Source organism: Ochlerotatus camptorhynchus, unplaced genomic scaffold (genome assembly GCF_037179485.1).
Source record: "Ochlerotatus camptorhynchus isolate MF236.1 unplaced genomic scaffold, CSIRO-AGI_Acam_v1.1 ptg000286l, whole genome shotgun sequence".
Lineage (NCBI taxonomy): Eukaryota > Metazoa > Arthropoda > Insecta > Diptera > Culicidae > Ochlerotatus > Ochlerotatus camptorhynchus.
This window is the reverse complement of record NW_027040775.1, coordinates 182501-408722: the sequence shown is the minus strand read 5'-3', so window position 1 is coordinate 408722 and position 226222 is coordinate 182501. Positions and strand designations below refer to the sequence as shown.

At 37.9% G+C, this 226222-nt stretch overlaps 6 protein-coding genes across 11 annotated transcripts; all 6 read left to right on the top strand.

The window, feature by feature from the left end:
- Positions 1-5528: 5528 nt before the first annotated feature.
- On the top strand, positions 5529-15742 carry LOC135706690 (uncharacterized; the record flags this gene model as incomplete). The annotated part of the gene is made up of 7 exons (XM_065228336.1): positions 5529-5694; positions 5770-8400; positions 8462-8649; positions 8712-9100; positions 9157-9512; positions 9584-9734; positions 12959-15742. Coding segments are annotated over 7 exons (5030 nt in total), but the record flags the coding sequence as incomplete, so codon positions are not given.
- Positions 15743-16942: 1200 nt separating this feature from the next.
- On the top strand, positions 16943-17725 carry LOC135706689 (uncharacterized). Its single transcript, XM_065228335.1, has 2 exons — positions 16943-17154; positions 17410-17725. Exons 1-2 carry the CDS (start codon positions 16943-16945, stop codon positions 17723-17725), a joined length of 528 nt encoding a protein of 175 aa, XP_065084407.1.
- Positions 17726-22134: 4409 nt separating this feature from the next.
- LOC135706688 (uncharacterized) lies at positions 22135-23514 on the top strand. Its single transcript, XM_065228334.1, has 2 exons — positions 22135-22641; positions 22696-23514. Exons 1-2 carry the CDS (start codon positions 22135-22137, stop codon positions 23512-23514), a joined length of 1326 nt encoding a protein of 441 aa, XP_065084406.1.
- Positions 23515-33067: 9553 nt separating this feature from the next.
- Positions 33068-82820, top strand: LOC135706693 (group 3 secretory phospholipase A2). Of its 3 annotated transcripts, none has more exons than XM_065228345.1 (6): positions 33068-33286; positions 57179-57324; positions 64505-64674; positions 70471-70665; positions 71337-71424; positions 82559-82820. In XM_065228345.1, the coding sequence occupies exons 2-6, from the start codon at positions 57179-57181 to the stop codon at positions 82662-82664; spliced, it is 705 nt and encodes a 234-aa protein (XP_065084417.1). In that variant the 5' UTR covers positions 33068-33286; the 3' UTR covers positions 82665-82820. The 3 variants fall into 3 exon arrangements, with proteins under 3 accessions (XP_065084417.1, XP_065084415.1, XP_065084416.1); XM_065228343.1 differs by lacking the exon at positions 82559-82820 and adding an exon at positions 77027-77331; XM_065228344.1 differs by lacking the exons at positions 33068-33286; positions 82559-82820 and adding exons at positions 49942-49955; positions 77027-77331.
- Positions 82821-95856: 13036 nt separating this feature from the next.
- LOC135706694 (uncharacterized) lies at positions 95857-104110 on the top strand. The gene is made up of 3 exons (XM_065228346.1): positions 95857-96335; positions 103540-103686; positions 103756-104110. The coding sequence occupies exons 1-3, from the start codon at positions 95857-95859 to the stop codon at positions 103898-103900; spliced, it is 771 nt and encodes a 256-aa protein (XP_065084418.1). The 3' UTR covers positions 103901-104110.
- Positions 104111-111536: 7426 nt separating this feature from the next.
- Graf (GTPase regulator associated with FAK) lies at positions 111537-222146 on the top strand. Of its 4 annotated transcripts, XM_065228337.1 has the most exons (16): positions 111537-112204; positions 112467-112988; positions 176945-177102; positions 177305-177478; positions 199253-199370; positions 199435-199532; positions 204637-204760; positions 204822-204919; positions 204988-205164; positions 205218-205331; positions 205426-205651; positions 205720-205825; positions 205896-206093; positions 206376-207308; positions 207378-207457; positions 217200-222146. In XM_065228337.1, exons 2-16 carry the CDS (start codon positions 112826-112828, stop codon positions 217289-217291), a joined length of 2859 nt encoding a protein of 952 aa, XP_065084409.1. In that variant the 5' UTR covers positions 111537-112204; positions 112467-112825; the 3' UTR covers positions 217292-222146. The 4 variants fall into 4 exon arrangements, with proteins under 4 accessions (XP_065084409.1, XP_065084410.1, XP_065084413.1 ...); XM_065228338.1 differs by lacking the exons at positions 111537-112204; positions 112467-112988 and adding an exon at positions 146989-147691; XM_065228341.1 differs by lacking the exons at positions 111537-112204; positions 112467-112988 and adding an exon at positions 173079-173132.
- Positions 222147-226222: the final 4076 nt, after the last annotated feature.

Here is a 226222-nt window from a genome sequence, read left to right as displayed (position 1 = left end):
TTTACTAAATCCTTGCAAAATTAAATGCCGAGATTCTTGGCTGTTCCGAAATTAACTATGCCGAGTATCTCCATAAAACTAAATTTGGAGTGTACACTCTTAATTTCTATTGCCGAGACTGACACCACCGACTATCTCAGCATTTTATTTTGCTGGGTCGCAGTGAAAATCTTGTCGAGATTCAGCTAACAAAGGAGAATTTTTTCGATTTTTGCCAAGCTAGATTGAGTGTGCAGTCTTTCTGACATTTCATTTTTATCATTGATGATAGGTTCAAAGGGGCTGTCCATAAACGGCAGGCAGCTTAGGGTGTTGCGATGATCTGCATACATGAATACTTTTTTTTTAAATTTGATAGGATGACTGTATACGTTGAGGAAGGAAAGGGGTGTCAAAAATGTTTCAAAATCTGTCTATTTGGTGTATGGTCAGCCAGAAATATAAAAAAGCTGAATTTATTTGTATAAGAAGACCTTGACCCATCTTACAACCACTGTGATTTTAAGCCGGGTTTCAACATAGCTTTCCTTGAGCACTGCCACAGTTAAATAATTGAGAGCTCTGCAAGCATAGTCCAGAAAAGTCGAGAAAAATTCCTAGATTGGACCGGAAATCGAACCCAGCCACCACCATCATGATCTTGCATCATAGCTGCGGCTTTACAAAGGGGGAGGTCTGGGCATTCAATATGACTGCCAATTATTTACATTGTTTATAGATTTTCAGGTGATTGAATGATGATGGATTTTTATTCGGAACATATCCAGGTGTGGCCAATATGGTCCTGTGTACTCACGACGATTCATATTTTTGTTATTCGTGATTTTATTCGCCCATGAGTTTTGACTTGCAAAATTTAACAACGCAAAAATCACCGAAGAGTTTTCAGGTTTAAAAATGCATTGCCCGATATTTTTGTGTTATTCACTGTTATTAATACCTTATACACGGTTATTACTGTTGTTTTTGCATCAGTGGATGGAAAACTAACACAACATGCATGACGCATGAGCATGCTATTAATTGAAGTTTGAGGGGATTCGAATTCTCACATGACCATAATTTAAAGAGCCCCTTTCTCATTCGAAGTGGAGTATGGAAGCAAAATGGTCCCGAACAGATTTAAGGTCGATATCGACGCAATGTCGTGTTGTTGTCGGGTAAATTTTGGGTTTATGTCGGGTCAATGTCGGATCAACATCGGGTTGGGGTTTGGTAGAAGTCAGGTTGGTGTCGGGTTGGCTTAGATTTTTCGCTGGAATGTCGACCAGAGCTCCGTTTATGTGTAGGTTACACTAAATTGAATGACATCAAGCGTTTCTCAAATGAGAATGACCCATGCCTTCGTCAAATGGCTAAGTAACTGATATCACCCATTCGAGGGAGGTCCCCTTTGATATCGGACAGCTGCTTTTCTCATTTTCATCAAAAATGTACAATTGATTTTGAGGATTTACAGCACTGCCCATAAGTATTGAGATATATATCGCTGAACCTGCTGAACACGACTGTCCAATCTTCTGTATACAAGAAAATTAACTCTGGACGGATGTTTGGTTTCCCACTTTCCCACAAATCAGAATCTGTAACATTGTATGTATAAACGATCGAAATGATATTTTTTTCTCCAATCAATTACAAGAGAATCAATATCAATTCTTTTATAATAGGTACTCAGATGCCCTATAAGATCACCATCAAGGAAGTGCTTTGTCCGTTGGACCCTTAATGCACTCCTTTCAGCTCCAAAATTTGATAAATTGGTGCAACGGAAGCAGATAAAGTAGAGTATCTAGTGCTCGGTGCGCTGCCCATTGCACCAGTTATAGAGAGAGTGATCCTCAGCTTCTTCTGAGCTGATTTTTCTTTAGTTTTCGGCCGTCAAACCAAAGGTGCATGGTTATTATGGGTCTACTATCGTCAAATAAATCCAGTAGATGGTCCCCATTTTCTACCAAACTTTTTTTTTACTTATCCAAAGAGCATTTGTTGCCTTATTAACTACCTGCTCTTGATGTGAGTTTCAAATGAGTTTGCTGTCAAGAGTTACTCCCAGATACTTGACTGTGCTTGAAAGATCTAAAGGCGTTCCTTTCAATTTTATGTTATTTATAGAAAATGTTAAAGCTTAAGCGCAGGTGAAGAAATCGGCCACAGAATCCTGAAAATTTCTTCTAATCTAAAGCAGACACCACACGGCTAAAAAATACACAAAAGTATTGACATTCATATTGATGCAAATATTGACGACAAAAATGTTGATTCACTTATCGTCAAAAAAAAAAGTTGATTTCGCGATTCAATACTTCCCCTCATTTTCCCTCTTTGGCTACAGCAGCAGTTTTCATTTGTTTCGGAATAGTCCATCGGAAAGAAAAGGGCTTACAAATTTAATGAGGAGTAACCCTGTATTGAGACAAACCAAATTTATTGTTGAAAATATTGATGCAACTATTGACAACACCTCTGCCATGTGGGGTGGGCACTTAAAGATAATTCTCGACCAAACCAACAGAAACTTTCCCCTACACGATGATGCTGTGGGTTTGCATTGGCGGCCTACGCTTTGCGAGGAAAGGGCTAACGAGTTTTGTTGGTCGAGAATTGATCTTGAGATAAAGAATGTCATTTCCAAGCTACCAACATGAAACATATAGTTCTGTAATTAATTTCATGGGTAATGCAACGTCGCAAATGTTGAGTTTGTCGAGTCGAGCTTAGAGCATCTCCATGTCCATTGTTTAGTGACCGCTCGTCTAGTCTAGGACGTTAGTTTCAAATAGATCCAACAAGGCACATGTCATACAAAAAGCAATTGTTCGTACCCATGCCATATCAAAGTAGGTATTCGAAACGCTTAGCCAAAGCGAAATGGCTCACGCATTTCAATTTAGCTAATTTGATAGAGTATTTTTTTTTTGAACGATCAGCAAAAACTGCACCGGAAAGCAATCGTTCGATAGGCCTTGATTCCAAATGTTCACAGAAACGATGCGATAGGCTCGTGAATATTTACCAAGTTGGTACAATACAGGAAGTGGCAACTCACCGGCTGGCCCACTTCAATTGTGCAATCAACAATGTGGTTCCTATTCCTAACGTCACCGTTCCGCTCGTCGCAATAATCCAAATTGAAGAGCAGATGAAACTGATTTGGAACCGAAAATTGTATTATCATCAATATAGATGCACGATAAACGGGATGCTTACTGGTTCGACATGATGCAGTCAGTGTTGCATAGTAAATGCATTCTGCATGCCAGAATCGCGAATCGAAGCAATTGTACGTTATTTCTGTTTGCATTGATATGACCAAACCGCACAGATGATGATGATGATGATGATGATAATTCAATAAACATCGAAATTAGCGTTCATTATTTACTTCAATTTGATTGCGGCTGCATCGACAGAATCGAATCCTTTTTCAGAATAGTTTTGCCTAAATCCAAACTTCCGGCGGCGGTTTGTGAAAAATGTTGACCCCTTCCCCTAGATAGTAGAGCATTAGAAAAATAGTTATCGTTATTTTTAAACAGATATGCAAATTATAGCAAATAGTCAATAATTTTAATTTTAACAGTCAGCGTAGATCTTGGACACACCCCTATCGTATTTGCATTTTCTAAACCAGCACATGTTCCGGTTACTTCCACTGTTGTAGAGAAATATTAATTTATTATTTAAATATAATTACAATAATTTCAATGGGTTATCAAACAATAAATAATTGATGAAAATTGCCTCCCGTATACAAGCCGGCACCCTGTAGGGATGGTGGCGCGGCAACCGAATGGGAATGCGTGACACTCAAGCCACCAGCAATTACGGCAGATATCGTTTCCACATAATTACTGGTACTTGTATGAATGCAATAAAACAAGGATAAAATGATAAGCTCGACAGGATGTTCATTTGCATAAAAGTAGTTGTTTTATAATTAAATTGAAGAACCCGTCTAGTATAACCTATTCTTGCTATTACTCATTGGTAGTAAAATAAACGTTCGCTAAACGAAGGTGAAAATCCGATTGTTTGCAACGAAATCGTCGAGGAAAAATTGAGGTATACCAAAAAATAGATCCAACTGTACTTATTTTTGGAGTTTTATCTGCCGAGATATGCACAACCGAACTTCCACCGAATACATTTTACTGATACCTCAACAAAAGTGGCTTGTAGTTGCTGACAAACGTTAGTTTGGATCTCTGTAAAACTCGTTGTCGAGCTTTGCAGGTTGTGCAAATCTCGACAACCAATTACTAAGATAGGGAGTATGGGTGTAGATTTTTTAAATTTATCTATTGACAATTTTGATCAATTTAAGATGTGAATGCTTTATGTGCCATTTATATATTTTCCATTATTCGATTTACATAAATCAAGCTTCTTAAGTTAATGTATTATTTTTTATATCATGGTCGTAAGTTTTATTCAATTTTTGAGCCTAAATTAGTGAAATGAAAGTCGCAACGGATTTCATAGAGTGATAACATGTAATCTGCAAGCTACTCTCAAAATTGCGAAGACTCTGGATGTTTATTCCGTAAAAATGGAAGCAACGTACAGGATTGCTGAGGATAAAACACTCTCTATTAAGTTCAAAACGGAAAAATCAATGCTGTATGATTTACTGCATAACCCTGAGCAATTAGTTTTCCGTTATGCTGATGGAAAGACAATTAAGGTACGCATATCATCTACGGGGGCATCAGTTAGCCTAGTCAGTAATGGCATGGAAGGCGAAGGCGAAGTTCAAATCAAATCAGTTGTTGATTATTGCATCGCCCTTTTGCCACATCGCCTTGTCGTAGCTCCTCACTTGGTTGTGTTCTAATTCGTACCGCTCACTAACGAAAGTGTGCAAACCAATTAGCAGCCAAAAAGATAAATATGTACTTACATACATTTCGATAGAGTACATTCTAAGTCCCCTATGTAGGTAGGTACGTTCGATGGGTCGATTCATTCGTTGTCCAGGAGATGACCACACATTTAATAGTGACATATACACATTTAATACCACCGTCCTGCCGCCGGGTGCAGCTTCATTCGAAGTCACCACTGTTGAACTTTGAATATTTTATTTGCTCCGGAACAAGGGCCACGGCCTTTAACACTAGGTAGGTAACTTTCAGACTGTCGGTGTCAAAGGCAGAATGTGAGTGTTTAAAAACAACACAGTAGGAGCATGAGTAGGAGGGAGGAATGCAGATGACTAGTTTTTGATTACCACAAAGAAGTACCTTCCTAAATGGGAAACTAATTTCTCTTGTTATCACCACAGTTGCTTCTCATTAAGTGAATGAATTTCAAGATTAGGATTTAAAAATAACATCAAAGGCCGATGTCATTAATTCGTTGCTAATATTTAATGCACCTAAAAGTAATTTATAAAGCCGAATGAACATATCCCAAAACCGATCCGAGTGTGAGCAATTATTATAGTTAATTTACCAATTTACCTACCCTACCTACGTATCAACATGAATTAATAATCGCTCTTTTTATCTCTACTTTCTTTGCAGACAAGGGTAGCGCATTGCACTCTTGTTTCGTGTGCAAGGCCGAGATGTGCCCTCGTACTCGCCCGCTGGAACGTGGTCGGGGTGCGCAGTACGGCATACCGGAAGAAGCGATACCGCCGGGAGCACGTGTTTGCAATACGTGCCAATGCAAGTCAGTGAAATCTAGGTACGACTCGCAGTATTATTCTCCTTCCGCTCTAGCACAGGGTTTAATATTGAACGATCAATCCGTCCATTCTAGATATACGCATTGTCCCCTGCCGACCTGTCCCAATCCGAAAGATAGAGTGAAACGTTTCCGAAATCTTCCACCGCGTCTCTTTGAACTCTCACCGGAGATCCGCGATCCAATCGTTCAAGAGCTACAAATTCCACCTAACGTGACAAAATGTTGTTCCGCTTGTTTGACTCGTATTCGTCGCAAGATGGGGCCACATTTAAATCTTACCGACGAGGAAGTTGCACGAATGAAAAAGCTGTTGCAAGATGTTGGTCCCAAATGGAACCAACTGGCAGAAACCATGAACAAAACTCCCGTTGCGTTGAAAAGCTTTTACATTCATTACAAGAAAAAATACAGCTTTGATCTAGCTGTGACTGAGTACTACAAACTGCATCCTGGCGAAGATCGTCGCCCGGTAATGACCGATGGCGATGAATCAGATATGAGTGCTTCCTCTTCAGATGAACGGGACGCAAGCAGCGACACGACTGCTTCCGCTGAGAGTCCTAACAACTCCGTTCCACTGAATGTCACGAAAGAGGAAATCATCGCAGTTCCTGAAACATTGGCCCCACCACCTCTTACCAAAAGTTTCGAAGACGATCGGTTGTTGCCACCTGGTCAGCCGCCTAGGAAACAGAAGCTCACCGAAGAGTATGACAGTTCGGCTACTGAGACGGCAGACGAGGAAAACGAAACCTCACCTGCAAACCGACAGAGTCCTAAAGTACTTTATCCTCCGCTAGGTGGAGTAAATCCCGTTATGTCTGTGCACCACTCTTCTATGCAGAACGGACCTCGCGGCAATGATGTTGGCTCACCTCTGAATGTTCGGGATGTGATGCTGAATGTGATAGAAAGATCTGTAATGTCCAACAATTCAGCGAAACCACCACCGATGAAATCTATCGGTGAGTTATCTTTTACACCTCGAGATTACAGGGATTTGTCGAAGGTGCCACCCAATCGACCCTCTTCGGGAGAAATGGCAACTCTTTCAGTGGTGAATTCCCTTCCTCACGGTCAACCGAAGATCATATCTCATCATCCCCATCCGATGAGTTCTCAAATACAGGCAACCATTACGCCTGTTCCACAGCAGCAGCAGCAGCAACAACAGCAACAACAGCAACAGCAACAACAACAGCAACAGCAACAACAACAGCACCAACAACAACAACAACAACAACAGCACCAACAACAACAACAACAACAGCAGCACCAACAACAACAACAACAACAACAACAACAACAACAACAACAACAACAACAACAGCAGCACCAACAGCACCAACAGCACCAACAGCACCAACAACAACAACAACATCAACAGCAACAACAGCAACAACAACAACAACAACAACAACAACAACAACAACAACAACAACAACAACAGCAGCAGCAGCAACCTCCGCAATTGCTAGCACAGACTCAGCAGATTCCACCTTCGCTGCAGCAACAGCAGCAACAAGCGTCACAATCACAGGCTCAATCTGTCCAGCTATTGCAGCAGCCTTCGCAGCAGCCAGTCAGCTCTAGTGCCCACGAAAAAGATGTCCCGGTGGTCTTTGTAAGAGATGAACCGGTAACACTCGATCTCAGCATTAAAAAGCCTCAGCGGGACAATTTCCCTCCACCTGCGCACAACAGTAAAATGCCCAGTGTACCTTCTCAGTCAGTTCCACTTCCTCCGCACTCTTCGAGTGGCGGAAGCACAATAACGTTGTATCGTACGGACAACTTTCCACCGCCGAGCCATCAGCAGCAACTACAGAACATTCCAGTGCATGGGCCGCCCTATGGGATGAGCTACCACGGCGAGACGATGGGACGCCCATCTAAGTCACCCTCTGGTTATATTACGACCGTACCTGGAGGACCACCGATGTCTTGGAATCAAGGCCCAGGAGGTCCGCCAAATGCTGGTTCTTCTATGGTTGGACGAGGACAGATGTCACAGCAAACTATCTCGTTAACTCCACCTCCGACGAAGAAACAAAATGCTCCCAAATTAAGTCCTAAGATGCCGCATCAAGTGCAATCGGTCATGCAGCAGCCACCGTCGCAATCCATCGGACCAAAGGGATCGATCACTCATGGTACACCAGTAAATGCCGCTGGCCAACAAATTATACTTCAAGGTCAAACCACGCTCAGTCCTCGCTATGACAATATGCTTCGACAGACGCCACCCTCATCGAACGACAAACATGGATCCATCACCCAAGGAACACCGGTTCACGTAACCACTCACACGTTACCGGATAAACGTGCAGCCTACGAGTACAAATCATACAACAATCGTCAGAGCCCAGCACAAGTGTCTCAACCGCCACCTCAAGGAAGTCCTCAGGCACCCCAATTTCAGTGTGGTAGGAATGCTCCTACATTTACCCTAGAACCGCAGCAGCTGAGCTCACGACAAATCATCATGAATGACTACATTACATCGCAGCAAATGCATGGTCAGTCGCAAGGACGCAACTCGGTGGGATCTGGTGGACGACCGGAAAAAGAATCTCCATCGCCACGAAGCGTTCCCAACATGGCCAATTCATCAGCTGCTTTACTGTATGCTGTTGCCGAACGGGAACGAAATACCAGGCCAGAATATCTGAGCCGAGCGTCACCTGCCGATCACGTTAACAGGTAAGATTGGAAAATAGACTCCATTTGTGGAACATTCGATTCGATCACCATTAATGTTAAGGGTTTCTCCTGTTTTCAGTACTCCTAGTCCGCACAGGACCCCCCCTCCACCGCAAAGGCAAGGGGTAATCCAGAGACACAACACTGTAGGAGGTAGTGGAAACGCCAGTGGTGGTGCTGGATCTAAACCGCCAAGTCCAGCTCCCAATCGATTGCATCTTGTCCCGCCGCCACATCATTATATGCAAGGTATGTTACGCTTTATCCCCTTAACAAACACGCTCAATAATTTAAATCTCACCATTCAATAGGACATGATGCATTCACTTCATTGGTTGATCTAGCCGTGCAGCAGCAGCCAATGACGGTACCGCACAAGGACGATAAGCGACCATCGATCGTTGAGCAGCAGCAGGCTCCGCAGCCACCGCCACCGACGCATCATGACATCCGCTATCACCCGGCAACAATGATTCAGATCCATCACCAACAGCAGCAGCAGCAACAGCAGCAGCAACAGCAACAACAACATCAAGCTGCAGCTGCAGCGGCAGCAGTTGCGGCAGCTCAACAGCAACAACATCAACATCAAGCAGCTGCTGCCGCCGCTGCTCAACAACAGCACGCAGTTGCAGTTGCAGCGCAACAACATCACGCTGCAGCGGTGCAGCAGCAACAGCAACTTCAGAGGCATCAACAGGTAATATTCACGTCACAAAGTTCCGTCAAATAGTGCTGATTTTTCAAATCTTGTAGCTTGACATGCAACGCCGTCAGCAACCCCAGATGCATCCTTCGATGCAGCATCCATCGGTTGTAGCCTATCGGGAACAACATATGGAAATTGTCAACTATCGGGAACGGCTCGAACGCGAACGTATGCAAGCCGAACAACGGGAACGCTCGATCATGGCCGAAAGGGAACGAGAGAGACAAATGGAACGTGAACGAGAAAGGGAACGGGAGAGGGAACGTGAGCGCGAGCGAGAGCGGGAACAGCGCGAACAACGTGATAGACAACAGCGCGAGCGAGACCGGGAGCGTTTAGCTCACCAAGAAGAGGAGGAACGTAGAAGGAAGCACTACGATCTTATTAATGAAAGAATGGAAAGGTGAGTTTAAGTGTAGAACTGAAAAGAGTAAGTAGCTTTGTAACATTTCTTAGTTTGCAATTTCGTTACAGGCCAATGGAGCCAGGAATGGGAATGCGACCATCTTCGGACGGCTCGTTGACCGCGGCCAATCTGATAGATGCGATAATTACCCATCAGATTAATCAGACGGCGTCGGAACCACCGCTGCCGCCCAACCGTGATCTGCACCGTCCTTCTTATGTGAGTATTTTTATATAAGCTGAGATAAATATAGGCTCAACATGATCACTGCAACCAACATTTACATATTTATGCTACATTAGCCCCGAATTTACATTCCCGAATGCCGATTACGAAAAGCCTTCTTTTGACTGCTGCTCGTTAGTTCAGTTCGAGGTCATTAAAATCTGGGTATTGGCGCTCAGGGTCCGGCAGAGCTGTTAATTTTCATATAATTCGATTGAAGATGAACCAGTACTACCATTAAATCAATTCTGTGCAACGAATGCCCATCATTTGAAGAGTCACTTTCTCAAATGAACCTCATCGTCACTGTCAATTAAGTCAATCACTATCACTATCTATACGGTAGTGGAGTATGGAAGAAACCCAGAAAAATGTCCCGAACAGATTTTTTTTTTTTTTATATCTTTATTAAGGAGACTTTCAGCCGTTGGCTGGCTCGTCTCCGATCCCGAACAGAATTTAAATTTGTTTTTGAAAAATTAAAAATAAAATTTCAAATTTTCTTGCAAATAGTTCAATTTATGATGGTCAATCGTGTGGGGCAAAAAGAAAGAAAACTACACCGACAACGGGATGAATCATGTATAGAACCTCTGTTTCTACCGTTGCCAATGCAAAACATAGTTTTATTAAGCCATTTTGCCACACGTGTCCCATAACGTGGGTAGATCTACTTTTCGGTACGGGATGTAAGATCTACCTATCCTAGTCCTGACTACTTCAGGAACAGGCAAAAGGATTTTTCAGTAATCAAAGGAACACATCTTAGCCATTGTTACTTTTTATGTCTTGTTAATAGTGATAAGTCCTCGGGTTGCATAAACCGAGTATGATCTTGGAACAAGGAAAAAATATAGATAGCAAAACATTTAAGTTTATTGACAAACCCCGCGTATTAGGTGCTGAGCGGAATTAGGGCAAGTCACGGTACCATATTTGTATTGAAACTGGACTATCGTCTTGATGTCTTCAACGCACTTTTTCCTTATGAACCAAGGAATAAGTGCGCCAACATGATTTAACGTAAAAACGCACATTTATAAGCGTTTCCGCACTTAAAATGTGTGGAATGCGCAATATTTAATAAACATTAAATTTTCAACTTATGGTGCTTGTTTTCGGAGATTGTGACCAGGTATGTATTACTTACAGCAAACTCCGCTACGTCATTTATGGATGGTTCCTAAAAGTACTTGTCATTCGGATACTTGAATACAAGTATCTGCTGTTTCTGAGCTTTGATTTTTGTTGCTTTTTATTCTTCTTTGGGGCCTCAGTGATCGCTCCGTGCATATTCAAGAGAGTGCCCACACTTATTCTATTTCCTCAGGCCATAACACGCACGTACTAATTGCTAGCTTCTTCGTCCTATTATTTTCCTTGCTGTTGCGTGCCTTCCGCTTGGGCAGACATTCATTTGGTGGGCTTCGATCTATAATAAGAAACATTCGGAAATGACAGTTACTTGGAATTTCCTTCTACATTTCCATATAAACACCTCATACACCTGTGTGCATGTTCCTCAGGTCCGCAGGAAATTTTTCAATGATTACACGTTTATTTGTCCGTATTTTCCCAGCACCAAAGCTAGATCGCGATCATATCACCCGCAGGTATTGAACGATGCCTTCGTAAGCGACATGTGCATCTCCACTGCCATCAACTCTTCAAGTATCAAACCAAAATCACATTTTCACTATTTTTGTAATATCTTCAGTAACTTTCAACGGATTTCTGATTTTTGTATCTTGTTGGTTCCCCTTTCTTATGGTTCGATTAATCATATCACAAGGTGGTTGGTACGATTGTTAGTTCAATTGTAAGATTTTCCATTTGTGTCGAGTTGGTAAAAAACAAATACGGCTGAATAAGAAATACGTATCCCCGGAAGTTGTACCTAAGATGGGAGCCCCATATGAGATCTTAGATCAATCATCGACTATCTCCGCAATTCACAAATTGTTACAGAAACCAACAGAGAAAACCAACGATCTGATTTAGCCGCCACGACTTTTAGCTCACACAGGCAATCCCTTCTTAATTCGTGCACTTATTCGTTCTTGATCCCGCCGACTGACGCCATCTGGCTGTCTGTCACGATATTGGAAACATGCGAGTTCCTCCGCTGCTTAACCAGCTACTGTCAAGTTGGAAGAATTGTTAGTGTTCCCGAATAAAAAAATACCATACAAAAAGAATGTTACAATTCAATAAAATTAAACATTAACAATAGAAAAGGAGGGTTGTTAGTTACCATAACAATTAGAAAATCAATTTTTTCTCGAAAAAATTTGATCTCATTACCATAAATTGTATTGCTTTTTTATTGTGCAACGTTTTGATTTCATGGAATCTGTTGTAAACCTATATTGTGGTGACTATTTGATTATTTGACCAATACAATAGAATTACAATAAGATTTATGGTCAACAATAGAATCTATTGTATTTTATTGATATTTTATTGTTCACGTTGATTGAGGAAACCCGCCGCAGAGGAGTGCCCGGTTTGGTCATCGAGCTTACTGTTGTGCATATCAAAGATACTTCTCTTTCTTCTTCGGTTGGCAGCCTGCAGTCGTGACTCTGCTCTGCGATTTCAAGAGTCAAGGTATAAGCTGTTGTGCTCGGGCTATCCTACTCCGGAAGATGGATGGCTGGATCGGTGGCAGTTTTGCCAGATCAAAAAAAATAGCACCACCGAAATCTAGATAACCGATCTGTGTGCTGAAAATAGCTGTGAATGTCTTAACATGGATGCAAAGAGCATTGTTCAGCTTTAAATAGGTTCATGTTCTAATACCCTTTGAGGGCAGCCTTGAAGGCGAAAATTGTTGGTTGTTGTTAACAGACGTTCAGCAAATATGACCAGACATTTAAAGTACCTCTGAACGGCATGAAAAAGCTGTTGTAATTTCCGTAATTGATCTCAAATTCAGGGGTTCTACTCTTATTTTCTTTAATCAACGATGGAAGTGTTGTAACTTATAACAATTTTTAAAATTCTTTAAAAAAATAACTCGTGCTTTATATCTCTTTTTTTTTTAACGGAATCAAGATTTATTTATTTGTTTGATTAAGAGTCACAAATTATTGAGACACTGCCTCTTGATTCCAAGTTCGTCCAACGAGTTGCAATGCCGTTCTAACGCATTGAAACGCTATTAGATTTTTTTTAGTCTTACGGATGTAAACTAATTCTAATCTTTATTATTTCAGTACCCATCCCGCGACCATCGCCCATCACCAATCAGTGAAAACAACGGGAAATCTCATTCACCCAACGTGATAAACATCGACGTCGACTCGGAACCTGTACGGACGAAAAACATCACGATTGGTGAATTGGCAGAGACCATCATTGCCAAAGACTACTCGCCGAACCCGAATCCGTTCCTGCAAATGCGTCCCTCGATGATACCTATGTCACTGGACCCGTCTATGGTGCCGTCGGAAGCGTGGAAATATCGTAGGATGCCACCGAGTAAGGAAGATCAATCACCCCACGGACAACCTCCGCCGTCTCCTTCGCAACAATCTGTGCAATTACAAGTGCAACAATCGCAGCAAGGACCACCTGGGCATCAATATGTGCAATCAGGAAACAAAGGTCCAGGACGATCTACACCTGACGATCGCCACATTATTCGGATGGCACAATCTCCAGGACCTCGAAATAAGTTTCACGATTCCGTTTCGCCTGACACGCAGTTTTTTCATCCGGGTGCGCCCCTAAGTCGAGGGCCACGTGACTTTGCCTTGGATTGCTACGTCAAGAATCGAATTGTGGAAGCAATGCGAACAGAAGATGACAAACGTGCCGATGATGGAAGAGATCAGCAATCGCCACGCAACCAGTCGCCTGCACAGCATGGAGGACATGGACCTCCTCCTCCTGCTCATCACAACAAAGATCACGATCGTAGCTCCACACCAGGAGATATGATGATTGATGAGGAAACTGGGCGCCCTGCCTCTGGAGGCAACAGTCATCGACCACCGTCATCTCAGCAAATGTCATCGCATTCGCAACCACAGGGAGGAATGCACAACTCCCTACATTCGTCACCCTACCTAGGAAATCAACCCGTTCCTCCGCCAGCGACCACTTTTGCTCCACCCACGTACTATCCATACAGTGCGTTGACTGTAACGGGTGGCCCAGTAGGCAATCTTGGTCCTCCAGGACCGCCCAATAAGACGACCCTGGTTGTACCAACGCTGGGTGGTGCTGGCGGTAGTAGCGGTATTCCACCACCCAATAGCGGTGGTGGTATGAACGATGACCGACAATCTTCATCCAATGCATCAATTGAACCGAAACCACTACTCTCGGCTCAATATGAAGCGCTCAGTGATGAAGATTAGATCAATCGTATTCATTTGTATCGTTGTAGAACGAAAATGATAGGACATCAACATCAACAAAACAAGTTGAATACACATTCAGTATGAATTCTATCTCATGCAAACTTGTAATTTATTATAAATATTAATTATAATACAGAAATTATGATAATAAAACTAAAGTATGAATGAATAATTATCTATGAAAAGGTAAGCATGTATTAAAAAGTAATACATAAAATGCTAGAACACTTTAACACTGATAAAGGCAAAAACAGCTAGAGATATACAACGAGAATTATTAATAAACAACACAATCCAGAATGAAGAGAAGGATAGAAAAATTATCGATTACTCCATTAAACGCTAAATCTATCCTATAAAAAAAAACCATCTGCAGAATAATCTTATCCAGTCGAAATACAACTGACAGAGATACAGAGTTTAATGCGCTTAACCCTTCTAAGAAACGTCCCCGGCTAGCGAGAAGCACATACGATTAATGAGAATCTACTCACACACATACACACGCAATCACTTCACCCTCGCAGGGATCATCGATCGTCGGTCGTAGGTAACCGGTTGGATGCGGACAGTTCCCGGACCAAGGGGGTGCAAGGGAAAGAGAACTGAAGTGAATAGATTTGGTCTCATCGTTCACGATTGTTGACTGTGTGTAAAATAAATGAACCAAATGAAGTTCTTCGCAAAGTACTACTCGAGAATGTTTTAATGTGTTTATTGAACAAAAAGAAAAACAAAATGTTAAAGTCAGAAGCTAAATATGTCAAGATGGAAGCTTATCCACGAAAACAAAATGGAAGGGATTTACTGTACGAGCTTGTTTGAAAAGCTAGAGACAAACAAACAAACAAATAAATAAATAAACAAATAAAAATAGTTCGTCTATGCCAACCAATCCGGGAGAATGCAAACCAACAAGTCAAACAATGCTAGGGCTGTTATGAGTTCTCATTGTTAGTTTTTCGTTTCGTTTTTCTTTTCTAAGTTCATAGCTTTCGTTCCAAACACATTCTTTCCTTTCTATCACGGAAAAATGTTTGAATTCCGGATATTAGCGAAGGTGAAAAGAGAGACAAAAAACAAAACTGTAAAGAAAATACTGTGTAGCATGTAACTTTTAGTATGGTTTAAGATCAGTGCAGAGCAGGCAAATAGAAGCAAGTGAAGCTAATGTTCCAATTAAGTCCAACTGCTGAGATTACCGCGCTGTACAATATAAATACAGAACTAAAAAAAACGCATACTGCATCAAGACAAAAAAAAAGAAGTTTAAAAACGAGAGAAAACGAGGAAAAAAGTGGTATGTTATGTTCTCTATAAAGTATAAAAATGCATGTAATTATATTATCGTCAAGTTCATTATAGTTCTGAATTTTTAAGTTACAACTTAAAAAAGAGAAAAACTAACAATTCATTGATTGCTGAAAATATAAATTTAGTTAGGTAGACAGAAAGAAATTAGATCGTCTTAAGGCAGAGAGAATCAATGATTAATATTATGTAACATTTGTGTTAAGCCTCTTTTTAGTTTGTAATTATTTCCTTCTTTTTCTAAAAAAAAAGTATATATTAACACGATATGCAAAATCTAAGCATTAAGTGAATAAAATATAAAATAATTAAAATTAACAATTTGTTTTTAATATCAAAATGGAATTATAAATGATCTTCTTCTTCTTTTCCTTCATTTAACGTCCGTCTCTGTACCGTTGTTCAACACACCTGGGCCGGGACCAACGGCTTACTTCCCTTCCAAAGGAAGACGTGACCAGAGATTTTTATGCCTCAGAAAAATCCCACCGTCCTCGCTGGGATTGAACCCAGAACCATTGGGGTGAGAAATCAGTCACGCTTACCACTACATCACCGGCGCCGGCTAATTAGAAATGATGACAATAGTCCAAATTTGTTTTTGATTCAGTTCCAACCTGGATTGGGTATCAAGATTGGGTCTGCTTGTTGACTGTCAAACGTCAGTGTGAACGTTTGTTTTTGTAATCTGGCTCGGGTTGAGGTTCGCACTGGTAATAAGCTCGGGTTCGCACGGGTTGGAACTGGTTACGGATTTATTCTAATGCACATACGGATACGGTCTGGAAGTCTCTACCACATTTGGCATAGCAGCTTCTATGTCTCGGGCAAAAATTTTTTTTTTGCTGTCTGGAGTAAGGAGGTCATCGACTAGTGTTGGAAAGTTTATTTAAAAAAAAAGTTCTTTCGCTATTCTTCAGATAATCATTTTGCTGAAAAACTAGCTGTGAAAAAATCGCGAATGAAATGTGAATAATACTTTCCGAAGGAGGTGAGCGAAACAGGGCAGCAAGTGATTCCGACAAACACGACAAGACAATAAACGGTTTTGTACCCAAGTTATTAACGAAAATGAAAATCGATGAAGAGAATCGACCAATGTTACTTTGGACCTAATGCATTGTTCAGCTAGATTTAAGTTGCATATATGTAGGAGTAACCCGTGAGTTTTATTGATGGAAGTATACATTTAGGATGCAGTTAAAACACATTTATAAAGTTGTCACTTTTTGCAACTCTCGGTTTACGTTACGCATAACAGTAATTCAAACTTCAACGGCTGCTTAGGAGTTACCAATAAAAAAGTTCACGAATCATAGTTCGCGATCTATTTCATCACATACTTATCGGGAACGAAAAGTTATGTATGGAAGTAAAAACAAAAAATATCTTTTAGCATACGCTCTCCCTCGCTAGTGATTCAAACCAGAAGTAATAAAGAGTTTCCCAAGAGGGATTTCCTAACTTTGACAGTTCATTGCGGCCATATTGTTGAAGCTACACGTGTCTTGTCAAATTACCATGGAGAGTTATAGCGTCCAACAGCACGTGCAAATGATAAAATTGTTTTATCAAAGTAAGTGTTCTTTGCGATCAACGTTCCGAGCGCTTCGCCCATTTTACGGTCGCAATAATCGTCCTACCGAGAGGACTATTCGCAATGTGGTGAACAAATTCGAGGAAACTGGTTCGGTGAACGCTCAACCACCATCAGTACGTGAACAGAACGCAAGGTCTGCCGAGAATATCACCACTCTGGATCAACAATAGAAAAGGGCCCATCAGCATTTGTAAACAAACCGTACCAAAGCCCATTCCTCATAAATCGAAGGCCGCTCACACAAACCAACACCATCATCGTGTAGGTAGAAGTTTCCCCTATCTGATGATGGAGTTGGTTTGCGTAGGTGGCCTTCACATTGTGAGTAAAGGGCTTTGGAACGGTTTGTTAACAAATGCTGATGGGCCATTTTCTATTGTTGATCCAGCACTGTACGCAAAAGTGAGCAGGAGAACCCGCGGCAGTCGACTCCGCGCCGCGCACAAGAACTGGGCCTCTCGCAGGCTTCAACTTGGCGAATTCTGCGTCGAGAATTGGGTCTGCACCCATACAAGATCCAATTGACCCAGGAGCTCAAGCTTAACGGTCATAGACAGCGCCGTTTGTTCGCTGATTGGCTTTTGGAGCAGTTGGAAACAGACGCTGATTTTGCCCGAAAAATCTTCTTAAGCGACGAGGCCCATTTCTGGATGAACGGGTATGCGAACAAGCAGAATTGTCGAATTTGGGACAAGACCAATTAACACGAGGTCCATTAGGTGGCAAATGAATCTCCAGAAAGTCACTGTTTGGTGTGCATTTTGGCCGGAGGCGTCATCGGTCCGTAGTTCTTCGAAAACGACGCTGGCGAGGCCATCACCATCAACGGAGAGCGCTACAGGTCGGTGATTATCGACTTCTTCTGGCCTAAAGTGGACGATATGGATGTGAACGATATGGATGTGTACGATATGTCGTTCCAACAGGACGGTGCAACGTGCCACACAGCGCACGAAACCATCAATATTCTGCATGAGCGATTTTCGGAGATGGTTATTTCGCACGGAGGCGATGCCAACTGGCCACCAACATCGTGTGATTTAACCCCTCTAAACTTGTCTTATGGGGTTATGTTAAGTTGCAGGTCTATGCCAATTAGCCGCAAACCACCGATGTCCTCAAAGCTAACATTACTCAAGTCGTCAACGATATTCCTCGCGATATTCAGCCCGATTTGTGCGCCAAAGTCATGGAAAATTGGACCTCACGGATGCACGCCACCAAGCGAAGCCGAGGCGGCCTGTTGGAGACAGCCAGTTGCATGCCGGTCTTGAAGCGAGCTTACATTGCCGTCAGCAACAAACTTTTAGAAATTTTAGCGACCATTTGGAGGCTAGCCGGGTCCAGTATCAGTCTGTCGGGAGCGATACGATTCGCCGTTGCAAGATGTCCACTCTTAGACCAGGGTCAAAACGTTTGAGTGTCGTTAAGAGGGTCTCAGAAGAGGAGGCGACCACCGAATCTCACTGCCCCGACTGCAATCGACCTGATAATGCGAACCAATACATAGTGCAATGCGACGTATGCCAGAGTGGACGACAGCATCAAAGATCGAAGCTTTAGTTGTATCCATTGTGAGGAAGATGGTGCACAAGCAATCTCGCCATGTCCATCACGAACAGGAAGTTCATCATCGATTCGCTTGGCGAATATTCAGCTGCAAATTCAGCAAATCGAAGAGGAGCAAAGGGCCCAGGAAAAGTTGATGAAGGAAGTACAGGAGTACGCCAAAGCATTGCGTGAGAAGGCGGTACAGCAGGAAATTGAGAGCAGAAGCAAAGCCATTCAAGAGAAGATTGAGCGGGAGTTAGATTTCATCAGAAGGAAGTATAATCTTCTGCAGAACGAGCTGAATGAAGGTGAGAATGGTAGCGTGAAAACTTATCGAAGCCAACGAAGTGCATCTAGCTCAGTCCATAAGTGGTTGAAAGCCCAGCGTGAGGGCGCTCTTGACAAGTTCCGGGAACAAAAATTCCCCAACTTCCTCAAGGTCTCGAACCGGAGCCATCCCAAAAGGGACTACTGCAACGAAGCCAGTGGATGACAACGTTCAACCAATCATCAATCAAGCAAACACTCAAGTCTCGCAAGCACAATCTAGTTTGGATTATCCCCTCAATGTGATATCTCCGCCCACTTCCTAACAGCTGGAAAATGCACTTCTCAACCAGGGAATTACATCGGAAGTAGGAACACGTACCAATGTGCTCGAACAGCAGGTTCGAGATCTGCAGCATCAACTAGACAGTCTTCGCCTACAGTCAGCGCTGCAGACACCGACAGAAGTTTATCAATGTCCGACTAGTCATCAACAGTTCCGGCGGCCCCCAGCGATTGGAAACAGTGCTGCTCTACCGAACAGGTTGGGAAGTATTCCGGCGTGCAAAGGTATGTTCAAACGACCCATAGTTTCATTCCCTTCGTCTCAAATGCCTCCCGTGGATTTCGGAAATATACGCGCCCATCCCGCTCCCAATGCAATACCCGTTGCGTCTGGTCCAGTCTCTTGTCCGCCTGTGTCATGCATCCCAAGTTATTCGCATTCGATTGTAACTCCTTGTGTCTCGCAAGCGTCTGGCTTGATTCCGAATGTCCCGAATTGTGGACCCACCGCTCAACAACTCGCTGCTCGCCACGTAGTCCCAAAGGAGCTCCCAATCTTGGATGGCAACCCAGCTGACTGGCCTTTATTCTACAGCAGCTACACCAACTCTAATGAAATGTGCGGATACTCTGATGCCGAGAATTTGATGCGGTTGCAGCGTTGCTTAAATGGTAATGCGCTACATGCTGTTAGCTGTCAGCTTCTTCACCCTTCATCCGTACCTCAGATCATTTCAACATTGCAGATGCTGTATGGTTGGCATGAGCTGGTGGTGAACAGTCTGGTTAACAAGGTTCTTTCTACACCTTCCCAAACGCGGATCGTTTAGAAAGTGTAATTACCTTTGGTTTGGCGGTTCAAAATTTATGCGGCCACTTACGTGCAATGGGCATGGAGAACCATTTGTCCAACCCTACTCTGCTGCAAGAGTTGGTTGGAAAGCTCCCAGCAGGAATTAAGCTGGATTGGGCACTTTATCAACGACAAATTCCTTACGCGGACCTGCGCGCTTTCAGTGACTACATGTCTACAATTGCGTCAGCTGCTAGCAACGTAACGTTCAGCACCGAGGTCATCCAGAAACAGGAGAAGCCGAAGAGCAAAGAAAAGGGCTAAGTCAACGCATATGCGGAAGACATCCGGAAGAACGCAGATCAGGAGAATCGGAAGTCGGGTGAGATTAGCAAGGAGAAACAGCCGTATCAACCCAAACCGTGCTCCGTGTGTCAAAAGCTTGGTCATAATATTAGAGACTGCAATGTCTTCAAGAGTCGGAACATCGAAGGACGGTTGAAGCTGGTCCAGCAGTTACATCTCTGCAGACGATGCTTGATTTCCCATGGAAAGTGGCCGCCCTAATAAACAAATACCATAAACGAACAATAACATAAATAGTCGAACTTTTCCATAAATGGTTTGGATGATACCCCAAACACGTCGTTAAGCAAAATAACCATAACAATTTTATTAGGGCGTGCAAGGTGTCAGGGTGCGGTATACAAGGGTGCGAGCTTCGACACCATACTTTGCTACACCCAGGGTAACCTGAGGGCACACCAATGACATCTGCCCAACCATCTGGAACATCTGCACCTGCAACCGGAAATGTGAATGTCCATCGACAAAAGCCACGGTCTACTCTTTTCCGTGACTTTATACGGCAAGAATTCATCAGTCGAAGTATTAGCCTTTCTAGATGACGGGTCGTCGCTCACTTTGATAAAGAAGGAAGTTGCGGACCAGCTCGGTATGGAAGGGGAACTGGAGCCACTTTGTCTACAATGGACGGGAAACGTAACGAGAATGGAGTCGGAGTCAAGGGTCATCCAACTCGGCATATTTGGGACGGATAGTAGCAAGCGTCATACCAACAATCAATACGAAACTAACGATTTTAAATTGGCTCACCACTTTAGTAGCCTATTGGTCCCAAGCAAACGATTAACGTACACCTATTCTAGTCGAAATTCTAGTACTACGCAATGTTTGTTTTGATTCGCTATGAAAGTTTGACAGATAAAATGAGGGGTTATTGGTTTTTCCTATGTTTCGAGGGGTGATTCGACAAGCTTGGGACCGAAGATAGTACCAGAGGTGATCCAAAAAGTTGAGCACGTTTCTTCGGGACCTACTTGTCTTAGAGTTACCTCTATGGTCATACTCTCGAGTGCGTACGTACGGTTGATCGTTTGGAGCTTCCTCCGCAGTCTTTGCAATTCAATCAACTGGTTCAACAGTTTCCTTACCATCGGGGTCTTCCGGTGAAAAGTTATAACGGTGCCACCCCTCGCATTCTAATTGGTTTGGAGAACACGGAGCTACTAGTAACATTGAAAAAACGAGCAGGTAGACCTTCTGAACCAGTTGCAACGAAAACTAAACTTGGTTGGACAGTATACGGAACGGTGGAAGGCCTGAACGAAACATTTGAACACCGTTTTCTGCACATCTGTTCTGGTTCCAATGATCGGGAACTACACGACGTTGTCAAGGAGTTTTTCCCGATCGAAAACGCTGCGCCAGCGGTAGAAGCAGAAGATGTCCGACGGGCACGGGAGATCATGCAACGGACCACGGTTCGCACAGCTTCCGGAAGGTTTGAGACGGGCTTGCTGTGGCGCTATGATTATATCGAATTTCCGAACAGTAGACCGATGGCAGAGCGGCGTCTTAAGTGCCTAGTGCGAAGACTGGAGATAACACCTGAACTCTACGAAAACGTCAGGCAGCAGATTGCTTCCTACGAGTCCAAAGGATACGCTCATCGAGCATCGGCGGAAGAGTTGGCCAATTTTGACCCTCGAAGAACTTGGTATCTTCCCCTCGGAGTGGTTATTAATCCAAACAAGCCGGGACAAATTCGAGTGGTTTGGGATGCTGTGGCGAAGGTGGATGGAGTCTCGTATAACTCCATGCTTCTGAAGGGACCGGACCTGCTCGCGTCTCTGCTTGCGGTTCTACAGCGTTTTCGTCAACGGCAAACAAGCAGTAACGGGTGATATCAGAGAAATGTTTCACCAGCTCCTGATTCGTTGCGAAGATCGTCAAAGTCAGCTTTTCCTGTGGTATGACAGTCCGTCTGGCGAAATCCACGTCTATGTCATGGACGTAGCGACGTTTGGGTCGACATGCTCACCGTGCTCTTCCCAATACGTCAAGAATCTGAATGCAGAAGAATGGAAGTGCGAGTTCCCGGAAGCTGTAGATGCGATCGTACATAACCACTACGTGGACGATTATATCGACAGCAGGGATTTTGTAGAGGAAGCGACGAGTATTACAACAGCAGTAAAAGAGGTCCATGCGAAAGCCGGATTTGAAATCCGTAATTGGCTATCGAACTCGGATGAGGTTGTGCGACGGGTCGGGGACGGCAGCGTTGCAGATCTTGACAGGGTTGTTCCAACGAAGCGCGAAGTCTTGAGGGTTGTAATGAGTCTTTTTGATCCTCATGGCATAGTGGCCGCTTTCGTAGTACACGGAAAGTGTATCATCCAGGACATCTGGAGGTCCAATGTGAGCTGGGACGAGCAAATTCCGGAAGAGATCTTCAACCGATGGCGTCGCTAGGTGGAAGTACTGAAAGAGCTGGATCAAGTCACTATCCCTCGCTGCTACTTCCCAAACTATTCACCGAACAGCTTGGACACACTTGAATTGCATGTGTTTGTTGATGCAAGTGAGGAAGCGTACGCCTGTGTTGCTTACTTTCGCATCATCGATCGTGGTCAGGTCCGCTGTGCACTTGTATCTGCAAAATCGAAGGTCGCTCCACTAAAACCACTGTCAATCCCGCGGTTGGAACTGCAGGCAGCGGTCATAGGAAGCAGATTGGTGAAGTCAATTGAGGAAAACCACACGCTGCCGATTCGTCGTAGAGTAATCTGGAGCGATTCAAGCACGGTGTTATCGTGGATACAGTTGGACCAGCGCAAATACCGTCAGTATGTGGCGGTCAGAATCAGTGAAATCCTAGATGTGACCAATATAGAGGAATGGCGTTGGGTGCCAACGCGCCTTAACGTAGCGGATGAAGCAACGAAGTGGATGAAAGAACCCAGCTTCCATGCGGATTGTAGGTGGTTTGTCGGACCTGAGTTTTTGTACCAGGAGGAGTCGGCGTGGCCAAAAAGGATTCTGCCAACAAAGGACACTGCTGAGGAGATACGCCCGATACATGCCCATCATCGGAAAATTCCTGAACCTCTGATAAACTACAGCAGGTATTCCAAGTGGGAAAGATTATTGAGAGCCACAGCATTCCTTCTGCGGTGTGTAAATAACTGCAGAAGCAAAATCAACGGAGATCCTGTCGAACTCAACCCCATTTTGTCTCAACGGAAGCTGCAGAATGCCGAGGAGTTTCTTTGGCGTGCCGTGCAGATGTAGGCATATCCTGATGAAGTCATCGTGCTCGGAAGACAGCAGCAACAATCGAGTGCAGCACGGTTGGAAAAAAACAAGCCCGCTTCACAAATTATCACCCTTCGTCGATGAGACTGGAGTAATTAGACAGGAAGGGCGAATCGGTGCTGCCAATTACGCTGCCTATGATGCTAGGTTCCCAATAGTGCTTCCACGGAACCATTACGTGACTGGACTCGTTTTGGATTGGTATCACCGTAAATACGCACACTGCAACGTGGAGACTATTGTTAATGAGGTTCGGCTTAACGGCGCCGGTGGTCTAGTGGTAAGCGTGATTACCTCTCACCCCAGCAGGCCTGGGTTCAATCCCAGTCGGCGCCGCCGGGATGTTCCTGAGGCATAACATCTCTGATCACGCCTTCCTTCGGATGGGAAGTAAAGCCGTTGGTCCCCGGTTCATGAGTTGATGGGTCGATAGGTAGGGTCCAGGTGTGGGAGCTGCCTTCCTGGCACGTCGGTAGCATTGGTGCTCGGAAAACAAGATCGACGGAAAAAAACAAACCAAAGGATATCGTTCAAATGGCCGTGTTGCTGACGGCAATGTGAACTTCGGTGAATTTTTGGATCTTCCGTTAGTAAACTTTAGTAAGTTTTATTTCAATATATAAACTTACAAATCAAAGGCATTGTTTACAAAAGCTGATACGTCCCTTTGAAAAAGTAATCGAGTATTAGGTTTTTGCGGTGTGCATTGCTTTTGTGCACAGAGTGACATGAAGCAGAAACGTGATATTTAGTTATTGTGTGGTTGAATTCGCTCGAGGAGGAATTATTTAAAAATGACTAGAGAAAATTAAGCATCGAGAATGCGCTCCCGGATATATTGATTTGGTGAGTACGTTCCAGTTGAAGATTGTTCTCTCTAAATATCCCTTTTTTGAATACATTTCATTAATCAAACATTATTATATGCTGGGTTTGGGGGGGGCAGCCTAAGGGTTTCAAAGGATTTGTAGACTTGACAAGGGTTCGTGGATTTGCCAGTCCCTTGTCACGTGTTGATAGACGTGCATCTTGTGGTTTGTCTTACAAACGTCTTCAATGAAGTTGATTCACCCTGCTGCAACAAACCATCAGTCTGGTACAATAGCAGGTTTATTTGGAAAATTTTCCATCTGTCAAATTTAGGAGAAAATTCACCAAATGGAACACAGCCCAAGCCAATATAAATATTACGTGTGTTCGTGTCTTTGCTCACGACACGATATGACACGATCGGATGAGTAGATGGCGGTAGTGTTTAACGTATTTTAAATATGGCGTCTTGGGCAAGAATTTGAATGTAGCTTCTATGAGCTAAACTAACTTTCATAGACCATTACAACACAATAACAATAACTTTCAGGACCCATACACAATTAAAACACTATATATCGCCTATGTGAGGTCAATACTGGAATATTGCAGCATTGTATGGTCTCCTGTTTTCAATCACGCACGAAGAAAGATTAGAATCCGTACAAAAACAATTTCTATTATACGCTCTTCGTAAATTAGGTTGGACATCATTTCCTCTTCCATCATTTGAAGCACGCTGCATGCTTATAAACATACAAACATTAAAAGAGCGTCGTGAATATGTAATGGTTTCATTTGTAAACGATATCGTTTCGCAGCGCATTGACTCCACAGAACTTTTATCAAAATTAAATTTCCATGCACCTACTCGGCAACTCCGAAATCGAAATTTATTTGCCATAAAACATCATCGCACAAATTATGCAAAATATGGGCCATTAAACCGCATGATGGCCTCTTACAATCAATACTGCGAAACCATTGACTTTACAATGTCTCGGCATAAACTAAAACAATAAGGCATTATAACTCATAAAAAATAGGAAAGCTGACACTGCTTAATTTTTATTAAAGAAAAAATTATACTTTTAACCTTTTGTCCAAAGTTGACGAAATAAATAAATAAATTTAAGAAAACAAAACTGTATTCTAATATGTACTAGTCTACGTTGGTTGACGAAATAAATAAATAAATTTGGTTTATGAGTGAATTATTTTTTTAAGTTTAAAGTTGAGAAAATAATTGGAACTTGTAACAAATGAAACTTAAAAAGGTAGGGTAATTTTTTTTTTTTATATATATATCTTTATTAAGGAGACTTTCAGCCGTTGGCTGGCTCGTCTCCGAATAAGGTAGGGTAAATGACGGCTTCGGCAATACATTATTCTATGTTTTGGCATGTGAAAACATTGTGTTTCAGAGCATCTTTTGGCCAAATTTGAGTGCTCTAGGACTTTGTTGACCCCTTTTTTTTTTTTTTTAATAATCCATTTATTTGTCAAGGCTCAAATGCGTTAGCTTTGCGGAGCCGAATATTTTTTACATTATTGTGTGTGAATATAATTTTCTTACAACTAATGTTAGTAGAACGGGGGCCGATTACTCGCGGTTTACTCGAGATTAGGGATTACATTTATTGATCATTTGGAGGGAGGACAAGGGAAAGCATTTTGAACTAATTTAAAACTTAAACGTAAAGGATGACTAAAACACAAAACACTAAACACATACATCAACAGCTTTAAGAAAGTCGTAAATAAGCTTCATAATGTCGATATCACGGCAAGCCAAGACGTCTCTAATTGGCTTAAAGGGTTGTTTTCCTCGGACCCTAAGGGAATCACACAGAACGGATCTCGCCTCACAATGCAAGGAGCAGGACCAAACAACATGCTCGATGTCGTGATAACCGTTTCCACAGGTACATATGTTGCTGTCGGCGAGCGTAATACGGAAGAGGTGGGCGTTTAACGAATAGTGATTGGACATGAGCCTGGACATTACACGAATAAAATCACGACTCATATCCAACCCTTTGAACCAGGGTTTGATCGACACCTGTGGGACAATAGAATGTAGCCATCTTCCCAGATCACCATCATTCCACTTTTGTTGCCAGTTGGCGAGGACTTGCTGACGAGAAATCGTGAAAAATTCGTGGTAGGCGATTTGTCGCTCGTAAATATCGCCTTCCATAGCGCCCACCTTGGCCAGCGAGTCCGCTTTCTCATTGCCCGGGATAGAGCAATGAGAAGGGACCCATACCAAGGTGATGACATGTGAGCTGTTTGATAAAGCACTCAATGACGATCGTATTTCCTGGAGGAAATACGCCGAGTGCTTCATCGGCCTCATTGAACGCATAGCCTCCAGGGAGCTTAGGCTATCCGTAAAAATGAAATATTGGTCAGGTGGAAGTGAGGCAATACGCTCTAACGTGTACGATATAGCTGCTAGTTCAGCAACGTATACCGAACACGGCTTTTGAAGCTTGTATGAGGCGCTATGAAGATCGTGGAATACTCCAAAACCAGTGGACGCATTTATCACCGACCCATCTGTGAAAAATCTCTTCTCGGTGGGGACGTGGCGGTATTTGTTCGCAAAAATAGTTGGGACAATCAGGGCACGGTGAGGCTCTGGAATTCCTTGAATCTCCTGCCTCATTGTGAGATCGAATCTCACGGAAGAACCACTGAAATGATGGGAGACAGCGCGATTGGGGTTGAACGAGGAGGGGCCGATGTCCAGAGTCATGTACTCGTAGTACAAGCTCATGAATCGTGTTTGAGGATTCCGCTCTAGCAGCTTCTCAAAGTTTTCGATCACCAGCGGGTTCATGACTTCACAGCGGATGAGGAACCGGAACGATAAATCCGCAAAACGATTTGTTAAGGGGAGGACGCCCGCAAGAACTTCAAGACTCATGGTATGCGTCGATTGCATACAACCTAGCGCGATTCGAATGCAACGATATTGAATCCTTTGGAGCTTCAATATGTGCGTCCCCGCCGCCGATTGAAAGCAAAAGCTACCGTACTCCAAAATCGAGAGAATGGTGGTCTTGTAGAGTCTTATCAGATCTTCCGGATGGGCTCCCCATGAAGTGCCGGTAATGGAACGAAGGAAATTGATTCGCTGTTGGCATCTCTGCCTCAGATACGCTATGTGTTTTCCCCAAGTGCACTTGGAATCGAACCAGACACCTAAATACTTAAACGACATGCTGTGAGTGATTGTTCTACCCATAAGTTGAAGCTGAAACTGTGCTGGATAAAGCTTCCTAGAAAAAACAACCATCTCTGTTTTCTCCGGAGAGAATTCGATACCCAGATTCATTGCCCAAGTAGACAAATTATCCAAGGTATCTTGCAATGGTCCTTGCAGGTCCGGTGCTGTTGGTCCAACCATGGAAACCACGCCGTCATCTGCAAGCTGCCTTAGCGTGCAATTTTCGGCCAGACATTCATCAATGTCTTTGACATAGAAGTTGTATAGGAGGGGACTTAAACATGAGCCTTGTGGAAGACCCATGTAGCTGATTCGTGCAATTTCCGTGTTGCCATGAGAGAAGCTCATTCGTTTCTCGGACAACAAATTAAACAGGAAATTGTTGATAATCGGAGAAAGCCCACTCGCATGGAGTTTTTCCGAAAGGATGTCGATGCAAATAGAATCAAACGCCCCTTTAATGTCCAAGAAAACTGAACCCATCTGCTGCTTTTCAGCATAGGCTAATTGGATTTCAGTTGAAAGCAACGCAAGGCAGTCGTTCGTCCCTTTGCCCCTACGGAATCCAAATTGCGTATCTGAGAGTAAGCCATTCACCTCGACCCACTTGTCCAGACGAAGAAGAATCATTTTTTCTAACAGCTTCCGAATACACGACAGCATCGCGATGGGACGGTACGAATTATGATCCGAAGCGGGTTTACCGGGCTTCTGGATGGCGATAACTCTCACTTGTCTCCAATCATCCGGAACAACGTTGAGCTCAAGGAATCGATTGAACAAGTTCAACAATCGCCTCTTTGTGACTTCTGGGAGGTTCTTGAGCAGGTTGAACTTGATTCGATCAATTCCCGGAGCTGAGTTATTGCATGAAAGAAGAGCAATTGAGAATTCTACCATCGAAAACGGGGAGTCCATGTCATCGTTTTCCAGCGGCGGATCGCGAGTGTTGCATCGGACCGGAACCGAATCAGGACAAACCTTACGCGCGAAGTCGAAAATCCACTTGTTAGAGTACTCCTTGCTCTCGTTGACCGACGATGCCGCGTTACGCATTCTCCTGCCGACATTCCAGAGCGTTTGCATGGAAGTCTCTCGCGATAGCCCTTCGACGAACCGACGCCAGTAACCGCGTTTTTTGGCCCTGACCAAGCTCTTAAACTTTTCCTCTAGCTCCGTATACCGCTCAAAGTATTCGCGGGAACCGTATTTACGAAACTGTTTAAACGCGGTAGACTTCTCTTTATTCACGTCGGTGCATTCCTGGTCCCACCACACAGTGGGAGGACGTTTGCGAATGGTAGTGCCAGGAACAGGCTTCGTTTGTGCTTGAAGCGCGCAATCCACTATGAGCCGCGATAGGAAGGAGTACTCATGCAACGGAGAGAGAACGTCGACCGATTCTGAACCGTCACGGACCGCGTTCGCGTATTCTTCCCAATTGATGTTTCTCGTGAGATCGTACGCGATGTTGATTGGACACTGTGAAGATGAACCGTTGGAAATCGAAATTTTGATGGGCAAATGATCACTACCATAGGGGTCTTGGATTACCTCCCACATGCAATCCAATGATAGTGAGTTCGAACAGAGTGACAAGTCTAGTCTGCTCTCTCTTGCTGGAGGTTTGGCTATTCGAGTTACTTCACCGGTGTTTAGAATGGTCATATTGAAATCGTCGCATAGGTCATAGATGATGGTTGAGCGGTTGTCATCGTACAGCTCTCCCCAGCCTGTACCGTGGGAATTAAAATCCCCTAAGATCAACCGTGGCTCAGGTAGCACTGAGCAGATGTCAGATAGCGCTCGCCGAGAAACAGCCGTTCTCGGAGGGATGTATAACGAGGTAATACTGAAGGTTTTACCTCTAATATTCACCTGACATGCGACAATTTCAATACCTGACACTGGAGGAAGGTCGATTCTGTAGAATGAGTGTTGTTTGTTGACCCCTAGGAGCACCCCACCGTACGAATCTGCACGATCGAGACGGATAATGTTGTAGTCGTGAAGAGAAAGGTTAACATCTGGAGAGAGCCATGTTTCGCAGAGAGCAAACGCATCACAGTGTATGTTATGCAGTAAAAATTTGAATATGTCTAGTTTTGGTAAAATGCTTCTACAATTCCATTGAAGGAGAGATACCGTATCATTTTTTGGAAAATTATCCATCGAAGGATACGAATGAAGCAAGGAGGGGCCACTTGGAAGCAAATTGCTTTAGAAAAGGTTTCACGATTGGAAGCATCATGTTAATGATGCTCCGAAGAGGGTCAGTGATGTTGAACAGATCGAGAATGCTGTCCACAATTCCAGAAAGCGTGAACATGGCGTTCTGCTGTTCTGGTTGCAAAACTGGGACATCTGGGGTTTTAGATGTTCCCGGAAGCCCCGGAAATTCTTTGTCATAATCGACAGGCTTAAAACCCGGTGGATTGGGTTTCGGTTTATTTCCGTGACCTCTTGATTTATCCAAGTGGGCTTGGGAGTCAGTTTTTTTAGTTTTCTGCGAGTCATTCTTGGATCGCTTCCTTGAAGGACCTTTGAAAACAAAAGGACTTCCGTCATTGCCCTCTGAGTCAGTGTCGTCCTCGTCAACTGGGAGAAGATTGAACGGATTATTGTTTTCTTTTTCCGGAGTGATTTTGGGAGGAGGATTGAAAGTCTTCAAGATCTCCGCAAAGGAACGCTGAGAGCGCGCCTTCAGAGACCGTTCAAGTTTTTTTCCTTGCTGTTTATACTTCGGGCAATCTGCGAGAGGATGCGGAGGTGCCAAACAATAAACACATTTAGGAGGAGCACCACAAGCACCCTCCGCATGCTTCTCGCCGCACTGATCGCATCGTGGCTTGTTGCCGCAGAAGGCGGCGGTGTGGCCTAATTGTTTGCACTTGGTGCAGTTCATCACCCTTGGTATAAACAACCGCACAGGAAGTCGAACCCTCCCAATTCGGACGTAATCTGGCAGAGTCGATCCGGAGAAAGTCACTCGAAACGAGTCAGTCAGCGAATAGATTTTTTTTGTCCCGTCGAGGGATGCTGACTGCATTTGGGTGCAGTCAAGAATCTTGACTTCTGGAAGAACGGGGTTCTTGAAGACACCAACCCCCCTCTTCAAGAAGTCATCGCAGGTCAAACTCGCTTCGGTGACCACTCCTTCGATTTCCACGTCACGACTGGGAATGTAAACACGGTACTCTAACGTAAAAAGCTCGCAGGCAACAATCTCATTCGCCTGCTTGCGGTTACCAACAGTGACGCGCAGTTTGTCTGGCCTCACCTTCAAAATGTCGGTCACTGACGAGAAACGTTTGAATAGATCTTTTTCGATCTGGTTAACGTTAAGCGGTTTTTGTTTGGGTCGGAAAAAAACAACCCATGGGCCTGTCGAGGCGTCTGGGTATGACTTATGGCGGGGGGCAGTTTTTGTTTTCTTGGCGGGGTTAGGCGGAGTAGGGGGTGACGGTTTTGGCGGTGTGGGGGGAGAGGGATTAGGTGGGGTAGGGGGAAACGGGTTTGGTGGTGCGGGGGGTGACGGTGCTGGTGGTGTTGGTGGCGATGGATTAGGCGGGGTAGGAGGAGATGGGGTAGGCGGTACGGGCTCCGGTGCTCGTTTTCGCCTGGGCCGCTTCGGGATGGTTCCGGTGTACTTCTTCACCGTGGCTGACGTTTCCACGTCGGACAGTTCGTCTTCAGTGGGAAGGGCAGGAAGGGTATTCCCCCCGCCATCACTATTACCATCCATTGCGGGGCAACTGCCACCGCAATAGATACAAAACAACTACACACAGGGAACACACAGGGACAAGAGAAAAAGAAGAAGAAGAAGAAGAAAATATTTGCGTGGGATGGGAGAAAGGGGAAACTAAAACAAAGGGGCAATAAATAAAACTTATTCGCTACTTAACTACACCGGCACAAAGCGTGTGTGTGGAAACGCTGTTATCACGTGGTGCGTTGGTGTTGGTCCACGCTGCTATCCGGTGGTGATGGTTGGTGTTGGTGGGTCGGCAAGCTGGTGATACGACACGCTTCACTATCACTTGCACACCCTCGCGACGGCGTGAAAAAATGATGGACTTGACGACGCCGTTAACTCCGGTGATGGATTACCGGGATGAATTAAAGCTGGATGGTAACTCCAAGGGGCTCGGCCGATGGAATTCCACTTCCTCTGTTGGACACTGGTCACTTGGGGCACCCAATGGGGGGTGAAAAAAACCGCTCGGGCGGAAAAAACACCGAAAAAAACTAGATGCCGCGCAACTGAAACCGGGACGTTGTTAACCGACTGAATGCTCAACTAGGAATCATGTTGTTGACCCCTTGACGATAATAGGTTAAGGTATTGCCGAAGCCGACATATCCCTTATATTGTTTATTGCAAATTCTTATAACAAAGAGAGATTTTTTTCGGTAGGCGTATCTTAATAGTTATTGAATGTTTATTTTTATGTTATTTTTGGAACGTTGCATCTTACAAGATCCTTGTTAATAGCTACGTATTTACAGTTTCTAAAAACATATGATTGTTACACCTACTGCTGATATCAGCCATGCCGGTATTTCTTTTTTTGTCATATTTTGCTGTTGCGGGAAACATATGTTGAACACCTGGGAAAAACTGGGAACTAAATTGTGAATTGAATGTCTCCAATACAGTGGCCACCCTGTTATTAGCTTTAATATGCTGAATAAAATATAACTAATGTACTGATTTTGTGATTTCTTATAGATCGGGCTACATTTGATTGCACACACAAAACATACTGCTGAAAACTTTCAAACGCGCGCGCACTCTCGTACGAAATATATCACAACAGATAAACAGGTGGAAAAACGTTTCGCCAGTGATCTGCAGAGGAAGTAAGCAGTGCTAGTGTGGTCAGTTCTACGGTTTTTTAGATTTACTGCGGATCTACGGATCGACCAGACAATTCTACAGATTTTCCAGATTTTTGGATGATGATGATGATTAATTAACGCAGTTTAAACAAATCTACGTATCTACGTACCGTACTCCACGAAAAGTTAATGACACTCGTTTAGCTTGGTCGCATCAGCTGGTTTGTGTTTACAGAACCAGCGAGCAACAAACTGTAGTCGAGCCACTGTGTCATCACGAAATTGAATTGATCAAAACATCAACCGACTTTTTTTTCTGATACTGCGAGAGATGAATTGATCAGTTCCTCTCGCGCGCGACTCGCGCAGGACCCATCTGCGGATTGGCGATCTCTATTTGTTGTTCTCCTCTGCTTTATTTTTTTTCACAATCATCGCCGTCAGTCGCGGATACTGTTTTGTACCGGACCATTCGCAGCTGTATCAGTTGACATTTGACTTCAGAACGGTTCGGTCGAGTTTATATTTTGGAATTTGGATCTAGTTTTTCGTTATATCGGTACGCGAGGGCACGTTTCGTGTCCCATTCGTTTGGTGCTCTTCCGCTTATTGTCGTGGGGCAGTTTATTGTGTGATAATCGAGTGCATGTTGAATAAAACTATACTGGAATAAATCATTGCGAAAAAGAGCTTGCAGAGAGATTATTTCTGTGATGTGAAATCATGCTGTTATGCTAACGCTTCTGGAGCAAATCGATTAAACGTGGAGTTTAAAACCTGGAAATTAAAAGCTTGTGTCAATCGGTCCTCAGTCCGAGTGGTTTTTTATACTGTGTATTTTTAAATACTTAACCTAAGGTAAATGAACAAAAGTTATTTTTACTATTTATAATGGTTGATAAAAGTGTGCATCTATAGAAAAAGGCGTTTTAAAAACAATAGGGCAACTTAAATTTGAATGTTCAGCATGGTTAAAAACGTTATTATTTGTTTGTTTTGCCAAACTGTTCCAAGTAGATTAATGTACGTTCAGACACTACAGAGTTATAACATGTTATAGCGCTATCTTGATGGTGGTTTCTGTGTTGGAATTAGTTGACAACCGTTATAACATGTTATAACTCTCCAGTCTGAACAAGGCATAACACAGTTCAGACTACAATTCTTTCGGATTCATACTACTAGTTTGGGTTTGGGTTTATATCATACTAGTAATTGATGATATTGTTAGAAATTATTTTGATCTTGGTGCCCATAGTGAATCTTGATCATATTTAAAAACAAAATCTCACATAAGATTGCGCGTTTTTTAATCGATTTTCAATCCGAGTCCCGCAGGGCCGAGCGTCATACCAAACGGCTTAGCTCGACGATTTCGTAAAATGTATGTGTGTGTGTGAATGTTACGAAAAATTTTCTAAGACGTGTTTCTCGGCAAACACTGGACGCAACAATCACCAAATCAAAGGTTTCATGGTTCCAATATATTTAGAACAGGTCAACTGGTTCCAGAGATATGTCCGGAACATCATCTGGTTTGTATGGGCCATGAGACTAACTCCTTCCTTTAACGAATAAAACCCATCATCTCAAATGAAATGAGATTTAAAAATCCAGTTCAATGGCAGTAATTTGAAGTGCCCAGGACCACACTGGCCACATCTTGCTATGTTTTAGGAATCCCCGGAAAGTGGCCAGTTTCTGACTTGGGTCAAAATCCTTCATTCAATACCTTTAATCACAGCAGTATTCATCTATTAAATCTTATCATACGAGCACTTTTGGTAGAATTTTTATTAGTAAACAGGGTCGGATTTCACCATAGGTGGATTAATTCAGGAACATGTCTTGTTGCAGTAAACGTCAGCTCATATAACTCTACTGAAGACATCCATCCGCTCTTCGCACAATCAAGCTGCGAAGCGGACGATCCCTTATCATCAGATTTCGATCAAAACTTTTTCTGTATAATTTTACAGTGTTCAATTCTAAACAGTTGTTTATATTTTTAAAATTTACCATTTTGAACAAGATAGTCCCCTATTTTTTTTATATCTTCGGATGTGTTGTAATGTTTTTAAATCTAATATAATCTAATCTCACACTAACGCAGCCAATACTTTGAAAGCATCCTGGAAAATGACGGCTTCACGAATCCGTCATTTTTCTTGTCAACGGCCAGGCCAACTGCGCAGCATGTGCCGCAGAGAGGATTTCAAGCAGTCAAGTGATGTCAGAAATGAATATCTGAAACCACTCCACAACCTGAGATCAAGGGAATAGAAGAAAGCGTAGACCTCCCGTACCAAACGCTTCCAGTTACAATTGAATAATAGTATTTATATGTTTTCGTTGGGAGCATAATTGCTATAAAATTTAATTTATGCTCCTGGTGTCTTTGGATGAACTTTTGGCGTTTGAACCAAAAGCCAGGCTATTTCTGGGTTAACATTTGAAACAAGCAACTGAATTTCAATCGAGTTTGTCCATTATCTGTGTTTAAATAAAAATCTATCAAATAGCGAACGCTGTAATTCACTAAGTTTAACTAGCCAATACAGTGTTCACTCGGCTGTCGACAGAAGCAGACCACTCTCAATGTGTGTCACGCGATCGTCTGTTTACTCGGCAGCAACCATTGTGTGGTCCTCCTCATTGTTCTTCATCAGCAGTTCTTTCAGTCGATGCGTCGTTGACTTTGCAAAGCAACCGTTTCGTGATTATTGTGTGAGTGCTGACCACGTTTTGCGTCCATTGCTACAATGGAAGCGCTCTGACCCTCGTTGGCGAATCGGCCATACAAGTAAACCACTGGAAGCGGCTCCCGTTCTGGTAGAGGAGGCTTATTGGATAGCGGAAGATAAAATGTTTATTGTGTTGTACCTTTTGACTATAGTTTTAAGATGTATTGTATAGTGAACAAGAATCCTCGGCTCTGTAAAGTTAATTCGGTTGAGCCTTATCAAATAAATTAATAATAATAAAAAAACTAGCCAGACGTAACTCTTCATTGTGTATCTTCGTTCATGCATTTAACGGTTGATTTGAATATTATCAGTTCCGCGAACTACTCGCCGCAGCGCTGGCATCGGATCACTTTGACGTTTCTATATATTCTATAGAAATTTCATGCAATATTGTTTACGAGTTAGCGAGCAAGCTTGTTTTCCGCGAGAAGCCAGATAGATGTCGCTACTGAGGTTATATGTTTTGAGATACTATGTTTTCAAGAACAAGTTTTTCAAAGAGTTACGTCTGTTTGTCTGTGCCAATACGTTACATTCGTGTAATCTCCATTACACAAGTAACGACAGCAGTTGAAATGAAAGTTGAAGACAAAAGTAAAGTTCCAGTTGGGACGTTATAAATATGAGTAAAAAGAAGAAATTATCAAAATTTCGCTTTAATGAATTAATGTTTCAAAGGCATCTTTTTTTGCATGGTGACAGAATTCTGAACAACTCAACTGTGCATCATCCAATAGGTCTTGTGCAGGTGCTGTACTGTAAATTTCAGCTTTTATCAATTGAATTGTATCGAGTAATTTTATATTAAAAAACCTGATTCAGCTAGTAGTTGGAAATTACAAAATATTCTTTTAATTTTATCGAACCCTTTATGAAGAGCTTTTTTGAATGTGTTGGTTTATTTCCTTTCAATTCCGTTGTAATCGCTTATCTTTTTTTTACTACTTGTAAACTTCATCAGTGCCAAGTACTCAACAGTTGAGTACTTGGCACTGGTGAAGTCGACGAAATACACGTATCTGTCAAAAGATAAGCAATTATACCGGAACACACACACAAAAGCTCTTCATACAAAATATTCTTATCTGTGTGCCTTGTCACGACTACGGACATGAAAAATGTCATCAAGATGGACTTTTTTTCAATAGTTTATTTGTTAGGCCCAAATGTCCAAATGGACTGCACGGAGCCGAGAACCATCAAATAATTAAATAATTACATTAAAATATTAAGAGGGACATACCTAGTTCTTCTTACTCTTCCTTCCGTGCCCTCAACTCCCTTGCTTCTGCGAATTGTTTTTGCTTCAGCAGCGCCAACCGCTTGGCCTTCTCATCGTCCTTTATCCGCTCCTGCTTGGTATAGTCCACTATTCCGAGTTTGGAGTAGTAATACGCATCGTTCTTGCATTTGAAAACAGGCGGCTGCTGTTCCTCAGCAGCGCTTCCTTCTTCTTCACTGAGCTCTTGACGTCCGGGGACGTCACATCCATCACCATCACCTCTACTTCCAGGACCTCAACCGCTTCCTCGTTTGGCGATACACCGATGCGTACGTTCTGGTCTCTTTCTCGTTCCGTTGTGGGTTTTCTTCTTCCGTTCATTGTTGTACTGGCTGCTGATCCTTTCGCTTGGGGCAGGAATTCAATTGATGCCCCTCCATCTTACAAAGGAAACACAGATGTTTGTTCTCTTGGCAGCATATGTTCCCCTTTCGATTTAGGAAATGCAGCGAGTTGGAAATCTTACATCCATATATGCACACCTGTGTGCATATCGAGGCCCAAGGCCGCTACACACTTTACATCACCGAATTTCCCGCTATGCGGGACTTCTGGTGGTAGTTCGTAAACTCTCACGTACTTTAGAGTGTCCCAGAATGTCTAAGCACGATTTTGGAACACCCCTGTTTGTTTTAGATGACGTTTAAACAGCTGATTATCATTGTGAATCATTGTTTACATTTCGACCAACAATTTCGTGTATCGTAAGCGTCGGTCCTTTTCATTCCCGTGACAGTGCGCAAACAGATCGTGCACAAATGGTGCACTAACCCAACATTTCTCTGCGTCAATTAGCGAAATTGGAAGGTGTAAGCATCGGAGCCGGTTGAAACGCGATACGGAAGTATGGCGAGGAAGCAACTTTCAAGCAAAAATCTGGACGTAAACTCAACCCCTGTTGACCAAAATCTTGACCGGAAAGTCATGCAAGATTTCACTCACAAGAAAAGTGCTTCGGTTCGAGACGTGGCTAAAATAGTGGGATCCTCGAAGAGTAAAGTCCAGTGGTTCTAGGCAAGAATGGGGCTAAAGATGTATAAGAAGCAGAAGAAGTCAACGCGAAGTGAAAAACAAGTCAAACCGAGGGCTCGGAAGTTATACGACCGATAGCTGTTTGGAAAATCGGTGTGCGTAATTATGGACGATAAACCATACGTAAAATATGATTACAAAACTCTTTCGGACGATCAATACTACACCGTTCGTGATGACCGAAGTGTTGACGACGCGAATAAGTCGATTTTAACCGAAAAATTCGCATAGAGGTAACTCTAAAAACAGAAGGTCTCGAAGAAACGTGCTCTACTTTTTAACAGCTGAGTTCTGGTACTCTCTTTTGTTCCAAGCTAATCGATGCACCCCTCGAAACATAGGAAAATCCACGAACCCCTCGTTTAACTGTCAAGTTTTCATAGCGAATCAAAACAAACATAGTGCAGTACTATAATTTCGACTAGAATGGAGTACGTTCATGGATGTACTTGAGACCGATAGGCCAGTCTAGAGTGAGTCAATTAATTATATGATTTGAGTAGAAGCTATACTGAAGATCCGAGAGATGTCGCCCCTTCATTGGTAGGAAAATAATTTTTGGAGCATGGAGAATATCAGAAAATCCACGATTTGTGACAAAGCATGCTTTCACAGAAGGAAACAAATTAACGAGTATTTACCTTATAACCATAGTAATGTACTCGTGCAAATTTTGTGCATCTAAAACTGCTCATAAAGACGATAATGAATAAAAACTGAAAATTTTCATGCATTTCCAAATGGTTTCCTACCATTCCCATACATTCGAAAGTGACTGGCCCTCTGGATGTGGATGATGTCAAAAACAACAAAACATTATTAATTTAACATCGTTAGTTGCCACCGGTTGGTTATACAATCCTCAGGCTTTTTTCTAAATTTGACGCAAATCGGTTGAGTCTATTTCTTCCGAGTTGAAGTTTAAAATGTATAAAGAAACACAATTTTCAAAGTTTTGTCACTTGGCATTGAAAACGTCCCATCAACCCAATGCAATAATTGTCCAAGACCGGAAGACGATGCGAGTTGATACTGAAAAGTTATTAGCATTTTATTGATGCGATTTCGGTCGGTGGTGGTCGATGAGTCCGTGTATTTGGGCTCACTGGTGACCGCCGAAAATGATACCAGCAGAGAAATTCAAAGACGCATTATTGCAGGGAATCGTGCCTACTTTGGACTCCGGAGGACGCTCCGGTCGAATAAAATTCGCCGCCGCACGAAGTTGACTGTCTACAAGACGCTGATTAGACCGGTGGTCCTTTACGGCCACGAGACCTGGACCAACGCGCCCTTGGTGTTTTCGAACGGAAGGTGTTGCGTACCATCTACGGTGGAGTGTAGATGGATGACGGAACGTGGAGGAGGCGAATGAACCACGAATTGCACCAGCTGCTGGGAGAACCATCCATCGTCCACATTGCAAAAATTGGGCGACTACGGTGTGCTGGGCACGTCGTAAGAATGCCGCACGACGACCCAGTGAAAATGGTTCTAGAAAGCGACCCAACAGGAACAATAAGAAGAGGCGTGCAGCGGGCAAGGTGGATCGACCAAGTAGAAGGTGACCTGCGGACCCTTCGCAGACTACGAGGCTGGCGAACTGTGGCCATGGATCGAGTAGAGTGGAGACGACTTCTTCGGACAGCAGAGGACAACAAGGCCTTAGCCTAATTGGTAAGGTTAGGTAATGATGCGATTTCTGACTGATTTTTCTTTTTATTCTTCCTTTTTATTTTTTTTATTTATTTTTTATTTTTTTCGCCATACCTTCGGCACTCTTTCGGCACAATATCGTAGGTATTGGATTGTTGTAAATAAAATGGGAGCGCTGCTGAACAACTGTTACACGAAACGAAAATCAATTATTTTATTCATGTGTTTCACTTATACATTTTTGCCAAACATCAGCCTTATACATTCCATAAGACAAACCATATAGGTCCTATAAGAATGCATAAAAGGTATGTGTGACCGCTTATACATTTCATTTGACACATGATCTTCATCACTTTTTGCAAGGCGTCTGCTTATTAGTTGACTTATACATTTTATGAATAATCAGCAATAGAAATTTGCCAAAAGAGACAAGGAGATTTCTATCCGTGTAACAACACGCAGCAAAAAATTAATTTTGATATCTCATCAAAGTGGATGCACTTAAATCGTGTCAAAAATATGATGTAATATTACTTGCCAAAAAAGACAAAATTATCATTCATACAGTGCATGAACCGACATTACGCTGCTTTTACTGCATTTGTTTATTTTTGAAGCAATAAAAATTAAATTAGATTTTCGACATGATTCAAGTGCATCCTTTTGGATGTAATATTAAAATTTATTTTTAGCAGTGCATTACATGCTGTTTGACTGTATATTCAGGAACTTCCTCTAATTGAATATACCAGAGGAGCTCAGACCAGCAGTTCACTTATAGATCTTAATACGAAACCTAAGTAGTACCTGTAACATCTTTTTATTAGAGAAAGAGAAATATTTTACACAATGATTACATAAAAGTATCCATGAAATATATGCAGTTACATATCAAGTCAACATGAAGCTAGTAACAGGACACATTAATGTCACATAATGGACATTGGTAACTTCATATTCAGATTATCACAATGTTAAGATAAAATGCGACTTATCTGATCTGAATGATGGCACAGTGTAACCTTTTTGTGTCGATCTAATGTTATCAATTGGTTAAACTGGAACTGAGTAGCCACACAATAGTGACCGAAAAGTTTCGAATATCTTGACCTGTCAAATACGTGCGGAAAAGTTGTTACACTGAAACTTTACTTTTATGACGAATATGTAACTTGGCAACTGTTGCAATCGCAATCTAATTGTTTGTTCCTTTGTTAATTCAAATGGTAAAATATTTAATTAATGGTGATGCTATTGTGAAAAGAGTTTTTATTCTAATTTCAAGTAATTTTTCATATCATGAAACTTTTTGTTAGAAGTGTAACTCTCAAACCGAACGTACACAGAATATTTTTTTCTTCGAATCATATATGACCATAAATATGATAATAATTCAATTAAAATATATGATGGCATATATGGCATTTATTTTCTGAATATAAAACACCCAACCTCACCGTAAACATGAAATTGCATTTTTTTTTTCTGATGCGTATTTTCGTTACAAATATCTCTTTTGAGATATTACGGCACATAATTTGGTCACAAAATACTGGCAGCAACTTGTACGCGATAACATGTGCCACTTGGGAATGTAGGTTCTAGAGTGGGCTCAAGAGAAAGAGGCAGTCAATCATACCACATTAGTAACGCTTAATTCAAATAATGCTGCAACTCACACAAAACAAACTAAAGAAGTCTCCTCATCATGTTCTATAGTCGGTCTCCAACAATGCTCCCCACCGGTTCCAACTCTTTCCAGACGCTGATAGACCGATGCTTTTAACGTCACGAAAGGCTAAGTTTCTGGTCTGCCTTTGAGGGCATTATAAAACACTTAAACACAGAACTTTTATTGCCCTATGGAGCACAAAACACCAACATTTCACACACCCGATCCTCAATCCAATTTATCCTTGCGATTTCAAACCAAAACATTTAAAGTGTCAGAAATACCGGGTTGCCGGGATGGGTATTTTACAAACAATTGCAGCTTGCTATATGACCGCTAAAATCGGCACACCTGCGGTACACTGACAACAAAAGATGACCCAAGATTGGAAATCAGACTTTTTAAAAAAGAGGAATATGAAAGCTGTACCTCCTGACAATCGTTTTTTTAATTGTTCGAATCTCTTTTGGAGTTGGTAAAACAGAAGTCGATGAAGTAGAATATCCCAACAAACAATTCAGAGTCACAAATAAGCATATATATTGAATAAATGCTGCATTATAGTGTACAATGCTGAATAAAACGAGTTGTCGAATGATGTGCTGAAAAAAGCTCATTGAGATCGATAGATGTACATTTATTCCACTGTTTGCTTTGATCTGATTTTTTTTTATTAAAAACTGTATAAACGTTGACTGTCTTCCCAATTCAACACCAGAAGTTTGATCTAATAACACACTGAATAAGTGTAATTTGCACATACATCGACGCTTTAATTCGACTGTTTTCAATTGATTTAATAACATACTTTACTGGCTCCATTATTAGATTTCATTGCATTGCTTTACAATATTGCTGAATAAAGGTGGATACAGTCAGTTTCCGCTTTCCAAGTAGAAGGTCGTGAATTCAATCCCTAGTTCAACCCTTTTTTAATTTGTGTTTTATGCGTCGTTTGGTGGCCCCCTAATGTTACTTAAGTCAAAGTGTATTTACCAGAATATTCGAGAGAATTAACAATCACGTCTCCTTACGTGCAGCCCATTCATCATTTTAGGACCACCGAAATCATCTTAGCAACAAACAGTTCGATTTATTCACTTTAATAATGAGAAAGCGAAAACGAACGTACACTTTTCACGGGTTTCTCGGCGCTGTTACTTAAGACAAACGGCATCTCCATATAAATTGCGTGACTTAAGTAACTCGAAAAATATTTTGATCGGAAGGTGATTACGTCAAAATGCAATTTGACTGATAAATAAATTTAAAAATGGGATGTGATCCTATATTTGGACAGTGTATAGTGTAATAGCAGGAGCTTCGATTGACATTGATAGCTCGACTTTGTTTACCTTTGTTACTTTCAGCGTAATGACAATTTGCTCTTGACTTATACGTTGTTTAGGGATTAGAGATTGCTGGTAATGTATTTGAAATGACCCAGAAAGCATTGGTATAATATTGGTGAAACAAATAAGTGAGGAAGTCACGTTGCTTAAACCGGCAAGGCAATGGAATTTTGAAAAAATGAAATAAAATTAAATCAAGATTTGGAAATAAATATAGAGATAAACCAGCTATCGATTGAAAATCTGTATGATGAAAAACGTGCCGGCAGATTAATACGATATTTCGCTTAATAGACACTTTGATCAACTTGTTATTACACCAACAGGCAGTATTTTGGGGTTCTATGCTATTCTAATCTAAAAATATACTATATCTACTCACAAACAGTTTTTAAAATTATGAGTTTAGCTTTTCGATGTAATATTTGTTGAACGGTTTGTAAGAGTTTTCATAGGCAAACATAAAATATTTCCTAACATTTGATACATCTTCGCGATCTGTGTGAAAACAGAATAAAAAATAGCGCAAAATGCTAATCTGTCAAGGGGGCAGCACAAGGGTGCTATAGTGACTTGACAAAAAATATTCAATATCATATTGAAACCATTTGATGATGTGCATGTTGTCAAAAGGCTCTCTGAACTTCTTGGTCTCATAAAGATTTCGAAGAAATTGTTCAAGACTTCATTGGGCCTGTAGAACTTCAAGATCTCCAGAATAAATGATGTGATGCTGATGTTGTCAAAGGGTTCTCTTGAATTTCACGTACTCGTTAAACAATTCAGGGCATTGTTCAAGATTTCATAGAGTCTGTAGAACTTCAAGATCTGAACTCGAGAATGAAATCATTAAATATCTTATCGGTACCATTAGATGATGCACATGTTGTCAAAAGGCTCCCTCGAATTTCATGGACTCAAACAAATTTTCAGGATCTTGTTCAAGACTTTTCTGAGTCTTTAGAACTTCAAAATCTGAACTCCAGAATGGTTTAGAAATCATTGATTATCTAATTGATATCATTCCATAATGACTCATACAGATTTTCTGGACATTGACATAGCTCCAGAATAGTTTGAAAATTATTAAAAATCTTATTGATACCAATTTATGGAACTTCAAGATCTTAGCTCCAGTTAAATTTGGAAAGCATTGAACATTTTATTGTTACCATTCTATGATGCAAACTTTAACTTGAAGCTTTACAAAGCTCGGAAGATGTGTTTAAATGTCGGGAACGTGCGTACCAAACCACATTGAGCCTATAGAAATTCAAGATCTTAACTCCAGGATATTTTTGAGAACCTATAAATTATGATTATTGATTATTGTAGGCACATACTAATACAAAACATGTCAACTAATTCGGAATACGCAAAAATATGTTTGGCCACCTCCTTGTATGGAGATTAGACTGGCCCACAAAAATAAAAGTTTTAATTTTCCACGGGCCAACTTTCCGATTTGTGCCTTTAGGTGAGAAAACCATTCACTGAAAGTTTAAGCTCATTTGGTTGTAGGATAAACTTGCGCTTTTAGTTTGAATTTTGTATGGGGATATTGGTTAAAATACATGAAAAAATGACACTCCTACACTTTATCGATCATAAAAAAGTTTCCTTACTCTCGATTTGATTCAGATTTTGAAAACTTATAGTTCAAACAATGAGTAACAACATTCCTGAAGACTGCATTATGAATCCGGTTAGTTTCATTGAGATATTCGCTTTTGAATGTATATGATCATTTTGTAAATGTAAATTTCAACCAAATCCCCTATATAAACATTACACTAAAAGCACCAGTCCGAGTTACGTCAAAAATAGCTGAAATATTCAAAGAGTGGTTATCTCACCTACTGAAATGAGTCTGGTTGTTGGCCTGTGGAAAATATGACCTTTTTTTTTAGAGTGGTAATCTAGTTGATACTTTGCATAAGCTGCCTGTATTTTGTTGCAATATAAGAACAAAATGCACATATAAATTCAAGAATGAATATCTCCATAATATTAACTTGAATCATGATGCTGTCTTCAGCAAAGTTATTTCATATAGCTACATGTGCTGAAATTCTGAACTTAAAAGAGTTTGTTGAACCAGTTTTATGCATGAAAGAGTGAAGGGATGTTATTTTTCCATACATTTCAACCAATATCCCCATATAAACTTTAAGCCAAAAGCGCCAGCTCGTGTTACATCCGAATGTGCTGAAATTTTCAGAGAGTGGTTTTCTCACCTAATGGCACAAATCTGGGGGTTGGCCCGTTGAAAAAAAAATAATAAAATTGTCTCCCATATAAATGTGGGCCAGTCTAATGGGGATTCCCCATAGCGCATTGTACCCATCTCGCTGTATTGACTTTCTGGATACTGAGCTCGCCCTAGAGTTGGTTTATTATTTGCCATGTGTCGTTTTCATATACCCCGCTAAGGATGGTCCTAAGCACGCGTCATATGAAAACTTGGTCCTCCTTGAGCATTGTCTGTGTCCAGAATTCTCTTGAAATTCACTTCAGAACTGCGTTAGTATTTGAGTATTTTTTAAATTTTCACAATAATTCTGTAAGCTTGCAAGTTATTCCTTTAATTTTTTTGGTTCTAATAAAATAAATACTGAAAATCAATATATTCTGACTGATGTCCAAAAGTAAAAATTGTATGATAAATTCTTACTTCCAGAAGGCAGTCTTAACATTTAGAACCACAATACTTTTTTTTTGTAATTTGTTTTTTTAACAATTTGTTAAAAAAAAACACGTGTAAAACCTTCATTACGGAAAGTGCAATCGAAAAAAAAGTATTTCTGGGGTGGTAGTGGTTTTTCTTCAAGAAAATGTTTATGAGACGATGAAAACCCTTCACAACTAAAACAAATCATAGTGTTAATAATACATATTTAGCATACCCTAGCAGCACAGTTGTCACTAAACAGTTGTGGTTACTTATTTCAGTCAAAATCAATTTGCGACAACCTATTTTGTGCTGCTTGAAGGGTACATTTTTCGTTGTTCGCCTGCAGAGTTTCCAAAATATCACTTTTAACGGATGACTTTACAAAAACCACAAAAACTGAAACTGTTTAATTTATGCGGTTTCGACTGTCAATCAGGCTGACAAGTTTATTTACAAAAGTTCTGTGAAAACACAGTATTTAGTAAAAAATATCTACGTTACCGAATTATCCGTAATTATTTATCAGATTTTTGTAAACCTGTTTGATTTCAGCGATATTTAGGTGCGTAGTTGAAAACATGTCGATTTTACAGAAAAGTCTGTAAAGTTTTCGTTTACAGATTATCTTCGGAATTATTTTTCACAGAATTCTGCGATCTATTCTAAGTGTGCATCATAATATAATAGAAACGTGAAGCTATGACTGGAACACTTGGAACACACACTTAGAAAAATTCAAGTAAACCTCCTGCCCCCTCTGACTATGGCTGTGTGCGTGATATGCAGTATATAAATGTATAAATTAGTCCAGTGCCATTAAAAATGACGATACTGAAGATGGTTATATCTCTGAAAAATTATGTATGTTTGTGTGTATTGTGTTTAGTTTAACATACACTTGAATGTTAGCAAACATAGTTCATCTATTAACAATTTTGATTTATAGGATATCGTGCTGCATCGTTTCACCTGTACCGATTACTCCTTCCAATAAAATATAGCTGATTAGGCGTCATATATTTATTTATTGAATCAACCTGTTAGATGGTTCACAAAAAAAGACAATGAACCCACGAACAAAACCAATAATACATGCAAATAACCAGTTTCTTGGGTCTTCCGGTTGCTTACAATGTTATGGTCACTTTGGTTTACTGATCTATCTATGGTCACAGTGCATAAATTGATCTTCACCTTTACGGAGCGCCCTCAAAAAAAAAAAGAAGGCAGGCCTTGATTCGATCAGCATCTTCAATAATACACTTTCGATTTCAATTACCCACAGTGGTGCGCACATTCAGTGGATGAGAAAACCAGAAAAAAAAACATAGATTTGACGAATAGGAACCTCAAAACAAAACCGTCGTTGTCGCGTCGCACATGTTTACAAAAACCAGACCGGTTAAGGTGAAGGAGCGAATTATTTGAATGAACCATTGCTCATATGTTGGCTACTACCCAAGCTTGCATGTTACTCTTCTTACAAAGAAGGGTATACAACTCAAACCTTGACTGGGACATTCGGGATTAAAAAAAATCGAAATATCGATTTCGAAGGCTAAAGCTCTATTGATCTATTTTATTGTCACTCAAATTAATTACTCGTCTAGATGACACGGACGCTCTCAGAACTACGATGATGTGGGAATATCTTTTGTTTATGGTTGACATCACTGCTGGCTGGTGATTTGCTAATGATGATGATGATGATGTTTAGCTTAGAAAACCGACTTTCGATCCAAAGCCCAGAGAGCCGAGTGTCATATGCCCCCTAGAAAATGTCTGTATGTGAGCGTGTGTGTGTGTTATAAAATTTGAGCATCCGCCAAATGAAAGGTACCATGGTCCCATATAATATTTCTGGAATCAGGTAACTGGTTCTGGAGATATGGTTGGAACATGTTTCGGTGAATACGGGTCGTAAGCCCATAATCAGCCTGAATTGTGTTAAACCCATCATGTGACACCTCAAACCACATCAAAATTAAAAAAGAAGACCGATTGTGGTTATATAAAGTGTCCAAGACCACATTTGACATATCCGGACATGTTCTAGGGGAAGTGGACAGTTTTGACTTGGACCAAAATCCATCATGCGACACCACAAATCACATGAGAATTCAAAAACAAGTGCAATTGTGGTTATATCAAGTGCCCAGTATCACAGTAGACACATCTGAACAAAATCAAATACCTTGTTAATGTTAATGTTCCTTCCTCGAAAGGCTGAACCTACCTAACTAATAACCCAAGATTCAAGCAAAGATGAAAACAATTCTTTAATAAGAAAAAATAAACCGCCATAATGAAAGTTATGAATTGGGATATTAGTGGAATTCTCACAAGAGCAAAAATGTGCCTCATTTAATTCCCCTTACTAATTTGTGTCTACACCAGATACGTATTTAGACTACACAATGTGCAGTGCATTTCCACGATTGTTTATTAAAAAAGAAACAATTCAGGCATGCTCACCCGTTATGTTTTAGACGCATCTAAAGATAAACAAAACTCTTGGATGTAATACACTTTGATGTGATATCAAAATTATTTTTTTGCTGTGCATTAATGTACCTTTTTTTTTAGCAAGATTAAAAGTTCGGAGTTAGCTGTTGTTACCTGTATAAAATTATGTCTGTCGTAATGGAGACAACACACACAAGCAGGTGGAGCAAATTCTCTAACTATATTTCAATATTATAAAGTCTGCGATAAACAATTGTTATGATTATATTTAGGTACAATGTCCAAATTGTAATTATAATGCTGTATGTTGGGAAGTCCTTCGCCTGTTCAATTTATCTTTCATTAGCTTTTGGGCCCTCCCTTAGCTTAGTCGGTAAAGGCGCATTTACAAAGCAAGTCCATGCTGGAGGTGGCTGGGTTCAATTCCTTGTCCGGTCTAGGAATTTTTCGGGTTGGAAAATTCCTCGACTTCCCTGGGCATAGAAGTATGATTGGACTTGCCACACAATTATACCAATGCAAAAATGGTACAGGCATCGAAAGCTCTCAATTAATAACTGTGGAAGTGCATCTAGAACACTAAGTTGAGAGCAGGCTATAAGCTAATATGCGATATGCAATGAGCTTGAAATGCGAAGAAGAAGAAGAAGAAGCTTTTAAAGTTAAACAAGCAAGTTATTTTTCGAAAATGAATAAGAGGTTTAAGTGTTGTTAACCTCTACCCAAATCGAAGAAGTGTAGTTCAGAGATTAAAAGCTTGGAGTGATAAAAAACTTAAATATTATGTTCACCCTATTACAAAGCATGGCATGGCCTGAGTGCAGATTTAGTAGATACCTGGGTACTGCGGAGTCGATCGATTTTCTTTTGCAAGCCAATAGAAAACAGCTTGAATTTTTTTAAAAGTTTAAAACTGTTTTGCTCTTTTTTAGTTGATTTCCGCCAAAATTTATTACACAGCATGTTGTTCTCATGACCATAAATATAGATAAACCACTATCATTGACAAAGATCATTGGAGTTTGTTAGAGGGTCAGGTTTGTATGATTAGGATTCACCTTGATAAGTGATGTGATTATAGTTTTGATACAGTGTGTTGTAAAGTTTCGTTTTAAGATATTAAAAACTGATTGATAAGCGTTTTAGTAGAACAATGTTATACCTTATTAAGTTGTTTTTTTCCTTTTAATATTAGTAGTGTTGTATCACTTTGATTTTCACTAATTCACTATTCAGGTATATTAAAATATTCTCGAATTTTCCTGGATGAAAGCTGAAATCATTAAAATATAAATCTAATCATTACAATATGAATCTAATGGATCAATCAGAAATAAATCTGAAGATGTTCCTAGATCGAAGGACTGCAAATAAACTTAAATAATTTAAATAAATCCATTCGGAAGGAAGGCTGAGAAATGTGAATCTAAAGATGTTCTTTCATCTAAGTGCTGAAAATAAACTTATATAATTTAAAGCAATAGATCCAGCCTTCACAAGTGTATCAATATAAAATAAAAACATTGATGTTCCTTCATCGAATAGTTGAAACCAAACTTAAATAATTTAAATCAATATAACCAGCCTGCAAGAATTTAAAGATTTTGCTTCATCGATGAGCTGAAAATAATCTTGAATAATTTTAATTAACTGATTCAATGATAGTTCTGTAACAACCGTGTAAAAAATGTTGTGCTGTTAACTCTAAAGCTGCACGATAATTCGTATTTCCATATCATTTTCACTATCACCCAGCCGGCTCTCCGATCACTCTAGAACAAAACGAATGCGATTAAAATAAAACTAATTAAACCAAGGCAACATAAACGATCGGTTCTCCTTACACAGCACCGAAAAATCTTTACCTCACTCCGTTTGTTGTAATATTTTACTTTCATATTTCTTCATTCTCTATGATAATCATCTAAAAACCGAAATGAAAACTATCACCCTGCGTATATTTTCTTTCATTCAAAAAAAATATTTTCTTTCATTCAATTCGACTAGACAACCGAGCACCTTGCATTACAACAATATGTTGGCAACGACGATTAGTCATGCCCGGAAAATCAACGTTTTTTTCTAACATGGGTTTACTGATGTTTTTCTTTCAGTGTTCTTTTTTCTTTAATAACATGTACAACTTCTGCTCAGACATCATTTTGATCAGGTGAGTCGTTGTCAAGTTATGATTTTTTGAAAAAATAAAATCCATTTTTAGATACACCGTTTAAAAAAAGTTATTCTTAGCGGAGCTGGTGGTTTAGTGGTAACCGTGAATGCCTCATTCCAAAAGGCCTCGGTTAAATCTCAGTAGGCGCCGTCGGGATTTTCTAAGGCATAAAATCTCTGATAACTGATCTGAAGGAAGTAAAGCCATTGGTTCCTGTCCGATGGGTCGGTAGGTAGGGTCTATGTGTAGGAGCTGCCTCCCTGGAGTCGGTAACATTGGTACTCAGTGCATAAACCAAGATCGTTATACTTAAGAAACATAATGATATTTTGAAGAAAAATGCAACCTTGGATAGTATCCAACATATGAATAAAGTTTCATTCAAATCGGAGGCAATAATGGCCAACCGGTTTGCTATTAATAATGCTCGATAGCGTTTCGATAACTTAACTAGATCAGGTTCGATTTCGGTGAGTAAATAGTGAGTTGTATCTAATATAGTAGAAGCGTACCGGTTATGTCCCTAGTGGTACACTAAATTTGCTTTAAATTCATAATTTCTTCCGCAGGTTGTTAGTCTCAACGCTGTTCTGCATGTTTATGTTGAAAAATTTGGGAAAATTTATTTTGAACCTGATTTAGGCCATATGGCCGAGCACTAGCGCCATAAATGGCACACTTCCCCTATACGCACCATTGTTCAAGCTTTATTATGGGATCTTGCTTATAGTTTGTAACTGCATAGTGTTAAAATAAGCTTCGCACATCTCCCTAATAGGGTTAAGATCTAATTTATGTCATACTAAGCGCAACCCGCACTTTACCTCTCTTTTCGAACGGGTTTTAAAATTGACCTATCAAAGATGGCTTCTAATCGAGCTTCTAATCTTGTTTTTGATCGAACCGTCCGAACCATACAAATTGATTTTAATGTTTGCATGGTTCGAACGGGACGAAATTAATAATATGATTACATTTCCGTCACACGAATTACGTCCAAAAACATTGAATGCAGTTCGGCATACTGATGCGCTTCTTTTGTTTTCGAGAGGAATGGATGTAAATATTCGTATTATGCGTTCGTATAGACTTTGTTTTGTAGCTTGAACTGAATCGTTCCAAACATATGATTGATTAGTTCACATCGAAATCATTGTCAATATATTGATATATTTGATGGATCTGATCGATGTGACGGAAATGGGCGCTTATACAGAAGTAGTGCGCTACCCTATCGTTTGATCATGATTTAAATAATGTAGGCAACTCTATAATATACCATCCTTTTAGCACCTCTAGTCTAACATCATGAACGGGGAAATAGAAATTCACATTATGCTAATCAGCCATGGACCAGCCATCGATGACACTGACCTTGAGGATTGTCGATGTCACTGCTAAGCATCACAGAAATGCTGGTTAGAAATCTCGATACAGTACGCGTCGGCGAGGTTTTGTATGCTCAATGATTGGCGGTTTTCTGTGTTTGCCTTAAAATCCTTCTCAAAAGTGCTATGCACACATCATCTTGATGCCGTCCGTTGGTTAAGCATTTGTTTTGAATCGAGGGACCGATATTATTATACCTATAGTATACTCGATTTGACTCGACTGAAGGTTCAAACAACTAAGAACTGGTTTGTTTGGGTTGCACTGTTTGGACATTTCGTAACTCGCTACTGACTACTACTATACGGACGACTCAAAATTGAGTCGAGTTGACTCAATTTCGCCACAAATGGATTTAGCAGTATACTATAGACTGAATGAAACCTCTACCGATTTCCTTCATATTCGAGAATCCTGGGAAAGTCGGAACCCAAGTGTTTGTGTATATCCACTTTTGATAAAATTGAGTCAACTTGACTTAATTTTGATCGTCCTTGTATTATTCGGAAGAGAATGACCTTTGTCTGCATCCGTGTGACAACAAGAAGTAATCTTGAATTCTTGATGATTTCAAATACCCATAAATAAAGTTAAACATATCCATGGGAACATAAATGGTAACATTTTTAAAAAGTTTTTTTTTTGTGCATCAACAAATGAAATGGAATTTTTGAAATCACAGTTTTCTTCAGTTCTTCTTTGGCAGAATAAGTTCAAGACCAACAATTGAAATGGCCTTAACTCCATTTTGTAAACAAACCAAAGGCCATTTTCTCGCGAACCGAAATCCGCAAAGGCAAACCAACATAATGACAAGGTAGAAGAAAATTCTCCTCTACCCGATTGTGATTTAGGTTTGCGAATAAAGGTTTCGGTTCGCGTGAAAATGGCCTTACAAGGTTTGTTTACAAAATGGAGTTAAGGCCATTTCAATTGTTGGTCTTGAGTTACCCGCTAACATTTTTTTAATAACGTTAAAATTTGTTCAGACATGTTCCGAATGTCTCCGGGAAAACCCAATTGGTTGGCTTCAGTCATCGGTCAAATCGTCTGATTTTATAAATTTTCTCTTTCTATTTAATTAATAATTAAATCATTACACATAAACTATTAACGTATTCGGTAATTTTTTACCAAACTTTCAACAGCTGCACATTCGGTAAACGAAATGAGTTCCGATATTTAGTTTAGTTAATAATTTTTTTTTTCATGTACTGTTAAAATTACCGAACCATACGGTAATTTTTTGCTAAACTGTTCCGTGAATCGAAAGTTTGGATTTTTTTTTTCATTTTGTTACTTGTTGATAAATTGAAAAAAAAAAGATCTTTGCAATAATATTACTCTGTTTCAATAATAGTTTACACTCAGGCCTTTTTTACAACGCGGGATATGTACCGTGTAAAAAACCGTGTAAAAACCGAGATTTTGATTTTCACAAGCTTAAATGTTTTTATAAAAATGGGTTGACAATTATCCATGGCCCATACAAATTTAAAAACATTTGTATGGACAATTGTCTACGCAGGGGGAGGGGGGGTCAATAATCCCAAAAAAAACTGTCTACGTAGTTTATGAACAGGCCCTTTCGACTCAAGACTGGATCAACAATATTAAAGGGCTCATCAGCATTTGTAAACAAACCGTTCTAAAGCCGTATCCTCACAAAGCGAAGACCGCCAGCTTAAACCAACACCATCATCGGATAGGAGAAAGTTTACCTTACACGATAATGGTGTTGGTTTGCGTGGGTGGCCTTTGCTTTGTGAGAAAAGGGCTTTAAAACGGTTTGTTTACAAATTCTGATTGGCACTTTTAAATTGATAATCCATAAGACTAATGTTTTAAAAAGCGTGGCTATACGTTCTTATTATGGTGTGTTCCAATTATGGCCTATGAAATTCCCATATGTCATAATTGGAATTCCATAGGCCATAATTGGAACACACCACACAGAAAAAATTCTGAATTTTAACTATCACGTAGAATCTCCCCTCGTTTAATTTTAGCTTCAGTTGGCATAAACAAGGAAATCGTTTACAAGCTTGCATACAATATTGATAATTAAAAATCGTGCAAATTTACGCCAAATCTAGCGTTAATTTTATGTGCGCTATATCTCGCAGAAATTTACATAAATTCTTCAAACGGTGCATTATTGGAACGTAGGGCCATAATTGGTATCACTACCCTATGTGTTTTCAATTATTTACTAAAAAAAATCATAACTCGAAAACCGTTGATTTTAACGAAATTGCATCTGAGAAGAACAACATATCAGTGCCAACATTTCACTAGGGTGAAACTGCTTTTGTAAACAATGACTTCAACCATGCCGGCTGGCAGAGAAAACATTAATCTACACATATTTTTTCCTTATTAGAGATTTGAATAGATTTTTCTGCTTTACTTTACTAAAACCTTTGGTTAGTTAGTTAGGTTCGGATTCTACACATTGTAGTTTCATTTTTATACCTGTGACCTTGAAATTTTTACCTAGGGGATGAGATTTTGATAAGTCTTTAGTGGGAATGACACTGATGAAGACTGCACATTGTAGTCGAAATACATATCTGTCATGGATACCAAAATTTTTTAAGTGGAATTGCTGTTTTACCGGATGGTGTCGTTAATTTGCATGTATGACCTTAAATTCGCGAGAAATCGACGGCTAAAGCCATTGTTTACAAATGCATTTTCGCCCCTTTGAAATGTTTACTATGATATAGGTCTGTAAAATTGCAATAATTGCATTGATTGCAATAATCACTAATAATTGTAAACATTTTTTTTCCTTTGGTTTGTTTTTTCCGTCGATCTTGTTTTCCGTGCTGAACACCAATGCTACCGACGTGCCAGGAAGGCAGCTCCCACACCTGGACCCTACCTATCGACCCATCAACTCATGAACCGGGGACCAACGGCTTTACTTCCCATCCGAAGGAAGGCGTGATCAGAGATGTTATGCCTCAGAACATCCCGGCGGCGCCGATTGGGATTGAACCCAGGCCTGCTGGGGTGAGAGGTAATCACGCTTACCACTACACCACCGGCGCCGTTAATTGTAAACATTCCCAACAAAAAAAAAAAACTAAACAACAACATAAACGGGTTTGAGGGAAATCAGCAAAAGCATATTCGGCCGTTTGACGTGATATTGGTCAGTTTTCTACTTGATAACCATTTTAAAGCTTATTTCGAAATTTATAAAATATTGGCTCATTCAAGGCGCAAATTTGTGAGTGGTGTTGAGAGGCAAATTAACTTAAAAATTGAAAGTGATCGACCCCGCACAACTCAGACTGTGACCAACTTCTTAAATGCAGCCGTTCGAGATATTTTGAAAATAATTCCGGCAAAAGTTGCAGGTCCATAAATTTAACTATAACTTACCTTTTGACACCAAGAAAATTAGATGCACTATTTTCAAGCAATGGGTAAATCCAAGAGTGTAACAATAATAATCATAACATGATTTGGTGTTTTGATTGTCTGCTCAGCTCACCAGCATATTTTCCGTTACGATCGATCCTTATTTTCCATACAAAAAAATTAACTCGAAAAATAACTTCGAACAAAAACGGGAAATATTAATGGGAATTAAGAATGTTCTCAATAACTTCCGATAGTTACTTTTAAATACATTAGTAGATGGTGAAGATACCAAACCTTGTATCGATCTTTAAAGAAAAAGAAAAAGATAAGCCAACCTCAAAAGAGAGGTTTTATTTACTATTTTTTGTCCGGTGGTTTTACCTTTGCTCAAGCACAGCGCTATATATTGTGTCTTTCCCTCAAGTGTTGGAAGAGTTGCCAGTTTTCTTGATAATTTGTCATCGAGTTATGAAGTCGTATCGTGAGAATATCACTTCAGCAATAAGCTCGTTATGTTTTGTATAACTATCAATAAATTAATATGTACATGACGTTTGGTAAAACAAGGAATCGTACTTTTTGTAAAGATTGACTATTATTCCAATGTTAAGGTCAATCATGTTAAAAAAATAAATCACGCGAAAATTTGTTTTTTTGACCGTGATAAAATTTAAACTTCACTGTAACTCATTGACCGAGATAATTCGGATAGACATCATTTCTATCTTAAGTTTAAATGATTAGACCAAAATAGGAGCATCGGCTCAAAATGCTGCGACTTCATGTTTTTTATTCCCGAAAATTGCATGCTGTTACTCCCACGCAAACGTCACGCGTGTATGCCAATTCAGACTCAATTCGGCATCACATTCGCAGATGACGTTCAAATTGTTCGCACAAGTGAATAATTTGATTTGAAATATAGAACTCGAAAGTGACACAAATGAGATTTGTTATTGCAACATTTCCATTCTTTCGAAAGTCAGCCATTGAATAGACGGGATCCAAGCGATGGAATTCCGACGTCCACCGTTGCTTCGTTGGATGGCGCGAAAACATTTCGCCACAGAGCGCAGCGGACTGATTTTACGCGCACCACAACCGACACAACGACCAGCCGGCGGTATGACTGGGCGCATTTTGCACAAGAGGGCGGATTGAGGTGTCAGCCGGTCTAGCGATTCCATCTATTCTAATGAAAGCGATGGGTTTCCTCTCGGGCAGACGCAAATTTCGATGCGGACATGGTGAAGTAATATTTTTTATTTCCTCTCTTCGACGAGAACCACGCAAATTATGCAGTACCTATGCCACACTTTGCTCATCCGTTGTATGGTGCTGAAAAAAAAAGAGTATGCAACTTGTCCTTGAGTAACTTTTGCGAGCAATCAGTTGAGATAGTCCAGAGCAATTTAATAAATAATCATTGACACTGCCGACAATCGGAGTCGAAGCTTGTTTTTGTTTAGACTATTGGTTAGCCAAGATAGGTGGTACTATCATAAATAGTATATTGGCTTTTAGAGCGATTAGAGATTGAATTGCATTAGCTACATTTCTTCTAGTTTTTTTTTTGATTTTATTGTGAGCCTTTTGCCGGCTCTCGACTTAGAGATGCACTTCCACAGTTATAAATTGAGAGCTTTTTATGCCAACCAATGCATGAATTTGTATATTGTTAGGCAAGCTCAATGATACTCTATGCCCAGGGAAGTCGATAAAATTTAAATGATTTCCTCGATCGGACCGGGAATTGAACCCATCGCCTCCGGCTTGGAAATACCGATCCTTTACCGACTAGGCTATCTGAGGTGCCGATAGCAATAGCTAACGTGATTTAAAATAGCTTTTTTGATGAGAAATCGAATGCCTAAGTGGTTGCTCACGGCACGAAACATTTTTGGGTAGTTTGGGTCGAACATAATGATTTTTACCCTATTTTTTAGTGTAGGTTATATAAATAAAGTGAGAAAAAGCTTTTTTTTTTGCTAAAATGCATACGTTAAAGCTTTTACTTGAGCATTTAAATCCATATGAATAAAATTAAAAGAACTGAGTAAGTATTCACAAAATCCTTTGTCATCTGTTATAAAAATTGGGCTATTCACTATGCGCATCGTAAACATATCCACTATCGTAAAAATACCAGACATGACATTGGAGTGTAATGAAAGTTTACGAATTTTACACGATGTATACTAGGGTGGGTCATGTTTGTATGGTTCTCCACTGCTCTTCCGATGTGTACTGACGTACCCAACAATGATGTAAAATTTGAACGAATTTGGTTGTGATCTGGATTTGCGTGAGAATTTTAATTATTTTACGGGAAAGTGATGGGAAACGGAACGATCTTATTCATATGTTTACCAAAAATACAAATAATGTTCAGATTTCTTCAAATTTCGGACTTATATTGAGAATACTATACAAAACAACTTTGTCAAAATGTTGCTCAAGGTTTCCAAAGATTTTGAATGGGGGGATTTTGCATTTAGATAAATTACCATATGATACATGATATGTAGCTAGAAGCACAAATGACCAATTGTCTTTTTTTTTTTTTTATTTTTTTTTTTTTTTTTTATATTATAGTCACTTTAACGCTCTTGGGTCATTCGTGACTTGTCCGGGGGTGAGATTTGAACTCGTGACTTTGGCGTGAGAGGTATGGATGCTAACCACTACGCCGGGGTCGCCCCCCTGACCAATTGTCAGTGTTTGAATAAAATCAACCCAATCGTTTATGACTTTAAAAATGATACAAACTGCTCCATTATGGTGCTTTATTTTGAACAAAGCATTTGAGCCACTCTCCATTTTGATTAATAACCCTAAAATTTGAGCCTGTGCAACTGGGATGTTGTCCGATCTACTATATTTGACTAATTCTAACCTGTGAATTGAAATTTATTTTTTACTCTTTCAGATGAATGTCGAAGCGTTGGTATCGTTTTTACTTTCCTTGCTTATAGCGAGAGCGATTTGCAGTTCAGTTCTAGTGGCTGATTTGACGATGTCCAGAATGGTTGAACTCAGTAGCCGTCCTCCATACTGCAAGATTCACTTAGATCGGTAAGTATCGCATAATCATGCTCGCTCTGCTTTACACATGCTTTCATTCATTTAGTCGTTCAGTCGAGATCAGTAACTATAACATAAACTGCCCCCAGGGAAGCGAATGCGAATTACTGACTGTCATCGACGGTTCAAGCTCATCAAGCAAACTGTGACTGGAGCGACTAGTTCATTGAACGTTAAGAGGACTGTGGTTCACGAGCATCGAACTATTTTTCCCTTTCTTTCATTGCTTCCTACATCTCACACCACTGAAGGTCGCATAACTGCGCGATATAACTACATGCAAAACAGCTGACTAAAAGTTGACCCCTTTTTCGCATTGCCTAAGTTGTATAACTGGTATGATTAAACTTAAACATCCTGTCAAAATAAAATTTTCTTGATATCGAAACTGAGCATTCATGTGAGCCAATGCAAAAAATTAATTTTAATATCACATCAAAGTGGATGCACTTCAATCGTGTTGAAAATATGGTGTAATATTACTTGCCGAAAAGGACAAAATTATCATTAATACAGTGCATGAACTGACATTACGCTGCTTTTACTGCATTTGTTTATTTTTGTGGCCATACAAATTACATGAGATTTTCGACATGATTGAAGTGCATCCTCTTGGATGTAATATTAAAATTTATTTTTTGCTGTGCACAAATTCTATCGGTCCACCTGACTCTCCCTCTACACGCTCATGGTTTACTAGAGCTAGTTTTAAATTCTCAAAAAAACCATGGCTTGCATTTGCGATACAGGCCCTTATGAAATAAAAGCAGAGAAATGCGTCATGCTCAGCAAGCATTGACGTCATCGGAACTCTTTACTCCTATGGACAAATCCCATATGTGCATGTAATCTAGCAGACTTTGTCTTACCGTCTCTTCACACAAAGATTGAGAGTATCTTATTTTCACTGGATTGAAAGGGTAAGGAAATGTCCATCATGTTGTATGCACACACCTAGAGTAGACAACTGGGGTATAGATTTGGATCCAGTTTTGGATCCATTCGCTAATTGGTCGATTTTCAAGTTTAAGATTGTTTTTATAATTGAAATGTGTGCAAAATTACTGTGTGAACTGGGACTGCTTAAGCAAATGAAGAACCTGCGTGGCAGAATAAAAAGCAGCCAGATGTCCTGTCTTGTCTTAGGGGCACAGACTGACGTTTTCTAACAGGATTTTATCATAAAGATTTACAGAGTGGCCTTCAAGGCGAATTGTCAATATTGTCAAGGTAATGCTGCCATTCTGTTTTCGACTAGCTCAACAGGTGGACTTTTAAACTAGTATTTTCAAGTCAACATAGCTTCGTTTCTTCGCCATGGTTGATGGGGGTGACAGGTCATTAGACCGAAGTACATTAGGCCAAATGGGTCAATAGAAGGCTTAATGGAATTTTTTCTTCTTTTTATAAGTTTTTTGTACTTTGAGTTTTCTTCATCATTTATTCCTAGAAGTTTTTCATCGAGTTTTTTTCCTTCTTTTAACTCTTCACAGTTCGAAAAAGTAGTGTAAATTTCTGTTCAATGTGATGCACATAAATGGAGCGTCACATATCATACAATTTTACATTATAAATTGTGTAAAGTTCTGAGATATCCCATGAAACGTTAAAATATTATATGCAACCGTGCATCTGTGCAAGCAACATCTCATGAAAGTTACTGGTTTGCGTGAAATGGAATACAACTTTACATGCATATATGTTTACATCACAATTAAAATTCAAAACGTTTTGCTGTGTTTTCTTCCTAGAATGTTTTTCGTTGTTTTATGTTTTAAGATGCAAAAATGTGAATTTGAAAAAAGTGCTAGAATTTTGTGTTCCGAAATTATTATTTCCGAAAGTTATCGAATCCGTTAAAAAAAAGTGTTTGCTTAAAAACAGTAGTATTTTAAATGTTTTTCAACAGTTGCTCAGTTGATTTCTTAAAAACACATATGGACAAAAATCAAAAATAGTGAGTACACGGAGAAGCTTAAATGAGTACTGACTATTTAATAAGATTGAAAAACATGCGACGGACCAAAAAGTTGTGCTACAATGGAAAGAAGATAAGGAGAGGGTTAACCAGTACACAGCAAAAAATTCATATCAAAGTGGATGCTCTTCAATCGTGTCGAAAATATGGTGTAATATTACTTGCCAAAAAGGACAAAATTATCATTAATACAGTGCATGAACTGACATGACTGATTGAAGTGCATCCTCTTAGATGTAATATTAAAATTTGGTTTAGTTCTTTCGAGTGGCTATAGGGTGGATGTGGCAATGGAGCAGGAGCACTAATTGAGTAGGAACACAAGTGGAGTGGAAGCTCCAGTGAAGCTGCCCTGGTAAGGCAGGAGTGCAGGTTGCACTGGAACACCCGTAGAATGAGAACAATAGTGGGGCAGAAGCACTGTTTGGCCTGGAGCACCAATGAGATGGGACTGCCACTGAGGCGGGAGTGACCTCTATTCCACCTGGCTCCCATGTCACCTTTTCTCTCTTTTGGAGTGCTAATCTGGGTACTACAGACTCACTCAATATTTATTTATTTGTTTATTAATGATTCAACTGACAATTAATGTCTAAATGAATAAAACAACGACTAATTAGTTACGGTCAACGGTACGAAAGAGGCCAAGCGATGACGAAACAGGTCAGCTGATGAATTGAAGTCGAACACACCGAAAAGGCTGTTGAACTGCCGGCTGATTGATCGAATTGGCTCATGTAGTGCATAATTTCTGCTCCGTGGTTCCAAAAATAGAAAATCACATGGACGAAGAGGTCTCTCGGTGGCGTACAGATTTAGCTGTGCCAGCAATGTTGAACAGTCGATGCCACCTATAAGCAGCTTTTCAGCGAACATAGCTTGAGCGACCGTCCGCCTCACCTCCAGCGGTTTGATGCTCAGGAGACGGAACGCTCCTCGTACGGTGGCAGGTTCGTTGGGTCACGCCAACTGATAAAACGAAGAGTGGATCATGGAATTCGTTGGACATTTAAAAAAAAACTCAATTGACGATTAGCTCGGGCAACAATATCATTATAGTGGATTCTGAATATGAGTTACCAATCCTGGATAACACCGAGATTCTTCATGTGCAGTACATGAGCAAGACAACGTTCAAAAAAGACAAAGTCAAAGATTATTGGTTCGTTTTTTCGATGCTTAAGCGGATTTTTTGCTATTTCGTACAAAAATATGCAGGTTTTTCGTAAATCATAACTTTTGATAACATTTCAACACCTCTTCAGCGATTAAAAATGAAGTATAACTGCTAATTTCTGAATATTGTATTGCATAAAAATCTACATGATCAACTTCACCCCAGAATTGATAATTTGCATTTTTAATCTAATTTTAATTCTAAAAGATAAACCAAGCATGCAATTTATAAACTAATTTCGTACATCAGAAAAGCATTTCCTACTGCAGGTTTCAGAGGTATTTGTTTGTGTGCCAAACATATGGTTAGAAAAACATGCAGGTTCATCGGTAAAAATATATCAACTCACTCGGGGGGGGGGGGGGGGTTTTGTTTAACTGTACTTGCGTCTACCATTTTTCCTTTAAATTTATTTTTCTAACCTGCTTTTATTTTAACACACATTTATACTGAATAAACTAAATATGTTTACGACTCTTCATAGTTGCGAATTTGATAATAGAAGTGTTGATATCAATTGTCATCAATATTTCGTACTCAATATTCATGATAAGTAACCAATTAAGTCTGGTATAGTATGTAGTATCCCTCAATTTGTTTTGCACTCATTTTAATCTAAATATTTTGAGCAGTTGGTGGTCCAACCAATCAATTTCCCAAATAGAAATTTTGGTTGTATGCTGAGATTGCTTTAAAACCTTGATTAAACTTGGGTTCAGTCCATATTTCAACAATTAGTTTGTACAACTCATCTTTTTTTCTGGTTTCCAGTTCTGGTTTACTAAAATCAATCGAGTTAATACGGCACTGGTCATGGGGGCTCGAACAATCCTGGTTCATTTGGTGGGATTCAAGTGGAGTAGAGCAAATCAATTTGCTACTAGTGAAAATTGTCAAGCAGGTTCCATTGTAAAATAAAATCGATTGACTCCGCAGGTGCTAATGACCTATTCGGCCTAACGTACTTCGACCTAATGATCCAGCACCGTTGAAAGGAAATGGATTCATTACGGAATGCAAACCATTCGAAAATTTGATGGTAAGACACGATTGCGTCGAATAGGTGTAATAAAACCACCATGGCGCATTATTCGTTTGGATTTTGTGGAATGTTGGAATATTGTTCACTGGGTTTTAGTACATCAACTTACGATTACAGCACGAAATATTTCTTTGAAGGATATTAATATATATTTTTTACTGAGTGAATAAATTTATTCTAGCTATAATAATTATAATGTGAGGACGTTAATCGTAAAAGACATGGGTTCAACAGCGCTTAGAAGACAGAAATATAAACCACGTTAGAATTATTTTTATTTACGGGAAATGGCTCTAATGTTAGCCTATGGATCTAAGATTGGGCCCATCGCTAAAAGTCTGCTATTTATCAATTGTATCTAGATGAACGCCTCATTGGGACGGTACGAATGGATATTTTTGGTCGCTATTGAAAATTTAGTCGATTGCTGAATTTATGAATGGGCCCAAATTAGGGGCATTTAGACCGACATTACATCCATTTCCCCTATTTATTTTTCATTTTATTCTATTTTATTTATTTGTCGTCAATCAGTGTAGACCGTTTTACAGTTTTACTTAAACGCTGATTGTTACAATTTTACTTGAAGTACTTGTGTAACATTTATATTTTATTATTGATGCTTAGCTAACCTCGTGAAGAAAGAATTTTTAAGCGTACTTTTATTCATTGTTATGTAAATAGATTCACAGTATGTATTATAGCAAGACATCATTCTATTCAATGGGCTATTTGTGGCATAGTTTGTTCTTTGATTGTTGATGCTAAACAAATTTCTATTCCGCTGTGAGCGAGTGGAAGCATAGAAATTAATATTTTCCAAAATCTCTGGGCTGTAAACTCTTTGCGAAATCACATCGTTTATAAAAGCAATCATTGCGAACTCTTGTCGCTTTTTGAGCTCATCCAAATTAATTAGCATACAACGCGATTCATAAGATGGCAGTAGAAAACTCGTCCAACCCAAGAGCAAACAACAAGACCTGCTTTTGAACTGATTGAATGCGGTTTACATGTGTATCATGATATGGAGCCCAAACTATGCTACTATAGCTATGCTAGAAGAGGCCTCACATACACACTAAGATTTTTTTACAGGAGTCAGTATTTTTTTACTGGGTTTTTGAATTGCTGAAAAAGTCGGTAAAAATTCAAATGACCGTTATCCGTAAGGAATCAATGAAAACGACCAACTTTATTTTCTATCATTAAATCATTAAAAAATCATTCAAAATTTCAAAATATGTTCTATGAAGAAATTTCAAAATATTTTCTGTATCGTTGACAAATAAAATAAACAGTAATGGACCAAGATGTAAAACTTGTGGCACACCAGATGTTACATTAGCTATGGTGGGCAGATTTCTTTCAAATCATACCTTTTGCGTCCGTATATTGTCATTAAAGATGGATTCGAATAATCTTGGTGATTTTTCATACTTTTTGACACTTGATAAAAATTGGAATTAAAAATGATTCCTTCCAAATCGGAGGAAGTATACTCGACTTCATGGATATTAAACAGCCAGCATAAAGGTTTTGCTAATTCCTTCGAAAGTTACTTTAAAAAAATAGGTGGTAATCCATCCACGTATAATTTCCTTGAGAGTTAAATTATCAACTGCGATGTTCTTCATTGGCTCGGGGAGATACGAAAAATATTGATAATCTTGCTCATTCTCATCGTTAATTGTATAACTTGTATAACTGAAAAAAGTCAGCAAATAAGTTACTAATCTAACTAGGAGTATTGCCCAACCTACTGTCTGATTGCATTTTTAATGGAAAGCTCTTGGATTTTTGCCTTTCTTCAACATAGTTTAAAAAGGATTTTAGGTTTGACTTAATGTTAATTTCAATCTTTCTATTGTGCTTTTCATATGCACTTTCAATTTCTAAATTAAGTTGGTCACAAATGGTAAGATAATAGGTAAAATTTTCATCATTTTTGTTTTTCTTGTACGCTTTATGAGCTTTCTGCTTCCTATTTCTAAGATTTATTATCTGTCTATTGTACCATATTGGTGTTTTTGCATTGGCATTTTTCTTTTGCTTCATGGGCACTGTCTGTTCTAGAATAGAATAAATAATCTGATGGAATACATCAACTGCATGTTCTCCATCATGACTACGGATTACAAGTTGCCAATCTATACTGTTCAATTTATTTTTCATAGCTCCATAGTCTGCCTTACTGAAATCAAAAAAGGAGTCTGACGAATTATTATCCACCATTGCGGTTTTTTCAAGTATCATTATGGAGTATTCATTTTAATATAATTGATTACCCCCTTGATCCTCATTCTCATTTTACAGCTGGTATAATCATTTTGACAGAGATCGATGTCCTATCCTATCCTATCGATGAAATCCCTGAAATAGGGTGGATTTTTTATGATCGAGTTCCACATGTGTTATGTGCTACAATTTGAGGTAAGCAGATATCGATAATATTGATATTATCGGGTCATATCGTCATATCGATGTTTTGAGACATTGAGGATAGCAATAAACAATTTTTGCGTGGATCATTTTAACAATTAGTAAACTACAGGACTTGTTTACCATTGAACCAAAGTTTAATAAAATTATCGGATATCGGACCAATATCGATAAAATGAAATCCGATACACCAATATTGAAACCAAACTATAACGCGATAACGATAAACCTATGCTTTGCAAAGCCCTGACTATAATATAAACTGCCCCCCAGGGAACCGAATGTGATATTACTCACCATCATCGAAGGTTCAAGCTCAACCAGCAAACTTTAGCTGGAGCGACCAGTTCATTGAACGCTAAGAGGACTGTGGCCCACGATCATCGAACTATTTTTTTTCCATTTCTTTCATTGCTTCTTCTGCATCTCACACAGCTCAAGGTCGCATAACTGCGAAATATTGAACGACAGTGATAAAAAACGTTTTGTTTCTTCCTGCATGCTTGTTCCTGTGTATATTCTTCGCGAAAAGAGGCGACATACAACGGATGCTGTTGGCCTTTGATGCAAAGAAGGTGCGACAGGTGCCACGAGAATCGGTGATGGCCCTAGAGGAGGTATGCAACGAGGCTAGTGGAATTTCAGGTGAACTACAAGGTGGCCTTGGATTTATCTATCCGGGAACGAAGTGGTGTGGACCAGGTAGGGTATATAGATTCATAAATTGCATTTTTATACGACCACTTTTGGATTATGTGTTTGTCAATGTCAGACAAGTGTACAAACGCTTGGTTATTGTTCTCCATGCGTCAAATTATGAAGAAATCCTCAATCTGACTACGTAATTAGCATTCAGGATAGTGTCCAATAGAATGATGCACATTTTAAATCTTTGTTCCACAGTGCTCCAAATTGGGTCCTGATTATGCTCCCAAAATTTGAACTCATTTAGTTTAAAACTGACTGAGTACAAACCATTTGAAGTTTATATGTGCATCTGAAAATATTTTTTTTGTTCGTTTCTTTCTAACAATTCACCATAATTGTCTGCAAAATAATTGAAATTTGCTTAGCAACAACTTTGCTCCATTGCCATTTTTAAATTAAGTGTTAGAAACAAAAGCTATAAACTGTTCAAGACGCTGTTGTCTTATGATCATGCTCAATCAACAGCTCAACAGACTTCATTGGCCTTTCTAGAAATTTTAGCTTGAAGCAGAGTACGATAATGCTACTACGTAACACTGTTGCCAATAAAGCTGCTTAATAACTATTTCATTTGTCGTTTGACTAAAAAACACTCTTGAGTAAAGTTGTATCTTAGAAAATTTCCTACAAAAAAAGATGTCGAATATTTTTCAGAGGAACATAGAAAAAGGGTAGAAGGCAATGAACAAAAAGTTTGTTTTCCCATACAAACTTCAAATGGTTTGAACTCAGTCAGTTTCTAACCAAACGTATTCAAACGTTGGGAGGCTAATCAGACGTAGACGTGTTTTTTTTATCAAAGGCAAGTGTCACTCGAGCCATTCAAAATGTTCGTTATTTTATAAATTGCTGTTATGGTTCGAGTGACACTTGCCTTTGATAAAAAAACACGTCTACTGAGGATTCATATTTATGAAAAAATCATATATCAATGAAACAGTCATCGGTCGTCATTGAAAAGCAATGCAACTATGTTCTGTCAATCTAATTGACTTTTATTGGTTCTGTTGTCTTGTGAATTTTAGCTAAACGGCCTCTTTTCTGATTTTTATCTCTCAATCTATGAAATATACACGAAAACTATGTTGGAACGAAACTTCTAGAACAATATGAGGAACCTTATGCCGTACACTACACATTTTTATATCATATGGGTGGAAAATTCGTAGAACAAATACTTTAAAATTCTTCACATTTTAAGATATCTTCGAGCATGAAACTAAGTGAAAATTCAATAAAATCACTTCGAATAGTCAACTTTTGACCACAAAGTTGGTAGATAACACATTAAGCTTTGCTATGAAAGTTGTTACAGCAGCTTTCGTTGTTTCAGTCTCGAGATACAAATATTATAAGCCGTAAATTACCTTGAAAACATAAAATTAACTAGAAGCACCTCTAAATCAACGCCGATTTTGCTGAAAATTTGCACAAAAGTTCAAATTAACATGACGAACAGTAATCACGGTTGACCCGTTACATTCCGAACATTTCGTTTAAAATGAACAGGTCTAATACACACGTACACACACACACACACACACACACACACACACACACACACACAGACATGTTCCGATCTCGTCGAGCTGAGTCGAATGGTATATGACACTCGGCCCTCCGGGCCTCGGATCGATAGTCGGTTTTTCAAGTGATATCTATACCCTTCTTTGTAAGAAGGGTAAAAACATTCATTGCTGTAAATATTATTTCGAATATACTTTAAAAAACTATCAATATTACCCCGTTTTACGGTACTGCAAAGTCATTATTTTAATGAAACATTGCTCACATGTTCGCTGCTACGCTGCATTTTTCATCTAAATATAATTTTTATTCTCAAGAGTAAAGTTACTTTTTAAAAAGAGTGTAATACAGAAATGAATTATAATGCTATAATGCTAATCCTGATGTCCAGCAACAAAATGTGTTTTCCATGATTGCATATTAAATGACAAACAAATCATTCTCAGATATAGTGGCTGTTAGACTTGTCTGTTTCTATCTGTTTTTATATTTATTTATTTTATTTGTCGTCAATCAGTGTAGACCGTTTTACAATAGTTGCCTTAGGTGTTATTTTTTACAATTTTGTCTATGTTATATAAATTATAATAGGTATGCCTTGAAAACAAATTTAATAAAAAAAAAAACTACTACTAGCTGACGTTACACGAGGAATTAACATGTTGTTTTAATTCGGTTTTTTTCATTGTTTTTTTCATTGGCGAAGTGAAGTTTATATGAGAAAATTTATCAAAAAATATGCGTCAATCCAAATAAATTATTAATTAAGGGCCTTACTTCAGCTATATATAAATAGAGGGGGCGAGGGCGTTTTGAGAAAATCAACGTTTTATGTTTTTTACTATGAGTTGACTGAGTTTTTCGTTCATTTTGATCAAATCAATAATTTTCATGTTATGATTAAAAAAAAAAATTATATAATAATTTTTTTAATTCGCCTATTTCAAAAGTTACTCTGGAAAAACAGGATTCTTGACCCCCCCCCCTCCCCCTGCGTATACAATTGTATATACATTTTTTTTAATTTGTATGGGCCGCGGATAAATACCAACCCCCCCCCCCCCAAATGTCTACGTAGTTTATGAACAGCCCCAAACCATGTTCAAAGACTCAGTCTGCGTTTTTGCGATCTGCGTTTTTGCGATTTTAAGTGAATGGAACTCAAATTATAGTTGAATTCAGCGGCCGTGTATTCGTTATTTCAAAACATCTGAAATGTGAGTAGAATCCACCCAGATCGGTCAAAACACAAAAATGAGTAAACTAAGTTGGGGCTGCGTTAAGTTGACAAATGGACAACATCAACCTGAATCCTATCGAGGCTGTTCATTTGTCAAGTAGTCACTCCCAACTTAGCTGAGTACTGATTTTTGGGTAGGTTCAGTTTTGACCAATCTGGGTGGATTTTACTCACATTTGGGTATTTTTGAAAATAGCGTGTATATTGATTGTCTGGCGGATATAATTTCAGGAACCAATTAGAACTGTCAAAAATTGGAACCAATTTTGCAGTAGAAGTATTGTGATCGTGTAATATTTTTTTCGAAAATGATTAGAATAAGTATTACTATTTTGATTATGTAAATTACGGATCACATGGAAAATACGTAACGCTTGTGTGGAACCATCGTAATAAACGTTACAGAAAAGAGTTTTTTGGGGCCAAAATGGTAAACGCTGCCTTGATGACCTATTTATTTTAATTTTCGCTGAGACATGTTTCTCTTCACCAGGCTTTGATTATATCGACTTTGATATTAACGGAGTTCAGTCGTGCAACTACAATTTATGTATGATGCTAAAAATATGTAATTTAAAAAGACTACAAAACATGTTTACAGTTATGTTTTTAATGCTGTCAATTGTCACTGCACAGCAAAAAAATAATTTTGATATCACGTCAAAGTGGATGCACTACAATCATGTCGAAAATATGGTGTAATATTACTTGCTAAAAAAGACAAAATTATCAATAATACAATGCATGAACTGACATTACGCTGCTTTTACTGCATTTGTTTATTTATGTGGTCATAAAAATTACATGAAATTTTCGACATGATTGTAGTGCATCCACTTTGATGTGATATCAAAATTATTTTTTTGCTGTGTGGTTCGCTAATTGAGTGACGCACGCTATGTGTAAAGGCGAATTTTATTTTAAAAAAAAATGATTATACGTACTTATATACACCTTTACGTTGCACGATAATAGCTTGGGACCTTTAGTTGCATAATCTGTGTGTTTTAAAATATTTTTCGATTAATAATTATTGACGATCTAAACTATTTCATGCTTTGATAAATGAAACGATATAAGAACGCGCGTTGCTGTTGTTGTATTTGCATGCAGCCGCTGCGCTATTGTGTTTTACTATGCTGATGTGTTTACTACTATGGGTGGTGAGTAGGGTGCTTCATTTAAAAAAAATGATGAAATTATGATAGCCCACCCTCCAGTTTGATTCATAACCCCAAAATATAAGCCTGTGCAAAAAATGGTAAAGATTGATAAAGGCTCTAAAGCTTTATCGATCTTTACCATTTTTGCGCCAATAATTTGAATTTTGTATGGAGATTCTGGTGAATTAGTATGATAAATTGTACATTTTCCTTTATAGTGGAAATGGATGTAATGTTGGCCTAAATGCCCCTAATTTGAGCCCATACATAAATTCAGCAATCGACTAAATTTTCAATAGCGACCAAAAATATCGATTAGAACCGTCCCAAAAAATAAAATTGGTATATAGAAGTTTTTTAGCAAGGGTTCCAATATTATATTCATAGGCCAACATTAGAGCCATTTGCCATTACTCAAAATTTGGTTGTAGTTGTCCAAATGTTGAAAAAAAAAATGTTGTTGTCTTGCACATATTCATCTGTCAATTTACCATATTTTGTCATTTTTTTTAATTTCTATATTTCTTGATATGCTGTAAAACTTATCGAACAATAAGCTTTTTGGTCATTTCCGTAGCAATAACTTATTCATTTTTTCAACATTTGAACAATTAGAAGCAAAGTTAGAGCGATATAAGTGATTTTTTAAATTCATCCAACACAAATTTCAAATCATTCGTGCGACCTCTAAACCTTCATCAATCTTTACCAATTTTCGCACAGGTTCATTTTTAGGGTTATAAATTGAACTGGAGGATGACCTATTAGAAATTCTTCTCTTTTGTCAAAATGAAGCACCCTAGTGCTGAGTCATTGGACTGTGCTTTATGTTGTGAATAAAATACGGAAAACTGTCACGAGATGATTTTCTAACCGTAAAGCCGTAAAGCCGTAAACCGTAAACAACCTATGTTCAAAAATTTGGCTGACATAAGAATCAAAAAATTATTAAAACAAATTCCGACGATCACATTACAGAACCTGTTTATGTGCTGAAACATTACAAAGTCTGCATGCTTTTTATGCAAATCTGTAAAATAATCTTACATTTCCTGGTTGGGTGTATATATCTGTTCCGCCAATATTCGACGACAGGGAGGTGACTTCATCTGTACCCTACATATCGACCAGCTGTGACCACAATTTTTTTTATCTCAGAATATCTCAACGGCTTCGGCTGGGATTGAACCCTGGTTTACTGGGGTGAGAAAGCAGTCATACATAATTTAGACGACTTTTCAGAATTGCCATTTTGTTCAACGTAATGAAATTCAATTAATTGTTGAGATTCAACTAGAATTCAGTAGCACGTATTTGTATTTGTATTTGTAACTCAGTAGCACGTATTACTAGTGTAACTTTCAAATCCTTCTAGGAATTATCTTGCCAAATTGGAAAATAATAAGGCTTAATGAAAACGCTACATACATTTATCATCAATTGTGCCGACAGCCTCCGCAATGAGCTGAAATTTGGCTGTGTCTGAGAAACTCCTATGTAGGTTTGTAGCAGACGTGTAACATATGTATGTATGCATGATTACGCCTGCCTGATTTTACGAATGAGCCGCGTAACTAATTTAGGTTGTCGCGTGATTGTCCATGTTTGACATGTTCCCCACAGTTGTAATTAGTCTTCAGGTTCAAGATCACAAGTTCATTAGCTTGCACTCGTTTAGGGCTCCAAACGCTAAAAAGATTTTTATTATCGTTTATCACGTATAAACGGTCAATCCGATGTGCTTATAAAACTAGCAGTGTCATTAGACTGAGCCATTTGACCGAGTAATGCAATGGTTACTTCCCATCGCGTCATATTAGATCATCGTTCTTTAGCACTTTTATTTTCTTTGATTTGTAGGAAGTATCGCGACCAACTATTCGGATGTGGGCAGATATGCCGACGAGGATCGGTGCTGTCGTGAGCATGACATGTGTCCGAACATTCTGCTGCCGGGAGAGTGCCGTCGAGGTCTGTGCAACCGTGGTGCATTCACAAGATCGCACTGTGACTGTGATGCAAGGTTTAGAAGATGTTTACAAAATCTCAACACCGGTTAGTATCCGCAGACTAAATACTTCACGTTCCAATACCAATTGACGCTCAATGACGCTACCTACTTGAAGACGCATTTGCAGTGCAGTGTAGATTCTTTTGTGCCTTTGTTTCTATTCACGACCGAAGATTTGTTCAATTTGTTTGGTTAGAGAGAACTGTTTTTGTTTATTATAATGCTCAAGACTCAGTTTAAAACTTGAGAAAAGATAAATATGTAGACCCCTCAATGCAGGTAGGTACCTACAAACCTTAGTATCATTGTCGATATTTTCGAATAAACCAGTCATCGTGCATTAGTGCATTTTCATGAAGGTCGCATCTTCAGTCAGTAGGAAAGGTTACAGAAATATTGCTTTGCAACCAAGTGTCATTATTAGCCCACTCGAATGATGCTGGTCGTGGTTCCACTGTGAACACCATTAATCAACAAGGGTGATCTTCATGGTCACGATGTGATCTTGGTGCTTGGTACCCGTTCCAAGTTGATAGCGCACATTTGAACAGTTAAATTTAATTTTAGCTTGCGTTGGTTTCGGTCACGTGATACTGAACGATAGTAAGCAGCTTCGAATGATAATGAGCGTGAAATGTTTATCTAGATTTTATACCATATAGGTATGCCAATGAAATAGTTTAACATTTAACATTCCCTTCTTTACTTCCCACAGAAACCTCAAACACTTTGGGAGCTGTCTTCTTCAACGTGATACAGGTGACCTGCTTCAGCGAGAGGCGCCCATGCTCAGTTTGGCAGAGGTCAGTATGTGCATTCTGCTTGGTTGGCTTATCTCTCTCGTGGAACCATATAAACGTGAGGTCAGTGACTGTGAGTTCACGTTTGTGGTGGAAATGATCTCTACTTACCCGACTATCTAGATGACAGGTATTGAGCAGCCATACGCGTGTAACGCATAGCGAATGGGTTTTAAGTGTTCAGAATCCGAATGTTGTAAAGTCTGAGGAAATCTAATTGAAGATTAACGGTTTCAATCAACAAAAGAGATGAATGCTGTCCTTGTGTACAATGACGTGGGAAGAACGTAAAGACTCACTTTTTGAGTTGAAGTTGAACTTGAGTCGTAACGTTAAGAAGAGATTCTCATCGTTTCGATTTTTGTAGCCGTACACGTCATGCCAAGGGATACTTTTTATTTTCATTTCAGCTTTAGTCAAAGTATATTGTAAATTTTTAACACTGATAGCAGCTACCCATTACATAATGCTGTTAAAGTGGCAAAAATTACTTAAGCTTACAATTTATTGATTGGGTTGTTAGTGGAATACTCACAAAAAATGTTCCAATTCGATTTTCCAATCATTTTCAAATCTCATTCATTGCTCCCTGGAAGAATAAACTCGCGTGCAAATGTGGCAAAAAAATCTCATGCATGAAATTCTCATGCACTTTCACGCACTCATACTCACAAGAACAAAAATATGCCAGTTAAAAACTCATCAAAACCGCTCAAACGTCAATTGATAGCATGATTAAGCATTAGACTTCGGCAAAATGTGAAATGTTCACTCCACAGTGCTCAAACGGTTCCAAATTGGGTCTTGATTAGCCTCCCACAAATTTGATTTGGTAAGAAACTGATTTTGCACGTATTCTTTTGGTATCAAAATATAATTTTTTGCCATTTACAAAGTATTTTGCATGCAATTTTTTGGTATTATTCTTTGGTATTTTACCTCTTATGTCATGCTTATCAACACCAAATTTTGAATCCTGATGAGTGATGATGTCGTCTTAGTGGAATACTTGTATAAAGAGAGTAAGTTAGTAATTTCCATTTAATTTTATCTACCTTATTTGCTTATCCTTGACAGATACCCGTATTTCGTGCAGACCTCTTCAGTGTCTTGTACTAATACTCGACTCTCGAATACTCTCTATACCAAATTTTGGTATCAGGTCAGAATTAGGTATTCACACTCAGAAATTTTTACCGTACTCGGTAATTTTTTACCGAACTTTCAACAGCTGAACGTTCGGTAATCAGTTCGGTAAACGAAATGCCTACAGAACGTTCGGTAAACCAATTTTTTGATGAGCTGTCAAAATTACCGAACGATTCGGTACTTTTTTGCGAAGCGATTCGGTAATTTTTTACCGAACTGTTCTGTTAAACTGGTTTTCCCACTATTTTTTAATTTTACTATTGTTTTCAGTTAATTTGAATTAAAAAGTCTTGAAATAATATTTATCAGTTTTTATTTAATTTTAAAACCGTCACTGCACTTGTGATACGTGCAATAAAAAATGTATTTGACGCCGAAATGTGTTAGAGCCCGATGTTATGCGATGCAGTCCAGATAAATAACCATGATTTGATGCTATCGCTGAAAATGCCTGGAAAATAATTGGATTTGCTAAATAAACAGTTACTCACGAAATATGTCGGTGATCCATTGATTGTGGTCAAGAATTTTTATCCTTACCTGCTGCACTTGATTCCGGATGCACTATTTACCATTCACTAGTAAATAAAGCCTCTCCAGATTTGACAGTTTGATAGTACAAAATTTCGGTAAAATTGCTTGTGATTTACGGTTTGTTCGGTAATTTTTTACCGAATTCGGCGTTTTGGCTTATTTTACAGATCGTTCGGTATTTTTTTACAGAGTTCATCAAATTTATAATCAAACTACCGAAACTTCGTTAAAATTTTACCGAATATTGGTGAAATTATTTTTGTTTACCGAAAAATCTGTAATATACTAAATTTACCGATTATTTCCGGTAAAAAATTACCGAACAAGCAAAACGTAGCTGAGTGTGTTCATCAGTTATTTTCTCCTGCTCGGGTTTACACACTTCCATCCCGAATCGCTTCAACACTGCTTCAACGTATCCCTGCTGACTGAGCTTCACAGTGCCGGCCATCATGTCACGTTTTATGCGTATACCGAGGAACATCTGCTCTTCTCAAAAATCTTGTATCTTAAACTTTTGCTGCATCATCCGTTTGACAGCTTTGATTTCCCCGAAATCCTTGGCGATTATTAGTACGTCATCAACGTACAGCACCGGTCCGGCTATTCTGGATATACCGGTCCCGATTTTCCGTTGCGTACTTCAGACACGTATCTGCCTCACAACGGCGAACTCCAATCCTGACGGCGAATACGTTGAAGTGATCATTTTTCTTCTGCCCCCTTTTTTACTAAAATTAAATAAAACACATACCAATATAAAACCTTATGATGGGTGACATTGGGCCAAAACATAAATTTGGTTTAAAACCCTCGTCTATCCACATAAAAGTGTATTCAAACTTTTGTTTGCCTGCGGACATTTTTAAAAACGTATTTTTGCTACTATTTATGAAACTTAATTTTCAGCACTATTTCAATAAACATATTCTATTCATTATTTTCTGCATGTAGATAGGGGTCGTCCATTAATTATGTCACACATTTAGGGGGGAGGGGGGGTTTGGAAAACTGTGACGAGCCATACAAAAAATGTGACAAAGGGGGGAGGGACCATCCCATATTGGCATCAATCAAAAATTAAATCTTGGTCCAATGTCACCTCATCTTACGGTATGCGAAATGATTGAAAGACAAAAGCTTGATGAATGGAGAGTCAGACATATTATTTTTATTTCAAGTGCCAGTGGTTGAACCACATAGACAAATAGACGTAACACTTTATTCAGGATCATCGTTCATGCATTCACCGATTAATTTGAATACAGACGAAATTCGCTGGTTGGGCACCACCACCACCCAATTTATAGGGGGTGTGCGCATCTTTTGTTGTGGTTGAGAAGATTTCACAAAAAGCGGATTCAATCACAGCGGATTGCTTTAAGCTGAGTAGAAAAGCAAAATTTGTTTTTGTTTTCTTCTAGAATTTCAAATGAAACTCAAACGTTTCGAAAAATTACCAAATGTTTGCAATCATTACATTTCATTCGTAGTCCTAAAATAATATGCTCACCCCCTGCAAGAGCTTATGTTTGATTGTTAAATCTGATTTGAGCGAGAAAGCTTGTTTTCTGAGTGAAGCTTGATAGATGCCGTTACTGATGTCCTATTAATTGAGGAACAATGTTTTCAAGTAAACTTATTCAAAGAGTTAAGTCTGTTTGTCTGTGGTTCAACTGTGTTAAAAATCATATATTTAACTATTTGAGTATTGAGCATTTCCACGTCAACTGACGAGTCGATCTGATTTCCATTAAACTTTGTATAAATATTCGCTTTTATGCAGTTTCGAGTCAAATTACGAATCGATCAGACGCGACTTTCTCCAAGTTGCATGAAACATTGCATAATTGTTAGTAACGAGAAGTAATTCACATTTTTGATAAAATTCGACCATTTTAATCTTTCCAAAAAAAAAATTAAAATGCCGTATTAGAATTTTTTAACAAATCATAAAATGAAAGTGTCCCTATGTCACTTCGTCACATGTATGTGTCTCTATAGTGTTTGTAATAAACACATCATTATTAAACGTTGCGTGCCGCTCATATGTTTGATTTAGTCATTTTTTTGGCATGTTAAATAAAAAAAAAAGGATTCCGTTTGAAAACTCGAAAGACACTATTCCCGAGCAAAGCCCAGCATCAAAATGACAGAAAATTGAAATCATAATTTGATTGCAGTTAACGCAATGGACAAATTTGATACCAAATTTTGTTTTCATTTTGCTGTACATTTGCTCTTCAAAACTATGTTGTTGCGGTTTGTTTTCATTGCCTTAGCATAAAATCAAATTGAATACTTGTTTTGTTATCAACAGGAAAAATTGATATCAAATTTAGTTTTGGTAGATTTGTTTGCTCTCAATTTTGATATTTTAACCGTTAAAACGGCCAAAAGCAACCTGAGTAATCATTATCAGCGAAATCACAACATCAAGTTTAGATTTCAATTTGATCTCAGACTTTTCTCGGGTTGTTAGATTTATTTAAGTGCAGACAAGCTTTTTTAACCGACTTTCATCGAAAAAAAAATTGCAAAAATGGGTTTTATGAGAAGATTCAATTTCATCAATGTGCAAATATTTTTTTCTAAAGGTTAGTCAATTGTCCACAGTTCACTTTTTGAAGAAATTAGAGTAGGTCTTTTCATTTCTATGTGACTTTTTTAGGAAAAAGAAAAGAAACAGCTAATCCCCTTTACAATGGTAGTCCAGACTTTTATCCAAGAAAATAGGTTTGCAAGTTGCTTAAGTACAAGAAGTCTGAACGAAATGATGAACCAATGATAATAAACCGCAAGCTTACTAGAAAAATATTGTGTATTTCAAATAATCCACCTAAAAGTTATCACGAGAAGTATGAAATGTTTACAATTTTATGGAAACGGTATTATGATGTCACGGTCGAAGGTTATAATTTAAGCATTCCAGTATTGTGATTGGTCTATATTATAGGTTTTCTATGGTATGTTTCAGCAGACAGTATTGACGTCGAGTGGGGCAAGTGTACGAATGGCTTAGAATGGTGGTCAAATCGTTTCAATTTTGAAAAATGTTGATAGAACCTGTTTTTATTCTTTAATTATGATTTAATAATATTACCGAACATATTAATTGCATCAGATTTGTACGATTTTATGCTAAATTTTCACTCCAACTCTCAACACATGAACAAATAAAACAGATGAGTGTATGAAAATAATATGTGCGTAAAGATGACGAACTAAGGTTCAATTTTGATTTGTTATTAATTTAGAAAGCATTCATTCAATTAAAATAGACTTTTGTGAAACATTTAATAAAAAGCGCACTATTGCGTGCGGCAAAAGTATGTCACGATTTTACAAATAGCTATTCATAAAGGATTGTGGCCAACTAGTCAAGGAATTGGGGTTAATTTCGTCATTCCCACAACTTTGTCGCAGACTTCATGTTGATTAGACAATACATGCTACAATTTATTGCCTGATAGAAGTCTAGCACAAATTACGAACAATTATACAAAGTATCGTGGAAATCTGAGAGGGGAAGTCTGAAATTCGTTTGATTGCTATTTAGCCTGGATTTTATTTATTTTAATTCTAGTGTACGATTTTACAATTAAGTAAATACTAATACATTAATAACTTATTGCACTATTTACTATTTTATCTTTAACAACGATGGCATTACGATAATAGGATTAGAATTGGTTAGCATTAGCACCGCCTCAACGTTTCGACCAGAATACTAGCATGTTGTTTGTGTTTAGCCAATACCTTAAACCTTGAACTTCTATCTCGATTAGAAACTTAATGAGTGTCCAATGTTCGGTAGGAAATCACCAAAACGTTGACAGCATCTTCACGGTCACGTGTCGCTAGCACATGTGATCAACAAATCAAACAAACCCCCACTAACCGTTGCTTTGCGATCTTTCAGCGCTGAAAACTACGCGATGGAGTCATGTTCGCTGCGGTTTGCTCCATCCGATTATTATGTGCCACCTTATCTGCAACGAACATATCACTTTCATAAAAACTCAATCAAACGTTCGTTTGATACAAAACCCTACGAAAATGTTAACAGACTGCAGCTGAAGCGAGAATCGTTGAACTTGATTTCCAGAAATTTGGTAAAAGATGCAGTTATTCGACCATTGAATGGGTTCATTAAATACTATCTCACTGCCAAGTCCGTTGTCTACGGTTAAGGTTAACAGTGAGGTCAGCTGATAGATATGCAGATTGCTAACACGACTAACACTGCCGATTTAAGTGATTCCAAGATAGTCTAATACGAAAAGATTACTCATAGCGCTTTAGTTCCGGTGCGACTGTTTGATTGATGGTCAATTTCCAATATTTTGATAATTTACGGGAAAAATATAAGGAGGGAAAATGTGCCAATTGTTGCATTAGTGCTCCCGTAGTTGTGCATATGGACAAACTCAAGTTAAAAATAAGTTTTTCATATGTTTAAACGTAGGCATAAATAACGGCATTGAGACTAACTTCCCGTGGATTTGAATTTTGAGTTTAATTAGGCTTTAGGCCGTATGACCAAATAGAGGATCACTAGTACCATAACTGGTACACTTCCCCTATCTAAAACCAGGATCCTTCCTACAAGCTCCGAACTATTTATAAATCCCATGCAAGATGGACCCATGTAGAAACATAGAAGTAAGATTTAGCATTTCCAACCAGCAATTGATATTTGAACCATCAATATTAAATCTATGCACCAGTAATAGAGTCCTTTCTGTTTGATAAAGTTTCGAGCAAATAATATTATAAAATATATAATATTTTCAACAATATATTAGTTTGATACCATACTGTATTAATACGTAAAAAATAGCTGTGAATCTTTCAGCGGTTTACAATCAGAATAAGGGCAGGCAAGAACTGTAGAATGTATATTATCGTGCACGTAATTATCCTGTGGATAAAAATTGAAAATGTTCCTGTATCGATTCATATAGTTTTCACATAAACAAACACACACACACACACACACACACACACACACACACACACACACACACACACACACACACACAGACACACACACACACACACACACACACACACACACACACACACACACACACACACACACACACACACACACACACACACACACACACACACACACACACACACACACACACACACACACACACACACACACACACACACACACACACACACACACACACACACACACACACACACACACACACACACACACTCACACTGCTCAGTTCAGTACATTTAATTTGTATTGAAAAACTAAGAACAAATCAATGTGGCAATTGTTGTGATTATTCATTTCTGATCATTAAAAAAATTCTAAAAGAAACAGATTTCACCAGGTTCTATATAATCTATGTTGTTTTCAAATACGTTAGTAAACAATGGCTTCAATTTTCGATTTCAGGCAAACTAACAATAGTCAATAATATTTTATTTCAACTGTGTAAATAAGTTAGCTTATGCGATTGTAGTCATTGTTTAAATTTGAAGTTTCGTTTATTTGAAATGCTTGTGCTGAATTTTACATTCGAAAGTGTTTGTTTTCTATTCTATCCAGTGTTATGTGAGTGATATTAAACATATTTAAACACAACGTAGGACATGTAGAACCTGCTGAAATCTGTTCCTAGACAGTATTATATTTATCAGAAATGTCTTATCACAAAAATTTACTGCTTACTTGTTGTCAAGTAATAAAGTGTAAAAACAGTCAATAGTATCATTGGATTTCACGTTAGTTTAGTGGACCGTGACAGTGTTTGCAGCTCAAATTTCAACAGAATTATCAGTTCTCGTTATACAGCCCCCAGGACCAACTTGTAACTTACTTTTATGGGTTAGTCAGTTCTGCGTGTTAATCAAATCTAGATAAACATGTCAAAAGGTCCTATCTGCATTGATTGATTCTCTTTATCGACTTTCTATTTCGTTAATAACTCAGCTGCAAAACCTATCTCTGTTGTATTTGACGTTTTGGACGCTAGATAAGAACCTCCTTTATCAAACGATGTGGTAAAATTAGCGTGAAATCTGTTCGCATAGCAGTGGTTATCAAAAGAGAAAGTCGATGAAGAGAATCGATCAAAGCAGATAGGTCTATTTGAAATGTTCATCGAGAAATGGAAATGGTCCATAGTGGGTGATCCATAATACTGATGTGACTTTACCATATTTTTGGTTTTAACGTTTCAACTGGTCGCCTAGTGGCAACATTCCAGAGGCGATGAGCTTAATTCTCGGTCCTGCCACGGAATTTTTCGGGTATATTTCTAGATTTCCCTGGGCATTATTGTATTTTCCGTATAATATACAAATGCAAATATTGTACAGACTTATTAGTTTTGAGAGATTTTCAATGCTTTGTGAACTGGAATTTTTTGTGAGAGATACTCCAAAAACTTCAAGTTTCATCCGGTTTTGGAACAGACAAGCCATTTTAGACAACAAGAGGCTAGTTTCTTTCTTGATGGCTTTCTATAAGCAAGTGGAGTATCAAAATCAAATGTTAAAAAACATCACATGTTTAATTGTTCTGACAGATATACAGACGTAACGGTTTTAACAACTTTTCATTGAAAGCATCATCACGGATCTCAGTAACGAAAATGGAGAGCTATTAGTTTAAAATGAAAGGTCACTCACATTAGATCCGTTTGCGTTACGTTGACATAAATTTGACAGTTAAACAATAGATTTAGCTGTCACTTTGTAGCAACGTGTCCTGCGAATCCAAACACATAAAGCAACCAACGATACAGACAAAACGGTTGCTACGACTACCATGACAAACTCGCTCTGTAACATAGCTCGATCGGAGTGGTAGAAGGATAATGATATATTGCTTGCCTACTTTGTTTCAATATACATGGATGAGGACATAGCTTGATCTGAATCGAGAAAAGACATAACAAAAAAGAATAGCCATTAACACACGTGTATCATCTTTGGCTTTACTTCGTGAAGCAGCTTGCCAACAATTTGCTCGTTTCCTTCTACCGCTCCGGGTGAGTTCTGTCGCACGGGCGGCTTGTCATGAAAAAAGGAAGAATATTGTTCGTTTGTCATTTTGTCATTTGAAGATATTTTCGATTCCTTGAACGTGTTAGACCACAGCTTTCAAAGTGAGAACTGCTATAATGATGATGGTTGCGAATTTCTACAATGGAAGCAGGCAATTGTTAGGGAAAATCGCTACATAAAGATAATCTTTTTCCGGGAAAGCTGTTGCTTTAATCGCGTAGGAAAAAAAATGGTAACTAAGACTAGTATTCTTCTACTGTGGTACTATGATGTTTTACGATAAATTATCCATAACAGTTTTGTACTACATTTTTAGGAAAATAGTGAAAATTGTGATTTACACTGAGATAAAAGTGGAAATCGAGTGAATTTTCAAAGGAAAGCTTTATTGTTTAATTGTTTGAAAACATTATTGTTTAAGGTACTGTTATTCAATAAAAGATCATAATAATCATTTTTAGGGAAACATTTGGATACTCACAAATTTCGATGGAAAATACAACTGAAGTTTATTTACGCAACAACTCTACTTTTTAATGATTCTAGATAGTTTTCACAGCAGCAAATCATTTTTATTTTGAGCAGCTTAAGAAATTTACTTTTGTGTGCATTTTCTGTGCGTTGTAGCATTGACGGTGTCGTGAAATAAAAGGAACATTTCTTATGAAAATCCATCTGAAAAAGTCAAAAATGCACCTTTTTTATATTACTTGATTTACAAGGTTTTCCAGGGCCTGAGTTTACCTAAAGATGCACATCAGTCTGATCGGAATAACGTCTTTTTCCTCCACATCTCGAAGGTTGTATTGGAAGGATGTTTTGGTAACATCTGTTGCGGCATCTGCAAAGAGCTTTACTGCAATCTTCCAAGAAATCGACCCCCATTAACTCAGTCGATAAAGGCGATAGAGCAAGACTATGCTGGAGGTGACTGGGTACAGCTTCCAGTCCGCTCTAGGAATTTACATACTAAGTTGAGAGCCAACCCTAACAAACAACAGGCAAAAATAAGCTTCTTCAGCTAAAAAATGGCTTATTCAGCTGTTGATTAACTCAAATTGTTTGTTGGGACGTACAGTCCCAGTCCCGTAATAAAGTCAAAGAAGAATAAATGATAAATCGCAAACAATGTTGGACACAATATGCGTCAAAGTAATCTGATGTAATCACGCCGTGAAACTACAGACAAACAGCTGTAACTACAGACAAACAGCTGTAACACTTAAATTTGATGAGTTTGTACATTCCATTCTAATTGTATACAACCTTATTTGCTAAACAGCAAGCAAGTTTATGCTGCGCTGATAGCTCTCGCTAGGTTTTGTTACTGAGTTCCGAGATTATGTTTCCAAGGAAAAATAGTTCAAAAAGTTATGTCTGTGCTAATATCTGTATTATTTATATCATATATTTTAGCAGTAAATGCATGTGCGTTGATCTAACACGCAGTGTTAAGGCCCAAGCGGAATGACGGCGGAAGCGGAACGGCAACGGCAGCGGAAAAACCCGATCTGAGTAAGCCTACTTGTCTGATTGAAAACTAGTTAGATCCAAATCGACTTCGGTTAGTCATCTTGATGTCATTAGTGACAACTGTCAAACTTTCTGTTTCCGTTCCGCTTCCGCCCACATTGCGTTTGGGCCTTTATGTATGTTATCCTGTGCTATTACTAACTAGTTAAACTATCGATAACTCGACACTTTGTTAACAACAAAAGAAGAGAATTTACAATTTATCCTGGAAATATGATAAACATTTTATTCCCGAAACGTTCTTCAACAGGACCGGGCATTGAACTTATTGTCCACAGTATGAGCAAAAAAAAAAAAAGATAGCCAAACAGTTTCACTACTCAAGCCCGAGGTGTGCAGAGTAAATAGGTGTGTATTTTTAAAACTTTACTAGTCAAATGTTGAATGTTTGGCAATGTAATAATGGGTGTTTTTAATTCCTGGGCTATCGTTGTGAGTAATTTTATATGAATATAATTTTCTTTCTAAATTTTTCCATTAATATTTTGAGATAAAAGACCCTATGTATTTGAAGTTTCGGCTTAAACAGCCGTGAAACCGTGTCGAAATTTGCCATTTTTTCTGAATAATGTTCAACGGTCTACTTCGTTTTGCGATCTGATTATAAAAACATAAACCATTGTAAATCTTTCATATTGAAAGCAGCTGATGATTTTCTTACGATAAGGTATCAAGATAAGGAGCACATATGGTAAGACATTTCGATTTGATTATAATTATCTTGATAATGGTGATGGTTTCGTGTTCGAAGCAACTCTTTCTATCCAGTAATGCTTGTGAGAATTTATGTTTTCTGGTCGTTTGGTATTTTCTCAAGTAACAATTATATGTCTATAATACGATGTGAAGTCCTTTTTTGTAATCAATCAACTATTTTCAGAGTCGGATTCAACGAGTCAGTTGCAGATGAGCTGTGCTCTCGCTGGAAGTATCGTCCAAGTGATAAATATATTTCGATCATGCAGCAAAAGTCTCACAACGGATGAAAAGATGTCACTTGGACTGAGTGGCTCGTATGCTGAATAGATGAAATATTACGTGCTGTATTAATACATGTTCGATGAAAGCTAGCGACATTTCCATTTGTGTAACAATCTCAATACAGAAGTAAGCAGCATGTAATGATTAAAGTGGTTCTATAAGTGTAGAATGGCAGTATCAAAATGTATTTGTTTAAAAAAATTAAACCATTACACTTACTGTTTATAATAAAATTATGGTTCATAGTTTTCCAGTGAATTGCTATCACAGCCACAACTGTCACAAAATACACTATAATATGGATTTGAAGAAATATGTACATGACACTGTAAGTTTCCGCGATTGCAATAAAATTGCCACTTTTTCTAATCGTATTGGTGTGGTGCACTTATTTAATTATTTAATTAATTTATCTTTATTAGGGAGGCTTTCAGCCTGAGGCTGGTTCGCCTCCACGCACTTATTTCTTATGAAGCAAGAAAAAAGTGTGTCGACGAAAGCAAAACGATTTGACGAGAAAATGCACATTTATCATTGTTGAGGTAGAGTAGAGAACTGCTTCGGCCTAACCGCCCATTTTGGGCCTATCGAGCAGAAAACATCAAATACATCTTTGATTTCGGCGCTAACAAGTCAATTAAATGCGTTTGGTACGATACTTTAGTTCAAAAGATACCGAACGAAAACAGCAAAAAAAAATTTAATATCACATTAAAGCACTTCAATCGTGTGGAAAATATGGTGTAATAAGGGAAATGGATGTAATGTCGGCCTAAATTCCCCTAATTTGGGCCCATATATAAATTCAGCAATCGACAAAATATTCAATAGTGACCAAAAGTATACATTAGTATCGTTTCAATGACGCGTTCATCTAGATAAAATTGATAAATATCAGATTTTTAGCGATGGACCTAATCTTAGATCCATAGGCCAACATTAGCGCCATTTCCCCTATAACTTGCCAAAAAAGGACAACATTATCATTAATACAGTGCATGAACTGACATTACGCTGCTTTTACTGCATTTGTTTATTTTTGTGGCTATAAAAATTACATGAGATTTTCGACATAATTGAAGTGCATCCTCTTGGATGTAATATTAAAATTTATGAAGTTTATAAGAACGTTAGTTTCTAAAAGCTGTGAAGTCAATAAGAACGCGTGATATGAATGTTTGCAGCCATTATTCTCAAAAACAAAATAAGCGCCTCTACCGAACTAATTTTTATCTTCATATGATAGGCCGAAGTGAATTCAATGGCATATCAAAATGTTAGGCCGAATTTGGAATTTGTAGGCCATGTTTGGGGTCAAGAAGCAGTGTTAGACTTTTAACGATATCTGAACAATTTGTTACTCTTTACCAAATGTACATACATACGGAAAGGTAAATAAATTTAAAAGTCATTTGTAGTAAAAAAAATCCTTTTTGTTAAAAAATGCTCTCGGAAAATATAGGCAAAGGGAGGGTTGTAGTTAGTAAGCGCAACATTAGATCTAAGCCCTACCTAGTTCAGTTTTAGTTGCAATCAGCAATAAACAACTAGTATTATCCTATCTCCGTGTTTCTCAATTTATGAGTCACCACCTTCTTCATATGGGTCACAGAAGTTCAGACAACTTCGTCATATGTTTTCAAAACTTATCTGCATCATGCAATATGTTACTGAATTTTAAATTATTATGGGATTATCCAAATTGCGCTACACTAACAACCTATTGGTTTTTATTTTTGAACTAGTGAGAACGGGTTAAATTTTAAATTAATCATTTTGTCAAGCTTCTGCATTCATTTTCCATTAGATGTCACTGCTGTTGTTTTTTTTTCGTCGAACTTGTTTTCCGTGCTGAGCACCAATGCTACCGACGCCAGGAAGGCAGTTCCCAAACCTATCGACACATCAACTCATGAACCGGGGACCAACAGTTTTACTTCCCTTCCGAAGGAAGGCGTGATCAGAGATGTTATGCCTCAGAACATCCCGGCGGCGCTGACTGGGATTGAATCCAGGCCTGCCCAAAGGGGGAGTTTGGTAAAGAGTGATGAAAAAACCGATTTGTACCTCGTAAAAATCGTAGACCATCATTATTTAGTAACAATTTTGAAATGAAGAACCTGAAATGAACCCTAATTTGAGGCGTTAGGTTCCAGTTATAGGACGTTCAGCCAATAAAAAGAAGAAGAATAATATTAAGAATTATATAGTCCATTTTCATCGCATCCATTAAAAGCATAGTAATCTAGACACTTTAACCCAAGTAGAATAAATCTGTCACACAAACTTGCAGCAACTTTTTTTTTTTTTTTTTTTTTTTTTTACTTTATTATAGAGATTTTTAGCCATAGGCTAGTTCATCTCTTACTTGCAGCAACTTTATTTTGACTAAAGTGGGTCCTATAGCAGTTACCTACTGCCTTCTTTATGAATTTATGTATGTTTGCATGATCTTGGCTACTGTTGTGTTACGATAGAACAATCCATTCATTGTCCCTTATACTCCAGCATTTGCTTCCAAACCGAAGCATGTGGCGAATATCCCTAATAAAAAATAACCATAAACGAACGATAACCCAAATCATTGAACTATTCCACAAATGGTTTGGATGATACCCAGAACACGTCGTTAAGCAAATTAACCATACAATTTTTATTAGGGATGTGCTGTAATTTATTGTAAGAAATGGCCGCACGTCTAAGATCAGATAAGTCATTTATAGACTAAGTTCACTTAGATTGGGCGTAAAGTAGACAATCCAAAATATGAGTAAATCTTTTAACCAAATATGTGGAAATTTAAGTCAAATTTGCATAAAACTGTCTCACATATGGATCATATTCAACCATATTTGGATTAAAAAAATAAATCATATTTTGGTATGTCCGCTTCACGCCCAATCTGGGTAATATCTTAGCGCAATCTGGGTAAACTGATCTTAGCATGTAAAAACATTTTCTAGAACATTTGAAATTGCCATCTCTATGATTTGTCCCTAGATAAGACATTTTTTTTTTTCAATTGGGTACACCCCTAAAACCATGAAATTAAAAGAAAATAACACAAATGGTTACGTGTGGTGGTAATTTCATCATTTCATAAGATTAAAAACACTCAAAAGTGTATATCTTTATTTTATTGTTCTTTTGCTCATTTGGTTTGGCAACTATGGAAACGTAATGTTGAGGTAGTGAAATCACCGACAAACCGACATGACTATTAATTCTGACTTATGCCCGAAAATCGTAAACGGTCGATTTAAATGTGCAGTGATCCGAACTGTCAAAACCATAGGATTTTTGTATCTAGATAAAAATAATTTGTCCAGAATAGATCAGACACGAACCAATTCATAACTTTTGCATGCGGGCTGATGGTTTAGCTCAATATTTCCCGCGAACCCGAAGCCAGATGTCATTAGTGTGCTTTGGTCAGAAAATTTACTGTTTTTGCTATGGTCGTTCATGTCGGTTTGTCGGCGGTGAAATGCTCCTAAAACCACCGACAAACCGACATGAAACTAAAACTTAACTCTTGATCGAGAATCCATAACGGCGGATTCAAATGTGCAGCGATTCCATCTGTCAAAACCATAGATATTTACTATCTAGATAAAAATAATGTATGTGTGTTCGTGGCTAGGATACACATTTTTCACGAACACGACGGCAGATGTCAGTTTTGTGCTTTGATCAGAAATTTGATGATACTTTGTATGATCATTCATGTCGGTTTGTCGGTGCTTAAACCTTGAAAAAAAAATAATATACTATATACTATATATACTATATATACTTGTTGACCTACACTGAGGCAAAATAACGTAATAATTTCACAAAAACCACATATTAATTTTAACCACAAGAAACCGGTATGAATTTCATTGATTTATCTCATAAAAAAATGTTGACAAAAACAATAAAATGAAGCAGTCTGGAACCGAGCCATGGACGTCAAGATTACGGTGCCTGTTAATCATTCGTCTTTCTTCAATGCTAGAGAAAATGATATGGTTAAAGGCATATATTCAGCGAAAATCAAAATTTCTATATATTTTTCATTTTTCAGCACGAATGACTTAAATAACTGTTATATAGTAAGGCAAAAACAAATTTATAATTTTCGTCACAGCCTTTTACGCATCTATCCAAGCTTCTAATAGGGTAAATTATGGCTTCGGCACCCATTGACTGTTTTCGGCAACCGAAATTGAAACGTTTATTTCACTGTATTTTCCCATCAAAACTCTTCGCTGAATGTATTAAGCCGATTCCTTACCTTTTCAGCTTCAATCTGATTACATTTTTACGACTGTGAATTCCTGTTATACCATATTTTTCTTTAAATGAAATATACAAACTACAAAATACGGCTGATTTCGAGTTGCCGATAATAGAACAGCTGGTTAACACGCAGTTCAAATGGAAAGGGTGCCGAAGAAAAAGAGACTGCCGACAATAGTCACTCTCACCTGAGAAGTTTGGAGCGTTGTAAAAACATGTTCAACCCGTTTAGATCAATTCTGTCGATTGGAATTGGTAGAAAAGCAAGCAGCAGATAAATGTCAACAAACACACCTGTCATGTATGTGTGTGACGCTGAGAAATCGCTAATAGAAGTTCGGACGCTGCTTAGATTGACGAGAATACGTAAATTCCCCTATCATGAAACAACTTAAAAAAAATTTCAATGTGTACAAAAATCCTGTTTTGTCACACTGTCAAAAATTTAATTATTAATAATGGAGGCAATGATTTTCTAATTTCAAAAATTTAACCTTATTTTAGGATTTATTCAATAACCGCAGATTTTTGCAAATTTGAATAATGAATTGTTCATTTTGGTGTTAAAGTTCTAAACCATTTATTTGCTTATTAATATATTATTGAATGGAGCAGCAAAATTAATCTCGTACTACGTCAACAATGCGTCCGTCGTTTTTTTCGTATGAGGAGCTGAGCGACTGGAAAGCGTCTAGAATGAGCTTCCAAAGAAACTATCCTCTCGCTACCTCCATTGTCTGATACTGAAAAATGTCAGAATTATCATAACTCCGTCATTTCTGAACAGGTTATTTTTATCTATCCATCTAAAAAAACGTGTCAAGTTTTTTGAGCTTTCAAGGGGTTTGAAAAAAAAAATTATTTTGAAAATATTTTGAAATGGGGTAGTTTTTTGAAGTTAGTGTATGTACACGGAAAGGAATGCTGCAGTGGAATCTACCATATTGGGGGTTTAAATTAAACGTAACGCACCTACGTTTTTTTGCAGACTATATTGTGTTATCACAACGAGTACAAGTGTAGTCAAAAACACTATACACTAAAAATACATATTTCATGGTGTTTTCAACCGTGCATGCTCAATATTTTACTATGGGTTGTTGCCCTGGGTTTTGCATGGGCTTTAGTAGATTTTACTATAACTAATACTGATTTTTACTATACTCCGTGATGTTTTACTATGGCATGGTATTTAGTGTTTTTTATGCATAAAAAAATTCACATTTTTTTCAAAATAAAATGGAGCTTAATTTATTAATTTAATTTAAATTATAATTTAAATACAAATAAAAATGATCAACAATCATTCCTGGTATATCCAGATTTTTTTTATCGACGACGCTTCCAACCTTGCTTATAGTATTGGTCTTGGTATCGATGCTATTTGGTTTCAAGATCTGGATTTCAAAACAACTTTGTCAGAATTTACTCTTAAATGGCTCCTGGATCGGTAATGTGCTCATCGTCCCCGTTTTTCATGTGTTTTTCTTCAGGTCCATCTGATCCATCAGCATAAAAATCGCATAAAGTCAACACCTCACGGATTGCTTCCTTCCCGTTTTAGTTTTCCTTACGTGTTTTTCAACTTCTGTTCTACTGTCAAGCATTTTCGTACGCCGAGGAACGGCACCAGGAACCAGTTGTGAAAATCTTCCAGCCTTTTGTTTGATTTCCCCGCATTACAGTTTACCGATCCAATTCCATTTGGAATCGGTCACATCGGTATCGATCAATTCCAGCAGACTGAGACGGGAGCAGTCCACTTTCGGCTGCTGGAAGAGGCGATCATTATTCGTCGGCATTCGAATTGGTGCTGCTTCTTGTGAGATTTGTTTTTATAACGATCTGTAAACCAGAAGCTATTGTCCGAATCCGTCATGATGGGTGGAAGGTTTGCGTTACTTTTGTTGCACTTTCAGCTGCAAAATTCGAAAAGAAAAACAGATAGATAAATTCAGATTGATAATTTCATCCAACAGACTTACCTTGCAAGTCCATAATCTGCCGCAATCAAGTTTAATTTAATTTTGTTGTCTTTCCAGAACTGCACACAAATTGACGTTAGCGTGTTTACAAATGGCTGCTATTAGAATTTTCGAATGAACAGAGAAATACCACAAACATGGTATTTTCAACGGCAATATATTGTCAGCTAAATACTGTCGGTGCGGTGCGTTTGATTTTATTGCAAATGTGGTTGAAACCGAATGAAGAAAATGGTTTGTGTCTACAACAGTATGGCGCATAGTAGATTCTTACATGATAACGTTAACCATGAGTCGAAAATCTCAACTACAGTTAATGGTCACAAATACTATTTTATTTCTAACTAATGAATGGTAATTTCTTCTGAAATGTGGTAAAAGCAATAAAAATTTTCGTAATTTCAACCATTTTGTGACATGGTAGAACTAAACACGCTTATCTTGTACGAACTACTACACAATTATTCTCAGTGTACTATTCAATTTTATGCTGGTCGTTAATACGGTGTCGGTGTACATAAACTTAACGAGAGATGAGGCGTATCGCGAGCGCAGTCTTCGATTCACCACAATAGTCATGATCGCCGGAACGCATACATTTTGTTAAGTGGTGAAATGAAAATATTCACCAAACAACCCGCTCCTAAATGTTCGCTGAGAGTTACTTTCGCTATGCTATATGCTACCGAAAAATGCTTCGTTAAATTATGATCCATTCGTGTTGTGTTAAAAAGAAGAAAATTGGGATGAAATAACCGTGATATTTTTTTGCGTTCGTATATACAATAATACGAAGGCAATCTGATCTGTTATGAATAATCTATAATGAGCTTAATTGACAAACTAATGAAATTACGGGAAACTGGACATACTGGATCCCCTGTTTTCTCAAAATCCAGAAAGGGATTTTTCGGGTAAATTTCCACAAAGTCTCGTCTAGACGGAAGGTGATATGGTGACATTTGCGTCAGATTGCCTTCTTTCCTTTATTTAACGTCGGTCTCTGTTCCGCAATCTAGTGCCAATCACCGACGGACATCGGTTGCCATCCATTGACGGCAATCGAATGTGCAGGAAGGCAGCTTCCACACCTGCGTAGGATATCGCACCCATTCAACACACATGGGCCGGGACCAACGGCTTTACTTCCTTTCCGAAGGAAGAGATAGATGCGTCAGATTGTGGAATGTGTGTTTTTTGAAAGCCTAGCCTTCGTTTAGCCTCCATGGAATTTCTTAATATCTTTTTGAATATTCAACCAAAACGTATCAATTTTTCACAGCTCAATGCTTTGAATAAGTTGAATAATTTATAATTGGTGTTGTTTCTTTGGATCTTGTTCAGTTTGATTTGAAGTTGAAAACTCAGTTAGGGAAGACTCGATCCCCCAAGGATTAGACACACTTAATCCTGAGATAAGAGTGTGAAAAAGTCTGATCCTCCATTACTATTCAAATGCATATCATCATATAAAGGGGATCAATTCTCACCAAATTTTTAAAATTGCGATTCAATTGCGTACGTTTGAGAGTTTGATTATCACTTTGGAGGCTTTAAAATATTAATAAAGTCAATAAGATATTTCCTAGTGAGCCTGTACAGGGAGGGAAAATCCCTTCAGTTTATGATATTCGAAACATTATACCGTATTTATTAAATAATTCGAATTCATTGACGCTTAGTTTAATTTCTAACGCTACTTTCAAGCTAATGACAACAATATTTTGTTTGAATGGTGATATTGTCCTATGTGTCAAAAAAAAAAAAATAGAAATTGATGCACTAAAATATTCTGTTATGTTATGAAAAACTCACCAATATGGAGTCTCATGATGAAATGCTATCAAAATTTATTTTGATATATATAAACGAAAATTTTATACATGATAACAAAACTGCAATGCATAACTTAAAACGCAAGGCAATCGATTTCACTAAGGTGATACATTTTTCAATAGTTTACGGTAGATATAAACAACATGTGGGTTGATATAAAGTAGCGTCGTTCAAAATATCGATTTTCCTCCACCAACCTCAATCGATTTCAAACCAGTTTCTAATAATTCTTCCAAAATTAGAGCTCATTTAGATGCAGACTTATATTGTACTGGCTCAGTTTAAATGGGATTATTATGGGAAAACTGAACATTTTCTTTTCATCTTTCTAGCCCTTTGCTGTAATGATCAACGGAAAAGCGGGGAAAGAGTACGCAGGCGGCGAAAGTACGTACTGGCTCGAAAGGCAGGCAAACGAAATGATGAACCAATGATTATGAGTATGATTGAAATCTCTACTGAATACAAGCTTACTAGACAAATATTGTGTATTTTAAATAATCCACCTGAAGGTTATCACCAGAAGTATGTCATTTTTTCGATTTTTGCATTATGGTATAAAAATACAATTTTTTGGAAGCGGTATTATGATATCATGGATGAAGATTATAACCTAAATATTCCAGTATTATGATCGATCTATATGATAGGTATTTTATGGTACGTATCAGCAGACGATATAAGAAAGACGTAATTTACGAGAGACCCTTTCCATAATTGACTTCGAGTGGGGCAAGAGTAAGAATGACTTAGAGTGGTGGACAAATCGTTTAGATTTTGAAAAATGATTTTAGAACCTGTTTTTAATCTTTAATTAGTTTGCGTTAGTGTAATAATATTACCGAATATATTAATTACATCAGATTTGTATGATTTTATGTATATTTCCACCACTAAAAATCACTAACTTTCAACACTTGAACAAAGAAAACATATAACACATATGCGCATAAATATGATAACCTATAAGGTCCAATTTAAATATATTATTGATTTAGAAAGCATTAATTCGATTAAAATAGACGTTTGTGAAACATTTAATAGAATTCTCCGGTGCCGGTGGTGTAGTGGTAAGCGTGACTGCTTCCTCACCCCAATGGATTTTTCTGAGGCATACAAATCTCTGGTCACGTCTTCCTTCGGAAGGGAAGTAAAGCCTTTGTTCCCGGCCCATGTTTTTTGAGAATGGGTGGTTGGTTTTGAGCCAAACGAACTGGCAGTGTTGCTAGAAACCACGCAGGCATAGGTTGCCAAGGCAGTTGGTTTTGAAACCGCTCCTCTCTTATACTAGCTCTTATAGTACGTTCATAGTACGTTCAGACTACAGAGTTATAACATGTTATAGCGCTATCTTGATGGTGGTTTCTGTGTTGCAATTATTTGACAACCGTTATAACATGTTATAACTCGCCAGTCTGGACAGCGTTTCAGACTACAGAGTTATAACATGTTATAGCGCTATCTTGATGGTGGTTTCTGTGTTGCAATTATTTGACCAGCGTTTTAAACGCTGTCCAGACTGGAGAGTTATAACATGTTATAACGGTTGTCAAATAATTGCAACACAGAAACCACCATCAAGATAGCGCTATAACATGTTATAACTCTGTAGTCTGAACGTACTATTATGCCTTGTTCAGACTATAGAGTTATAACATGTTATAACGGTTGTCAAATAATTGCAACACAGAAACCACCATCAAGATAGCGCTATAACATGTTATAACTCTGTAGTCTGAACGTACTATTATACTAGACCCTCTCTAGTTATGCCGGGTTGATTTTTGTTCGTTCCTATCTCTTTCAAGATCAAAGTGTGCTGTGCTCAAAAATGGACGTAATTTTTTTCGCCTGTCATTTTTTTCTCCTGTATTTTTTTTATATTTTTTTTTCGGTTTCTAATGTTTTGGGTAGATTTGGATAGAGTTCAGTGCAGAAAAGTTTTCAAGCATCGCAAATTACAGAAAACTTAGAAACTGATTGGATGCACAGTCAAATGAAGTTCCGTGAAACTATCCCCAAGGAACTCAAATAGAACACGGATCTTCAAGCACCTGATTGCAGTTTGTTCTTGTACTAGGATTTATCAGCAGTGTTAATTTCGATTGCTTGTGTTAGTGGGAGGCGTTGTCACCAGAGATTCGTGATGCTGCTGTTGGAAATGTATTGTGTCAGCCGGGTTAAAATTTGGTGATATCCATCCATTAAATTTGTGTTTAGAATCATTCCAGTACATAACAATGTATTTGACAAATAGCTGCAGAATCTGGTGAGAGCTATCCATTGCATTGCATTACCTCGACCGAACCGAGAATCGAACCCGCTATCTCTGACATTGAGAACAGTAACATAACTATTGTATTACACGAGTGATTTAGTCTCTGCAAGTTTCCCTGGCACGTGCTCTTTTTTGTACTTGTAAAAATGAAACTACTCTAATTCGATGATCCGTTTTACGGTACCGTAAAACGGGGTATCTTTGATAATGCGGGTAACTTTGAAAGTATAAATTACAGATTAAATTTACTCGCTGCGCTTTAGAAAAAATGGTTTCATATTGCAGCTTAGGGTGTTTTTGTTGAAATATAGTTTTTATATAGTATGTGTTACATATTATACAAACATATTAAAAAACAATTTTCGTATTTTTCGCCTGTTTGAAAAAGCACTCAAACCATCACTTATGAAATGAATTTCCGATATAACCATCACAAATTCAATGTTGTAATCTTATTGCTAATGATGTTTTCTGATTATATACTCATTCAAAGTTTCATATTTAAAGACCTAAAATGTTTGAGTTTCACGCATTTTTTCTACATTCATCGAGCATTATCAAAGTAACCCCAAATAAAAATACTGATGTTCGGTAACAAAACTAAAAAAATAGTGCAAATGCTTTAATTCCCGTTAAACAAATTACTAACGAATTAACTCTTGGATCCTCAGTACTTGTTTTAAAAATATAACATTTGAAAAATATTCATTGCTGCAAAAAATATTTAGAATATACTTTAAAAAATTATCAATGTTACCCCGTTTTACGGTACTAAAGATATTTGCACAAAGTATCGAAATTCTTGACTAATGTTGATACAATTATGGGTACAATTATTAGTTGAATTCCCAAAAAACGAATTAGATTTTAACAATAAATATACTTCAATATGTTTTGCATCTTGTTTTAAGACCTCGACAAATCTTCCCTGGGCTTTGGCAAAACCTTGAGGTAGTTTAATTAGGCTACCAGGTCCCAGGGCTGAACTGGATCTTTGCCACATTGGAAAGATGCACACTAGTGTTGCCAGATCAGTGTTGATGCTTACCAAAAGTGCATTTGAACCCGCTTATAAAAGCATATTAACAGATTTATCATCACCGTACATTGTTTATTGCTCTGAACTAATAATAAATGATTAAGCACAGCATTTGATATTTTAGTAGGAATGCTGGATTTAGTCACAGTAAAAATCATCTGTTTTTTTTTTGTTTTTTTTTGTTTAATCCTTTATTGAATTGAATTTATTTCTATGGGTATGCACGTTTGGAAAGTATCATCACAAAGATTCTGCACTCGGTCTACAGCTTGTGGGTGGGAAGCGTCGTTTTTGTTTTTTTTTTATCTATTTATAGAGTCAATTCTTAGAAATACGATGTGAAAGACAAATCAACAATTAAGCACAAGACCTTCAAGAAAACTAACAACACGAAGTCTGGAAATGGCAATGTTTCATTCAAAACGTCAAGTATTTCAGGAATATCGGGTGAGACCAATCTAATTGTTTTTTTTTTGTTTTTTGGGTTTTTTTTTCCGTCGATCTTGTTTTCCGTGCTGAGCACCAATGCTACCGACGCTAGGGAGGCAGCTGCCACACCTGGACCCTACCTATCGACCCATCAACTCATGACCGGGGACCAACGGCTTTACTTCCCTTCCGAAGGAAGGCGTGATCAGAGATGTTATGCCTCAGAACATCCCAGCGGCGCTGACTGGTATTGAACCCAGGCCTGCTGGGGTGAGAGGCAATCACGCTTACCACGACACCACCGGCGCCGCTCAATCTAATTTTAATCTTATTTTTGTGTAGTAGGATATTCAATTGAACCGCTCCGGGTTATTATGATGCGGTATGATCTTTTAAGCATTTTTCCTAAATTTTGGGATACAAGGGTTTAAAAATTATGAAATCATAAAACAAGTTTTACAGGTATTGCAAAACATGGTCCTCTGTACGTTTACTTTCCAACTTTTACTAATACTACTGTTACTCCGACTATCCCCTACTTGAAACACTATTCCTCTCTATCCTCCCTATATCTTAAGCAGGATTCAATTGATCCCTGTGATTATTATTCTGTGGTGCCAAATCTTTACCTCTACCCTTGTGCTGTATGGACAGTGATGTTTTACTGGAGACCTGGCCCTATGACCCCCTTCTGTGCTTGAAAATGAAAATGAAAATGTTTTGAGACCTCAACAAATCTTGACATGTTTCTAAAGTTGGTTACATTTTGTCGATTTAAATTAATTTATAAAAATACAAATATCAGAAGGCACCCGACCTCGAGTTTAAAAACAAGGTAGACCATCAGCTGGCTACTCACATCACTAAATATCTCCCAAATATATTCCGAAAATAAAGCCTGAAGAAATCCATGGAATCAAGAAATCCATGACCCCAGCGCACTTCTGTGCTTTCAATTCTTTTTCGCGATGAGACCAAATAGTTATCTCTAGAGGAAATAAGTTCTTACCCTAAACAAATTCGTGCTCATATCAGGGAAGAACACACGCACCTCATCTATATTCGCTGTGCTTTCTGTCGCCATATAGTGATTAATTCATAAATGTTGATAAAACTACGAGGTCTTCCCGCAGCAAAGACCGGTCGGAGTACCTATGTGCTTACTCTTTTGGCGGTCTGGGTGATGAATTTTTGTCTCCGGCAGTCTCCGCAGTACTGTGATGTTCGAGTGCCTGGAGACAGCTGATTTGTGCAATGTTATAAAAGCTGCTACTAGGTAATAATTCATATCAGTGTATTATCACGTGTGATGTAGGTAGTAAATGTATCATATCGATTTAAAAAAAATGTTAGCTTTTAAATTGGTCGGCTTAATAATAGTGATTGAGTTAATCTGTGTCATCCAGCATTCGGAGGGGCAATATGAATCTAGTGAAGAATTCGAAGAACAATTAAATTATTTCGGTAGTATAGAAATACTACACAGTCTTTTACGGGATTATGAGTCTGTTCAAAGCAGTTGGATGAATCCGGAATACGAAGAATATGATCGACAAGTTATAGACTCTTTGGAGGACTATGTCGCTCAGGTGCAAGATAATGATTCATATCGTGATCCAGTTAGGCCATCAAGTTCTATGAAAGTGCTAACGCATTTTTGTGGTCCTGGAAACTGGTCGGTCAATGGAGAAGTGACACAAAACCCATATTTTAACCAAATAGATCAATGCTGCAAAAAACATGATGAATGTCCGGATTACATAGTACAACGAAAGGACTACGAGAGGTATCCAGCGTTGCCTTATAAGCCACAATTTTTTACAAGGTGAATAATTTCCTGTCAATTCTACAAGCTAAGTATTCCCTTCAGAATATTCAACCCTCAGATTTAAATAGGGTGTACAGAGAACAGTAGGCCACGAATCAAATCTAGCAGGAATAAATTAATAACGATTGCATACATCTACATAGATAGAGCTGGAATTAGAACGTAACAGCTTTTGTAAACAATGATTTCTCTCGATGATTTCTCGGAACTCAAGGCACGCCCACGCAAACCAACATAACCATCGGGAAGGGGAAATCTTCCCCAACCTGATGGTGATGTTGATTTGAGTGGGCGACCTATGACTTTCTAGAAACCGTCGAGCGAAGTCATTGTTTATAAAAACTGTTACGCCCTAATTCCAGCTCTATCTAGACATATAAGTGGACGTTTTCAGAAAAGTTTCTTAGCTTAGGACTATAATTTGGAGAAAAAAGAACACATTTTTGCCGTTATAAATGGTGCAGTCATCTCAACGTTTTTTTTTTTAATTTTGCCTCCAATAGATTTGATGTCTGCGGCATAGTTGTAGATCGCACATTTTTATGAAAACTTGCAGAAAACTTCAGAGTTCTATGTATTCAAGTAACAAGTTTTTAACTGAGATCCAGCAAAATAAAATGCCGAGCTGCTCGGTGGTGCAAATCTCGGCAAAAAAGTCCAAGTGTGTGCAGAGTTTTATTTTTTAACATGCTCTAGAGCCGCTTTTATGCTGGCTATGTACAGATGGAGGCGTGTCAAGCCCTTGGTAAAACATACGAACTGCTCTCAAAAATATATTCGTTCCACAATCTGACGCAAATGTCGACATAACAATTCTTGCCATCTAGACGAAGCTTATAGCTGATAGCTTACCTGAAAAAAAATCTGCTCAGAATTTCGAGAAACAAAGGGGGTGTCAAGTGTCCTCACGGATGCTACAAGAGGTGCAATATAAGACCCACCAGAGCGAGGATGAACGAACCCTGCTTCATTCAAGCTCAAGGACCAGTTGCTGGAAGGTAGGATAAGATCAACAACAACAACAATTATCTCGTTAATCGCATCTTGAATACGACCCAAAAGAGTAGGGTAATAGCAACCTAAGGGGCCTCTCTTAGCTAAGTCGGTAAAGGCGCAGCTACAAAGCAAGACCATGCTGGAGGTGGCTGGGTTCGATTGCCGGTGTAGGAATTTTTCGGGTTGGAAAATGTCTCGACTTCCCTGGGCATAGAAGTATGATTGGACTTGCCACACAATTATATCAATGCAAAAATGGTACAGGCATCGAAAGCTCTCAATTAATAACTGTGGAAGTTCATCTATAGAACAGTAAGTTGAGAGCACGCTATAAACTAATATGCGATATGCAATAAGCTGCCCGAAACCTGAGCAACTAGGTGGATAGATTAGCTGAGAGTTCAAGGTAGAGCGAACTGCTAGTAGAACTCCACCGCCAGCATTTTTGGTACTCCTAGTTCGAGAACAATCAGTGTAATGTAAAAACAATTTAACGAATTGGCAACGTCTGAATATGTCCCGGGTACCCCCGGGGAAAAAGGCGAACGAGCCAGCTCTGAAACTCACCATGTGATACATAAAGTCACATGAGTATTCAAGAACTAAATCATTAGCGGTGTCAATGGATCTATTATGCACATATATGTTTAAGGCATCATCAATATTAAATAAATCGATGGTAAAATATTTAAGAAAACGCCTCTACACGCCTTCGTAAAAACAAAATTTAATTTCTTATTTCAACAAACAATCTAGAAGTGAATCAGGAACAGAATCGTAATCAATGTTGTACAGCCTTAGGAATTGTACATCGACATTTACACCTTACATCACAACAAGCTATAGGCCGACGATCGTTCAAACCTGGTAAAATAAGCTATTCAAATGAAATGACGTCCCTGAAATCAGTTAACAATATTTCCTAAACCGTATCAAGCTTACGTCATATTTTTCTAAACATAGGTATTACTTTTTGCGTACCGCTCGGCCCGAGTTCTATCGGTAACGATTTTCTACAATAGTGGTCTGCGATAAATCCTAATATCTTCTCCAAGCAGGACTCAACTAAAAGCATAGGGTCGAGCATACGTTATATTTTACCGAAAATATCGATTTTATATTTCACACCTAACCGACCAAGTTCTTGTATTTTCAAATCGATTTTGTACTTTATCTAATACAATAAAACATCAAAATAAACCAGAATACACCTAAAGCATAGCACAGTCGCATTGTAGAAATCGTAAGCGTCTTTTCTAAACATAACGAAAATAGCCGCGATCGACTTATATCTATTTTTTCAAAGAGCATCAAGTTTCAATATGAACAAATGCAAATTCCGTTACAAGTAGAAATCAATAATAATAATAATAATAAAAAAATACATATTTTTTTCTTTCAATTGCGTCTAAAAAGTCAAATGGTTCTGATTCAAAAGCAACGAATTAAAATTACACCAGCCTTGCCGTCATTTGATCTAGAAATGACTTAAAAATCAAATTATTCTAACACTTTCCACGTTTTCCTGAATTCAGAATTATGTCTCAAAATAAATAATAGCTAAACTCATCACAACCGAACAATAGATCACGCGCGATCGAGGTTATCCCGCCGGGTATCAAACGAAAGTCAAGAACAATCATACAGGCTTTATTTGTTGCAAAGATCCTCTTAGGTAAAACGGACTCACCAGATGTCGCAGCTGAATTTATATGAACCAGAGCGACTTCTTCGACCACGGGGTTTCCTGATGCTTAAAAATCTGAATTCTGTGTACGGCTTACACGACCCAGTACGGTTCACATCCACTGGCTTCAATGAGGTGTACAGCTTGTTTAACTTCAATGCTGCTGCTTTCAAACGGAGACTTCAAGCTGGGATCTGACAACGCTACGCGATATAATTAAAATGACAATGGGCCTTATATTTTTTGATGAGTAAGTGAGTAGCTGTCCATCTGTTATTAATTTGAAGGGTTTTGCTACCTGTTTTCATTTTTTGGTTCCCGGTGTCCATCTACTGCTTGGGCGAGGAGATCAATGGACGAAGCTATGCATCACGTCAATTGTATTTGTGATTTTATTCTGTTTTTTTTTTCACTGACTATTCTGTTCATGTTACGCTTTAAGTTAATGATGTATTTATGTTTCATTTGTTTTGTAAATGGTTTTAAAATATATGGGGCTTTTACGTCAATGAAAACGGGCTTTTTCCAATCAAGTTCTATTTAGATTTCCAGATCGATGGAGCAAATAAGCAAATAGGGAAATGGCTTAAATGTTGGCCTATGGATCTAAAATTGGGCCCATCGCTAAAAATCTGCTGTTTATCAGTTTTATATAGATAGACGCGTCATTGGGATTAATGAATATTTAGGTCGCTATTGAAAATTTAGTCGATTGCTGAATTTATGTATGGACCCAAATTAGGGGAATTTATGCCGACATTACATAAATTTTCCCTCAATAAATAAATAAAGAAGACTAAGAAGAAATGTAAACAGTAGGCAACGGCGTAGCTATAGCGCAAGAACATGCTGAAACCGGCTGCGTTCGATTTCCGGTCTGGTCTAAGATTTTTTTGGGTTGTAAAGTTTATCGACTTCCCTGTGAAAGAATGGGTCAGGCTTAGAAAGCTCTCAATAAACAACTGTGGATGTGTTCAAAGAACACTCAGATGGGGTAAAGTCCAGTAAGAACTTAACAAAGCACAAGAAGAAGAGGAAGAAGACCATCGCAACAGAGGCAGACACTAGGGGCTGAGTCAACAAAAAAAAAAAAAACAAGTCGACAGAAATTCGATCTGGACCCTCTTAAAGCGAAAGCTAACAATGAACTAGGATCGAAATCTTTCATGTTGATCCTATTTATCGCTGCAAAGTGGTCCAGATTGGCAATTGCTGAGCAGATTTGATCAGGATGAATTTTATAAAAAAAAATCGGTAATATCACGTGATTTTTAAGAAATATCAATTTTCGAAAATCAGCAAAAATGTGTATTTTAACATATCCTAAATGTTTTTGAAGACGACATTGATGAGAAATTTGAAACAACAGATTAAGAGCTGAACAGGTAATTTTTTTTAGGTACATCCCAAATAAATTCTGAAAAATTGCTCTAAAGTTAGATCGTTAAGAGATAAAACAAAATGGTTCTTCCTCAAAGCTGTCTGAAATTAACTCAGCTATAACTTTGTTGTACAACAAATGTTATTAAGCGACGCCAGTGGTGTAATGGTAAGCGTGATTTCCTCAACCCCAGTCGGCGCCGCCGGGATGTTCTGAGGCATAACATCTCTGATCACGCCTTCCTTCGGGAAGTAAAGCCGTTGGTTCCCGGTTCATGAGTTGATGGGTTGATAGGTAGGGTACAGGTGCGAGCTGCCCCCTGGCGTCGGTAGCATTGGTGCTCAGCACGGAAAACAAGATCTACGGAAAACAAATCAAGGAAAAATAAAACATATTTTATTATTTTCAATAATAAAAAGTTAGTCTTTGAAAATCAGATAATTTGTGAACGATGTTCATACAATTGTTATTCGTTAATCTATAGTTTTCAATCTATATTTTGCTATACAATTGTAATTAAATTGAATACATTTTAGTAAAACTTGTCCTCCATTAATAGGAACACTGTTCCAGTAGTAGTGGTAGTTGCTAACTTCGGTTCCAATAATAGTGGAACGCATTGGTTTCTTGTGGGTTCCACTAGTACCGGAGTTAGGATCCTTAGGGGGTATTTTTCTCAACATCTTGATATGAAGAAACTGAAGCTTCCAACGTTAGAAATTAAAGATTTTCTGTGAAATTACCAATGATAAAAAAACTACATTTAGGCGCATTTAAAAATCCATAATATCTGTTGAAAATAAGGATTCAGGGAGACAAAATTTTAAAAGAATATCCCATTTAAAGGCACTCGAAAGCCATTTGAAGGGTTTATCAATTTCATCCATTATCTATATTCATTCCAATTAATGAAATAATGTCCAAAACCGAAACAAAACAATCAATATAATAAGTAATCATGCAGAACGATGGCATAGCCTACTAATTTTAATACGATAAAATTGTAAATTTTGTTTCATGTAAGAATAAATTTTCATATTTACATTTTATGTGATCAATTTGCCCCCGAATTATGGTATTCCCTGGGTTTTGGCAAAACCTTGAGGTAGTTTAATTAGGCTACCAGGTCCCAGGGCTGATCTGAATCTTTACCACATTGGAAAGATGCACACTAGTGTTGCCAGATCAGTGTTGATGCTTACCAAAAGTGCATTTGAATCCGCTTATAAAAGTATATTAACAGATTAATCATCACCGTACATTGTTTATTGCTCTGTACTAATAATAAATGATTAAGCACAGCATTTGATATTTAAGTAGGAACGTTGGATTTAGTCGCAGTGGAAATCATCTGTTTTTTAATCCATCCTTTATTGAATTGGATTTATTTCTATAGGTATGCACGTTTGGAAAGTATCATCACAAAGATTCTGCACTCGATGTAGAGCTTGTGGGTGGGAAGCGTTGTGTTTGTTTTTGTTTTTGTTTTTTTTTTATCTATTTATAGAGTCAATACTTAGAAATACGAAGCGAAAGACAAATCAAGCATTAAGCACAAGACCTTCAAGAAAACTAACAACACGAAGTCTAGAAATGGCAATGTTTCATTGAAAACGTCAAGTTTTTCAATAATATCGGGTGAGACCAATCTAATGGTATTTAATCTTATTTTTGGCCGGCACCAGTGGTGTAGTGGTAAGCGTGACTGCTTTCTAACACCCCTATGGGTCTGGGTTCAATCCCAGCCGAGGTCGGCGGGATTTTTCTGAGGCATAAAAATCTCTGGTCACGTCTTCCTTCGGAAGTCCCGGCCCATATGTGTTGAATGGGTGCGATATCCTACGCAGGTGTGGGAGCTGCCTTCCTGCACATTCGATTGCCGTCAATGGATGGCAATCGATGTCCGTCGGTGATTGGCACTAGATTGCGGAACAGAGACCGACGTTAAATAAAGGAAAGAAGAAGAATCTTATTTTTGTGTAGTAGGATATTCAATTGAACCGTTCCGAGTTATTATGAAGCTGTATATTCTTTTAAGCATTTTCAGCATTTTTCCTAAATTTTGGGATACAAGGGTTAAAAAATATTTTTTTTTGTATTCGGTGTTTAGAATCTAGGCGAGCATGCTGAGAGCAGTATCGTCAGTTTTAAGTAACTTAAATTTCATTCAAAGCAGAGCAAAACTCTCAGTAATGAATTGTTGTGTAATTAAAAAACTCATTCAAATTTCGAATTATTTCTAGGTTACACATTTCATATCATTTTGCAGCATCGTGGCCAACTAAATCCAAAAAACATCCAACCACCTACCTCAATCTAATCATTATCCCTTCCCATGGCGATCATGTAGCCTGCATGTGGCGAGTCAGCCACTACCCCTCCTTTACTATCGGCCTTGGATTGACTTGCGCTCTTACTGCCCCACCCTGCGCTGCAAAATGAAAATGAAAATCTGCCCCCGAATTACGGAATTCAATTCAGAGTTGCGTTCATTTTCTTTGTTTCATTGCTACATATAAACAACAACAAAATCAGTAAAACATCAATGAAGCATTGTTGCCTACATTTAGCTTCAATGTAAACGTCAATGCTTCAAAATAAATTTTCTTAAGAATATTACTTTCGATGTTACTGAACAAAAGAACTCAGAACTTATCAGTTACCGATGTCCTCAATTACCTTAAATTGCAATTAATTAAAGCTAATTAGCTGAAAGATCTTTTTCTTCAACTCAACAATTGGTGACCAACAAGCTCAGACTTATTGGCAGACCAACGTATAAAATTAAATCAGAGTTTCTGAACGAAACTTTATGATTGAACGTAAATTGAAATTTATTTGCTATAGTAGAAAAAAAAAATGTGCCGCCTCCCTCAAATCCAGCCCTGTGTTCCACTAGGAACACTACCGCAACTATAGGTGCAAAGGAGTCAACACCTTAAGGATAATCGATTATTTTTCGTCATTTTTGGGCAAATTTTAAGTTTGAAATATGCAAATCTGCTTTATTTTAGGAGACCTATTCGATGAAAAATAACCCTATCCGGTTTCCTTCAACATTCCCGCACACTATAGGCACACCACTATTACTGGAGCACCTACCCAATTGTTTGTTTTTTGGTTCGTTTTTCACACAGGTTAAGATGTAACTGTGATGCTCAATTTTTCTCCTGCTTACGAGATGTGGCAACGTTTTTCTCCTATGCAGTGGCGTGGATCTACAGTAAAGCACAAACGCATTGCTTCGAGTATGAGTATCCAGTGACGGAGTGCAGACAGTTTATGTATCAATATCATCTTTTTATATAATTTTATAATATATATGTAATGATATTTCCAATATTCATTTTCAGAAACGATGGACTCATCTCTACACCTCGGTGCATTGAATACCTGGTCGATAATACCAATCAAAAGAGCTGGCAATGGTTCCATATACCATATCTTACTGCAAATCTCATGTGTTTTCCAAAAGTTGTATACCGAGACCAACAATGATAAATTGTGAAATTTGTTGATTGATTGTCTAACGTAGGCTTAGCTAGATCGAGCAAATCAACAAAAAATAAAAGCAAATCCTTTGATGTTAACGGGCACCTATATTCTTTTTCTCAGCGCTCTCGTTGTAGAATCAAATGTAGATTTTTTCACATCAGCTCTACAAAGCGTGGTTTGTGAGTGCGATCATCAGTAGTTCGAGTCTAAGCCCTGGTGAGTTGAGTGCACTGCTTCTAATTAATGTCAACGATCATATTCGAAAATCCACATATTAAAATAAAATCTACATATCCACCGCCATGTAAACAATATTTACCTCGGCTTCAATATAAAGATGTATACAAGTTGCTTCATATCGCATAGCATTTGATTACAACTTAAGGCTGTATATTTCAGATTTTACACCATAATTCAACTCATAAACTGTATCATATTTGTTATCCGGGTGGGACCATCATCATCCACAACCCGGAAATGCAATCTACACAAATGCTGCAGCAATATTTTTTTTTAAATATCTAGACGCCATGACTTTTCCGGCTAACTGGTTTCACTGGTTGGTAAATAAATCTTAATGTGTAAAACTTTCAGTTTTTTACCACCGATAACAACTAGACGCTTGTTGCATGCCTTCACAGGAAGATTTCTAAAGTTACAAAGATCCTCAGAAATTACACTTTCCGCTGATCCACAGTCTATCTCCATAGTTATTCTTTTGTTTTCAAGTTTTAAATCAACATAACAAGGTACATTAATTTTGTTTACAGTTGAAATCAATAAACAAGGAGAATCTTCATCAGAATCAGTCTGCATATCCTCCTTAAACCACTTTAATAATCCTGAAGTTCCTGAATCGGTCGGTTTAGGTGAATCAATAAACTTTACACTGGATTTGAATTTGCGGAGGGCTTTTGTTTTTGAGCTTGTAACAATACTTCCTGACATGACCTTTCTTCTTGCAATACGAGCAAAAAACTCTTTATCAAAATTACTGTTTCTTCTATAGCCATATCTTCCACCACTTCTGTTTGTAAAAGAAAATGATCGATTTCTGCTGTCACTCCTACTTCTACTTCTGCTTCGAAAATTTAACCTACGTGGTCGAAGGTCTTGTCTTCGACCCAAACGAGCTACCACACTACCTCTTCTTTCATCGTCGCTTCTCAAAAATTGAATTCAACAATCATTTTATCCGCTTTAGCAACAGAAAGATCATCCTCATGGAACAAACGCTTTTGTAGTTTCCGATCATTAATTCCTATAACCAATACATCACGAATGGCCCTATCTTTCAACTCACCAAACTCGCAATGCTCAGCCAAATGTTTAACATCAAGCACAAAATCAACCGCCTTCTCAAACTGCCCTTACCTACGCGTCCAAAATTTAAAACTATGTATCACATCGGAGTCTTTTCGCTGCTTCAATTTTTCCGTTATTTGTTTGTACTTAAGATCCTTTAAACTCTGTCCGGGAAACAATAGCTTTAGCTGAGAAAACACTTCAGTTCCACAAACCGTTAAGAACTAAGTCTTATATTTACATATCTTCCGTATAATTGTTGTGTTCAAACATCCATCCAAACATTATTCTAAATAGTGCGAAAATGGAAAGGTTCCTGGGATAAAAGGTTCAGAGGTTGGATTGATAGAAATCCTTTTAGCAAAAAATAAACGAAATACGAAAAAAAAAAATGCAAATGAATATTTGCATTTTAATTGCGTAGGTTTATGACAAAATACATGTTTTCCATGGAAATGAATTAGGTATTAAAGAATGAAAAATGTGTAATGTAAGGTAGTACCACCAACCGGTTGAAACTAACGATTTTAAATTGGCTCACTACTTGACTACCCAACAAACAATTGCCTATTGAAGAAACGACTTCTTGACGATTTTATTCAACAGTATGCTTAATAATACTTGTACTATTTTTAATAATAACTTCTGCTCAGGCTTTGTTCACACAAATCTGGAGAATTTATTCAACCACAACATCGAAATATTTGGTGTTGAATAAGGTATGTCGAGAAGCTTTTATTTGACTTACAAAAGTTGTAACAGAGCTTATTCGATCAAATTTTTGATTGTTCAGCGTTTACTAGACATCATTACTTCCTTAAGCAGCGATGGTATAAAGGTGTATATAGACGCTTAATTCTCAAGTGAAATAATGTTTAATTAGACACTATTATACATTTATTAAACGATTATTCAACTACGGGATAACTAATCCGAAAATAAGAAAGGCACAGAGCATGGTTGTTCTCGTTAGTGATTGTTGTGTCATTATTTCTGTCGAAGCACGCCCACACATAGATCATAGAAAATTTATAACATACATACATACTATTTACACACACATGTCGTTAGATGGGACTCGAACCATGACCTTCGGATCACCAGCCGCTTGCCTTGCCATCTGAGCTATCCTAGAATATATCATATGGGCAGCTAAATAAGCAATAAAAGCGTGAATCTGAATACCTATTAGCACTCCCTGCCGTAACTGTAGCTAATTCAAGGAGATGTGAGAATGATTAAATCATTAATAGTTGTTTTACATGAGACCATTGTTACCTCTCCATCTCTCTAAATTCAATGGAAAGGATGCTGGGCTATTCTTTTAGATAGATCTATGAATTGGTTGTCGTAAGTGATACGATCTATGATTACGATTTAAATAAATTAGGCATAGAAAATAAAAATAAAAAAAGCCTTTAGGTTGGGATTGAACTCGCGACCTTCTACTTGGAAAGCGGAAACGGTAACCAGTATGCTACCAATTTCGTTTTGTTGTTAGCCTGAAGCAGTGCTGTGGAATAATGAATGAATACGCCGTTTGTAAAGCATTCACAAAGCATGAAATTAAAACATGGACGCATAGTGGTATAAGAGCTATTATGATGACTGTATTCACTTTTATTCAGCAATATTGTTAAGCAATGCAATGGAATCTAATAATGGAGCTTGAAAACAATTTTTTTTTCCTTTGGTTTGTTTTTTTCCGTCGATCTTGTTTTCCGTGCTGAGCACCAATGCTACTGACGTGCCAGGAAGGCAGCTCCCACACCTGGACCCTACCTATCGACCCATCAACTCATGAACCGGGGACCAACGGCGCTTTACTTCCCATCCGAAGGAAGGCGTGATCAGAGATGTTATGCCGCAGAACATCCCGGCGGCGCCGACTGGGATTGAACCCAGGCCTGTTGGGGTGAGAGGTAATCACGCTTACCACTACACCACCGGCGCCGTTAAGCTTGAAAACAATTATTAGACGTAATTTAAAACAGTCGAATTAAAGCGTCGATGAGCATGAGCATGAGCATGAGCATGAGCATGAGCATGAGCATGAGCATGAGCATGAGCATGAGCATGAGCATGAGCATGAGCATGAGCATGATTGACCGCCCACGGTTACTACTCTGTTATTGCCAGACCAGCTGTAATTACACAGAGAACCAATAGACGATGCTTGGGACTAGCAATCATCCTCAATGTGTAAAAACTGGTGATATCGAATTAGGCAATACCAGCGGCAGCCACGCCTGAACGCAGGTCAAGAAAGCAATGGGTAGGAATGTGTTGACGTGACACTCGCTTTGATGGAAGCCGAGGAGTCCTCTGCACTGAAAAATACACTTATTCAGTATGTTATTAGATCAAACTTCTGGTGTTGAATCAGGAAGACAGTCATTGTTTGTATAGATTTTAATAAGTATATTAAGCAAATCAGAGCAATCAGCGGAATAAAGGCGCATTATCGATCTCAATGAGGTTTTCTGAGCACATAATTTGACAACCCGTTTTATTCAGCATTGTACACTGTTATAAAACATCAATCTATATGCTTATTTGTGACTCTGAATTGTTTTTTGGGCAGTGTTGTGGAATAATGAATCTAATACGTCGTTTATAAAGCATTTACAAAGCATTCAATTAAAACATGGACGCATAGTGTTATAAGAGCTATTTTGCTGACTGTATTCACCTTTATTCAGCAATATTACAAAGCAATGCAATGGAATCTAATAATGGAGCTAGAAAACATTTATAGGCCGTCTAATAAAGCATTTTATTAAAGCAATTGAAAACAGTCGAATTAAAGCGACAATGTATGTGCAAATTACATTTATTCAGTTTGTTTTTAGATCAAACTTCTGGTTCTGAATCAGGAAGACAGTAAACGTTTATAAAGCTTTTAACAAGTAAATTAGTCATATCAGAGCAAACGGCGCATCTATCGATCTCAATGAGCTTTTTTCAGCACATAATTCCCCAACTAACAATTTTCGCAATGTAAATGCTTTACTTATTTCGTTAATACAGCCTCAACCTGTATTCAAATGTTATACTATATCAGGAAACCTGTTGGGGACAGTTGGATCAAGCTCTTATTGCATTTCCATTTACGATTCTAAACAGCTGTTATCCTGCTGTTTAGTTGTGTGCGAACTTGAAAGGCGCTTATTCAACCTTTTTCCGGTTATCCAATAATCACTACACAAGCTTTTTGTTGAAGCCGGGTTAAATATTGTTTACGCTTTTTTTGTTGGAGGAATTGATTGAGTCTATTTTGCTGTGAGAATCAAATTAATCGAAATTAGTTAAAAGCACACCACCAAATTATTTACCCTGCACCGGAACCTGGAATCGAACTTGAGACGACCGTATTGGCAAACCTTGACTCTACCAACTCCGTTACGCCAACACTTTGAACTGACGTAAACAAATATACATGCCCTTCTACAATAATATCGTTGAGTAGTGGCTTTATAATAGTGCACATGAATCACTTTTCTCGACTAGTTACTTCAGCTTTGTAAAGGAGCAGAGTAAAAGCTGTAAAACTGCACACGTCTAAAAATAAACCTAGTTGACTGTAAAAATGCTTCCGAAGTAGCGCTAACACAGTTTATTAGCTGAGAACAGGTTGTTTAGTTGTTGGAAAAGCACTTTTGATGTTTATGTTATTCAGCAAGCGTGGCTGGTTGTATAGAATCCATCAAATGAGTAATATATTCACTTTATTAGCTTTGTTTTGCAGATACCAGTTTTTTTTTTGTAATATTTCTTTTATTTTTCCAGGCTCATTTGCTGTAGCTTTGCGGAGCCGATATTCATTGTTTTTAGATAACAAAATTACCTAAAACTAACGTTAGTAAAGCGGAGGCCGCGGCTATCTCGAGGTTAGGGGTAACAAATTGTAATAAATGGATGGCAGGGTAGGGATTGTGAACACAAGGTTTGGAGAGCAATGTGCTCTTGATATCGAACTAGGCGACACTCTGATGAAAAAGACAAACATGGGGGTACACCGATGGGCAACTAACAACTTGGGAGAACACAAGATGACACTAACTACTAAATCCTCAAATCTATCCATTTTAAAAACACAATTAAATTTAAATAGTCGAGGTCTCGGCTCGCCAAGACATCTCTAACGGGTATCGCGGGTTGTTTTCCTCGGGCCCTGAGGGATATGGATAACTTAGCTCTGGCAACACGGTGTAAGGTACATGACCAAACAACATGCTCGATATCGTGATAACCACTGCCACACGCACATAAATTGCTGCCTGAGAGCCCAATTCGATAGAAATGCGAGTCTAACGAGCAGTGATTGGACATAAGCTTTGATATAACGCGTATAAAGTCGCGGCTCATGTCCAACCCTTTGAACCATGGTTTGTTCGACACCTGTGGGAGAATAGAATGTAACCATCTTCCCAACTCACCATCTTTCCATTTGTGTTGCCAACAGATGAGGACTTGCTGACGAGCAATGGAGAAAAATTCGTTGAAGGCGATTTGTCGCTCAAAAATATCGCCTTCCATAGCGCCCACCTTAGCCAATGAGTCCGCTTTCTCATTACCCGGAATTGAGCAATGAGATGGGACCCAAGCTAAGGTGATAGTATAAGAGCAGTTAGATAAAGCACTCAGTTTAGATCGTGTTTCAGGCAGAAAATACGAGGAGTGCTTCATCGGCCTCATTGAACAAATAGCCTCCAATGAGCTAAGACTATCCGTAAAAATAAAATAATGGTCAGACGGTAGTGAGGTAATTCGCTCTACTGCGTAAAATATAGCTGCCAGTTCCGCAACGTATACTGAGCATGGTTTCTGCAGTTTATAAGAGGCGCTATGAAATTGATTAAATACACCAAATCCAGTGGAAGCATTTATGGTTGACCCATCTGTGAAAAATCTTTTATCGTTACTTACATGGTGGTAAGATACCAGTTGAAAGTTGATTAATATTTGCATAGAAGTGACATTAGTGTTTATTGGCTGCTGTTATTCAGTGCGACTGACAAATTGAATAATGGTTGTGAAAAAGTTGAGTAAACGCTCTCCAAAACTATTTTGCTAGCTTCTGCTTTTAGCTGTATCTGCAGCTTTTTTTCAGCTACTTCACAGCACCATGCTGGAAAAGTTGGCTTATAAAGCTGAAAATGTTAGTTGGGTCGACATCCTGTTTTATTCAGCAACGTACACTGTTATACAGCATTTATTCAATGTGTATGCTTATTTGTGACTGTGAATTGTTTGTTGGGTAGCCTATTGGTCCCAAGCAAACGATCAACGTATCCCATTCTAGTCGACATTCTAGTACTACACTATGTTTGTTTTGATTGGCTGTGAAAGTTTGACAGATAAAATGAGGGGTTCGTGGATTTTCCTATGTTTCGAGGGGTGCATCGATTAGCTTGGGACCGAAGATAGTACCAGAGCTGGGCCAAAAAGTTGAGCACGTTTCTTCGGGACCTTCTGGTCTTAGAGTTACCTCTATGGTACCACTGGATTAACGTTAGCTGTCAGTTTTAATCTCACAATTATTGACGGCATGGCACCATCATCCAATAAGCAAAAAGTTAGCGAGTTGGGTTATTGTTTATGCGGGCTATTAGAGAACTACTAGGTCCAAAGACTAGCGTACTTACCTTGCTATCATTTTTTCGCATTGAATCCGAAATTTTCTCAGTGTGCTGAAAAAGAGTTCGTTCAATGAATAAAGCCTGGTATAAAGCTCAATACATCATAAAAGCTTTCACGGACGATGAGACCAACTCAAAATTGATTTGGATTCCACTCAATTTTGTCAAAAGTATGAGAAAAATCGACGGCATCGGTAGCATTAGTACTCAGTAAGTAAAACAAAGTCGACGGAAAATAAATTAAAGAAAAAAAAATACTTAGAGATTGAGTCACTTTTACTGAGTTGTGAGTTACTTTCACTCATTCGTATGGATAAATTCCTAAAAACGTATTAGGTCGTTCAGCGCATGAGTTACCTACGCTTATAGAAATTACTCCATATGAATGAGTAAAAGTGACTCACTCTCTGAGAAAGATTCGTTTTCAGTGTGGTTTAACTTTTGGCAAATTGAGGCGAATTCAACTCAATTTTGAGTTAGTCTCATCGTCCGTGTACAGGAGCTTCAGTGGCTCCGTTCGGAAACACACAAACACAGTATTATGTTTGAATTAGAGTTTTACGAGGTTTTATGCTGCATATCTTGATATGTATTAGTGTGCTCTATGTAGAGAGCTGTTGAGCGGTTAGGTGGCACATTGACGTTTATGTTTCGTTCTTCTGTCGATCTGTCCCTTTTCCATCAGTTTGGGTTAGTTCGTGGATGGATACGCGAGTGTTTTTCGCTTAGCTCCGCACCTGGCTGCCTGCGTGCGTGTTAGTGTTGTTTTCTATACTGTTGTTATTCGCATTCTTTCCTCTAACCGTGTGGTATACAGACGGGAAAGAAGAGGAAGGCGATAAGAAAAAAATAAATTCGATCGGGTCAGTGCAACAACGATGTTTTCGCTAATTTTGTCTATTTAGCATTTGTGGATTGGAATCAAACAGTATCTCGATCAAAGGTGAACCTATGGGCCAAAGGATTGTGCAATGAAAATCTACTGCCGGGCCGTGGACAGCGATGAAAAACCGATCCAAAAAATAATGTGTGCCGCGATTTGCGTGCGTGAATCATAACAAAAGTGGCAGAAAAATTCCATCGAAGTGTGTGGATTTCAATCACAGTGAGGCTGAGGCTGAGACTGCTGCTTCTGAGGTCTGAGCTGCCTGTTGAGTTTCTTTTTCTTCTCCCGTGCTACAACCAAAGCTGTTGTTGCTGTAGGTGTTTTAATGCTGATGTCGGTAGCTGGTGCTTCGCTGTTGATGACGTTTTTGTGTTAAAACGACCGAAAAATTGAGAAGGCTACTTCTTGTAGTGATGCTAGGTTTAGGATGTTATTCTGTGCAATGGATGTAGATGCCGCATTTCAATTATGCTTGTTAGTAAAATTGTAATTTTATTTAATAAATGAAGACAGTATAGAAAAAAAAGTTGATAATACCTTATCTCAAAACAACTGCAAATTTAGCAGACTGCAAAATTCATAAGGTATTTGCAAGATAATTAAACACGTTCATCCTAAGAATTACTTAAATATAAATTTGAATTCACTTAGACTAATGCTGACAGAAGAAAGGTTTGTTAAGAGAAAAAGGTGTGTTACTCAAATGTTCCATATCCCGTGTTTCTTATTTTTGCAGCATAAACAGTGAAATTCGGAGGTAAATTATCGATAGAATCGTTTAGTATTGTGACTGTATCCGGGCAATCAGTGGTCCGTAATGTGAGTGAGTGAATGCAACAGTGATTGAATGGTAACCTCAAGTTTGTTCCCATATGTTTGAAGAATTGGGAGGAAACGGTGGAGTGATGGCGTAAATAAATTCAGTAAAAATCCCAGATAAGATAAGCAACATTTGCTTAGACCATCATCGTTCTCCTTTGGGGTTTCAATGAGTTGGAAGTGCCGTTGCATGTGTGTAAATAGTTGAAAAAGAAAAAGAAATATAGGAAAGTGTGTGCTTGTGTGTGAAATACGGAACGGAACGTCAAAACCGATATGGTGATAGGGAAGCTTCAAGCGCTGGAGTTTACGGACTGTCTACTGGACAGTCCGGAATTCCGAGAGAATCTGAACCAGCATGAGAAAGAGCTGGATAAAACCAGCCAACAGATTAAACGGATTATCAAAGAGGTGAAGGACCTGCTCGCGGCTGCCAAAAGTAAGTAATTTTATAGCTTGTCTGTGTACGGCCTTATCTATCACACACGGTTAGTGGGTGTATTTGACTTGGAATGTTGAAGCGATGATAAGATTCTTACATTGAAGTGTATGCGGATACAGAATAAATTTTTAAAACACCCAGGTATGCTTCTTTGCTGAAAGCTTCATTCGCAAGGCATTTTCACTTATAAGTCTTTCTGCAAACAAAAACGGTTTTCTTATTAATATTTTAGATCATCATGAGCTGTGGTCAAACTTGCAAAACTTTCCTCTTAGGATCCGCCACAGATCGTCAAAAAAGTGTAAAATTGATCAATCACATACGCAAACAATACCAAATGACATCACTAAATTGTGAACAAGACCACTGTATAAGTCGTGCCCTCTATTCACCCTGCCAAATGCCTCTGATTGGTTGTTCCAATAAAAAGTTACTTAGCGATTGATAGCTAATTGTCGCGTCATGCAATTTCTATTGTGACGATGAACGGCGGTTCCTCCGACGGTAGCACTTTCTTTGAAAGAGACTGGGACGATCAGTGGATGCTGATTCAGCAGCATTTTCACATGTGAATCGATTTGCCAGAGTTTGCAGAGTATGGGTAAGAGTAGCTTTGATTGCGTGTTGATTTCATACTTCTTTTTTTTCTAAGGTCAACCTCGCTGAGAGAAGCGTCTTATCAACATTCAGCAAGTGCATTCATAGAAATGCAAATTCGATATCTTGATTTGCCATAGTTGTCCTTATTTTTATTGTTGGTTTGCAGAGGGATGGTAAATACATTGAATATATTGATACATCTGAATAATGCTCAGTTCTATAAACACAAAAGTTATGAGGTGGTTAATCATTACTGGAAGTATATTGTAGAAATTTGGTTATTGTTTTGCTGGGTTGAAATTGAATTTTAATGCATTTTCTTTGGTTTGTTTGTGACGTTTTTTTTAATAGATATTTCCTATTAACTTTTCAACTACTGAATACAAATATACATCAAATTTGTCAAATATCTTATTGAAAATAATTATGTAAATCCATGAACTACACCACCTTGTAATCAATGGAAGTAATACGTAATGCTTCTTATTCTTGACCTATGATGTTGGAATGGACTGTATGTCTACTCTCAACTTATAATTCGTTTTTAGTACCATGCATACCGTTTTTGTATATTGTGGTGTGGCAAGTACAATCATACTTTATGTCCAGAGAAGTCGACAACGCGCAAAGTGCCTTGTGTCCAGTTTGGAAATCGAACCTACCGCGCCAACAATTCTTCAGTAAATCACAACCACCTTCTACATAGGTTCCACGCTATAATAATAACATTGCTTTTCCTTTTTTTTTGGCTTTTGCTAAACAGTCAGTGGTCACTGGCGATCTCCATACTCGTACACAAATTTGCATAAAAACTTTCCATCACGAACAACACTCGCGATCGTCAGAGTTACATCCGATTACGTTTCAGTACTTGCGGTTGTGGTGGCCAAACGATATGTGTAAAGCGAAATTTTAATTTCCCATCCATCCATCCTCCCCCTTTGATCGGTGGATGAGTTTTAGAGTTTGCTGATGCCGAGGAGACAGTCTATAATACTGCGATGGTGATGGTGGCAGTGCTCTGTTTAGCTTAGTTCCGTTGGCATCCAGTGCGATCGTGAAATGAATAGATAATAGCATTTCAAGGTATCTTGCATGAGCTTTTCCTTTTCAATGATTTATTTCTTGCTTCGTTTCCGTTTCATTTATTTGTCACTGTAGTTACAAAAAGCGCTACAAAGTCACTAAATACAATTATTGTCGCATTCGTTTGGCTTATGATATGAAATATAGTCGATCTTTTCGGTCTGACGTGAGATTATCTGAAACGTTTTATATAGCGATGCTGCGATCAAACCCTTTTCGACATGATGTACGACAAAGTTGATAATGTGTTAAAACCCCAGAAAGCAATCAAGCAACGTTTTGTGTGTCTAGAATCATTGCACATGCACAGGACCATTTTCATGATCATTGCGAATGCTGGACTAGTCAGTGATGGCTTAATCGTTTGCAAAATGATGTTTTTTTTTTGCTGTCATACGCTCTCAATATCACGCGTGATATTGGAACAAAATATCATGCGTGATATTATTTTACAAGCTTCTTTGTGCATCATATTAAACAAAAATTTACATTCCTTTTTCGAACTGTGTACTGTTGCCAATGGTGATGGAAGTTTCGGGTCGCGCAAAGCAAAAATCTTGACACTCAAACTCAGTTTGGTGATAATCGTAGCTGCTGAGTTTTTTTTTAGTTTAATGTTAGGAGCAACGACATCACAGCTTTTAATATCACCCGCAGTTATTTGTTTGTTGATATTTGTCCATAAAAATCAAGCGTACTCATCGAAGAGATTGAGGTCTGTTTTTTTTATATTTTCTGAACACTGGTTGATACATACCAACTTGTGAACAATCAGTCTTATGAAGCTCGAAGCATACGTCAAACCTCGCGTAACATTTGAAAAGGGCCTATCAACTTTTGTAAACAAAGCTTGTTAGGCCCTTTTAGGACGATCCGAATTAAGCCTCACCGTAGCCACCCTAAATAAATTGTTGTGGTTATGCTGCTTAACAGCATGTTCAGTGTCTTATACTAAAACGCGACTGGATAATCCATCTCCGCTTACCGAATATATATTAATCTAGCTACATTTTCACTTAGAAGCTAGGTAATCTTAAATCTAATCTCCTGTAGAAGCAGGTACTCCACTGCTTACTCGTTGATGTGTCCTAGGTTGTAATTTGAAATGCCATATGTGTCCATTTCCTTGATCCATGTTAAGTAAAGTTGAATTCCGTTGTTTGTTGATCTCGAGCCTCTCTGCAACATCCAATTCCCATGGTGTAGATACGGTTCGTAAAATCGTGATGTCCTCCGTCGATAGTTGGTGGTCCTCGGTGAAGATTTGTTCTGCAACCTTTGATTTGAAATCATATGTTAGGCGTTCTTCCTCTTGCTTTTTGGCCTTATTAACATCCGCTATATGTCCTTTAAATCTAGTTGCTAAAATTCTCTTGGTTTACCCATCGTCGGCAAACCTCCACCAACGGTTTGGTAATAATCCTTTCTGCTTCAGGATTGTCTCCAAGTTAGCCAAACAAAGATCACATAGGAAGGGGGATAGGGAATTTCCCATTGGGGCTCCTTTCGTCTGCTTGTAGAAGTTACCTCGAAAAGAGAAGTAGTTTGCTTCCATAAAAAGACGGACAAGCTTAAGGTACGTCCGAACTTTGTTTCTCCATGCTGCATCCTCTTGTTGTGTTAATAGCCAGTCCTCCAAATGGTTGAACACTTGCTTGACCGTACCGGGAAAAAAACTGAGACGTCGAAATATACCATAATTTCGTTGATGTCTCCTGAAGATTTTACTTGCTGGGTGAACTCCTGGGCAGGGATTGAAAATCATTTACATTCATTTCGTGCATTTATTTACATTCATTTGCATCTAACTTTTTTCATCAACAGAATACCGTAAAATGATGTATGAAGGTTTTATAGCTTTTGATAATAACTGCAACTTATGTTAATAACTCAAATCTGAATCTCTTATGCATGATGAAATAGAGTTGGCAGAACATGTTATTGTTTTTCAGTGAATGCAATTTACATTCACTGAAAAACAATGGTGGGTTCTTATCGCTCTGATTCATCATCCATAAGAGATACAGATTTGAGCTGGTTACAAAAGATGTAGCTAATATCAAAGCCTACAAAAGCTTTAAACACTTTTTCACGGAATTCTGTTGATGAAAAAAGTTAGATGCAAATGAATGTAAATGAATGCACGAAATGAATGTAAATGATTTCCCATCCCTGCTCCTGGGTGTTACTAACTGCCTTACTCTGGAACTGATTTGGCATACTATGAAACTCTCTCACTAGCCACTTTGCTAGTTTGTGGGTTCACCACTGCAGACACGATCTCTCGCATTTCATTCCCTGGTTTGTGGATTTTGGGGATACCTTTGATTCTGGGGAAGAATGGGATTGGATTCCCGTAAACGACCTGCTCCATATCACAATATTGATTTACACGCCTTCAGTGTTTTACCATGCTCTGTAGGGGGTCCACTCGAAGTTGCCTAGTTATTAATCTTTGTTGTCATCTGATTGTCATAATCGTCCTTGTCCATGAGAACAACCGCGTTGCACTTATCTGCTTTAACGTAATATACTGGTTTAGCTTTCAACTCCTTGACACTGCGAATTTCCTTTTCGTTGCTGCGCCTTTGTTCCTGTCCGTCCTTGATTATGTTCGATGTGATAGTCCTGGCTGTATTCTGTGATGAAATATGGAAATATCTTGTAAATCGCTGTCTCCACGTCAATGATGATCTGCTTCACGTCTGGCTTGGTTGTAACCGCGTATCTCTTTAGACTACACTTGGGAAATTTTTCTCAAAATATTCTTCGGAAATCTCTTCTGAATTTTCTTGAAACTTTCCTTGTGATTTTTTAAAATATTCTTCGAATAGGATTCCTTTGATATTTTCCATTTTCTCGAAATTCTATTGGAAGTCCTTTTCTGAATCTGAGTCATTTGAAATTATGCTCAGAACACCCTTTTTAAATTCATAATTCCTTTTTAACTCTTTTCCGAATTCTCTTGGAATTCTTAAAATTGTCCTGCTTTTTTACTCACGATTCCCATTAAATTCTCCTCTGAACCAATTCAGAACATCCTTTCTTCTCCATAGATATCCGCATAAAATACCTTGCTGCTGTGCAACTCTAGAAACCTGTTTCGAGCATGGTAAACAATGCTTAAATTAGGCGAAGCGTTGAATAAAAAATGATACAAGTTAAACAAACATAGTTTATTTAATAAGCACAGTTTGTAATCCCTTATTTATCATATCAAAAGTGACGTAGCTACATTATTACTTGGATCCAAGATCAGTAGCGATAGCGGTTAAGTAATATGGCAATGAAAATTCAGCATAGTTTTGAACTATATCTTGAAATCAATCGCATCTAGAAATAAAAAAAATCACACATTTGTTGTAATATATTCTTACACACATATTGCAATTGTCAAAAAAGAAAAGGTTTTCCTCAAAGAACAGCTCAGCTGGTGAATTCTGTGATTTTTCATTCAATAACAAAAAAACAGCTAAGGTTGAATAAAATATGATGCCAAAGAACAGCACATAAAATGAAGAATGGTGAATTCTGTGGTTTTTCATTCAATAACAAAAAAACATACCTGCTACTTCCAGGATTTCCTGCCATACTTTTCGATACAACGATTCTGTTTTTGTTGTCATCATAATGAAAACTAGTGAGGGAGCGATACTTCCATGAACAATGACGAATTGCCGAAACAAACAAGGAACTGTGGCGAACGTACATTACTTTGCCTGTCCAAGACGTCATTATTGTCACCGAAGTCCCCATTATCATCCTTCTGGAATTCATCGGGTAGATTATGCCTAACGTCAATTATGCCTAACGTCCATTATGTCTATCGTACATTATGCCTAACGTCGTGTACCCTCCCTTGAAATTCATCTTAGAATTTCTTAGGAATATCTGAAAATCATCTTGGATGTTGGTCGGAACTTCTAAGAATTTTTACCATGTTTAACGAATTCTCCTCAGCATTTCATTAGAGTTAGCATTTCAATTCTTTTTAAATTCTCTCCAAAATTCCATAGGTATTCTCGCCAGAATTCTATTAAAAAAAATCTGTAAGGTTTAAGAACCCTGAAAGTACTTCCAAGCAGGGCGTCACAATATCAGCTTCAATCGACCAAATCGATGCGACGAAGAGACTGCTGGCTTTCTTTTTCTGTTAAAGTCGAACAGCTTCGCAGCATTCTAGAACCTCAGTCGGCGTGCACAAACAAATGTTTAATCGCTTGTCTCTCTTTCTCCCGTCGCTCCATTGGTCTTCCTTTCAAGCTTCAGTGAAACGGATGAGCGAAAGAGCGCTCGACTTTAATAGTTTTCTCTTTCATGAAACACATCAACAGAGGTTTCATGGCGTATACGACGGAAAATGAAATAACACATTTTAAGCATTTCTCACGTGAAAACACGTGAAGATTACACGTAATATTTTTAATTTATCTTCCATCCATATATTTATCTGAAAAAAATGATCAAAAACGGGACATAACGCATTTTAAACAAATTGAAAGAGCGGTGATAGAGTGTTCGTGAAAGGGGATTGAAAGCCATAATGAGGTTCGTTTAACTAGAAAATCGACGTTAGTTACATTGAAAGCGATGAGCAAAGCAACGACGAGAAGTTCCACAGCCAGCCTTTCCTTCTAAGTGTCCTGCTTTTTTATTTTCGTTTCTTGCTGATAGCCTAGCTAGGCGTTATAGAAATGAAGCGTCGAACACGTATGTATGAGAGAAAAAAAAAACACGAGTTCATTTTAGAGCTTCGAAAATGAAGAGCCCTGCTTCCAAGTCCCAGGGTAAAATCAGGGATCTTAAATGTTTTTCATAACCCCACATTTTGAGTATTCTTTACAGTCTCAGTCAGATTGATGAAAATATTTCCAATTCTGTGTGAAAGAGTTGTGAACGGTTATTCTTAAAAAAAAATCACCAAATGTATTTGTCTTAATCGATTTTCAATACAAATATTCAAAACAGCTTATTAGCTATCTATTTATACTGAAGCAATTGTATAAATAAAGAATCTTTAACAAAAAAAGGTTGCTGAACAATTTACTCTATTGAAACACAAGCAGGCAGCTATATGATAATAATTAAAATTGTCTAGGCTGACCAAATTGCACAACAGCAGCAGTCTGGTTCCGTCCGGAATGGAATAAACATTTTGCAATTGAAATGAAAGCAGAACTCATAATTGGATATGGTTGTCAGCATTGAAACTATCGGTAGCGCAAGTTGGAGAGCAAAACAAAATGGTAATCCGGAAAATATTGGAAAATTTTCCAATTGTCGTTCATAGACCTGTGGTACCTGTGTACTATACAACGCCAAACCACGAAAGACAATATTATTATTATCTGCGCAAACGCACAACCGTGTCACGACTCATTAGTGGTGGCGGATAATTGAGAATTAAACACTGTCTAAGGGAAATGGACTTTGGTTTACTGGTGGCTTTCTCCGGTTGGTGGTCGAATGGAAAGTGCCTGCGGTTTGTCCGTACGTTTACACATATGGGATGTTTACGCCAGTATTTCTAGAGAATACGTGCTAAATGCGGCAGTTTGCCTTGTCGTGTGTCACAAAAGTACACGAAACGCGAGACAAAGTGAATCATCGTCTTCAGACGCCTTTTACATGAAGTGAGCGAAAGAAATGAAATGATAAACCATTATTATACGTTCCATCTAATTGCTATATAAGCCTACTTTCTTTTGTTTGTGGCACGTACTCATCTGTATCGTGAAGTCATGCGATTATTTTGTACTTTTTTCAATAATGGCTGCAAGTTCTCTGGAAAGAAACAAACACTCCGACACATTAATAAATTTACATTTCTTGCGTTCGATGTAGACGAAACAGTTCAAAAACGCATGAATGAAACGCTCTAATGAATGAACGTTCGACAGGGACCGTGCGGTGGCATATAGTTTAGTACGAGAAGGTGGTTCCTATACTTTTCCACCAGGATGTCACGTTATGACCAAGATTGGAGATGTTGACACGAGGAGAGGGTATGAGAAAGCTACGTGATGGAATGTCTACAGTAGTTGATCGGTGATGAGTAAACGGTGTCGACGATTATTAAGAATTCTATTATTTAGTCGCTGAATTATGATACGAATCCAAATGTTTCAATTGTCGGTGATGTTTGAAAACTTTATCTTTAGATGGTAATATTTTGTTTTATTATTTGTCTATGTTATAAGTTTACACATTTAACAGGATTCGCTACTTTCATTTCTATTATACTATAGTCACTTTAACACTTTTGTGTCATTCGTGACTTGTCCGGGGATTAGGTATGGATGTTAACTTACTTTTGTTTAACCTCGCAATGATTGCGAAAATGATCAAAATTCTTACTGGACCTGTTGAATATGAACTAAACAAAGCTAAAAATATGAACATTCATGTTTAAAAAAGCTTTTAATTTTTCAGTACTTAACCCTCCGTTACTCACGCTGTTGTACTTTGTACAACACACATGAGTTTTCGATTGCCATTTTGTTGCTGAGTTACGAATCGATCTGAAGCCAACGAGTATTCCTCAAAAAACTTGTTTTGATCTAAACAAGCTAAACTTTGATTACAGTAAACACCTAAAAATACGGATAATAGGGAAAATGTAAATGGAAACCACGTAAACTGTGGCCATACTACGTGGGATTTGACTTCATTGATTGCAACATGGAATATATCGAGATCCTGACCAGATAGAAAGTTACTGTCTCCGACAAAGTTTTTCAGGAGATCATAGGCTTGTCGCTGGTGGACAGTAGTTAAAAATGTTCTCACTACGTAGCGCTAGCATACATGTGAAATTCTTGCATTTGATATATCTCGAGATCCTGACCAGATAGAAAGTTACTGTCTTTCACAAAGTTTTTCAGGAGGTCAAAGCCTATTGTTTGGTGCTCAATCGTTCAGAATTTGCTCACTACGCGACGCTAGTATACATAAAATATCTCGAGCTCCCAGTATACATAAAATATCTTGGGTTCCCAACCAGATAGAAAGGTACTGTCTTCGGCATAGTTGTTCAGGAGATCAAGGCCTTTTCGCAAGTGGATAGTAGCTCAGCGTTTTCTCTCTTCGCGGCGCTACTATACATGTGAAATTCTCGCATGTAAAATATCTCTAGATCCTGACCAGATAGAAAGTAAATTTATTATGCATAGGGTGACAATAGTTCAGAATTTTCTCACTATGCGGCGCTAGTATATAGTGCCTTTCTCGCATATTCAGCTCGAGATCTTGATCAGCTAGAAAGTTGCTGTCTTCGGCAAAGTTGTTTAGGGGGTCAAGACTTTTTGACTGGTAGACAGTAGTTAAGAATTATCTCACCACGTGGCAAGGTTTTCGCTGAGATCCAGCAAAATAAAATACCGAGCTGCTCGGTGGTGCCCATCTCGGAAAAAAAAAATTCTAAGTGTGTAGGTACATCCAAAGTCATAAAGATAAGGCCTGATAAAGGGTGTCCACGATGAAATTGCCACACACAAAATTGATTCGCAAAATTCGAGTTTTCATCCGATTGCCATCAAATTTTCAGGGATTGAGAAATAACTATTAAACTTCATTTTACCATTTTACTCGTATTTTATTTACAGTCCATACGCAAATGCCCGCACCTTGGCCTTAACCCCGGCCATAAGATTCTGCACAACCTGTGAATCAACCGTTTTTTGCATGTAAACCCATACTTTCTTCAGTTCCTCGACTGTCTTCACTACCTTAGGTCGTTTAAGAAGGTGCTGCTTCATAATCGCCCAGTACTTCTCGATGGGGCGGTGCTCCGGAGTGTTGGGAGGGTTGAACATTTTCGGTACGAAATTGACCCTATTGTCCGCATACCACTTCAGCACGTCCTTGGAGTAGTGGCATGAGGCCAAATCCGGCCAGAAGATTGTTGGGACGTTGTGGGCCTTCAGGAGAGGAAGCAGCCGCTTCTGGAGGCACTCTTTTATGTACACCTGTCCGTTCATCGTGTCCTGGGTCACGAAAGGTGCACTCCGCTTCCCGCACGTGCAGATGGCTTGCCAAACCAGGAATTTCTTCGCAAATTTGGACATCTTCTGAGTGCGGACATGCTCCGGACCGCTGAACTTATCGTTGGCCGTGAAAAACAGGTTGCCGGGGATCTGTTTGAAGTCGGCCTTCACATATGTTTCGTCGTCCATGATGCAGCATTCAACTTTCGTCAGCATGTTGAGGTACAACTTCCTGGCACGGGTTTTGGCAGACTTGTTCTGCTTCTCGTCGCGATTAGGGGCCTTTTGTACCTTGAACGTTCGAAGCCCAGCCTTAGTTTTGGCCTTCTGGACAAAACTTCGGCTTAGGTGCAGCTTCTTAGCCACATCCCTAACGGAGGCGTTCGGATTTCGGTTGAAGGCCCTAACTACGCGGTTGTGATTTTTGGTGTTGTACGGAATACTTTTTCCTTCACTTCTGGGCTTCCGATTGGTGGTCAACCGTTCCTCGAACCGCTTAATCACTCGCGACACCGTGGAATTCGCGATTCCCAACGTTTTAGCGATGGAACGATGCGAGAGATCCTTGTTCTCGTGATGAATGCGCAAGATTTTATCACGCACGAGCTGTTCTTTCGACTCCATTTCCGCGAGTTTTGATCACAGGACTTTAAAACTTGCAGGATGTAAATAATGCACTATGAACTAAATCCCCCCAAATTTTCATTAAATTCTACCCAACGGTTAAAAAATTAGAGCAATTTCATAGTGTGGCAATTTCATCGTGGACACCCTTTAATATAAAATTATCATCTCTTTCATTATACCGCTATTCCTACGCTGCTAGGAGTGTGACGTCGAATTTATTGTTACATACACCTTATCCTAAATTTAAACGAGAAGAATCTACTCAATTCGTCTGAAATGTGTAATGTAATGTAAAATGTACAAAATATATACACACGAGTTAGCCAGTCGAGCCATAGGACTATCTCAGTCGTGAGATTGTTTTACACAGTTGTCTGGAGAAATTTCCAAAAGCGTAGTTCTCTCAGCGCTGTGTAACCTACATCAAATTTTTGATCTCCTAAGGTTATTTGAATAGCATGAATTGTACAGCATAAGGATTCTACTACTACTTTTAATTTCAAATATATTTTTTTCAGCTCAATTCTGTATTTTTATTTTATGATATTTGATATGCGAGAATTGCTCGCCAAGTTTTGAGAAATTTCTGAACTACTTTACGCATACGCATACGCGAGAATTGTACACGTTTACCAGCGCCACGTGGTGAGAAAATTCTGGGCTACTGTCCACCAGCCAAAAATTTTTAACCCCCCTGAACAAGTACATCCTGCCCAATACAGTAACTTTCTATCTGCTCAGGATTTTGAGCTATTGTATATGAGAGAATTGCATGTGTATACTAGCACCGCGTAGTGAGAAAATTCTGAACAACTGTCCACCAACGAAAAGATCTTGACTTCCTGAACAACTTTGCCAAAGACATTTACTCTCTATCTGGTCAGGATGTATCACATGCGAGAACTTAACATGTATACGAGCGCTACCTAGTGAGAAGATTCTGAACTACTGTTCACCAGCAAAAAGTTTATGATCTCATGAACAGCTTTGCCGAAGACAGTAATTTTCTATCTAATCAGGGTCTCGAGATATTAAATAAGAGAATCTCACGTGTACACAGGCGCTGCGTAGTGAGAAAATTCTGCACTACTGTCCACCTGTGAAAAAGCCTTGACCTCCTGAACAACTATGCCCAAGACAGTACCTTTCTAAATGGTTGGGAACTCGAGCTGTTGTATATGCACTTTCAGTCACAACTGTTTTTTTTTTGTCGCAAATCATTTAGACCAATTATATTATCTTCAATTTGGATACATAAAATCTGGAATTCTTCCGCATTCAGTATTTTTAAATAAAATATAACTTTTTCATAGGAGGTGGCCCGGTGTAGTGGTTAACATACCTCTCACGACAAAATCGCGAGTTCAAATGTCATCCCCTGACAAGTCACGAATGGACCAACGGTATTAAAGTGACTATTATAATAATTATTATTATAATAATACAGTCACCCCAGTAGTAACCATTAAGGGTCAGTCATTTCTGCATGTTAATCAAATGGAAGTGGCCCATAATTGTGGGCGGCTCATAATGCTGGGCCGACTGTAATAACAATATATATGTATGATGTATGATAATTGTCTACCACTCATTGTAGCACGGAAACTAAGTCCGATAGCAGTGGGTGCTCCTCACTGTTTGATTTGATCAAACTTAATAACCTCTGATTGTCCTCAACATGTCACTGTATGAAGGGCTTTGGTGGAGGTAATTCACCTATACGCCTCCACGGGATGATAGAGAATCTCCTTCCGAAACAAACGAGCCGTCCGACAGAAGGATACCCCAATGAGTTTTGTCGGATTAACAACATTGCCCAGGCTACGCCACCCAGCTGTGTCCATGTTTCAGCTGGTAGTCGTTTGTAATCATATGAGTCGTGCTAGTCGTTTGTAATCATATGACTCACTACTTCAAACTAGGGGAACAGGACTTTGCAGCCTTGTTGATAGTGACAAGACTCGGCTTTGTCTACCGAAGATGATCTTGAAACAAGGAAAAAAATGAGTTAGTTGTCTTCATCTATGTGATTCCTAATCTTCTATTCGTTGTTCCCTAGTTTGAAGTGGTTATGACTAGGGTTCTGATGCATGGTTATTATCGGTGTCATAACTTGTTTTTTGTTGCTAAGGAATCCAATTTTGACTGACAAAGGGGCGTGCCTTTGGAGGGTGTTTTAACACTCCGAAGAGTATAAATAGCGGGACCTTTCAATTAGAGTCGGATTCTTGCGATAAATGCAAGAGTGGCAGCTGTAAAAAATCGAATACTTCATCATTTCTCAATAGTGATGGAGTAATACGACATGCACTAAACTAAGGACACGGGATATACTACAATAGATCAATTTACTGGTCGCAGTAGTGTTAGGTTCCGAACAGAGGAAAAAAAACTCTCCTTCCAGGTTGACTCACCATTTTGTAGCCCAGGGGTAACTGCAATAACAATAATACTAAAACTTCTTTATAAAAAGAAATACAGATTTTTTTTACAAAATATGCAAAAGAAGCTTCACAAGTCTCTCGAAAATGACTTTCATGAAAAAATTTGAAATAGAAAAGTTACAGGCAACCTACGGTTTTCTTCAGTTTTGTTTTGTGATTGGAAGCCTTAAATAGCTTACAAAAATTGATTTAAGTTACAACAATATTACTTATACTGAATAACATGTTGTCTCCCCTATTTGGAGCTGTGAGTCTTGGGATTCGGCTAAAATTAGCTAGTAGCACCTAAATTTAAGCATTTTCACATAATAATAGAATGAACCTACCCCAAAACAAATCGCATATACAAAGGATTTTTGTATGATTTTTTTCACATTGTCTATGGATGCTTATTACGAGAAATGCAATCTTTGTTCTTATAATCCTATTTTTTCTAGAATATGTTTAATCGTACACAATTCTCATAAGCTAAAAAAAGGAGATCAAAAGTAGCCCTCGCCTGAAAGTCTAAATAATTAAAAAAAAAAACTAAACAAATGATTTAATAAAATATGCTTAAACATAAATTTTACACAATTATTTGAAAAGTCTTCTGACGACCATATTACTGATTCTGCATATGTTACGATTCGCCACAGATTCTGTACATGTGCTGTCACTGTTTAAGAATCTCACACACCCCGGTTGGGTGTACCCATACCGCTATGAGGGTCTTCTCTATAGTCTTTAGGGTGGGAAAAATTACCAGCTTCTTTTTTCTCAGTGTTCAGCTCGTATTTGTCACGAGCTGAACACTGAAAAAAAAGAAGCGGGTAATTTTTACCCACCCTGTAGACACAGGTGTTGTGCCAATTCTTGGTTGCATTGTAAATAAACGTGTAAAGATAGTTTGAATCCGATCACGTGTAGTGCCACAATGAAGCCAAGTTCATTACGTAGTGCAGTAATCGAGCTTTACACACAAGGAAATTCTTCGGCTTGTATCGATGTTGAAAATGCCAATACGAACTGTTTGAGATACAATAAAACGGTATGATGAGCTGGCATTTAAAGCAGAATATTTCGAGACATACGTTTTAGTGTATCGTCTTTTATCAAAATATATGTTAATTCAATATACCAGTAATAAAGTCAATATAATTATGGCTAAAACATTGAAAGTGGATAATTTGTCCTTATCCTGTATTTAGTACAGGCGTGGCTTACCAATGCTGCTTAAATAAAATTACCAGTTATGGCCCATGGAGTTTAAATTTAATAGTTCCACAACTTGTGCCACTGTATTTATAGAATAGTGCCATATGTGATTCCCTTGCCGTAACTGGTACACTTACCATATATGCTTTACATTCTCCCAATTGTGCTCGAGGAAATCGAAGAAAGGTTTTAAGTTCCAGTAACGGCGTAATACTTGTGAAAAAGAGTTACCTGTAAAACTTCTTCAAAGCGTAAAAAGATTTTTTTTTATCTCTATCGAGTGCAGACGATACCTCTTAAAATTAAAAATTCGAAACAATGCAGTGAAAGTAGTAATATCTAGTGAAAGAATTTTTTTTAATTTCTTTTTTTGTTAAATAAGTCCTTAAACCAAGTGGAAAAAATGGCCGAAAAAATACATTTTATTTTGTACCACTCGTTGGTTGTTTAACTTGCGAAATCGAATGGAAATGGTTTCATCCTTGGGAGAATACAGGAAGTAAGAGTTTTCTATTTTTTTTTATTTGCAAAAGGATTTTTTTAAAGAATATAAAGCAAAAAACTCAAACTTTCTGTATTTTCCTTAGGATGAAACCATTTCCATTCGATTTCACATGTTATTTAACTACAGAAATGATAGGATCTATATTTTTGATTAAGCGAATTTCTGTTTTACACAATTAAATGTATTTTTCACTCAATTTTTCCCAATTATGCAGTGGTTAAAAGAAACGGAGCAATATTACAGTTATGTACCTAAGAGTTTTTATTCTTATTTTTTTTTCATTGTTATTATTTGATATAGGATATATTACGGCGTCGGCACTCATTAACTGCTTTCGGCAACCAAAATTCAAACGTTAATTTCACTGTATTTTGCCAGATTTTTCTTTAAATTAAATATACAGGCTACGAAATGGGTCTGATTTCTAGTTGCCGATAATAGAACAGCTGGTTAACACGCAGTTCAAATGGCAAGGTTGCCCAAGAAAAATGAGGTTGTCGACAATAGTCACCTTCACCTGAGAAGTTTGGAGCGTTGTAAAATCGTTTTCAAACAGTTTTGGCCATTTCTGTCAATTAGAATGGATAAAGTAAATGTAAACAAACAAACACTTCATATGTGTGAAAATGCTAATAGAAGTTCGGACGCTGCTTAGATTGACGATAATACGTAAATTCCCCTACAAAAAATTCCACAGGATTGTTAATTTATTTTATGTTAATTTAATAAACATAAAAAAACATAATCAGTTTACGAACAACATACAAAATCTAGTGCATCAGTGTATAATTTTTCTTTTAACAAAAACTTCCATTGGCTGAAGCGGGAATTGAACCCTCACTTTTTAGCACATAAACAATCCGCCTAGATGACTGGTGAAGCATACAAATTAACGAATATTACCTTGTCAAATTCAAGAGCTATGTACTTATATAGTTGAATAAACTCAATATACTACTATTCCAACTATGTGGCAGTGTGTATCTTTAAAAAAATCTGGGGAAGTTTTCCGGTATGCTCATTCATCAATCATCATCAAGTATGCCTTCTTTGAAAATAGCGTGTGTAATGAACTCCCACTTGATACCTCTTTCGACAGTCAGCTGATGATAATATTTTCAAATGTGACCAATTGAACGTTATTCACCGCTTATCACTTCGAGCTCTATTACGGTCCTTCAAATGGACGTAGCTAACTTCATCGTTAGTATTTCCCTACTTAAATACACCCGTACCCGTATTTAAACACGCAAACTTCACTTCCTAGTTGGTAGTAGGTATACGGTGATGATGGTCTCAGCGGAAGCGAATACGCACATCTACCATAAATTAAGTTTTTTTTTCTTAAGGTAATTAAAGCTGCAACAAGATGAGAAAATTGTAAACATCTCAAACCAGGACAACTCCATATCTTGTTTTCTAGGGTATCGATGAGAGGGAAAAATTGCGGAAACATCGATAACGTACCCTCTGTCGTCGTCGTCGGTCGTCTGGATGAGGAGAAATAACCACTTTTCCTTGTGATTAATACAACTGAAATGAATTAGGTGAGTTTGCTATCTATAGCACTGCTGACTGCGTGATGATATACTTACTGGTTTTGGCGTACGCACTTTTGCTTTTTTTTTGCTCCGCTGATATCATACATAGAAAGAGAAAGAGGAATGGGCTGTCGTCTTAATTATAGAAAAAAATGATGCAAAAACAAGTTTCCTTCTGGATTTTCACTCGCTCGTTAAAATCACCTTAAGAGCACGATGAGTGTCGCGTTTGCGATCATATTTTGCTGATCGGTTTTGCACTCGCAGATGCTTGGCGATGGCTTTTTTAATCCTTCTGAGATTAGATTAAATGATGACAGATGTCTAAACGTGGATTGGGAAGATATATTTCAAGAATGAATTTTCAAAAAGTCGTATTTGCTTTGTGAATAAACGTCAAATTGTCGAAAGTCTTACATCCATTTGAAAATTCACCCTTTATATTTTTTCCACGGCATTATTTTTTGAGGCCTTCCTAAAGCTCAGTAAGTAAAGGCGCAGCTACAGTGCATGCCGATTTTCATACCAAATTGACAACTTCGACATGTTGTAACTTTGTTCTCTTAAGATCAATTGAGTTCGCCACAGAACTACAAATATGTTCAATTTTACGATTAAAAATACCAAATTTTTTGTAGCACCTGCCGGAAAGTGGTACTAGGTAAAATTGTTTGAAATAAAAGCAGTTTTTGATTTGAAAATTTATGTACTGCAAATATTATAAACATTTTTAACTGTTATGTACATTTTTAAATTGGGTGGGGATTGTTTGAATTAAGAAATGTAAATTTAAAATCTCAAAATTGAGCTGAAATGCAAATTATTAAAACTTCTATTTTTTCGAACAATTTTACCTAGTAACGGGTGATAACTAAAAAATGAGAATAGCTTCAACTCAAACCAAACGACAAATGTTCACAAAATAGAGACAGCTTATGGAAATTAATGCTCTCTCTACACAAAACTATAGAATTTTTAATTTCGTTTTTACATGCTCATTTGTGTTCAAAATGGCATAAAAACAAGAAGCACTTCGTGAGCGCATTGTACAGTTCTTCAAAACACACGAAAATTGAGGGAAAAAGTTTACGGTGGATCATTTCAAATCAGGGAATATACCAATTTCTACTGTTTTTAGTATTCTGGCATCCTTGCCACAGTTCGGAAGAAGAGTAGTGTAAAACCAGCCAAAATAATGAACAAAAAAGGACTTCGATCGCTACACAATACGTTCAACAACAAAGATTCGATAAATCAGCGGGAAGCCGCAAAAAAGTTCAAGTGCACGAAACCTCATAATTGTAAAACGTTGAAAATGATAGGAATAGTTTGTCGAAAGAAATCAAGAGCTCCAGAATACACTGATCAACAAATTTCGAACGTAAAACCCCAATGCCGTTGAATGACAAAAAATTACTCAGGAAAATGTATCGTTTTGGATGATGAAAGTTACTCTCTCAAAATTTCACATTCCTGGAAATGATCGATATTATTCAGATAATAGTTGTACAACATCTTCAAATGTAAGATTCCAGTTCAAACACAAGTTAGAACAGCAAGTGGTGCTGAATATCGCCATATCGGAGAGAGGAATTTCTAAGCCATGGTTCAAGCCTAGTGGTTTGGCTATCAAACCAAGAAGTGTACCAAAATCAATGTTTGAAGAAAATATTGATTCCATTTCTTCAAAAATATCACGCAGATGGAAACTACGTGTTTTGGCCGGATAAAGCATCATCGCATTATGCTAAGAAAACACTAACCTTCTTGGAAAATCAAAATATCCCGTATGTACCAACCGCAATCCAACAAACTTGCCACAGTGTCGCCCAATATTTTTGTTCCTTGGTGTACAAAAATATTTGTAGGGCCAAGAATTGAAATCAGTTGATAAACCGAATCAAAAGTTGCATTCGTAAAATCGATTTAAATGCTGTACAACGCTCATATTCTCACATCATGACAAAGCTAACAAACAGCTGATAACGGACCTTATTCAAATGTTTTTTTTTTGTTGAAACGTAGCTTCATTTGAAATAAATCACTTTTTCTTTTCTTAAAACATGTGTTTTTTCATGAGCCCAAATGACATTTTTTATTTTTTAGTTATCACCCGTTATGTCACATTCCGGCAGGTGCTTCCAAAGTTGTCAATTTTGTAGGAAAATCGTCATGCGCTGCTATTATATTGAACAACACTGTATATAGCACGACCATGCTGGAGGTACCTGTTTTCGATTCGGGTCGACAATTATATCGAGTTCCCTGGGCATACTACTATAGGAATACTACACAATAATAATAATGCAACGATGGTATAGGCTTAGAATGCTCTCCATTAACAACTGGGCAAGTGCTCAAAGAACACTAAGTTAAGAGCCAGCATAAAGTCACAGTAGGGACGTAATACAGTCAAAGAAGAGAGAATTTAATAGCTTGGTTATCGGGAATCTATATTATCATATTCCTATTCGCGAATTGGAATCTTCCTGCGCTTCCCACTGTTGCTGGAATCAGAGAAGAGAAGAACAAACAACGCTTTCAAAGAACGTGAAATAAAATAACGTTGAGTCACCAGAATCCAGTTTGTTCAAGGTCACATAACACATCTTCTCTGCTGTCTGGCAGTGCACACCACTGGCAGCGCAGCGGTGGTGGCGGTCGTCCGAACATAGGCATAAGAACAAGCACAAGCTGAGTTACAAGTGATCGGCACATATATTATCGGTCGCCCAGGGTGTGTGTTATGAAGCGCAGAGGATCGTTTCTTTTCCTCCCAGTCGGCAAAAGCAGTCTAGCAACTCGATTCCGGTTTCACACCATTGGTGTATCGATTTCATTGATGAAGCGTTCTGTTTATTCTGCTGAGTTGGTTTCACTCGTGAAATCTAGTGATGTAGGTAAATATTTTCACTAATCTCCTGGCTCTTGTGTTTGATACCGAATTTTTTATGAGATAAGATTTTTTATATTTTTGAAGTTTGACTCACTTAAATTTTATTAATAAAGTACAAGACTTTCAGTTGATTAATAATATCAAAAATTATAATATGGGAAGATGCATAAATGACGTACCACGTTAGAGTGACCAGCCATGTAGAAAAATATACTGCAAGGGGGAGGGGGGCAAAGTTGGGGATTCATGAAACGTAATTAAACTTTAACATTTGAGAAAGCAGTGTATTTTATTCCATTTCTCTAATCATTAATTCAAGTGGTGCCTTCGTTTATCTTGTTAGTAGAGGTGCGTTGAAAAACTGTTCAGTCAAATAATACTTTAGCAAAATATTTACTCGCATTCAAATAACATTAAAAAATAGGAATTCAGTATGGCTTATCAAATGGATTTTATCCATATAGGATTTTATTACCTTTAGAATATATGTTCAGGAATACAATGTCTTCGAAATTTTAGAAAGTGTATTACATAATTCTCATTAGATGGCGCTAAAACGACAATCCTCAAATTGCACAATTTTAGATCTAGAATCATCAAACTTCTTATTGTTTGCTTTTACTTGACATCTCCGGCAGGTAGAAGGTTACTGCATTCAACAATGTTGTTCAGATGAACAAGATATATTGAATGGTGGACAGCTTAGTCGTGTAATGTATTTTTTTTTTTGCTTTTTTAGAAATGCAAAGTAAATATGCCACACAAAAACTTCTTCCATTTGTACTTCAAATAGCTGTTTCGTTGTTGTGAAGTAACAATGAAAGTTCAAAATCAATATCGCGAAAACTAGATGTCATACATAGAGTAAATGACGCCCCGTAACGTGGGTAGATCACCTTTTCGTGGTACGTTACGGGATGTAAGATCTACCACCGATTCCTAGTCCTGACTTCTTCAAACTAGGGGAACAGGATTTTTCAGTAATCAAAGGAACACATCTTAGTCCTTGTTACTTTTTATGCCTTGTTGATAGTAATAAGTCCTCGGGTTGCCTGGACCGAGGATGATCTTGAAACAAGGAAAAAATGAGTTAGTTAGTCTTCACCTATGTGATTCCTAATCTTCTAATCGTTGTTCCCTAGTTTGATGTGGTTAAGACTAGGGTTCTGATGCATGGTCATTATCGGTGTCATAGCTTGTTTTTGTTGTTAAGGAATCCAATTTTGACTACAAAGGGGCGCGCCTTTGGAGGGTGTTCCAACTCCGAAGGGTATAAATAGCGGAACCTTTCAGTTAGAATCGATTCCTTGCGATGAAGGCAAGAATGACAACTGTATCAAAACCGAATACTTCATCATTTCTCAATAGTGATGGAGTAATACGACATGCACTAAACTAAGGACACAGGATATACTACAATAGATCAAATTACTGGTCGCAGTGGTGTTATGTCCCGAACAGAGGAAAAAAAATAGAGTAAATGACGGCTTTGGCAATACCTTTTACCTATTATTGTCAGAAGGGGTAAACAGCATCCTTGAGCTCTTAATTTTTGCATGAGGGTACATCATGTATCAGAGCATCGATTAGCCAAAGTTAAGCGCTCAAGGACTTTGTTAATTGTCGGCGGAGTACTCTGGTACCCAGCTCCCATTTGAATAAAACGATGTAGAAAAAAGCAAAGAAAATGTCAAGCACATAAGCGTTAATCCCCTTGATGATATTAGGTGAAGGTATTGCAGAAGCCGTCAACTACCCTATGAACCGTAAACAAATGAAAAAAAAAATCAATGCAGAAATAATTCAAAATGCACGAAAATCCATCGCTAAGTCCATCATCATCGTGTACACTTTGTCCAGGCCGTACTCGTCATGGACGAACCATGGCAAAGGGGTAACGACAAGTTAGCTACAGGCTCAATACCAACAACGTATACGAGACAGCGAGAAACAGAGATAAAGACTGAGGAGGGTACCGAGTAAACATAAAGTGAAATTTCATAGCCGCATTGTTTAAACAAAATTGCTGTTTCTGTTGTTGGGGACAGAATACGGTACCTTTCGTCACATCATAACAGTTCCTATTCAAATTGTAACCGAACACACCCGGCCGACATATGCATGTGGACAATGCTAAATAGCAAAAATAGTGTGGCCCAGGTTTGTTGAGCTGAAGTTTGAGTGAAGCATTTTTGAGCGATTTCCCTCACGCGATATGCCTGTAAAATTCCAAACAGGTACACTACCGACCGCTGGAATCGGTTGTTGTGCAGTTCTTGTTGTGTTTTTTTTTTGTTTTCTCCTAAAAGTTTATTATTCCGAGCGTAGTAGTAGGTATGCAACACATCTCTCGTGTCGTAAGATTAATCAACAGTGTAACCTTTTTGTTTCCCTTTTGCGAAGTTCGTTAAACCTCAGTGGTTGAATGTTTTTGCATTCGCTGCAAAAAATCGCAAAACAGCGTTGTTGGCAGGGAGAAGTTCGAAGCTCTGACGTTTCATCACCGAGTCCGATCAACTCTCTTGGCTTATGCTCAATGAGATAATTGTTGTCTGCGTCGTGATAATTCGCTTGCTTTTACTAAGCGTTGAACTAAGAGCAACCTGTTTCTGCATGATGCAGTGGCTTGCTTCCCCTACTCTAGAAATACTCTTCATTATTTTTACGCATCCAACACGGTCGTTCTGGTGCCGTTTTTCATCATTTGTGGTGTCTGGTTACTTTTCTATTAACAAGAGCGAGAAATACTTTGCTCATTGAAGGCAAGCATTACTGCATGCCATTGATGCCATGCCATACATTTAGACGCACCGAAACGCTAGAGATGAGTGATCTCTAACGTGGATATCTACATCTGTTTCGTTTGGGTGGTACTATTGTAAATTATGCATATCTAAAATGATCAGGAGACGATCGCTTTTATCGCGAATCACTGAAGCAAAGCCGCAGAAAGTTAATTAGACAATTATCTCAATTCAATTCCGACTGAAGGGGGGTGCTTTTGGCGATGATAAGCTGGCTATGATATTGCACTCTTTTTAAAAATATCTATTCGAGGTTTATTTGTAACTTGCTTCAATCGTTATTACATTCGTCCGGAAGAAGTAGTTATGTACTAATGAATGATACCATATAGCAGTACCATTTCACTTCGAGGAAAACGCACCTCAGTAGTGAAAAATGTAGTTAAATTGAAATTGGTTAACTATAAAACAAACAGATTGATAATAATACTCATAACACTCGCTTAGAAATCTTGAAATTTCCTATGTCAGCTGATCTTAAATCAACAATCAATAATTCTTTCAACAATTACGGATTCTGCAAATATTTAATACGTTGTTACTATTGTTCCGCGAACGTATTTTCTGCAAATATTATGGATGTTTTTAAAGCAGTTGCGCCTAAATGTAGGCATTTTTTATGTATCGCTGGTAATTTAATTTCACAGAAAATCATTAATTTCTAACATTGGAAACATTTTAACAAATAAAAAAATAAGTTTATTAACACTAAGTTCAATGAAAAATGTTATTTTCAAGTTAAGGACAACATGGAAAGATTGAACCTATGATTCGTATGTTTGAAAACTGATATTGAAAGCTATTGAACGTCAATTAAATAAAATTGAAAATTATTCAGAAAAATCTAGTATTTTGTAAATGAAAAAACTCCGTCAAAGTTACCATTGGAGTCTTATAATAAAAAGATATCAAGAATTTTACCCCAGTAATCAATTTTCCCTGCATCACAGTAGTTACATTTTTTCATTTTTTTTTTGTGGCAAAATATAGATTTCATATCTTTATTTGATTTTGTTCTGATTTTTGAAAACAAATTCAATTTGTTTCTTATCTAGATGATATAAGAAAAAAATACGATTGCGCATCTGAAATTCATTAATGGTTAACATCCGTACCTCTCACGCCAATGTCACGAGTTCAAATCTCATCCCCGAACAACACAGCAAAAAATAAATTTTAATATTACTTAATTACACTTCAATCATGTCGAAAATCTCATGTAATTTTGATGGCCACAAAAATAAACAAATGCAGTAAAAGCAGCGTAGTGTCAGTTCATGCACTGTATTAATGATAATTTAATCCTTTTTGGCAAGTAATATTACACCATATTTTCGACACGATTGAAGTGCATCCACTTTGATGTGATATTAAAATTATTTTTTTACTATGAAGTTACGAATGAATGAAAGTGACTATAGAGCATTTCCATGTCAAATAGTCAATTGGTTGGGCATGACTCTCTTCGATTTGAATGAAGCTTTGCACATATGTTGGTTCCTACCCAAGGTGGCATTTCCCATTAAAAATTGTCATTTTTTCCGGACATTTTTTTATAATCTGATTTGATCAAAATGACGTCAGAAAAGCAGTTGTTGGTAATAAAGACCATATTCGTCGAAAAATATACACTGAGAAAAATCACTGTAGGGAATCCCATAAGACATAATTGGAATACACCATAATAGGAACGTATAGCCATAACTAGTATGGCTACCCTAACCATGTTAATTTGATCAAGTTGTGGATGTTGTAGTGTTGGATGGTAAAATGCTTAAAAGTAGTTTTTATTATATTTTTTTACTTACACAAATTTTTAAAACATAAAATGTAAAATGATGCCAAAATGTATCATTTTTAATGAACTAGTGCATGTAATAATTTTTACTAAGTTCACCCGTTCTAATGTTATTCACGATATTCAGCTACAAAATATATTTTTCTTGATTGCATATTACATAATAAATAATAAATAATTGAAAATGCAAAATATGATTATGTTTAAAAAATTGATAAAACAAAACGAAAATAAATTAAAAAATCTTTGCAGCATTTTACCATCCAACACTTTGCATCAAATTTCAGGGCATAACTTTAGAGTTCTCCATTTAAAAAAAATAAAACCAAAGGGGGGTTTGAAGGGGAGGTAGGTTGTGTTGAAAAAAATAACTTTTTTACTCTAAAATATATATTTTGCAGCGATTTTTTTCTCAGTGTTTATTTTTTTCGGATAGGCCATATTATTATTATCTACAGCTTATTCTCAAACGTAATTTTGATCAAATGTACCATTGTCAGGACATGTTTTTTTGAATAAATAAAATCCATTTTGCTAGCCCCATTCATATGGTTCTTAGTATAAATTTCGCTGGATCTGGTCAACCACGGAGTAGCAACTACGAATTGTTTGCGCATGCTCATGCTCAACTTGAACTCAGCCAGTGGGCAGGTAATCTCGTTTTCAAGTTCAAAGTTTGACTTTATGCTTTATTAAAAAGCGTTTTTTCTTTGTTATTATGTAAAATTTCCCAAAATACCGATATTACGTTGATGTTTTATCGATATCGGGTTAAAAGATATCGGATATCGTATCGATAAATATTACCCGATAATATCGATATCTGCTCTGCCCTTGTAAAATCAGAACCTGTTGCACGTTTCAGAAGCATATCGACGCCGTAATTGCGGTCAATGGCAATTCAATCATTTGATTAGATTAACCTAGTTTCATAGTATGCGTGGTAATGTTTACTCAAAAATCTGATAAAGTAAACATAGAGGTGTAAATCAGCATTCTAAGTATGTATGTTCTTCCGTGGATCACAAAGATATACGGACTGGCTCCAAATGTTGTCATTAAAAAGATACACCATGACAATTCAGGTTCGATAATCTGTTTGAATTATTCTATGTCGCGCGTTTTGTTCTAAATTAAAAAAAAAAAAAAAACGCCTCACACATCCAAACAAACACGCCCCAAACACTGTTTCTTGCACTATATTTTTTTATATTCTATATTTTTATATTAATTCATAGAACAAACAATATCACGCATACGGTGCTCAACAATAAGAATAACAATGTTATAAATATACTACCAGAGCAGGGTGAGAGAAAATATTTATTCAATGTGTTGCATTATCATGTACTGAATCTTTTTAATAGAAATGACCTTTTTGCAGTGCATTTGCCTCGAGACTGAACTGGTTGCATTTTACTCCTTTTCCTCTTGGACTTCTATCCTCATCTGTTCGTCGTCAGCAGCTCCATGGTGATGGAAGCAACGGGTTAACTCATCCTTTTTTTTTTTGGTTTGTGGGTTTACTTGTCGTTGGTCGTGCGTGGTCATTCATGCACTTTCTAAATTATTTAGAAATTATTTGTTTTATAACAAAGGTATATACATCAAAATGCTATTACTCTCAAACCCTCAACGTCTGATATAGAAAAATGCTAAAACTGCTAAATGCTTAAATGCTATAATTTTGGTTTGATACAAGTTTAAATGGCATTTACGTTCTTAATTTAACCCTACATTATAAAATCAAAACGTTAAAAAACTGTCCTTTCCAGTGCCAGCAAAAGCGTTAGAACTTCTCTTGTATGTCTTTTCACTAAATCATCCTGCTTCACTCAGCACGTCTGAGTGTGTGTCACTTGAGTCCAATAAAAAGCGCAATTTATAATTGTTGAAGGTCTGCATGGCAGATCATTCACTGCAATTGTGTCTCTCTTCCATCCATCCGCCCGCCAGTAGTTGTCCGTTTGTGCGCGTTAGTGTCTTCCATAACGGCCGCTGCAAAATTCAATGATTAAAAAATACGTGACATTCCATCTATCGTCGGGTTGAGCTTCACGTCACATCGTCAAATATGCTTCCATAGCAGTAACACTCGTCGAGGAGTTAGCTTCGAGTTAAGTGATTATCAATGCACATCCATATGCATGCGCCTCACAAATAGTCAAGCCCCGTAATGAACGGTGCTGACCTTGAGAAATACCTAGCCTTTTTCCTCGATGATGGTGAGTAGCTGCCAGTAATATTAAAGTTGATTGTCTCTCACCTCCCGTTCATGGCAGCCAAAATGGTTTTCCATTAGCGGCTTCATACATCTACCACCACAACCAGTGCCGACAACGACACTGTCTTTGACATTGTTGTTTTGCTCAAATGTAGGACACTTGAGCACGCTTCGATTCCATTTCCAGGCACTTTGCTACCTTTACCAGCGACTGATGACTGCCAAGCGAGGTATTAATGGTTATGAAGTAGCTGTGATATATTGTTGTGTGCTTTCGTCGCTGGAAAACGATTAGAACAATTTTCATAATTTGCCTCTGCAAGCGTGCAAAAACGTTGCGTTAATAATCATAGTGCAGTTTATATTTTGTTCGATGTTCTAAAGCCTGTGGTCAGTTTCCCGATATATGTACGCGAAACTATGATGCTCTGTACTAGATAATCTTTTTCTTTCTTTAAAATTTCCATATTTGTTTGTTCACATTTGCTGATTTTTTTATAATTCTTTTTCAGGTAAGCATAACTAAACAAGTGTCCTTAATGAACGTAAGTAACGGTAAACTGAATGTTAGGGTGGATCAAGTTGGCATGGCTGATCAGAAATACCTGCTCCCCACTTCTCCTTCGATTAGTATTGAGGTCCTCAACAACTGCGCCAAATTTGAACGAAGTTGGCTACAATCTGGATTTGGGTGGAACTTTAAAATTTGTAAGGGAAACGCAAAGAAACTATTCATTTGTTTTTAAAAATTTCATATATTGATCAATTTTTAACCAAACCTAAAATTCAATATCTTAATATAGATCGAAAGAGCATTGTGAAACATCAAACCTTGAATCAAAAATTGGTGCAGGAATCTTTGGCCCTAACATAATTTTTTAGTGGCAATAGGTCATTGGCCAACGGTGTTTCAAGCAGAACCTGTTTTATCACACTGTTCAAAATTTATAAGAGGAGCCATCTATAACACAGACCATACAAGTACCTGCAAGATTTTTTTAATTAGTTTTTATGAAGTTTTTGTAATATTTGTTATGGATTTGGAATTAAAAAAAAATCTACAACATATTTTCGATACAGTCCTTATTGGAACACCTTTCTATGATTTTTTTTAAATTCCCTCAGGTAAGATGAACATCCAGCATAGTTCCAGATAAAAATACCAAAGGATATCAGTAGTTGACCCACACTACTGAATATCGTTTGGTATTTTTTTCCTGAAAACAGTGTGATAAAACAGGTTCTGCTTGAAACACCGTTGGCCAATGACCTATTGCCACTACAATTTTTATTCTAGGACCAAAGATTCCTACACCAATTTTTGGTCCAATGTTTGAGCCGTCCGTGAAGAATATACATTATTGAGCCATGATGATGATCTCCGACTTCCCAATATGTACGTGACGTTTGTCATACCTTGTAGGGAATATCATAGTTAACCTCAGGTGGCATCCAGTTTCCGTTCATAGTCATGACCGGGCGCATATAGTTAAATTTTACAAAATATGACAAGACATTTTTAGACCTTCAAAGCCCCAGAGCACTTTTTTACGCTTTTAAATACACGTATTCATGCAAAGGCAGTAGATTGACAATTACATCTAACGGTTTAGATGGAGCCCTGTGCCTCGCTCACGTTATAGTAATGCATGCAAGTCGTTGAAGTTTTGCACGTGCACAGAGGTTCAGAGTGATTTTCAGGGGGAAAAAAGTGCACTAAGATGAAGTTTAATCAAGTTTATGCTTTAAAAGAAGTTTTTAGGTAGATAAAAGCGCGATAAACCAATCCATAAAGTTTGCCTTACAGCAGATCTTATTTCAGCTAGATGCTTTTGATTTGGTGGGACTATTCTTTTAAATTTAGGTAAAGCATGTTTTACATTACGAATTATCCTATCATAATTTAAGCTTTATAGAGTCAACCTCATGAATTAGTTGAGGTCCTAGAGTACACTTATTTAGCATTTGTTATAATTTAATTTAATTTTAGCGCATTCTTCAAAGGAATGTAAGATTTGCATAAGCAAATCAAATTCCACATAGTTTTTAACAAATACATCAATATCGACAGCATAAGCAATAGTTTTAATAAATTTATCGTAGATAAGCATACTTGAAATACTGTAATTGATTTGTTTAAAAAGTAACTCTATGTGCAATACATTCAAAATCATGCTCAAACGGGATCGTTGGCGAACCGAGCAACTAATTTTGAACTCATTTATAAATAAACATTAATAAGCACCAAAGCAGTAGCAACATTCTAAAGATTTAATGAACTGCACAGTGTCTCTGGAAGAAAAACTTATTGAAAAAAATCAGTATTGCTGAAACACCCACCAAACGAAAACTTAGGGTCACATCTTGCATGTGAGACTAGGGTGGACATTTCTATCGGGTGGTCTAGAACAATTTTAATTTTTTTTCGTTTTTTCAGTGTAAATTACGTCCAACAATTAATTCTCTTGACCACTGATACCCAAAAAATGTATGGAACAAGTGTCAAACGAAAGATGGGCACCTAATATTTCGTTTGGTGGGTTTTTCAGCGGTACTGATTTTTTTTATAATAATTTTATCCGGTGACTGAATTAAACTATCAGGAAATTTAAAATGACTGAATACTTTAAACAGGTAAGCATGGTCAACTTCGTCGAATGCATTTTGGAGGCCTAAACTAACAAGAGTTCCTTTAAATTTGACTGACTCTTCAACACGCAAAATTATTCGTAGAATGTCATTCAGATTATCTATGCAAGAATGCTCGGGTTTACAAGCGATTTGTTCCGGTTCTAGCAGGTTCCAAGGTTACGATACGGATAGTACGGATACGATATGGATACGGATAGTAAAAAGTTTGTAGTCACAATTCAAGAAACTGATTGGCCTATATAGATCTAGTTCATTTTGCTCATTTGCAGTGTTTCATAAATTTCATCGTTATAGGTTCTATCAATTTTGTTTGCTGGTGAGCTGTTAAAAACTTTGTTACGTTATTTATTGGCTCTTCATTCAGATTCAGTACTGAAACGTTGTCATCCCCTTGAAATTGAAGAGAATAATAATCAAAAATGATATCTTTCAATCTGGATCAATCTCCTGTAATAAAATTTCCACCAAAAAACTTTAAATTGTTGGACTTTCCGTATCTTTGTATTTGCGTCGATACTTGGAAAATACTAATTCATTCCTCTTGAGTAAAGAAAAAGCTATTTAACTTACTGCAGTAGCGTTTTTCCTATCATTTTATACTTCCATCAAACGTGATTTTACTATCCGATACCTTTGTGATCCTCTTCGCCTAAGCGCAACCATAGTAATTCCCATACAAATTTCAAACTATTTGCGTGACGTCTAAACCTTCATCAATCTTTATCATTTTTTGCATATTTTGAGGTAATGAATAAAACCGGAAGGTGGCCTATAGGAAATCTAAAAAAAAAAAAAAAATCCAAATTAAGCCCCTAATGACATTGTCACCAAAAAATCGCTTAAGATAGTATGGCTCATGAAGATTTTTTTTAACCAGGGCTGTTATAGCTGGCTGAAATTGGACCGATTTAATTTGATGCCATTTGATCATTTGACAGATCTTTTATATAGAAGCATGACCATTAAAATTAATCCTTCTTGAAGCATCCATCATATGAAAACAGTTGACGTAGGGTTATCAACTGTACATTCAGTACAAAATCTGCATAGATGAAGTTATATGCTATTCCTTGAATATGTAGGGGAAATGGATGTAATATCGGCCTAAATGCCCCTAATTTGAGCCCATACATAAATTCAGCAATCGACTAAATTTTCAATAGCGACCAAAAATATCCAATAGTACCGTCTCAATGACAAGTTAATCTAGATAAAATTGATAAATAGGCCAACATTAGAGCCATTTCCGCTATTTAAATAATAATAAACCTACTATTACCAATGCATCAATTGGAACTAAACCACGAATAGAAACTTGAATATGCCCTCCTTCCGGACTCCCCAAACCCTTTTAAAACTCTCTGCAACGTTAAGGGGTCTCCTTTTCTGGCTCCCAGAAATGAACCAACCTACGGCTGTTAGTCTATTAAATAAAGAAAACCAACCCTCCAATAATTCTCCGAAGCTGGTGCATCAGCGACATAAACAAAGTAATGCAGAAAGTTTTTATCGTAGTTTTAGTATTTTTAAACATTTTATCGATATCATCCTGGCAAAAAGTCAACCTAAAACAGCAGCAAGAATCGGTCAATCGGTTTTATTTTTAGTTCAATTTTGTTTATGATAAGATAGATACCCTATGTATATTGAGTCTCCATGCACAATTATAGGAACCTAACGCTTCTAACGTACCGCAACTATAGGAGCGTTTCCTCTACAAAAATTTAAGCATGTAAATCTTCTTGATAAACTGATTTTTTTTAAATTTTCCCAGTATTTTTAGAAAAAACAAAACGTCAGAAAAAAAATATTTCTTTGGGGCGTAAGCTTCCAGTTAAAATAGCAAAAAACCTGTTGCCATTGTATTCATTCTGTCTTCTTCTTCTTCTTCTTCTTCTTCTTCTTCTTCGCATTTCAAGCTTATTGCTTACCGCATATTAGCTTATTGCACTCCCACAGTTATTAATTGTGAGCTTTCGAATTATAATCATATTCTATGCCCAGGGAAGTCGAGAAATTTTCCAACTCGAAAAATTCCTAGACGAGACCGGAAATCGATCCCAGCCAGCTGCGCCTTTACCGACTTAGCTAAAGGTGACCCGATTCCTTCTGCCATTTAACATAAGATGACGAGAGCTTTTTGCAATCTGAATTATGATTTCTTATTGTATTTGCCGACTGATAGTGAAAGTGTTGTATTGTATTATAACTATAATGGGTACTATAATATTTATTTTTAAGGATTGTTGTTTATTTTTTTTTTATTTCGCGGTCCCGGGGAGTTGATTTCCGGGAAATCTGGAAACCCTACTCTAAAAGAAAGGTTTTTACAAGTTGTTTTATTAACATACTATTTATTTATTTGAATTATATCGAACAAAAATCCAATTTTAAAACAATACAGTATAGTCTCTCATTAAAAAAACTAAAAAGGTTAGTCCAGTTCAGTTACTCAGATATTAGTATTTTCAAATAGGTGAGTTGAATATCGTGCACCACTGTAGTAGCCTTAGGTGTAAGATATATGTACCTATTACAGATTCCATCTGCAGCTACTAGTGTATAGAGTTGCGTGCCAATTATGATAATCATTTGTTGCTGGATTAAATTTGATTTCCTTATCCGGTAGCTACGCAAACATCGAGATTATTGAGTGTTTCTCTTTCTACAAATACGACAGCCTGATAAACTGGTGCGTCTGAAACGACAGTCACAACACTGCTGCAGTATCGAACGGTCAGTTGCTCTCATTTACGGTTATTAAATTCATTTTTCTTGCTTAATTATTTTCCGAATTCGTGCACGGCAATCAAATTGAGTCATTTCCAGTATAAATAATACGTCGTACGTGTGCGGAGAGAAGCTGTTGTTGGTTTTGTTTTCTCTATCATTCCTTTCAAGAACCGGGATGATTTACATTTCCATGATGCTTTTGGCCTATTCAAGATGAATAATCATTCGCCGTCCGTTTGAGTTCCTTCACCAGTGAGCGGCTATTAATAATTTGCAAGAGGACGTGCACAGGTTTTACAAATATGAATATCGATTGATTTGGTGGTTGAGAAACAACGCAGATCTCCCTTTGGGACTAGGCTGCTTCCAATATTGCCAAATGAAAACTCATTCAATGTTCGTAATTGGTTCAAGTATTGTTGCTATTTTCGACACGTTCTGTTGTTGAATTTGATTATAATTTAATTTAGCACAAGGAAACTGTTGTTTTTGACTCAGATATACCTTGCTTTACATTCAATTTACTTCGCTCTAAGAACTTTTAGTTTGTTATGTGTGAAATCGGTTTGAAATTCAATCAGTTATTGAGTTATAGCAATATTATGAAAATATAGGCGACTTACTGTAATATTTCTTTTGAAAATGTTATTATTGACTTATGCATACCCAACTGGAAATATAAGATTCTATTACAGATCTGCATGAAAAGTATGTAGAACTTATAATGTTTTACCGCATGAACAGATTTTGTAACATGGTCGTCGGATTTTTATTTAAAATAATTTTGTTAATTTTATATTAGCTGAATTTTTGAGAAAAGTTTGTTTTCCCAAATACACTGCTGCTAGAAAATAATCTCGGGAAGGTTTTGCACAAATATATTCATTCTGGGAAAAGTTGCTTGTACCCACTAAGATTATTTTACCGGTGATTTTTCACAGTTTTTTAACGAATATCTGTGAAAAATCGCAGAAAATCTGTGAAAAATCACCGGACTGTTTACCGAACGTTCAGCTGTTGAGATTTCGGTAAAATAATCTTAGTGTGTATGCCACAGTCCATTGTAAGAACTGCCATTACACGCAACACAAATTAATCTTATATACAATGTAGCAAGGTTGGATTTATTACATCCTCTACATATGTTTCATACAACAAGTGTAATGGCAGTTCTTGCAATGGACTGCAGCATGCCAGCAAGTTTTTCCTGAATGCATACTTTTGTATAAAACCTTCACAAGATGATTTTCTAGACGCAATGCATTTGGGGAAACAAAGTTTGTTCGAAAAATAAGCTAATATTAAAATAACAAAGTTATTTAAAAACGTTCCGGCGACCACATTATAGAATCTATTCTAGTTGCGAAACATTGTAATAGAAGCATTGCCCAGTTGGGTGTAGTGTTCCTATAATAGTGATTTTTTTTTTATTTATCTTTATTAAGGAGAGTTTCAGCCCTGGGCTGGTTCGTCTCCCAATAGTGAAATCTATTAGAAACCAATTATTATAGGAACCAAATTTATTAAATACCACAACTACTGGAACAGCATTCCTATTAAATAATCGAGGACGAGTTTCCGAAAAAAAAATGTACAAGTTAAACACAATGTAATATTTTACTAGCAAAATAGAGGTTCAAAGCTATAGATTAACGTATGAAAGTTATATGCACAACGTTTATTAATTTTTTTTATAAATAAATTGTCTTAGTTCCTCCACTAGTGGCTCATGGTGGGTGTCTTCTAATTTAACACAGCATTTACAATGAAAAATTGGACGAGTTCGGGGGAAATTAAACGTATATTTCTCATGAGCCAGGTAAGACAATAGTACTAAACTGGTGATCGGGTTTGGATTTGCGGAAAAACTACAAAGTTTGTTTGGAAAATGTATACAAAACAAAGCGAAACTATTCATTTGCTTGTCAAGCATTCAAAAGTTGCTCAATATTTACCAAACTTGAGACTTACATTGGAAAAACTATGCCAAACAACTTTGTTGAAGATTACAAATCAATTCGACTTCTGTGTAAAAAGTTATTATTTTCCTACTTTAATGAGCGGAGCACTAGGCCAAAAGTAAACAAAAATATTAACTTCTTGCGCAAAAGTGGAATACATTTGCTGTCTCGACAAAAAATCTCGGCATAGTTTTGCTAATCTAATTCTCAGGTTTGGTAAAAATTGAAAATTTTCAGAATTTTTTACATGCTCCGGTTCTTATACATTGTTCCATACCAACTTTAAAGTTCTCTCGCAAATCCAGATATTATCCAAATTCGTTCAAATTTGGAATAGTTGTTGGGGATCTCAATACAGATCGAAAGAGCAATGGGTTACACACACAATCTAGCTCGGGAAAATCTCGGCATTTTCCTGCTGTTATCTCTGGATAATATCTATTTATTAACTGACATTTCAGTAAAATCCTAAATTGTAAGCTGAGCATCGGAAATATTGTTAACTGAGCCCCGGAAAAAATATCGACTCTTCAAATCTCTGCAACAAAAATTAAATGTGTATATACTGCAATCGGGAGTTTCTAACAGTTCTACTTTTATACAGTTCTAGGTTGTTCCCACAGAAACCCACCTGCTTGCTCCATTGATGATGGTAGCATTCCTGGTGGTACGTATTCAATTTTTGCTCATTTATTTGCCATTTGCAGCATACCATCGCGCTCGATGCGATCGCATGTGCAATGGGGAGACACATTGTATGAATACGATCATAAATTTAGTCGTAAGGCAACCACTACTTGTTGGCTGCACCACCGCTCAGCCTTGTTATTATTTTGCATTACTACTACTGCTGCAGCTTCGCAGATAGAGATCAAGTACTCTCATCTCAAACCCAATGGCGAAATATTAACCACGTTGTCTGTCTCTATCGTTGGACTTCATAGTTCAATTGATTTGGAGGCTTCCATAAACGCGTATCTATTGAACAAAAGTAGTATTTTATCTTACATAAGTAGGTATTTTACTAAATTATTTACCATCAGTGTCTTGAAAGTAAACATCGCATATTTGATAAAGTGAACAACCCTAGCAAACTTATTCCATAATTGCGGTATGAAAAGCAAAAAAAAAAAAAACGTCAGACAGGTTGTTTTGTTTGTTGCTATAAACGAATGTGCGATGTTTGATCCGCGTGAGATCTGATGAAGTAATGGACTTATGTGTGTCTGAGAGACCTGAATTGTTGTCACTGCCACTGTTGTTGTATAGAACAGGTTTTTTTTGCTATGGTGACAGGGGTTCTGTAGTACAAGCTGTCTGTTAATTACCCATGTGAACTTTGAAGCGCTGCAATGTGACTGGGTTAGAGTCACCTGTTTGTTTGGGGCCCATCGAGGTTGATCGTACCCATTAGTAGATGATGATGGTTGTGTTGTGCGGTTCGTTTATGTACACCAGTGACGGGAAAGCTGTGATCTATAGACTTGTAGAAGCCATTTTCATGGAAACGTGGAGCTGTGAATAGAGAAGTATCAGCGCCTTCTGTAATAGTGAGCGTGTAAAATACAATTTACGTAATCTTCGATTTGACACCTATGAAAAACAATATTTGCATTTGCGTGACATGTGGACGATGTTTCCGGAGAAGTTAAGTGCTGTTTGACACATTTTTGGAAATTTCCAAATTGTTGGATATTTTAAGATGTATGAAAGTCAATGTTTTTTAGTTGAATGTCGAGGGTTCATAATCTAAATGATTACAGCTGTTGATTAGATTATAAAATCCAACATAAGGCATATCAACATATTAACCTTGTTCTAGTATTTATTGTTCATTTCACACCACAGTAGATTCCTGCGCTTAAAATAATCTTTCCGATTTTGTTTTGCTCATGCTAGCGTGTCGAAATTGTAAAATGAGCGCTGCATTCCATTAAAAATGGTATATTTTATTTATTGTTTTTTCGTTTCGAAACTTTTTTATATTTTAAGGCTGAGGGCCATTTTTGCATTCTAATGTCCATGTTAGGTTTTTAAGCTAGGGAAAATGACGGCTTCAGACTGTTTTCGGCAAATACATTTTTTCCCTTGAGTTGTTTTCCGTCGATGCTGAGCACCAATGCTACCGACGCCAGGGAGGCAACTCCCACACCTGGACCCTACACATTGACCCATCAACTCATGAATCGGGGTCCAACGGCCACCCCCTTTTAATGCGTTAAAAATATGATTTTTTTTTTTGTAAAACAACAACAAAAACAACTAACGCATACGCTTTCAAGACATGACAATCAGGTTGAGGTTTAACACAACTTCAACATTATTGTAAGTTTTCAAACTTACAAACTTTTGAAATATTTCAGGAACTTCACATAAGTCTAGAGATAAAGGTATTTACGAGAATTATTTCAAAGCAGAACCGAGTTCTTCAATTGAGAGTTGCAGGGAAGCTCCGAAAACATCAAGTCAGATCAGACAATCAAAAGCAGTGTCGAGAAACTCAGGGAATTCCCGGGAACTTCAGCAAAGTTCTGATAGAATTTCTGGAGCGCATTAACAATTATATGAACATCTGGAAAATGTGAGAGTAATTTATTTATTTCCATTTCGTCAAGCCAGTGTAGACTACATACAATGATTATTACAATGTTTACTTACATACTATGCATTAATTCTATTCTGTTTTAGCTTAGTTTTTATTTGCTGCTTGGACATAGTGATGTCAATAGTTCCGCAATGCAAATTATATAGGCGCATCATTCGATTGATTGGGCTATTTTTTGCATAGTTTGTTCTGTACGATGTTTCTGAAAATAAATTCCGTGTTCTAAGATATCGACAAGGTGTGTAAAAATTTAATTGTGCGAGAATTTCTGCCGAATCTATGCGCATTGAAATAATGTCGTTGATGAAGAAAAGCATTGCAAATTGGCGGCGCTCCTTAAGTGTTTGTATATTGATGAGCATGCAGCGCGCTTCGTAAGATGGTAATGGAAATGCAGTCCAATTCAATTTACGTAAAGCATATAAAAGGAATTGTTTTTGGACAGATTCTATGCGTTCTTCGTGTATGGAAATGTATGGATTCCATACTAGGTGGCAGTATTCCAGAATTGGCCTTACATGTGTGGTATATGATAGCTTAATAGTGTATGGGTCTTCGAAATTATGACTGAACCTTTTGATGAAGCCTAGCATTCTGTTTGCTTTACTAATGATCGTATTATAATGTTCTATAAAAGTTAGTTTGGAGTCTAGGATTACACCTAGATCTCTTACAATTTTACTTTTTTCTACTATTTGGTTGCCTAATGATATTTCAATATGCGGTGTTTCAATTTTTCTGCTAAATGCTATTGCAGTACATTTTTTTACGTTCAGTTGAAGTAGACTTTTACTACACCAGGTGTGGAATATATTGATTTCATTCTGGAATTCTTCTGCATCGCTAGAATTACTTATTTCCATAAAAAGCTTCATGTCGTCTGCATATACAAGCAATTTTATTTTTTAAGTATGTAGGAAATGTCGTTTATGTACAAAATAAAAAGAAGTGGGCCTAAATGAGAACCCTGGGGTACCCCAGAGGTGACTGAAATTGGCTCTGAAAGTTTATTTTGAAAGCGGACTATTTGTTTACGATGTGTTAGGTATGATTGAAGCCAATTCAAAAGTCCAGGCTTTATTCCTATTTTCTGCAATTTGAGGATTAATAATGGTATGTCGATGCGGTCAAATGCTTTACTGAAGTCGGTGTATAGCGCTTCAACGTGCTTGCCACTGTCCAACGCTTTAATAATGAAAGATACATATTCTAGAAGATTAGAGGTAGTTGAGCGACCTTTAAAAAGCCGTGCTGTTTACTTGTAATTAGATTTTTCACCTGCTGAAAAATATTGCCGTTTACGATTGATTCAAAAAGTTTTGGAATGCAAGAAATAATAGCAATTCCACGATAATTCCGAATGTCTGATTTTGCACCTGATTTGAAAATAGGTACTAAATAAGATGATTTCCAAATTCCAGGGAATTTTCCATTTTTCAGAGACATGTTGAAAAGACGCTCTAGAGGAAATGCGAGTTCTTGAGAAAGGTTTTTCAAAAATATGGGTGCGATGCCGTCAGGTCCATACCCTTTCGACGCGCTTAAGTTTTTTAGTGCATTGAGTACTTCATGTTGAGAAAGTTGGTTGACAGAGATGTTTTTAGAAATTTCAGGAATGAATGCAAAGAAATCGCGGTCACGATCTTCTTCGGAAAATGTGGTGTATACTTCTTGGAAGAAATTTGCAAAGAGATTGCAAATATCAGAAGAATTCTCACCTACATTTGCATCCAAATTCATTCGCGAAGGAAAATTGCTGCTTTTTAATTTCGTGTTTACATAATTAAAAAGTTCTTAGGACATGATTTGACTTCATTTTCGACTTTGCGGTTATAGTCCTCATATGCAGAGTTGGTGGCTGTATTTAATTGGTTGCATAAGTTGTGATAGTTTCGCAAATTGGTTTCAGTTTTTTCTTTTTTGTATAGTTTATGAGCTTTCTGTTTTTTATTCTTCAAATTTTTCAGTTGTGGATTGAACAATGCGCGTAGTTTATTGTTTTGTGTCTTCTTCTTTTTTTGATGGTACAGTTTCTAAAACTAGGCTTTGAAGAATTGAGTGAAATTTTTCTACTTCAGTATCTTTTCCTTCAATACTTATTAAATTTTGCCAATTTATTGTACATAGTCTACGTTTGGCTTCTTCGTTATTTGCTTTATGGTATTCCGGCACTTCCTCGTATTCCCAGTCGCTGGAGGAAGAAGAATTTTGTACGAAGATTGAGTATTCAATTGCTGTGTGAAGCACTTCATTTTTCCATAAAGGTGCTAATGATGTATCCACACAGAAGTCTTCAGTACAATTTGTAAATAAAAGGTCTAAATATGAGTTTTGTTGATTTTTTACATGGTTTATTTGATTAAGGGTGTTATATCTTGGAAACTTCAAGAACATCAACAAATTGCGAAAATGTTGTTCAGTTGATTAGAGAACAAAAACAAAGTTCCATCAATTAATAAAAATGCGAGAACTTTTAGCAAGCACCAAATTCCAGAGAACCTCTACGACATTTAGATACATTACATCAATTTCGAGAACTTCAAGCATAGAAAACTTCAGGAATGTCAAGATTAGTTCAGGGAAAATTAGTAACTTAAGGTAAAGTTTCGTGAGAAAAGTTGTGGGAACTTTAAGGCAATTCATCTAATTTCAGTAAAATTTCGGATTTTTATAAAAATACTGAGAATTTCAGTGCAGTCTAGAGAGCTGTAAAAAAATTCAGAAATCAGTTTTGATAAAATAAGAAAAGTCTAGACCCTCCCCTTGGCTAGTTTTTGCACCTTGCTGCTGGTGGGCGGGCTTAATTTCATGATTTATAGTGGAGTGTTGGAGACGGTAGGTTTATGGTCGGCGTTGCTGGCTCATGCCGCGATAGAATGGCGTCATGGGCAGGCAATGGAGATTACTAAGCTTCCCCTCTCTGATAAACCACTGCATGCGAGAACCAAAGATCTAGTCTAGCAGTGATAGTATCACACTTGTTACTCCGTTGATTGAGAGCCACGTCGTAGTACGCAGTCATCAGCAGTCAATGTTAATCTATGAACTAAACCCTACGTAAAATCGATCTTTCCTTATGTGGTATTGATGCATGTTTAACTTTTCGCGGCTGTCGGAATCAACGCGCCTACGTCTACGGAGCTTATGCAGAAGTGATTCGCAATGCGGTAGAGCTCACCAAAAGTTTTTTTTTTGAGCTTCTGTAGCATAGAATTTGTTTGGTACGGTCGCGAAATCTTGAAATGATTGATACGTGCGGTAAAATAACTAAATTGAAACAAAGCTGAACAGTAAAATAAGTAGAATATTTAGGGAGGAAACCAAAATTAATCAACTTGCCAACATAGGCTATCACATTTATTTTGGTGGCACTCTTTAAGTGATAATAAGCTGTGTTTTTCTCTACGGTTGTTTCGCGTGGCGTTCACAATTTGCGCGATTTTCGTATCTTACGTAATTTAGATGTTTAGCTCTAAACGGTTTTACTGACTCGAGGTCGTTCCTTAAGCGGTGTTGGTACAGGTTAAACCTTTGCCGACTGTCGGATTCAACGCGCCTACGTCTACGGAGCTTACGCAGAAGTGATACGCAATTCGGTAGAGCTTGTCAAACGCTTTTGAGCTTATGTAGTATAGAATTTGTTCGGTGCGGTCGCAAAATCTTGAAATGATTGATACGTTCTTTAAATTAACTAATTTGATACAAAGCTCAGTAGTAAATAAGTAGCATAGGGTTACGGTATGTAATGTGGGTCTAGTCCTTTCATTCGGCCTATCACGCAAATAAATAATTAATTAAGGAATATTACACAAAAAATAAGGAAAATATTGATCACTGATGGTTGATAAATGTGTACCACACACAAATCAATTTATATCACAACATTTCAATACATTTTCAGCTCTCGTAAGTAATAAAACTGGTTGAGAATATCACAATGTTCGGAGTTTTTAGCCGCCATGACTTATAAGGTTAAGATGGGAAGGTTGACTGACGATCATCAAATGGCCTGATTATGGCATTTATTGATTGGAATTACCTGATAATACACACTAGACGTAAAACTTACAGTTGCTGTTTGAATATTTTATGTTTATTTTAATTGTTTAACAACGTTTTCACAAGTAAAACATGGACCCAACTTTAGGGACACATTTCTTTTCTATGTTCCTAACTATGGCCCATGAAATTCATTTGACAGCATATAGCAATAAGAGTAACGTCAACAATGTTGTTTTGCATTTGGATGATAAGGAACGAACAGGAAGGGAGATTTTTTCTGCCAAACCTGTATAATGAACATCACAATGTTCTGATTTAGATATTCTGCGGTCAAAAGACGATAAGCGAAATTTTTAATTTTTAATTTTTAAATTGAGTGATTTAATGTAGTTTTCGTAAAATTTTCTCTAAGAAATGTTTTGAGGAATGAAGAGCATTAAGTTAACAGTGATAGTGATAAAAAAAAATACATCAGAAAACGTTACCAAGAGCGTTTTTTTGAGGATCAAACAAGATAGGACGAAGTTGCATCCATAAATAGACCCAATTTGGGGACAATAGACCCATATTACATACATTTCCCTCGTGAGTTATTGTCTTAAAAAAAGTAAGTTTTTCAACTTTTCGTGGTTTCTGATAGCAAACGACATGATAAGCATATCTAAGCATACCATTTAGCAGTAGAATATCGTTTGCAGGTAAATTCATTGATGAGTTATGATTAAAAACGTAATCGATGGCTGCATATTAGACCGAGGTTAGGGACGTATACCCTATCTAGGGAGGAAACCAAAATTAATCAACTTGCCAACATAGGCTATCACATTTATTTTGGTGGCACTCTTTAAATGATAATAAGCCTTTTTTTCTCGCTTCGGTGGTCTCGCACGGCTTTCGGAATTCGCGCGGTTTTCGTAACTTACATAATTTAGATATTTCGTTCAAAACGGATATACTTATTCAATCGATTTACTACGCGGATGTATCTACGCGCACACGTCACAGCATTTTTTCTATAACTATCTTGAAACAATACATACGGAATCCAGTGTTCAAGCGGCCAACATAGGCTAGTCCTTCTGCTGTATTGTCAAAGATAGAAGCAAAATTTATTGGGTCAAGTCTTGAAAACTAAGCTGTCAGTACCAAAAAAAAAAAAATAGTACTATGTGTCATTTCCTCAAAACCTCCCAATAACCGACCTCTTCAATCCCTTCCTTTTCCCATGGCTAATTCAGAGATTTAGCGGGAAATATTAGGAAATTTTCAGATTTTCATAGAACTTCAGAGATTGAGGTCTTCAATAAGTTCAGAAGCTCATGGCAGCTTCAACCTTTTAAAGACAGTTCAATTATTATTATTATTTATCTTTATTAGGGAGGCTTTCAGCCTTGGGCTGGTTCGCCTCCAATAACAGTTCAATTAAATTCAGGGCAGTACAACAAGCTTCATCAGAACTGCAGATGCTTTAGAAAAGTTTCCAGAACTTCAGGATACAATAGAGAACCTTAGAGCAGTTCCGTTAACATAAGAGATATTACATAAAGTTTTAAGAAGTTTCGACAAAGTCAGTGAATTGTTAAAACTTTAGAGAAGAGAAAAAGTTTAGCGAAGTTTAAAAATTTGATGAGATGCATTGTGAGTATCAGGCTAATTTCTCAAACTACAGAAGAACTTCAATGCAGTTTCATTAAATTCAGTTAGAAGAAGACCTCAGAATAGTAAATTCCATATCCAACGGAGATTTCTCATAAAAATTAACTTGGAGTTCTCCTCAGCATTCGCTTTATTATTATCCCGAAACTCTCATGGAGTTATTCTAGAAATTCACTTGGAACGCATCTCTGAATTCTTTAAAAAATATTCCATTGAAATATTCCTCAAAATGTCGTTGGACCTATCCTCCGAATTAAATTTTCTTTCGAATTTTCCTCGGAATTACCTCAGTAAGATTTTCTCCTCAGTAATAAACCCTTTATCAGAATTTTCATTGAATTCATTCATTTATTCTCAGATTTAATTGTAATCTTTTTTTAGCATCCTCCTCATCCCCTAAGATTCTCCAAAAAATTACCTGGACTTATAATTCGGATTCGTTTTCACCCACAAATTTCTTGAAATTAACATCAGAGTGCCCTTGGAATTTTCCTGTGAGCTCTGCTTCTCAGAAAATCTTATGAGTGTTAATTTAAAGTTAGTTTGAATTCAATTCAGTGTTTTCTTGAAATTCTCAGGCTTCACCATAAATCTTAAATTCCTCAGAACTACCTTGAAAGCAGATTTCATTTGATTTTTTTTTCTCAAAGTTTTTTCCCCCAGAACTCCCTTGGAATGATTAAAACTGTTCAAAGAATTTGACTCTAGATTCTTTAAATTTTTTTAAAGTATTGTAACTTTGAGGTTCAGAATTTCAAAAATTATTCAAATTTAAAATGTGTTGGGAAATATGGAAATATGAACAAAAAAAAAGCAATATTTCAAGCCTGTGAATTAAAAAAAATATATATATATTTATATTTACACTCTCGATCATAACTTTGGGATCACCCTTAAAAAAAAACATGTAAATTGTTTTTGCTCATATCTCTGCCGGTCGTAAACGCTTTTCGATCTTTAACGATGATTTGAAAGGCATTGGCTGAAATTTAGCTTGTAGGTAACTAGTTTAATATATTATACAGTTTTTTGTATTCTAAAACTTCTCCTCATTTTCCAAAATTCATCTGAATATTCATTTTCTTAGAATTGGGTCGACCAAATTTTGAAATAAAAGTGGTAGGTTGTAGAAACCTTATTCTATACCCATTCATCGAGATACGTTTGTGAAATATTGGTAAATACGGGACGCGATGTCTACTGGTTATTTTTACAAATCATTGGAAAAAAAAAAACTTCATAATTGCTCGATTAAGCTAAATTCCTTATAAAATTATAATATATAATTGTTGATGATAGCCATATAGGGGAAAAACCTATTCCGGCCTAATCGCCCATTCCCGGCCTATCGAGCGCAAAACATCAAATATATCTATGATTTCGGCGTGAACGTGTCAAACAAATGTTTGGTACGGTGCTTCTATTCAATTGCTGCTAGACGAAGTGTTGAAGAACGCAAAATAAGATCTCGAAAACAAAAGGCGCACTTAAAGTGTACAAAAGGCGCACGCGAATTCACCTTTCTTTCCGTTCGATAGGCCAAAGAGAATCCGAATGACGTTTCAATGGCTAATAGGCCCAAGAAAACCCATAGGCCAAGTTGAGCCGCCAGAAGCAGTTTTGCATTTTCAACAATAAACGAATATTTCGCGACCTCTGTAATAACAACATTCCGTTTGGTGCTAAACTACGCTAGATTAGGAAAGACTAAGTGTGGGTTGTGCTGAATAGATCGGGAATGGGGTAGTTAACCCTATTATCATCTGTGATGTGTGACCCATATAACATTCTTTCTGCGATTTTCTGTAAAAAACATAAAATTCAGGAAGATGACGGTTATGGTTTGTAAATTCTTCCAAATGAGTGATACTTTTTGTGCGTTTTGTTAGTGTTGATTATAGAATGTATTTTAGATTCATCTGCCTGTGGACTCAAAAGGCGATCTACTTGAAATCAACAGCGAAATGTGTCTGCGGATTTTAAGGAAGTGATACATCAGCTCTAAATCACCGCCTAGCAAACTTGAATCTTAAATCACCGGCTGAGTGGATATACCTACCGAAGTAAATACAAAAAAAAAATGGAGACACTAGCCCTGCGAGCACCAAACCAATCGTTCAGGCCTAATTTGATCCTCTTTGCGCTCAGCTTACCAAGTTAATTGAAACATGCACGGTCGCTTTGCCTGACGATTGTATTCGCTTCTGCACTCGACTTGGTTGCGGTCTGGAGAAAGTCAATCAATCCACACCGCATGGCAATCGCGGGTTTAATTTCCAATTGCTGCCATCAGCGCTGCGGCACTACTGAGCAAGGTAGAGAAAATAGAAATATACAGCGTAATTGAACTGAAAGCATACCTACTACTCTTGCAGCGGATTTGATTGATTTTGTTTTCGTCCCTGTGAGGGCTCTTCTAGTACTTGAGTGGCCACCGTACGGTGTCTGATAACAAGGATTTTGTCTGAAAAATATTATGAAATCATTTTAGTCCAAAGTTGTAGTTTTGTAATATTTCAAAATTTAAAATATTTTATGGAAACTAATAGCTAACAGCAGATTAGTATTGTTACAGTAAAAATAAGTGCAATTTGTTATATGTATACATATTTAGTAATAAAAGGTCTCGAAAGACTTTTAAAATAATTTTATAAAATCTCAATGTCAGCCAAATCTATGAAGTCAATTTAAAATCCACAAATGACCTAGATAATCATCCTAGGAAGATTTAGTACAAAAATGTTGATTTTCTAAAAAAATTCCTTTCCTATCGATACCTTTTTAGTTAAGATATGGTATTCTTACGCTGGAGGTACTGGGTGAGATTCCCAGTGATGTCTTCCCTGGGTGTAGAATAACATTGGTTGACATATATCCAAAGTTGGAAATCCACAAAGAACACTACACAGCAAAAACTTTACAACTTTACAAGAGGTAAATTTATGTAACTCCTAGTCTTAGTTGAACTTTGCAGCTCCTTGGATTCAAAGATTAGGCACATCGATAAAAATCTCTTGTTCTTCAATTTTTTTTAAACAATGCGTCATCTGGACAATGCAAATTGATATTCTTTGTTGCTAGTGAAAAATTAGCAAAAAATGGTTTCCTTCGAAATTTATGTATGAGCCCAATATTAGTGATTCTTAGGTCGACATTAACCATATTTTCTTTTTCGTTAGCGCATATTTGTATTACACTATGGCATATATTATATCGAGAATCTTTCATTCTTTTCTTAATATTCTCATAGGGAAATGCCGTGACGCGTAGCATTCAATCCGATTGAGATATCTTTTGCACGCCTCTGGTACGTTGATCTCGGCATATAAAATCACTTGTCTTAATGACCGTGAACGTCGTCGACACACTCGGGAATCGAACAATGAAATGCTCAGAGACAAACAACAACGAAACAAATGAACCAAATGATTTGACTCGTGATGGGGTCTAAAAGAAAGCCAAAGAAATACTATTATTATATTGATGAGACGATGAAAACATCCCTTCATCTGTTGGTTGAGTGTCTCATATGAGCCTATCGAAAACCTAGAAAAAAGATATGGGTGAAAAAAAAACATAGTGACTCAATCGGTGAATTTGAGTTTTACGGTTATGTAATTTGGTTATGAAAAGACACCATTCGTTATAATTGTTGAGCTGAATGTGTCGCTGACCGTTTTCGGGTTGTTTATCTCACCTGATGCTGACGATAAAAGTGGTAATGATGATGGTGCTGAATTCGATGACACCTTTACCTGTCATTTCCACTGCGGAGGACGTCACAAACTTGAACTTCGATGCAACTCAAACTACTCTTAGGGGACATTCGCGGAAATAAAGACGCACGACGTATAAGTTGTACTACGCAGCACGATCAGCGACACGTTGACTGATCAGAAATGCCGATATACCCTGGAGGCGCATATTACAAATTAACGCAGTTATTGTACGCAAAGTTTACTTTCTGTACATTGCCCGTTTCTGCCACTAGCTAGTCAAGAAGAAGACGTTCGATGGATCCAGACAACTAAATCCACTTTCTCTCTTGATCGTGAGCGCATAACTTTTTTTTTCGAGTTGTGTACCGATTCCATTATTATGCAATATGCACGCCTGGCACAGACACACTTAAAACTAGTATAGGTCAGTCAGCTTCTGTTGAAATTTGAAACCCGTGTGAGTTGTACAAAAAAAGCATACTTTTTCTCTTCATTCCTAGCCAAAATCGATGGAAAAATCGCATCGGGCTTGCTCTGATGATAGTGCTGAGCTAATTTCGGTGTTACCTCACCGTCAAATTCGTTTTTCTTTTCTGTTCTTTAGCATCGGGCTTGGTTCGTCGTTGTTCGATTTACACTTTCTTTCTCGATATACCTTGGAACTATTATAGGTGAAATAATTTTAATTAGATCTCCGTAAACTACCTACCCACTCATACCTACGTAGTTCGTAAACCGTTTTTTAAAGGTTTTAGAGCCCCCTCCCCCTGCGTAGGTAATTGTTCATTCAAATTTTTGGAAATTTGTATGGGCCGTTGGCACTCGCCTACCCCTACTCCCCCTAAAGTATCTACGTGGTTTATGAACAACCCATTAAAACAGTTCTCTTAATCATCTAGATTATATCAAGATTTGTTTGATTATAGGTCTAGCAGAACGATGTATATTAGGATGTGTCCCAATTGCTGCTAAAAAAATTTTTTTTGTAGTTCAAGATCGAAATTTATTGAATAATCGCTTTCTCCAGACCTGGTTAATTTTGACAAACAAATGGTTAGAATTAAATGTTCGCTTATGACTCCTTATAAAACATCTGTCGATCGACAACACAGTGATATTCGAACCTGGAAAATAACTTTCGAACTGCCAATTGTAACTCCAGGAAAATGGGAATTAACTTCCGCTAGTTTCACGCAATTCTAGGGAAGCTAGCTCGATTTCCTGAGAAGTAGTAAAAAATTGCATGCTAAATATTGCATATAAAATTGCATGCTAAATTTACTCTGTGTACAACTATTAATAAAATTAAATTAATTTCCAGTGAAAGCTGATGAAAATTGTTTGGAAAGGTTGGAAAGAACTTTCAGAGAAGACAGACAAAACCTTCTGCAGAAATTTTATTGAAACTTCCAGAGGAAGCTGGTACAAAGAAGAAACTTCCGGTTAAGACAGAAGAGTTTTCCAAAGGTAGTCGTTAAAAAACATTTTATTTCAACTGCAACAATGCTTGTTGATTGTTCATTAACTCTTGATTGCTTGTAATACTTTTGAATATTTTAGGTGGACAAAAAGGCGAACTAAGAGGTGGACGCCTGAGCTTTTCCACATTTATTTCGCTGTGAAATATCCGGAGATTGTTGAAGGACACTCCTGAAGGAAGTCAGAAATAATTGAGGAAAATTGGAGAACAAATTATGGAGAAGTCGGAAGAAAATTCTTCATCTTCCGGTGTAGAATATTAAAAAAAAAAAATGAATAAATTTAGGTTTAGCGCAGTCGGTAATGGGGTGTTTATATATATGCTTATGTCCTGGTGCTAGTGTACGAGAACTGTACTAAAAAGTAGTCAGCATCTACTAGCATGAGATTTCAGGAGCAACTGAAATTCGTACTACCTAGTTGGTTGAACTGGATGAGCTAGTGAACCAGGATATATGTAAACACCTCATAAAGGCGCTGCTTCAAAGCAAGACCATGCTAGAGGTGGCTGGTTTCGATTCCCGGTTTGGCCAGGATATTTTCGGGTTCTAAAATTTCATAATTCAATCATCCGATGGTGTGTTTGTTACAATGAATTGAATCAATAAAATAATTGGCATACTAAAATCTTCACGACTAAAACATAAAATCTATTCATTCTACATTCTACACTACAGAAAATTTATTTTCATCGGGGGATCTTAACCCTCTCCTTTCTCATGGTAGAACAGGTGATCCACAAGCACTATATACTGACTTCAGTAAAGCGTTTGACAGATTTGATATTCCTCTTTTTTTATTCAATGGACATTTGCACCTGGTGTCTCACTTTCCGGCAGGTGCTTTCAAAAATTTAATATTTTTTAATCGTAAAATTGAACATATTTGTAGTTCTTTGGCGAACGTTTCAGCTCAATTGATCATATGTTAACTTATGTTAAGTTACATCATGTCAAAGTTGACCATTTTGTATGAAAATCGGCATGCGCTGCTATTTTAACGAACACAGCTGTATATGGATGATGTGAAGATTTATGTGGTTATCCGAAGCTTCGCTGATTGCTGCAGCACACCTTTGAAGAGAGGTTTTCTGGAAATTTTCTCACGTACAGTGTTCTAAATTACAACATTATTATATTTTATCGCAAGCTAAAATATCCGGGACCTCGGGATCATGCTTGACGCTGTTATAAAGTTTAAGTCACATTACTCGGATGTCATTTCCAAAGCTAACAGGCAACTCAGATTCATATTCGTGACTCGGAGTTTTGTGATCAAGCCTGCCCAAACGCTTTCACTGCTCTCGCGTACGATCGATCCTGTAATTCGGTGCTGTGCAGTATGGTGCCCATATCAAGCAGTTTGGATTACGAGGATTGAATCTGCTGAAAGGAAATTCGTTCGTTAGGCCCTTCGTCACATCCTGTGAATCTTTAACCTTACGAGGACCGTTATCGCCTACTAGGGCTCGAAACACTTCGTCATAGGCGGACGATTAACCAGGCAGTGTAAGATGTGTTCCTTTGATTTCTGAAAACTCTTGTTCCCTTCGTTTGAAGTAGTCAAAACTAGGGCTTGGTAGATCTGAAACGAACGAACGTAACGTAACGAACGAAGAGGTGATCTATCCGATGTACGAGGAGTGTGTTCACTCACTTTTATCGGTGTTGGCTGAACCGATTTTAATAGAACAACTTCCAGATGTATTTTGACAATAGTCAGAAACTGGCCACTTCTCCGAGGCTACCAGTGTGGTCGGTGTGGTCCTGAGCACTTCAAATGACTACAATTGAACTGTTTTTTGAATTATCATGTCATTTGAGGTTTCACATGATGGTTTTATTCGCTTTATGTCGGATTGTTGACCGATTCCAAAAATATTCAAAACCGTTCTGTAGGACCATAGTATCTTTCGTTTGGTCCAATCCGCTTCTAAGGTTTCCGAGGAACACCGTTCATTATTTTGTTGCACAAGCGCACACAGATCGAAAGACGGTTTTCTAAACGATATGTAAGAAGGGTAAAAAGTAAAATTTTGTGAGTAAATCAGTTCTTCTCACTAACTTTTTTCGACGACTGCTGAACCGATTTCAGTTTAATCGGTTCCATTTTTTTTGTATATGGTTTCCATAGAGCCCTACTGAATTGTAACCCGATCGGATATTCGGTTTGCATCAGCAATGCTCACTCACTTTTCTCGGCGAAGGTTGAACCATTTTGAGCGCAACCGGTTATATTTTGTTATTTTTTTATTTCCTATAAAACTCCGCTTCAAGCATTTGGTTCCATAAATATGAACATAAAGGGTGATACGGTCAAAATTTGGTCAATATCAACTTGACGTATTTCTTTCAATTTTGCATTTAAAAAACCTGAACACCCCTCATTTTGAAGGTGTGTGTGTGTAGAATGTTGCTCCTATTTTGATTTTGGAATTCACTCTTCAGTTGTCAAAATGCCGTCCAAGCAAGAAGAGCAGCGTATCAAAATTTTGCTCGCGCATCGCGAAAATCCGAGCTACTCGCACGCAAAGTTGGCAAAATCGCTAAAAGTTGCCAAATCAACCGTTACAAATGTAATTAAAGTGTTTGGGGAACGTTTGTCGACAGCCAGGAAGTCTGGATCGGGGGAAAATCGAAAACCGGAAGCCGCTGAGACGACAAAGAGAGTTGCCGGTAGTTTCAAGTGAAACCCTAACCTCTCTCTCCGAGATGCCGCAAATAAGCTGGGTGTATCGTCTACAACCGTGCATCGAGCCAAAAAACGAGCAGGACTATCGACTTACAAGAAGGTAGTGACTCCAAATCGCGATGATAAACAAAATACGACGGCCAAAGCGCGATCCCGGAGGCTGTACACGACGATGCTGACGAAGTTTGACTGCGTGGTAATGGACGACGAAACCTACGTCAAAGCCGACTACAAGCAGCTTCCGGGACAGGAGTTTTATACGGCAAAAGGAAGAGGAAAGGTAGCAGATGTTTTCAAGCACATGAAACTGTCAAAGTTCGCAAAGAAATATCTGGTTTGGCAAGCCATCTGTACCTGTTGCTTGAAAAGCAGTATTTTCATAGCTTCCGGGACTGTCAACCAAGAAATTTACGTGAAAGAGTGTTTGAATAAACGTCTGCTGCCTTTCCTGAAGAAACACGGTTGTTCCGTACTGTTTTGGCCGGATTTGGCATCTTGCCATTACGGTAAAAAGGCCATGGAGTGGTACGCCGCCAACAACGTGCAGGTGGTTCCCAAGGACAAGAACCCTCCCAACACGCCAGAGCTCAGCCCAATTGAGAAATACTGGGCTATTGTCAAGCGGAACCTAAAGAAGACCAAAAAAACTGCTAAGGGCGAGCAGCAGTTCAAGGCAAACTGGCTTTCTGCGGCGAAGAAGGTGGACAAGGTGGCTGTACAAAATCTGATGGCAGGGGTCAAGCGTAAGGCCCGGCAATTCGGATTTGGAAAAGCGGAAGCCTAACTAAATATTTTTCCTGAATTTTATACTAATTGAACTTGAAAAAGAAATTTAATTTGATTTTTTAAATAAACGATTTCACCGATTTACACGCGTTTTCCCTTGACCAAATTTTGACCGTATCACCCTTTAAACTCTGTTTAATCCACCAACCGGTGCAAAAATTAAATAGCTTCATTACATGCTCTTGACACTATCGGAGTGGTTCTCTAATTATGCCTGAATGTTAGGCGTTAAATACTGGTTTCCTAGGGGTCATTAGTCATGAGTGATATTAGGATATCCGGGTATAGATTAAATAGGAACATTAGTTTGCAATATACAGGTATACTAGTAGTGCATCGTAAATGTTTACACTATCGTAAAAATACCAGGCTCCATTCAAGTGCAATAGAGTTTACGCGTTTTCGAGGGTTTACATGATGCGTTTATGATTTCAATGTATTCGTACTTCTAGTGCACTTTAATTTTTCACCCTAGCTCTTTTCTCTTGAGCAGAATGTCATCATGCGAAACCACATGCGACTTCAATTAGAGGATTATCGGTCAGGGGAAGTACCCAGGACCCAATTAGTCAGACTTGGACTTATAATAAGTCACTTATTCCGGGATGCAATGGGCAGTTCAAGTCGTACAGATATGCTTCGGATACCCCTGGGAAAGTTAGTGTCCAGAATATAAAATAATGATTATGATGATGGTCCCACCCACAAAGGTTTGAGGTGGAGGTTTGCAAACAAAATCGAGCTGGTTACAATTCCAGATATAAATTCCACGTTAAATATCCTATTGGCATCAACCAAAAATATTCACAGGTGGAACCAGTTATCAAGAGTCCAAGTATAATCTTCGACAATAATTCTATTTACACGTGACCTGGGATTTACACGTATAAGCTTTCGCAGTGCCAGGACTATATCCAGGGAAACGGCTTCCAGCCTTTTATACCTGTATTCCGCGCGCGAGGCTCAAACCATTGTAGACTACTCAAAGTTATTTTTTACTATTGTTCGCTTAGTTTTTTGTATATGCTACACAAATTACTAAAATGTAAAAATAAAACAGCAAAAAAGGGTTGTGATTGAAGTCCAGATTTAATTTACGCTCCTACGCTTTTAAACAATTAACGCATTTCAATACAGTAGACGTACACATAGATGTGTTATGTTGTTTGCTGCATCTAGAGCATCTTTCGCAATTTTTGCAATCCGTGCTCTTGTGCCCAAATTCTCCACATCTGAAGCATCGTATTTTTTTTTGTAATGACATTATACGAGAAAGGCAATTTTCACTGGTAGGATAATTAATCAGGCTTTTTATTGTAAAAAAAACCACGATGAACCAACCACAGTTGATGCTCGTTAACAATTAATAATATTGCATTAACGGAAGCGTATTATAAGGCATGCCTCAACAACTACAACACGCGAAAGTATTCGCGGTCTGTCGCAAACTGCAAATATCGTATGACTTATCTTGGAACGCCTTCCCATCCGCCTTCCTCGGTAAGATCACACAAATCGACTTATTTATCTTGGAAGATTATAAATCTAGTTCATCGATTCGGTATTGAGTTGCAATTATCCGACATGCGCTAATGTTGTATAAATATGGAGGAGTGAGCAGTCAAGACATTGTAGCTTATCTATCTATCCATCACCTGTAAAGGCAGGCTGCAAAGCCAGTTCGCTGCCATCCGTAGGGTTTGTGTAAGTAGTTTGTGAATTAGCAGTGAAGACTGTTTACTAGGAGAACCTTGTTTTGCAACCGATTCGCAATCACTACAACTGCTAATATTAGGTACTAATAATCATGGTGGTGCTGAAATAATAAATAATTATCAGTACAGGTTACAATATACGCTCCTTCATATACAGAATTTATGCATGCCCAAATGTTTCCCGTACTACTCTTAAACCGTCTACAATTTAGCATCAAGGTGCTAGCATCTATTCAGGGGTGAACATTGTAAAACTTTATCCCAACACTCTTTCCTACCACTGACTGGTTTCAAAATAAAATGAAAAGCAACCAAAGCGATATAAGTAAGTTGCGCTAATTTAAAAAATTCCAGACAAAAATTACACATGGCCAATGATGAAATGGAAGGTAAGGTCACATTGACCCATATTAGAAGCATTCCCTGGTGATGCTCCTTTGCTCTTTAGCATGTTTTTCCGAAAAGCCAAGGCTCGAAAGCATATGTATATGCTTATGGGATTCCACTGTGTCGTTATGGAACAGGCGAGAAATTTTGTTGATTGGAAACGTTTTTACGGTGCTTCTCTTGAGAACGGATTGGAACGCTTTCTAAGTTGGTTGGGGTGTGAAATTCGATCGTAGTATTATCTCAATTAGCTTCGTCGAGAAATTCTCTTCTGATCATTACAGATGCATTCAACTTACGTTCATATTGATGCACTTCCGACGGAATTTTTATTGACACTCCTTTTAATTCATTTTCCGCTCAAACCAGTGCCACCCGGGTGTGCAACGCAATAATATTTACACCCATCATTCATGAAGGCATTTGGCTCGTGCTCACGAGCGATTACCACCGCCACGCCATCATCATTCAGTAGCATGTTGTGATGAAGCTGCCTAGGTACCCACCTAAATAGCATTTCCCCACTATTGTCGTTGTGTTTTTTATTTGCACTAATTTGCCCGGCAAAATTGCGATCAAGAGTGCAATTATTTACGTTTCAGTAAGTTTCCTCATTACCGCTTTCCTGTTATTATTGTCAACACCTAAGTATAACTGTCAAGTGATATGAGCATGTAACATGTACGTGCTTGACCTATATGGATGTTTGTTTGGCGAAAATGCATGATTCTATTGAGGCGATAGTAAATGATGATTGCTACATAGTAGGATTTGTTGATGCATTTATTTGTGGGTGGCCCCGGCGTAGTGGTTAACGTCCATCCATTTGTCGGGATTTTTGAGAAACTTTATTTAAATATATTCTTGGATTATTTCCTTCAATTTTGTTACATTTCACTTATACGTGTAATAAAGAAATATATATACTCATTATTAGTCAACAAATTTTTCATACAAAGGATTAAATTTCGCTTCGGGGTGGGTCGTGAAAGTTAATTTGGGGTCGTCAAAGTAAATTCCTCAGTGCACAGTGGTCAAAATTCCGTGTATAGGAAGAATAAATAGTTCAACCATTAATTTTATTAAAAGAATAGTATCTTGGGGAAAGTTTTTCCATCAGAGAACCAGCATTATATAATTCTGCACGCGCTTTCTTTAAATTCAAATCTTCCTGGGATTTTAAACTGGGTCTGACGGAGGCGTAATGATTTTTAAACCAATATCAACATCAATGAATTTTGTTTAGCTGTTCCAAGGCTGAAATAGTTGAAAAGTATTTAATTTTGAGTCAATCGCTTATTTTGTTTTGTATCAATATGAAATCCATCACAGCAGTCTGAAGGTGTTTGTGATTTGTCAAGACCCAAGAGTTGACAACGATCTTTGTACGGTGTTCAAGGTTCACAGGGTCATTCCAAGGAAGGTGACGAAAGGCATACCGAACAAATTTCCTTTGAACAGATTCAATCCTCGCTATCCAAATTGATTTATACGGGCACCATACTACCGAGCTGAATTCCAAGATCGATCGCACTAGAGAGCAGTATAGAGCTTTTAGACAGACAGGATCGCGAAACTCGTCAGCGATCTTGAAAATGAACCTGAGTTGCCTGTTAGCTTTCGCAACGATGCCCGAGTAATGAAGCTTGAATGTTAAGGCGCAGTCCAGATTCCTAGGTCACGAACATTGTCCACACGTTGCAGAAGTTGGTGATTTATCGTTGAATGCCATTGGTTTTAGCTTGCGATGAAATGAGATAATATTACATTTTTGTACATTCAACGTGAGATAGTTTCTTGAGCACCACTCTTCGAACGTATCGATTAGGTGCTGAAGCCGCAAGCAATCGGCAAAGCTAAGAACAATCACATAGATCTTCACATCATCCGCGTAGAACGATCGGCAACCAGTTGGGAGGATCAATCCGGCCTCATTCACAAAAATCGAGAATAGCAATGGTCCCAAGTTGCTACCTTGAGGAACACCGGAGCTGTTTGTAAAATAGTCCGATTGCTCTGATCCGATTCTAACACAAAGTTCCCGATTGGTCAGATAGGATTTGAACCAACGAGTTAAACCCGAGGATACACCGAGTTTTTCAAGTTTAGCTAGCAGTATGGAGTGGTCAACCCGGTCGAATGCAGCCTTAAGATCTGTATATACTCGGTACTGTAACCGAGGTAATCGAAAAATTGAAAGCATCACTGGGAGTGTCCCTCACCGCTTCAGCAACTTGGGACAACGAAGCTGTAGTGTCATTGAAAATGCCTTTGAAATGTTCTGCCAGAAGATTACATTTCTCAAGGGAATTGCTGGCGATTCTATCACCCAGGTGAATTTCGACTGGTAGCCCCTCCTCGTTTCGTTTGGTATTCACGAATGACCAGAACTGCTTTGGATTAAGCCGTAAATTAGCCTACACACGCCTTGTGTAGCTCTTGTAAAGAATGCGGTTATATGTGCGATATTCGTTGCTCGATGTTGAAAATAATCGTTTGGTGAATGGGTTACGAGTACGACAGTATTTACGGAGGGCCTTCGATCTCAGACGCTTAAAATTCCGTAGTCGAGCATTGGACCATGCGAGTTTGGAAGAGGGTCTCCTCAATAGGACAGAATCAGTTATTGCCCGGCCAACGACCTCAGCGAAGTAGTTGACGGCTTCATCAATAGATGAACACGTGTCAAGGAACTGCCAATCTGCCTGGGCAAGCGAGTGACTCAGCGCGACGAAATCTGCTCTACGAAAGTCGATAGGTTGATGGAAACTTACAACGAATGATGATTGGTGTCGATGTCAATCAAACACTCTGGGGCTTCTAGGATAGAACATTCCAGTCCTGCAGCTTAGTTCGCCAGAACGAGATCAAGCAGCCGAGAGTTGCTATTCAGTATCGAGTTGATTTGCGTTAAGCCATGCAGGTTGAAACCATCAAGGAGAGAACAGCAGGATGCGGGCATGCTCGAGCGAAGAACATCAATGCTAGGAAGATCGTTTGCAGGAACGTTCCATGAGAGCCCAGACTGATTGTAGTCACCAAATACCAGAGCTAGGTCGTTTTGTTCTAGTCGAGAGAACACGGTACCAATCGAACTGATGTGGTTTGCAATGCTGCTCGAATCAGATTTTCGGTCTGGAGGTAGATACATAGCGCCAATACTTATTGATCTAATATATAAAAGGTTTATTATTTCATCAAGCTCATATCAATTCAAACGATAATTCTATGGAATCATCGAAGGGGGGCGACCTCGGCGTAGTGGTTAACATCCATACCTCTCACGCCAAAGTCACGAGCTCATATCTCACCCCGAACAAGTCACGAATGACCCAAGAGTGTTAAAGTGACTATAATAAAAAAGGCATCATCAAAAATATTTGTTCAGGTTTGATGTTCTAGGATCGTCAAAAGAGCGTAAAACGCTGTCCAGACTGGAGAGTTATAATATGTTATAACGGTTGTCAAATAATTGCAACACAGAAACCACCATGACTGTATTCTGGCTAATTATGAACAATCGTGCTCATTAATCTAAATTGTAGATCTTAAGCCATTTGAAAAACCCATAAACACACCTTAAAAAAAAAACGTGTAACGACTTTGTTCCCTTTTTAAAAAAGTATACTATTTTCAATCTATTTACAATCAAAATAATCTAAAGACCCTAGGGATTCTAGTGGTAATGATGGTAACAAGAAATGAAATGACTAAGTTATGTCATTGCAAACTGGCCGTTACAAGTTTTCTGGAGGCTGCGTACCCACCTTGGAGTGTTAATCTGCTCGTTGAGGTCAGTTCTTCAGCGCAATAAGCCGTAGATTATTCCAATTATGTTTTGCCCTCCTCACAAAGAAGGGTATACATTAGACCTGTTCATTTTAAACGAAATGTTCGGAATGTAACGGGTCAACCGTGATTACTGTTCGTCATTTTAATTTGAACTTTTGTGCAAATTTTCAGCAAAATCGGTGTTGATTTAGAGGTGCTTCTAGTTAATTTTATGTTTTCAAGGTAATTTACGGCTTATAATATTTGTATCTCGAGACTGAAGCAACGAAAGCTGCTGTAACAACTTTCATAGCAAAGCTTAATGTGTTATCTACCAACTTTGTGGTCAAAGGTTGACTATTCGAAGTGATTTTATTGAATTTTCACTTAGTTTCATGCTCGAAGATATCTTAAAATGTGAAGAATTTTAAAGTATTTGTTCTACGAATTTTCCACCCATATGATATAAAAATGTGTAGTGTACGGCATAATGTTCCTCATATTGTTCTTGAAGTTTCGTTCCAACATAGTTTTCGTGTATATTTCATAGATTGAGAGATAAAAATCAGAAAAGAGGCCGTTTAGCTAAAATTCACAAGACAACAGAACCAATAAAAGTCAATTAGATTGATAGAACATAGTTGCATTGCTTTTCAATGACGACCGATGACTGTTTCATTGATATATGATTTTTTCATAAATATGAATCCTCAGTAGACGTGTTTTTTATCAAAGGCAAGTGTCACTCGAACCATAACAGCAATTTATAAAATAACGAACATTTTGAATGGCTCGAGTGACACTTGCCTTTGATAAAAACCTATTGTGACCTAGGCTATTATGACCAGTGATGGAAAAGTTCATCAAAGTTCCCTATGACTCGCGAACTTTTCCCTTGGTAAACTTCGTGAAATATCGCGAACTCCTCATTCAGGGTTTCCTTGTAGGTTTTGAGCACTCGACAAACTGTTGTTTTCGGCATCTACAGCACTTTAGCCAGCTTGGAATCGGACCACTCTGGATTTTCCAGGTGTTTGTGCACAATATTTTTTCTTCTTTCGGGTTCCATTTGACGTTATTTCTGAACGCGACTACTTTGATCAAACTTGCACCAGTTGTTCTCTGTAGAAGGATGAACAAACCACTGGCAAAGATTTTCGATTCCCTACACTAGAGGGGCGCGAGGGGTGTACCAATTTAATTTTAGTCAGTCTTTATCAGATATTTGCTTGACTTCTTCTTTCTGGCTGGTGCCTTCTCTCAACTTGGTGTTTTTTGAAGCAGTTGATAATTAAGACTAGAATTAAGAGCTTTCTATGCTAACCAATGCATACATTTGTATATTATGTGGCAAGCACAATGATACTTTTTACCCAGGGAAATGGAGAAAATGTCCAATTCGAAAGATTTTATAACCAGAACCGGGAATCGTACCCGCTGGCACACACTTGGCAATACCGTACCTTAACTGACTAGGCTATCTGAGACCTCTTTGCTTTACTCTGAAGATCATCTGTTCACGAAAAGATGAAATTGGGAGCAGTTTTAGAAGGCAAGTCCAGTGATGATAAAGTTCACAACAACTCACTATGACTTTTTCCTAGGGGCATCCCACTCTAAACTTTTGCTCTAATACTCGTTAAGTATTTTTAAATCTCTCTTAAGTATTTTTAAGTATTTATAAATACTGTTTCTCTTGATGTGATTTTGATCATAGTAAGTCATGATTATAACGTCGGTTGCTACTGCAATTATTTTTCATATCGATATCAAATGTTATGATTTCGAAGTGTATTGTGCAAAATGTTTAACGAAGAGTTCGTCACCTGTACGGTAAGTAAAATATATATATATATTCACTTTACATTGCTATGATACTATGTTGATTAGTAAATTTATAATTTTGTATAATGTAATTGGCTACTCATGTTCCTCATTTATTTATTATGTTATTTGCAGGCACCGTTTTGAGATGCAGTTGAACGAGACTTTGGTCAGGTTCCTGCGAAGGTGCAGAAGGTGTTGGACATCCTGGCATATGCAGGTAGCCTGACCATAGATTTTACCGCCTAGATGAAATATCTATCAAGCAAACAAGCTTTGATAACTTGATATCAAAAGTCATACATATGATTTCCAGTAAAAATTTCACGTCTTGTTATGATATCAGCTGTAGTCTGAACGTAGTAGGAGTTCAAACTAAAATTAAAACTATATTTTCAGGTAGAACAAAGATGTGTTCGATTCAACGGATTCCAGTAAAGTGCCAAAAAACTATAAAAAAACGAGGAGTGTTAGTCAAAGGAAGCATCTTTAAAATTATGGACGGTGGAGGACTGTTGAACGCCCACGAGAGCATTATTGGAATCGATGTTGAGAAATACACATCGCTTATCCAACCACCGGATGCTACAGGATCTTTAAGTGCTGAAACTATAAAATATTTAAACGAATTTTTGAATATTTTTGTGTTTTTATTAAATGCACATAAACCTATTATTACAGTTAATATTTATAAATCAATGTGTCACTAATAAGAAATAAACAATTAGTTCATATCCATAATAAAAAAATACCTGAACGATAACTCAAATCATACAACTATTCGACGAATAGTTGATGATACCCCAAAAACGTCGTTATGAAATATAATCATACAATTTTAATGAGGGAATGCACAAATATTGTACCTTGCATGATAATTTCGCATAACCATCGAAGCACGATGAGGATAACATATAAGCACGCAGAGCATTTTATATGGTGACGCTTATGAGAAATCCACATTTATCTGCGTATGTATCGTGTATGCGGGGCTCTATGTTCATTTTTATTATAATAGCATTATGTGATTTTTAATAAGGAGCACATAATATTAAATTTTAAAATACGCTTTATTTTCTCCAGAAAACGAGAGGTGGGATATAGGTCACCTTTTTCAGGATAAAATAATTTTTTTCTCGTATTTCAGAGGAAAAGACACATTCTCATAAGCGAAAGGCTTACTTTTACATACTAATCGCCTTTTTCGCTGAAATTGGAAATCTTTTCTTTTAAATGATTTATTCATTGATACGTTAACGCTCGCAATGCACACAAACCAGCCTAACACATAAAATTCCTGACAACATTGAATAAACAAACTGCAGAAATTCACCTAGCAACCAGGTAAGCATACTAGTACTAGGTATTTCTTAAGTATTTTTAAGTATTTATAGGTATCTAAGATATCAGTCAGATATTTATAAGTACACCGCGAGAAATATAAAGTTTAGAGTGGGATGCCCCTAGACTTTTTCCCTTGGTGATCTTCGCAAAATAACGCTGGTGGCATCATAAGATAATATCTTCAAGTTTACAAAATGTTGTTGCAATGCAAATGTACTTGCATTAATAATTTGGAAATATTTAACTTTTATCCCACTTATGGTGTTGTGTATGTTTATGTTGAAACAACTTGTTATCAACATTGTGTATGTTGAAACCACTTGTTATCAACATCTTCAAGGATTATTTTTCAAATTGACGTATTTGCTTTTGTAAACAATTCAAACGTACATTTGTCGAAACTCCTGGAAAATTGCGTGAAAGTTTCGCCAAATTGACGTTTAAATCTATAAATTTCTTTATTAAAGAGGCTTTCAGCTAAAAAAATCATCAAAATTTTGAAAAAAAAAATCATCCTTCTTTTATTATCATGGACTATATTTCTAGACTAACATTTGAAAAGGGCGTAATTCCAAAATGACCATATCGAGAAAATCGCTTCTGAATTCTGATGACCTAAAAATTAATCCTATTTCACGACTTTCCATTTTCTGGATGATTTTATACGCTTGACATATAGTTAATAGTGTTATCTATCATCATGCATCACTAAAAACTCAAAAAAAGTTTTCTTTGTCGTGAAATTGAGAAGAAAACATCATACATAAATTCTTACATGTTGTTACCCCCCAGATTTTCCATCCTTTGAACTGCCAACACTGGTGATACGCCGTGGAAGTACACCATCGGGATTTTTTGTTTGTTGTTGCGCCTTGGTTCTTCGTTCGCAAATTTTGTGAGAGTGGAATTACGCCCGGAGATTTTTTTGGTCTTCTTTTTGTTCGTTGTTTACACGTGAACTATCAATCGGATACATTTCAAATGAATCGGGCGTGACTAGACTAAAGACTCAATACGTTTGGCATATTATAAAACGATATAATTCGTAGTTCTGGTGCAAGGCGTAACAACCAGATGCATCATAGAGTTGAAAGTTGGAAATACGCCATGTAAGAAGAAACGTTTTTGATGATTTGAAATGATATTTTCTTTTACTTTTTCGTGTTTATCGAGTAGTTTGTGAACTATTCTCTCTATATGTGGCAAAATATGGTTTGTTTACATTTTGGCTCTTCCGCCCCTTTCAAATGTTAGTCTAGATTTTCTCAAATAGTACCATACCAATCGAAGATAATATACATCTATACATCAATCGGTTAGCAAAAGGCTGAATGCAGGTCGTTAAGGTTCACAAATACTGGTTTTCATCTGGGGGCCAAGTACCACAAACTAAAACAGGTGGACCACCTCTACTAAAAAAAAACATATTCGCTTTGATTAAGTTTGCGTTTGTTCCACTTGCTGAGTGTAGTAAAGCATTGGATTTTTGAGAGCACATGCATATGAGCGACAGAATGTGGTTCTTCCATTGCCATTCGTCTGGAATAGTAAACAAACGATCGATCAGCTGTATAGAACGAACGAACAAAAAGGAAACTTGCGGGATTTCGTCTTACCCCTGACCTCATTTGTTTATTTTACTGTCGGTTTTATGATCATCATTAGGTCCACTCGCTGCTGAGGCTAGCAAGAAATAGTTCACATGTCAATTTTCGAATGCTTTCTTGCTTGATTCGCGTACGTTGAATGGGGAGGAGCGACTTTGCTTTGTTTTGATTTACGCTGATTGTGAGATATTTTTTGGATTAATTTTTACGACTTTGGCGCGCGGTAGATCTTCTGAGTGCACACATGGTTTGCGATGATTATGGTCTTTAAATTAGGAACACATGTTTTTTACAAAGTATGACGTCACTTGGTTTATGGTCATGGTTTGTTAACGTAACACAATGTAGTCTTCCGCCTATTTACAAAAAAAAAATGCTGGAATTCATTTCGAAAAGTTCAACCAGCTATTAATTCTGTTAAATTCAGAACGAATGAAAAGTGGATTAAAGAATCAGTGATTCAGTTGGAATTGACCTTAAAGCGATTTAATAGGATAATACAAATCATCGGCAATCGTGCCTGTTAATGCAACAATACAGATTCCTCAATTGGCTTTGATTGCGTCTTAGAAAAGCTTAACCGGTTGACAAATGTCGACTACGTTAAGTACGGCACCGGTACTTTCCAGCATTTTGTGAATATTCAAGAGATTATCTATCACTTGTGATGCCGATCATTTCACCTTCAACTTTACTCGATGTGTGATTCGGATTGTAGTGCATCCACATCGTGGTTTCCGTGTTGCGACAGCTCAACGCAAGTAAACAGTTACCTCGGGGGATTTGGTGGGACCTTCCAATCACATTAAATTGTAATATTGAGTCCAAAAGAACGTCATCATGGCTCTCACGAAGCAACTGGTGATAGTGTAGGGGAGATGAACTTACTATCCGCACCCGGCCATATACGAGTAGTGTGGGACGTGAATTGCGGATTTAAGCGAGGGAGACATACAAAAAGCAACGTGATGCTGACACGATTTGCCGGAAAGAGAAATTAGTGTGGTGTGCTTTGCGTCGATTGAGCTTCTCAATTTTGTGCTGTTTCCTCGTGTGTTCTCCAGACTGTTATACAAAAGTTGTTTTGAGTGGGTAGATGATTTTATAATTACCGGTCGTATGTGTCATCTGAGAAACCTACTGGCCTAAATTCGGTAGAGTGTAGACTTTTTTCTAATCCTACACCCAAATCAAACAACAAATACAGGAATCAACGGAAGACCGCTTTTTCACAGCTGTCCTTCAACCAATTATGCTGATTTTCAGAAGAAGACTAGTTTACCTTTGACACTAATCATAGACGTAGTGCCCTTAGCGAATCTTGAAATGTGCCCCTTTTATAATTGTTTAGATCAGTTTTAAAATCAAAGGAAGGTTATTTTTATGAATTCTATATATTTTTATATTTAAAATTATAGTCCGGGATGTCCAATATTTGCTGCAAAATGTTGAAAATTGTTTGACCCTGCATTTTGGAATGTTTACTTTATTACCTTTATACTTTCGTACGTGGGAACCGCTCACAGCTTAATCGCGCTTGATTGTTTAATGAAAAAATTTATTTAAATTCTTTTGGAATATTCCTCAAAATTTCTTAACAAAACCTTTAAGATATCCATTGAATTCTTTGAATTGCCTGTATGTTCTCCGGTAAACTTTCAAAGAACTCTCCTAAGTAATCTTTAAAAATTCACATATTACTCTTCTCTCTAGCTCCGGTAACGTGGGTAGATCACCTTTTCGTGGTACGTTACGCCATGTAAGATCTACCACCTATTCCTAGTCTTGACTACTTCAAACTAGGGGAACAGGATTTTTAAGTAATCAAAGGAACACATCTTAGTCCTTGTTACTTTTTATGCCTTGTTGATAGTGATAAGTCCTCGGGTTGCCTGGACCGAGAATGATCTTGCAATTAGGAAAAAATGAGTTAGTTAGTCTTCACCTATGTGATTCCTAATCTTCTATTCGTTGTTCCCTAGTTTGAAGTTTTTTTTTTTTCTTTATTTGAGAGATTTTTAGCCATAGGCTAGTTCATCTCTTCCTAGTTTGAAGTGATTAAGACTAAGGTTCTGATGCATGGTCATTATCGGTGTAATAATTTGTTTTTCTTGCTAAGGAATCCAATTTTGACTGACAAAGAGGCGCGCCTTTGGAGGGTGTTCCAACTCCGAAGGGTATACATAGCAGGAACTTTAAATTAGAATCGATTCCTTGCAATGAAGGCAAGAATGACAACTTCATCAAAACCGAATACTTCATCATTTCTCAATAGTGATGGAGTAATACGATACAACTACAATAGATCAAATTACTGGTCGCAGTAGTGTTATGTCCCGAACAGAGGAAAAAAATCCTTCTCTAAATTTCCTCCCAGTGGTGGTGTGTACGCGACTTCCTCCTATGACCCCTCTGTATATGCCAGTGATTCAAATTACAATGGAATGAAGCTCGTGAAAAATTGTCTAAGAAGAAACTCTTTGAATACGCCCCTTTGGATTGTCGCCCTCGGTAGACCCAATTTTTCAACAACACTAAGTCTCTACGACTGATCACATACATAAATCAGCTCAATCGGTTGAAAAACGGCCATGAAGAAAAGGTAGGTGTACACTCATCTCTTGTTTAACGCAATTTAATTTACGCCCACGCAAACCAACAACATTTCGATAGTGCAAACGTAAGGCTTCTTTACTAAATCTTTTGTTGCGTTTTCAAATGTTACGCCTGCGTTGTTGCCAATTTGTTTGAAATTATCGCATTGTTCACTATTTTTGTAATATACTCGGTAGTTTTAAACGGATTTCTGATGATCTTGTTGGTAGTTCCCCTTTCGATTGCAACCGAAACCCTATTGAATTTTACCCGATCGTACATTTGGTTCCGGATATACATAAAAAAAAGAAGAAGAAAAATCCCAACTTCCTCTATTTTGGTCGATAAGGATATGTACCGTTCTACGGTATGTTTTTTGCTTTATCAGAGAGACTTTCAGCCTTGGGCTGGTTCGGCTCTTTGTACAGTATGTATGCTAGGTACAGTGAAAGGTGTCTTGACCTCCAAAACTGCTTGATCCATTTATGAAGACCCTGGAACGAAACTCATGTGCATTGGGTCAAATAGTTGACCCACCCTAGTTTCCACATTTAATTACATCAGAAATCGTTGATCGACTCGTTATCGTCGATTTTTTTTTCTTCATTTGCTTCCACACCTCGACTGAATTGTAAAAAGTGTAAAATTAGTTTATTGAGTCTCTATGTTTACACACTGACATAATATCGCATTTCCGCTTTTTCCATTACTCTTTATAGATCTGTCCCGAGCGCAGCGAACTCTGTCCAAGAGTTTGAACGAATTCAATTTCGAATGCATCGGTTCGACGCAGACCGACGACGAGCAGGTGATAGCAGATAGCCTTAAGCAGTTTAGTAAGCTCATATCGGCGATAGAGGAAGAGCGCGATAATATGGTGAGTATCTGCGGTACGCCTCTTATATCAACACCCTCTGCTTCCTTTCCGGGCATCAATTTGCTGTCGAATAAGCCTGTTGAAAGTCTACCAATAAGGTGTAGAGCGCAGTAAACATTTACCGAACGAGTTGCATCATCACATGATATGTTTCGTTTTTCCCTTTCCTGTTTCTCGCATGTCGGCTTTTTCCATCCATCAGCTGGACCGAGCACACGACCAGATCGTTGGACCGCTGGAAGAGTTTCGCAAGTGTCATATAGGGGGTGTGAAGGAGAATAAGAAAAAGTACGACAAAAAGACTGCTAAGTTTTGCCAGGCGCAAGAACGGTTCCTCAATATGTCCTCCAAAAAGCCAGGAGCTGCAGTGGTGGAGGTAAGTTGATTGAATTCAGTTCATTATATCTCAATCATGCAACAAATAAGTTGGATAGTTTGAATCAACCTACAAAGAATCACACATTGGTGAAAGTTTCATATCCAAAATCCGGAACCATTCCGGAACCATTCCGGAAATATTCCGATATCCATATTATATTAAATTCAAAATAGCGATATTTGTTATGGAAGATGTATGAACACACTTCGGAATACTGAAACAGGTTTTGGGGAGAATTCCTTTATATCACTAAATCATGAAGTTTGATATGTCACATGGCATATTCTAGTGATAAAAAAGGAATTGTCCCCAAGAGGCTCTGGTGTAACCTGTTACATATGTTCCAGAGCGGCCATATCAGTTTATACGGAGATCAGACTATATCTATCGGCTTGATCTTGCAAAACCATGAAGTTTGATATATCGCACGGCATATTTTGGTGATAAAAAAGAATTGTCCCCAAAGAAGCGCCGGCGGAACCTGTTTCGATATTTCGGTTTGGTGATCACTTCCAAATAAGGTTCACATGGTTATATTTAATTGTTTTCATGAAAATATCGCTATTCCAAACGCAATATAATAAAAAGCAAACAATAACTTTTTTTCACATCCAGCACTGCCGTGATCCCACTGGATACCGGAATATTTCCGGATCGGTTCCGAATTTTGGATGAACCACTTGCTGATCCTTTGCAGTTTGTGATCTTCTGGAGGTTCTTTAAAAATAATCGGATGAAAGCTGATGCCAGCAAATGTGTTGAGGGTTGGGACGTAAAAGTTAAAGCAAAATAATCACTTCGCTTTTGAAACATAACTAGCAAATTGCCTCAAAGCGAATGTAGTTTTAGATTTTGGTTCCATTTTCATTACAAATTTCGAATATATAATAACCTCAATACCCTCAGCGGCGCCGGTGTACAGTGGTCCAGAATGCAGATTTAGGTGGAATGATATGTTTTGAGTCTGAAATTGAAACTTTAGACTAAAAGTCTCTTCTACAAAGTTGTTCCTTATAGTTATGCCCTCATTTTTATGACAATGAATTCTAGGGTGGTTCTTATTATCATTAAAATCAAAAATCTAACTTTTTTGTTTGAAAAAATTAAGGTGTACATTCTCCGGCAAAGTTATAGCTGAGCTAATTTCAAGCACATTGTAGAAAGCAACTTTTTTGTATCTCTTAAAATCACCTTTGATGAGAAATTTAAAATAAGAAAACTAGAGCAAAATAACTGTTTTTTTAGCGCCACCCTAACTCAATTCAAGAAAATAGCTCTAAATCGGTCAATTTAAGAGATACATAAAAGTTGTTTTCTACAAGGTTGCTTGAAATTAGCTCAGCTATAACTTTGCCGAAGAATGTATACCTTAATAAAAGTTAGATTTTTGATTTTAATGATAATAAGAACCACCCTAGAATTCATTGTCATAAAAATAAGGGCCTAACTATAAAGAACAACTTTGTAGAAGAGACTTTTAGTCTAAAGTTTCAATTTCAGGCTCAAAACATATCATTCCACCTAAATCTGCATTCCGGACCACTGTGGTGGTATAGTGGTAAGCGTGATTACCTCTCACCCCAGCAGGCCTGGGTTCAATCCCAGTCGGCGCCGCCGGGATGTTCTGAGGCATAACATCTCTGATTACGCCTTCCTTCGGAAGGGAAGTAAAGCCGTTGGTCCCCGGTTCATGAGTTGATGGGTCGATATGTAGGGTCCAGGTGTGGGAGCTGCCTCCATGGCATTGGTAGCATTGGTGCTCAGCACGAAAAACAAAATCGACGGAAAACAAATCAAGGAAAAAAAATCTCAATAACCCTATAGAACCCAATTATTAATAACAATAAATTCACATTAGATTTTATAAATTTAGTCACTTCACCATGGAAAATAATTATAATTAGTTTTGGTAAAAGACGAATGTTTTGTTCAAAATTCTGTTTCAATTTTTTTTACTGCACATATAACAAAACTTTGTGCAGTAAAAAAAAAATTTGATGGAAAGTATTTTTTGACAATCTTTCACTAGCAACCAAAAATATCCATTGGTTTTGCCCAGATGATGTACTGTTTAAAGAAAAATTGAAGAACAGAATATTTTTAACGATGGGTCCAATCTTTAGATACATAGGCCAACATGAAAGCCATTTCCCCTACTTTGGAATCACATTTTAGAACCATGCATAAATGACGTATCATTTAAAGGGGGAGAGGAGTATTCAAAAGTTGTGAGCGTCTATGTTCTAGGTATAGTACAATACAATACGAAAGTGTGCGTTGGGTCGAAAACTGACCAACGTATGCCCCTTAAGGGAGCATCGAAAAAGGTTTTCCTTTTCCATCTGTTAAAAAAAAAATCTGACGTGCAACTATTGAGATTTATTAAATTTCTTCTGATGTAGATGACGCTCTAGTTCAATTCAATTTAATGCATTGACCATGCGTGCACCCTTCATTTAAATCGGATCCTGCGGATTGTGTGTATCCTAGTGTCGAAATAACAAATTGCACTGCCACGCATATTCTTCCGCTACATTGATGTCATCATCAGGCACTTGCACATTGGCAACTCTCGTTTTATTTCGTTAGATACTGTCAACTCGATATTGATGTCAAAGAGATCAAGCTCCTACTGTCTTTTTGAGAGCATAAGAGAATATCCTTACCAGCCTTGCTCTCGCGTATTAGGAATTCATGAGAGGGAGATTTTAATGTGGCTCGTGATGAAATCGCATGCGCCAATTTTACTCTACCATTTTGAAGTCTACCGTATGATTTCTTCTGAATCATTCATGATACGATACGTAGGCGAGATCTATGTTTTCCGTGTGTAATATCTACTGTGTTGCTCGTGCCTGTTTGTGACGAATGAACCCTGTTTCTAAACTGTACGCCGCACTGTTTGTGCGGGTGTGAGTTTGCTACAGAAAACCCTCAATTTAATTTCCCCATAGCTTTTCCTACTACGTTACTTTTTTTTTCTCAGATGATTTCCAACAACTATAAACAGTCGAGATTATTATAGCATGGTTAATAGGGTCCGTTCTATAAGAACCGGCATTAACGAACATACGTACCTTATTAGATTTTAGCGAATTGGAACCCATCTCTGATTTTAGGATGCCTAATTTAAAGAAATAACATCCGGCTAGCTTTAGAAAAGTTGTTAAGTAAAAAAGTGCCCACCTTTTAAAATCCGAAGCACCCATAAAAGTGGTAATTTCGTTAAACTGATCCTAGAGCTCTGCGATTTTTCCGAAAACATTTGTATCGTAAAGTGCTATAATTCTGCGCAGTTTTAAAATTTCCAAAAGAAATTACGAATTAAATATAAGGTTCATACTTCCACAGTAATGGCAATATTATGCGTGCCATGTATTGAGCTGACGAGCTCTTTAAATATTGTGAGATTATTCACCACATGTAAAATTGTGTCTGAATGCGAGGTTGAGAGCAACCCGGTACTCAAATAATGCAATGCGGAAATCTTTCTTGTTTGTAGTGAGTCTTAGTGAGGTTGATTGCTGATTAGTTTTGATGGCTTGAGATTCGTAGCCATTGCTGTTTGCGAATTGAAGATAATCAGAGCGTATTCATGATAATTATTGGTGAGATTTGATTTTTGGCCACAATTACTTTCTTTCATTACACATAATAAATGACAAAAAATCGTTTCTTTCAGTCAAAATTCATATCACAAAAATCTTCGAATTTTTCTTTTGGTAGTTCAATTAATATATTTAAAGGAAAAAAATGTTCGTTTATTCTTTTGGTTTGCCAAATCCGAACTGCCGTGCCTTTCGCTTAACCCCTTCCATTAAATTTTGCATAGTGGTCTCATCGACCTTATTCGCCGCCGAACGCCAGTTAGATTTAAACTGCTGCTCGTTTTCCATGGATTTATTAGTTTTTTGAGATTCCGTTTGACCAAGGCCCAATACCGTTCGATTGAGCGGAGTTCTGGGCTGTTGGGAGGGTTGTGATCTTTGGGTACCACAACCACGTTGTTCGCATCGTACCACTCGATTGCCTTTTTCCCATAGTGGCAGCTCGCCAAGTCCGGCCAGAACATCACAGGTATATTATGTTGTTTTAGGAATGGTAGCAGCCGCTCTTCCAGGTACTCCTGGACGTAGATCTCTTGATTGATAGTTCCCGTAGTAATGAAAATGCCGCTTTTTAGATCACACGTGCATATGGCCTGCCAGACGAAATTTTAGATATTTTTTCGGGAACTTCGATAGTTTGATGATTTTGAAAATTTCAGCCACCTTCCCTTTTCCTGATGCGGTATAAAACTCCTGTCCTGGAAGTTGCTTGAAATCCACCTTCACATAAGTTTCGTCGTCCAACTTGTTTTGTTTGTAATCTCGGTTCGCCACCTTCACCTTCTTAAACGTCGACAACCCGGCTCGTTTCTTGGCCCAATGCACAGTAGTATGGGAGATGGAGGCGAACCAGCCCAAGGCTGAAAGCCTCCCTAATAAAGATAAATAATAATAATAGTATGGGAGACATTGAGCTTGCCAGCGACGTCCCGGATGGAGAGGTTAGGATTCCGCTTATATTTCACCGCCACCTTATTCGTCGTCGCTGCCGCGTCCGGATTACGATTGCCGCCGCTTCCAGGCTTTCTGACGGTCGACTGACGCTCCCCGAACACTTTTAAAACGTTTGTCATGGTCGATTTTGACTACATCCAGCAATTTTGCCAACTTGGCGTGTGAGAACGTCGGATTTTCTTGCTGCGAGCAAACGGTGAATGTAGTCTAGGATCATAGAATTCAATCGGAAAAGAGCTGAGTAACATTAAATTTGTGTGAAATGGCGTTAATAAAATAAGAAAGCTACAAAACAATTTGCTTAAAAAGAATAATCAGGTATTAGAACACATTGTGCTGTAAGTTTTAGAATTTATGTCTCAAGCGAGCTCTCTGTTTCGGTTTTTAGTATGTATATAGTCAATATCCGATAATCTTTTTGGCGTATTGCCAGATGATACACCTCTATCTGCAAGGTTAAGCTATCCCCTACCTGAGGATGGGGTTAGTTTGTGTAAAACCAGGCTGAGGCTGATTTCGACAAGATGTTTGACATATTATATGATGCCACAACGCCGCCGCCACAACAATGGGCGCCTGACCTAAGGAAGGTAAGAATTTCCTACATCAAAAAATCTTCCGGAAATGCTACGTTAAAAATCATGGAAAAGTTCACTCTACTTCATTATTTTCTTCGTGAATCTAAACGAAAGTCACGCAAGGTCTGCAATCTGTGGTTTTCGCTGCTGCGTCTGATTGTCCAGGTGCGTTACACACAGAGATTGAACTTTTATTATAATTAATTATTATATTATAATTATTAATAACTTTTTATCATACTCTAGGAATTATCTTTCTATTTGTTAGCGTTTATTAAATTGCAGACAAAGACTAATCTTTAAGCGGTTTATAAAGCTCTTTGTTGAACATTTTTGTCCGGCAGACTCATTGACACAGCGGGTTCGCCTCAATTATCGATGGTCAGAAAACCGCTCACTTTCTGTACTGTGCGGGTGAACCTAGTCATTTTCCACCCTCCGATGTATTGCAATCACCGTCCGTAGAGCAATGAACAACCACCATGAATTCAACAAACGCGAGGACGACGACGACGACGACGACTACCACGACACCCAGTGCAAGGATGTGTGAAGGATCATCATAAATATTCTTGGTTTTTCACTTTCAACACACATCCTAATTTTTTCCTCGCGTGCGAAGATTTTTCATCCGCTTGAAAAGTGATTTTCCACTTCGGTCCCGAATTGTATGTTGTTTTTTCGCTTATTCTCGCGAACGGTTGGAAAATTTTAAGCAAATTACAATCAACAGAGTCGTTAGCGGGTGAATGAAAAGTGTTTTCGGTAACGCATTATTCGGAACAGGAAAGGATATCGTGCAAAACGGTGCTTCGCAGTGTTTGATGGTGGAAAATTGTAACGCAGTTGTCCTTACCGAACGATTTGTGGTAAAGGCAGCATCATTGGAATATGTTTGCCTCGAATCAAAGCCAATAGATTGCGTTATTTATGAGTAAAAGTGACATTGAAGGAAAATGTTGGGCGAATCAGGAATTACACCTACGGGTGTCAAATAGGAAGTCGATTTCATGCAAGGTGCTACAAATTGGTGTAAGAAGTGATTTAATTTTATGATAAGGATTTTTCATCGGGCTGTGTAAAAAATTGTAGGGAAATGATATCGAATGCAAAATTTTCCAAACGATTTACCATAGTCTTCATATTGTCCATCTTCCATTGATAAATGCTAAAGTTGAAGCAAATAATGATGTGTGAGTGTGAAACAAGGAGTTTTCCCTCGTCAAAATTAGTGTGCGTGTTTTTATTGGTCAATGAAGTTCGATAGGAGCAGAGGGCGGCAAAGACACACTCACGCGATCGTGGGGCCTCTGAGGATAAAGTGCCAATCAAAGGCGTGAATATGGCAAACTACAAGTTTAGCTGTGATACGACTCCTGTTGGGTATATTATGTAACCCTATTAGGCAGGTGGTAAAATTAGACACCCATCTTAAAACAGAATGACATCGGTGACAGTGGCTCGTAGATGGTTGGCGTGACTTTTCCCGATGACATCATACCTGGCGTGTGTTTAGTTCCGTGCATCGGTATGAGTGTTGGCATTTGTATGCGAATATGGATAAAATGGCAAAGAACATCTACTGAAGAAGAAACAACCACTATACAGCTGTTCTTCGTTAAGCAAGACAGAATGAAGAAAATCCTATTGTGGGATATGATACAGTATCGTCTGGTGCTGCTGCTGTCCATAATCATTATGGCCTAACCTTGAAACAAAAAAGACACAGTGGCTTCTTCAACGATTGTGTTGGCCTGCAAATCTTGCCGCTTCCATGACATCATCTCGCAGTCAGAGACCCCATTATTTCATAATAACAAGTTGTTAAAACAATTACCGTTTGGAAGATGCTCTATTGTTGTGTTTCCCCTCCCAGAAACGCAGTCCACGAGCTGTAAGTTTTTCTCCAAAGCGTACTGGTAAATAACAAGCGAATTACAATAGTGCAACGTTTTTCTCACTTTGAAACTTTCGCTTTCGGAATTTAGACCCGGTTGGTCGGTACGAGCCGCTCGCTCAGTCAGTACTCGAAAGGCGGATTTTGAACTTGCTGGTATGCCACAAAACAAAAACAATGAATGAATCTCTGTCGCAAACCGAGCCGAATTGTTTAACTCCAATATTTTTTGGCTTCGTACATTGGCATGATGTGCGATGAAATTACCTTTGTTCACCTGTCATTTTGGGTTAAATAACTATTTAACAGCACAGTACTAGTTTCTGAATGGAATGGAATTCAATTACTTTTTTATTTTTGTCAATTACGGCAATCCCAAGTAGCATTTCTTGTTTTATTGCACTCTATTAGTGGTTATTGAGATCAATTTCATAAAACCGCCAATAAAATTAATAGCTCCAGCACAACCTTTTGATAACCGCTATAAGATCGTCATACAGCTTAGTGGACCACTCTTGATAAGGTTTATAAAGCATGTTTGAGAATCACAATAAAGCTGTCTTAAAACCTTTTGTCAGGAAGCCTCATACTCTACAAAAGGTTCTCATAGCCTCTATAAGAGTAATATTGTATCCAAGCAGTTTTATTACGCTTTGGTGAAAATCAGTTATAAAGCCAATTGAATTTTTATTGGCTTCAAAGCAACCGCCATAAATTAGTTTGTTGCTGTTCTGTTCTGTTGAAACTTTTTTTCCAAATGGAAATCTTTAGCGGTAAAAATAGGTTTGAGTGTTGGTGTCAAGATCACCATGCCATCAATTTTGTTTCATGGCGACATTAGTGAAAATTTTAAATAAAATATATGACTTTTTAGAAGTTCCAAAACATATGCGCTTGAAATGTTATCGTGTATATTGAGATAATATGAGCGTTAAATAAATGCGCCTCCAAAATAATTCAAGTTAACAAAAAAGATTGTTTCAGAAATTTAAATGAATTTGATGGAATTACCTTAATTTTACAGAAAATTGATCTCAATACATAAATTCATACCAATGCACACTGGAAATCATTTCGGATCTCTTATTTAGCCATTATTTTATTGATTTTATTCCAAGGCTAATGGCATTTTCATAATGACAATATGGCGACAGAGGACAGCAGGCAAGAAAAACACCAAGCGCAATTTCTTAAAATGTCTAATGCTTACATTGCACACTGGGTCAGGAATGCAACCTAGCGGATCAAAATTAATAACTCTGAAACGAAGCATTTCCGCGACTTGGTGTTTTCGGCAAAATTTCTCGTCATAATAAGGACCATCTATTGACATAAACAAATAGTTCAAAACTATTCCGCAAAGATGGTGCCACAATCTAACTTCTTTCTCTGACGTTTTGGAGACTTGATGTTTTGGGCAAAGTTGTTTATCTTGACAAAATGAACAGCTCTTTCAAAGACGTTAAATTTCCACTGTCTACTGGTTCCAAGTTATATGGAGTTAAAAAAAAATGTTGAAAATATGGTTTGGTTTTTTTGCTTACAGCTTTATAATGTTTTATTATTCTCTTATGCAAATACATTAAATAAATAGCTTTTGTGAAGAAACATACTGGATTAAGCTTCAAATTTCAAAGATATTGTTGAAAAAACGAGAAAAAAAACACAATTTTTGAACATTAATATCTCCCAAAGCGCAAAAAATCGCAACCTGACATTTTCAGCAAAAATTAAGCAATACTCGATAAACAAAATATCAAAATTTGCTGTGAAATAGCTTTTTTTAATGCATTGAATTTGTGTTTCGAAGACTTCACGACTTTGTCAAAGTTGGTTATCTTGATAAAATAAACAACTTTTCTAAATACGTTAAAACTTCACAGCCTACTGTTTTCGAGTTATGTGAAATTACAGAAAAAATGTGAATATAAGTGTTTTAATTTTAAATATATTGTTTAAATGAATATACCTCGAAAACAGTAGGCTGTGAAGTTTTAACGTCTGAAGAAGAGTTGTTTATTTTATCAAGATAAACAATTTTGCCAAAGTCGTCAAGTCTTCAAAACGCCATTTCAATGCATTAAAAAAGTTATAGAAAAAAATAATGTTCCATTAAGTCGTCAAGTCTACAAAACACCAAAATATACCTCTCTCAAATTTTGATATTTTGTTTATCGAGTATTGCTTATTTTTTGCTGAAAATGTCAGGTTGCGATTTTCTGCGCTTTAGGAGATATTAATGTTCAAAAATTGTTTTTTTTTTCTGGAACCAGTAGACTGTGGAAATTTAACGTCTTTGAAAGAGCTGTTCATTTTGTCAAGATAAACAACTTTGCCGAAGACATCAAGTTTCCAAAACGTCAGAGAAAGAAGTTAGATTGTAACACCATCTTTGCGGAAGAGTTTTGAACTATTTGTTTATGTCAATAGATGGTCCTTATTATGACGAGAAATTTTGCCGATGACACCAAGTCGCGGAAATGCTTCGTTTCGGAGTTATTAATTTTGATCCGCTAGGTTGCATTCCTGGCCCAGTGTGCATAGGATGAAAGCAGAACAGAAAAGCATAATGCATGATTTTATTACGAGAACTATTTTCTTTTTACAAGAGCAATTCAAGCTGAACTTTGCATTAGGTCCTAAGTAACATCGATTCTCTTCGTCGACTTTCTCTTTCGTTGATAACTTATTCACAGAACCGTTTCTTGATGTGTTTGTCGTATTGGATGCTAGATAAAAGCTTCTTTTATCGATTTATGTGCTGAAAATACCTGGGAATGTCTTTACATGACCGTGGGGATGCAAAGAGAAAGTTGACGAAGCGAATCTGTCAATATTACTTAGGACCTAATGCAATGTTCAGCTTGAATTCATTTTTTTATTTGAGGGCAAATGTATATTCCTATTCTACGGGTGCAACCGATGAATTTTACAAACATTTAGAAAAGTTTTGAATGGTAAATTAACCTTTATGAAAAGTTATGCGTGATTTCAACCTTTTTGCCCTAGGACTGTCACCATTTCGACCAAGATTCGACCGTGTCACCCCATGTATATGCGAGCGAGACGTATACACGAAATGTTTTCATGCTCATGCTAACAATTTTGTTGATTTTCTTTGCGCTCCGCTTGGAAGTACCGGAAAGTTTTGATTCTTTTCTATGTTGTAAAAATAAACCACCTATTTACATTTCTGACCAGTCGCAACTGAATGCTTATAATTTTTTTTAAATAACTGTTTCATGGCCAACTAGTTTTATTGCGCTTATTTATAAAGCAACGAAAGGATTAATTTTTTGGTTTTATAAGGGCAATTTATATTACTTTTTTGTATACTTCAAAGCAATCATAAAACCTTTCATAAGTGAAAATAGCATAAGCATCAGTTGGTTTTTTAATTAGCTTTATAGGGGTTTTGTAGATAGCTATAAGAATGTTTCATGACTTGCATTGTATATGACCGTCATAAAGCTGTAGGTAATGGTTGCAGCTGCAATAAAACCTTTATAAATTTGGAATATAGCCAAGCAGCTCTAGATTTGTTACTTGGGATGGTTAGTATGTTACAATCGATCAGATTCAGATCTTAGACAGTAACACGTTTGAATTGAATAAACAGTTCTGATTTGATTAGTTATCAAGTGGCATGTTACAAAAGCTGTTCTGTCTTTCTTTTGAATCCGATTAACAATTTAGTGGTGATCGGTTGGTGCGGTTCGGTATGTGTGATGAGTTATGATTTTGTTTTTGTTGAAGCATGATTAATTTTGAGGGAGAAAATAGATGCCGCGATCGCGATAGAACACACATGCTTGTTAGTACATGACCAAGAAGATTTAGTTTTGTTTGGAAAAGTTGACTAATTCTAACTGCTCTCTCGTGGCTTCATGTTTTCGGGATTAAATAAAAATCGCGATGGGACTGATGTGTTATCACAAAAATAGCAGAATTCAATGTAATGGCGCGAATTATTTCAAGGAATAATTATCACTATTTTATATTTATCGTGTATTAGCAGTGATGCCCGAGCTTTTTTTTTTGGATGCATCCAGTCCGTAAACAGTTAAAATTTGAAATCTTCTGGTTTTTAGAATTCATCCAGTTTTATAACCAGTACAGAATGACTTAGATGCTTACAATTTAAACTTTTATTTTGGCAGGGCTGTTACAACAGGCACAGTTTTCCCTTTTTTTTTCCCAGATTTGTCGCGAATTTGAACTTTCAATCGTGTAAATCGCGGAAACATTAAATAATGTCGAAAAAATAACGGAATTTATTTGAATTGCGCGAATTTTTTTTAGGAAAAATTATCACGATTTTCTTTTTTATCATTTTCAGAACAGTGATGCCAACATTCCAGTTTTTTTACGCATCCAGCCAAACATTTAAAGTTTGAAATCTTACAGTTTTTTTAGAATTCATCCAATTTTCCATTACTAATCACAACATATTTTGAAGTATGATTACCAGAACAGAATGATTAAGATGCTTACACTTTAAACTTTTATATTGAAAATGAATTCTGGAAATGCAGTATGTCTTCATGAAGACTGCACATTGTAGTCGAAATACGTATCTGTCATTTATTATTTAAAAATAAAATTATTTAAGTGGAATTAAATGGAAGATAACCCTTTTTTGCTGTTTTATTTAAGCATTCCGCTAACAAGCCAATTTCATTACTTCACGAGATAAACTAGCCTACGGCTAAAAATCTCAAAAATAAAGTTAAAAAAATAATTGAAATCTACAAAACTTGTGGCGATCAAGCTCGCTTCACGGCATCGAGACAGGCGGGTAGTGTCACAGGATCAACACGCATTTTACAGATTTGTTATTATGACAGTTAACATAACTTTATGTCAAAGTTAACTTTATTAATATCGCACAACCAGATTTTTTTTTTCAAAATTACGGCCAAACATCGGGAAAAAAAACGGAAAATTGCTAATCGGAATTCACTTGTCACTTTTCAAAGTTCCAAAATCCCAGAATTATAAGAATGAAGTCTCAGCTATTTGATTAATTTCAAGTTCGAACCCTTAAATTTCAAAGTCGTCTCAAATATTTTTGGTAGTTTTATTTTTCTTTTATTTAACGTCGGTCTCTGTTCCGCAAACTAGTGCCAATCACCGACGGACATCGATTGCCATCCATTGACGGTAATCGAATGTGCAGAAAGACAGCTTCCACACCTGGATTTCATTTTTTACCTCTTTCTGTTTCCAATTGTGGAAAAAATGAATTCTTTTATAATTTCCTACAATTTTCTGCAGAAAACTCTCTGAATTCACTTTGCAATGCTCCTCATATTATTAATAATTCTAGCAATTCCGTGAAATTTTCCTGAAAAATCACTTCAAGTTCTCCTCAGCATGCATTTTTATTCACCGAAAATTTCCATAGAATTACCATAGGATTTAAAAAAAGTTCTGCTCAGAATTTCCATTAGTAATGCTTGTTATAATTTCCTTGGAAATCTCTTTTAAATTTTCTGAAAATTATAACTGGAATATCCATGGAATACTCCTCAGAATTCCTTAGAATTTTTCCTCAAAATTTTTGCAGAACTATCCTTGGAATTCAAAATTAAATTTTCTTGGAATTGTTAATCATTTTCAAGCTAAATTGCATTTCAAATGAAAATGCATGAATAGCTATGCCGCTTTTATTCATTAGAATCTCATAATGTGTTTTTTTATGTTCACAAAATAGTCAGAATTTATAATACCTAAAACATAAATAACTGAAGATAATACATTTTTATTTTTTTATTCTTTTTTTTTTCAAAGGGTACAAACGATACTCCTTTAGCTCAGTCGATAAAGGTGCTGCTACGAATCAAGTCTATGCTGGAGGAAGCTGGGCTCGATTCGCTAAATTTTCGGGTTGCAAAATGTCCCGACTTCCTTGGGTATAGGATTGTACAGGCATAGAAAGCTCTCAATTAAAATGTAGGAGCGTTTGAAAAAGTTGAGTTGTGGGCAAGGAAATAGCTAGTATGCGATAAGCCTGAAATGCCATGTAGTAGTTATACAAATGGTATTTTTTAGCGTTGAAGACTTTTTTTTATCTGTCGCGGATTAATATATGAAGTTGCGGATTTCTTTTGAGAAATCGCTGATTTCGAGGATCAAATTTTTAAGATCTTGTAACAGCTCTGCAGTGATTTTGCTTACCATGCTTTTAAATATCGCATTACTTTCCAAAGTGAATTCAGATCTAATTCACATTTCTCACTAACAACTACGGTCTTCGTGTGACAACTTTGGAGATGCAGAGGTATATTCGGTTTCTTAGAAATAACAATCCCCTCCCGGATGACCGCCAGGACTTTGCCGGCGTCGATAATGATCTTGAAAGTACAGGTTCACCTAAGCCGGTCATTAGTGCTTTTACTCTCTACTTATTGCTTACATAGTTTGCTTATCGTGTTTTATAAGGCAATTGCCGTCGTCGGATTTGAATGATTGCTATAAAGTCGATCATAAATTGTTTGTTTTTTTTATGAGGGACTCGATTGCCGTAGACAGCCGTTTTTGCATACTGAACAGAAAATCGTGGGATAAAACCCAGGTTGTATTATTTTAAGGAGTTTTATAGTCACATTTTCTTTCTCATTGTTCCGGGTTACAACAACTCGATCATAAGAAGTGTAATGTGATATAAGTAACTCGGTGGCCTTTGAGCGACCGTTTTTGATTTCTGAGCAGAACATCATGAGTTTAATCTGATGCCCTTTCTTATTCAAAATTCGTTAGTCGCTTTCTTTCTTAGCTTGAGCCCATCACTTTAATTCAGCGTACCGTTTTCCTTAACAAACTCTGCTGCAAACCCGGCCAGTGCTGCCACATTCTCATCTGTACTGGGAGTAGAAAGCATCTTTTTCATCTGTACTATTTTTGAAAAAAAAAATCTGTTCTAAAATCTGTACCATTCAAAATTGTTAATATCGAGCAGTCTCTGTAGGAATTAAGTTGCATCGCTTATCACTGGTCCTTCCCCCTCTTCTTCATTACAAAAATTCGCCTTAGTTTTCATGACTCAATCAACTTGTATTCTCTTCCACACATAGTTGTTTCTTTCTCACGTTAATGTCGATCACATTGACATATGACTGCCAATTCTTTACACCGAGCAACACATACGCGACTTAAACTTTTAAAGAAAGACATTACATAAATAATTAAATAATATTTTTACATTTCAACTTCTTTTTTACTCACTTGGAAAGAAAGATTTGTTTACAACTTATTTTCAACGGCGCCGGTGGTGTAGTGGTAAGCGTGATTACCTCTCACCCCAGCAGGCCTGGGTTCAATCCTAGTCGGCGCCGCCGGGATGTTCTGAGGCATAACATCTCTGATCACGCCTTCCTGCGGATGGGAAGTAAAGCCGTTGGTCCCCGGTTCATGAGTTGATGGGTCGATAGGTAGGGTCCAGGTGTGGGAGCTGCCTTCCTGGCACGTCCGTAGCATTGGTGCTCAGCACGGAAAACAAGATCGACGGAAAAACAAACCAAAGGAAAAAAAAAACTTATTTTCGATACAGTCCTAGGGTAATTGTACCAAATTTTGGCTTTATCTTGAATTTCACATTCATTCTTTAGAAAAAAAAATCAATACGAAGTTAGAATATATATTATACATATATTATCTACGCAAAAAAATATGTCAATTTATTTCAAGTTTGATGTAGGCCCTAGTGCCAAAACTGGTACACTTACCCTAGTTAATTTTCCGACAAATTTTAGTATTTAGACAAATTTCAATAATACACTGGAGTCGGTTTTTACGCACAGGATATATACCACGTAAAAACCGACCAAGCAAGATGGATTAATTCACATGCTAAAACATTTTTAAATCTTTGCATTATGTTAGCATATGGTAATTTAGGGTAAATACACACATTTAATAAAATCTTGAATTTTAATAAATTCTGCATTTACCAAAAGTTGTGATTTTTTTTTCAAGTACGCCATTTGATAAATTGACCCAACACAGATAATGTGATTAGAATTAGGTCGTTAAGTTGTACCGTTTTCGAGAAATCGTTAAAAACGTACCGCGTAAAAAGCACCGTAATAGAACCGACTTCAGTTCACATAAATTTTAATAACCATATTTTCTTCTACTACTTCGGCACGTCCACCGTTGTCCACGTAATCGGCGTACAGTTGGGAAACGATACCGGTAGTGTGGTCAAAACCTCTAGCGCCGTGGGTATGCATTCTACAGATTTGCAGTCTTCGACAAAATTGTTTAGGTTACAAAGAGCTAGCTATTGGTGGTTTCTGATTAGTTCGTTTTCCTGCCGCATAGGTGGCTCTTGAATCTATCTTTTGTTGTCGTTGAGACACACTGAAAGCACAAACGAAGTTACAGACGGAGCTGATCGAAAAACTTTGGTTACTGCTATTGCAATTTTTCAGTGTACCACTGGCAACACTACTACTGGATTGTACTAGCATTTTCACCAAATGCACTAGAATGTTTTGGTTCTATCTCTTTCACTCTACTCAAAACAGTAATGCATAAAAAAAATGACAAAATGATACACTCTTTGCACACTGTCAAAGAACATTGCACACAAAATCAACTTTGTTCAAATCCAAACAAAAATACTAGCCCATCTGGCTGAGGGCACAAGCCTCTAAGAAAATTCTATTACAGCGAACCACATTATTTTAATTGATTTCTTCACCAGTTAGTCGTCTGTCGCTTCGTTTGTGCTGAAAGTGAGTAAGCGGCTTGCAAAAATTTCCTCATGAAAATAATTATCATAATAAGCATAATACTTAGTACTTTATCAAACTGTTTAAATTTTCCCAATTATTACAAATATCATACATTTTTATAAAAGTATTTTCTAAAATGTTTCAAATTAGTGGCCAAATGCCATTTACTCAGATTAGTACATAAATGAACGGACACATTTATTCAGAGTTATTAATGTGGACCTAGTTGGACATTTCAGTATGCATAGGACAACGGGGATCAGCAAACATGTTTATAAACCGTCATTAGAATATGTAAAATTTAATAAAAACATCATTTGAACCTGTTTTTTTAATCGTCTGCTGTTTTCTATTATACTATGCACATTGAAATATCTAACTAGGTCTGCACTAACCATTCATATAAAAAATATTGCGTTGTTGACATTTTTATACTCCACTACATCATGACATTTTTGAAAATATTTTTTCAAAAAATTATGATACATTTCCAAACATGTGAGATTTGAATAGGTTCCATAATTTCGACACGAGGATTTATACCATTCTGATACATATTTCGGACACTTATGGCATGTGCCGCAGAACACGGACACATACTTCATGGAAACACATTATTTAGTTTCGTTTCTTTAATACATTGTTGAAGTATCCTTAAATTGAGTTATCTGAGATGACATTTTAATGTAAATATCAAAACATTTCGATTTTTTTTAATCTAACTAGTGCTACCAAAATTCAAACATCAGTTACTTGTCTTTGAGGAGATTCAAATTTCGGACAGAAAAGAATTAAATTTCGGACACCTTATGTTGAATATGGTTTATCAAGCTACGTACGATGGCAATCTCTGTATAATATGATTTTACTCGTTTATTATTACCTACGTTATATTTGAATTCATGTTTCATGTCGTTTAATTTTATGAAATTATTAAATAAATGAATAAAACTGTGTTGTCCGAAACATGAATCACATTTTTTCAAAGTGAAAAATTATGATTCATATTTCTTTTTTTTTCCTTGATTTGTTTTCCGCCGATCTTGTTTTCCGTGCTGAGCACCAATGCTACCGACGCCAGGAAGGCAGCTCCCACACCTGGACCCTACCTATCGACCCATCAACTCATGAACCGGGGACCAACGGCTTTACTTCCTTTTCGAAGGCGTGATCAGAGATGTTATATGCCTCAGAACATCCCGGCGGCGCCTACTGGGATTGCACCCAGGCCTGCTAGGGTTTTTTTTATATACAGGGGGGAATCTGCTCACAGTCACCTGAGCATGGAATCACGGTGTTGGGATGGGAGAATTGCAATCCCGACCCACTAAACCTTACCCTGTGCGCTTGGCCCTTGACCTCCCCAGAACCGCCCGAAGGCATTACTTCGTGGGAGGGGCCGCTATAGCGCTATGGCGCTTCTCTAGCAATACTCTATCGATCTTGTGGGGATGGGAGAATTGCAATCCCGACCCACTAAACCTTACCCTGTGCGCTTGGCCCTTGACCTCCCCCGGAACCGCCCGAAGGTATTACTTCGTGGGAGGGGCCGCTATAGCGCTATGGCGCTTCTCTAGCAATACTCTACTATCGATCTAGTCGGGCAGTAGGCAACTGCTGCTTGGCACGCCACTGTCGTTGTAATTCCGAAACTATGTGGGTGACCGCACTCCAGTTCTCGGTGGTACCACACATCCTAGGGACGATGTTATCCGGACTAGTATCCGCTCCGCATATCGCTAGCATGGCGCTCGATACTGGCTCGAAGTGTGGACAGGCAAACACAACGTGTTCGGCCGTCTCTTCGACGCCAGCACACGTGGGGCAGGTGGGAGTACTTACATGTCCGAACCTATACAAGTAACTCCTAAAGCAGCCATGGCCTGACAGGAACTGTATCAGGTGGAAGTTTACTTCCCCGTGGCGCCTGTTGACCCAGCTTGATACGGAAGGCATCAAGCGGTAGGTCCACCTCCGCTTTGTGGAGTTTTCCCACTCCGACTGCCATCTCGCAATCGACACCGCTCGCGCGTTGTTGCGCGCCCCTCGAACGGTCCTCGCGTCATAGCACACCACGTCCTCTTTATACGATTGGCATCATCCCTGCTATGACACAGACGACCTCCCTCGAGATGGTGTGGTATGCGCTGGCCACCCTCAAGCACATTAGCCTGTGTGTACTCTCTAATTTACGCCTGTGATAGTCAATATCCAGTACCGCAGCCCACGCAGGGCCGCCGTATCTGAGGATAGATACTACGACCCCAGTGAGGAGCCTGCGCTTACTTGCATTCACTGCCGAGCTGTTTGACATCATGCGGGATAATGCCCCCACAGCCGTAGACGCTCTCTTGCAGGCGTACTCGACGTGGCAGCCGAAGCTGAGCTTATCATCGAGCATAACCTCCAAGAGTTTCAGAGAGCGCACAGACCTAATTATGCTTCCGCCGACTGTCAACGTCGCATGCTGTACCGACATGCGATTGTTGACTACGACCACTTCCGTCTTGTGATGGGCAAGCTCCAGTTTCTTGGATCTCATCCATTCCTCCACAAGCTTGACGCAGTGAGCCGCTGTCAGCTCTACATCCTCGAGGGATGACTAGGTAGACTACCAGCGTGAAATCGTATAATCGGGATGATACCTTTAAAAATGGTTGTTAAACCGTGGGCTAACTACAGGAACAACCGTGATATTTTTTAATGTGTATATAAGTATAGGTATTTCAAGATATAATTATAAAGTGTCCCAAATATGAAGGTGTCTGAATATGAATCAGAAGGGTAGAGTAAAAATTGACGAAAACACCGGCCGATGTCTCACTTTAGGTGAGTCACAAGTCTTTGATGTATTCGGCAACATTTCTCAGAACTATAAAATTCACAACTTCGCGGAAGAATTCATCCTTCTAAGTCCCCATTTAAAAGATAGATTCGAGCGCCACCTATGCGGCAGGAATAATCAGAAAACACCAAAAACTTGGCCCTTAATAAACTGAGCAGCTTGTCGAAGAGTGAAAATTTGTAGAATGCATACGGCGTTAGAGGTTTTGGCCACGCTACCGGGTTTACTGCCCCACTGTGCGGCTCCATCTTCTATCTCCATCTCTTTCTCTCCTCCTCCTCAGTGTTCTTCTCACCATCCATCGGAAAAACAATCAGGTTTAATCACTTATGGAAACTGTGGGTAAGACGGACAGTTGATTGTTAACGGTTCAGTTCGGTTCGGTTTCACGTGTTATGGATTTCGGTGTTATTAATTAAAATTGAACATAACTAGGTATATGTAGTACCTTTAAGCATGACTTTAATCTACACAAAATTGATATTTCCAACCAAATGCTGTATTTATAGACGAAAAAATAACAATAAAGGGTGATACGGTCAAAATTTGGTCAATATCAACTTGACGTATTTCTTTCAATTTTGCATTTAAAAAACCTGAACGCCCCTCATTTTGAAGGTGTGTGTGTGTAGAATGTTGCTCCTATTTTGATTTTGGAATTCACTCTTCAGTTGTCAAAATGCCGTCCAAGCAAGAAGAGCAGCGTATCAAAATTTTGCTCGCGCATCGCGAAAATCCGAGCTACTCGCCCCAAAGTTGGCAAAATCGCTAAAAGTTGCCAAATCAGCCGTTACAAATGTAATTAAAGTGTTTGGGGAACGTTTGTCGACAGCCAGGAAGTCTGGATCGGGGGGAAATCGAAAACCGGAAGCCACTGAGACGACAAAGAGAGTTGCCGGTAGTTTCAAGCGAAACCCTAACCTCTCTCTCCGAGATGCCGCAAATAAGCTGGGTGTATCGTCTACAACCGTGCATCGAGCCAAAACACGAGCCGGACTATCGACTTACAAGAAGGTAGTGACTCCAAATCGCGATGATAAACAAAATACGACGGCCAAAGCGCGATCCCGGAGGCTGTACACGACGATGCTGACGAAGTTTGACTGCGTGGTAATGGACGACGAAACCTACGTCAAAGCCGACTACAAGCAGCTTCCGGGACAGGAGTTTTATACGGCAAAAGGAAGGGGAAAGGTAGCAGATGTTTTCAAGCACATGAAACTGTCAAAGTTCGCAAAGAAATATCTGGTTTGGCAAGCCATCTGTACCTGTGGCTTGAAAAGCAGCATTTTCATAGCTTCCGGGACTGTCAACCAAGAAATTTACGTGAAAGAGTGTTTGAATAAACGTCTGCTGCCTTTCCTGAAGAAACACGGTTGTTCCGTACTGTTTAGGCCGGATTTGGCATCTTGCCATTACGGTAAAAAGGCCATGGAGTGGTACGCCGCCAACAACGTGCAGGTGGTTCCCAAGGACAAGAACCCTCCCAACACGCCAGAGCTCCGCCCAATTGAGAAATACTGGGCTATTGTCAAGCGGAACCTAAAGAAGACCAAAAAAACTGCTAAGGGCGAGCAGCAGTTCAAGGCAAACTGGCTTTCTGCGGCGAAGAAGGTGGACAAGGTGGCTGTACAAAATCTGATGGCAGGGGTCAAGCGTAAGGCCCGGCAATTCGGATTTGGAAAAGCGGAAGCCTAACTGAATATTTTTCCTGAATTTTATACTAATTGAACTTGAAAAAGAAATTTAATTTGATTTTTTAAATAAACGATTTCACCGATTTACACGCGTTTTCCCTTGACCAAATTTTGACCGTATCACCCTTTACTTAGGGTGTCCGTTTACCCCCAATCTGGATATTTCTTGTGGCACACCAGCAGTAACATTCACTATTGATGACAAATTTCGATCAAGCCTTACTCATTGCGTTCTACCAGACAAGTATGACTGAAAACTGAACCCTCTTTAATAGTCCAGAATTGAAACCTAACTTAGATAATTTAAAAAGCAACAAAGGGTTATCAGCTCTACCATATGCTTTATTATTGGTGGGGGAACTTGACAAACTTGATATCCATCCCTGTTTTCTAGAAACCCAGATAATATATTTTTCGGGCAAATTGCAACAAAGTTTCGTATAGAGGGAAAAAGTAATGTTATGGTGACAGTTCTTATGTTTTCTTTTACTTAGACTTTTTTTTTTAGCTAGCATACATATTTTTGATAACTTTTTGGATATTCAACGAAAACGTATTATTTTTTACAGTTCAAAGCTTTGAATAAGTAAACACTACGAAAAACTCATGTACAATTCGGTCACTTATGACAATTATAGCATAACTACGTGAAATTCAGTTGAATTAAACGGATTTGTTTCGAACCGACGAAAAATAGACAAGAATAATTACTCTTTAAAATGTTTTTTAAAATTATATTTTTAAAAGACATTAACGCAATCCAAATGTCACTTTAAATTCAGCTTTAAAATAGAAAAGATATTGGAGTAGGTCTGTCTGTCTGCAAACACCCAGCTCTCAATTCAATTCCGCTGGCAAGTGGATAGCGATGACCCCACGCATGATTGATTCGGTCGGTATTCGCAAAGCTCTCCGTTTGATGAAAGTTCCCTTGAATTGCCATTATTACAATTATCTTGCTTTTCATACACTTTTTTGTGTACTGTGTCTGCCTTGCCGTCTGTTGGTGGTGATGACTGTTGCTGTTTAGTTGTTGGAGGATATTTTTCTTTCTCACACTTAATTATAACAGCCGGTCCGGATTACAAGCTGAGCATCTCTCGACGGTGAACGCCTACCACCATTCATTGACTGGTTTCCTCCCGCGCCTTTTTTGCATTACTGCATTGCCTGGTATTTTACCCACCTAGGGGTGTAGACGAGTGCTTTTTTTCGTGAACATAACAGGAGAGAAGAAAATTTCGCAATTTAAAGCCGTCGAAATTGACTCACATTCAAATTGATATTTCCGCATATTTTTTTCACTCTCGTTTGAAAATGATGCTATATCTACAGGTTTTGTTTTTTTTTGTTTCCGTTTAATGTTTTTTTCTTAGTCGGTGAACACTTTTGTTTTCAACTGAATTTAACTTATTTTTGTTTTCTATTCATTCTTTTTTTATTTCACACAGGCGGATGCATCATTAGGAATGCTAGAAAGAGAATACCTGCAGGAATCCCTCAGTTATGTTCTGGGAATACAGGAAGTACAGGAAAGGATAAAGTTCGAGTTTGTGGAAATTATTTTAAGTGAGTAATCAGTGTCTTCTTTGTTGATATAGCTTAATGAGTGTGTTCCTTTTGTTTTCTGTAGGATTCATATCCGATTGGCTAGTATTTTACCACCTTGGCCATGAAGTAGCAGAAGATGCCAAAGACTATCTATCAGATCTCCAACTCAAAGTTCAAAAGGTAAGTACAGATGTCTAACTATTGAAATACATTGGCGTAGCTAGGGTCTAAGCACCTTGGTTATTATTTCGTATTTAATTATTAATAATCTCCATCTCCATCTGCTGGTTTTCAACGGGAATTAAGTAGCTGGGAATCGAAAACAACCGATATGTAATTGGGAATTTTATGAAACACGTCAGCTGATATATTGAAGTCGAACATGTAAAAGAAGTTGTTGAATTGCCGGCTGATTGCTCGAATTGGGTCGTGTTGTGATTAATTTCGGCGCCTTGGTTCCAAAAACAAAAAGTCGCTTTGACGAAGAGGCCTCCCAGAGGCATACATATTTAGCTGAGACAGCAGTGTTGGACAGTCAAAAAGCTTGAGCGACCGTCCGTCTCACCTCTAATGGTTCGATTCCCAGGAGACGGCTGCACTCCTCTTACGGTGGCAAGTTCGTTGGGTCATGCCAATTGAGGAAACGAAGAGTATATCTCACAATTTGCGTTGAACGGATTCAATTCTAGTAATACAGGTAGCATTGAAAGGGCACCAAACACCGAACAACTAAACTTGACTCCAATAAGGATCGCACAAGCGAGCAGCAAAGTGACCTGAGGCATAGCGGGTCACGGAACTCGTCGGTAATTTTGAAAATAAAACCCAATTGTCGATTAGCTCTAGATATGATGTCATTTAAGTGGATTCTGAAAGTGAGTCTGCATAGAAAACGCGGCATCCTGATGGTATCAGAAAGGTGACGTTGTTTAAAAAGATCGTAAACAGTACCGGTCCTAGGTTACTGCCTTGCGGAGCTCCCGAGTTGTTTGACAAAACATCCGATTCCGTCGCGCCAATCTTAACCCGTACATAGCGATTCACCAAGTAAGATCTGAACCAATACACAGTCGTTGACGAGACACCAAGTATCTCCAGCTTGGCCAGCATGATATTATAGTCCACCGTGTCAAATGCATCTTTAAGATCCATATACGCAGCATCGACTTGCCATCCTGAATCCATGCATCGTAGACAGTTAGAAGTAAGCTGCACCAGGTTCGTGGACACGGAGGGCTTCGGGTAAAAGCCGTGTTGTTCTGTATCGATATAATTTTTGCATCACGGGAACAGATAAGAAAGTTTCCAGCGGCAGGAGTTCCCGCATTGCTTTGCCGAGAGATTGAATAGCCTCGCAAGTGGAAGGCAGTTATTAGTTTCACAACGTTTTAGAACCGATGACGGAATGCCGTCAGGTCCGGCGGCGAACGAGAACTTCAGTTTGCGTGTTGCGGCTATCATCATGTCTTTTGAAATACGCAGAATATCGAAACTAAACACCTCATGTGACATCCCAACAGTAGCATCAAGCACTTGTGTCGGCGAAGCGGAGAATTCATGGAACACTTGCTTGAAATGACGAGCAAACAAGTCACCGAGTCATTCCAGAGAAACATGGAACAAGGCAACCCTGATTCCTTCCGTTTGGAGTTGACAAACGACCAAAAACTTTTCGGATTCATGCGCAGGTTCGCTTCCGTGTGTCTCACGTGTCGATTATAGAGAAACCGATTGTAATTTCGATAACTACAACTCGCAAAATTGAACAGTCGTTTGTAGTACGGCGAGCAAGAGTTACAATACTTTCGGAGGGCGGCAGAGCGTTGACATTTTAGCACGCCTAGGCGTGGGTTAGACCATGGAGGCTTTTGCGGGGGTCGTCGTGCTGGGACAACGCGGAAAATAGCACCTATCAGTGCAGCACTGAAAAATCCACAGCATTATTCACGCTAGTGGCTGTTTCGATAAATTGCCAATCAATTTCCGCAAGCGCATTGTTCAATGCAACATAATCGGCTCGGCGAAAGTCCAAAGAGTAGCACTCAGATGACGGCGTAAAAACAATCGGCTAAGTTAAACTAAATGACACGACGAGAGCGGGATGATCGGCATCTAGATTAATCAGTGGCTCGACCGGCAAGGAAACAGAAGTGCCGGTAATGCGGAATCATTTGCCATGATAAGATCTAGCAAACGTCCATTTCGATTCGGAAAAGTATTGGCTTGTGTGAACCCGTAAAAGTTAAAACCGTCCAAAAGAACATAGCAAGCAACCCGCATATGCGAACGTAGTGGATCAATTAATGGTGTGCCATTGTCTGCAAAGCGCCACTGCAAACCAGCTTGATTCGAAGAAATTGAGAAGAAATCGAGCCTAACGATTCCACATGCTTACGGATGATCGTGCAGTCGTTTTTGCGGTCGAGGGGCCGGTAGATTGCGCCACAGCTAGAGTTGAAGCGGTATCAGACAAAAGAGAGGCTGAATCGACACCCCCGACCTACATCTACACTCAGGGCCGAGACGACTATGCTGAGCGCTGGCTGGAATAAGCGCGACTGAGGCAGATAAATCGGGGGCTTCCACAGTGCTATCCACGATGCGTCTCGGTGGTGATGGGTCATGGTCCAGAAACAGTACCTCAGCATTATTCTTGGAGATTGTGGAAACATCATGACATCATGAATGGTTTGAAGACCCCATCTCCAATCCCACACACAGGTCCAGGATGATTGGTGAACGAAGGCGGGAAAAGCTCGACTGTGATGGGAGGATTAGGGGCTTCCATGGAGTTAACATCGTAGTGTCCCAGAGTTATGCTGGTAAGTGAAGAATCATGGTTGATCGTTGTAGTGCTGAAACCGGTGAACGAGTCAGGAATGGATCTGGTCATCAGAAGATCGGACTTGCCTGCTTTGTACGGTTGGAAGACCACGTTTCCAAGCTCACACACAGGGCCGGGACGACTGATGAACGACAGCTGCAGAGGCACGACTGTGGCGAGAGGATCAGATCAACCCGATAAGCAACATAGAGGGTGCCAGTTAGATGTGTAGTACCTCATTACTATGGAAATGTAATTCGTTTTCGATACAGTTGCATACTTGCTCTTTTCACAAGAAGCCTCATTCAATTGTGATGTTCCGCATCTCATCAATCAATATAGGTCTTACATGAATTATGATGTCCCGCATAGTTTTGAAAAGGTTCTCACCTTTTCAGCAATCCTAATAGGTCTTCCTAGGTCAAAAAGACGAGCTTCGGGCCAGTGTTTGATGCGGTAGATCTTACATCCCGTAACGTAGCATTGCATATATTTATAAACAATTTTGTTAAAAGTGGTGACCGATTATGTTAGCCTAGACTGACTGCACATATCAATGGTTGCTACTCCGTGATTGATCAGAATCAGTGAAATTACACATTGAATGGGACTGTATATTTTAATGACTTTCGTTGTTTTGGGGACCGTGTTTACCTCTGCGTCATGCGGAGATTTTGTTGGTAGGTTAGTTTCGTTGGATCAGGATTCAGTGTGATTAGTGATGCGAACGTAGTTTTGATATAATGTATTCATTTCCAAAATTGACGCGAATAAGACTTGCGATATTTTAATGTCTGGTAGGCAAACGATGCAACCCTATCAACTCAGTAATGTTAAGTGGCCTGGGAGGAACCCCACGATCTTCAGCTCAGTAAACAAAATCTTTTGGACTATAGAACCGAGCCCAAATCAAGAAAAAAAAACATCAAACAATAAATCAACCGCGAGCACTATTGCAGCACCAATTGCGGAACAAAACGTTTGCAAAAACTAAATTAATTAGATTGAATTAAACTATAGCGCACTGGACCCGGAACTAATAAAATTCGATCACCGGTTCAAAATATCACAAAAAAAAAACACGCTAGAGAACAAAACGTATGCGAAAAACTAATGTAATCGAATTATCATGAGAACATGCGACCGCTCTGCTCGGCTGCCCTCACTTCTTCTTCTTTTTCTCCTTCTTCTTCTTCTTCTTCGCATTTTAAGCTTATTGCATATCGCATATTAGCTTATTGCGTGCTCTCAACTTAGTCTTCTAGATGCACTTCCACAGTTGTTAATTGAGAGCTTTCGATGTCTGTACCATTTTTGCATTGATATGATTGTGTGGCAAGTCCAATCATACTTCTATGCTCAGGGAAGTCGAGAAATTTTCCAACCCGAAAAATTCCTAGACCGAACCGGGAATTGAACCCAGCCACCTCCAGCATGGTCTTGCTTTGTAGCTGCGCCTTTACCGACTGAGCTAAGGGAGGCCCCGGCTGCCCTCACAGCACTCATTAAAAGTACGACCGATTAAGTTAACGGTTAATTTCAGTTTTGTTAAAAGTTATTTAATATCGTTTGAATTTGTTGCAATTCGAATGTTGGAAAGATTGTTCAATTTCATTTAAAATGTCCAGTTTGCTTAAAAGTAATTACTATGAATTATGAGAAAAAATAGCATTTCGTTAAAAGTTATGTTAGATCGCTGTATGGCCACCAGCCAAACAAATTAAAACAAAAATTAGCTATTTAGTATCATTGCTCAAGTGTCTTCACTCAATTCTGTTTTTACGCGATTTTCATTTTTTTTTCGATTTTGTCCTTAGTAATTGTTTAGTAGCATTTGTAATACCATCGTATTTTTCTTTGATTTTGTGATTGTGATTTTTTAAACAAGCTGCATTAAATGTGATTGAAATTTGAGATCAAAATATAGACGAAAAAAATTGCGTAAAAACAGAATAGAATGTATTTCAAAATATGTAGGATTGATTACAAATCTAAGCTTCAACGACAGATAAAGGAGCCTAATAGCCTAATAGGCTAAATTTTACATTCCGGTATCCTACCGAAAATATATTCGATAGTCAATCAATGTGACTTTTCATTAAATTCTTAATCAACCGGAATTCTCTGAAGGACATTATAATTGTATTTTGATTGAATCGGAGCCGGAGTCGGGTTATTTAGATCCGACTTCACAGCCCTGCATGCAGCATAACATATCTTTGCTAACGGTCTTATAGAACATATTAGGTTCCATGCATTGATTATGTCACGCGAAATTTAGGACAAATTTACAACCTCCTTCCCTCCCACCTTTCGTCCACCCGTGGAGCGTGACATAATAAATGGACCACTCATTATTTATTTCTACATTTCCGAAGGAAAGTTTTTAGTCTACATTAATAGCTACGCCAATGCGTCTTATAGTGCATTCCATATTCTTAATTTCCGTTGTCCCAACAGACCCGAGAAAACTTTGATGAAACTCGTCAGAAAGCGCAAGAACTAAAACACAGATACATGGAGAGCAAAATGAAACCAGAGAGTGAATACACCAAGCAGGGCTATCTATTTCTGATGGAAAAGAGTAAGTACAAATGGTTAGACCAATAGGATTCCAACTAAATTGTTTAAATTCTATTCAACAGAGGCGTTCACTGCAACATGGTCCAAATATTATTGTACGTACAAAAAGCAGAACAAGAAGTTCTCCATGCTTCAATTTAACCAAATGTCGGGTCGATCGGTAAGTGCTATTGGAATACACTTGTTTCATACTCGCGTAATGGCGAAAGTTAACTTATTTTCGAATAGCAATCATCGACGGAGGTGTTGACGTTAGCCTCGTGTACACGGAGGCTTTCGGAGTTTGAGAAGCGTTATTGCTTCGATTTGATCTTTGACGAAAGGCCTGCGATTACGTACACGTTTCAGGCGCTTAGCGAAGAAGATCGCAAAGCATGGCTAAATGCGATGGATGGCAAAGAACCGGTATGTCTAACATACGTTGATCAATTGGTTGACTTATTTTTGAATTGTTTTAGACGTACCCGATACCATCGACGAATCACAACGAGGATGGAAACCTGGACGAAGTCGGTTTCGCGTTTGTGCGAAAATGTATAGAAGTACTGGAACGACGGGGCCTGGAGGAAGAGGTTTGTTAAAGATGAGCAAATATTTACGGCTATGCTAATTGATTTTAAATTTGAATGTTGTTTGCTAATACGTACCCGCTTTCGCCGCTTTCAGGGTCTGTACCGAATCGGCGGTGTGAGTACAAAGATAACGAAGTTATTAAACATGGGACTAGACAGAAAAAAGACTGAAAAGGATAGATTGATGTTTTTCAATGATGAGCAAAGCTCGGATGTGTTAGAAAGTAAGACGATAGCAAGTGCACTGAAGCATTATTTAAGGAACCTGAATGAGCCGTTGATGACATTTCGGTTGCATCATTCGTTTATAGCCTCGGCAAGTATGTATCTTTTGCGAAATAGTTCATTGTTTGTTTTGTTGCTTCATACTAGTTTATTGAAATTACAGAACAAGAAACGCGACAACAGCGAATAAATGATGTTCACCAGTTGATACACAGGCTACCTAAGAATCATCTTGAAATGTTGGACATTGTCGTGAGGCATCTGAAATCGTAAGTGTCGCTTTTACCTTTTTTTATATATTCGTTTGAACTTACACTATTTATCCTCTCCATCCTCCAGCGTTTCCATAAAATCGGATAAGAACAAGATGTCTGTGTTCAACCTAGGCGTAGTATTCGGACCAACACTGCTGCGTGCAGCTGAGGAAACTGTTGCTGCCATATTAGATATCAAGTTCAACAATGTTGTGATAGAGATGCTGATTGAAAATTACGAGAAAATTTTCAAAACGCAGCCCGGCAAAAACATCGATTATCTGTGAGTATGATATACTAGTGATTAGGCGAAAAATATCTTCTATTTACTGTCATGTTTGTATATGTTACGCAAATAGAAACTTTCTGTTGCGAAGGAATAGTTTTATTTTGAATTGTGCTGATGGGCGGCGATTTTGCTCTAAGCGGTTTTCGTTATCATTTGGAGAACCTTTTCATATTTTAAGGTATTTGCGAATTTTAACGCCTTTGTAGGGAATGCTAGCAGGCTCGAATGTCAAATAGTAGTAGAGCCTAGTAAATAATTTAAAAAATTGCATTTTAGACCACACACAAACACGAGCCCACCGTTAGCTATGCAACGATCGTATGCTGGCATCGGTGGTGGTGGAGGAGGAGGGGGCGGTGGTGTTGGTGGTATTGGAATTGTCGGAGCAGGTTACGGCAAAGATCGCGGTTCAACCTACTCGCAGCCTGTAGTGCGGGTTGTTGCCAAATCAAACTACACCGAACCAGTAATGTCATCTAGCCTTCAAAACATTTCCAATGGACTATCCCTGTACAGTAAAGGAACAAATCATTATCCCACCTATGAGGCAAAGCCGAAAATAATAACTACGATCAACAGTTCTACACCATCCCTGTTACGGGATACTACCCTATCACCTCGTGAAATCAGTATAGACACGCGGGAGAGCACTTACCTAAAATCAGCGCCATCCACAATCACCATCAGTAGTCACAATAGTCCGCCGCCCAGCCACAACCATCAATTAGGGCGGCAGGACGGCGGAGGAAGCAGTCAAATATATCAGAGCGCCTATCAGAGCCATCTGTTACACAGCCGAGCTGAACCAATGTCAATGATCCGAGGTGGTAGTGCAGGCTCGGAGAGTATTTATGGTGCCACAACAGCAATGCACAAAATGGGTCATCCCAATCCAATGACCAGCAGTGATTCCAATCTAGCGAGCACTAGGAAAGAGCTTTCAATCTACGACCGAATAAATTCCACTAGCAGTTCAAACGAGTCGGTGTGTTCCTCATCTAGTCGAGATTTAAATCATTCATACGGAAGCACCCGAGTTATGCCTAGCTGGGAGTATGGTACGGGTAACGGAAGCATCGGCGTCGTGAGTAGCGCGCTGAGTAAGTTCTCCATTCGGGACGATGCTAGTCAAGGTTATATCCCGAAGAAGACACAACGCACGAAAGGTCTTACGCGCCATACTAAACTAGTGACACCTAGAGATAATCTGTAAGTTGCCTAAATTATTATATTTTACAATGATGCAGTTTTGCAATCTAATTCTTTGCATTGTTTTAGCCGAGTGAGGACTTTGTACGCATGTTTAGCCGAGAATGACGGAGAACTCTCATTCGAACCCAATCAAATCATTACCAATGGTAAGTAATCGATAACGATTTGTTTTTCTTAGGTACTAGCTCTTGAAAAATATAAGAGATCGATCGCAGCATTTGATTGTTAACTCCTTGAATGCACCAGTGTTGATCTTAACTATAAATTTTGATCGAAACACAGAGGAGTAACTAGTACAACAATCTTTCTTCAATTATATACTGTTGTTTGTGACATTATGCTTTGATATGAAGTAAAATGTAATAGTAATTTATTTTGCATTAAATTGGAATTAAAATTTTTTGGTTTTTTTTTTAATTATAGTCACTTTAACACTCCTGGGTCATTTGTGACTTGTCCGGGGATGAGATTTGAACTCGTAACTTTAGCGTGAGAGGTATGGATGGTATCCACTACGCCGGAATCGCCCCCTTTCAAAATTGTAGCAAAATGATGGAAAACATACAGTTTTTAAACGGCTTACAAATGCCAGCCAGAGTTCTCCTCAACACTATTTTTTATAACAACTTCAAGTTTCATGCGTCATTAGATTTCACTTTTTTATGTTTCTTGTAAACAAGGTAAAACATTTGAATTTTTACAACATTATCTAATAATTAGTTAGCATTGAACACAAACAACTAATTTTGTATGTATGTATGTATGTATGTATGTATGTATGTATATGTATGTATATGAATATATATACAATCCAACTTCCACTGTCCGGCAGTGTTTTTATGGAAGAAAAATGTTAGCAATATAATCTATTATTATCTTATACTGATCCCATTGCCAACAATTTTAGCCCGGAAGTTGAAAGGTGTTATCTCTGTTGAGATTCAGTAAACCATTTCAGAATGCCTGGCCACTCACGTCCATTCCGAGATTACTTTCACTTACAACAAGCCCCGCATATACGTAGTACTGATATAAAATGTATATTGGTACTGCGTATACACTTCCATCATCAAAGCAATTCCTGCTTTGTAGATGGACGTATTTAGTATAGACCTGTGCGCCGATCAAAATATTTTCGGCGGCGGCGTGATATGTTATTTTCTGCCGGCGGCGGCGGCGTGGCGGCGTCACGCCGTTTGATTTCGGCGGCGGCGGCGTGGCGGCGTGGGTCGGCGTGAGTTTATTTCACCTGATTTAGAAAAAAAAAAATCTTTCCAAACCAATCGCACATTGACAAAAAATGCTACCCATATTTGATTTCAGATTACTGGAAATCGCTAAAACGTAGGTCACTCAGAGTTTAAGTAAATTTTCCGACACTTTCCCGGGGAAAACTTCTCGATTACAGGGAAAAATTAAGAAAATTGTACACAGGTTAGAAGTGTACTAGAAGACTGATTAAAACCTCAATCAGTTTTTCTCATATTCGAGAAGTTTTCCTCAGAAAAGCGTCGGAAAAATTATTCAATCTATGAGTGATCTACGATTTCGCGAATTTGAGTAATCTGAACTCTCATGCTGCGTTAGTGTGGTGGTCAGAATCAAAAGAGGCTACTGTACAGAGGAAACTAGCAAAACTTCAACGTCTAGCATGCATTGCAATAACGGGTGCGGTGCGTAGCACCCCATAAAAAGCATTAGAAGCAATCCTCAATCTGCTGCCCTTTCATGAACATGTGCCAGGTGATCTTGTTGGTCATCTAAGCATCTTCCCGAGTAGCACACTTTCATCACAATAAGTTACAGCAACTTGTTTATGACTGTAATAAGTCGTATATAAGTTTCTACAATTGAATTGTAACACTACTAGGGTTACAATACATCCAAAGAGGACCAGTGATGAGTATGAATGGAGACTGGATGAAACCAGAGGACAACTATGAAATTCCCTTCAACGTTTGTGAAACGGCACGTTCGGATTGGGAAACTGGTGGTCCTAACATTCGTCAAGGCTCAATCATATTTTTCACAGATGGCTCAAAAATTGGAATACGAACAGATGCAGGAATCTTTGGCCCCGGGACAAATATTTCAGTTGCGATGGGACATTTTCCAAAAGTGAGCCATACTGTGGAATATCATACTGTACGGTAAAAATGGAACTTAAATGCTGGGAAGAGCAAAGGATGATGGCCAATTAGATGACTGTCACAAACTGCAACCAGCCGAAAAGATTTATAACTCCTAATATAACATACACCAAAAAGCTCTTAGAGCTCAATAAAAGAGCTCTTAGTATATACACTGGCCTAGTAACTGGGCACTGTCCTAGTAGATATCACATGAAGAACATTGGTCGGGTTCAGAGTAATATCTGTCGTGTCTGTAATTTGGAACGTGAAACCTCGGAGCATCTGTTCTGCAGTTGTGGTGCATTACACAAGCGTAGATCCAAATTTCTTGGAAGTATTAGCTTACAACCTAGTGATATTTAGTCTGCAAAAATGGTTTTATAAACCATATTATACCGGACTGGGAAAAGATGTGTCCAGGCAATTAGCTGTCTACTCGTTAAATAGTGGTCGGATGGATACTTTTTCCCAGTCTTTCACAAACTTTGTAACAGAATCCGTTGCCTTTACATGTGTCCGCAAGTATGCTTTGGTCAGGGCCCAAAAAGTTTCGATTGGCCTGGCCTGGGGACAGTTTAACGGATTCATCTCCTTGGGTACGAATTGGACCTTGTTGGCTTTATACCAGGCTATCGTGTCCTTGGAGTAATTAACCGACGCCAAATCCGTTTAAACACTCACGCACGTAAACATCGGCTGTCATTATCTCCGTTGTCATAAACGGCTCGGAAAGCATACCACACTCACGAATGGCTTGCCCATAGCATTTTTACCGATTTTTTTTTGAAAAAAAAACCAACTTATCCGCGTCGTCAAACACTTCGGCTTCTCTTCATCGACTTTCTCTTTCGATAATAATTCCTTGATTCGTGTGCCATTCTGGATGCAAGATGAGAACCTCCTTTATCAAACTATGTGGGAGAAACAGCGCAAAATCTGTTTGTAAAGCTGTGACTGTCAAAAGAAAAAGTCGGTGAAGAGAATCGATCAAAGTCACTTACACACTTACACCCCTTTTCTAACCCCCTCAATTCTTATTAGAATTGGACCTAGAATCCTCAACTAATCATCATAGAATTTTTCTCAGAACTCTCGTTAAATGCACTCTCAATTATATTGGAATTATTTCCAAAATTGTGTCGGAGCTAAATTTTGCGTCTCTGATAATTTAAACAATAATCAAAAGCGACGCTTGTATGTGTTAAGCCAAGTTTAACTATATAGGTTAACCTGGCGTAAGATTTAAGTGGAGATGAAGAAATCGGTCCTCAGAGCACTTAATTTCACAAGAGACTTTCGTAGTCTGTACTTTGGTATTCTTCTCTGATATCCTTCAAAATTCTATTAAAATATACTTTGGATTTTTTAAAGTTCTTAATCATCCTTGAAAGACATTTGAAAATCTATCACAGACAAATACATTTGGCAAATTTCCAAGGTTTACAATGTATTTTCTGGGAATGGAGGTATATTTTCCCCGATTTTTAATCGAATTTGAAGGCATTTCCCAATAGTTTTCCTGGTGTTCAAAAGTTTTGCGGTTCACTGATCACCCTGTTTAAAATTTTAATTTTTTTTAACAGATATGTATATTTTGTCAAAACTACTTTAGACTTTAGTGCTAAGTACTCAATTTAAACATATTGTTGATATTTTTAAATTTCACTCTATTTTAGTAGTGAAAAAGTGACTTTAGTGGCTATTTTTAGGGAAATAGTGACTTTAATGACTTTTTGGTGTAAAAAGTGACTTTTTAGTGACTGGCTTCAAAATAGTGACCAAGTCACTAAAAAGTGACCTGCTACCAGCCCTGCCTTTTCTTGCGAGTGAAAGCTTGCACGATTTTCCGGTTTAGATTTTGGTCAAAAGGGTTCGGTTTACCTCCAGATTTTTGCTTGTCCTGGAAAGTTGCTTCATCACCATACTTCTGAATCGCGTTTCGAACGGCTCCGATGCTTACACCTTCCAATTTCGCTAATTTACTCAGAGAAATGTTGGGAATTGGGCTGAAAGTTTCCTTAATAATGATATTTAAAAGAAAATGGGTATAGTACATCATTTGTGCACGATCTGTTTGCGCTTTTCCGGAGAAATGCTTCGCATTGTCACGGAAATGTAAAGAACCGCAACTTGCGATACACGAAACTGTTGGTCGAAATGTAAACAATAATTCAGCGTGATAAACAGTTGTTTAAACGGCATCTAAAACAAGCAGGGGTGTTCGAAAGTCGTGCTTAGACATTCTGGGATACCCTATATTCACTTATTCTCCTTTATGTAAATCCGACTTGAATTATTCATTCCTGTGTGCTAGATCGAGAAAGTGCGAACAAACGTCAAAAGACTACACACTAATCGAGTCAGTACGGTTTTACTGAGTTTTTGAATTGCGAAACTGTTCGGTAAAAGTTTAAAAATCTGTGGAAAATTTATTGATGGGGAAATTTGTTCGGAACTTGAACATACTTAGTTCTGTTAACCTCATTTATTGATAGAAAATAAAATTGGTCGATTTCATTGATTCCTTACGGATAACGGTCATTTGAATTTTTACCGACTTTTTCAGCAATTCAAAAACCCAGTAAAAAAAATACTGACTCCTGTAAAAAAATCTTAGTGTGTAAATGACAATCGCTGCACCACACGCTAATTTCAACGCGTTCAAGATAAATTTAACCTAAAGGGATTTGTCATCGGCGTGACATAAATTTATTCGGCGGCGTGGAAGATTTTACTTCGGCGGCGGCGGCGTGGCGCGGCGGCGCACAGGTCTAATTTAGTAGGATGCATTTTATATTTTTATATCTAGTTGTAATGAATTAGATCTCACCGCTTATGTATTGTGTCCTTGCTGCTGAATCTTTGTCAGCTGGATTCTCGTTGAGTCCTGTTGAATAATCGGCATCTGTAGTTGGAATACTCTTTTCTCTCTTTCTCTATCACTTTTCGATGTTTTTCGTATCTCTTCTTGAATATTGTACCTGATGGCTTCTAGTTGAGTCTCCTTTTGCTCCTTTGTTATTCTTTTTTGGTTGTGTCTGTTTTGCTCAGTTATAACAGATTTGCATTTAAAATACTTTTATACAGCAAGAAGCATCTGTAATGCAAATATGAGGTTGATGTGTGTGTGGAGTTAGAAGGTGAAAGCTCTATTGCCGATTCAGCAACCCATTTCAGAATGTCTGGAGAGTCACGCCCTCCATTCCGTGGCTACTTTCACTTACAATAAGCCCCGCATGTAAACACTACCGTTATCATATGGATAATAGTACTGCAAACACACTTCCAGATTTTGAAACGTGAAGTTTCCAAATCTGGCACGTATTTAGTAGTATATGGAAATTAGATTTAAAATTGATTTATAATCAGATTGATCTCACCAAACTCTGCCTCCGCAATACCACCAGGTGCTCGTGGTTATCGTAAACATTTCTGTTCACTGGAAGGGTCACTGTTAATTTTTCTCTGAATCATTCTCCTTCTTAAAACAATATCGATAGCGTATTAATACTTGTTTTCACCACTTCCTCCCTATCCCTACTTGTTCTCTAGGAAATCTCTCCTCACACCAAAGACATGTTTTTATTCTTCATCTTTGTCTCCATTAACCTTCCACCGTTCAATCAGTAGCGCTCAGCCACCCGGCCAAATCCGCGAGTCCTAATCGGAAACGCTGTCTATTCTCGCAAAGTCCCAATAAATCACACTAAATATGACTTAAACGATCAATTGGTCCACTCCCGAATCACCAGCAATAACGACAAATTCAAAATAATGGAAAAAATTGACGTGAGAAAAAAAAACACGTCCGTTTATGAGCACAGCACACTTGGATCCTTTTGCAGGGTTCAGAAAAGTTTTGAAAATCTGATGCAAGTCAAGAATAATGAAGCTTTTTTATGATCGAAAGAGTATAGGGGTGTCATTTTTTCATGTATTTTATCCGAGGGGGGCGACACATCTAAATCTCAAGTTTAGATGCTCAACAAATCTCACACTAGCGAATCAATCTTCGAAAAATCATCTTTCACTTGTCGCATCTAATTGCATCGCTCATCATATTTTTGCAGGAAATCTTCAGAATCGTCATCAATCTTCTTTCTATCTACTCAGCTTGCGCGCAGCTAGTCACAGCAAAACACAATCTTTTTTGCATCGTAGATAGAGTCGTCCCCCTTGATTTTATCCATATTCCCCATACAAAATTCAAACTAAAAGCGCCAGGTCATGTTACAATCAATTGAGCTGAAACTTTCAGAGAATGATTTTCTCACCTCAATGAACAAATCTAGGGATTGGCCCGTGGGAAAATAGAACTTTTATTTTTGTGGGTTAGTCTTATATTATACCCATTTTACCAATTGAGAGTTGCATACTCGTGAAATCGGTGACAGGTATTCTGAATCACCCTGTATAATGCATTTGTGTATTATCATATCGTAAATTGCAACAATAGGAAATACATCGAACAAAGTCTCTAAACAATATGTTTTGCTGTAGAATAGCTTACACAGCCAAATATTACGGTATACAGTTAAAAACCAGCTTAATGTGCTTTCAAACAGCTAAATTAACCGGTGGATTTAGTTTGATGGTGAAAACTTGATACTTAAGCTAATTCAACGTTCTGTTTCTATGGTAAACATAATTGTTTTTTTTCATACTGTAGTTTTTTTTTTAAATGCCTCCATTGCTGTTTCTTGGCTATCCTTGAACACATTGAAGTGATTTCATATACTGAGAACGGGATATCCACCCCCATACCCGAGCAAAGTCTGAGATCAAATTGAAATCTAAATTTGATATTATGATTTCGCTGATAATGATTACTCAGGTTGCTGTCGTTTTGGTCGTTTTAACGGTTAAAATATCAAAATTGAGAGCAAAAAAATCTTTCTGTGACATCACATTGAAAACTATTTCTGCTATCAGTGAGAGCAAACTGAAAACACAATTTTATATTAATTTTTCCTGTTGATAACAAAACAAGTAATCAATTTGATGTTATGCTAAGGCAATGAAAACAAACCCGCAACAACATATTTCTGGAGAGCAAATGTACAGTAAAATGAAAACAAAATTAGGTATCAAATTTGTCAATTAATTATATGATTTGAGTAGTAGCTATAGAGAAGATCCGAGAGATGTCGCCCCTTCAGTGGTAGGAAAATCATTTTTGCAGTATGGAGAATATCAGAAAATCCACGATTTGTGACTAAACATGCTTTCACAGAAGGAAACAAATAAACGAGTGTTTACCTTATCACCATAGTAATGTACTCGTGCAATTTTTGTTTAGATTTTTATTTAGAACTACTCATAAAGACGATAATGAATAAAAACTGAAAATTTTCATGCATTTCCAAATGGTTTCCTACCATTCTCATACATTCTAAGTGACTGGCCCTCTGGATGTGGATAATGTCAAAAACAACAAAACATGATTAATTGCGTAAACTGAAATCAAATTATGATTTCAGTTTGATGTTGATATCAAAACTTGATTTAAATTTGCTGTCATTTTGATGCTGTACTTTGCTCGGGTAGGGAGTACAAATGTGGACAAGTTGAAATACTTGAACTGTTGAGGATAGTTTCTCTATATCATCACTCCGACTAGCCTTCATCTGCTTCCCTTGTGCATAGTGGTGTAGTGGTAAGCGTGATTAACTCTCACCCCAGCAGGCCTGGGTTCAATCCCAGTCGGCGCCGCCGGGATGTTCTGACGCATAACATCTCTGATCACGCCGGGAAGTAAAGCCGTTGGTCCCCGGTTCATGAGTTGATGGGTCGATAGGTAGGGTCCAGGTGTGGGAGCTGCCTCCCTGGCATCGGTAGCATTGGTGCTCAGCCCGGAAAACAAACCAAAGAAAAAAAAAAGAAATTTCTGCATAATTATTCTATTAAATTTTTGTTCATTTAGTTGCAAGCGTAGCAACGCTTGCACGGGGTTCAGCTAGTTTTATATAAAATTAAAATAAACAACGCTGAGGAGCAAGCAAAGCTGTTTGTAACTACCGGATTTGAAAATCATAGGATGCCAATAATCATGCTTTTTCTGTCCAAGTGGTATATGTATGGCCCCTGTTCAGACCAGAGTCGATGTTATAATATTATATGTTTTAATAGGCGTTTTTAATAGAAACTAAACGATCGATTCAACCTCTGGTGGTGAATAGGAGAACGTCCAAAAGAGTGTTGTGAGCATACATTTTTGCCTTGAGACATAGGAAGCGGAACACTTTTTTTATTTTTTCTGATAAATTGATTCATCTGAGATGCTGCAAAACTTAATCTACAGTTGAAAAATTTAATTATGTAACGTTTTTGAAAAGATCCTGCTGGTGTTCAGGAAAATTTTTGTTAAAAAAAATGGAAAATTAGAAAAGTGCCTTATTGGTTATAATCTTCCAGATTTTTTGAGTGTGAATAGTTAAGGTGCAAATCAGTTCAGATTTGTGGAAAATCGTACAATAAGACAATTACCGATGGAAATTGGCAAGATTTTGAATGAAAAATGCTGTTATTTGCGTTGGGAAAATACTTATTCTGATGTAAACAAACGGTTTGGTTGACGTTTCTTCTCGAACTCGCGTGGCGCACTCTACATTGGTGGTGCATTAAGGCTCTGAACCATTTGGTGGATTATTTTAACTTTTGGTTAAAATTTGACAGATGGAAAGTTATCGATTAACCCTGCTATCCGAGCATGGTTATTTCTGACAGACAAGAAGTTAAATTTTGACAACTGTGGCTCAAAAACCGGTCGATCGACAGCACGGGGATTTTCGAACATAGAAAATAACTTTCGAAATGTCACTTTTAACCACGAGTTAAATTTAACTCGGCAAATGGTTCACACCCTAAGGCTCTGAACCATTTGGTGGATTATTTTAACTTTTGGTTAAAAATTGACAGATGAAAAGTTATCGATTAACCCTGCTATCCGAGCGTGGTTACTTCTGACAGACAAGAAGTTAAATTTTGACGACCGTGGCTCGAAAACCGGTCGATCGACAGCACGGGGATTTTCGAACATAAGAAATAACTTTCGAAATGTCACTTTTAACCACGAGTTAAACTTTACTCGACAAATGGTTCACATCCTAAAAAGGCGTATATTATTATAACATGGACTCTGGTTCAAACGCTGGCCAGACTGAGCAGTTATAACATGTTATAACGGTTGTCAAATAATTGCAACACAGTATTCACCATCAAGATAGCGCTAAAACATGTTATAACTCTGTAGTCTGAACGTACTATCAGGCTATATAGGTCTAACATGTTACAAGGGTGACGTTTGATGACGTTTTTCTTGTCGATAATTATTATAACACCCTTGTAACATGTTATAACTCAGTAGTCCGAACAAGGCATCAAACACTGGCCAGACTGAGCAGTTGTTGCCAGTGGCGTCGCGTAACCTCACTTTTTACCTATGCACCAACTTTCAAAAACATATTTAATGCCATATTCATACTCGAATCGGTTGAAAATTAACTTAATCTTCTAGTTAACTCGATATCTATCCATTGCAAGCAATATTTTGATAATTGTTTATGTTTTAAGAGTTGGTGCACAGGTAGATTGAGGTTAAGGCGACGCCACTGTTATAAGCCTATCTTGATGACATTTTTTTTGTCGATAATTATTATAACATGTTATAAATCTGCACTCTGAACAAGGCTTAAAAAGGTTAAAAAATTGTGATTCTTTTATCTTACAAAACCCTTCTTTCTTCTTTTTCTTTCAGTTAAACGTTCCAACGAACCAGGCTGGCTGGAGGGCACCCTCAACGGCAAGTCAGGTTTGATTCCAGAAAACTACGTAGAAGTCCTGAAGTAATCCGAATGGCAACTGTTTACCACTAAATCACCAAATAACAAACAAGTGAGCCTGCAATCGTTTAGCCGAGTTGTATGTTCAACAGAAAGGTACCATATATTGTGTAGTTATCGAATACCTGTTAAGTGTAGAAATGAGATGAAGGGCTGTAGCGTATTAAAGGGATCCAGATTCGTCTTACACAACGTAACGACGTTGTAACGAAGATCTGAAAACTTCATAGGAAAGGTGTAGGAAATACCAGGACATCATATTCAATATCCCGACAGATTGTGCAAAATCCTTATGTATTTTTACTAAAGAATTTTCTTATGTATTTTTCTTTTTGAAAACTTTACTCAGTAGATTGAACAAAAAGGCGATAAAATACTAAGACTACAAATTACATTTGCCGATTGAAGAAAAACATATATCATACGGTCCATTTTTCATCACTCATTCAATCACAAATAAACTCTCGTAACAAATAAACTTGAATAAAGGCTGTTATCCCAATTCTTGGTATTGGCACAATGATTATAACATATTTGCTAAAATTTTATTGATTTTATCGCTGAAATATTTTAGAGGTAGAGAGATTCCAAATAGGGCTAAACGATCCATTTTTTCGTACTTACAATAGAATATATGGTCGCTGTGTAACGGATCGTAACGGTAGCAATCTAGACGGAATATCCAATAAAAATGTCCGTTCATACGAAATATCAGGCACTATGAACCGAATGCAAGTAATTCTAATAGACAACATCGAATGACTTAGAGGTGAATGATAATATCAATTTTCAGCCTAATGCCAGTGTATGAAATCGATTGTTAGTAGGATTTCGTACAAAACAGAGTAATATTAAAATTAAACAAGCAGGATCACAATAACAAACAAGAAACACCAATAACTTTGAGGTAATAAATATTCCTTTATGCAAGTCGAATACAAAACAAAAACCACATATGATGATGTTAATAAATGGTAAAACAGTAAATAACTTGAAACAGAAATCTTACACCACACGACCACCGTATGTCACTGAAGTCTCCTAAATACGGAAATTTTCGCATCAACCCGTGTATGTTTTTTGCACATCGAACTGGACGTTTGAACGTCACGGAACAAAATTATCTATGCACCGTCCAACACATACACCTACTAAGTTGAATGTCAAATAGTGCTTTCAACTAGGTTTTTTTTTCGAAAGGGCTTAGAAGAGTCGCTATGAATCATAACCCTTTTCTAGCATTATATTTTCCATTGTTTTCGTTTGTTTTTCCTCAAACGGTTTTCAAGCACATCTAACAGCAATTTGATTTCAGGAGAAATATTTATTGAATATTTGGTGTCACCCCGTTGTCTTTTTTTTAACATGTGAATGTACCTATCAGTTTAGCATATTTATATGTTTGTGTTGAAAGTCTTATTTTTTTTTTCGAGCCCGTTTATTTGCTGTTAATTTTCAATTTTAATTGACAATTTTTATCGGTTTTTTTTTTTAGTTGATAAATGTTTTTGTCTATGGTCTGGTTGTCCTTTACTGTAGAGTAAGATGGGGTAAGATTGGTCAAATAATACATTTGTTTGTTAATATCAAATGGTTTATTTTAATCCCAATGCTTTTTCAAAACAGTATTGGGGCTACATTGAGCCTGTTGGTGTTGAAAAACTAAAAAAAAATTAATCAAGTAGACCCATCTTGTCCCACCTTACCCTTTATAGAAGTCGTATCTATTGCACTTGGTCCATGTCGCCAGCCACGGTGACTGCGGAGACTCTGGAGGTTGCCTTCCACTCTGGCGATCTACCTTGCCGCTGCGCGCATCTTCGTCTAGTTTCGGTCGGGTCATTTTCGAGAACCATTTTCACCAGGTTATCGCCTGACATTCTAACAACGTTCCCAGTCCACCGCAGTTACCCGATTTTGGCCGATTTCCACCTTCCATTGAAAAACACCAAGTTGATCCTGCACGAGCATAGTCCAGGTCTCGCGACCGAGAGGATTACCGGTCAAATCAACGTTTTGTGTAGTCAATTCAACCAGAGCGTTCTCCGGAGTAAGCTACAATGTATGTTCAAATTTCTTTGCTGGTCTCATTATCGGAGGTCACCAATGAGCCTAAATACACGAACTCTTTGATCACCACGATTTAATCGTCGTCAATCTGAACTACCATCCTCATCTCATGTATTTCATCTTGATGCGTTAATGTGCAATCCGCTGGAATTCAACCTGAACGGGCTTCCTAAAGATTGTACCAGTCGTGTATAATATATGTCTAGCTACGCTCTTCTTATCACTCCTTCCAAAGTGGTGTTGAAAAGCAGACACAAAAGCTCATCAAGGTTCGAAGGGACTCGAGAGTGTCCCCGATAGTCGAACAACGCACATCACTCGATCCATCGATAACTTGACGAATCGCGTCAGTTTATCCGGAAAACCCGTATTCGTACATAATCTGATTTAAAATCGATTTACAAATGATGTGTGGGCACGTTATATCCGTGGCAGTTCTGTCGCAGCTGCCGAATCGCACCCATGAATCACGCTTGCTATTGTCCTCCGAATTCTCGGCATAATATTTGGGAGAAAACCTTAAAGGCGGCGCTCAGCAGTGTGATCGTGAGGTAGTTGCAGGTTGCAGCAATTCAGCTTGTAGGCTTTTCTGTAGATTGGACACACAATAACTTCCATCCACTCCTCCGGTAATTTATCTTCCTCTCAAATCTTGGTATGATAGCGCTTTGAGATATTGGAGCATCTACTGGTACCATCATGATAGCAATTTATATTTTATTTGATTCTTATAGCTTAACTGCCGTTATACCCATAATTGTCCCATGTACTTTGAAATCCTCGTGGAATGTGGTACACTTTTGTTTATATCGGCTGGTAGTTAGTTTCATCAACTATGAGCAGCTAAACACTCCTAAATGCACTGTCGCCCTATAGGCTCTCATCGTAGACTACACAAAGTAACAAACGAGTAACATTCACCTAAAACAAACACAAAACCTAGGGTACACTTCTGTTTTAGTGTAATATATGTACATTATTATTAAATAAGCTATTAAGATATAAAACATGACAGGCTTCATCTCCACATTACGTAGCATTTCCTAAATGTTTTGCACCCTCCTATCCTCACTATATTTTTCGTGAATCACCATAATTTTACGTTTTGTCTAACTTAGCTTCTCATGTAAAATGTCCTCTTTATCCGCATGATAAAAAAAAAACTAGTCATGTTCCATTCTTTCTAACAAAAAAAAAAACAATGTGATAATCTTACATTAGTAACGAAGCAAAAAATAAGCTTGAAATTATGATTCTTGTTGACGTATTTTTTTATCTATAAATAACTTTCACAATTTCCTACCTCTCCGTTCCAATCAAAAATGCTACGCTCTTTGGCGATGAAGCCTAAAATAGTAACTAATATGAGAAGGCGAAAAATATGTGGAAAACAATGACACCAGAAGAAATAAACTTCTAGCATTAAGTTTAGTGTCATAAGTGTATAAAAGAAGACAAATTATGGGCAAAATACTAGAATATGAAACTCTAAAATAGCGGAAAACCGATTCCATTGACAAATGCAACCAAAACCGTTAGGGAGATTTTTATCGGGAGCGTGTGTTTTCTACTAGATTTTCTATTGTATTTTCTTTTTCTAAAATGGGTGTATCTGATTACCAATACGTAGACGCTGCATCGGCTTGAGTTTTCATAGTTTGTAGTATAAAATTCTTAACATAAGTATCACTGCGAATTTCCTTCCTGGTAAGGATAAAAGTCAAAATTTCCTTTCTATAATGAGTTGCCATATGACGTACAAACAGAATTCATTTCTTATAAACAAACTATTATGTCCTATGTCTAGAATTTTGGAGCTCATCTGAAAATCTTCGATTATACAATTGACATGAAAATTACTCGTCATCGGAGAACAATTGTACCAACTGAGCCATGTGTTGTTGCGCTGCTTGACAGAGTTAACTTATTCTTAGCCCAAAGTTTTAACCATTCCCTCTTAGTCACTGTTTTTCCTCGTACAATTCGACTCTTTTTTATGTGACTTTTCTTTTGCTAACGGCGTTAGTTTAAAGTTTTGGATAAATTTCTAGTACTGAGCTGGTGAAAAAAAAAAACAAAACATTCCCTGAGTTTATTTAAAACCTAGTTTCCTTCTTGATTCATCCTAGAGAAAAAAAAGTATTTTTATTTTATTTTACCCAATTACTTCTCAATATCTACAAGAAGGCCTGTGATATATTCACAAAATCAGAGAAGAATTGGTCCTATCGTATTAGCAAAAACATAATTTTAAATTGTTTTATTCTTTTGTGGTTTCTCCTCCATGTTTTACCATCAGTTTAATTATTTGTAAATAAGTTGTATAGTTTTAGTTATTATGTTTGCTCTTATTGTTGAATTTTAGCAACCTACTGATAAATATTTTAAAATACTTTTGATGGAGTCACCGTATTAGGAAATGCCTGATGCCTGATCACCTCTGACTAAAAACAGCAGAGACCAACAAATTTGTGTAGCCAAGTATTATGATGTAATGGAGACTTCGCGCTAGATACAAGAAGATTTGTTTCCGGTTTGGTTATATTTCTAAACATTTACAAAAAGCTAATCAATCTTGTGAATAACGGACTAGGAATTAACATGTATGAATATATTGTTATTTAATTTTATGCTTTTTGAAGTCAGTTGAGAGAACTTTTATGACTACAGAAACCAGAGAAAACATTGAAAGATGTGTATGTATTATTTTATTTATACAAGTATCTCGATGAATGATTCCTCGGTATGTGAAAATACAGTCAAAGAAAAAATAAAATCTACAATCTGCAAATCCACGGTTGCTTTTCTTATATTTGATAGTGAGGTATCACACAAAATTTGTAAATCTACGTAATTTTCAAACATAAGGGTTCCAAAAGTTTCTGTATCTAAGCTAAAAGCTAGGTAGGCGAAAGTGGGGAAGATGGCCACCCTAACGAAACTCGAATGAAATCCCACAATTTTGACCAGAAAATAAATCTTTCTATAATCCTACAAAAATTTCAACGGTTGACCTATAATCCTATGCATGAAGAAATTGTTTAAATTCTATGAAAATTCATAAGATAATTTCATTTTTTCAGGCACAATTTTCTAATAATATTCCTTCTACATGCTCACCAGTGGCCAGGACAGCTTTAGGCGGTTTATTTAACAGATAGTGATTATTCCCAAAATACTGTCTACCAGTTACGGATGGAGATGGGACTTCTTCTTCTTCTTAGCAAGAGTTTGGAAATTGTGCGACTTGATATATGCTAGCGCTGGTCAACGTGCGGCCTGTGATATTTTTGGATGTTCCATTTCTATAAATATGTGCTTCAAGCATTTATATACACACTTAGACAAATTGATGTAAATTTAGGTGCTCTGAGACTGACATATACGAGCGTTAATTTTAACATAAAATTGAGTCATAATAGACGCGAAATTCAGCTCAATCAAACGTACTTTCGAACTTTTCAGTCTTGGAGCACTTGATATGTTTGTTTATGTCTCATCATTTATGTCAAATATGGATTTTGTCACCTGTAATATTAGGTATGTCTAAGTGTGTACCCAATCCTTGTTTTGAATGACTGAGCGTACATTTTCTATGGAAAATGGTCTCAATTACCTGTTGTGTGAGCGAAGGCAATCGGTGTGAGTCGCCTGCTCGTGAGTGACTGAATGTTTTTGTTGGCTCTTTCATTGCCTCGTCCTTTAAGGGCCACCCACATTAGATCCGTTTGCGTTGCGTTGACGTAAATTTGACAGTTAGACAATAGATTTAGCTGTCACTTTGCCGCAACGCGTCCGATCCGGATCTAATGTGCGTGGGCCTTTACCGTATGGTACAAACGGTCTGGACAGAGCAATGAATTGAATAGTGCAGTGCTTTCACACTCAGCCTAAGCAGTCAATAATTTTACGCTCTGCTTATCTGGTTTGATATTTAGAAGCTTTTCCGATTCGTCCATCCATAGTGATTGCTAAATTAACCACTTCATTCGAGCAGTTAAAATGACGTTTACTACCACTCGAACTTTGAAATAAAACATTATTTAGAGATTTTTTTCTTCTAGAACCTCGAGAAAGGCAGCCAACATTTGTGCGTTTTAAAATAGAAATTAGTTGGTCCAGTTTTGTGAAATCGCTGGTAGAAAGTCACGCCAAAACTGCTTGACAAAGTGGTCAATTGTGATTGTGTCTGTGAATTGTTTTCATCAGGGAAATTTTCCGCACACATACTATTCATTTGACTCATAAATTTCATGTGTACTTCTGTTTATGTGTGCGGTCACATGAAAATCATGTGGAATTTCACATGGAAATTCGTCAATAGAAATATGTGGAATTTTATTAGTGTAGATAGTAAACTCCATTTTATTGGTTATTTTGTTGTTCTAATTGGCCAAAGAACCAAAAATAAATGTAGAATTTGTGTGGTGATGCTTTTCAAAAGATTGCAGACCCATGATAATAACGCATATATAGTAAAACAGGATTAAAATAACGAGACGATCATTAAATACTAATTTCAATATCAACTTTATAATTGAAAATGTGCAAATGTAAATAAATGTGTAATGTACTCTACAGCACAATAAAATCAACATATAAATACGTGATTGTTTTCGAATTAAAATTAAATATGCTACTACGAGAGGGTTCAAATTAGAAATCCTCAGAGGAAGAGATGGGCGGAGAAAACAAAATACAATTCGGAGCAGGGTTTTGTATGTCATTTATCTTGCATGCCTTTCCAGAAATTAGCGTTTCACATGACTTTTATTTGCGATCCGATGTACGTGCAAAATAATAATCCAGTGTATCGCACATTTCTTGGTACTATTAATTAACCAACAAAGATTAATTAAACAATGGAGTTAGAATATTATGCTTGATTCCAGAAACTAGTTGAATTTGAGAACCATATTCGATTGCATTACTCTATACTCTGCAATACAATTTAATCTAGTAAGAATGAGAAATCCTCAGAAAAAATCTAATGGGAATGCTCATTTGGCACAAAACATTATCTCCGCTCATCTCTCCCACTGAGGATTTCTAGTTCAAATGCACTTTTGGTCCACGACATCCCTGGCAACACTGGTGTGCCTATTTCCCGTCTGGGTAAAGATCCAGATAAGGTCTGTGCTCTGCTAGTTTTCAAGCTATCTCAAGGTTTTGAAAATGCCAAAGGACATTGCTTTTCTTTACGTTCATAATTTAATAATAAAACAACAATGTTCACTAATACCCTCCCCTTGGCTAGTTTTTGCACCTTGATGTTGGTGGGCGGGCTTAATTTCATGCTTTTTAGTGGAGTGTTGGAGACGGTAGGTTTATGGCCGGCGTTGCTGGCTCATGCCGCGATAGAATGGCGCCATGGGCAGGCAATGGGGATTACTAAGTTTCCCCTCTCTGATAAACCACTGCATGAGAGAACCAAAGATCTAGTCTAGCAGTGATAGTATCACACTTGTTACTCCTTTAATTGACAGCCGCGTCGTAGTACGCTTACGTATAGGCACTGACGTTGGGTGTGATACTGGCGGGTTTTGCCGCAAATCACTCTTAATTTATTTATTTTTACGCAGATAGATTTATTTGGGTTTGCAAGGGAATTATACTATTTATTGAAATATTTCAGAAAGTGCCCATCGGTGCTCCTTCTATTTGCGTGACAAGCTTTCATTGTTGTTTTCATTGAAGTATTACTCAGGAAACAATGTTAAACATCATTTTTGTACATGGTATTGTAACTAATCTTATATGTGCTTCATTTTGATTTGGGATAAGTGTTTGAACTATGACTCGGGATTTCCACTGTGGTGTGCTTTTATTGTGACATACCCATATATATTTTTGTGGTGCGACATAGTGGGAACGTGAGAGCGTAATTGGAACATTTACCCTATACAATATACAATTTAAAATTAGCTTGGAAACTTACTTCAAAGTGAAGCATTTTAGTCACTTGAAGGTGTCACCTGGGACGAACAAAGATATAATTAATATATGTCAAAGCCAGAAGTACTTGAAACATGTTAAATTTAAGTTTAAAGCATGAATTATGATTGTGTAGGTAGATTAGAGATTTCAGTTATTTATTAAATAAACTTCAATTAGAGAATTCAGAAAGTTAATTAACATAAGAGATAGGACGCGGGGGGTCCCCTTAGGGAGGCGACTAGCCTTTGAAGTTGTATAATAAATCTTCCTATTTAGTGTATTTGTTAATTACAGGCAATGTTAATAGTGAAAGTCATATCTTCAACCAGACGCTTACGAACAAGTAAAGTTTTAGGAAAGATGTGTTAAATATGTTGATGGGTTTGAAATAAGAATTAGGATTGTTGTGCTTTAAGGTAAGGTATGATGTGTCAACAAAACCCTTTTGAGCAAATTTTCAGACATCAAAGTGATCCAGTGATTTATTGAAAGACATTGCGTTGCGAAAATTGACAAGTCATTCATCTAACATAGTAGTAGTAGTAGCAGTGTCGCATAATCTTATCACAATTGCTGCAAATAGTGCTGGAGGGGCCGGCAGGACTGAATACGGATCAAAACTAACATAACTACTAACACTAAAATGATCCCGGAACTAACACTTATCCATTGCACTAGTTATATATTAGTTTTATTTAGTTTTTTTTACTAAGTTATCTATGCTTCTTTCTAGTCTTTGGATCAAGTACAACTAATACTAATCTAGCTTTATGTATGTTTAACTCCCTTTTAACCCATTATCTTTATGAATGGCGAATCATATGACGTGAGACACGGGGATTTCAATTGACTAAGGAGAAGGAAAAGAATATCTTCGAAAAGGATATCAAACAAATTCAGGACCAATCCAAATGAGACCAGAAATCAACAA

Excerpts from the sequence above, each read along its gene's own strand:
- LOC135706689 (XM_065228335.1), top strand. The coding sequence starts at position 16,943 with ATGGAGAGTTATAGCGTCCAACAGCACGTGCAAATGATAAAATTGTTT. Across the intron at positions 17,155-17,409 it reads GTACGTGAACAGAACGCAAG|CACTGTACGCAAAAGTGAGC; the intron begins GTCTGCCGAGAA and ends TTGTTGATCCAG.
- LOC135706688 (XM_065228334.1), top strand. The coding sequence starts at position 22,135 with ATGTTTCACCAGCTCCTGATTCGTTGCGAAGATCGTCAAAGTCAGCTT. Across the intron at positions 22,642-22,695 it reads AGGACATCTGGAGGTCCAAT|GTGGAAGTACTGAAAGAGCT; the intron begins GTGAGCTGGGAC and ends TGGCGTCGCTAG.
- LOC135706693 (XM_065228343.1), top strand. The coding sequence starts at position 57,179 with ATGAATGTCGAAGCGTTGGTATCGTTTTTACTTTCCTTGCTTATAGCG. Across the intron at positions 70,666-71,336 it reads TTTACAAAATCTCAACACCG|AAACCTCAAACACTTTGGGA; the intron begins GTTAGTATCCGC and ends TACTTCCCACAG. Across the intron at positions 71,425-77,026 it reads CCATGCTCAGTTTGGCAGAG|CGCTGAAAACTACGCGATGG; the intron begins GTCAGTATGTGC and ends GCGATCTTTCAG.
- LOC135706694 (XM_065228346.1), top strand. The coding sequence starts at position 95,857 with ATGTTAGCTTTTAAATTGGTCGGCTTAATAATAGTGATTGAGTTAATC. Across the intron at positions 96,336-103,539 it reads AAGCCACAATTTTTTACAAG|GTTAAGATGTAACTGTGATG; the intron begins GTGAATAATTTC and ends TTTTTCACACAG. Across the intron at positions 103,687-103,755 it reads ACGGAGTGCAGACAGTTTAT|AAACGATGGACTCATCTCTA; the intron begins GTATCAATATCA and ends ATTCATTTTCAG.
- Graf (XM_065228337.1), top strand. The coding sequence starts at position 112,826 with ATGGTGATAGGGAAGCTTCAAGCGCTGGAGTTTACGGACTGTCTACTG. Across the intron at positions 204,761-204,821 it reads TCTATTTCTGATGGAAAAGA|AGGCGTTCACTGCAACATGG; the intron begins GTAAGTACAAAT and ends TCTATTCAACAG. Across the intron at positions 205,652-205,719 it reads TTCGTTTATAGCCTCGGCAA|AACAAGAAACGCGACAACAG; the intron begins GTATGTATCTTT and ends TTGAAATTACAG.